The following is a 217,309-nucleotide window of genomic DNA, read 5'->3' as shown; positions in this document are numbered from 1 at the left end:
AAGGCGATAGCCCGTCAGGAGGCTGGAGCCGTCCCGATCCAGATGACCTCCATAAATGAGCACATTTGTAGGGAGGCTTCATCGCCGTGAGGCGGTCCTAGCCCTTGACCAGCCTCACAGACGGTTCCCCGGCCACCGGAGGACTGGCCGCAAAAACCGTCGGCGGGACGGGGGAGAGAGCACGGTGTTGCATGGGGAAACCCCTGTGGGTCTGCAGCCGGGGGAGCTTTGCCTCTTTTCACCCGCTCCCTGCCCTGCTGCTTCCCAGCCGGGCCCTCGTGAGAGCTTACGCCGGGCACGGTGGAGCAGAGGCTGTGCCGCTCCTGCCGCGGGAACATCTCATTCCTCTGCCGAGCGGCGCTGCACAGGTTTGCTAGTCCAACAGATGCACACAGTTCATCTGCCTTAATCTGCATCGTCACTGCGGAGAGCAGGAGGTGTGAGCTGGCTCTGGCGCTGATTCGTGTTCTCCTGTGTTGAGTGGCTGATTCCTCTCTTAAAATGCAGCAGAGATCCTTGACCAGACAAAATGGGCTCTCAGGGCAATACCTGCTTACTGAACCAACACGGCACTTCTCTTCCTCTCACTGCCTGCTGCCCTGTTCTCACTTGTACAATTATTACAAAAATCAGAAAGAATGTTGCCTTGAAATATGCTTTTCATAGTGGGATAGATTTTATTATACCAGCCATACAATACTCACCATTATCATTTTGATTACATGCTCCTCTCATTTGCACTATTGGAACATTATCTGTGGTACATTCATTATTACTTTATAAGAAACTGAAACTACATCCTTAAGATGAATTGTAAGGAAGAATTTCTATTTTCTCAGATAGATATTTGGCTGAGAACATTAAGTGGCAAACATTATTTGTAAAAGTTTATTTTATTTTATTTACGTAAACTCTAAAAGAAAGAAATAGCATAGATATTTCTAACAGACAGAAAAGCCTGCGGCTAGTCGCAACAAATGACTGCAATTTAGAATTCATGTACTATTAAGAAGTTCTGATTAAATTGTAAGTTCCTTTGAAGAAAGAAAGTGGAATAAATGAAAGTCCGGCGTTGGCCCAGTGAGCTTCAGTGGCCTCGTGGAAGGCCAGGGTTCAACTGCGACTCACCAATTCCCTCTCCCCTCCTTGACCCAAGTCTCAGAAAGATCAGATCCATCAGGAACATGATGTGGGAGGGCAGAAGGTCGGAAAGACATCTGTGCTTAATAGCCCCTCGACAGTGGATTTAGGAAGGTGATCTGATCACCCGGTGAGTGTAGATCGCAGCAGCACAGGTGCCCATGGCTGGGACCACGTTGCAGCAGGCACTGTGTATATGCGAAGAGGTGGCCTTTGCCCCAAAGAGTTGGCTCCCCACCTTTTCTTCACCGTGCAGAAGGCCTCATCCTCATGCCATACAGGGCAAAGGAAAAGTGCTAGCAACAGAGACCGCACGCAGCTGTCTGGGTATCTCCATCACTTTGTCCAACTGAAAGCGTCCCCCTTCTGCTCAGAGTACCTGGGCACAAATCCAGACCCTGTTCAAGGCCACAGTAAAACCTCCCGTGACTGCGACATAAGTAGGTTTTCACAGGTCGTCTGGTTGAAAGGTGGCCAGAGCACCTGATTCAGCTAATTTAAAAAGATGCTTTATGACTGCACTGGAAGAAATCACACTTTGGCGGGTAACTAAAGGAACATTTTCAGGTTGATTGCAAATCATAAATATTTGATGTACTATAATTACTGGTTCTTAAGTATCATTTTCTAAATTATTATTATTTCTATTAAATGCACAGAAACTTGGGATGGAACAGTGAGTTAATGCACTAACATTTCGTCACTGGAGACCTGGATCTGCGGCAGGTTGCAAGTGGAATTGGCTTTTGTTTCTTTCCACCTACCTGTATCACAAACCACTGCAAAAAGTGGAGCCATTGCTCAGGTGATGCCAGAATTAGCAGGACAGAAGTCATGGGCTATGTGACATAATTTGTACAGTTTCTGCCTGCATGATGCCCAACTCTGGCTGATTTTTCCAGTCTCCAGAGTACCAAACTCATCTAGGCACAAAGAGCTTTTAAAAATAGCATTGGTCATCAACTAATAGAAGCTAAAACCAGAAGTAACTCAGGCCCATAAGAATACGAGCTGGAAGCCCTGCTACAATTTTATGCTCCTCTTTATCCCTCCCAGCTGGGTCATCTTTGTGTCTTTGGGCAAATGATTTAACCTCTTTCCTTCATCAAAGGCATCAGGATACAATAATTCCTACCTCATGGGTCTGTGATAAGGTTTAGTTAATGTTTGTAAAGCACACAGAGGTCTCTGATAGGTGGCATCATAGGAAGCATGTTCATCTCCAAGCTGCTAAAAAGAGCAGGACACGGGTTCTTCAGCAGAGGAGGGACAACAGGCCTCCCAGCTGGGCAGCTGGAGGTGGCACTGGGGCATGGACCACCCGGGCATCTTGAGGTCCTTCTCTGCACAAGCAAAGCCAATCTTGATCTTCTGGGAGACCACTTGTAGCCACATCTCTCAATGCAAGGTTTTTTTCCCATGTACCTCATCCACACATACTACTTCACGCCAGAATTTCTTATTACAGACACTTTGCAACCTTGGGCTTTGAGTTGCTCGTGGTGAGCCAAGGGGTGCAGCTGCAGCAGCCTACGTGGAAGCTTCTGATTTCTAGGTGCTGAGTAGCATTTGAAAACCGCCAGTCAAAAAATGAGCATTACACTAGGCCGAGTCCTGTGTTCATCACTGAGGCGAGCAGATGCAGTCCCGTCTTCGGCCAGCGGTGTCCGGCTGAGTTTTGAATTCCCTGCCATTTTGTTGGTTTACGTCTGACCTCTAGTGCTATCTGCATGTACCTATTCTGTGGTTCAATTATTACTTACAAGTTGGCAAACAGAAGGAAAATATTCAAACTAATCTGGAATAAGTCAGATATACTTTTTTTCACCTCTGGGGAGATTTTCAACTATAACAATGTAGCTTTGAGCTTCTGACAGATGCTAATGAATTGTTGTTTACATGTTTGATTTACTGCCTAAACAAAGATAAGACATGCTCTTGAAAACACATTGAATGCACAATCCAAACACATCCATTAAATCTGTCACAATAAACATGACAGCTTTCTTCTACCCTAACAACTGGCATGCCTCATTTACATATTAATGAGAAAACTGGGATCAGTCTGCACAAATTGCTTCTATCTTGTGAAGAGGAAGAACTGACTGACAGTGCAGCTCTCAGCGGTGTAAATACAACAAGTAAATACCTCCACCGTCTTAATAGATTTTATTTTTATTTGCCTGTTTGGTTCCACTCTTATTGATTAGTTATCCCTCGTGCGCTGCAGTGACAGACTTTACCACACCAGGGACAGGCATTAACCGTGTCCCCAAAGCTTCCTGGGTGCCTGAGGTGCGTGCTGTGCTTTTGGGTACGGACTTCCCAAAGGAGCATGAGAGTTGAGTTCGTTGAGGCTGGATCCACCTAGATCGCTTCTCTGGTCTCCGTAACCACGGTGAAGCGTCCGAGTGCTGCCTGGCTACGCTGCATCATCCTTAAAAAAGCTCTGTCGGATGGGCCATTCTGCAGGTGGGAAATCAAGACACAGAAGGGAAACTATTGAAAAATCCAATGCTAAGTCAATTCTGTCCCATTTTCCAATGTGATTTGGGAGCTAAATTTTAGACTTATTTGGATTTTTCATTCTGTAAAAGGTGGTAACAGAGTATGCTTAACCTCTGGCCATTAGCATAACCATGCCGTCTAAATGTCATTGAAATCTGAGCTTTAGGCATAGGAGCAACCTATGAATGAGCTTTCCTGGGGCCCTGAAAACTCTGAGGTCACCTGAGCATGGAGTTATGCATGGTCTAACTTATTTTTCTTAGTATCCCTACCGTATACTGCAAACTGCAGAATATTGAAAGATCTCTTAACGTATCTCCGATCATCTAAGAGTTAGATATCCCTCTTAGCTAGATGCCTAGCCTCTGCCTGTGCCAGTGGAGAAAGGTCAACATCTGCAAAGGGCAGATCATGCCACATCAGACACCAGGCTTAAGATCGCAGCTCTCCACCAACTGTAGAAGAATCCTAAAAAGCTTAGTGTAACTTATGGACAGCTAAGGTAGACGAGATGAATTGCACATTAAATGTCACTGACTTTCAGTCAGGTTTACATGCTGAAGTGCCTAAATTACATTTAGAATGACAGTTTCCTAAATCAGCTAGCTACTTTTGGAAGATTGACTTTGAATATATATCCACACAGCACTACGTGGATGTAACACTCAAAGCTTTGTGCTGTGCAGAGGTACCCAAGAAGAGGCTTATGCCCAGTCTGGGGCTGCTGGGCCCAAGGATCCTCAGAAGTGGACCCCAAAGTATCTTAGATATGGTCACAAGGGACCATATCACTATATATGTCTTATCAAGGGGTCATACCACTGTTGCATACTGAAATGAACCTGAATTTCCCACAGCACCGGAGGCTATTACAGCATGGATGCGGGAAATTGCATGGCTTCTCTTGAGTCGTGCGACCCATAGCGTGCCCGATGCTGTGGGTCCTAGGTAACATGCCTGAGTGAAGCAGATGTGATCCTCAAATCTAGTAGAATCCTGACTAGATTAGAGAGAATGATATTGATTCAGAATCCAGATTTTCAATATAAAAAGCTTTCAGACATTCAAATGCAATACTTTTGACCATTATGTGTCCATTATAAAGACACTGGAGAGCTACTCACAAAATTTCGATCTGCCTCTAGTTGTACACTTAAGAGAGACTCTGGGCTTTGGAGCATTTGGATCTAGGGAAGCTTCCTGTTGTAACAGTTTACTCTAAAAGGATGTATGAATAACATTAAAACAATCCAAATGGTTCCCAAGAACTCAAGGGAAATTAATGCACTACTATGCCATTATTCTTGAAGTTTAAAATTTCTTTGTATCACCGAACCATTTCTTCCCTACAAAATTTTGCACACTGCTTTGTTCTACTGAGGCCTACAGAACCAAACATTTCAGAAAAGATAATTTGTCTCCTGAAATTTATAGTCCTATTTCTAGATTAAAAGTCGCTCACTGGATAAAGATTTTTCTTTCTCCTCCCCAAGACTCCTGTATCTGACTCATGTCTCCAGACATCAGTAGTTTGCCCCTGAAGTAGTCTTTCATCTGTTTATGGCTGAACAGTTTGTGTGCTACTGGGGCATGGTATAATAACTGAATTTGTTTCAAATAATTAACATCAAGTGAAACAGATTTTGCTGTAAATGTTACTACATTCAAGCATTACAGAATATTCAAATGAATGAATGCACCCAGAAAAAAAAAAACCCAAACAACTCCATCCCTCCAAAAAACCCCAAATCCCTAACTTTCTCTGATGACAAAAATCTTCATTCAAACGCAGAGATGATTTCCCTAGCTTTAGTCAAGATGAACTGTCCCTCACTCAGTAGCAGGCTCTAGGGAAGTCAATGGGGTGTCTAGTAGAATAAGTCATTGCTCAACCATGCTGAGCAGAATTAGTTGCATACAACATACAAGCAATGAACTGATTTAATTTCGCTGTCAATCAACAAGGAAAAAGGGCCAGCATACTGCAGATAGTAGCTTTTCTTCAATCTGAGAAGAGCTTTGGGGGAAATATTGTAAATGTCATAATACAATATGTTAAATATAGTAGTTAAAATACTGTTCTGCAGCCAAATTCTCTTCTTAGATGCATATATCACTCCCACGAGCATGAACAGGAATTTTGCAGAGTAGCCCCAAATGAAGAAAATCTTTTACAGAGAGGGAAGAAGAGCCAATCACTGTGTGTTATGCGTGTGCCCTCTCAGTTGGATATCAAGAAAGACTTGTAGATATAAAAATACTCAGGATGACTTCGATGACTAATGACAAATTTTGGAAGTGATTTCTGGGACGCTGGACCCAATCTTAGGTCAAAACTGGTATTTCTGTTCCCCTCTACTAATGAGCTATGGCCTAAGTAAGCACAGGAGTGAAGCCAAGAAGACCCCAGGCCTAATCCTGATTTTAACGCTCCGTGTTTGTGGTTGCATGCAGATGGCTTAAAGCTGCTTATCCCACACCATGTAAAACCTTATATATAATTGTACTGATAAGGGCAGCAGCTGTGGGGAGGCTGAACACAAGGACTGTGCTTCCCGTGTTCTGGGGTAGCTCTGTCTGGTCTAAGATTACAACAGCTGCAGAGCCGGAGAATTTGCTCTGACTAACACCGTTGCTAACCAGTGAGCCTTTACACTGTGACGTCCCTGTTTCCAGCACTTCTAGCTACAACTTGCTTCCAGTCAATCAAGACTTAACAGATGGATGAGACTAACAAACAGGGCAAAGCTGTGGGGGTAGTCAATAGATACAAATAGATAAATATTGTTTTGCTGGTAGTGATGTGGAAAAATTAGGTTTAAGAAAGACAAGGATAAGCAGGGAAGCCTAATTCTGATGGCCAAGTTGCCATCTGTGATACCAGGATCACCTGGCAGGAGAAGATGATTTGGAAAAAGCGCTGTGATACCAAATGTGTCATCATCTATATTTTCCATTCATTATGCCTGGTCTCTGTAAGAGGCTTGAGACATGCTAAGGACATATTATGCTATATACTTCATATTTTGTCATGTTCTTCCACTGACCAGCAGGAAGCTACATAAACTAGAAGCACTAGTTCTTTAAACTATAAACTTTAAAGAATACAGAGTAATCAGTCCATGTGGACATTAAAGAAGGTATGAGCCCATTAAAGGCGGTAAGAGTCATTCCAGCTAATTGTAGCATAACTAGACAGGAGTCACTCAAGCTGCACGTCATTACCGAGTAAGAGCCACCAAGAACTGAATAAAAAGAGAAAGGAGCTGGAAACTGTTTGGAACAAAAGACAAGAAAAATTTAAGCAAGGTTGTTTCAGGGGGCAGGAGAACAGAAGACACCAGTCCATGTTCCCCACTCACATGTCTTCTTCAAGCAGTCTTTGAGTCCAGCTGTATTTAATGCCATGCAAATCGTCACGTTCTGAAAACATCTGCTTTCCCGGGACAGATGAGTTCCATGTGACGTCTTTGAAGGAAGTTATCTGTGAGCAGGTGGTACAAGGGGCAAAATGGAGCTGCCAATGAATCAATCATTATATGGTTCTGCAGTTGCTAAAGCATTATCTTAAAGGCTGGGAAGGGGCCACAGGCACTAATGGGATGAAGGGCTGAGCTAGCAGACGGTTCTTCCTTTAAGTGTCTGCACCCCCTCTCCCCTCCCTGCATGGAAAATTTAATTATTTGGGTCTTCAAATTGAATGAGGCAGTAGAATGCATATGAGAGGGTATGAGGGACAAGATAAGTGTAGGGTTACGCTTTCCATAAAATGCCTTCCCAGCTTCCAGAAATCAATACTTTAGAGCCGTAACCTGGAGGATGCATCTGGACCGCTGTGTTTAATAGCCACCATCGGACCTTTTCTTCATCAAATTGTTAATCCCTTTAAAATCTGTTTCAATATTTTTAGCATTGCCACATCCAAGGAAAATGAGGTCCACAGTTTAAGTAGACTTTATGTGAAAAAAGTGGCTCCTGTGATTTGCTTTACCTACTGCTCAAAAGTTTCTTTCGGCATTCTCTTATTCTTGAGTAATGCATAATTGCTCCCATGACACTTCTCTGTGCCACTCAGGCTATTACAGATTTTTATCATATTCCCCCTTCAGTCATCTCTTTTTCTAAGCTGAGGGGGATATAGGAGAGCTGCACACAATATTCAAGAGGTGAGCGCGCATGAATTTATATAGTGGCATAATGATGTTGTCTGGTTCAGTGGTATTTTGCTGCAGCTGTGATGGTCTAAGGATATAGATGGAACAAAGTTCATAGGTAGACATAATGCCTTTTATTAGACCAACTTATATAGCTGGAAAAATTAGATGAGCTTTCAGGCACACACACCTATAATATTCTATTTGCCTTTTTGACTGCCTATGAGTTTTGACTGATGTTTCCTCACACTATCAGCAGTGGCTCTCAGATCTCTTTTCTAACTGGTAATAGCTGAAGAAGAGCTCATCAATGAGTATACAGAGTGAAGGCTGTTTTTTTTCCCCTTTGAGCTTATCAGAATTGAATTCGATCGGCTGTTTTACCACAAAGTCATGTGGTATCGTAAGACCCTCCGCAGCTCTCCTTGGATGGCTTTGCGTTTGCCTCTCTTGCATCATTTTGTATTGTCGTTTCATTATTTATCTGTTTTCCGGAGGAAATTTGTAAAAGGAGGTGAATCAAATACAAGGGTCAAATTAGAATATGAATTTCTTCTGAACTAATGTGCAGGTATTGATGGGTTCAATAGCTATTCAGAACGAACAATCGCTCCAACATGGGAGTTTTTACTGAGGCATTGGCAGCTCTTTAAATTGCAGTTCATGCGTACTTTTTTCATGCTGGGTCCTGATCATTACAGTTTCCACCTGAGCAGCTGTCAGTCTGGGCTAACGCAGCCCGCGGGATCCCGGTTGGGAAAGCCACGTTAAACTCTCGTGTTGCAGAGCAATCAAACACTTTTGTTTGTTTGTTTGCTTGTGATGATTTATGCTTTGATTAGACATTTGATATTACACTGGTTAGGGTAAGGTGCAAGCAATCTCTTGAAACAATGCCAGCACTAAGTCAATATTTCATTAAGACTCGTTTATGAGAGAGCAGCCCAGGTACTATAGTAAGGCCTCTGCACATGTGGTGTGTATCTGCTTGGGTATGGCACTTGGCTTCTTCAAATATATTTAGATACAGTTAAAACTGGTACAATTTCTAATGGAGGAACAGTTATAAGTATAAGAAGGTATCTTCTATTGCCAAAATGTGTTCTGCTTCCCTACAGGAATAATACATGTGAGTATAAACACATTAATACTAACATATCTGCCTCCACACCATGGCTTTAACTGTATCGGTTCAGCTATAGTGGCAGGACCCGGGTGTGTAGACAAGACTGTATAAAAGAGTGAGAAAGCTTTAAAAAGCGTGGGTAAAACCAAGACCAACGCTGTGCTGAGTCTGCCAGGACTTCTTTATGGCAGTTTTGGCAAGGGCAGGTATTTCCTCCACAGCTTTTCTCCCACATACAGTCTCAGCACCCTGCGTACTGCACAGGGCTAGTCTGGGCCGTTCCGTCTGCAGTCGGTCCAGGCAGTGGGCACAGGGTGGGGGAGCTGCCGTGGGCCTGGGGCTCAGCACCGAGGGGCCGCCTGCACCCCCCGCGCTGCGCGTGGGCTGCAGATCAGCCGGGCTCCCGCTGGCACGCGTGCTTCCAACAGCCGTGGCCATCCAAGGCAGGATGAAGGAAAAGAGAACAGCTCTTAAGACAATAAAAGTTGCCAAAAAATAAATACAATATAGTATAAAAAATAATATAATAATATAATATATATCTATATGGAGATATAGAGAGATAGAGAGATAGAGAGATGAACCTTAGCTGGTACCCAGTTACACAGACTTGAGCACCGTCTTAAGACTTGTGTCGGATGAAGTATTGTGGATGAATAAAGCTCAGGCCCTGACAAACAGTCTGCACGGACGCCGCTGAGGAAGATTAATGCCTTCTTGCTTCTTACCTGTGGCAACATGATGTTCTCTGACACACAGATCTAATTGTCAGAGCTGAAATGTAGGAAATGTCATCCTAACTTAAAGCGTTATCACATAATCGGTCCGCGATGATGTGGAGACAAACAGGAGGTTAACAGATAGGTCTTTATCTTCTGCCTACGGAAGTCAGGCTGCATATTTGCCTCAACGATAGCAATCGCTGTGGTGTGCTCTTTCCTGTGCTGGGCGGGAAATCATAAAGCAAGGTCAACACACTCAAAGGGATGCTGCCAAAATATGTATTTCCTTTCTACAAACCCTTTCGAAGAAGAGCCTTATGCTGGAGACCGTAATTAATAAAGGAAATATTTATACAGTGTCATAAAATTCACCAGGCATTTTATAAACATAGATGATACATGTTCCCTGTCCCAAAGCACTTATAGTCTAAAAAAGGCAAGAGACAGAGGGCAGTTTAGATGGGGGAGAGAGCAGGGATTACTCATGGTGAGAAGGAAGAAGACGGGCTGTGAGGAAGGCTTTGTGGGATGGGAAAGCTTCACAGTGGAAATGAAGGTTGTTCTGAGCTAACCATGAAAAAAGTGGAAATGAAGACTGAGTCAAAAGCTGTTTTGGAGCGGCAGGTCCAGCTGTGGGCACACCCGAGAGCAGATGTGCAGGCCTTCAGGCGCGAGGAAGTGGGACTTGGGCCTGGGGGAAGGATGGAGACCTGCGGAGGGGCTCGGCGGGGCCCGGAGGGGAGGTCGCAAGGGGCGGAGGTAAAGGAGGATGCTGTGAAATCAAAGCGCTCCAGGACGCGGACTGCCGTCGCGTCCCAACCTCCGCAGAGCGGGAAGGCGGGCAGCTGGAGGGCTGACGCTGTGCGAGGTGGGAAGGCTGCAGCGCCCGAGGAGGGCAGCGAACCGGGGGGAAGGACGGTGAGGCAGCAGCGGGGAGGGCAAGGCAGCCGAGGGTCCGTGCAGAACGTGCTGAACGGCCGCGCAGACCAGGAGGAGAAGCGGGGAAGCAGAGCTGCAGAAACAAGAGGAAGCGACACAAAGGAAAGGAAGGGAAGGCAGCAGGAGTTAAGAACTTTGCCATTGATTCTGGAGACAAAGGAGGAAAATAAATAAGACTGACAGAGAAGTGAGTGGGATTCAGGGGAAGTGCTTAAAGATAAGCAAGGCAAGAAGGTAGAAGGGAAAAGACAAAGGAGGGCAGGCAGCACTGGGAAGAATTAATTAAGGAGGTCGAGCAACTGAAGGTGCAAGGATTTTGTTTGTTTGTTTTTATAAAAGGAATAGACTGAGCAACAAAAGACAGAATCAAAAACCTTCATTAAAAAATGCAGACTAAGTGAGAGAAGGTGGAAGGGGGAGTTTTCTGCAGTTAGCAGCTACCCTGCTGCAGGTGGTGAGACCGTGAGAAGGTGGCAGAGTGGGCAGCCCGGGGACAGATGGAGCATGGTTGGAGGTACAGGTGAGGTGCAGGGGTTGGAGGTACAGGTGAGATGCAGGGGTTGGAGGTACAGGTGAGGTGCAGGGGTTGGAGGTACAGGTGAGATGCAGGGGTTGGAGGTACAGGTGAGATGCAGGGTTGGAGGTACAGGTGAGATGCAGGGGTTGGAGGTACAGGTGAGATGCAGGGCTGGAGGTACAGGTGAGGTGCAGGGGTTGGAGGTACAGGTGAGGTGCAGGGGTTGGAGGTACAGGTGAGGTGCAGGGGTGGGTGGTAGAGGTGAGATGCAGGGGTTGGAGGTACAGGTGAGATGCAGGGGTGGGTGGTAGAGGTGAGATGCAGGGGTTGGAGGTACAGGTGAGATGCAGGGGTGGGTGGTAGAGGTGAGATGCAGGGGTTGGAGGTACAGGTGAGATGCAGGGGTGGGTGGTAGAGGTGAGATGCAGGGGTTGGAGGTACAGGTGAGATGCAGGGGTTGGAGGTACAGGTGAGGTGCAGGGGTGGGTGGTAGAGGTGAGATGCAGGGGTTGGAGGTACAGGTGAGGTGCAGGGGTTAGAGGTACAGGTGAGATGCAGGGGTGGGCGGTAGAGGTGAGGTGCAGGGATTGGAGGTACAGGTGAGGTGCAGGGTTGGAGGTACAGGTGAGGTGCAGGGGTTGGAGGTACAGGTGAGATGCAGGGGTGGGTGGTAGAGGTGAGATGCAGGGGTTGGAGGTACAGGTGAGATGCAGGGGTTAGAGGTACAGGTGAGGTGCAGGGGTTGGAGGTACAGGTGAGGTGCAGGGGTTAGAGGTACAGGTGAGATGCAGGGGTTGGAGGTACAGGTGAGGTGCAGGGTTGGAGGTACAGGTGAGATGCAGGGGTTAGAGGTACAGGTGAGGTGCAGGGGTTAGAGGTACAGGTGAGATGCAGGGTTGGAGGTACAGGTGAGGTGCAGGGGTTGGAGGTACAGGTGAGATGCAGGGTTGGAGGTACAGGTGAGGTGCAGGGGTTGGAGGTACAGGTGAGATGCAGGGTTGGAGGTACAGGTGAGGTGCAGGGTTGGAGGTACAGGTGAGATGCAGGGGTTAGAGGTACAGGTGAGGTGCAGGGGTTAGAGGTACAGGTGAGATGCAGGGGTTGGAGGTACAGGTGAGGTGCAGGGGTGGGTGGTAGAGGTGAGATGCAGGGGTTGGAGGTACAGGTGAGATGCAGGGGTTGGAGGTACAGGTGAGATGCAGGGGTGGGTGGTAGAGGTGAGATGCAGGGGTGGGCGGTAGAGGTGAGGTGCAGGGGTTGGAGGTACAGGTGAGATGCAGGGTTGGAGGTACAGGTGAGATGCAGGGGTTGGAGGTACAGGTGAGGTGCAGGGTTGGAGGTACAGGTGAGATGCAGGGTTGGAGATACAGGTGAGATGCAGGGGTTAGAGGTACAGGTGAGATGCAGGGGTGGGTGGTAGAGGTGAGATGCAGGGGTGGGCGGTAGAGGTGAGGTGCAGGGGTTGGAGGTACAGGTGAGATGCAGGGTTGGAGGTACAGGTGAGATGCAGGGGTTGGAGGTACAGGTGAGGTGCAGGGTTGGAGGTACAGGTGAGATGCAGGGGTTGGAGGTACAGGTGAGGTGCAGGGGTTGGAGGTACAGGTGAGATGCAGGGGTTGGAGGTACAGGTGAGGTGCAGGGGTTGGAGGTACAGGTGAGATGCAGGGGTTGGAGGTACAGGTGAGGTGCAGGGGTTGGAGGTACAGGTGAGATGCAGGGGTTAGAGGTACAGGTGAGGTGCAGGGGTGGGTGGTAGAGGTGAGATGCAGGGGTGGGCGGTAGAGGTGAGGTGCAGGGGTTGGAGGTACAGGTGAGATGCAGGGTTGGAGATACAGGTGAGATGCAGGGTTGGAGGTACAGGTGAGATGCAGGGGTTAGAGGTACAGGTGAGGTGCAGGGGTTGGAGGTACAGGTGAGGTGCAGGGTTGGAGGTACAGGTGAGATGCAGGGGTTGGAGGTACAGGTGAGGTGCAGGGGTTGGAGGTACAGGTGAGATGCAGGGGTTAGAGGTACAGGTGAGGTACAGGGGTGGGTGGTAGAGGTGAGATGCAGGGGTTGGAGGTACAGGTGAGGTGCAGGGGTTGGAGGTACAGGTGAGATGCAGGGTTGGAGGTACAGGTGAGATGCAGGGGTTGGAGGTACAGGTGAGGTGCAGGGTTGGAGGTACAGGTGAGATGCAGGGGTTGGAGGTACAGGTGAGGTGCAGGGTTGGAGGTACAGGTGAGATGCAGGGGTTGGAGGTACAGGTGAGATGCAGGGGTTGGAGGTACAGGTGAGGTGCAGGGGTTGGAGGTACAGGTGAGATGCAGGGGTTGGAGGTACAGGTGAGGTGCAGGGGTTGGAGGTACAGGTGAGATGCAGGGGTTAGAGGTACAGGTGAGGTGCAGGGGTGGGTGGTAGAGGTGAGATGCAGGGGTGGGCGGTAGAGGTGAGGTGCAGGGGTTGGAGGTACAGGTGAGATGCAGGGTTGGAGATACAGGTGAGATGCAGGGTTGGAGGTACAGGTGAGATGCAGGGTTGGAGGTACAGGTGAGATGCAGGGGTTGGAGGTACAGGTGAGGTGCAGGGTTGGAGGTACAGGTGAGATGCAGGGGTTAGAGGTACAGGTGAGGTGCAGGGGTTGGAGGTACAGGTGAGGTGCAGGGTTGGAGGTACAGGTGAGATGCAGGGGTTGGAGGTACAGGTGAGGTGCAGGGGTTGGAGGTACAGGTGAGATGCAGGGGTTAGAGGTACAGGTGAGGTACAGGGGTGGGTGGTAGAGGTGAGATGCAGGGGTTGGAGGTGCAGGTGAGATGCAGGGGTTAGAGGTACAGGTGAGATGCAGGGTTGGAGGTACAGGTGAGATGCAGGGGTTGGAGGTACAGGTGAGATGCAGGGGTTAGAGGTACAGGTGAGGTACAGGGGTGGGTGGTAGAGGTGAGATGCAGGGGTGGGCGGTAGAGGTGAGGTGCAGGGGTTGGAGGTACAGGTGAGATGCAGGGTTGGAGATACAGGTGAGATGCAGGGTTGGAGGTACAGGTGAGATGCAGGGGTTGGAGGTACAGGTGAGGTGCAGGGGTTAGAGGTACAGGTGAGATGCAGGGGTTGGAGGTACAGGTGAGATGCAGGGTTGGAGGTACAGGTGAGATGCAGGGGTGGGCGGTAGAGGTGAGGTGCAGGGGTTGGTGGTACAGGAGAACCAGCTGAGGACCTCCATCTAGTTTATGACAGCAAAGATCAAACCCAGGGCCCCGTCAGTGCCCGCTGCCCTCACGGCCAGCTCCCAGCAGGATCACAGTCCCACGGTTTCCCGGCAGTGGGTAGGGCAAGGCGGCACCCAGGAGCGACCTGACCTGACCCTGTGCGGCGGGAGAGGAGGCTGGACATGCGGGGTCAGAGCTGGGACACGAACCACGACCAAGGTCCCGCTTGCGCTGCGACACATCCATTACACGCTTGGAGGAGAGGCACGGAATTTTTTCTCTGCCGGTGGAAAAAAAATAATTTAAATTACTTTCAAAAAGCAGAGCAACGAAACTGGAGCGTTGTAGCTATCCCCATCCCGGCACTGTTTGATTCAGCCCCACTTTGCTGCCGGCTGACAGTCACACCAGGCTGGGTTTGCAGTGAATACTGCATTTATGTTGTGCTGGGTAACATTGGCTCCCTATCCAAAAAATGTAGCATTCAGGCCATTCAAATATACAGTAGTTTCCAATATTCCCTCAGAAAGATAAAGTCCATGTATGTCTGAGTTTCGAAATGGTAAAATGCCACAGTATTTTTAGTCTTTGTTTGATCAAGGAAAAGTGAACGAGATAGACAAGTAAAAAATCACCCAGAAGCTGAAGTCACCGGTAATGTCTTTTATTGCACTATCATACGAATAGGAAGGATGTTCTTTTCATCTGACATGATGAAAAATGTATACCCTTTTCAAACTCACCAGTATTAATTCTGAAGTTAGCCCCCCAAAAACCCCAGATGCTACCTAGAACTTGACAACGCCTGATTAATTTAACAGGAAAAATGTCTTGATATTGAATACTAGCTACTGTTCATCAGAAGGCAAAGAGAATACAAATTTTGTTTTAAAACTGTCTATTACATACAATGGTAAAGAGTAATTTTCAGCCTTTTCTCATACTAGTATTTATTGTTCATTTTACATTAATGAGGTCGGAAATGTCGTCAGAGGTAGGGGTGGTCTGTTCCTGCTTAGGCATAGCTCAGAGGGCTATCCAAGCAAGTAGGCAGAAGAAGATGTGAAAAATACTTTCCCCTCCCAAATACCGGTGGTCATAGCTTATCATTTGCATCGCAGAGGTGCTTTGCGCCGTCAGCCGAAGCCGGGGCCACGTGATGCCGAGTCCAGCTAGGCCCAGCATAGGAGCAGGCGTTCTCGGCGGTGGCGTACGACCGGGAACGCGGCCACGCAGCCAAGCGACTTTCCCAGGGTCACACAGGAAGCCCAGGGCAGAGACGAAAACTGAAATCGGATCTCTTGGGTCCTGTCCAGTTCGGCCACCAGAAAAGGCTCTTGCCACATCCTGTGCAAGGAGAGCGCGCGCACGTGAGCAGCGTCCGCAAGGCAGGCCCCGGGCTCCCGCAGCGGAGGCTGCTCCCGCTCCCGCGGGTCTCGCTCTGCTCCTCGCAAAGCGGGCGGCACGCGGCTGCCGGTGCGGAACGGCCGGCAGTGGAGCCCCGAGGTGCTTTTCGTGCTAATTATGTCTTTCATTTAATTTTGCATGATGGCAGTGAACATGCATTCCTGGCACACAGCTCCTCACGGTTTTGAACCCGGCGACAGCCGAACCCGGCCCGTGCTTATGGCTTTGCCTTTTCGTGCCTTTTTAGTGTGTTTTTATGCTGTGGCATGGAGAAGCACCGCTCAGCCACACTACAGGAATAAAATGGCATGAAGCGTTTTCATATCAGATGTTTATGGTAAATCATAAAAACTTCTTTTGAGTTACTGGTTATGCAATCCACAGTAGATGTTAGTGAAACTTTGAGCAGAATCCGGACATTGGAAGAAGACTCCTCCCAAATATAGTTTAGGGACATATCGCTGCATCCACAAATATTCCCAAATAAATGGGAAAATACAGTTCCTGGCTGTGCCACTGGGTGGTATGTGATTGAGTCACGGTGAGAGAGATCCTGGGGAGACTCTTCGTACTGTCGGTGCACGTACGCTGGAGGAGTTTGTGTTCACTCTCCTACAGCAAAGACCTCCGCACTTCGTGTGTTCATAGTTCCTATTGGTAATTAGCTTGGTGGTAGACCACATATTCTTTCTTTTGAATGTGGTCACCATCGATCGGGTAGGCTGGCCCAGGGTCTGAATGCTTTTGCTGCACTGTGTAGGTCATTACATTCACAGTTTGAGGTTCAGGAGAATGATGGAACGAAAAACGAGGCAGCCAGCCCCAGACGCAAGGAAACAGGCAGAAGAATAACAAGTTCTTATTTTCATCTTAAAATTTTGTCAAAAATCGTAATTTTATTCGAAGTAGCTTTACATAACTTAATATAATTGTTCCTACAGTTTGAAAAATGTCAATTGAGCCTAAGCAAGTGGCCATTTCACTGCAGTCTGACACACTCAAGCACTGGAATGAGAAGGACCTGGAAATGAGTCTGACTATACAGGGAAAATTAATAGCATTTATTTTCTGTTTTCAAGGTCCAGATTATGAAAAGAACATAAAATAGTAAAAATATCATGAATAGCGAGAAGAAAGACTTTTGAAAATAGTTTACTTACAATACTCTAGGGTGTAAAGAAAAGAATTTTGCTCACACGCAGCGTGGAAGCGTTAAACTGATCATCCCTCTAGAGCAACGCTAGACCCTGAATCAGGAAAGAAACCCCCCGCGCACATCCTAAAGAGCACTCCTGATGATGGACACTTTCCTGAACTGGGGCCATAAGGTTTCACTTTCATCTGAATTTACAGCTCAGAATGGGTTGAATTGGTTCCTGTTGACCTTTCCTCTGCGGGCCCATCCCGCCTGCGTGACCCCGGCCCCCAGCAGCTCTCCCGTCGACGTCGCCCGTGTGAAACCGGGCTGGCGAGGGAAAGGGCGAAGCAACTGAAGGGGAGGTGGGGGCCAGCGGCAGGCTGCGGCCGGGACCTCCTCCAGGGCAGCAGCAGATCGGGTGGTTATTGTTTATGGCACTTTCCTGGTGGCAATCCTGTCTTTGGATTAGGAAGATGAAGCAAACGATGTTCCCATGTTTGCATTTGGTGTGTCCGCTGGGACATTTAAAATGCTTTTCTCCTCTGTACTCAGCACTGCTTAGAGGAAAAAGAGAAAAATATGTGCAAGCAGCTAAGAAATGCTCCTGTACTGAGCCTGGACTTACAGCTCTGGAAAGTTTTCTGCCTAGCACGTGAAGCACTAGCCATGTTTTCTATGAATCTATCATGTTTGCGCTCTTCAGCAAAAGCAGCAGACTTCCTCGGTGACCATGCCTCCTTTTTGATGCTCCCGGTGCAGCCGCTATTCGCGTCAGAGCAGCTCTGTATCCTGACTGCATCTGTCTCCGGAAAGGCGTGCACGGCATCGCCGCGGGTCGCAGCTGATGGGTACAGCAGTGCTTGCTGGCTGCGGGCGGGAGGCTGCAGCCGTCTCATCCCACCGCTTTTCCCCGTACGTTGCCCACGGGGCTGTGACTCCAGAGATGGCTCAGGGCTTCTCCGCAGAGCCACCAAACTGCCGTTTTCCCACCCAAGGATGCAGAGCTGCAGTCAGGCCTCTCCTGCACTGGGAGGGGACAAAGTTGAGAGCAGGGACTAGGGAAAGAGCTCTAGACACCCAGGCTTATTTTTTTCCTGTTCTGATATTTTCTAGGGTTTCATTAGGGTGGCCTAGATGTGTCTTCATCTAGCTGGCATGGAGCTGTGTCCTGCTGCGTGCTGGCTTCAGCACGCTGGAATTACTGCGTTCCTCTTTCAGCGGGGCGCAGGGGAGGGTTGCTAGGTAGGGCTTTGCTGTGCTCACCACCGTGCTACGTGTGCAGCAGAGCTGAAATGGCTCCAAACTCCCCTGCAGCCTGCGCGAGTGTGGTCTCTCGCTAGAGGCTGTGGTTTGCGCGTTGCTTTAAATGGAATTACCCCGTTTTGGATTTCTCCGCTGGTGCACGCGTTTCTGTACGTCTCTTTTCCTCTCTCACTCAGTTTTGCTGCTCCGCTTGCATTCTCGTTAGAGAAAGGTGGAGGTCTGCTCCCACGTGCTCCAGGTCAGCGGTACTTTATGAAGGCTTTCACCTCAGGCAGCGAGAGCGACCGGGTTGATGGGGAGGGAAGGGGACCGGCACTGTTTTGTACGGACTGAGAGGCTCGTGGTCTCTCTGTTGAAGCCTTTTTTGTTTGTTTGCAGGAGGACGCGGCTGTATTCTCCTGCAAGAACAATCTTTTTCCACGCTTTCCCCCTCGTCATCTCCCCCGGGAAGGGGCAAACAAGGAAGGAGGCCATTTGCTGCATGAGCCTTCCCTGTTCACAGCCAGTTTTACCAAGAGGGTCCTGGCCACTAGTTTGTCTGGTTTGCTAGTTTGCGTTATCTAACGGATCGTTACATAACAGTAATCCCCCCTGCTTTGCAGGATACTTGTAGTAAAAGACTTCTGGGATGGATTAAACTCCTTGGCACCTCCTCAGTGATTAATCAATCTCAGTAGGCATTTATTGCTTTGTTCACTGCAGCGCAGGAGAGATTATCCCTTAAATATACTTGACTCTTTTGGTACCATTCAATTATACCAAAAAGAGCCCCCAACACATACACAATTATTTTGAACTACTTCTCTAGCGAGGAGCAATTGATCTTTGAGAGTCTCTTCCTCTTCTTGTTATGCTGATTAATAGCCTTGGAGTTAGTCCCTGAGAGGAAAACATTTCCAAAAATAGATGACAGTTTCCATCTTAATGTTTTAATCCCTTGAGGGCCCTTTGCATCCATGACGAAGTCTGGAGGAATCTTCCTGCTTCTCCCCATCTTTTTTAACCTCCCAGCTTCCATAGCTGAGCCTCCCAGGTCCCCGCTGGGGATGCACGAAACGTGAATCTGGAGCCTCTTTACTGCCTTCCTCCGTGGAAGAGGCTCGTTTAAAGAGCGAGATGGCCTGGGCCTGCCAAAGGCGGGGAGCCGTTCCTCCCCGAGGGCTTCCCGGGGACGCTTCCTTCCAGCAGAAGGAATCTGTCAACGTGGCCTAGATCTGTAACGCTGCTGAATTGCTGCGCATATCTCTCTCCTTTTAGGAAAGAAATAACTCAAGTCGTTCATAGCACCTCTCGCTAATGCAACCCGTGGAGGTACTTCAAGGCATCCTCAAAGCATCTGTTCCAGTAAAACACAGGCGTTTTTGCCAGTTCCCTTTCACTGGTCCCCGCCAGCATAGCATCATGGTTCTCAAAATCTGTATTTCATTACTACCATCGGTTTTGGCTTTGGTTCACCCATGATGTTTTGCTTGCTGCTCCTGGGGAGCATACCATGCGATGCTATGAGCTGTGCCACGGGGTCTCTGGGCAAGGTCAAAGGACATCTCGCCTCCCCTTAGTGCCACCCTCGGTGTGTGGTGTGTCCTGTGGAAGGACATCTCCTCTGTCCTTGTGGTGGGGACTCACCACCCTGCAACCGCTCCGGAGGGGACAGCAAATGGCACAAATGCAGTCTGGACTAGCCCTGGCAGGCGAGGCGTGAGAAAGCAAAGTGCCTCCTAAGCAACTCTCCTCCAACGCCGGTGGGAGCGGCAGCGAGAAGTACACTTACCTACCGTGGCCGAAATTCCTGGGTAAATAACGATAGAAATCCCTGGGAGAGAGACGCTGGGTAGCAAGGAGGGGGGAGAACAACGTGATGAAAGCGAGTGTGGCCTGGCAAATTCAGCTTCCTGCTAGAGACAATCCTTCGTGATTTCCCGCTTTTAAACATGAGCCCTATATCTAATCGTACATTTATAGCTGCTCTCATGGCAAGCAGATGAGTCTGCTATGCATTTTAGCATTGCGTACTGTAGCTGCTCTTTCTGCAGGAAAATTTTTTTATAATATCCTATCCCAAATGAAAAGTAGCCAGAAGAAGGACATGATCATAGATCTCAAACCATCCCATTAGCCAGGAACAAATAATATCTACCATATCAGCAAAGCAGTGCTGTCAAAGCAACCCCTGGCAAAACTTGCAGAACTGCAACAAGACACTCTCTTGGCTTTGAGGGACACAAGGAGGGTTGGTGCCTCAAAGAAACCAGTCCAGCTCAGGCTTTACCTCCATTGCCACCTGCCCCCGGCAGACGCTGGGGAGCTGCTCCAAGGGCAGATGTGCCGCTTGCCTTCCCGGAGGTGAGGATGTGGCTCTCCGTGGGCGTAAGCGCTTCTGGCCTCCATCCTTCCTTGCACCAGCGCTGACGCCTGGGCTTCCGCACGGCGCACCGGCTCCCCGGGTGCCGGCGAGAAGGAGGTGCTGCCGCCGGCGGGCTGCGTGCTGGCAGCGGGGCCGCGGGGCAATTGCGCTGCTCACCCGGCACTTGCACCCACCGCAGGAGGGTCCCAAAAAGTGCCGGGCTGTTTGCATTATACGCCGGGGCTGAGCACGCGAAAGGCACTGCTGCACATGTTTTCCCTTTAAAGAAATAACACGGTATCAGTTTGCAACCAAAATAACGATCTTTTGTTACTTTTCAGGAAATGATTTTTAATATACTTTATTGAAGCAAGGGAAAAACAATTTAATTGAGAGCACTGCTATGAACCATATTTAACCTCCAATGTACTAAACGGAGTGTTTTCAGATAAGTTATGGTTTTTAATCTAACTTACACCATTATGTACATAAACACCATGTTTTTGCTATTCTAATAACTGCCAGCTTGGACTTATCAATTCTTTTTTTATCATCTTTTTTGTCTCCCAAGACAGACTGCTCCATTTGAACTTTAAGCAATATTTTACATTTTATTCTTCTTCATTTCTTTGCTATAATGTGCAGTGTGCTGCTGTATTCTTAAATCCGAGCATGATTTCCCTCAGCATATCTATAACTTGCTGGCTTTTCTAGGAGTTTCTAAATGATGGGATAAAATTCCTGTTTTTGAGAAACGCATGCAAAGAAGTGTTGGTATTTCATCTGTACTGGATGGCATCCAGTGGTCTGTTGTTCAACACTCTGATTAATATTTTACATACACTTTACTAGCGCTTGAAATGAAGTTTTTTGCCTGCAAAGATTAATTACTGAATGAACAATATTGAAGCCTTATTATTCTCACAATTCATTGGTGGAGATAATCTCGGTAAAACCTAGCATGCGCATGAAGTTAATTACACAACAGTAATGGAGATGGCTTCAGATTTACACTGATTTCCCTGCCCTTTGAGTAACTGTCCCTAGGTTGCAACAAACTGCTGTACAGTAACAGCTTCATGCACGAGAGGCAAAACGAATGTTTTTAAGAAGGAAGACGTGAATTTTGGTTTATCTCAACATGAACATCACATTGTTTTGATTCTTCCCCAGTACTTTATATATCCATCATGCCTTTCATGCAAAGACCTGAAAGTGATTTGCGACCATTGACAGCTCAAGGTTTGTGAACCGCCCTGCCGGGAGGCCACGTTTCACTGCCCGTCTCCAGCCGAGGTGGGTCGGGCACGGCTCGGTGAAGGCGGAGGCGACCGGGCAACGACGGGAGGGGCACCCGGAGATGTCCCCTGCGGCTGCCCCCGGCCGCTCAGCTCGGAAACGTCACCTTGGGTGCCACTCCGTCAGGTCACCGTTACAAGAAGTATATTAATAACTCGTGTTTATTACCATGTCTGGCAATCTTTGTTATTAAAGAATACATCAGAATCACATACTCTGGTCCCAGGAAACAATAATGCAGAGACACTGTAATACAGCAATTTTAACAAAACTTTTTTCTTACATATTTTCTCCACCTTTCCAGAGAAGTTTTTTCCTCTCATACTGACAGTGAAAAGTATATTCCACGTACTACTACGCTCCCTACGCATTTTCCCACAGCAGCAGCAGCAGTTACTAGTGTTGATCAATAAATGACAAAAAGCCATGGGGACAATGTTGGCAATATGGAATACAGGGATGCTGATGAAGCTGTTATTTCTCAACTGTTAGTCTCAATTCTTTTCCTAATTAATTCTCAATATCTTCTACCAAGTCTTTTAACAATTTTGCCTGAACAATATTATATTTAAAGTTATCCCCCACTTTACAGAGTGGGGGATAAACTGCTAATCAAAGCAAACACCTTTCGGAAAGGGCAGCAACAATTAAATAGCCCATGCAAAGTGGTATTCTTCTCGCCTGCATTTGTGTTCGTCTGCCCAGGCTGCACGCGGTTGGTAAATGAGGTTCACACATGTCATGTCTTTCTCACTTACGTATTTCATACTGTTCCCACAGAAATACGGCACTTAGCTAGCATAACTTCCAACCTCCTTCTTCTCCGTGGGGATGGTGGGCCAATGTTCATTCTCCAAGATCCCACCCCCTTGTGGAGTCCCCTCCTGTCAGTGGGAGGAAGACATCTTTTCTGCCTTAGGATGATTTCTTTTAGCATTTTCACCTGTCTTGGTTTTCTCCCAAACACACATTAAATAGTCTCTAAAAGGCCTCGGCCTTTTGGGGTTCTGGGCCTTTCAGTGTCCTTCAAGAATATTGTCACCCCTCTTGCTAGGTTGAAGTCAATGACCATCTTTCTGCAGTCTCAATGAGTTGGGCTGAGCCCAAGCTGTGGGGTTAATATGCACTAATAAAAATAGAAAGCAGGCTCCTGCGGCTGTCGTGGATTCGCTATGTGATCTAGTTATTTGTGCAGGTTGCTTAATCCATCTGTCTTCATTTATTGCTCTGGTAAATGGTATAAGAGGTACTTATTTTACATAGTTGCTATGAGTTTTAATTAAGACCCTATAGGGATAGAGGAGCAAAACAGCTGGTCTGTTCTTAGGTGGTTGCTGCCAGCCTTTTTTCTCTGAGCGGGCATTAGTGGTGGGTTTAGGCTACAAGTGAGAAGCTCTGCACAAAGAGGACCATCTTCCCCATCACCCACAAGACCTGACCCCACGTGGGAAATGGAAGCCCTCTCCGGTGCTAGAGCAATTAGACCTGCTTCAGTTCCTGTCCCTCTGGCTCTCGCGGAGATGCTATTTCTCGTCACTACCATCCGAGCACTCCGTGGCTTTGCTGCTGCAATCTGTCCGCTCCACAACCCACGGAGAGGTTTCCACTTTTGCTGCGGTCGCCTGCACATCCCTACAGCCAACCGGCGATTTCCTCCCTGAACCCTCGACAAGGGGGTGATCTCTAAGGCATCATTTGTCTTTTCGACAATGGAGAATAATGGAAGGTGTCCCCTAAAACAATTGCTATCATCACAGGAATTTACCCCTGGGAAATGATCAGTAAACCACAGTGAAGAAATACTCCCTCCAGGACTAAAACTGTCAGCTTCTCAAGTCCTCGATAGGCTGTGGCACCGACTCACCAAAGAAGGGAAGAGAGCTCGGTGTAGCGATCGTATTTCTGCTTTGAAAGTCAAACAGGCGCTGTCTCACGCAGGCTTTTTCCACCGTAAGTCAGCTTATGACAAGAGTTTCTACCAACACCAGTCGCGCGCTGTCAGACTCTCTGTCTCTTCTTTGAAGATAAAGGTTGCAGTAACATCTGGGTGGAGGCTTGGGCAAAGAAACACCAGGCTGGCGTGCGGAGCTTGGCTGCCCTGGAAGCGCTCCTTTCTGCCTCGCCTGACAACCAGGAGCACTAACCACCTCCACCCCTCCAAAAAACAGGGGAGCCCACCCAGAGCTCAGCACTTTCGGGATGGTTCAGTCCCTCTGAGCAGTAAAAGCACACGGTGGGGAGGCCCACCGGAAAATCGCACTGGAAGGCGTAAAGCCCCAGCGTCTCCTGTGCTCTGCAGAAGCTCCAGGAGGTCTCAGAAGAAGCGATGCCGCATGGAGATCCCTTTGGTGTTTATCCACCTTTGCCCATTTTCTGACTTGCTGAAAGGGACAGCTTGCTTTCTGCAGATGGGCACGTGCTATTCAGCTGAGATGGAAAATCACTTAATAGTGGGGATATGAGTTTGAAAAAGAGTTGGACGTAACAAGCATTATGCAACAGATCTCCAGAATGTTTGCTAAATCTTTGGTGACTTAAATGTCTGATGCGTCTCATTGACTGCGTGTGAATTGTTAAAACAGGCCAAATTCGCCTGTCGCTCGCAGTTTGGTAACTCCACTTGCATCTGTTATTGTGCCCTGCCGGCACACGGGCCGACGTGATGGCACTTAGGAAAGCAAGCATTATTACTGCCGTTTGCAGCTGGAAAAACGGAGACCCTCAGAGTCACACGAATGTCTTTGCAAGATCAGGCCCAGTGATGTGGGGCTTGGTCCCGCTTCACGCTGAGCACTCTTATCCCAAATCAGCAAAGTCCTTAAGCATGTGAGTAGCCCTAATGAAATCAACAGGATTACTCATGTACTTAAACTTAAATGCACACATAAATGCTTCCCTGGCCGGAAGCCAGGCGAGTTGGCATCTTGCAGGACTCGGGGATAAAGTGCAGTGCCACTGGCGTGCATCCCGCGGGAGGCTTCCCACGCCGGAGCCCCAACCGTGACCACGGGTCTCCTGGGAGGCCCCAAGTTGGGGGACTGGTGTCCCGGCCGGCGAAGCCACAGCACCCGCCTGCCTCCGCGCAGCGGGTGCCCTACGCGACCGGCTGGCGATGGCTCTCCCGGCTAAGCCGCACCGCTGCCAGCAGCCCCGGCGCGTGTCCGCCGGGCAGATGCACGCTACCCCCCAACTTCGCTGCGGTACGCTCTTTATGTATTGCTTGTCACTCCTGCTGTCAGATATGCTCACAGTGTAGGGTATTCACATTTTTCCTCGCCTGACCCTCAACATCTCAATTTTCTGTCTGCCTTTGAAATCTTGGCTAATTAGGAGGCTACATGTTCCCTGTGAGACTGGCCTTTTGTGCAGAGTTTGTAATTAGAGTGACTGTGTGCTGCTCTATTAATTGCAAGAATTGTGATTTTTAGATTAATGAGTTAATTGCTAATATCTGCATACAACATTCCCTCAAGATGTATTACATTACAGTAAATAAACCTTGCGTCTGGAATGGCAGGCATTAAAGGAAACTGCCACGATTAGTTTGAATACTTTAGATAGCTAAAATAATATTTACTCAAAACACAATGTGTGTAAAACTGGATTTTAAAACCTTTTCTTTTCCCCAAATCCCCATCGCTGGAGAACATTTACATGGCTGTGAATGGCTTTGATGTCTCAGGGAGAGGAGCTGCCCTGATGCTACTCTTCTCAGCCCTGCTCGTGTAGGGCCGCCCATACCGCCTCCACCTCCTCCCAGCTCCCCGACCCGCCTGAGCCTCCCCAGCTCCCCGTCTGCCCCCCGTCCAGCCCTTCCTTCCGATCTCTATATCTCGTTTACACCTTATCCTACGCACTTCATGTTTGTCTCCTCCTCTGATGGTCCACCGGCAGCCTAGGGTGGTTGCTGGCATTGCTATCCATCGCTATACGTTGCTACACCTTATTCCCCAACACGGCATTACACGACAGGCAGGGAAGAGCCGAAGCTGCAGAAGCTGCACCAGGATGAAGGGAATTGCCCATATTTAAAAACTCGCAGGCCACTCCTGCTCGACTGTTGTGGAAAAAACCCGCTGGAAGTGTAGCAGCCCGAGCTAGCCAAGGCTTTGGTAACAGCTGAGTGATTCTCATCACACAAATAGCTGTTTGCTGAAAAGTGTGGTTTGGGGCAGCAAATCTATCATGGTTTCAGGAAATAGTCTTATGTAGAAAAAAAGAATTAAAGAAGTAGAAAGTTTCACAGTTTTCCAGTTTGACATTTTCTGAATTAAATACTTCTTTTTGTTTGGGAAATAAAATTTTCTTTAGAAATTTATCTAAATTAAACAAGAAACCTACTGAAAATGAACAAAAATGCTCTGTGTTGCATAGCACAAAACTTTGGGGGTTGACTCGACGTAGTTGTTTTCTTTTTGCACTTTTTATTTATTTCCTTAAACAGAAACCAGGCTTTGCCTGAAACACTTTGCTGGTGTTTTAGTTCAGTCCACAGGCTGAGGTGGTCGAATGCCTCTTGGTTCCTAACGCATCGCAAATAAAGGGAGGACGAACTGATCTGGGTGATGAGCAGCCTCCTCGCTGGCGGCCCCGTGGTGCTGCCCGGGCTTTCCTGGGCCGCCGAGGCCGGGCTCCCGGGGACGGCTTTGCACGCTCCCTGGGTGTCTAATGAAGCAAAGAACGGCTGCTGGATGGGAATGGGCATTTTGGAGGACCAATGGCCCCAAAAGAACAGCACAGCTTTTTACTGGCAAAATAGGTGCCTACCAATTTCCCTGAGAGGGAGCAAACGCCAAAGCCAGCTCTGGCAGTGCTCTCCCTTCCCTGCATTTTTCTCATGCAGCAGTTCTGCTTCCATGCTGCCCGAGCACCAGGCTGATGTGCGGGACACTAATTCCAACAGATACAGCGGCACGGTAATGGGCTCGGGTCGCGTTTGGCCGTGGGATGCTCTGGAGCAAAGGTTCCCCACCGGGCTAATGCCGCGTGCGGTTTGGGCATCGCCCTCGAGCCTCACGCGCCAGCAGCGCCCAGTGCCACCTCCCACCCTCGTCTGCTGGACCGCGGCCTCCTCCCCGCCGGCCGCCCGACAGGCGCCGTACGCGCTCGGGGATGCGGGGCGGGAGGCCGGCAGCACGTGCTCTGGGGTCCCGGACAGCGGCAGCAGCCGGTTACTGCCGCAGGGAGGCCGAGCCAAGGGCCTCCGTAGGCAAGGATCCCGCCTGGCTCAGCCCTGACAGCTTTAGGCACCTGATTTTGGACACAACAGGTTATTATACGGATTAAAGTGTCCTGAGTGCTACCGAGGAAACCGTGGTGTTAATGATGTCCGTGAAAACGTTGTGTTCACACCTCCGAGGATGTTAGTCCAGATTTTGGGATGCTTTCCTGAGCAAAGCAGCGCTTGGCCCTGCTGCCGTTCGTGTGTACCATCACACGTGCGTTACAGGAAAGGTTTGCGCCATGGCTGGGCGAGATCCTCACCTGGGAGATCTGTCCACACCTCCGATTGCCACCGATTTCTGTACCTGCCAGGGCTGCTCGGGAGATGCACAGTACACCGAGTCCATGGGAAACTTGTTGACCAAGAAGGACGGAGCGGCTATGAAAGCCAACGGCACACAAGGAGCGATGGACGGCCAACAGACCTCCCCTTCCAGGTGCCTGTGCCGTGGCAGCCCCTCCGCTCTGCGCCTCGCCCCCCCGCCAGCCGCAGAGGCCCCCCCGGTCGCCCTCACGGGCGGGGGTTGCTCACCCGGGCTGGGGCATCGGGCACAACGTGTCTTCCTGGAGACGGGACTGCTCCGGAGGGCCACGGGGACGGGGGCCGTGCTGACGCTGCGGGCCTCCTCGGCAGCGTTTTCAAGGCAGAGCGTGCCCACCTGAGGGTTACACGGCGCAGCCCGAAACGTGTCCTCCGTCTGCCCTTCCCTGCTGCCTGATCGGGAAACGGGGACGTAAGGGAAGAGGTTTTCTGTGCTTTTTCTTTCTCCTTAAAGGCCTGGATTCCTGCAGCTTATTTACAGCACACAAAAAAGTAAAAGTGCTTCCGCAGAAACTAAGGGCCGGTCGTCACTGGCAAGTTCTGACGCTTTAATACCATTTCTGTTAAAGCAGCAAAACTTCTCGTGGGGACACGATTCAGTCGGTTTAAAAAAAAAAACGCGTACGCCAGCGCAGCTTGTTCCAATCTGGAAAGAAAAATAAGCAAGATGGCACGGGGCGTGTTTACACCGGTATAATTATATCTCAGTAGGACTTCTAGTGTGTAGCTGCTTCGGTTAAAAAAAACCGTATCTCTGGCTGTCAGGGTAAGAACAGGAGAGCTGTTCCTGGGCGAGGAGTCCCTCGCTTCAGCGCGCACAAGCTGGCAGCCGGCAGCTTTCGAAGAGATTGGAGAAGACGTGGCTGCAGCGCTTTGCTTTCCCCCGAGCAGCCGCTCCTCCAAAATCAAGACCGGGGAGGGTCAGCGGCGATGACCCGGCTGCCTGGGCGCAGGCAGAACCGCTCCTGAACGCCCAACGTGCCCCAAGGCGACGGGCGCCGTCGTGCCGCGCCGGCACCGTGTGGGCGCGGGGTAAGTCGCAGCCCCCTTCGCCTCGCTCCGTCCCGAGCCCCGTCTCTGCTCACCAGAGAGATTTAAGACACAATCGTGCTATCAGGGAACCGCAACTTGTGCCTTCCAGGCACTTGAACCCCCGGAGGACCTAAATCAGCGCTGCGTTGCTGCAGTTTTTTGCCGGCAACTTCCTAACCAGCACAGAACCCAAAGGCACGGGCTCTCGTCAACGGGATGCGGGCCTGGGCCGCGGGAAGCCCAGCTCTCCCCTGACCCGCCGAGCCACTGCCTCCACCAGCGTCCCTCCTTTCCCCCGGTGTTTCTCTTGACTTCAGATCGCAGTGCTTTGGGACAGAGGTAATTCTTCTATGGGCAGTAAGTACCAAAGGACGAGACCGGAGCTGCTGTCCGAGGCAGGTCTGGCCCACCGAACGGGTCAGAATCGATGCTTCAGGACTGAATACGAGAAACATGACAAATAACCCTTCTAGCTCCAATAACCAGCAGCGTAAGGTTTCCCTGAACCCAGACACTGTATCCAGATGGTCACGTTTGGCACTCACTAACGGACCCATAGTCTGTGCATTTATTTGAGCCCCATTTCACCCCCGCTGTAATTCGGCTGCACGGCATTTTGGTGGCAGCAAGTTGTGCAGATTAATTTTGCACTACGAAAAAAAGACTCTTGGTTTAAAACTTGAGGTCGAGTAATGACCTAATACAGTCCTGTGTTTGAAGAATCAGTGACTACTTGCTCCTTATTCCCTTTCCCGCGCCATTCGGGACTTTGTAGGCATCTCTCACGTCCCCAGACGTTCCCCCTGCAGAACCAGGGACCGTGGCTGTGGTGGTCCTCATTAAGACGTTAAGGCACATAGAGCACGGCCAGCTGAAACAGGCCGGTGTTTATAGACGGTGAACTTTGAGGAAGCGCACGAGATAAGCAGGAGGGAGAGGGAAGGGTGCTATATCTTTATCTAATAGCTATTTGTTTAGAAACACCTGGCACATACATCAAATTAGTACATCCAAATGCCCTTCAAACTTTAAACCAAGCAGATTGATTCAGGAACCTTTCATTAAACTTTCCTGGAAAGATTAAACATCAGGCATGTGTTGTATCAGCAGAACGATTCTGCTCACGCAGTGGTGACATTAAAATGTTTTATGGAAGGGGTATACAAATGTGCAGGCATTCTGCAAGGCTCTTCTCCAGTCTTGTAATTCCTTGCCTAAGAATATAAAACGAATAAAATGAAAAAAAAAACCCAAACAAACCTTTCTGCATAGTGATTACACACACATGCGGAAAAAAGCAGCATTGTCAAAAGAGAAAGTTATGGTATGTTTGCATCCCTTTGCTGGTGTTTGCAAAAGGAAATGGATTTGAGAATTTTCCGCCGCTGTTGAATTCAGTGGCCGCAGCAAGGCAGAAGTGATACGTACTGCCCGTCTCCAATCACCGAGCCAGCTCGAGAGTACTCAGCATATCACTCCTTTCCTTTCTCGGCGGGAATAAATCTGCCGGTGAGGGATAACACCAACATATTATGAAGAATATCAGACATCCCCTAAACTCGTGCAACTTTGCGAGAGTCAGTCAAAAATCTATATTTAATTTCATGGGAGGAAAGTGCAATAGCGAGAACACGGTTACTATCACGATCAATGTACTATTGAATTAAATTGTTGTGTTTATTGTATTAGAATAAAGCATGCGCTTTGCTGGTCTTGTTGCACTTGTTGCAGCAGTCGGTGGCACCGAAGGATTGACGTATTCTGCGTAAAGCGATGATGTATAAACTTCTTCACACCGCTCAGCGGCGTCTCTGCGATCCCATGCTCGTCCCCGCGGCCCGACTCCGTCCCAGGAGGAGAAGGAAAAGACCTTGTGTCTGTCAGGGCAATATTTAACGCCGCCGGAGGCTTTTTTCCCCGGCGGTCCTGTAAAGCACACGGCCACAACACTGGCAGTGCCAAGCTGGTGCAGTGACCCTGGATGCGGGCGAAGCGAAACCGCGGGCAGCGTACGCACACGCGGCGGCAGCCCGACCGGCGCTCAAGGCCGGCGTGAGCCAGCGCTGCCGTAAAACCCGTGCCGCGCTGGCCCTGCGGTGCTCCCACCCCGCGGGACCCCTCCCGGCACGGGCACGGGCCGCTGCGCGCTGAGCGCGGAGCCAGGCTGGGGAGCGGATCCAGCTGAAAACACCCTTTTTTTCCCCAGGGTCGGCGGTCAGCTGGATCGGTTCCTGATCCACTTCACCTTGCAGCTGCACGAAAGAGAGAAAAATACTGCAAAGCACCATTCCTGGCAACCTCCGGAGTCAAAGCTGCCTCGATGTTTTTTTTTCTCTATGCTGAGCAAGATTCAGCACGCTTTTAAACAGTGAAAAAATACAAGACGTACCCACGCACCCTGCTTTCTGTGTTCCCACAGCGAACCGGTGGCATGGAGGAGTCCTTTTCATTTATATGGAGTTAAATACCGTGATGCTATGAAACTCCAGGTCTATAGTGCAAACCCTCTACACTCGTAAAAAATACTGGTACATTAATTAAACATAACACTAAATCCTAAAACCATGCGGGGGGTGAGTTGCTGATGTAGCAGAAACTATACACTGCCTTTTAGGAGTAATTTTTTTTCTGCCGGTACAATCTTTGACGCTGGATGACATCCTCGTGGCATGTTATAGGAAAAGTGATCTGAACCACCCCGTTAATGAACTTCCTGAATCAAGCTGCACTTTGCGGGATTGATACCACATGCTGGGTTTTGACTTTACACTAGATTAAATCAGAAGTAATTGTACGCAGCGGTGCCTGTATACCAATGTCAGTCTGGCATGAGATCAAAACCATAGGAAAAATAATCCATCTTCTAAATGTTTATTTATAGGACAGTTTACCAAATTTGCTCTGGAACAAATTCATCCCTGGGTTACATCAATTGCAGCAATGAAATGAAGGATGAATTTGTCCCAACGCATTTTAAAGTTAGACTAGGGTGCTAATATTAAAAGTGGTGTATGTAGTTAAACAAACTCTTCCTTTCTCAAGGCTCCAAATTTACAAACACGAAATTCTGTAGGGAAGATTCCCAAATGTACTTGCACTCCTGCTTATCATACCTGTACTTATAGCCAGTTAAACCCAAACTGTAGGCATAAGTTTCTAGAGGTAGATCAAGCAAGCACCAAACATTATGGTATAAAATTATTGGTTGCTGATTTGTAAAAAAACATGAGCACATTCTCAAACATATCTGATTATTTTAATGAATATTCATTATAAACTAGCCCACATAGCTGTCCAAAACCAGCTACATGTTAAAAACAGGTAAAAAGTAAAGGGGGTGTTGAAACCACTGCTGAATACATAGCATGACTTGAGATGCAGCTTTCATTTTTGATGACCAAACACGATCTCTGGCTCAGAGGAGTCTCTGCAGGATTTGTGCCTGGCTGCTCACGCTCAGCACTGAGTAATAAAGCTGCAGGAGCGCTTGAAGCAGTGAGATAACTAGCCTGTTCCACAGACACTAGCCCTAAATCTGCAAGGAGGGATTCATGGCTTAAATTTATGCACTAGGAGTCATCCAGCTGAAGTCAATCTGACTGCTCCTGCTACATAAAAGCAAGGCAGCTGCATCCTTGTAGAACCAAGGCTTGTGTTTGCATCAGCAAAGCACCCTTTTTAAGAAAACCAGGTTAGAATTTTTAAATTTTTTTAAGTTACTTGTAAGGTCCTGAGGAGCAGAGTGTGGCAGGAGGTGCTGCGCTCGGACTGACGTGGCAGGGAAGTGCAGGGGGGAAGTGTGACCGTGCCGCTGGCTGATGGAGCGCGAGGGTGTTGTGCGTTCAGCTTCTCAGGGGTCAGCAAGCAACAGCTGGACGTTGTGACTTTCCTGAACGGGGTCCTAAGAGAAACCATGCTACTTGCAGGAGCATGTAATTGCTCACTGAAAATAATTATAATTCATCAAATACAGCTATTGCAGCCACGCTGGCTACAGATAGCCTATTATATTTTAGTAAGTAGTTAAGTTGCAATGCTGGACTAGAATAGTGAGTATCTAATGTTAATTAGCAGCAGTGAGTAGTGTGATTTCAGCAAGTGAAGTAAATCTGGGCTGGCATTAAAAAGAGGGAAGAGCAGGTCAGCTTTGCCCCCCCGACTCTCAGGTCCCTCTGCTGGAAGGACTCATAATTCCCAAGTGTATTTTAAAAACTCCCCTCAGCTCGGGGAGGAGGAGATGCTGGGCGTCCTCCCTTCGGCCAGCAGCCCAGCGGCCGGAGCAGCTGCCGGGGCGTCGGTGCCAGCGCGGCAAACCCAGGCTCAGAAACTGCGCCTTTAGCAGACTGCGGAGAAAACACCGAAACCACCCTGGGGACGCTGGGCAGAACGGAGGCCTGCCCGTGCCCTGGCCCGGCAGCAGCAAGCGTGTCCCGTGGCTTTTCCCAGCTCCGGCAGCACCGAGGGTGCAGCTCCAAGCGCGGGAAGAAGTGTCACGCCAGAAAGGAGGAGACCTGCGGAGTTTAGGCTCCTCCAAGGTTGGGCAGCGGCTGAACGCAAGTTTTTGGAACTGCAATTTGAACTCGATGACCTGCCTTTACGTCTCCCCACTGAATCTACCATGTTTCTTTTTTCCTAGTGTCTAATTACAAAGGTTATTTCATACTTTATTTATCATGTTCAGTTGCAACACAAATAATTTGCAGAAAAATCCACGTGCCTCACGATTCCCCCCTGCTACATTGGAAGAGATGTTTGCTTCGGAGCGGGCTCTTCTGCAACCGATAATCGAATTGCTCCGGTAATGAAATCACTGTTTGTGTTGTTGGCCTGAACATATGTCACTTACTTTGTTCATATCGTGAACTCAACATTGTCTGTTAGTAGAAATTACTATTTTTCAGTCCCGCACCACCATACGTTGCGTGTGTCGTATTTAACAAACAAATGCAGATTGGCTGTGGGATAAAGCAAGAAGAGCCAGCGGTTGCAGGTTAAAACATCCCTGCTAAAACACCACCTGCAAGTCCTCCGCTGGTGCAAATTGCTGCTAATTTTCTGCGGCCCGAGTTACACGTGCTGAGGATCTGCCCGCAATATTTTGACAGCTAGCAACGCCGCTAATGATGGAAATCGAAGAAATCCCGATAATACCGAGCCTGCGATTTGCCTTGTGCGCTTCGCCGCGGGCAGGCAGGAATTCCTCCGCGGACAATTGCTCTGGTTTGGGGGGGCTGCCCCAAAAAGCAGCGTTTGTCGCCGGGGTCCGGCCCGGGGTGCGGTGGCGCGGCGGGCTCGGGGGTCGCACAGCAGAGGCCGGTTCGCCCCCGCGCCGAGCGGATCGATGTCTGCCCAAGCCGGGGGGGGACCCGCGGAAGGCGAGCGCGGGGGGGCGGCACAAGGCGGCCGGGCTCCGCGGGCGCCGCCCCGGCAGAGGCGCAACAGGCGCGGAGCCGCCGCCGGGAGCCCCGCAGAGCGGCGCGGCCCCTCCGCAGCCCCCCCGGCCGCGCCTGTTCGTACTTTAGCTTGACCCACTAATCCCCCGAGAGCGCCTATTTGTAGCGGAGAGTAGCTGTAGGGGGCGAGGCCGGTCCATGTGGGTTTGTGTCATTGGTTTGCAAGGAGAGACCCCGCCTCTTGCCCAAAAAAAAAAAAAAAAAAAAAAAAGGGAAAAGAGAAGAAGAAGAAAAAAGGCGAGCGGGAGCCGCTGCCTGCCCGGGCTGCGGCGCGGGGGGCCGCCGCTCCGCCCAGCGCCGCCCGGGCACTTTCCGCGCTCGGGAGCAGGGAGGGGGCGGGCGCCGGCGGCGACCCTCCCCCGGGGCCGCGCTCGCCCTCCCTCCCTCCCCCCTCCCCGCTGCTGCGCGGCGCCGCGCGGGGCTGCGCTGCCCCCGGCGCTGGCGGCGCGGCGGCGGGCGGAGGCGGCGGCGCGGGGGGAGGATTAAGTTTGTGCGCGGTGCGCGCTGCGGGCGGGCGGTGCGCGGGCGAGCGCCGCGTCTTAAGGTGGATCTGCGGCAGCCGGAGCCCGGCGGCGGCGGCGGCGGCGGAGGAGGAGGAGGATGCGGGCCGGGATGCGGCGCTGAGGCGGCGCGGGGCGGTGCGCGGCTGCCGGCGGCGGCGGCGCCGGGCCGCGCCGGGCCGGGGAGCAGGTAAGGGGCGGCGGGGCGCCGCGCTGCGCGGCGGGGAGGGACGCGGGGAGCCGGGGACATCGTTGGCCGCGCTCGGGCGGCCGCGGCGGGGCCGGGCCGGGCGGGGAGGCGCGGAGCGGCGCGGAGCACCGCGCGGGGGGCGCCGGCGCGAGTTGCGGGGCCGCGGGCGCGGAGCGGCGGCGGGGGAGCCGGAGCCTTTTGTTGTGGCGGCCCCGCATTGTTTACTCAGCGCCGGGAGCCGCGGCGGCGGCTGCGCGGGGTTTCCGCGGGCGGCGCTGCCGGCGGCGGCGGCGCAAAGTTTCGGAGCGGGGCCGCGGAGCGCCCGCGGGTGGCTCTGCGTGGGGCCGCCCGCCGCGGGGGACGGCGTCCCGCGGCCGCCCGCGGAGAGGGGCAGCGCCGGGCTTCGGGGGTAATTCTTTAATTTATTTTTTTAATTTCTGTTATTTTGGGGCAGAGGCGCGCTGGAAATGCTCGCGCCGCTCAGTCACTTAGCAACTCCGCGGGACGCCCGGGGAGGCAGCGGCGGGGCGGCCGGGAGGCGCTGCGGGAGCGGCCGGGCGGGCGGCGCAGCCCCGGCCCTTCCCGGCTCGCCCTCCGCCCGCGCCTCGGAAATTTTAACGTGGTTTTTTTCCCCTTGTTTTTTTTTTTTTTTGTTTTGTTTTTTTTTGGTTTTTCCCCGTGCAAAGCCACCCGCCTCCCCGCGGAGCAGCCGCGCCGGCTCCGCGCTGCTTTCTCGGCGCGGGGGGCCGCGGCTCCGCGCGGAAGCTCGGCGGCCTGCGGAGGGGCGCGGGGCCGAGCGGCCTTTGTGCCGCGGCGCTGCCGCGGGGGGGCCCGGCCCGGCCCGGCGCCTCCCGGCTCGGCTCGGCCGCGGGCAGCGCGGAGCGGCGCTCGGGGCGGCGGGGTCGTTGCTCCCCTCGGGTGTGCGCGGGGCTCCGCGGGTGTGCGCGGCCGGACCGCGGGGCTCCGATCACTCGCAGCCGATCGGGTGTAACCGCGACCGGGGAAGGGGGACGGCGCGGCACTGCGATCCCGCGTTTCGGAAAGCCCTGGGGAAGCAGGAGAGCGCGGCCGGGGATGCTACAGCGAGCGGTTGGTTCTGCACAGGGGGAGGATTACCGAGCGCGTGAAATTGTACTTGCTGCAGCTATTCGGGGAAAAAAGCCGCATACTTTTTGGTTTGTTTAGGCACGGCGAATAAAATAATGATAGACGAGATGCGTGGTGGCAAAACGCTTTTGTTCCTATATTGTTCAGAGCGTGAGGGCGACGACCTGCTTTCGCGTGCTTTTAAGGTCTCCTTGGCGGGGGAAATCGAAGACGGCCTCGTTAGGGGCGCGGGTGTCCAGGGTGCTGCGAGGCGTTCGTGAGTGCGGAGGGGACCGTCGAGTCGCCGGCGTTTCAGCTACGCGTCGTCTAGTGAAAAGAAAATTATTTGCGGTGATGCGTTCTGTAATCTGCTATTACTGTAAAGCTGATTTGTTTCGTGGCTGGCCGAGGGAGTGGGTTTGTCGTCGGCACTCTAACCTCCCGCGGAGGTTTGTGTTCCTCCTCTTGCAAAACTTTCTGCTGCAGGGGCAGCCCGGAGTTACTGCAAAAGCACTTATATGTAAAGCATCGTATATTCTCGATATTTTCCTTGAAAACCCGGCGGTACAAGCGCGAGGCAGTGTTTTTAGGAAGGAGCGTTTATTTTCGGAGGCGTTTGCGAAGCACACCTGTTAGGCGTGAGCGGGGACAGGCTTGCGTCCAGGGCCGAACGAGCCCGCCTGGGCCGCGGGTTCAGGATCGCCTGCAGGTGCTGCCGTGCTCGGGTGCCTCGCAGTCCCGTACACGCAAGGGCGCTTGCTTTTGTTGTTAAAGATGTAAGTGCTTTTATAAAACAGCAGAAATGAAGGTAGGTCAGAGTGGTGCAGCGTTTACGCATTTCGAAGTGCAGATTACAGGAGCGTTTTTCTGTTTTTCCTTTTTCCCGGAGAGCTGAGGGCGAGGCACGCTGTGCATTCACCGTGCGCTGTGCGGGCTCGGCTGTGTGAGTCCTCCTTGCCAGCGCTTTGTCCCTACCGTGGCTCGCTTTTGGGGCAGAGGTGCACCCTTTTGCGCTCCTGCTCTTCCCAGATGGAAGAGGCTCAGGAGAGCTTCCCCGGCGGTGAGGACGGGGCACAGGCTGTCATCTGCAGCGCTGCCATTTCAGCGCAGACGGTTGTCGCTGGATTCCGGTATCGGCGAAAGCACCAGCCCGGGAGGGTGAGGTCCAGGCGCAGGTCGGGGATGCGTGCCTCAGACCCGCGGCCGGCAGAGTCCGCTTCTCCGCGAGGCTGGCTGCGGTTCAAGCCAGACTCCTTCAGCTCAGCTGACTCTTTGTGGGAATGTGAACACTATTATTAAAAAAAAAAAAAAAAAAAAAAAGTCTGGGTTCACCCAGCCTATTGAAGAGGTGGGTGACTTTTCGCTGCGGATGCAGTGTTGCTTTGGGATGCTGCGTGTTGGCCGTGCAAACTGAAAGCGGCTCTGTGATTGAGCAGAGGGAGTGGAGAAGCTCCTCTGAACGCAGCCCCACAACGGTCTGCGAGGGTGCTGCTCAGACCCGCTGCGTGATGTGTCGTTGGAAATGTGATCGGTGTCGTGTTTATGCTCCGTGTACAAGCCGGCAGGTATTCCTGCCGTTGCTTCATGTTACACTGGTGCTCAGCAGAAGGAGTGGAGAGCGGCGTTGCTAGTGGTGAGCTTTCCTAAACAGGGGTGGCTGCACCTGCGTAGAAACTGGTGGTTTTTGGGGTACGGGCAGCCCCCCGGCCCGCAGCATCGCACCTCCCTGCGTGAAGGAGGGTCGGGGCTCGGTAATTTGTATGCCTGTTCTTCTGCTCCAGTGGGAGTTGCAATGCTGTAAAAAGAAGGGTAAAGCCCTGGGATGTTTGTGTTTCCTCTGCGCAACCCTCTTGGCTCTTAAAATCAAAATTATTCTTGTGCTAAGGGCGTTCCCTCCCTGAAAGGAGGGATGGCGCCGGGTTCACGCCACGTGTACGGGCTGCCCCGCAGGGAGAGCACGGCTGCTGTGAGCAAGCAGTGTCCATGGACCGGGGGCAGTTTAATCCCCCTCTTCCACTCGCGGGGAATACTGAAACTTCAGAGGTGATTCCTTGGCAAGTCACGGCTGGTTTTGCTCCCGAGCAAAGGAGGTAGCGCAGGTGTTTTAGCTAGAAATGGGAAGTTTCTCCACTGCTGTGCGTGATGCTTAAAGATACCAGAAGGTGCTTTGTTGCTCCCACGCCGGCGTGGTTCTGGGCGAACTCTCACTCCTTCCCTGTTTTTCCTGTAGTTGATTTTTGTTCCTTATCTTTATTATATTTCCTCTGATAAAGGAGAAGTTTTAGGTGAAAGGATGAAAAACGGCGTGACCGTCCTTTGCCCCGGTGAGGGCCTGGAAACCGAAGTGTCTCCTTACTCGGTGCCTATTTTCTCGCTTTGCTTTGCCCCATCTTTGCATGGAGCTTGTGGTCTTTGGCGTTCCCGTGCAGTGCCACAAGGGCCCCAGATAAAACTTTCTGTGAAGTCAGCACAAGTTTTTGGTGGTAGAGGACAGAAGAACCTGTCGTTATTTAATGAACTCGGCGCTGATCGATCCTGCTGTGCGAGTGCAGCCGCCCCTACTTTCTGCACCCTGAGTCACAGGGATGTGTTCGGAAGCAGGAATTGTTTCCATGGGATTAAACACCTGGTTTTTAAGCTGCAAGTTTTGCTTGTCCTCTTCAAAGTCCCATTAATTCTCCTCCCAGGTAGGTGGTAAAGGCTCTTAATGGGCCCCGTTCTCTATCGGGTGGGCGCGTGTCGCACTTCCACTCTGGGCGCCCCTTCCCTTACGGACGTGGGTGGGTGAGCTCCTGCACGTCGGTGTCGGCAGATGAGCTATTGCCGGGTCCAGATTTTCTCCCGCCTTCCCTAGACGTGAGGCCCGACTTGGGCTGTCTGTGTTGAGACCGCAAGATGCGCTTTGCTGTATGCTGCTTGGCATGGTACGGATTTGGGGGTTTGTTTTGGCCAGGTAGGCTTGTTTCACTTGGTCCGGCAAAGGTCGGTCTTGCAAGTGTAAACGGGCTAGTGGAAAGCCTGGGGATGGCGAGTGGAAAGATTTTTGTAGACCTGCTGGCAAATTTGATATTGTTTTTTGCTCCGTTGTGATTTGCTAATGCCTGGCTTGTATTACCTGCAACTTCCATGGGATTATCAAGAAAAAAAAAAAAGCAGCTGGAATACTTGGAGGGGAAGGACACGCCATGTAACGGAGCTGGGCTGGCGGGGAGGTTTACGCCTGGATCCGCGTCTCCCTGAATGCTGATTCGGGCCCTTCGAGGTCTCCAGTTGGATCTACCACAGGGATGGGAAGAGCATGGCTGGGTGCGCAGCCCACGTTGCCCTCCGGAGAGCAACCCCCGGCACGGTGGGTGCTGGTTGGGTGGAGGTGGCACCTTGATGCTGCACGCAGACACCCCTGCTCCTCCTCTTGGGGTGAAGGAGGGGGCGAGAGCGTGAGAACCGGCCAAGTGAGGCTTGTCCCCCTCGGCGGTGGCCCCAAGCTGCACGTGGAGGATGCAGCACCGCTTTGGTGCATGAGATCCCCGTCACCGCGGTGGCCGCTCCTGGGCTGGGTTGCGTGAGCGGGTGGCAGTGGGTTGCTGAGCATCTCGGGGTAGCTGGCAGGTTCGGAAAGGTGAGGTGGGTTTATAAAACGTCGAGGCATTCCCCTCGCAGAAGCACCATGGCCGGGCGGGGGGACTCGCCGCCACCGTGCAGCGACGTCACCAGCTCCTGGGGCTTTTGCTATAGCTATCTATCTATCTATATATACACACACTTATATATAAATATATATAAAAAAGCAAGCGTTTTGCTTGCTTTTCCTTGTCCTTTGCCCACCCTTCGTGCTGGAAGCGTGTGCGCGGGCAGCCCATCGCGCCGGGCCCCCAGGCGTGTCACCCCCGAGCTTTCCGCAGCGCTGCCGGCAGCGACCTCCGCAAATTGATTTGCCATGTGGCTGCTGCGTGCGTTAGCTTGTGCAATGTTGTCAAACAATCAGTTAGTATTTATTTGCGACAATGCCTAGCAATTATTACTTAAATAGACCCCTGAAGCACAGCGTGGAGAGAGACTGTGTGGATTGGAGACATAATATTTACAAGGAGCCAAGTCTTTAATGAGACTGGGAATAATGCAGATGGATTCTCTGTTGCTAAATATAACAAATATGTAATGGATGCTGTCTATTATTATTATCTTTTTTTTTTTTTTTTTGAGGACCAGTTCACTTCTGAAAAAGAGGGTGGTTTCTCTGCTGAGGAGGTTGGCGCAAAATTATGGGACCCTCCGAAGACAGCCTGCTTGGCTTCTGGTTGCGATGGGAATCTCGCAAAGGTGTCTCGCATCATCCTTGGGGGGAAAAGAAGCAAAAATGGCAATTAATGCCCTGGATGGCTGGCGTACAGGCATTGAGGGCTGCGCTGGCAGGCGAGACGAGCCCGGCAGGTTCCCACCCTTTTGTTTCATCCTGCTTTTATCGATGCTGCCCTTGGTGTTTGTGGAAGTTGCTGCGACGTGGTTCCTCCGTTCTCCATGAGCAATTCACTTTTGGTCTAATTTGTGCTTGGAGCAAGACTGTAAGTGAGGGGATTCCCTTGCTTTTCCGCATATTTTCTCCCGCTGCGTCCAAAGTGCGTGTGTTTGTGTGTGCGTGTGTGCATATTGGGCCGATATATTTTTGAAGGTGTCACATCTCCTTGGCCTTCTCATTCCTCTGAAAGCCGATGCAGTCAGGGTGCTTTTGGCATGGAGAACTTGCAGTTTATGTTTCAAGATAAAGTTTTTAATTAAAAATTGCCCTTCGCCAGCCTCCTTTGCACAACCACATCTCTGTAAATAGCGAGCGATTCGCTCTGGCTCCGGCCGCTGTGCCCGGTTGCGGCGGGGGTCTTTGGGCAGTGGCGGTACATGTATTTTTGTGCACCGCATGTGCTATAGCACTCGGTGCAAACAAGGCAGGTGTTAACTGTGGGCTTTCCTCTTACTCTCCTTCCTAGCTTTTATCAGTCTGCCCTTTAGGTTTACGATGGTATGCGTGTTGGGGGGAATTTCCTTTATTTGTGTTAGCTGCAGGGAAAACCCATAAATTTCTCCTTAAAAACTGCATACAGGAGATGCTAATGGTATCACGAGAGGTGGTCTGGCACAATGCTTTAATAAGAGATGATAATGTTATAAAGTATTTACTCTTTCCCTTATTTTTATGCTGAAATCCAAGTTCTGAGTGAGAGGGTGTATTGGAAGAAATCAGCAATTTGATCAAAATAATTATGTTAGATATTAGAAATTGCACTTAAGAGGCTTAAGCTTCTATGCGATTAGTTTTGATAAAATCAATTTCAGTTTAATATATAGAAAACACTTCTAATCATCTTTCATGATCTTGCAGCCCCAGTCTGTAAGTTTTATGCAGTAGTCGGTGCCTGAGCGAGTGCCTCCTTTCATGCAAAAAAGATACGCTGCAACGTTCAAGGCCAAAATTAAGGTACGCAGAAGTTTAATATTAGAGTGCCTATGCCAACTTCAGCTTTTCCCCTTTCTAATGTCTTTTACAGCAGCTTCTCATTGTTCCCTCTCATAGCCTATATGAAAGACCTATTCTGTGCTTTTCAGCTGCTAGAAAGAAACGAGATTCTTTTGTGTATTATAAATTATTTCTGGGTAAAGAGCCATGGTGCCCATTTCTCTGCTAGGACTGTAGCTGCGGTCGGGAAGGTCTGTGGCACGTCGTAAGCTCAGTGATGTAATGTGGTGGCGGTGTCCGTCTTTCTCCGGGAAGCGGAGGTGTATTATCCCGACGTGTTTTTCCCATCTGCATTGTTCAAAGAGCAAAACCATCTATCTGTGTCTATCTAAATAACAAAAGTTTGAATGCTGGAAAGAGGAAACATAGGCAGATTTGGGGAGAAGGTTCTGTGGGGGATAAAACGCAATTTTAGTTTTGTCTGGCCAGCAGTACGACGAACCTCTTGAGAATTTGTGCTTCCTTGGAGGTGACCCAACCGCACTAAGTCCTAGTTCCAGCCTTGCTTAGAGTATTAAATCACACTCGCATCTAGTCCTTGGCAGCGAGGTTGCGAGCTAGTGATTTTGTTGAGGTTGTTTCTGGAGAATCTTAGTAAAATGATGTATCAGAAGCAAGAGCCAAGCCGAGTGGGTCTCCGCAGTGGGGAACACGCTGCCTTCGCCTGGGTGGGCATTGAAATTAAGTAGCTGAGATTACATGTCTGGAGAAGTGAGCAAAGTCGGAAGGTTTCCTTTAATTTTGATGAAATCTACTGTGCTGAAGCCCAGCAGCGCATGAATTGTGGAGATCCCGTCCAAGTGATGGTGTACGGGAAAATTCACAGCCGGTGCAGAGGAGGAGCTGACCCAGAGCTTGACCCTGAAGTGGTGAGGGTGCCTCCAAATCCACCGCAGGCTGGGAAGGACTGAAAGGGCATCTCGGGAGCGCCGGAGCCTTTGGTGCTCCGTTGTGAACGGCTTTGTAGCTTCCTCGTGAGGAAGGCGCTGGCAAGTTGTCCTGGGCAGCAGTAGCAGGAGATGCCACAGTGGTGGCCAAGCTCGTGGGCCCTCCCTCGGCTGGTCTGTCGTGATGCCCCAGCGTTCGCAGCCCCTGGGTTAGGGAGGCCAGAGGGTACATCCATGCCTAGTTTGTTTAATAACTCCTTGGCCTCAGCATTTTTGTAATCCCTCTTTGAACCTGCTGATTTTCTCCACAAACTCCTGTGGCAACAAATGCTGAAAGCTGGCTCTCCACTAAGTAAGAGTGCCATGCTTTATATGTTGTGCTACTTGCCTATAAATAGTTCAGTGGTTCGTCATGCTGCATTTTATGCATGGAATATCGCTTTTGACTTGTTGTACTATAATCTGAAACTGTCCTCAAGGCTCTTCTTTTATGCACTTCCCCTTCAGGCATCTCCAGTCCAGCCTGTGTTTTGGATGCTGTTTGGATGCTGTTGGAAAATGTTGGTGCCCTGGCGCACGCCCCGTATGGTGTAGTCAACGCTTGCAAATCTGAGTGTCTGCAAAGGGAAGTTGGTAGTAATGAACAGAAATTAAAGCTTGAGAAAAGAAGCAAAGGAATGCAGAGAGGAACTGTGGACAGTAGTGATAAGAACAGCAAACAGTTTCTCTGATACATTAGTAACCTACTATTATTTCTAGATGAGATTAGTAGAAGAGGCGAAAATATTAAATATTTTTGTTTTTTTGGAAAAGAATGACGATATGTTCAGATCCTGATTGACACCGATGAATGTTACATAGCAAATACATTAGTCAGACCTTTAGCTCATCAGCTCTGTATCCCTTGTTCAGAGTTTTAAAGGAGCTGGTCAGTGAGCTCCGTGAGCCGTTAGCGCTCGCTTCCGACCGAGTCCCAAAATACTGGCGGATTCCCAGAAGGCTGTGGCAATGCTTATGCTGTATTAGTGTATAGTAGAAGTAAAAAGGGCAGGCTGAGTAATACAGATCTGCCAGCTTAATGTAAGTCCTGGGTAAACGATTCGATTAGTTGCTATGAAACTTGTTTAATGAAGAAGTGAAGAATGGTGGTGCACTTAATCTCTCTCAGCATGCATTTATGGACAACAGATCCCTAACAGGTTTAAAAACTAACTTTTTTTTTTCATTTAAAGAGCTTTTATATGTGCTTGGTAAAGGTAATCGTGTGAATTTTATTCACCTAAAATTGTGCAAGAAATTCAGTTTGATACTGCACAACTGTTTTGGTGAGGAATGTGCAAAGAGCAACTGGATCAAGCCCAGCAGATTGGCAGCTCTCAAAATACAGTTGTAAAATGAGGAAACTTCAAGACACGTATTTCTAGCAGAGTCCCCGAGGCATTCGTTTTTGTCCTCATACTACTTGACGTGTTTGTCAGTAGCCTGCGATAACGCACCGGATCGCTGTTGCTAGCGCTCGCGATGTCACCAAGATTGGGCGAGCGGTAGGTAACGAGAAGGAGTGACCGCTGATAAAAGCAATTTGTACTGCTCGGATGCAGGCAGGTAATATTTGTCATATGGCCGACCGTAAATTTCTCTTATCGAAGAGCAAATAACGCAGGCCGTTGCTGCCGGAGGCTGGCTGGAGAAATCCCGTCCCCGGAGAACCAGGGAGTCACGAACGCGCGCTTCCAAAACGATACGATGGCCAAAGGTCTCGGGTGATCCTTGCTTGCGTTGGCAGGTGGGTCTCGCCTTGGCAGAGGAGGTGAGGACGTGGCTGAGTTTGGCTGCGTTTCGGCAGGGCGGGTTCAGGGCTGGCGAGGGCAGTCCTGGGAGAAGGGCGCGTTTCAAAGAGGGTCTCCGAAGAGCCGCCGGAGCGGGGACTGAACCGAGAAAGCGGCTCTCTAATGGAGGAGCCAAGGCGCTCAATCTGTTTAACTTATCCAGGAGAGTGTTAGAAGGTAAATTGATTAAGGCAATTAGTGTTGTCATGGGGAAAATAAATTGAATAATAAGGAGCTCTTGGGTCTAGAAGACAGAGCTTTAACAAGATCCAATAGCTGGAAGATGAAGCTAGAGAAAGGCTAGAATTAAGGTTCACAGCTTTGGCACTGATGGGAATTAATGTTGGAACAGCCTCCTGGAGGTGGTGGTGGTTTCTCCATCTTCGGAAATTGCTCAAATCAAGAATGTTTGTTTACGGCAGTGAGTGATGCTGAAGCAGGGATTAATTTAGTACATTACCATGCTGTGTGTTGGTCTGCAAAATCACAGTAGTCTCTTCTGACCTCAAAATCTACAAAAGCCCATCATGCAGTGAAAGTGTCCTGACATCTGTAGATCCCAAGCACCAGCATTTCAGATTTCCTTTGAGACAGTGGCTTGCAGAGAGGAGACCTGTATCTGAAAGTGGAGTTTGCAGAATGTGACTTTTAGATTATTGTGCTTAAGGAAGATGGTAGGATTTAAATTTGCCATCATTCCCCTTTGGTCAATGAAACCTTTTCTTTAAAAAAAAAAAAAAAAAAAAAAAAGGCGTGTGAGCGAGCAGTTGCTTCCCGTGTCAACACGGGGACTTAGCACTGGGTAAGAAATCAGTAAGGGCCGTGTTCTATGTTACATCCAATACATGTGTCAGATGTGTATTAATGTAAGTGCTGGAAGAAACCGAAGGAAGAATATCTTTTTTTTTTTTTTTTTTTTTTTTTTTTTTTTTTTTTGGATAATCATGAGCTTTAACAATTGTGCAGAGTTTATTGAAACTCTAAATCACCTCTTAGTTGTCCTTGTACTTCAGAAAAACTTCAGCCTTGATGGGAAACTTCTGAGAAGAATACAGACAGGAATGCGAACAACTGAAAAAACAGGTCGAACACAGATTTTAAATTTCATTATATATTGCTTGTGTTGCTGTTGGTACAAAAACACTGCATTTCTGTACAATTTTATTTTAAAGAACCACCACAAGCAAAGGGCAAGCAGAACTATGGGCAAAATGTAGTAAACAGCAATTTGAAGCAAGGTTATTTCTACCTAGGCAGGTTGCCGATGCCGGTGTGAGAATTTGGGTTTTGCAGGGTTTGGTCTGCCCTCCTTGGCGCCCAGGGACTCCGTGCAGGACATCGAGATCGCTGCGTGGCACTGCTCAGAGAGCGCGCCAGGGATGCTTCCCCCGTGTTTTGTCTGCGCTTTGTGCTATTAAGCATTATTTGGTAGGAATGAAGCTGGGGCTCTCAAGAGAGAAACTTAGTTTAAAGCAAAAACACAGAGCTGGATGTTTTCACACTTACTCTGCTAGAGCTTTTTAGGCTAGCTTTCAGATCTGGCTGTCCACCTCGTCCGTCGCTTATGTTACAGCACAGTGAACAGCTGCTTATAGGTATGTCTAAATTCTAGCCCATTTTGTGCTTCTGTGTTCAGAATTGGTAACAACAGAAATGTCGTTTCAAATCCCCTGTATGGCCTCTGCTAGATGCACGTGGCCCAGCTTTTTAGGTCTGGTGAATGCGTTAAAAGATTTGGTACAAAGAAAGCGGTCGCTACGTGAAATGGTTGGATAGCCTGTGGTTTGGTGGTTTGTTTGGTCACTCAGGTCTTTGTATGCTGGATAACCTCTTGGAGTGAAACTGGAGCAAAATACAAAGGTGTTGGTGGAATTAAAAGCACAATGGTGAAACAAGTTCACATGGTAACAAAGCTTGGGCTAATGCTCTGAATTAAGGACGTTTAGATGTTTGGCTGTATATGGTTGAGCTTATACAAACATCACATTAATCTCATTACTCAAGCAAATGAAATAAACCGTTAAGGCACTTAAAACATGTCAATATTAGTTAGTGAGCTGGACTAGTGAGACCCATTTCCAGACTGTACATCTACTTGTGTGCGTAACCCGACTTGCACGTGTAAGTGCTGGCAGAACTGGGGCTCGCCCCGGTGAGGATGGTTTGGAGCTGGCGGGGCTGAGCCCACCTGCAGCAGGAATTTGTTATTAACTTCGATGTGTTAGACTAGGCTAAGAATTTTCTCCTTTCTTTTGTTCTTGGTCTTTGGTTAGGAGGAGAAATGACTGAATGACATGTCATGTTTATAACATCAGGAGTACTTAGCTATTTTCATACAGATCTCTTAATAGAGATTAAACACAAAATAAAGCAGAATGCATCAACAGTGATATTCCCATAAGCAATATTGTAACTTGTATGCAGTGTAATTATATTTTGTACACTTGCCAATTAAGCAGTTATGCTTTGGAGAAAAATTACTTTCGAGAGATTGAAAAGTATTGCAGAGCAGTAAATCAAACAAAATATACATGCATTAGAGTGCCTGGTGTATGCAGTTGAAATTTTAAAATTTCCTGCTGTATTCAGGCGATGCGGTGTTGGCAGTACGCCTACCGGTACCGCGTCCTACAGCTTCTTTAGGACTGGAAATTGGCAGGTAGGAGAAAAAGGGATAAAAAATATATTTGTGGCATAGCCGTATGTTGCGTGAAATGGAGGTGCTCGGGCAGTCTCCTCTTCCCCCATGCTCCTGCTAAGCTTCTGCCGAATACTCATGGCCAGCGAGCTCGCCAGCGGTGGGAGAAGGCATGGGCGAGCGTTCGAGAGGGCAGAGCCAGCCCCGCGCCGTCGTGTTGGCGCCCGGGAGCGCGGCTGTAGTAGGGGACCTTTCGTCCCTTCTCCCACCCCGTTCCTCCTGCCTCTTTCCAGCCCAGCTAGAGCCGCACACGGGCCCGCCGTGGGAGTCACGCCTGCTCTCTCGGTGTGCCTTGCCTTGCCTTTCCCCGTCTTGTTGAGCAGGGAGTTGAGAAAGGGCACTCGGAGATGTGCCTGTCACACTCGGGCTGGTTTTCGGGTGTTTTCAGGCAGTTTGTGTGCTTGCCCACTGGCAGCAGCATGTAAGTGGCTGGTGGCTGGAGCCTACGGTGCTTTTGAGACCGTGCCGAGGCTGCTTTGGGAGTCTAAAGAAACCGATCCCCCCAACAATTTATTCTTTTTTTTCCTCCTTACACTGATGGTGACCCTTGGTCACCAGCCACGTGTGGAATGTGATATTTCACCAGCAGATTGGTGCTTACCTATAATTGAAGGTTTCGTCCCTAACGTCTTCGAATTCGGACCTTGGGCTAAACTCCGCGTGCGGCGAGGCAGACCTTGTACCTGCAACTTTGAATGCAGGCGCCTGCAGCTCCTTCCCTCCCTAGGACCACCAACAGCTTCTCTGTCTTGGGTAACTTTGGCCGTTAGACCTGCCTTGAGGACTTCTGTGGAACAGTCGTTAATCTCTCTGACTTTCCTCTGACTACAAATGTTTAAAGGCATATTCCACAGGATTGCGTGCATTCCCCCCTCAGACGGGCATTGGTTTATCTTGGCCCAGCCTAAATTACGGCAATCTCAGGTTTTTTCAGTCAAATAAAAGCTGGGCTCCTGGCACGTCCAAGACGGTGGGAGCAGCGACCTCGGGAGCTGGGGCGTGGAGGCGCGAGCACCGCGGTGGGGCGAGACGGGCCGGCATGGCGGGTGAAGAGGAGCCCGTGTGGTCAGCACAGGCCGTGGGCCAGTCTGTGATCTTGCCGTGAGGTGGGAGAGTTTGTGGTTGTATCAGGTGCCACAAGTTGGCTTTGGGGACTGCGGAAGGGTCAAAAATAGTTTAGACGAGTAATTAGTGTGGTTGGTTCCTATTTGGTGACTGTCTTTGGATGCGGGATTAAATACTTTATTTGACGTTTCAAATATTTCAAATACTTTATTTGAAAATAGATTCCTCTTATTTCTACGTCCTAAGCCAGTTAAGGCCTTCAGCAGGAGTTTTCTGCCTGGTAGCTCTTGGCCAACGTGAGCTGCTGCTGATGCCCACGACAGGGTGGCAGTGGCCGGTGGGGGCTGGCACCCGATCCGTCACGGCGTGCAGGATTAATGCCTGACACGGTGCTCGTGTGTCGCAACTGAAGCCACGAAGCGCGTAGCTGGAATAACCGGTGCTGAAGGGCAGTCAGAAACGCGGACTTCTCAGGCATGGCCCAGCTGGGCGAGCGTGGAAGCACAGGGAGGTCTCTGAAATCCCCTGAAAGTTACCAAACTAGTATTATTTACTACACCAGAGAAGTACCAGTTAGATACCAGGTGAATTCTCTTTCCTAACATAAACCCAGTTAACAGTCTTAGGAAGTTTAAGATACTGGTAGAAATTATGCAAGTTTTTTATTATACTACAAGTTTCTTATTTGAGGATTTGAAAACCTTTTGCAGAGCATAAGCAGGTTAGGAGAAACCCGTTCTGTTTTAGGGGTTTATGGAGTCTGTAACTCGCCCCTTCCTGTGAGGTACGTCTTCCTGACAACCCGCTAATTAAACAATAAAGGCTCCCAAATTGTTCTGATGGGAGTTGTTCTTGGATTCTCTAATATAAAACTCTCCAATAAGTGGGATTTTGAAAGAATCCCACTACCGGGCTCCTGGCTTGGAGGGGTGGTGGTGTCCGTGAGGGCCAGGGCCGGGAGAGGGGTCACCCCGTACTGCCTGGGCATGACCCGGCCTCCCCCAAGCCTGCGCTGGGTTTACACACTGTAGTGTAGAAAATGAAGTCAGTTTTTTTCTTTGATTATGGTCTAAATTTTTGATCTTTTTAAATGTTAATGTCTAACTGTCATGGCATGGTTTATTATTTTCGTGTTACAAATGTGCACATTGTCCAAGAGTTTAAGCGGGTGTTTGCGTGTGAGAGGTGGCCGTCGGGGCACCGGGGCGGGCCGGACCGCGTGTCGGAGGCCTGGCCGGCCGGGTTCGCTGCTCGGCTCCTCTGTCGAGGCTGTGCCAGCGCCCGCGTTTCGGAGCGGGGCCTCGGGCAGGGTGTGAGCAGGGCCGCTGTCACCCCAGCCGCGTCCCTGCGCCGGGCCGTCGCCGCAGGACGTTGCCTGGGGACGACGCTGCTCCCGCTCGCTTCTCACGCGCTTCCTTCTCTGCCGCACAGTAATAAGGCGGTATGTAAATTGATTATTGCAGGTTTTTTTCTCTCATGTCCTATGCGTTTGGCTATTCAGGAGGCTGGCAGTCGAGTCGAGTTTATTTCTGTCGGTTTATTTTTAGGCGGCTGCTTTTAGCCGGTCCGTAGACGCTGCTACGGTGCCGCTGCCGCCCTGCAGCCTGCCGGCGCTGAGCCGCGAAGCACAACGGGCCAACAGCAGCACTCGGCCTCGGCTCTCCGCGGCGTTTGCCGCCTTCATCCCAGGCCGGAGCTGGAGTCGGTCGCTCATGTTCCTTGGTGTTAACGCTGAGCTCTTGCCTTTTGTTCAGGAGGCTGAGGACAGGCCGCAAGAAACAAGTTTCATAGAGGGGAGAAATGTGTGGCGGCTCTCTCTGTCCTGTATGGATCTATTTGCAAAGTGCTTCTTGCCTTTTTCTACTGAGTTTGTTATAGATTAGTGCTAACTTTATTTGCAGTTGGACTGCTTATAGCCAGTTTGGAGGAACCGCTACATATTGCAGCCATCTCTTTTGGATCAGGTGCCTCATCGCTCTGAAAACCGTGTCAAGAATTGCACTAATACGAAGAGGGTCTAAATTGGATTTGGTGTGGTTTGGGGTTTTTTTGTTTTGTGTTTTTGTTTTTTTCCCCCAACCAGCTTAGTGTTCGTATGACTTCTGTTCAAGATGCAGGGCGCTGGGCCATCAGGCCGGTGTTGAAGAGTTTCTGTGTTGCCTTGAATTTACCAATGCTTCCTAACTTTTCCTCCTCTCCCTCCCCACCTGCTTAAGCCTCTGTGGTGGTTCTGATTTGAGAAGGAAGAAGTGAAGCTGTGCTCTAAGGAGGTGGTTATCGCGATGGAATAATTGCATTCGGGTACTTGATTTTATTTGTCACCTGGAAGATCAGGCTAAAAGCAGAGATGAAAATGAATGTGTCGTAGACCGTGGAAAGTTATTTATGGGTTTTTATTTATATGTTTAAAGAATTCCCCACGTGAGTTAAGTAGCAGAGCGATTTATGGCCTTTCACCCAGGTTAGCTAAATAAATAAACAGAACAAACACACGGGAAGAATAAAAAGAAACGGTACTGGAGTTTGCTGGTGTTGAGTTTCAGCGGTGGAATGCAGGAAACTGCGGCGTTCCAAACCTCAGGCAAACAGATAAAAGTGGTGCTTGCTTTGCACTGGAAAAAGAACACGGTCCCAGTACTTCTCACATTAATTGTGTTATGTTATGGCAGGAGAAATGCTTACATAATCAGACACACTATTTTTTTGCGTGCGGTGTGTTTACATAATGCCCGATTTTTTAAATAACTGACTTCATGTATTATTCTTTCCTTGGCTTTCTCTCCTGCTCTCTCCGCTTTCACAAATCAAGCAAATACCGTGATCGGGGAAGGCAAAATAGTGTCTCTGCTGGGAACCCGGTGCTGGGAGTTGCCAGTACTATTTAGTGTGATGGCACTGTAGAAGATTTAGGTGGGCAAGAAGGTGGGTCTGCTGGGCGCAGATAAGAACAGACATTTGGGAAGTTAAAAGCCTGCTTGTAAAGGAGATTTTGGGGAGGGCTGACTCCTGCAAGGGGATGTCTGCGGCGCTCGTTGGAAAACTTGTACACAGAAAGTCTGCAGAAACTTAGCTGAGAAGCAGATCTGAGGAGAGCGAGCGTGTCCGCAGCTCTTGTCGTCGGCCCCGTGAGACTGGCGTGGTCGTCGGCTGCTCCGGTGCCGCTGCCGCAGCTGGCCGCGGGCGCCCGAGGAGAAGGCGTAGTGGCGGGAGCGTGCCGCGGGTTCCCGGGGAAGCGCCCCGCGCGGGCTGGCCTTCCCCTCCCTTCCGCCGCCGTCTCCCCGGAGGAGCTCCGGCCACGGCCGCGGAGCAGAGCGGCCCCCCGACGTCCTTCTGCGCGCGGGCTGCTGCCTCAGCGATGTTGAGTTCCCGCACAGCTGCCTCTCAGGAGCAGGCCTCCGGCGTGAAGCGCCCGCTTCCACTTCGCTCTTACATCTTGTAATTCTGTGCTTGGCGTGTTTATACAGTGTCCTTGGTCAGCACGGTGCGTTTGAGTGGAACTAAAGGCAAATCTCCGGCTCTGGGACTTCACGGTGCTGGTGATGAGCGCGCTGAGTCTGTCAGAGGGGATCAGAGGCGATCCTCGGGTGCGGAGTAGCAGCCACGGCCCCGCTCGGCCGTTTTGCACTGCCGTTGCCCCGCTGGAGTCAGCGGGGTGATGCTGATTTACAGCTGGTGATTTGGCCCAAAGTTTTATTTCATTGTAGCTCCTGTTTTTGCCATCTAGTATCTACCAAAATGCTTGCTTTGTTGCTTGCTGGGAAATCTTTAAGTGCTCAGGGAAGCTAAGTCTTTTTCTTTCCGTTTATTTACTTTATTTTGGCTCAGATGTATTGACAGATTTGAATTTGAGACGATTTGTTTGAGAGAAATGCTTTAAAAATGGTGTGACTACAAAAAAGCACTGTTTGCAGCTGCAAGGCTCTTGATTTGGGTGTCACCTCATCTGCGTTTGAACATCCCAGGCTATTAAAATGATCTTGAAATGAAGTTAGCAGCGTGGCTGCAATTGCAGAGAAGTGAACAGATTTATTCTCAACTGTGGTACCTAGATTCTTTCAAAGAGTCATTATAAAGAAAACAGTTGTTTGGATTTCAGCTAACAGTTGTGTGACCACACAAGTGGGACCAGACTCCCTGATCGGACTAACTTGCCAAAATGTCAAATTATGGAAGTAGCTGAAAGGAGCTCTGTGAACCTTTTCCTGGTACTCGCTTCAGTTCTTACGCCTTGTAGTTCTGGATTTTCTGTTCATGGAGGAAAGAGACCCCCTCCTCCTGTGGCGGGTTTCAGCAAGACTGGCTGACATTAAAAGCAAAGTCCCTTGATCATCCGTGGGTTGCAAATTGTTTTCTTCTGCTAAGTGAAACAGAAGCAGTCGAGTGCCTGGCTCCACGGGATGAACCAAACCGCTGAGCGAAGGCAGCACCCTCTCCTGCGCGGCACGAGCCGCTGGCGGAGGCGGGCAGCGGTGCTCACCCCGGCTTCGCGGGAGCCCGGAGCTCAGCAGCACGTCCCCGGCCTTTCTCACGCCGCCGTTGGTGGGTGCTGACGGTGGCTGGAAAAGCAATACCAGCAGGAAAGCTGCCCGGCGTGTTGCCTAGGCCGGAATGATGTTTCAAAGGTTTGCACAAGTGTAATTTTCTGGGGGTTTTTGGTTTTTGAGTGTGGGTATTTTTTTTTTCCTAGATTTTCTCAACCACAGGTGGGGCCAGCCTGCAAATGCCGTATATAAAGTAAGACTTTTGATTTAGTTCATTCACTGTCGCTTTGGAAAGGCAGCGTTGGCTGTTTCATGTAATACAGCATAATTCTGCGGAAACCTGAGTCTCGTCTTCCGTGTTGAGTGTGGGGGTGAGAGCGGGGTGCTGGGCGACAGGCAGGGTCTTCTCCAGGGACCCTGCTGATGGCAGTCATGCAGAAGATACAACTTGGGGAGCGATACAGGGAGCTCGGATAGGTGGAACAGTGACTGACTTCGCTTTTTACGGGCTTCGCGAGGATGCAATGTGCTTGACTACAGCTGTATTCAACTCTCAGTGTTTTGGTTTTTTTAAACTACATTTATGACACTGATCATCAGTGTTGTATCAGCAGAATGTATTGGAAGAGCTCGACGCACAGTAGATTCATAAAATGAAGAGTAGCTGCTCATGGAGAGCTTACTGTTGATATTTATAGTTCTTTCAGACTGCGATTATTCTGTCCCCGCTGCGGTGCACCTGGAGTTGTTTGAAGTAAGACCGTTTGCAGAGGTCCGTGCTGTGGCACTGCGGGGACTTCGCGGGAGATGGGCTGCAGCGGGCGGTTGTTGCGGTGTGGCTGTTGCAGACACGGCCGCTTTCCCGGACGAGCCACGCGTCGGCATTAAAGCGTTGGCCCGGGTGGGCTCTGGAAGCTTAGAGGAATCGCTGAGCCCCTTTGGGGTGGGTGGCTGAGGGGAGAGGAGGGGCTGGGGCGGGGGCAGGTTGAGTGATGACCCTCGGGAGGTGTCCGTGGTGGGTGGGCAGGCGTGAGGCGGAGAGCCAGCCTGGGGACAGCACCAGCTCTCAAGTGGAGGCACGGCAAGTCAGGCACTGAAGAAGCCCATAAATAAGTGGAACTAGCTCTGATTTTATTTTTTTAAGATGAGCTGAGCAGTTCCGTAGCTTCCGTTGAAGCCGGAGGGAGGCCTTTTCCTCCCGTAGGGGTGTCCCTACAGCCTGCCGGGATGCAGAGTTCCTCTCCGTTGTCCGTCCTTAACTGCATTAGATTCCTTTACGGCACGGTGATGGCAGCTCAAGGAGTGCCGTGCATGAATCTTGCAGAAAACGCTGATTTGTAGTACTGGCTATTTTAGGGCAAGCTTGTTTTGGACTCCTCCGGCGGTGTGATCAGCGCAGGCTGCTGCCAGCCGGCTGTTTTGTGTCCCTGTTGCCTGGCACTGACATGTTTTCTGCAGTAATCTTCTGATTTTAAATACGGAGCGTAAGCCGTAAGTAAGCCAGTGTTGGTGGTGATCGTGATTTATACTGCGATGGCTGTGCTATAATTTGCTGGGTTATGCAGCAGAAAGTTGAGAGCGTCAGGATAAAGTCTTTCGGTAAAGTGCAACAAATTCTCGCCGTCCAGGAGCACCGTCGTGCGTGTTCTGCTGAGCGATCGCCGAGGACAAAGGAGAGCTGGTACCGGGATTGTGGCTTAATCTCCTGCACTTCATTACGCTTTCCCTGCAATGGTAGCAAGAAACGGGAGGTATATTTTATTTTGCAATTTGAGTGTGCTTGCTCGGGATGGCCTTGCTCTTAATGTTGCTTCACGGTGGAGAATTTACAGTGGGGATTGCCATTAAGGCTGACGAGAGTTATGCCCATGCAGTTCACTGGCCTGGTGACGAGGAGAGAAAATAATAATTAAATTCTTTGTCTTCTGGAAAAATAAAGGGACCCTAAAATGTCCAGCATGTCAGTGGGGAGTGCCTGGGAACAGGAGCTGCCGTAGTTTCCGCACTTGAGCGTTCACCGGTAGATAGTGTTTTTCCTCTTCTCTGTTCCTTCAAAACAAACAAACAAAAAAACCAAGATTGAGGAAATGTATTCTGATTGGGAAGAATAATAAATATTTGGAGGGTAGATATTGTGATTATAAAACAAAAACATACAGGTTGCTAATGTAAAGTTGTCTGAAATGAGTTGCAGTAGGTTTTCTTTATGCTTGTGATTAATACACTCTTCCATTTAAAGCCATTAGGTATAGTGCTATACTTGATTTAAAGTAAGTGCAGTTAATATTTTTCATTATAAATTTCAGGCCTGCTGGTAAGAAATCATTAAAAAGCACAATTCTTCATGTAAAGCAACCACAGTTTTGTATTAGCCTCCCCACAAAACAAGAGGCAGGCTCTTTTCACGCAGCTGGATTTTGCTAGCTAGTTATACGCGTGGCACCCGGTGAAGAGTGGCTGTGTGTTAGGGAATTACAGCAAGTACGGCATTAATATGAGATGTTGTGACACATCTTTTGTAAGGGACTCCATCGAGAGGGAGTAAGGAAAGGGCTATACTTAATCAGTATAAATGTCAGTAGCATATTTTAATAAATTCTTGATTTTGCTTGGACTGTTTGCAATTGCATATTTAAAAGGAATCCGCCATCCCCTTTCGAAGGTATGTGACATTTAAAAGATCTGTAAAGAAGATTGGTTTGACAGCTTCAAATTACATTTGAAAGAGTTTTTTCCTTTCAAAACAGAAAATGAATACTTCCTATTCTAAATGTCACTGCAAAGACATAAACATGTTTAATCAAATTATATATTTAATTTATGTAAAATGTAATTTTTTATTCATGCAAGAGACTCACTTGTTACATTTTTACCATCTCCCGAGCTTAGCAAAGTTGGTGAACTGCTGTGTCTCTTGGATAGGCTGTGGCTCAACCATTTTTCAGATTTTTTTAAGAATTAGTTGTTGGCTTCCCGTTGGCTCGCCCGGCTTCCCGGCGTGTGTGCCCGGCCTCTGGCTGCCCGGCTTTCGCTAGCGGAGTTCGGCAGCTTCCAGGAGGCCTCGCTGGAGCGAGCGGCGTGACCCTGCTGCCGCCGCGGCTCGTTGTGCCCTGCACGAGGGGACCCGTGGTGCGGCGGGGCCAGCCCTGACCTCCGGGAGCACCTCGGGGCCGGGGCGGTGGAGGTATCCTGGACATCAGCTTTCAGGGCATACGCATCGAGGCAGATGTCCGAAACAGCCCAGCAGGTGCCCAGAAGATAAGGAGCTGTCGCTCCTGGCAAAGCCGCTGGCGCTTCTGTGGTGCCACGTTCGAGCTCGGTGGAGTAGCTCCAGGGCTGTCGGCGGCTCTGCCAGGAGAGCCGCGCCGGTCAGAGCAGCAGCCCAGCGCCGGGCTGGCTTCAAGGGTGGGCTGCTTTTCAAAGAAGGTTTGGCAGGGGCCTGCCTTTAAGCAGGGGTGTGCGATGAGGTGCTGTCACTTGGCTCAAGGTAGATGGATGTCTAGAGAGTAAGGGGAAGAATCAACTCAAAAAACCAAAACCAGGGGATTGAGCTGTTTTGCCTTGTTTCTGTTTTGATGTCTGAACTCCATGAATTTGTGCTGACCAAATACCGATGCTAACCTCATCCCAGAAAATGTCAAAACTGTTAGGTTGTATCTGCCTAGATACACACATACAGGAGGGCCTGGAGTGATGGAGAGCTGGACCAAAACTCAGAAATGTTGACAGTCCTCAGATAAATCCATCCCGTAGCAGGAAGAAGTGTCCCAAGTCCTTCACGCGAGATAGTTCAGGTTCTGACCATCTTCTAGAACTTCTCGTTTCTTTTCCTGTTTCCTCCCTTCTCTCTCCTGCGTATATTTGTATGTATTCATGTTGGAGATGGCCAAGCCCAAAGCGACTTAAACACGGTTCTTGTACCCTTGTCGTTGTGAAGTAGTGCAGGAGACTTTTACATGTGGGTAAGGTGAATCCCTTAAAGAGGAAGACCTGCTTAGGTGTACCTGGAGATCTGGGAGAGTTTGGGTGTCTCAGCTTTACGATTTTTGCTAAAGGAGAAGAGGGGTTTAGTGAATGACCTGATGGCTATAATAAAGCTGTAACGTATGTGACTGACCATCTGAGGTGGGTACTGAAAAGGCCAGAGAATACTTCCTTCCTGGTTTGCAACTTCCATAGAGGGGAAACGTGTCTGACTTAAGAAACCCCGGAGCACGGAGCTGAGTGTAGGGCTCGGATGTGTTGACGTGCAGTGGGTGGGTACGCGGGATACAGGCATCCCCGCCTCGGGCTTCAGAGCACCCGTCTGCAGCCGGAGACACCGAGTTCCCCGTGCTGGGGTCAAAAGCGTGGTCAAGAGGTTTTGCTCTCTGTCTCCATCTTTACGGCAGAGTGGAGCTGTAACTCAGGCTGGTCAGAACATTCTGGGTTAGGGGTATATGTTATATTTATATTAAAAAAAAAAAGCTTGGAAATATTCTTGTTTTATTGATCCAGCAGTATGTGTACATCAAACGTAACAGATTTATAGAGACATTCTGAAAGACAAGGTAGCGAACGGTACAAATTTTCAGTGTATTCCTCCTTTACGTTTTCGGGGAAATGCATAGTTTGTTTTTTTATTATCCATTTCCACATGAAATATGTTGCAGCATTAAGTTGTATATTTCCACTGAAATATACTGCTGAAATAAAGCTCCAGATAAAAGGTAACTATTTGACGTTCTGTGTACTTGTTGTCATGCTGTTAAAATAACACATTGACTACTAACTCGATATGAGACAAAGATGAAGAGGAAGCTGCGTCAGCAGGATTTTCGGAGGAGCCCTGTGATAGCGGCGTTCAGACGTCTGCCTTCGTTTTCCACACCCTGTATGCTGAACTGCAAAAGCAGAGGTTGCCCTGAAATATTAACGTCCCAAGAACTTAATTTTCTGAGTAAAATGACCTACTGTAGTTCTTCCCAAAGAAAATAGGCTTGCAGTACCTTTCAGCAAAGCAAAACATTTGAAATTTGTTGTCGCCCTGCGTGGGCTCTGCTGGAGAGAGTTTAAAGCGGAAATTAGAAGTAAGTGGAGCAAACTGAAGTAGACTGCAGTTGCACGGTGTACGGTGGTCAAAACTGTAGTATCGTAGGGTGTAGGATAATCTCAACTGAGTCAGCCAAAGTTATTTTAGAAGTTTCGTTATATAATCTACCCGTTAGTCCTTCCTGTAATCTTTCTTTTAAGCTCTGACTGATCCACTGTCTACTCTCAGGGGTCTTTTTTGCCTGCCCTACAATTGCTGTAGTCGGTACAAAACAACTAAGTGTGTTCAGGAATACCTGTTTTTGCTAATGCGGAGTATTTTACACCTCCGGCTACGCGCTTTAACAGCATGGCTGAAGCCTAATAGGAGCAATAAGTCCAGCTGCTGCCACGGGAGAGTTTTGCAAGCAGCCTGCAGGAGTGCAATAGCTGAAGGCAAAGGAGTCTGAAACAAGAGTAAAAGCAGCACCGTTTTTATCAGCGGCGTTTGACACGTTTCAGCGCTCGACAGTCCCTCCAGGCGCAACGTCTGAGCGCGTCGTGCATCTCCTAACATGGTGATAAATCGCTCTCCGGAGCCGGGATTCCAGGCTGCAGACACCTTTCCTGCGCGAGCCGCGCCGAGCTCGCGCAGTTCGAGTAACGAAACATTCGCATCCTTTGAAACCAGCACAGCAAGGGAAGTGGTTGGAGGCCCAGTTGTGTGGGACGTCTAAAATTACACCAAATAAAGCAATAGAAAATACACTGTAGCGTGCTGTCACATAGGAGAGAGGGAAGGGACCCAACACCTCTCTCTTTTCTCACCCCTGCCCCGAGCCAGGCTTTCGTGTCGCATTGCCTGGGCTGTAAAGGCTTGTAAGATTTGGGAAAGGAGGAGGTCTCACTTTCCAGAGCCCCTTTTTGTCCTTTATGTGTAATACTAGCTGAGGCTGCGCTTGTGGTTTCTCGGGTTAATACCTGAAAATTTCTGAGGCTCTAACGACGCAGTAAAAACGCTCGGCTTTTAGCTGTAGGTGGTGGTCTCGTCTGGACCGAGCTGGTGGAGCTGCAGAAGCTGTTGCTCGGGCAGGGGCTGCCGTCCCTGCGTCGACGTACGGAGCTGGGGAGCGCTGCGCTTCCACGCAAAGCTTGCTGTGCTGCTTTGAGCAGCTCCTGGAGGTCCCTTGAGCAGCGTCCTGCAGCACCCGGGTCAGGAGGCGCCCACCAAAGCCTTGCTGCTAGCTTTGCCGTGGGAGTTGCGGGTCTATAAATCGCCACGGCTATTTCCAGGAAGAGCGTGTGTCTGTGCTGCTAGTATTTAGCAGCTCTTACTCAAATGGCAACTGGGTAGGTAGTGGTGCTGTCTGCCTTACCGCTGTCTTTCTGTTCAGCAGACTTTTATTTTTGGAGGTAGGGACGTGACCGTAGTTGTGCCAGCATAATTGTCTTGGCAACTTCTAATGCTCTTCCCTTGCAGCGCTCTGTGCAGTAAATCATCCCGCTGTGCCTCTCCTCGTCCGTGTATGTCCTCTGGGCGTTGTTGCCTGTGACTGTTGATTTCTGTTGATTTTAGCAGGCAGTGGGTCGAGCCCAGCGCTCCCCGCTCGCAGCGGCGTGGCATTGCTGCCCGGGCTCTGCTGGCGCGTCTCCCGCTCGCAGGCGCGGAGGCTGCGGCTGCGGCTGCTGGAGCAGAAGAGCTGCTGGGTGCATGCAGACCGAGCCGCGCGCCCAGGCGTCGGGGCGCTGCGTTGTTGTGGGAGCCGAGTCTCGCTGTTCTTCAAGCGCTTTGAAAGTCTCGGATGGGTGATTGTATTTGAACTCCGGCTTGCAAGGCGGAGCGTTGTCCCGCAGCAGGGAGCGGTGGCCCTGCTCTGCTGGGAAGTCACTGGGAGCCTGAACCCGACCTCCTCAGAAAACCCCACTTGGAAAGCCCCGAGGATTGCTGCAGATACGAGTTGTTATCAAAAGATGCTAGAGATAAAAGTTGTAGCATATGGTAGTCTAGCAGCAAGATGGAGGAGCTTCATGGTAAATTTTTAGTCAAATAAAAAAAAGTTGGTTTTTCCATTGTAACTGACAACTTTGTGTTTTGCACAATGTGTTACTTCTTCAGGTTTTTATACACATATTTTCCTCTCTATTTATGGCTTTACATGTGTGCAACTTGAAACCGGCTGGTTTGAAATGTTCTAATCTCAGATTTTCCATAAACATTCCTGCTGCACTGAGACCCTTGTGCATCGAGTTTATGAAAACAATCCCCTCTAGGCAAAGATTTTTCTAATTCCCTGAATATGAAGGGAGAAGTTTATAATGAAGTGTTGATAGGACCTTTAGTGTAATGCTGTGAGTGTGGCTATCTACAGACATGGTAAGAATTAGTTCTCAAGCGTTTTGCTGAATAAATGCTAATTTTGCATTCGTACTTATTGTTTCTGTAACATACTTTTACACGAAATTTGCTTTTGAATATGCAAATAGTTATGTCGTAACAACATATACTTTCCAGTTTTAAAATACCTCTTTCGATATGAAGACTTTTTACAAAACAACTGATTCTGCTCAAATGCCTTCTGTTAACCAGGTTTAATGTGTTATAGAAGAGGCCTCGTGGAGTGATATTTCAGATGCACACACAATACTACTAAGCTATTAGGCGTTTTCCCCCATGTGTTAGTACTTAAAGGGTAACGTGACAGACTGCTGCTGTTAAAGGCCGTGCAGAGGAGGGCATGACGTTATTGCTGGGTCTTGCCAGAATTGTGACGCTGGTGGAATATGCGGTGTATGAACGAGGGTGGCTTTCCACGCGCCTGCGTGGGGTGCAGAGCCGGGCTTGGACACGCGCGGGACCCGGCGCCCAGCCGGTCCCTTGCAGGTGCCTGTACCGCATCATCCCTTCCAGCTGCCCTTGCGCCCATATCCAGCTTCGTTGGCAAGGTGTCTCATCCTGTGGCATTGAGTGGGGTTTAACTAAGATCACCATGAGCAAAAATGGACTGCACTGTATGGTCACGGATACTGGTATTAAAACCAATCTTGGGATGTTTTCTGTGGCACCTTGACCAGCCATGGTTGACCCTCCTCGTTGTCGTGACTTGAATGCTGGGAGCAAGGCCCGAGATAACGAACGGTGGGCAAGTATTGGTTGGCAGGAAGGGGCTGATGGGTTCCGCTCCTATGGCGTAATTAACCTGCGCTGGACAGAGGCCCTGATGGCAAAGGTCTGGTTTTGTCCCAAGTCTCCTGCACCAAGACCCATGCACTCAAGAAGGAAGGATGCCAGCCACGGCACCTGGTGTTGTAACCCCACAAATGACAGCAAGACAAAGAATTTCTTTGGGAACTGTCAGTGCACCCTTTGGAGTAGCACTGTTTTCCGGACTGCTGGTTAGGTAGATGCGTGGGAGGCTGGTTTTGTGCAAATATGCGCACCATGCGTGTTGCACAGTTTGAAGTGTTGTGTTGATTAAGAATGACCAAGTAGCAAAGGCACAACGGCAAATAAAAAACATAGACAGATTGGCCTGGTAAGTTAGCTGTGGATTTACGCAGAAATCCTCGATGGCTTTCAGATGTTTTGCTGCGCTTGAGCTTCCTCTTTCTTCTTGTAATTTCCCCCTCACCCCAGCAGTATGTTAACAGGAGATTTACTGGCCTTTGGAAGTGCGTACCTTGCTTGGGGGTTTGCAAGGGCGCTTTTGCTGCCATCCGTGGCCCATAAAAGCAAGCGTGCGTAACATCCTCGGGGACTCTCGGCTCCCCGCAGAAAGCTGCGGTGCTGGGCGGGTGGTGGGCTCTGGTGCGTGGACAGCAGGTAGGGAGAGGAGGAGAAATTGAGCTGCCTCCCACTCGCTCTGCCGGCCGTGGGGCGCAGGGTGCCTCTGCCCGAGTCTCTTCCCTCCTAGATGCACATGAATCCTTGGTTAACTTAACATTCATTACCTGATCTTCTTGTGCTCTTTTAAGCCAGTTCAGAGATTGTGAATGTTCATCAGAAGCTTGTAAAATCAGATCTTCACGACTGATGATGTTCTCAGTGTTTTTAATTGCAGATTTTGGAGGTGCTTTACAAGGTAGAGCTGTTCCGGGTGAAGCTTTACGAAGTGCAACTGTTCCTGTTTTACCAGAGGGATGTGTGGGATTAGGCACCTCGCGTGGAGTCGTACGACAGGGTTGTTGGCATTGGTAGGGGCAGAAACCAGATGTCCCCAACTAGTGCCTCGTCCCTGATGTAACACAAAATACTTGATATTTCTAATGTGAAAAGGTTTTTAGGAGAAAAAGTTTTGTGTTCCAGGATGAAACACAGAAAAGATAGAGAAGGAATCCCACCAAAGTTGCCTTTGAGTATGAAACCTGTTTTCCACCACTTGCAGTTGTTATGTGGAGATAAGCATAAGGGGTTTATGGAGAGCATAGCAGGGACTGAAAGTACTAGTGGTCTTGTAACATTTATGGGCTCATGTTTATAGGCCATACATGTGTATCTTGTGGATTGCCTGCTCTTTAAAAATGAGTGATGGATCTGCATGGGAATTTGGATGCAGAGCACGCAGGTCTGAGCTGGCGCTTTGGGTCGCCTCTAACTCGTGTGGCGAGAGCCTGTGCACGGGCCCTGGGGAGAGTCGAAACAGGGCTGTGCAGAGTGCTGAGACAAGGCGCAGGGCTTGAAGCCGCTGAGCTGGAGGTTGGATGCTCTGTGTCAAGAGTGTGGTGGCCTTCGCTGAGCGGGAGCCCTCTCTGCACGGCATTTAAGGGACTTCAGCTTTCTTGAGAGTCCACCGGCCGGAAATCCTGATTCCGCCTAAATACAACCTTTACGCTATTTCTACCCGTCTAGAATTAACTTCACAACACTTTGTCTGCACGTTGCTCTAGCAGGACCGTTGCTTGTTCAGTGCTGTCTTGCATCTCTTAAGTGTGCTTTCAATAGCACTTAAATATTAATTGAAAACAACTTAGGCGTATATCTTGTCCCAGGCCCCGTTTCCACACTCCCTGCCTGCTCAAAATTACTGCTCCAGTCTCTTGGGGCTTCTGCTCACACAGGGATGCTGGGGGCAGATGATTTTAGAGTACCTTTCCGGTAAAATGACTCCATAGTAATGCACAAAGATTGAACCGGGTCCTCTGGATCAGGCAGTGTGAGTTGTTGCTGCCAGTGCTAAAAACCTGCCCTTTTGGTTGCTTCCAGTATTATTTTTTAGCTTGCATTTTTAGGGTTACCTGTTCCTGGAGGAAAGGTGGTCTGATGCTTTTGGCTCTGAAAAGCCTGGCCCTTGGCAAAGAGTACCTAGAAATTACTTACCTGGCATCGCTTGTTTGGAAAACAACTGCTTTGTCTAAGATTAATTTAAAGATGGTTTTTAAAATGTATTTGTCTTATGAGATATGGCTTTTTATTTTATCCTGTTTTCTAAGTGTCATTTAACAAGCTCACTCAGGATTTCTGAGAGGCAGAGCTTTCTTGGGTTGCTTCTGACTGCATGCTGGCCATGCCCGAGGGAGGTGCAAGGCAGGAGTCGCCCCGGTTTTGGCCCGGAATGATCCTCCCTTCCACGCTGATGCTGCTCTTTATTTACTTACTTGCCATCCCAGATAACTGTCAGGCTTGTGGTGCAGCCCGTGACCTGATACTTGGATGCAAACTGCTAGCTTCAAGCGTCGGAAGGATCCGTGGTGGAGGACCCCTGGAAGGAAGGGTTTGTGGCAGAAGCCCGGCTAGATCTGTAACCGTGGCGTTATGGACACTGGTGGCTCGTAGGCTGTTATGTGCCACCGTAATGTTGTGTGAAATATTGTACCTTTGGATTACGTTTTAAGAAAAAAAGTGTTGTAACAAACTGACACTTTTCCCTGTGCCGTTTGGCTATTCCTGTCTGCGTGTGCGAGGGCTGTGGTTAGGACTGCCAAGGAAAGCAGCTTAGGAGAAACAACAGTAGTGTAGATCGTTGATTGGAAAAGGGAGATAAGTGCAGGCTGGCATTTAGGAGGACAACAAGTAGCTTTTTAAGGTGACGTGAGACCAACCCGCCGCAGGAAGCCTGTGGTCCGGGCTGCAGCTTTGCTTTCCCGCGGTGCTCTCCACCGGTGTGAGCCACCGAGCCGGGGGCAGATGCCTTGCGCCGCGGGATCGGGTGCACTCCCGGCATCTTCACGCTCCCGATTCCCCGCCGTGCACGGACAACCCTTGGGACTCAGGCAGGAGCCCCGGTGTTCGTGTTACATGCTGCTCTGCTTTCAGGGTCTAAATTTTACATGGTGTTTCCGTGTGTCACATAAATTCGGGAGACTTCCACCGAGAAGTGGGACAGAAGCACTGCCCACCAGCCATTACACCCATTGCTTATTCGAAGTAGTTCAAATAATGCAGATTACACTGCACTTTTCCTCTTTATACTGCACACCGTGTAATATATGTGAGTGCTGTTAAATGCATCACCTCATTTCATATTGCATTTGCAGAGAAAGTGCAGTTTTATTGAACATTAGGATTGAATTCTTAACTGACTAATCAATTTTAGTAGTAAGTTAAAATGCCTGGTATTAATGGACAACTGCAACCATTAATCAGGGTTACAGTAGATTAACAGTTGTCAGCATTTATGCTAATAGTACTTACATACCGTGGGCTTATGAATTGCGTTCTGCACTTCCATATTTTCCTAAACATGTGCAACACTTCTGCTTTGCACTCACTGTTTTCTCCATCCTTGCGCGCATCTTTGGAAGTACAAAGCTAACTGACATTTTCACACTGATGACACAATGTCGCTATGTGGCTTTTTTGCACCCTTGGTTTCATGTCAAAAGAGATGGAAAGGGTTCATTTGTTCTACCATTTAACTGTTTAATTTGATCTGGTATGTGACTAAACCAAGACAAATAGAGTGTTTTTAATGAAACTATTTAACAATCTCTGGCAGCTCCAGAAATTGGAAAGCATTAGAAAAATACAATTAAAGGAGTTTGGGTGGATGTAAATAAGAAACACACTTCAGAATTGACTGACCAAATTCATTTTGCTTTCAGTGTTTTATCACAGTCAGTAGTTTTAAGCTAGTAAAGCAAAATTTGTGTTCAAAAAACAACCAAAACAAAAACCAGCCTTAAGCTGCAAGACTTTCATGCTTTTTGTGAATGTTTTCCCTCAACAGTTTTATTAGAATATCTTTTAGTTTAAAACTGGGATTTCCTAAAATCTTCTTAGCACGCAGTCTTCAATTAGCTGATTACTATAGATTATACGCATTCTTTGGATACCTCATCAAGCTGTCTAATAGCTGGATCATATTGATTGTCCTTCAGTTAATCATGCCCCATATTTTCATTTATCAAAACCAAAATACATGTAATTAACTCTGAAGTGATATAGCTCACCGTAAAGTGATTTTGCTCCTGCTATAGAGATAACTCAGTAGATTATACTAATAGGAAATGCAGGTTGAAATTAAATTAATGGTATCATGCCCATCCCAGAATAATAATTAAAAAACTAAAAAGTGAGCCACCATGGAGAGGGATCTTTCATAAAGGCAGATACACAGGTGCTGGGGTGCGTTTTGGTCCTCGCATCTTGGGGCCGTACCCTTCCTGAGGGTTTGGATGGTTGGCATCAAGCCTAACAGCAACGTTTGCTGGATTTTTTTTCTTTAACAGTTCGGTTTTGGGGAGCGTTTGCCAGAGGCTTCCCATCCAGCCTTTCTTCCCTTTTCTTTCCAAGAGGGAAAAACCGTGGGCCGGGGCTGGTTTCTCCTCCCGCTGATGGAGCGCGGTGCTCCTGAAGGTGCAGGGAGGGGAGCCGGGGACTTCTTCCCGTCAGTGGGCTGGTTTATAAACAAGCTGTACTGGATGATGTTGTTTTACGGTAAAAACGACTTTATTAATTTGAGTGTAATCTTGCCTTCCTCCAGTGCTCGTACTGAAATTGGCTCAATTTGCTTAATTTCATGACAGACTGAATTGCAATAAATAATATATAATATCCTTAAAACAGCCTGCTTCAATTGGCATGATATTTATGAATAGCGCGTTTCCGAGCTGCTCGTCGTGGTTGAGGCTTTAACGAATAAGATTGCAGCTTAACATGACTGTGTGTAAAGTAGGGGAGAGCAGAGTATTTGTGTATATAATTGTTCATGCTTCCAACTAAAATTGATATATTCTTTCTTTATTTATTTATTTTAATGCATGGACACTAATTATTGAGCTCAAGTTATTTCAGAATCACTCCTTTTTTTTCTTTAACCCGTGTGGCTAGGAATACATTTGTTTCTGGAGCAAAGAAGCTTCCTAGGTTGTCCTAGGAGTTGTCACTGAAATCCTTTGGTATTCCTCAGGACCTTATACTGAAGAAAGCCTAAATCCTCTCTTACTTTTTGTGATGGCCAGAATGAAGAGAAGTGTGTTTGAAAATGTCGCACGCAATTTCCAATATGACGGATTTAAATAACGTCTGTGTTGATACAAATGAGAAATTATTATTTTCTTGGAGTTGGTTTGCTTAATCCTGCAGGAGCAGGAGTTGCTGCTTTGTCAGTGATGCCGGTTCACTGCGACTTCAAATTTCCTGCCTTGGGCACTTTGTTATCAGACATTAATATCTGCAGCAGCAACCAATTATCTTGTAATTTTAACAAAGGCAACAGAAAAGAGAAAGTGCGTGTTGGTTAGGCGCTCGTAAATACATAGATCACAAGTAAAGAGCCTTTACTTTTATTATGCAAAATAATGACTATGTGGCTGTTAATGGAATTTACTTTATACCATGACAATTTATACTTGCGCGGGCCCGTGGAAGAGCTTTCCCACCAGGCTGTTTTGACAGCTCTCTGTAATGATATAGGGGAGCGATGCGTCGAACGAAGTCTCGGAGAGAAATATCTGGTTTGCGTTTCAGAGCTTGTCATTCACCATGCTGTGCGGTGGGAGAGAGCACGGGAGAGACGCCGGCTGCCGCCGCCTCGACTGGGCGCGCGTCCGGGTGCCGCTGCCCGCGCGGGGCTCGTGCCGGAGGGGGTCTCGCGGGGCGGCCCGGTGCCGCGCTCCCCTCGCCGCCGTTCCCCCTTTCCCCTCCCGGGCGAGCCGCCGCGCCGCGCCGCGGAAGCAGCCCAGGCGCTGACATTTATGCATATTTCATCGTGCGATTTCTGCAGGCATACGGAGCAAACAAATCAATTTCTCAGCGGCACGCTGTTTAAAAGAAACAGCAACAACCTGTGGGATAAGTTGCAGAAGCTGTTAAAATTAATTATAAATGGCAGAAGATACAACATTTGAGGGAAAAAGTGCTAATGTGCAAAGAATAATAAACATTCAGTAGATGAAAAGGAGCTCTCTGTCGTCTGATTATTTAAACTTCATGTATTTATAAATATCCTAACGTGTTAAAACAATGTATTGCTTGCTACCAACAGCACATTTCCATTTGAGTTTGGAACCGTAACAGCCTCATCTGCCAGCTCAAATATTAGCTTCCCCCTTGCTAGTCTGCGTTTGATTTTGCACATTCGTGTGTGTGTAAATATGAATGGACTGTAATACTGCCCCAGAAAAAGCCCTGGGGTCCCTCGGTGGTGGATGTCGACGGGGTTTTACCGGTCAAGATGAAGTAGAAGTGGGCTTATGGGTGCATGGAATAGGCTCGGTGATCTTCTGCTGTATTTAAATTATTTGTAGTCTTTTGTTTTCCCTTTAACTCAGCATGTGAGCATCTTACTTTTTTATGACTTAATCAGCATGCAAACTGTAACATTCGTAGCGAATAGGCTGGATTTCAGATTAAAAAGCTTCCCACCTATCTGCACCCCCAAGTGCTTCCCCCTCGCCGTGTGGCTGTGCCCCGTGCCCTGCCTAAACCCTCTCCGGCCAGGAGGGAGGACAGCGGCTTGAGCTGCCCTTGCAGGCGTCAGCCAGGGCTTTTAGGTGGTCTAGGGCACAACTGTGGAAATGGGCTGCGTATCGTTCTGTTAGGCAAAAACTTGCATGATGACAACTGAGTGAGTTATGCTTCTGTGAGGGAGAAGGAAACGGGAGGATGAGATTCAGACTGCTTGATAGACACCGTCTTTTGCCGTAGAATCACCTCTGCACCCTGAATTCCTTCGTTACCGCTGATGGTCTTCTAAGGTTTTCATTTTGTCTGTCTTCTCCCAGAATTTCTGGCCAGACTTTAGGCATCATCCTTTGAAGATGATCAGAAAGCACATCTTGATGCCTTCAGAAGCTCCCGTCGGCTCCCAGGTGTGGGAGGCTCTTTAGTTGCTCTGTTTCTTGGACCAGCAAAGGCATGTTACGGCTGTTGGCTCCAGTGGTGTAGCGTGGCTGGCATTTGGTGAATGTTTTACTGGTGTCTACTGAAAGATCAAGAAAATGGGAGGAAGATGACATCTGTTGAAGTGAGAATTGGGCAGAATAAGCCAAAGCTCTAGAAACTACTGCTGATACAGAAGTGTTCATTGGGGTGCAGTTAACTTGTTTTTCACTTAGGCCTTTTTTGACTAGCAGAAACCCCAGAGTAGATACGGTTGTGCTGAGATACATTATTGGTGTTGGGAAGCTAGTGCAGATTTACCCAACCAAAGCATTTTTTCAGTGCTAGAGGCTTCAGTGAGAGTAGGATCAGGCCTGCCAATATAGCTGTAACGTTACAGATATATTAACCAGCTTGTTCAAGATTTCACAGGACCATGGCACCATGATTCCTGTGCAACTGGCAGTCAGGTTGCTTAAACCAGATCACCCCAGGGGCCATGGAGTCTCCGTCACCGGAAGGAATTTTTCAGGAAGAAGTTCAGTTTGTCAGACAGCAAAATGTGCTTTAATTTGAAATAAGCTGTTATTTTGGTCCAGCTTTTCCTGGATAAGATCTCTGGAAAATGCTCAGCGCTCTCCGATGCGTGCTCCTGCTCAGGAGCTCTTGTGGTTGTGAACTTGGAGGCTTTCAAACCGAGCCTGCTCTTTGCTGAGCAGAAAGGCTTGCTGGGCGGCCAGCCGGAGGGCTGCACCCAAAATGAAGGCCGAAGAGGAGCTCTGTGCCAGGAGAGGTGCTCCGTGAGGTGGCCGGCATAAGGATGCCCCTGACGGAGTGGCATACTGAGCATCTCATGAGTCGCGTAATGCTCCTGCGCTCCACTCCGGCTGGAGTCGTGTGCGTTACAGCCTTCGTTAAGCTGGAGAGGTTTTGTAAGATTTTAATAGCCTCTCGTTTTGCATATTTTGCAATCAGCAGTTCTCTTTTTTTCCTTCCTGAAGGTGCTGACCTGATAATGCAGTGTCAAAACGGGTTTGTGCGCATCACTGTGCGGCCTGTCCGATGTAATGTGACGCCTCTCCTATAACATATGTCACTCCGCACTCGCGTGGTCTTGCTCTTCGGCCAGTCGCTGGAGGCCGCCTCCACCGGCACACGGCGAAGAGCAGCGTTGTATGAGTATCTTACCACAGGCAGGGCCGGTGCTGTCACCGAGACCCTCTGCAGGTGCCACCTCCAGAGCACGGCCCTTGCCATGCAGACGCCCCACCGACCTGCTCGTTGACATTGGCCAAAGCCAACCCGGGGTTGGCCAACCCTCCTGAGCCTCTTCACAGCTCGCGTTGTCTCGCTGTGACCTGGTCAGCGGCCGCGGGGCTTTATCCCGACTCATAAAAGAAGTGAGGGCTAGGGAGAGCTGCCGAGCAGGGCCGGCTCCTCTGAAAGGCTGTTAGATTCAGGTCACTGAGTTTGGACTGCTGCCTTTTCCGACAAAGTCTCAAAATGCAGATTTGTAGCAAGCTCTGGTAATGAATTCAGACGGCTTGAATTTCGCACTGAATAATGGCTGGAATTATTAGAGATAGTGACTTATGAGAGCTGATTGAATATAATCTTTTTCTCAAGATTAAATTGATAAAATGATGTAATATCACATTATTTTTATTAGCATGCTTTGATACAGAAATCTCTGCGGAGCTAAAGATTTTGTTATAATAAAACAAAAGTACTAGAATGACAAAAATATTCAATAAATTTTTAAAATATAGTAGCACATTTTAAATGCAATTTTGTGCATGTGGTGAGTGAATGCAATACCTCTTTACCCTCAGGCTGCCCACTTTCATACATTAAAAATATTCTATTTAAATGCAGATTTTGATTTGCTATCTGGCATGGTGTTCAAGGAGAATAGACAGGAAAAAAGGAAGAATATGTTCATCTCTTAATTTAGTTATATGTTTGTTTTGACATGTAAAGGTACAAGCAGGAGTTGTTAGGTGGAAGGGCATGCATGTATGCATGTTTAAAAGCACAAGATCAATTTTCTAAAAGAAAACTTTAAAAGAAAAATAATCTTACACTTGAGTCTGTTAAGATCTTGTGAATGTAAATGTGCACGTATGCATACGCAGATGTGTATGCGTGTGCATCTGCACATGTGTGGTACCCCTCCGCGCGTGCCGGGCTGCAGGTTTCCAGCTCTGCGGCTGTGTCAGCATGGCCGTTTGGGGGACCCTGCTGCAAATCAGACCAGCTTTAGGTTAAAAACAACTCCCTGCTTGGACCGAAACATCGTTTCCCGCCGAGGTGGCCCAGTAGCCTCGCCCAGCCGTGGTGGCACCGGCAGCGGTGTCAGGAGGCTGCAGCACCCTGCGCCGAGCGGGCCGGGACAGGGTGGGCGCAGGGCCCTCCTGGGCTTTGGAGGCATTTTGGGGTCAGCGCCCGTCTGCACGGCGTTGCGGTGAGCTGGCCTTTCCCTCGGTGCCACGTGAGTGGGTTTGCTGTGGATTTCTCGAATGGCAAACAAAATGGTTTGTTCTGTAAATGCTCGAGAAGGACTGGAGATGGACTTCAAAGGGCACAAGTTACCCCAGCAAAATGCTCCGGACGCCGAGGATGCGCTTTTGCCGTTTGATGTTCCAAAAACCAGAAAGTTGCAGTTAGTTACGGTACTCTTTCTTTGTTTGTATGTAGTACTAGTTAAAGATAGAACTCAAGAATATTTGAATTTCGGTGCCCTGGAGCAAGTAGGTTGAGTGGTATAAGAGATTATTAAATTTAATTCATTTATTTTAAATTTAAATTGATTTGAAACCACTGGGAGCTGTTAAACTGTGCAATATTTGGCCTTCGTACCTCCAGCACATTATTTATCTTACTGTCCACCTCTCAGTCCCTTCTTCCATTCTTTTATCAGGTTGGTTTGTTCGTTTTGTCTTGAAAAACCCTGAATTTCAGGGCTCTGTGCCTGTCACAGCGTGGGTGTAACGCGCAGTGCACTGGGGTCCTGCCCTCTCTCCCAAGAAGCACTTTGGAGTTTTGACTTCATCAGTGACGTGCTATGGACAAGTCGCAGACCGTGATCTAGAGCTGGAACTTCTCTCTCTCTCTGTCCACCCTCATTTCTTTCCCGTGTTTGTAACGTGTAGCTAGTGATGCTGTTTTATGCATTAAGGGGATAGTTTGGTTGGCATAGGTAAGAATGATTATTTTTGTGGTCCTGCAGGGCAACCAGACTGTTCGATAGGACTGACTTAAAAACTCTGGGCTCTTGACTCTGCTCGTTTCTCCAGGCCATCTGGAGCACTTGGACGCTGCTTCTCCCCTAATCAGAATCTGATGCAACATTAACTTTTTTGGGGGGTATGTGATTCACCATGAACAATTTACAGTTTTCTAAAATTCTACAGAAATATAAACTCAGGCCTGTATTAAATCATGCCAAGTATGTATTTTAAAGACTATGTCTAATGATCTCTGAGAGCATCGCATTTACCAATTTTTCTCTGGGGCACAGAGATATTAAAATCATACTCTGCACAATATGCGGTAGCAAAATTGAAGTCACAATGGAAAGCAATATTATAATTTTTTTCCTTTAATTTTGGTCTCAAAGAATGTGTCCTTTTGAAGCGCAGGTTATTTGTCTAATATGTTGGAGAGCAGTTTGCAGAAGTAGATAAGAGTTATCCCCATAAAATGAGCTGCAAAGAGAAAGAAAGCCACGAAAACTCTTGGGACTCGAAACCCATCTCCGCTTCCCAGCACAAATGCAAACTCTCAGTTTCCGAATCTTTGCGAGCACTGAGAAGACTAGTGGGATTTGTCGCGAGGTGGTTCTGGGCGTCCGAGTACTACTCTTGCATTTTGATGCACCGAGGAGAAGGCGCTAGCTTGCACGATCTGCTGCTTGAACTAACCAAGTGGCATGGGGAGATGTTTTAAATGTGTCTTTCCGCTTTGGAAGAAATTAATCCCGACTCCTTCCGCCGCTGTTTGTCCCCGTGATCCCGTGGGTCCTGCACGGCTCAAGCTGAGCAATCGTGGGACACCTTCGGGAGCCAAATTTGGGGAGGGTTAGGGGGAACTGGTGGAGTTGGTTTACATATTGCCTTAACTACTCTCACAATAGTGAAAAGCTCTCATCAAGTATGTATCAGATTATTTTATTATGCCAACATTAATATTGGAAGCACACACGTAATCTGGAGTCAGCAGGTTCATACACTACTATCTCATTAAATTTTCAGGCAAAAGCTGCAAAAATTAATTGGAGGCGTGTAATAGTTTAGAATGTGAGCTGGCTTATGGTAATATAAATTACATGAGGAGAAGACAGTTTTATATACTGAGAGAGGGAAAACTGGTTTACTTTAATGAGAAGAGATAGAAATGTGGAGCTATTTTTTCATTACAGATGCACTCTAAACTGTTTGGACTTACTTGATGAATAGAGTTAATTCTCTGCTACAGTTCCAATAATTCATGTTGCACAGTTTAATGACTTCTAGATAAAAACAGGATTGAAATGTTAATTTCTGTGAAGAAACTGGAGCACTCTCATACATCAAGCTTTTTTTCTATTAAACTACTAGTTAATTCCACTAAACAAGTCTCTTAGAGGTATTTCATGCTACACGGATTTCTGTATTTCTCACCTGCTTTATTTTATTTTGCTGGTTGTGAATGTGGGCTACTGCAGAGTGCCACTGGGATGTAGAAAACTTCTGTCGTACTTGGCCTGCCGTTATAATATTAATAAATATATATATGTGCGTGATATTCTGCAGCTTCTTCATGCGGAGCTTGCTCCCAAGTGCTCCGTTGGCGAAAGCCGGCCTGATCTCGCCTTTTCCGTGGGGTCGCGGGGCTCGGGCACGCGGCGTCTCGCTGGCCTCTGTACTGCTTGGGTTTAGGGGTCTGATTTTAGGCTGGCCAGGCTTGAAATCTGTCGCCGCTGCCGTGTCGTTGCGGAGGGGGACGGAGAGGCGGCGCCGCGCCGGGGAGCCCCGGCCGGACGCTCATCGGGGGCGGCAGGTGCCGGAGCCGCTGACAGCTCTGCCCCGCGGCCAGGAGCCCTCTGCCCGCCGACACCGGGTCCGGGCTGACAGCCGGCGAGAGGCACCGCTGCCGTCACCAGCCTTTGCGTTGGTTTGGGAGAGCCGTCTGCGTTATCTCTTTCTCTCTATGTATTCTTTACAGTGCCTTGGGTTGTTTATCGTGAGGCGCGTTCGTAAATGGACGCCGTACGGCGCTGCGCGGCTGCGGCCCTTGACGCTGATTAGACAGCGGTGCGCGTGCGAGGTGTGCGGCGCAATGATTTTACCCTGTTTTGCTTTCCGGTGTGGAAAATCTGCTTAAAGGAGCGTTTGCAAAAGTCATTGTGCCGTGCACAAAGGGGTTATTAAAATGCGCTCCAGAAATAGGATTAGAAGAGACACTTTGGCTTTGAGGCCTTCTCCAGCCTGAAGAAGGCCTCATGGCCAAAATGTCTCCTCTAATCTCATTTTCTGTTTTCTGGTGGGGATTTTATTAACTCTCGCCTTCCCCCGCCACCTCCGTCTGCCGGGCGGGTGCGCAGCCCTGTCCATCCGTCCGTCGGTCCCCCGGGCAAGAAGATCTGTCTCTTGGCGTAGCGGCAAGACCGTGTGGTCATAGTCCAATGGAAAACCGAAAGAGCTCCTCTCGCCTGACTTGTGGTTATTTGTGATATTTTCCCCATCTATCAAGGTTTTTTTATTTCGCTCCTGGTGAAGGCTTGTTGTACGTTTGCTTTCTTTTTACAAAGAACACCTGGAAATCCTAATTATCTGTAATGCAGATAATGCATTATATCTCTATCTGAAGGCAAAGGTGGTTCACCAGTGGGCACGTGTAATGTCACTAGGTAGGATGGTCATAGAGGGTTTTTTTTTTTTTTAAGATGGAATTGCAAATACCCCATGGTATTCTGACAACTTACCATTTTAAACCTTTCCCATAACTTAAAATTGAAGTTTCCTGTATAATATTGAACTGGTGTCTGATTGCTTTACTGTGTTCTAATGTTTCGGTTTGCTAACCAAATTTTTAATTCAATATGTAAAAATTTGTGTTCCAGTTTAGGAAAAAAATCCCCAAATCTTTCTGTAATTCTTAATTACAGTTAATTACTCTATTTCTTAATTGCAGTCTTAATTTCCAACTGTTTAGCTTCAGTGAAATAAACCAAAAAGAAACGGTGCGCAGGAAGCCTATCCAGGAGCATCACGCTGTTTTCATAGTTTTGTTTTTCTGAAGGAATCCTGAATGCGTTGGATTTCATGTCTGTGACTGTGGAGCCCAGCACACTCTGGCCGTAATTACAGTGGGGAAACTTGGAAAATGTTCTACTTGAAAGAGAGCGGGATGGGTTTGCATCCAGTTTGCAGGTTAGGGATGGAGGAGAGACACCCAGAACCTGCAAGCGCTGGAGCGTGCACAGATGGTAAACCTGTGACATCTTCAGTAGGTTACTCACCCGTTTGAGTAATAACCTTTCGCATTTGAAAACCTCGCTTGTTTTGACCAGATTTGAAACATGGAAACCTTCCAGCTGTTTGCAGTTGGGACCTCGGATTTGTTCTCAGCGAGTCACCTGAGCGTTTAGACGCCTGGGCACTAATGGGACCTCCAGCTGTGGCATGTGGGCTTCCTCTTAAGACACATGCTTCAGAAGTGTCATCTGCCCAATCTGGTACTGCCGCAGGTCACACCACGGCCCTGTTCCCGCGGTGTAGCGACTCACGCCCATGCCATGATTCAGTCTCAGAAAGGTTTCTTTTCCCAAACAAAAGTAAACGTTCAAAAAACAGAAGGATGTTTGCTTGGAAATACAGTGCTAAATGCAAGCACGTTGCTGTTTGCGAAGGGCTGCTTCTTCCTTTAAAGGGTACAAATGCTCAGCTTCGAGTCTTGTAACAAAAGGTTAATTTTTCTTCCTTGACGTCTTGCTGACTAAGTCAGACCCTGGACATGAGGTCGTTCGCTATTTCATACGTTTCCAAAGGCTGCTCTCTGTATCCGTGATATCAGTTTTGTGTCTCTTGGCAACAGATTGGTTCTGGCACCCTAAGGACAGGGTGAGCTGGCATTCTTGAACTGCCAAGAGACACAAAGCAGATACGAGGGGTTTTTGATGTTTTTCTGAGAACACATTGAAATACGTTTTGTGTAATATAATGTGTTTTGAGAAATGATTTTTTTTTTTTTTTTAAAGCAGTGCTTCCCCTTTCCCATTCCTCGATGCATTTGTGCCGGGTTAGCTCCCGCCGCCCTCCGTGGATGGGTTTGTCCTGCCTGCAGAGCTGTTTACCCTTGGAGAAGGAACGGCGGCTCTGGCATGGACTTGGTTCCTTCCCCTTTTCTCTGTGCACAAGGGGAAACCAGCTACAACCACAAGATGAAAACGTATTTTTTTTCTTCAGGGAAACTGTCCACATTAGCAAGAGGCATCAGTTCAGCATTTTGTCAGTGTTTTCATCAAAAAAGAGAACATTATTAAAAGAGATGATTCTTTATATTGTAAGGCTGCCTATGATGCGTCTATTAGATGATCTTGGCAAAGTTTTAAGTGCCTTATGTGCATAGCCAGGGCAAGTGCTGAAACCATTTAGAATAATTTATAATGTACAGCACAGCCAAAAATCTGTTGTTGTTCAATCAGTGAGTTAACCGAGTGTCATCCTACCTAGCTTTGAAACCAGCCTGCTTTGTTATCACAAAGGACGTGCGCAAGGGTGAGCAGTGATGATGCCTGGGGAGGCTGCAAACTTCTCGGCAAGGCGTGCGGGGACCTGCGGCCGGGGCACGGGCAGCCTTTGCTGTCCCAAGGTTTCGGTGTCTTCAAGCTAGGGAAATTAAGAGGAGCTCCTTGGTGCAGACCACGTCTGAAAAGTCCCGTACTGATCTTCAGCTCAACCCTGTTGTGTTAGAGTAAGAAGAAGCAGCGCTTTTCTTTGTGTTGCTTCCACTGATGCTAAAAAGAATTGTGCACTCAGTATTTTTGTTAGTGCAACTTTTGCTTGCTGTCATGCAGATACTCTGTTAATTTTTTTCTTCGCTGCATCGCCTCTTGCTCGCCTCCCCTTATCTTCCTTTCCAAAACCCGTTCTGTTTCCAGAATTTTGCAAATGTTGGCAATATCTCCTCTTCCCCCACAGTGCTGACTTCACAGGTTGCATATCTTCAGCGAAGTAAAATACAGTTATTTTACACCATCCTTGTTGGTTACATTCACAAACCGTGAGGCTTGATTGTCAAAGCTTCCAGCTTTACGTCCTAAATAGAGCATGTGGGAAGCACTAAACAGGCAACTTAGGCGTTTTGCATGTAGTGGGGCCTCGATACACTTACCGGCATGTACTCTTGTATTTTACTCCTCTCCATTAAATTATATGCTCAAGACTATTTTTAAATGTGTACATATCCAATGTCAATTTCAAGGAGCCAGATTTTTAAAAATACATATACTTAAATGGTGATGGAACCCATAAAAAATCTATTTAAAATCAATTGTATGTGAGAAGAAGTCAACAAACAAAAGGGCAGAGACAAGCATAGCAGCTTTAATTTAGTACTGGATTTCCTTTGACAGGAGCCATTTAGATAGAGGGCAAAAAATTATCTCACTGAAAAAGGCAGTGATTGATCACATGTTGGTAAGTGAATCAAGTCTGTAAAAAACAGAGGCGATTAAGGGACAAAGAGGAATTATCATATTACAATGTTGCTGCCTGTCAAACCTCGGTTGTGTTGCGCATTCATGTGTCACATTGTGACATTCGATCGGTGCTTAACTCCGTGGGACAAAAGGATGGTAGTTAAAAATCTTTAAATGCTGCTAAGAGTGGTGCTGGAAGTGCAAATCCGTGTTTTGACTACTGACAAAGATCTTTATGCCCGCAAGAATAGATAGGCAGGGCCCGGCTGACAACTTATTAAGCAGATCTCACGCCCGTGTGTCGCAGTGCCCTTGCTCGCCTTGCGGTCGCTTTGCTGGTGGAAACAAGATGGGGCTGGAGCTAACTGGGAGGAGTGGCCGCGCTGGGTGTCCCGCCGCAGGCCCTGCTGTGCCCAGTGCGGTGGGGCTCACGCGTGCGGAGGTTGGGGCCCACGAGAAATGTCCTTTGCTGCTCTCCTGAGCGTCAGAAGCCTGCGGGCACCCAAAGCAAAAGCTGAGCGGGAAGGCAAAAGCCACCTCCTCCAGCGGTCCCCGACGCAGACCCGCAGCCCCAGCGGTGACAAACCCGTAGGAGGAAGTTGGCCGGTCTGCTGGACATTGGTGGGTTAAAAGTGGCCGCTAATGAGGATGGCGACGCGGAAGAGAAGATCCGTGATTTCTATGTCAGCATTTTCCACGGGCTAAACTGAGTTAGTGTCTAGACCAGATCAGCTTCTTTCAGGTGCTAAAGATGAAGCAGTGTCAAAGATCAATGTGTGCAGAGAAGACAGGCGGGGATACGCAGATGAGGAGTGACAGGCACCTAGACCAGAGCTGTAGAGGAACATAATGCTGGAAAGGCTGCAGCGAGCTGAGGGGCACGGGGGCCGCGCAGGCCTCCTTCCCGACGGATGTGTGTCCAGCTGGGGGGTGCTGGTGGCCGGCTTCAGGTGCATGGGGCAGAGTCGGAAGCTTTTGGAGACCATGCCCTGGCAGGCGCGCATAGTCTGCCTTCAGAAATGTCCTGCAGAAAACCAGCCTAAAAATACACCATATTGTTAAAATAATCAAGTGTAGCTGAAAAGGGTGACAGGTCTTTGGGTTTTGCATGTTGTGGTTCAATGATGTGTCTGTGCGGCGTTTGGAGGCTAATGCGGGGCTGCTCCAAGAAGGGTGTTGGGCGTCTCGCTGGTGTTACCCTGTCTGGTTTCCCGTGCACATGGCCTCTGTTCCTCCAAACACAGCAGACAGACAGCAGCGGGCAGGTGCCTCGCTTAGAAATCCCCACATCTGCCAGTGCAAGTGCACTCTCTGAGAAGCCCTGTTCCTCTGCTGCTTTTCAAGGTCAGGCTCGCATCCTGGCCTTCTCTTGGTTTCCCTGCCTCCAGTGCACGCGGCGAACCAGCATCTTGTCTGTCTCTGTTTGCAACAACAGAACGCGTGGCTCCACGCGGCTTAACTGGTGGTGGTGGTTTTATTTTTGCTATTTTTTTTAATAAAAGCGGGGGAGAAGAGCAGTGTGCCTCCTCTGAGTACCAGCTCAATTAACTGTTCCTAAAAAAAAGACAGTTAAAGATATCTAAGATATCTATATGATTAGGATGTGATAGGAGAAGACCAGCAGAATGACATATTTGTATTTTTTGAAATGCTTAGTACATTGGCCAAGTGATATATTTAGGAGAACCTGCACACGCAGCTTGCGATTGTTGAAGAGCCTCTGTTTAAGTATTGAGGGGTGAAGAAAGCTTGCTCCAGTTTAGAAAGAGAAAGCAAATAAAAGATCAGTTTTTATCATGGAAAAAGTTAATGATGGACTGCTCTATGTACCTGCATCATGACTGCAAGACTTAGTATTTTCATTAATAATCTGGACAGTGAGCTGGTGCTGTGGTGGCCGTTGACGATGGCATAGCATTACAGATGGGAGGCAGCCCTATGAAGAACATGGTGGGATTGAAGTTAAGCAAATGAGGACCACAGGGGCAGATGAAAGTCATCGTTGACAAATGCAAGGTTATGCACCTGGGAAGGAGTGATTCGAGCTCCTCGTACACATTGCTGGGTTTTAAATGAACTGTAACCACTAGGGAAAAAGACCTGAGGGTCATTCTGGACAGCTCAATGAAGACATCTGCTCAATGTGCAGCAGCAGTCACAAAAGATCAGACAAGATGTTGGGCATAGGAAGAACGGGTGAGAAAATACTGAAAATATATAATGCTCTTACACGAAAGTCCGTAGTGTCCTGATCTGGATGTTGTGCTGAAGTCTGGCCCCTCATCTCCATAGGGAGAAGAAAACCCCAGAGCTTTGAGAGGCAGGCAGGCAGTTGAAACGGTCGAAGTTAAATAGAGTAACTTCTGTGTAAGGAGAAATTGAAAAGATTGGGACTGTTTAGAAAGATCATGTGAATAAGAGGATTCATCGGAGAGGTTTTATAAACTAATGCTTGACATATTTAACCTTCCTCAAAATACTAGAGTAAAGGAAAATCCAATAAAACCAAAAGCATGCATTTAACACTCTACAAGGTCACGTTTTTAACACGGTGCTTGCTGAGAAGTCTTAGCCATTATGCAGTAATCTGCGGCTGTCACGGGGAGCTGCTCGGAGGCAGTTAATGCTGGCCCTTCCTGCAGGTGCAGCTGACCTACTCTGCTGATCTTGCTTAATGGCATCGGGAAGTGTCCTTTGCTTATCTTACTATTGACAAGCAAATTTTAGCCCACTTGATACTTTATGACGGCATGTACTCAAGCGTCTTCTTCAGCCATTTTAGAAATACGATCCGTCACAGCATGTTCCTCCTCTGCTACCAAATTCTTGCTGAGAATCAAAAATATTTTTAAGTCACATTTGATTAATCTGACTTCTTCTGGCTCACTGGACTTTGCTCAGCAATGTTTTCACCAGCTTAATTGCTTCTGTTTGGCATTTAGAAATGCTTCTTTGAGTCCAATCTTCATGGAAGGGGTAGAGCATTCATCGCATACCCGGTTGAGAGGAGCAGCCTTAATTCGCTAGTTTTGGTGTGACCGTGGAAGTCAGTATTGGATGGTTAGGCTGTAGCTTTTTTGGAGAGGAGTATGTTGCACACGCCTTCTTCCTCCTCACCCTTTTTCCTTTGTGCCCGTCTGCCTGAGGTAGGTAGAGTTCCTGAATCCGGAGAGGTGATTAATGCATAGATACTGAAAAGCGTAGCCAGCTTTTTAAATTTTAGTTACTTTGAAATATGGGCTGGCTGCCATGAAAGATAGAGGGTACTGCAGAAGTTTATCTGAATGCAAAATATTGGAGAGACAGTCAGATTTTACAGTCATTTAATTTGTCCAGTGTTTTTCAGAAAAGGATATTAAATGGGTAAATTTAAAACAGTGTTAACCTTGGGAAAAATATTTATTTGACAGGGTCACTGTAAGTTTGCAAGTACAATATTGGAACAGCATAATATTGTTGAAAGTGAAGCTGGAGAGGAACGCCTGCTCAATTTAAAGCTCTGGTGTGACTGTTGCAGAAGGCAGCTCTGCTGATCTGCACGGCGTGTGTAGTCCAAAGTGGCTTTCTCTGGAGAAACACCTCAGGTCGCTGCATTTTGCCTGTATGTCTTAGAAATTGGTCTCTATTTTCTTTTTCAAATAGGTTGCAAAGATTTAACAAAAAGCATCACGATGTGTGCCCTTAGCAGAGCCGCTGGATTGTTTCCCAGCGTAACTCCCTTTGCATCAGCAGAGCTAGCTAGAGAGATGTGGTCATTGGAGAGAGGGCAGATGTTGATATACGGGCTATATAATTACCTCTGAGCCTTAATCAGTAAAATATTAATTAACTTAATCCATACCAAACCTGTAGAAGATTCTCCGGCAGACTGGATGGCATCGTTTGGGACGCTGGGGATGGAGCAAGGTCTTCCCCGGGATCGGATGCAGCCCAGCTTTGCCTGGGAATTATTCCACTTAAGTGCATGTTTGTAGCCTGGGCAGATGTGCTCAGGTCTTTCCTGCTGTCTTGTTTGGTGAATGTATATTTGGCCAAAGGGTTCAAAGAAAGAGCCGCGTCCTGTTTGGTGCTAATTGCGTATTAGTTAGCCTTCGGAGCCAGCTCTGTGCTGCTGGTCCTGTGCCCGGGCGGTGCGGTGGTGGAGGACCTGTGTGCCGGGCTCGGCGCGGGCTGCTGCTCTTGGCGGGCGCTGCACCTCCGTCTCCGGCCTCGTTGAGCTCGCATCCTCGGTGCGCTCCAAAACTAACACATGGATTTAGAAGCGGTCAAAAAACCAGAGTCCTCCAAAGGATCCGGAGCCGCTGCAGCCGAAGGCACCGCTGTGCCAGGAAATAGCTTGGATGGTGCCGTTTCCTGCCGGCGGCCGGCTCTGCCAGCAGCTAATCCCTCGCTAGGGCGCTGGAGCAAAACCGCGTCCCTAGCACAGCTACTAGTCGAGCACGGGCTAATGAACGTTAACCCCGCGGAGCTGCAGAATTCGCTCTGTATTTTTCCTAGCTTATGGGCTAAACAGACCGCTTGGCCAAGGATCGTGCAGCAAAACGCAGAGCGCCCGAAGCGTGACGCTTGGCTGGCGGGTTTGCTCGTGGGTGAGCAAAACCCTGGCGCTTCTTCAGCTGCCGGTTGGCTTTGGTTTCTGCTGCTTTGGAAGCAGCAGCTGTCCTTGGGAAGGGGCTGGTGCGCTCACGCACAGAGAGTGGCCCCGGAGCCCCCACCTCTCTTGGGGCGGTCGGTCTGATGCTGCCCACCCAGGAGCGCACCGTGCCGCCGGCCTAGCGAGGCGGGTTGGCGCCTTGCTGGGCTCCTCGCGTCGGTCCTCGCTCAGTGCAAGACAAACAAAAATTCCCATTTGGACTGAATCGGCCCCAAATTAAATGTCTTATTTTGTTTTTCCTCCTGGAATTTTGGGCACATTTTTCCCACATAAAATTCTGTGCTCGGCAGAGGTTGCGTATTCATGTTGTAAAAAAGCTTCCAGCCAAAGAGTAGATAAACTCGGGCAGTGATCTTGGCTTGCCTTTCCAGCACTGAGGCTCGCTCCGTTCTCGGAGGAAGGTTTCCAAAAGGAGACACCCCCCCGGGGAGCAGCGATTCAGAGGGGGATGCTGCCGCTCGGCCGCACCGGCCGCTCTCCTCCGGCACGGCGGCACGCTCCACCTCTTCCCAGCGCACAGGGTGCCGCAACTTGCTCTTCTCCCGTGACACGTGAAGGTGCTGCAAGGTTTTTTTTCAAGAGCGAGAGGTATCCGTCATGCAACAGCGGTTGCGTTTGGATTCCTCAGGGCTCGCTGTGTTTTTCGGGAATTGGCAAAAGGAAATGTTACGTCTGTATTTCTGGGGTGCTTTACGATGAAAGTAGGCTACGTAAATGTACTTTTTGTTGTAGTTACTTTGAAGAAGGCCCTTAATATGGCTGCCTTTAGTTTTAGGGAGCAGATCATGTGGAAATGAAAGCTACAGGAATTTGAAATGAAGACTGCAGGAATCTAGCCAGTGCCTTCCTCCCCAGCGTTTGAACCCTTGGGCCAGTTTTAACCAGACCTGGGGTAAAGAGGCCTCAGAGACGACGAGCTTTGGAAGTGGGCAGCCGCAGGGGAGAGCGACCGTGGGCATGTTTGCACGGCGGGGAAGGCGTGAGATGTGTCCCAGACCCCCAGCCTGCCTGCTCCTGCACGGTCCTCGGCAGGGTGAGGAAACCCTGCCAGCGTTCATCTGTGAAACGCTTTTCATTTAAATCCTCTGAGTTTCCTGACTCCTTTGCCCCTTCGTTCTGGAGTCACTGTCTCTCCTATGGAAGCTCTGGCGTATTGATAACTCCTGGGGAAATTCCCCGAGGCTGCTGAGCAGGAAGCTGCCTTGATGGCAGAGACGCTTCCAAATTTTAAACAAAACAGCCTGTAAACTGTGCCATCAACTAGCAAGCATGGGATCCCCGCTGCGCGGCGTGTGGGCTCCGGTAGTATTTTTATTTCCAGGGTGCTACCCTCACGGTAGCGTGCAGAGCTGCAGCTGGGCCGCCGAGGAGCATCCTGCTTTGCGAAGATGAACGGAGAATATGTTCCTTCGGCTTGCCATGCCTAATTAGCCTCCAGTTCTGGTATTAGGAGATGTTAATGAGCTGCAGCATATAGACTAACTGCAGGCAGAAACCCTTTTAATGGCTACCCCAGCGGTAAAAGGAGTAGTGCTGCTACCGGGGGAGATGATTCACGGCTCCGGAGCAGCGGCAGAGCGCGGCGAGTCGGGAGGGACCTCCGTGGGCCCAGGCGGCCCTCGGGGAGCTTCACTGACTTTCGGGCAGTCGCAGCGGGAGCCCTGCAGCCCCTTTGGTCTGAATCACGCACCGGAGAGGAGGCTGGGTAAACGTGGTGGCTGTAAGATGGGGTGATTTTCTGTAAAACTGTCAAATTAGCACAGAGACGGTCCCGTTTTTGTTTTTAATTTTGGGTACGTGGCTCTGTTGACGAACAGTGTATACAGTATTCCAAGCTAAATGCACACTAGCTTAAATACGCTCATATTTGCATGTCATACTCCATTTCCCTTTCACTTTTTCCTTCCCCTCCCTGCCTCGTAGTGAAGCTAAAGTAAAAGGTTTAAAAACAGATATAGGAGATTTAATTCATTTGCAATTCTGCATCAAAATTCACAGAGGTCAGAGAAGTTCATTCTTTCTGCTTCGTTTTGGCTTGTTTGGCACCTTTCTTTACAGGTAGGTGAGAAAGTTGCACTTCTATTCCCTCTCCTTGTCATGCACCTCCACCATGCACTATTTTATCGTACCGGCTATTGTATTCGTTATTTCTAAGTGCCCTGCTTGTGAGCAAACTAAGCTGCGGCAATGCAAGGTTTTTTTTCTTCCTCCTGGAAAAAGTTTCTATTATCTTTGTTTTGTTTTTCTCCGCATTTGAAACTGTATAAAGCAGGCATGGAAAAAAATAAACCTGGTTGCCAAGCTCTTAAGTGAATTGATCGTACAGAGGAGCAGAGCTGGAGAGCGGCCAACACAGAGCCCCTGATCGGGCAAGAAGGGAAGGGATAATGCAACAACAGCGAGGGCGGGAGCCCAAAGAAAAACTTTGAGAGGAAAAAATAATTAAGGTGTGGAGGTAAATGAGAAATGTTTGATAAAAGGATGTCAGTTAGCTACCAGCGTGGTGCAAGCGATGAAAAGAAGATGAGCATGTCAGGCAGGGAATTGCCAAGGAGGGATGTTATTAATGCCTTCATAGAGCACACAGGGGAGACCTTACCTCGAATACTGTCTGTGCTGCTAATGACCACTGTAAAGACAGACAAATCCCCATTGGAGCCAGGAGCGGAGAAGATTCATGGGGATGATCTGGGAGTGGAGACCCTGGCCGTGAAGGAGGAGGCTGGAGAGGCGTGCTCGCAGAGCCGCACACCGTGCAGGCGCAGGAGAGCCGTGGTCGCCCTCCACAAGTACATCAGTGCAGACAGATGTCGGAGAAGGAGGAGAGCTACTTCTGCTAAAGAACAGTCTTGGCGGATGAGAAGAAACTAGCCATTAATACATTTAGTCTGGAAATTCAAAGAAAGCTTTTATTTAACTGAGGAGTGAAGTTTCTTGAACTTCACCGCTCGAAGGAATCGATCTATGAGGTCCCTTCCAGTCGCGTAGCCCTGTCGTCTTGTCTGGCGTTTGGCTTCACCATATGTGACTGTAGTTTTTTTGTTTTCTTTGGGATTTTTTTTTGGCGATAAACTCGGTGTCTTTTGGCTGGAATTTTGGATTATCCTGTTGGACTTGACTGAGCACATCTGTGTGTGCTGCAACATCTAGCCTGTAGCCAGGGATAAATTGCCTGTATCATCGTTTGCCAGCAAGGGTGGCAGCTTCTGACAGCTCGCCACAATCAGGTGCTTCAGCAAATGGCCACTCCAGATCCAGGCTTCAGATCCAAGGTGCTGCCAAAGCCTGGGAGAGATGTGCATTTTCCTAGGACAGAGGGAGAGAAAAGAAGAAGTAGAAAGTAAACGGGGAAAAGTCCTCCCACTGTTAAGTTGCCTTAAAAAAGAAAAAAACCAAAGCTTAACTAAAATATTTATCTAAGAAACCTAATGGGGAAATGTTAAAATTTTTGCTTATGAACGTTGCAAAGAGTTGTAAGCAAAGGAAAAAAGTATGGGAGAAAATACCACAGTGTTTGCACTCGTTTAATGATATCTGGCATTTTTAAAGTGCTTGGGGATGAAGGACTCACTGTATTGAGCTGATTACAAAGTGTTCATAGAGCCCAAGCGTAACAGTTGCAGGCAGTGTTCATTTTCTGACATCCCATATTCTTCAGCTCCGAAAGCGTGATATCAGCTATTCCCCATCCTATTTATTGCATCCAGCATTTTAAGTAATGGGCCAAATAATGACTGCAGATGCTATAATCAACATTTTTGTTAATGATTTAGAGCTCTATTTGCAAAATAATGAGTTCAGCAGAACCCCGCGGTACCATGCAGAAAGAACGCTCTCCTGACTTTTTATAGCCACGAGTTAAACGAAACGCCAGAGTCCAGAGGGCACAAGCTGGTCCAAGGACAAGCCATGGGGCCTCAGCCCTGTGATGCCTGGTCTCGTGGGCATGAGAAGGACTTAAGTGCAGGCAAGGTGATGCGCTTGGATGCTCTGGAGAACTTGCTTGGTTCCCAGTGACCAGGCTGCGTGGGTTGTAGCTTCCTCCTGTGAGCTGGGCTGTGCCCTTCGATCACGTACCGTGCATGGAGATGGTGCCTGATGAAACCAAACGCTCGGCCTGTCCTCACGGAGGGGCAGGTGAATCTCGAGAGCTTCTAAAAACCGCTTGAAAGAATCTCCCCTTATCCCCGGAGCGCTGGATGTGCTCGGTAGCTGCGCGGGTGGTGAGGACAGCGGTTAGGTGCGAGGTGGAAGTCCTCTGCTCCCGCTTCGGCCCGGGCTGGCCTAAGGCAAGTCCCTTGGCCTCCCTCCCTGCTTTCCCCCTTGTCTGTTTGGATTTTCAGCTCCTAAGCAGCGAGATCTTGATTCGCGCTTGGCATGACATAGCTCTGCTCTCAGCGGCAGATGCCAGGTGCTGCCGGCGCACAAAGGAGTGCTGGAAGTAGCCCTAGACGTGCGAGTCAGCCGTAGGTGGGCTCGCGGCTGAGTTTTCTCCTTTGCCTTCCTGCCACTGGCTCTTCTTGCTCCGTCCATTACATTTTCAGTTTTAGTAGCAGCTTCTCATTTCTCTTCCTACTTCCTTCCCTCCGCTTCACTCCCTTCTTTTTTCTTTCCTCTCTTCCGTCCTTGGCCGTTTTCCTCCTTGCTGCTGTTTGATGTGGCCCCTTAGTGGGGCAGAGAGGTTCCCCACCACCCTTAGATGAAGTTGGCTTTTCTGATCACGACAAATCTCTTTCCATTTTGCTTCTGAGGAGAAATTCCCTGGTACCCACAGTACCATTAGCGCAGTCTTGGCAGCCTGCATTTCATTTATGGAAATTTGGAGTGTTTCTTTTTTCCTTCTCTAAACACAAAGCTGTGTGCCAGTACCATTGCAGAAGTGCTAACTGCATTCAGTACCTCTTTGGAAAATGCTGAATTGCTGCAGTTCTTTATTGTGAATTGCTAATTTTATTTCCTTTAACGCTATGTACAGTTTCTATAGTTCTAGAGGTCACTGGAGCTTTGTAAGTGCAGCCAAAAGTGTTTTAAATAGTCATTGTGCAGTATAGTGATACCATCAATCTCCTGTGCCGTTATTATATCCAGAGACTTGGATTTGATATCCATTTTCATATTTAAAGCTAAATTACTGGCAAGCCGCCATATCCTGTAAGGCGCAGAGAGTGGTAGCCTGTTCGTAAAGGTCTGTATGAGAGGAATGGTATTACCTATTGGTTTGGGATATTTTTCAGCAAATCAAGAGCTGCTGGCAGCCAAATGGTTTCTGAAGAGAGTCTTTTATCCTCAACTGTTCTTATTTTATACTTTCATTTCAAGCCTGCCTGTAGTCTAGCTTTAATAATGATCAGATCTTTTTAATTGGAGTCTCATAAGCTTCAATTACCAGCTTGCCCAGAAATACTTTGCTTTTTGGCTTAAAAAAAAAAAAAAAAGAAAGGAAAAAACCAGAAATAATAGTGGAATGTAAGTCTGCGGCATATTGAATTAATTTCCTGTTCCACTTCTGCATCAGCTAGCCAGACAAATACCCAATTTGTTAAAGGCTCTGCCACTTCCTTCAGCCACTTGCTCACAATGCGCTTTTTACATTTGATTTCCTGGTTTTTCCGTGCGGCTGCAGCGGTGCTGTGTGCGGGGCCGCCGAGCTCGCCCCTCGCTGTTCTCCGGGCATCCCGGCTGAGCATCCCGCCGGCGCTCGCCGCACGCTGCGGCTTCACGCTGGTGCTTAGGGGACCAATTGTGAAGGAGGAAAGCTCCTTGTCGGACCCTCCGGCCGGGACGGCTTCCCAGGGAAATTGAGGCAGCGGGGGGAAAACCCGCTCTGTGTTTCTAGGTAAAATGACCAAACTGCCAAGTCGGTCTTTGCAATTACAAAATCCTACAGAAAACATGTGAAAAAAGAAAAAAAGTCCCGTTAAAAAAGTCCTATAGGATAACCTGTAAAAAAAATACATAATTGGAGACTTCCCAAGTAGAAGCTGAAGAGGGCTTCCAGGGTGCTCTGATGGATAAGGGAGGAAGTACATCAATCCAATCGCAGCCCTGTGTAGAGCACAGTAAATATTTTATTACGACAGACTGTCATTTAGTTAATAAACACTGTAGGCCGGATCCTGCTCCCTGACGGCGTGTGCACATTTGCAGCTCCGCTGGATACTGTGCGGGTTTGGGCTCTGTGTTTGCGGCAGGGTTTGGTTCGGATGCCGTGAAGCGCGTGCGTAAGATCTGCACCGTAACAAAAGTCTTTAGGTTGGTACCGTAGCAGCGTGCGTTGGTACAGCAATTGCCGGGAATCTAACGGCATTTCGGATATGACCGTGAAAATATTTTGGCCTAAGGCTGGAACTTGATCAAAAAGATGAATTAGACTATTTTGTTGCTGATGGTACGGGATTATGTGTATTTCGAAGTACGGTCAGCCTCAGTTGTCCCAATGAAAGGGCAGATAGTGAACAGCGATTTGTGGACTGAGCTGTGACATACTCAGCTGGTTAAAGAATCATTGTTCTCTTAAAAGAATCACTATGAATCATAGTTGTTTACAGGTTTCAGGAGTTTTTGCAGATGTTTGATGCGCAGCATGCACACGCTTCTGTGGAAAACAAAAGTCGAACTCGAAAATCGGAACAAAAGGTCAGTAACGAGTGATGCTCTGCAGCTGGTATCGTGGGAACCGGCCCTGCCTTCCTCTGCAGCCCTCGGATACCCGATTTAGGAAAGTGTTTGGCAACTTTTTACCGTTTGATTTTCAGATTTGCGTTTAATGCTATGCAGGGAAGCTGGGAAGCCAAAAGGAAGCGGGGGGGAGCATGTGTGAAAAATGTCAGAGTGGCTCTCATCAGTCACTGGTAATTATTTTTCAGATTTCAGACGAGCTACCACGTTCACTTTCGCTTTCTGCTTTTCCTGCTGTCATATAGTAACGATTTTAAATTTGTCATGCCGAAGGGAGATGCCAATAACAAATTAAAAAATAAGAAAATGATTTTGATAGGAATCAAAAAGAAAATGTTAACAAAATCTCGTTCCCTCCTTTTAAACTATGTTTTCACTTAACCTTGTAATGGGTGTTTAGTCAATCCTGATTTGCAGAAATGCAGAAGTATGGCAAGAAGCAGGCTCTTCGCTAGACATACGGTTAAGTGCTTCGTGGGCTGGCAGAGCAGGGCTGCAATGCCTCACTTTGCAGTTTGAATTTGAGTGACTCTTCGTGTCCCTTCGTGTGCTGTTCCCCCGGGGACGTTTTCGGGGGTATGTTTAATACAGAACCGGTAAGAGACCTGTGAATTATGGGATGATATTTCCCTGTCGGATACTGCAAGAATGAAGCTGATTTTACAAGAATTCCCTTTGATGGAAGCAGGGCCCCTAATCCAAACTTGAGTGCATTTTAAAAGGAATACACTTGCATACAATAAAATCCAGGGAGAACAATTTGAATAGGAAATCCAGGAAGCAGCTGCCCTTGCAGACAGCTGAGGTTTTCGGGTTTGCTTTGGGGGGGAATAGGGGTAGAGTCAAGTCACAGAATTTTAAATCCAGACCACTTCCGAGGATTTTGTTTAATATTATGTAGGTTGGGATAATTTTTAAAATCACGGCTGAGAGAGCCCTCCTGAGACCAGGTGGTTTTACCTAGCATTAATAATGAGGTGGTTGCTCTTTTATTATTATTACTACTATTATGATTACTATTATTACTATCATCATCAGCTAACAGTAATGATAAGAGACACTTACTTGTCTGGGTCATGTATGAGTGTGTTTGTTCTTTCTTCAAGTTCTTTCCCATAGCTGAAATTCAGCACAATTAATGTCAACAAAATCATTTTGAAAGAAGATTAAATTAAAAATCTGATCCCTCCCTGAGCTGCCTATTGGCACGTGAGAGTGTCCTTACGGCGTTAAGATTTGTGTCGGCAGCAGGAAGGCTCCCATGAGGTTGTCCAGCCTATTGCTGGATGATTTTTCTGTAAATATTTGCCGTAAGTACCTGGCCATTGCAAAATCCCCCGGCGTAGCAACCATCTTAGGTTGGTGACCAGCAGGGAGTTGGGGGAAAAAAAGCTCTGAGAGGCATTTTGTCTGCACGAGCATGTTTGTAAGAGTGTTCTTATCCCGAATCACCTCGTTAGTGACCTAGGACTGTCCTGAAAGGCAGCCAGGATTGCTTGCGTGGGGAAGGCGAAGCGCTGACCGTGGGCTGGATGGTCTGAAGAGCCAAGCCGGCCCCGGGGGCCGCGCGGGACTGTCTCCGGTTCGGTGGCGTTGAGCAGAAATGCAGTTGGGGGACGGCACTGGGGGCCTTGGCACCGTGGGGACATCTCCGGGCAGTGGCGCGTGCTGTGTCCCCATCGTGGCTTTGCAGGTCTTCAGGGCAGGATCTCACCTCGTCCTTGTACGTCCTGCGCCGGCAGCTCGACGCGGCTTCGGACGCGGCTTACCAGTGCCCGTGCACAGCCTCCCGCCGCTCGGGCTGTGACCGATCCGTTTGGCTGTAGCAGAGGAGGAGTCCCAGGACTGGAAAAGCGTTGAGGTGCCCGCACTGCGCTTCCAGAGGGTCTGGGGTGGTAATTTTATAAAGGTATAGCAGGGCGAGTGGGGAGCCTTGCCGCTTCACGTATTTATTTGAGCAAATAGTTTAATGGAAAGCGGCCTGTGAAAATAAGCCAGGCTGTGACTTTGGGGAAAAAAGATAAGCTTCCGAGTCTTGCGTTGTTACTGCTTTTGTTGTTTTTATTTAAAATAGGCATCACTCTGTATAAATTTGTTGCTGTAGCCTGGCTTAAAAAGAAAGGAGGATGGGACGATCAGCGGTGATTTATTTCTTTAATGCATTTTAAATAAGTCGACCCCAAGAACGAAGCAGCGATGCATAATTGGGTTACGCGGCTGCGGGAGTTGGGCTCTGCCTGCTGCAGGCTGCTTGCGTGGCGGCGGTGAGCTGTGCCGCGCTCCCTCCTCGCGCAGCCCCGTCTCCCATAGCTGCTTCCCTCCCGGTCGGGTGCAGCCCAGCCAGCGCGGAGCGGTCTGTCCCTCCTCGCGGTGCCAGGCGAAGCGGATTATCGCCATGTTGTTTTCCACTTAGGGCACCGCGTGCAGAGGTTTGTGAGCGCCCCGTGAGAGCGTGCGCCCGGGTCGTCCTGCCTCCTCGTGCCGGCACGGAGCCGGGGGCATCGGGAGCTCGTGGAGGAGGCACCGGCCGGCGCCCGGGGCCCGCGGGAGGCTGCTGCCCATGCCGAGCATCTCCTGGGATGAGCGCTCCCGCGGCTCGGCTCCGCTCCCACGGCTCGGCTCCGCTCCCGCAGCCGCGGGACAGGCCACGGAGCGCCTTTCCAGTCTGCCATCCCCTAAATTAAAGCAAGCTTAAATCGATCTGAATATTGCATTTCCCTACAAGGACCTCCTGCTAATTTCAGTGGGTTTTGCAATTACATTTTCCTGTTTTTGTTTAGTTTTCTCGTCTTTATCACTTCCCTGCTGCTGACTAAAGGAGCCACGCACTGGGGGAAACGGTGACTAACTCGCTGGCTGTACAGGGGAGGCAGCGAAGCTGTTTCTGCCCGTGCTGGTGATAAACGCACAGAGTAAACAGAATGGAAAAGTGGAGACAAACAGCTTTTTTCCTACAATCTCTTTTTTTTGTAACAGTAATGTTAGTCATTTCTCCCAGTAAGTATAGGTTAAAACAACTTCCATCCTAAGAAGATTTCTTGTAAAAGAAGTACCATCAATTTAAAATTATGTTGCCCTCTGAAATTGCTTTTGCCTTCTGTTGTTGTAAGCTGTAAGAAAGATCAAAAAATATTCTCCCTCTTTTTCCCAGTGTCTCCTTTCGGGTGACAGCAAGTCGTATACAGCCGATTTCTCCGTTTGTGGCCTGCGCTCGTGCGGCAGGCCGGTTCCTGGTTGGTGGCAGGTCCTTCCCGTCCCGGCTGGGAGCAAAGCTTTGGACGCGCGTGGAGGGGCGAGGGGCTGCGGCCAGCGTAGGGCCCGGACGGCCCTTAACTTCCACGGAAGTGAGCAGATTCCAGACGACGGCGTCCCTTTAATTAAGCAATATAGTGCAGCTGATTTAAAGCCTGCTGAAATCAGTGGAAAGATGCCACTGCCTGCAAAGGGCACTGGAGCGGGTCCAGGACCCCTCTGCGGTGCAGAAGTGCTGCCGGAGCCATTTAAGAGATGGGGGAGGCGGCGTGAAAAGCCTGGCGGGCGACCGGCGCGCGTTCGGGGTCGGCAGCGGGAAGAAAGATGGTTTGGAGGTCGGTGCTGGAGGACCCGCGTCCTAATGAACCGCCGCGTTTTCCTTTTGTGAGACGTTGCGGTGGGGTTTCTTCCGTGTTTTCCCTTTCGAGTGTCCCAGCGTGGCTTGGAGAGGACAGGGACGTCTGTTCTGTGTGTAAACACAGTGTTGCCATGTTTATTTAATGCCTTTGTTTACTTTGAAAGTTAGTCCCCTACTAATGAATTTATAAAACCTACATTATCCATAAAGCTGTCGCTGGTACAAAATTTAGTAATAACTCAGGTAATGTATTTAAACCACCAGTGAGTTTGCTCTATCCTTGAGTTGATAAATTGTGTAGCTTCGTTCGGTAGGAATCAGCAATTTTATGTGGCAATTAATTTTAACTGCAATAGGGAGCCAAAGGACTCCGTTTTTACCCTTGGTTTTCTGCACGTCTGTGGGAGCATCCTGATGTTGAGCATTCAGCCAGCGGAACCGCGAAGCTGTGTGTGCGTGGCGTGAAACGCAGCTTCTCGGGCTTTGCAGCTTTAGCTCCCGTTGCAATCTGCTCCCTAGACCATGCTGCGGGTTCCTGATCTTCTGCAATAACCGTCAGAGTAACAGCGGATGGCAAGAAACCTCCGTGCTCGGGATGGGTCTTGTTAGACCTCCTTCCTCCGGCACAGACACGCCGGCGGGCCTGTTCCCAGCATCATTCGTGTTACGACTTTGACGGTTCCCGGACGAGGGTGGTGGCCCTGAGTGAGGTCACGGCAGTTATGAACGAGGTCATGAGCTGGAGAGAAATGTAATTTTGTCCGATAGTCACTCTGCTGTTTGGGGTTGCACGGGATTACTGGTCTGTAAAATGAGGTTGCAGCCAGAAACGAAGTTTGGGAGCTGCTGCTTTAGAGCTGGCTTGAAATTAATTATTTGTATCCCTCGGAGGGTTGCATTGCTTTTTAAACAAGACAGCCGGGTTAGAAAAGCGGTCTGATTTTGTTGTGAAACGCGTCGTGTGATGGCCAGCTTCTGAACCCCGCATGTCCCGTGGTGCCGTACCGACTGGGCGCGTCCAGCTGCCGTGCTTGGCATTGGCCGTGGTGTCGCCCCGATATCTCAGCAGGTTATTTCAGAAATCCCCGTGATTCCGAGTGCTGCGGGGCCGCGGCGACGTTTGCGTGAGCCGCGTCTGCAGGTGCCGGTGGTGCTCAGCCGCGTGGCACGGTGGCACCCGCCGCTGCTTGGGCAGCAGAAGCAAAGGCAGCCCACGTACACCCGGACGGGGGAAAGGCTGACCAGGACGGCGTTGGAGGTGATAAATGCAGTCCTGCAGGTAGCAGAACTGCTGCTTCAAGGGGAAATATTTCCTTGACGTTTCTAAAATGCATATCAAATAATACTCTTTAACACTAAAAAACTGTGTTCCTCAAATCCCGATTCAGAAAGCCAACAATTCTCGGTTCACAAAGAGAAAAATCCACAGCAAACTCTGCGTTTCCGTGCACCGAGCCTACGGGCTGCCTGGAAAACAGAACGGCGTTCGGCAGCGGTGCCAGCTGCCTGCGTGTGCTTTGCAGGGGAATTTTCCTCAGGGGCCTTCGCCGCCGCAAGCTCCCTCCCCGCAGCACGGCCCGCTGCCGCCGCTTCCCGCCGGCAAGCCCTCCGCTCCGCTCGCCGCCCTCTTGCCGTTCTGCTTCGGTGCTGCACGAAGGTTTATTCTCGAGGTGGGTGTTTATGTGCCGGCTGTGCCCGTAAAAATGAGTCGTTTCTATATTGCGTTGAGTCGCCAAGTGCTGGCTGTGTCCATTTATTCATTTTGCTACTTGTTGCTGCGTTTTTAAAAAAAGTCCCACCGCGATATTTAAAGGTGTTCTGCTTAGGCTCGGATTGCCGCCGAACTTCCAAGTCTCCGCGCTGCGGGAATGTTCTCCGTCAGGCAGCAAGGTGATGCCTCCGCATTGCCGCAGCGGTGTCTGCTGGGGAAAGCGGGCCGCTGTCCTGCGCGGAGGAGCCCCCGCTCCGGGGGAGATGCCGGCCGGTCCCGGCAGAGCCTCGCGCGCCTTTGGGAGCCGGCATCGGCCAGGGCACGGCGCTGCTGCCGGCGTGGTGGGACCGCCATAAAGCCCGGAGCGGCGGCAGCGGCGCTCCCTCGGCGTCCTCCCGGCAGCGGCTGGGCAGCCTCCAGTTTCTTCTGCTCCTTGGGTTGCAAACGCGGCGTTTTGTGGAGAAATTGCTCCTCGCCTCCTTACTATTGTTTTACTTGTTACTTTATTATTGCCTGTGCCAGGCTCCGAGGAGGAAAACGGGAAAGGAAAGCGGGTTTTCGGTGTGCTTCCTGCGCGAGGCAGAGGTGCTCCGTGCTAGCTGCTGATAAGGAGGTCTCTAAAGCCTCAGGTTTTCAAACCTGGCCTGCGATTAAGCACCGGGGAAAACAGATGCCTTTGCTGCCGCGGAGGCCGCGGTTCCTGACAATCTTGACCCGCGGGAGCAGCCGGTGGCGGTGCTGCCTGGCCCCGGGGAAGCCCTGCCTCCAGCGGGGGTTTGCCGAAGGAGTTGCACCAGACACCATGGACGGGCTTCTTCAGCTGTTTTTCTCCATTCGCCCAGCCAGGAGTCCTGGAGCAATGCAAGAAATTGTTGTTTGTCCCGTCCTAAATCGGAGAGGTGGAGATAGCAGGACAGGCTCCAAATGGCTGCAGAGATGGGGATTTCCCTGTGCTGCCCGCCTGCGGTATCTGTGTGCGTGTGTGTGATGCTGCTTCCCAAGCTGCGACTGAAACCGCTCCGCCGCCAGCTCTCTCCGGTCTCCAGAGCGTGGTGTGGTGAGGGAGGACTCACGAGCACCTCGTGCTGTGTCAGCTGCGCCTTCGCCGTCTCCGAAAGGGAGAAGGCGGCGTTGAGGACTCGGCCGCCACTGAGGGCCTCGGCCGGTGCTGGCAGCCACGAGGAGGGCACGGAGCTGCGCGTGGATGGGGGGGTCTCGGAGCCGCCAGCGGGATGGTTTGCATGTTTGCAGTGCAGTTTTGCATGTTGAAGTGTAATTCGGTGACGCTGACAGGCGACGGTGGCTCTGCAGCAAGCGAGGAGGCATCGTTTTATCCCCTTTCCGTTCCTCTCTTCCCCTTTGCTGCTCCCCGGAGAACCAGTTCAGCTCTCCGTCCGTACCGGCTGCGTGGAGCACAACCCCGGTCGCTCCGCGCTCCCCAGAGCCAGCAGCTCGGTTCCGCCCTGCTCATGTCTCCAGTGAAATGCCGTGCGCTTGGTCTCCCACCAAGAGCTCCATCATCCCGGCGGTGTTACTTTGTCGGGACGTGCAGATGGACACGCTTGCTGTTCAGGATATCACGGGTAGCTTGCGCTCTGCTCCAAAGGGCTGATGATCTGGGGTCCCCGCAGTGCTACCTGCTGCAGTGGAACCAAGGTCTCCTGTCCCTTTCTCAATGACTTGTCCTCATGCCCCAAATGATTGCAGGGGGCCACTGTCGTGCTGGTAGCTCCCGGGGGACTGAGGCGGTTGTGCCGTGTTACGGGTGGTGCACAGCCCCTGACCAGAGCTGTGGACTGCCCGCACTTGTTGTCTTAGGATCCGGCTCAAGTGTTCAGAGGGCGCGGAGGTCCGCAGCCTCGTGCTGGATGTTTGTGCGCTGAACGCCACGGAAGTGGCATGTTTGGGAAGTCTGGGCACAACGAAGGAGGCTACCCACGGAAAGATCTTTTTTTCCCTCCAAATGGAAAAGATTCGTGATGTGGGTGGCCCAAAACTGCCTAGACTTGGGTGCATTGGGTGCTCCTACTGGAACTGCAGCATGCTGCGATCCCTGCGGACAAAACTGGTGCCGAGGGTAGCGTGAGCTCTGCACAAGTCAACCAGCCGACTTCTCCGCATCCTTCAAAACCTTCTGCTGCACAATGGGAAGCTGTTTGCTTTAAATCTGTCCACAGCCCTGTGATAATACCTTGCCAGAGGCAAATCCTTCAGGCTGTCGACATAACCGTTTGCGGTGATGGCTGGCTGCTCCGGAGACAGGTTATTTCATCCCAACTCTGTCAAAGCGACAACATGTGATGTCACTCTTCGTTGCCATACGGGCTGGGCTGATTTCTTCGCTAACTGTGAAGGCACGTCCCACCAGATCCCAGTCAGTCGCTTCGGTCTGTTATTACAGTGTGCTCATACCCCAGATCTCTGCTGCCTTACGAAACCTGCTTGCGTTTTTCCAGACGCCGCACATTCGAGTGTTAACTCCGTGAACTGAAGTGCGCTGGGTTCCAGTCTGTTTGGCCGAGGCAGTTTGTATTCATGCCCACTGGCTGGAGAAGATGCTGTTTGCTCCTGAGTTCGTGCTGATGCACTTCCCTGTACTTTGAAATGTTTCTGGTTCCTTATTCCTCCCGCTTTCTCTCCCCCTCCCCTTAATTCCCTAGTTTCAGAGTCTTCACTTAACAGCTTTGCATTTTTAGGGAACTGAAGAAATTGCCCATCTCCCTAGTTCCTTGGGTGGCACTGTGAGAAGTCAGCGGGTGCTTTTGTGTTCAGAAGTCGCAGAGCTCCTGCATGCTTGCAGTGGGCGCACGCTCACACCAGCGTTTTGAAAAGCCGCGGCCCGTGAGACCGTGCCTCCCTGCTAGCACTTAAGATGGTGTCTATGAGTGTTGGCAGACACGGCCCTGACTCCACTACGGGCTGCCCCAAAGCGGGGATTGTGTTTGCATGCTCCCTAGCAACTTCGTGTGTTGGTTCAATTACAAAGGACTCTAAAAACACACTCCATCTGGCTTTCCAGCCCCAGATGCGACCACCCCAAAGAGTGATCTAATTCTGCTGTATTTAGACTTGAAAACTTCTCACCAGTTGGTGGTGCAGGAAATCAAATAAGAGTCCTTAGGAGCAATGAGATCCACATGCCGGCCTAATTGCACGTGGAGCTAGACCGCTGCTCTTACTCTGGCATATTTGCAGGGTCGCTGTCAAAGGCATATTGTTCGGCTGGGAGAAAACCCACAAATCTTAATTTGGGTAATAATTTCGTGGGATGCAATAACGAGCCGTTCAGGGTGCGGGCCCCGCGGCGCCTGGTGTGCTGTGCTGCGTGGCGCGGAGCGACGCTTTGTGTGCTGCGGACCCTGGTTTGCGGGGGGGACCTGTCTTGATCTGCGTTTCGATATGAGCGTTTTAGTCCACATCAGACCATCTGAGAACGTTGCTCTGCAATGTAATTTTTTTTAATTAACAAAAAAAGCCGTTGCCCTCTGCCCCTGCAGACAGGGCCACGGAGGCGGGCTGGGCATGGGGTCGGGTGGGCTGCGGGGTACGGCCATGGTGGGCAGCCGCGGCGGGGCAGAGGCCCGGCCGGGCGCTGTGTGGTGGGAAGAGGCCTCGCCGGGAAGGCGCAGGGTGACGTTTCATCCCTCCTGCGCGCTGCAGAAGGGCTTCATGCTGAACTTTTGTCCAAATAAGAATCCGGATCCGAGCCGTATTATTTTAAGCTCGTCGTTAGACGGGACCTGGAAGGCCTGAAGGGCGAGGGTGGCTGTGTGCCGGAGCAGGCCCGACCCCTCGAGCCCGGCGTTTTGGCGACGGACTAAGTAGGCACTATTTTAAGCCGCTATGTACCTAGCGCTTCCTGTTTTTCAGCAGAAACTTCTTGTTTTTTTGCTTTTATGTTGATGGATTTATTTTAACGGCCGGTTCCTGAGGCGGCGCGGGGGCCTTTTTCCCAGCAAGGCCGCGCGCGGGCCGGTCGGACGCGAGGAGGGCGGATGAGGAGAAGGCGCAGGGCAGCGCCGCTCGGGGGTCTTGCCGCCGGCGTGGGCGCCCCGGCCGTGCAGTGCCGCCGGGCTCGCCGTGGGGGCCGGGGCCGAGAAGCCCCATGGCCGGCGGTGGTCTCGGGGGTGGGCAGCCCGTCCGGGGGCGACGGCAGGTCCTCGTGGCCGCGGGAGCCGGGTGAAGCCGGAGCCGCGCGTGGCTCTCCTTGGAGGCGCGGTGGCCGGCCCAGTGAGCCCGGGGTAAATAGCATTCATTTCCTGCTGACCTTTTAACACGAACAGATGTTTTCTCTTACAAGTACCGTAGGCCACTTCAGTCACTGACCTCATCGAGAGCTGCTGCCATTTTCATGCGCTTTAAAGGCGCTTTTTAACCCGTTTTGCTGCGACCTGCCCGCGTGAGCGCCTCTCCCGCTCCTGCCTTCCTTGCAGTTTTTTAACTCTCTTTTCTCTGGATGAACCGACCGCTTCCTCCTGGTTTTTGCCTCCACGGAGGATGGCAGATGTTTCCTCTGACCGCCTCCGTCACACAGCCTGTGGGAAACGGGTTTCCCGCTATGGGATTTTCCCTAGCGTGTCTCCCCCGGGTTGGGCTTGCAGCCCTGTGGCCATCGCTCTGCAGCCCTGCTTGCAGCGGCTGAGCAGTGCAGAAGGCACTTTGGAGCCGGTTGCAAGCTCAGGGAGAAAAAATGTTGCTTTTAGAAGGGACTGCAGCGCCGGGGCTGAGCCTTCCAGCGCCGGGGGTTTCCCTCCGGGCGCCGCGTGCGGCAGGAGCAAGCAGGGCACCTGCGGGCACCCTCCTCCTTCCTGCCCAAAGCAGTGATGCCCCAGGGTGGTCCTAGCTCCGGCCCCGGGCTGCTCGGCTTTGAAATCCCCCGGAGGGCTCCTTGCCACCCGGTCTGCTATACCGCATCTCCAGTTCTGCTGCTGCAGGTGGTTCTGGGCAGGGATTAACCTGGGGGGGAACCCGTGCGGGATTTAATGCAGGTAGGAGCCCATGCAGGAGTTAATCCGGGTGGGAACCTGTGCAGGAATTAAAGCAGCTCTGGAGAAAGGTAGTGGAAGTGAGCAATGGGGATGCAGACTTGCTTGCCTGGGATGGGTTCGTTTGGGACGTTTGCGAGTTGGCGAAGAGCCTTCTCCCAAAGCGTGCTGCGCGGTAGTGTCTCCTGCGGTGACATCAAGCAGGGGGAGGTGGCTGCACCTCTGGGATTACCAGGTGCAAGCTGGATAGCTGGGGACCCGTTCGTTTGCTTTGCTGAGCAGTGCACGGCTTGTGGGGCTGGGTTAGCTGTGTGCAGCTCTGCGAGCAAATCCCTCGGTCTTCTTTCAGGCCTGGGGGGTTGGAGACGTGATTAAATGCCAATATGCTTTTCAGTTATTGAGTTACTCCACCTGGAAAGGGATGTATGTTGCTTTAAAGTTAATGCAATTAGCTTTGTAGAATCTTTTTTAATACCATGCTGAGTGGGGGTTGATGGAGATTCCCAGGTCATCAGTTGTTTTTCGGCCTTTCCCTAAACAGGCTTCTCTTTTTGCATCTGTTCTTTATTTTAGCACTCTCCATGCACGTTTAGTGGAATAGTGCGAAAGTTTTTCTTTCAGACCTGCACGCCATGGCCCAGGACTGTTCTCTGCTCTTCCGCACTTTGGGGTTGACGTGTTAGAGAGACGTCATGCCGGCGGCGGTCGCGTTGGTGGGGACGGAGAGAGGGAGTCGACATCCTTGGCTCTACCTGAACGCCAGGAGAGCTGACAAAGCGCACACGTAACGCAACCCTCATGAGAAGAATTGCTTAACAAATAGCCACGTAATCGAGTCCGCCTTTCCTGCCGGGGTGTAGGTTGCCCTGCCGTGGCAAACTGCCTTGCCCAGGTTCAGTCGTGCATAGGAGGTTTTATCTTGCGATTCTGCGGGGCCGGCTGCTCGTTGTGGAGAACGTCACTGACCTACCAAGCGAATCACTAGGCAAAATCGATTTTACTCGGTATGTTCATGTACCGCTGTAAGGCAGCATTTGCCTAATGGAGTCTGCTCGCCTTCCCCCTTAGCTCGGGGGACGTGCCCCAAGACGCGTCGGGGCGCACACGCGTTTGCGAGGCAGGCGCGCATTTCGGACCGCGTTCGTCACTGATGCAGCGACGCGGGCAGCGTTTCGGCTTGCTGAGCGCGGCCGGCAGCGATGCCCCCGGTGTTCGTGCGGCCGTGCGCTTTGTGCCTCCTCTTACGCGCACGTCAAACGCTCCCTGTGAGCAGCGGGAGCAGAGACCCGCGCGCTCCTTGCCGCTTCTTTGGGTGATATATGGTGGTTTCCCCCCTTTTTGTCAAAGCGTCCTCCGTTGCAGAGATAATGCAATTGCTATGCAGTGCCGTGCAAATACGCTGCTGTATTTGTATCCCTTTTCTATTTAATTATACTGTATAAATGTCCTCAGTAAATTTGATAAGTTGGGTGAAGGGTATTGATTTTTCTCGTCTGCGTTGTGCAGGGCTCCTCGGGCGAGTGGCAGCCGGTCTCCAGGCCTGTTTCCCGAGGAGGTTGGGAAGGTTCAGCGTTTAAGTAGTTTCGGGATAACGAAGGAATTTCTTTTCCTACTCCGCCGGTCGAGCTGCTGACTGCAGGGTTTAAGGCCATACTGAAAACATGAGTGGTGGGGTTTTTTAGGCCTTAGACTCGTGTCATTTGTGAATGCAGGTGGGAAGAGAGGCCGAGATACAGACTAGACCTATTGCCTTTGGAGAACAAGGGCTTTGGGAAGAAACGGGAGCAGGGCTGCTGGGGAGAGGGGGATGCTGGTGGGACCGTGGGGAGCAGCGGGGCAGCCCCACGGGGGGCTGCGGCGGGGCCGAACGGGGTAAAAAAGGGAATTTGGAGGGTTAAAGCAGGGAGCGGGAGGCTATTTTTAACTCCCATTTTGAATGTTAGGTGTCACCGATGTTAAAAAACAGCTCCTGGTAAATAGTGAGGAAGATGCGTGCCGGCAGTGGGAAGCCAGCTGCAGCTTTTCGAGCCAGGCACCGCTGTTCGTGGGGAGGCTGGGGACACTTGGTTAGTGCTGATGGCTTAATTTGCCTTTTCTCAGCCTGGGGTCTCCCTACATGAGGGACTTTCTTTAAAGCGTGCTTAGCTTTCAGCCTGGGAAGGTTATTTTTGTTCTTCCAGAGGAAGAGAAGGGAGAAATGCGGATATTTGTGCGCCTCCCCGTTGCGCTCGCTTTCTCCTCATCCTCTTGGAACATGAAATGTTTTCCTTTCCCTTTTCTGCTGAAAATTGGGCCCTGATTTTTCTGGCTAACTTCCATCTATTTCTCATACGGGCTTTTAGCCTTGATCTGTAATGGAGGCCCGTGGCTGGTCCTGCTAAAAGTTTGGTCCTGGTGGGACTTGGGTTATAAATCTGTATTTTCGGTAGCAAGTGGCTTTGGGGAAGCGTCACGGTTCATTGCATCGATAATCTGCGTGTTGCGGAGGCCCGAGGAGGCCTCGGCATGCAACGGGCTGCGGTGGCTCCAGATGAGCCCGGGTAGATTTAGGTCAGTAACGTGAGCGGTGTTAAACCCGCAGACGGCCCTGGCGGAGCGAGCTGCAAAGGCTTGCAGGAAAGGTCTGCAGATCGCGCAGAGGGTCCTCCGGCTTCCTGCGGAAGGTCGCTGCCAGGGGAATTAGTCCGTCTTATTTATCGCGGCTGTCTGGGCCTCCCTCCCTCCCCTCTCCTTGGGCTCGCGTGGAGGTGGAGCCGCGGGAGCGGGACCGCAGGAGCGCGGCAGCTGGGCCCCCTCCCCACGCGCTCTTCCCGGCGGCTCCCTCCTTCCTTCATTTATTATTTCCTGTAGATTAGGCCTTTTGTATGGAGATGGCGGGGAGAGGAATGCATTGAGCGCAGGAAGGAGAGGCTCCCTGGCATTGTAGGTGCACGCCTGAATGGCAGCTTAGCCTTGAACTCTTGAACTCTCCTTTTTTTGTAGAGTAAAACTACTCCGTACCTGAAAACAAACAGGGCTGACTCTGCTGGCAATAGGTTGTGCGGTGGGAACAGCGCAGCAGGTCCCGAGCCCCAAAAAACGTGGATTTCCACATCCCCATTTTGAGGTTTTTCCATCTGAGACTTCACCAGCAGTTGGCCCGCAAAAGATGAATTAGCTAAGCTGCTCAGGGTATTACACGTGTTTCCCCCTTCGGAGACTTGTTAGAGCAGATTTGCTTCAATGATAGTAGTAAGTGTTACAAACAAAACATAGTTTTCCCCTTTGAATATTCCTTTACGCAGAGCATCATCTACATAAAAAAAAAAAAAAAAGTATGTTAAGCAACATGAATAGCTTCAGGCTATTTTATTTCATGTTGCTAAATAAGTCAATGCAGATGAGGACTTTTTATGTAACAGTGCCTTGTAAATAGGAGCACCCAGATAAGAGCAAATTATAACTCTGAAGATTTCCTAGAGGTAGGAGTGTGTGCAGAGCCTCTCGGCTGCTGAGGGACAGATCCTCTGTTCCCGTCCAGGCAGAGCCCCTAGGACACTCTCTGGCAGATTTGCCTGAAAAAGACCTTGAGATACCTGTAATGTAAAAACCCCAATTTGTAATAGTTCCAAAATTCCAAAACCAATAAATTGACCATTTTACTGGCTTATTGGCTAATTTTAGCAAACTCCTTCCTTTGCCTTAACATTTCCTTTAGAATTTAATTTAGAACAAGAAACCTATGTCAGACTTGAAGTAATTCTTTGCACTGTCAGAGAGGTGCCCAGTGCCAGTCTCTGGTCTTGTCTGCAGCTTGTAGGCCAAACCAGCATGTCGTTACCAAGACCGAAACCAAACCTAGGCCTGCTTCGTGGAATCCAGTTGGAGGCTTTTGTCTGCAAAGATCCCGTAGCTTATGGAGGGTCGCACCAATTCTGAATCTGAAAATTGGCAAACTTCAGGAACTTGGGTCTAGGTCCAGATTTTGTGTCGGATATACGTTAGGATGCATGTATTTTCAGAAATGTGGAGCATGCTATTAAAATTGCTATTTTGCATAGGTGCTTGTAAGGATACACTCACCTAATTGCCTCTATTATTATTTCTCTTACTTAAGAGTGATACAGTGCTGGGGACTTAGAGCAGACACAAAGATAGGTGGTCTCTGCTTTAGTATCTGCCTTTTGGCATGTAAACTAGACAGGTAGGACACAATGGGCACCCAAGGGAAAGTGTAAAATAGTTTTTTTCAGTAGTTTTGCTATTACTGTAGTTGTTGTGAACTTCCTGTTAGGGAAGAACTCAGGAGTAATTTTTTAGGAGAGGTTGGTTTGGGGGAAGAGGGATCTTGTTGATGGAAGCCAAGACTTTGTGCATCTCTCCCAGGCGACTCAGTGCTGCAGCTCTGGACAGCATATGAGGGAAGACACGGTATGGGAAGGATATACATGTGCATCGTACAAATATGTACTACGTGCGGATGTGTAATCAAATTCGGCAGCTCGGGGCTCATGCAGTAGGTGTTTGCCAAGCTCCCAGGCTTCCCCTGGACTATGCAGCCCAGGCGCTGCTGCCCCGATGGGGAGGACGGTGACCCTCGCGCGCCGTGGGATGAGCGCGGCCGCCGCCGCCAGCCCTGCGCTTTCGGCCGGAGCTCGGCGAGCAAAGCGGGCGCGGAGGATCGGCAGCGGGGAGCTGCGGCGGTGGGAGAGGCTTCGGGGGGTGCCCACGTGGGTGGGTGGCGGGAGGGGGCCTGTGGAGGCTGGGAGGATGTGGCTCTTGGCCACGTGAAGGTTTTGGTATGCAGCCCAGCCTCAGGAAGTTTGGCCACCCTGATTATAAACATACGTATATTTGGAGATGTATAGCAAGATAGCTGTCTCTCTCTCAATTTGATTTGTGTCTAGAGGGAGAGAGGAAAAGCAGCACGCTGGGGAAGTGGGTGGCTTTGTGCGGTTTCCTAGCCAGCCGAAGTTTGAAACGGTTTAAAGTCCACATTTAGGAGCATAATAATAACGGGAAGGAGACATCTGAAGGTAAGTGGCCGTGTCCTACCTCTCGACAATTAGGAAGTCCAGCGTGCCTTTGTTCAGCGCAGGAGACAGATAAGCTGTCCCCTCTGGCTCCGGGGACAGATAATGGTGCCATGACACAACTTACAATTTTTCTCAGTTAATCGTTTTTAAAAGTTCAAATATAATCTGCTGTTTGTGAGATTAAGAAGGCTGGCATTTGTTGCATCTGAGTTGGGGAGGGGGAAGACGTGAACTGAAGAGACCCAAACCTTGGAAGCAACAATGGCTGTGCACCTACGTGTTTATTTAACCGGGACTTTTTATCATAGCTGTTTCGTCTTATTTTCCTCTTGTCCTTGCTCTTGCTTGCTCATCTCCATACAGCATATGGAAAGGTTGAAAAGTGACAATTACTAAATGAGAGGAGACAGAAACTGTTCTTCAGCAGCTCCAGATGGGGGTTTAGCGATACTGCTCGCAAGCTGTGTGCAAGCCGTTCACTCTGTAGTATAAAATGCCCTCTAATGGCCAGATCCGTACAGAACTCGTCGTGCAAAGCAGCGCTGGCAGCCAGCGTGCTGGGGTGTCTCGTTTGGCTGGGCTGATTTTGGTACCTGCGTAGCTCCTGGAGCAGGGGAGAGCTTTGGGCTGTACGGCTGCACTCGTCTTTGTACGTAGTGAAAAGAAACGCTGGTGATTTAAGGAACCCTGCTAAAGCGTGGAGTCCGATTTTATTTTGCAGCACAGCAGGGATATTTGGAGACTGGAGGATTGTTTATGTATCGATTCCTCTTGTTTTATTTGAAAAGTTAAAGGCAGTCGGTGTCCCGGCTGGCTTCGTGCACCCTGATATCGGAGTGTGCGTTATCAGTGTCAGATACTTAGAAAAACAAGATAAGAGAGGCTGAAGGAGACCTCTGATTAATTAGCAGATGGATTAGGCACTCTCTAAACTAAGTGGATAATTTGGGTTCAGCTCCTGGTTATTGTTTTGCCCACCCCGGGCTCCGGCAGGCTGTCGGGGCTGGAGAAGCAGGGCATCGATGTGCTGAGGCCAGCCACAGAGATGGAAGTTACTTTTATTTTCTTTAAAACAATTTTCTCGCTCTCTGTTTGGGTTGCTGCTTTGTATTTTGGCTTTAGGAATCAAAGGAGTGCCAATTCTCATGTTTCCTAGTTTTACTGAAAACTCGCTGAAGACCTGAAGGGGTATGTTACTAACTGACAAGCAAGCACGCCTCAGTCTTTTGCAGAGACTTCTTTTCTCGAAGCCAAGAACTAGCTACTGATGTTAAAAAAAATAAAAAAAAATCTAGGTATCTCATTCCTCTTTCTTTCGTATTGTGGCAGTTTTAATATTGTCCTTTCCTTAGGTCTTCGTAATGTCCGTCTGACCTCAAAGAACCTAATCTGGAATGCAATTCCTAACTGAAAGCAACTTTTTTAAAGAAACTTTAAAAAAAAAAAAAAAAAAAAAAAAAAAGTCCAGATCCAAGCAAAACCTCTCTCATACTTTATGCATCATTAAGATGGAGGGGGAAAAAAGGGCTACAAGCCAATATGTTTTTTCCTTTGAAGGGCAGATGCAATTGTGATTCTCCTTCTACTGAGCTAACAAGCAGCTCTGGAGCGGGATCGGTGAGGGATGCCCTCCCTGGCTGCTAGGGGCCGAGAGGAATGCAGCATCAGGCCCTTCGCGGCGTCTTTGAAGCCTGATTATTTTAGCACAGTCTGTATCTTGTTGCATAATGTTTTAAGATGTGGTCTGCATCGTTATGTAGCGTGTTTAATTTAGCAACAGATGTGCAGGCTCATATGCCGTTATGGTACATTTTGTTCACTCATATAATAGCAAGTTACTCAGAATTGTTCCCAGTTCTTCAGCGCGAGACTCCTACAGCGTGTTATTCTCCTTTTCTGCATGGCGAAGAGCAGAAGAGCTCTTTATTTTCCGTCGGCAGGTGTTACCGTAGGAGTGTCTGCTCTTTGTGACGCACGTTTAACCTGCTGCTTTCTCCACCACACTGCGGGACCAAATAGAGCACTTTCCCCCCAAGTTTGTCTTTGATTCGTAAGGAAACAGCTTCCCCAGCCGTCCCCGGCACAGCCGCCGTCCGTCGTTTGGCAGGAGAGGCGAAGTGGGTTGAAGTCAAGGCGTTGCAGCAGGCGCAGTGCCAGCCTGGCATCCCGGGTGGTCAGCGCCCCCGGGACCGTGGTCCCGGCCATTTCAGGAAGGCCACCAAATAGTCCCTGGAGGAGATGACTTGGGTCATTAGGATTCTGGGCAGAAAACAGGCCGGGCACCTCGGCAACACCAGCTCGTTACCACCCACGGAGCCAGCTAGTCATTCCCACGGAGCAGCCGTAATGCAAAACATCACTGAACGCTCCGCGGCAGCAAAATCATACTAATAACTAATAAAAGCATTCAACCTAATTAACGCTGATTTTGTAGCAAGAGTCCTGCCCTTGCAGTTTTGAGGATGCTGAGGGTTCACGGCAGGGATGTAGTGTGCTAGGAGGCTTGAACAGAGGTTCAGCTTGCAGCCGGGGTACTTTTAGCAATTCAGATATTCTGAATGTAGGAGCGAGCTGTGGGTCTAGGCAACAACATTTAATATGATTATCTTGGGCAGGATCTGCACTGAGAGGCGGTCACTGGAGGTGGGGCAGTGCTCTCATGCCATCATGTGCGCACCCTGCTCTTACGTCAACTTTTAAGCATCAACACTACAAGTGGCGATAAGTCATGACTGTTCGCAGGTCCCTGGACATCCGTTGTCCATGCTGAGCAGCTTGTTGGAGCTTGCCTAGCCTTGCTGTGTTGCCTTCAGGTGGGAAACGGTGTGTGCGGGAAGGGGCGCCTTGACCGGACGTGGAGTCAACATGAGCATGGGATGTGCACCTAGCCCCAGAAACCAGGAAAAAGCCTGCTGTGCTGCAGGACGAACCCAGCGCTGCTGTCTGGGGTCATGGCTGGAAGCCCGTTTCTGTCCGTGGAAAGATCTTCATTTACTTTGGTTTGCTTTTAAGCAGCTTCCAGCCACACCGTAGATCAAGGGAAAGGTCCTGACGGGTCTGACTCACTGGGTGGGAGACTGAGGAAGTTGGGTATCCCGTACCCTCGCAAGCTGATTATTTACTTAGATCAACACGGATACTATTACCTACTGCCGAGGATGAAAAAGAAGAGGGTTTATAGAGGGAGGAAGTGAAAGCAGTTGCATGTGATAATTTGGTGAAACAAAGGAGCTGATACTTCAGATGACATTGACACTCTTTTCTTTTTTCCTATTATCCTATTTCCCGTGGAATGACTGAGAGCATTTAATGCACTGGGAAAAGTCCTAACCTTGACCACACAGAAGTTGTCTGATTCCTCTTCTCAAGTGTGAGGGTTTGCATCCTTCAGGCATTTCTAAAAAATTAACCTATTTTTTTTTATCTTGCCTAGTGAAAATCTGTGTTTGCTCTCATTACCCATATACGTTTAATCTATTTTTGCTTCCTGCTGAGCTATTGTGCCTAATGGTATCTTGACACAGCGAGCTCCACGTGTTGTTTTGTTGTTGTTTTTTTAACGGAAAACATCCAAAAAAGGGTGTCGTTTTTAGAAAGGATTTCTGGGTTGTCCTTGTGGCGTATCCCTCTGTGCTGGCATTGCGGGAGGGGGAGGCTCGGTGCCACTGCCCGTCTGCTGTGGCCCCAGGGCATCTCCTGCTCCTCCGCGGGAGGCAGCTTAGGCCCCTGCGCTAGCTCAACCTCCAGAGCAGGGGATGCTGCTCGAGAGCTTCGGCAGGAAGATCCTGCTGCTTGCATGCTAAGTGCTGGTGTTCTTTGACCTGAGCTCCTAGGATGGGGTCTGCAAATGATCTCGTTAGAGACAGCGTTGCAAAAAGTGGTATTCTTGTGTTGTTTTCACTGGCAAGGTACTTCAAACACGTGCTGCCAGTCTGTCCCTTGCTTGTGCCTCCCTCCTCCCCCCTGCATCGTGCCGCGTCTTCAGAGAAAGGAGGTGACAGGGGCTGAGCCGGGCATCCCACTTAAGGATAGACCAGCGGCGCAGAGCAAAAGGATGACACAGTGTTCTCCAAGTACTCCTGCCGTGTCGCAGCGTTTTCTTTATCTGCTCCTCTCCCCTGTCATTATCTCTGTGTGTTTCCTTCTTTCTTTTCTCTGCATTTCCTTTCTTGCAGCGCGATCCACTTCGCAGCCCCGGCAGCTCCCTTCCCCTGCCCTCCCCATGGCAGCTGCTGACAGCCAAAATGATCAGCCTCGGAGATGCTTAGCTAATATTAAATAGTTAACGCCCGGTGATATTAAAGCAGGGCCTAAGCAGTTCACAGCTCTGAGAGCCGTTCTTTCATTAAAATCTTAGTACAAGTACGGTAGAGCTTTTAGAAAACCATACCTTAATATAAAGCAGCTCAGGAGACATAGCCCGGGGATCGTCAGATGCTGACTTCCCAATTACGGACCGTTTGGTAATCCACTTCCATACGGTCTTGGGCTGCTTCTAGCCAAGAGCACTAATGTCCTGCGGTCATCAAGAATAGGAAACCTTCTCCAGGAGCCTCTCCTTTTACAACAGTGTGGGAAACTTGCTACAGTGCTGTCAAAACATTTGGGCTGGGCTTTACATCCCCCTTGCTTAAGTAGGGAGTTGCGTTTGGGAAACGTGGTTGAGATGTGCGGAAGGACTGGAGGTTTCCTTTGCTCCTGTGAGATGAGAGATTCCTGCAGGTTGTGGAATTGCGCGTTTTCAGGATTAGGGAACGTCTGTTTTGTTGATGCCCTCTTTGCTGGTGCGGTTTCCCGCATCTTATCCCGCCTGCGGTCCTCCCGGCCCCTTGCCCTCTGCCAGCCCCGTGCCCGCACGGTTTCGGGTGCGTGGGCAGCTGCCTGCCGAGGACTGCCCCAGACCCAGCCGGGCAAAAGGGCACTCTCGGCCGGGCCAGGTACCCAGTGGGCTCCCAGCACGCGAGGGTCGTCCCCACCAGCGCACGTGGTCGAGCAGCTGGAAAGCTCTTGGAGAGGTTTGGCCCCACCAGCTGCGTGACTCGCGGTGCCCGCGTGGGCACGGCAAGAGAGGTGTTACGCCTGTTCGTGTTGCTGTGTTAGGTACCCAGGCTGGGAGAAGATGATGGAACAGTGCTAGTTTAGAGCGAGCTTGCAAGGTGACACATTATTAGTGAGAGACCTTTGAAATCATAAAAAAAAGTCCAGATATGGTAGAAGGGCTTCATTAGAGTTCCCTATCACCACCTTGTTTCCTCTGGTTTTCTCTCACCACCTTACTTACTGTGGTTTTCCCTCACCACCTTACTTATGATGGTTTTGTCTCACCGCCTCACTTACTGTGGTTTTCTTTCTGACATCTGTGATACAGCAGTTGAGCAGGAGACAAGATTTCTGTTTGCACTCTGCCATGCACCCATTGCCGGGGGCAAGCGCAGCACCATCTCCGTGCGGGCTCCGGCCGCGGTCACCTCCATGCGGCTGCAGGAGCGGCGGCGAGGTGGGGTCCTACCCGCAGGGGCTCGTCGTGCAAAAGTGACTCGGATGGCAGTGAATAACTTTGTTTTTTGAGCTGTGACAGTTCTTATAAACAAGATAGAGGAGAAGGTCAAGCTGCTGCATATGCAGGTTATGGGGAGTCGTTTACTCATCCGACAGCATGTGGTTTCAGGGCTTTCAGCCTCACACAAATTTATAAGATCACCTTTCTAATATTTTTGTCTAACAGTGCAATTCATTCTGGAAAAATACCTTTTCTTTCTTTTTCTTTTCTTACCCCCCCATCTAAAGCAGGGGAAATAAGCCCCGATACAGCTTTCTCTCCTCTCATTTTCCAGCCCATAGATTGCGGTATTTAACATGCAGTATTTAGAAGCTATTTAAATGTGTTGCATCAGGATTAGGGATTTTTTTGCTAAAATGTTGTGTTTAAGTATGTTCCTTCCTTAAATAAATAAAGAAGTAACTGCTGGGTGATCGTCATGTCCGAGGGTTTGCAAGGAAATTTCCATTTTGAAAGACGCTGTTGGAGGCGAGAGCGGACATGCAATTACTGTATGGAAATCGCTTCACTTGTGTCGTCATCTTGTCGAAGATGAAGTTCGGTTTGTGTGTTTGTCTCTCTCTCTCAAATTTCCTCATGCAGTGAGGTCTTCTTGTCTTCCAGTTGCTGGCGTGATTTTTGTTCTGCCTCGCCTGATTGCCTGCATTTTATTTTGGGGAACATTTAGCCCCGCGATTGTTTTGAGATTGGGCTGGGTGTAGAAATCGCTGGGGGAGGATTGAGGCTGGGTGCGCAACTAATCGTGTCCTCCACGCCCCACATGGAAGAAGTGATTTCTTAATTACAGCTTCCCGTAAAGGCGGGGAGCGACCGGCTGCTGGCGGTACCCTGCACATCTGCCGCTCTCCGAGCCGGCCGCTCCTGCCAAACCCTGCGCTGGAGCTCCTGCCACGTTTCTAACAAGTCTTCTGAGCTGCGCTTTCCGTGCTGCTCGAGCTCGTCCTAGGCACCTGTCAAGCCAAGACGGAGCAGTTAAAATCGTTAAGGAGGAGTTCGTTCATGGGCCCTATATTAAGCAGTGCCGGATTCTGATAGCATGCGCAGTAATTTCTGTGATTGTTATTAGCCTCTGTTGTAGAAAGTTTTCCTCCAGGGAGTAATATAGTGAATTGAGATGGCAGGAGAGAAGAACTTTAATGGAAGCACTTGTCCATCAGGAAATGCACTCTGTCAAAATTAAATACGCTTTGCATATTGATTTTGTTTGGGGGGGCAAAAAGGGAGGTAGAGTTGCAGTCGCAACATCATGAACCATTTGAGTATTTTCAGGACAGAATATTACCTTTTTTTTTCTCCTGGAATGGCTTTTCGTTCACATTGTGTTGCATGTTCTGTAAAATTTAAAAATTGTAATAGAAAGAAAATGTTTCAGTTGAATTCAGAAAGACCTTTTTTTTAGTGTTTGTGGAGAATTTCAAAGCCAGGGGTTTCTGTGTCTAGTGAGGCAGAAGCCCGAACTTTCAGCTGTCCCACACGATGTCTCTCCCGGTTCCTCCTCCTCGCAGCAGCCAGCCTTATCCACTGCTGCTTCCAGCCTTGGGCATCCCGGTCCCAGGAAACTGTGTTTTCCCTGCTTCATAACCCAATAATTCTCCCCAAAAGTGGGGTGGGGTTTGATAGAACTGAAAATACATGTTTATACTTTTAACTGTTGGTAATGGAAATGCTATCTCACTTTAGCTCATTTTTGTTGTAAAAAATATTTTGACTGTAGCAAGCTTCTGCCTCTGGAATGGAAGTTTTCTGCTTCTTCTAAAATGTTGCATTAATTATTAACATGAGTGGGAATCATGCTCTTTAGCATCCCTACATTTAAAAAAAAAATCAATTAATTATTGCTATAAATCTCAGAGATTATGCTGCAGTTGTGCTGCTGGGAAATTGGCCATTAACTACCAGGAAATCGCCTACCTTCCTTTAGTCAGAATTCAGTTGTACCAACACAACCCTTTTCCTTTCATAAATTAACTATCAATGTGATGCATAATTGATAACCATTTATAATAATAACAATAATCTCCATGAAATTGTCATCTTGGTATGCGGTGGCTTTGTTAGAGCCTTCACCCCTCGCATCCTCATCCCAGCCTATTGCATTTGTTAAGTGAGCGAGGCCGGTGCTCTCTGGGAGGTTACTGCTTCACCGGCATGTTTTGTAGAGCTGCAAGCATAGCTGTTGGAGAGGCATAAAATACCAGGTAGGAAAGTCCGATGGGAGTGTGTGAATATGAAGGACTCGAAGGGTGTTGAAAAGATGAGTTTATTGCTGTCTCTGCCCTACAGAAGGGGAAGCAGAAGAAGAGGTTGTAGATGTTGCCCAAGGTTAACTTTGGGACATCAGCCTGGATTTTTCTGGTTCCTGGTCTCTGGGTCTCATGTCTCCTATATTATGTGAAGCTCGCGTTTTTTGAGGTTGTTGCTAAACTTTTGGCTGCAAATAACACAGAGCCCACGCTCATGGCCGGCCCCAGGCCGCGCTGCAGAGTGGCGGGTCGGGGCCCTGCAGACCTGTCGGCAGGCTGGGTCGTGCGCTGCCCACCGTGGCATCCCACTCGGCGGTGGGGTTGCACGAGCATCGTCTAGCTAGCATCTGTCCTCTTCCACTTCCCTCCTGCATGGTCTCCCAGAAAGCGATGGCATTTTGTTTTGGTTTTTAGAAATCACAGCTTCCCGCTAACTCCGCTCTTTTGGCGTGGTTGAGTGGTTGGCTTAGGGTGGCGAATAGCTGGTTCATGCCCCCGGCCGGTCCCTCATTTGAGGTGGCTGTGGGTGAAGGAGAGCGTTTGCAGTGTAAAATTCCTCCCTGCAAATGTCTCCGTTCTCAGACCCACCAGCTGGGGCTAGGACACGAAGCCCATCAAGAAAACAGTGTCTTACCTCCTGTGGGCATGTGTAGCTCTCGTCAGGGTCATCTGTCTTCACCTTAAAACAAAAAAAAAAGGATAGCTTGATGTTGAATCATTGGTAGCATAACATAACTTGGTAAAAATTTAATGCTTGTTGTGTAGAATTGCTTGAATTCAGGTATCAGCATGAGGTCTCTTCTTTCATGTCATGATTCATTAATGCTGTTGTGGAACGTGCATTGAGCAGCAGGCTCGTATCTGAATTTTATAGTGAAGTTGTTGGGTAAAAGTGCCGGAACGACGCTTCCAGTGTGTGCAGCCTGTGTTCAGTCTGAACACTCAGGGATTAAACAAATCTTTCGCTCTCTTTGGAAACAAAAGCAACAAACCTAAGAGAATCTAGTTAGGTTCTTCCTCTGTGTCTCCAAAATGCTTAGGAGGCGGCAGCTGTTGTCCCTTTGCAGAGCATTTCTTATAAATTAGCCACGCATACTGGCCTGCGGACCGCTGTATTTAACGTGGTGATACGCTGGCATTTAAAGGTGTGCACGTGAGAAGCGTCAGCCCTCGCAACGCGGGTTTAACGTTAGCCCTTCAAGCCTGAAGGTGAGGATAGGTTACAGTGACAGCTGGAGTGTGGAGCAAAGCCTCGTTTCGGGCGTGCAAATTCAGGCTCCGCTGAAGACTTCTACCGAGCGAGGTTTAAATAAGACATGAAAGCTGTCGCGTGTGCGTGAAAGCACTGGAAGAGCAAAAGCTACTTTCCCTTCCTTATATACTCTCTAATAATCTATCAATATGCGCAAGCCTACAGGATAGCGTAGTGGATTTTATCTGCTCGGAGTAGGGTTTTGAGGCAGAAGCAAAGCTCGGAAGGGCCCACGGAGCGCTTCAGCGTGCGGCTGTACAGCGCTGGCTTTGCTGATCCCGAGGAAGATAAGGGAGCCGTGACTCGTCCTGCGGCGCGAGGTCGGGGACGGGGGGCTGGACGTGCGAAGCCGGCAGCTTTCGTTTCAGAAACGTCTCTTCTCGTCGCTGGAAGTCCTAATTACAGGCTTCTTCCTTCTCTCCCCAGGATCGACAGGGGCGTTATGCACTCCGACTCCTGTGATTTTGCCTGAGCTCCTGGGGGACTGCTTTGCTTTTTGAATCAGGAAGTTACAAAATACCACCAAGAATGGCACTTGTGGATAAACACAAAGTCAAGCGACAGCGACTGGACCGAATTTGTGAAGGTAGGAGGGGGAATGTTCTTCTATTTCTGGAAAAATTGATAGACTGTTAAGATAGACTGCTTAATTTTTCCTTGGTTTTTTACCACACCTAGTATAACAAGATCCAGATCCATGACTAGGTCCCCTGTCTTCTGTGTTGGGACAAATATAATCGTATTGATGTTGAAACATTGGCAAATGGTATATTGGTTTCTTTTTTAAAGGTCACCTATAGAACGAGGTTTTTGTTTAATTACCAAGTCTTGTCATTTCATACTAATTATTACTGAAATAATCTAGTCGGTCCCAATTTAAAACATCGCCTGTATTTATACTGCCTTGAGAAGAGTCCTGCTCTGTTGAATGTGCCATTTTCTGGAGGTCTCTGTTGAAGAGGCCAAGTTCAAGATGGCAGCGAGCGGTTCCCACCATCCCTCTTTGAGGGTTTCCGCTTCCAGAATCTCCGGCTCCGCGGGGAGGAGCGACGGACACGAGCACCTGGACAACCGCAGTTGTCCAGCGCCCTGCTGTGGCATGTCCGTAACTGAATCAGCAGAGTGCAAGGCATTTGGGGTAGAGCTGAGTGTCCTGAACTTCAGATGCGACTCCCCGTGCTCCTCCCCAAGTTGGGCTTTGACCGGCTTTGCAGAGAAGGACAGGGATTTGACTGCATCAGAATCGTTCCTTCACTTGGCGTGGAAGTAGACCGTCTCCCATAGCATTGGCTATCATCGTAGGTTACATAGATGGAAAATTAAAGAGCAGCTGTTGAAGCATTTCCAAAGGTTTGGAGAAAATGGTTAGAAAAGCGGCCTTTCTTTCATTGGTAAGTTTGTGGTGATCAGGCAGATTTGCTGTAAATCGTTCTTTATTAATAGCACGTTCTGGTATATGGCGCAGGCAGCTTTTACCTTCTACTTTGTTTCGCAGCAGCAGGAGAGTCTATAGTAAACCTTTTTTTGTTGCAGCCTCACATGGTGTAAGTTACCCATGAGAAAAAGCAAGTGATGCCAAGGGGCCTCTGACTTCTCCATGTGCACTCTAGGACTGCTCGTATGCAAACAAATGGTCATCTCTTAAACGTTTTACGGGCAGTAGCAAAGAAGAGCGTCATTTTAAGAAGAATATCTTAAGTCATGAGTCTTAAAGAGTTCCTGCTTTTCTCTCCCCTCGTGAAGACGATTGCTGGCCTGCAGGGTAACTGCTTGCCGTGTTACTTGAACACTGGCAAAGTGAAATAGAGCCTGCTCTTGGATAAAAGCACAGAGCTCACATCAAAGTTGTGCTTTGCAACTTACAGCAAAATGTTTGGGGCCCTGTGGAGTTTTCAGTGAGTGCAAAATGCCGAGCAGCAGAGCGGAGGGGGTTTTGCACTGGTTTTTATGCGTTACGTATTGCTCACTCTGGCACGCCGACGTAGAACGGCTTTACCATTGCTTTCAACTTGTCATGAGTTATTTAGCTTCCGATTGATTAGGCAATCCTCGTGCTCTTCCTCCACACGCTCGGCTCCGGTGAGATACGCCACTGCTATTGATGTTCCTCGGCAAGCAGGAGCGGGTGTTAGAGGCTAAATGCCGAGCTCGAGGAAGAGCAGACAGGGCCGGAAAAATCAGCTCTTCATTTAATCACGTAATACCGAAAAATGCCGAAGCAATTCTGCCTCGCTGTTTAATTAACCCAGTCCAAACGGGGTTAATGTGCTGCTGGCCTGCTCTCCCTGGGGCAGAGCGGAGGGTGTGCTGCCCTATTAATTTTGGAGGGGGAGGCAAAGCAGAGAAGGGTGAGAAGTTGGGAAGCAACACGCAGAATGCGTCGCAGTGTGGAGTTACACATTTCTCCTTTTGAATGTCATAAACACTCAGGTGTAGTACTCTATCTCATCTCCAAAATTTACTTTGAACCTGACTTAAAAGAGTTGTGTCAGCTGAGCTGGGATTTTCAAAAGCTGCCTTCCCGGTTTGATGTTTGCTATCAGATGTAGTTGCTGAGCGTACAAGAAATTCCAAAGGATCATACGACAAACCTGCTAACAGAGCTTTAGATGTGATTGAACTTTAGATTATTTTCCTCTGATATATGAGCTTTTTTTCTTCTTTCTTGGCCAGAAGATAGTCTTTTCTAATCTGTAAATGTGCAGTAGACATAACTTTTTAAAGTACATTTTGTCATTTGCCACCTGTTCTATGATTTGATTTAAATGACGGGACTCGCAGTTATGAGACGCTGTTGTGTTGTATTTATAGGCAGCAGATTAGAACTGACTGTAAGTAACGTTGTAAAAATTAGCTTGAAACATGCAAAGAGCCCAGGACTTTCCAAAATATTAGGCTGGTAGGACTGCAGAATGCTGTACTGGCATCTCTGATGACTGTGTTTTATTATAGGCTCCTAATCTTGGGTTATAGCATAGTAAAGCACTGAGGAGTGGCTATTCCAGCTGTTGTGAAAACACAGCTTGAAAAAATGAGCATTTCTGCTGGCTTTGTCTGGAAAAGTATATGGAATAATTGGTGAATGATGGTGAGAAATCAGGGAGCTGTTTCAACAAACTGGTGGCAGAAGTCTTTTCTAGCAGAACGGTAGTCACTGAAAAGAGCTTCTACTGGTTCATCAAGCCAAATGTAACGTGATACAGAGAAGTTTCTGTTTAAAGAGCTCCTGTTCTGTGGAAGCACTTATGCAGCTTTTCTCTGTAAACAAATATAGCTATATTTACTTGCTGAAAAGCTAAGGCTTTCGTAGTACGTATGTGGACTTCTGCGCTTTTTGTGAAGATGGGGTTTCTGTACCATCCCCTTTACTATATATGATGACACAAACTCTACAAGAGTTTGTTAGCAGCGAACCTCATTCATGCCGTGACCTGACCCACCTCTGGAAAGAAGCATCTTGGGACTTCCAGCTGTGTGTTGCAATCGCTGTCCGCATCGCCAAATGATAATACTGAATGTTTGAGGTCTTCACTGTGCTGTACAAGCAGCCATGGAAGGAGTCTAAAAACTTCTGCCAGAAAGAGTTTTTTCAGTTTAAGTATTTGTGTCTGTGGAAATGTAAATATTCACATGTTGAGTGAAGTTAATGATCTGGAGAGCTTACAAACTACCCCAGCATCGAAGGAGTGTACTAAAAAGCTGCAGTGTCTGTAATACTGTGTTAGATGTGCAGTAGCAGTGAAAACGTTAGTACCTGAGGACATCTGCCCCAAAACAAAATGCAAGCCATGCCAAGAGGTAGTATCTTTGAAGATGCCTGTTCATAGCCTGGAGATGCGGGTTTAAGACCCTTGTTCTAGGAAGAGAGCCGGTTTAGTCTCACTGCATTTCTTAGCTTGACCAGTTCCTCTGTTTTTTAATATATAGTTACAGCATCTTTATAGGACAACATTACTTCTCCCTCTACGCAAGCTGTTTTGAACGTGTGAGCGCTTAGGATCAGGTAATAGATTTTGCTCTGAGTGAGACCAAGACGCAGAGTTGAGGGGATAAAGATATATTAGGGCAACAGCCTGCAATAAGGACATGTAGAGCAGTTAAGAATGAATGAGGTGTCTGATGCCCACCAGAGCAAAGCGAAGTCGAGGGCACTCGGTGCGATCTTGGCTTGTCCGCTTCTTTCTTTTCGGGTTGTCCCAAAGATCTGGGGATTGCATGGGTGGAAGGATCTGCAGGGGTCTATCTAGGGAGCGACTGGGGCTTTTGCAAACAATTCGTGTGGAGCAGATTACATAATTTCAGTTTGTGTAATCATGTCTAATTGCATAGCAGGTCAAAATATGCTTTTGAGGTGGAGCTGCTCATGCTGTGTTTCGAGTTGTCTGGCACTCCTTATTTGAGGTCCTGCTCTCATTTGCTTTTAATTTTGCCATGCTTTACATTCGTCTGAGCTAAAATTTTCAATTTCATGATGAGTTTTTACCTCAGGGTGAAATTAAAAAAAAAAAAGTTCCAGCAGAAATTGTTCAGCCGCGTCTATAAGCAGGCGATGGAGAGGAGTGCTTTTTTGCTGTGTTTCAAACAAAGCAGAACACAGATCTCACAGCTGTTTATTTTGGAAGCTGTGGTGCCCTCCTGGTTTGGCAAATGGGTCTAAATTTTGCAACAAAACTGTTATGGTGTCAGGAGCGTGCCTTTTATTGTTGCCAAATTTTGGCCAATTTAGAAGCTTTTGAAAGAAATTCAGTTAGCGCTTGTCCCCATCAGCTGCTCCTCTGACAGCTATGCGCCTCGTAATGTTCCTCCGGGCATGGAAGGGGTGGCCGTGGGGCCTTTTCCCTGCATGGCAGAGCTGCTGCCAGGGCACACATGTGGGAAGGAGAAGAACCGGGATTAAGACAGGAAGGAGTAAATTGGAGTAAAGAGGACGGACGGAGATGAGGCGCTTGGAGAGAACTGGCACTGAAAGCTTGGGCAGCGCAAGAAATAAGGTTGCCCTTCTGCCCTTCTTCCCGACTGCCTAAGGGAATTCTATTTGTTATGGTGGTCCTGAGCCACATGATCCTATAGTATTTCATACCTGTACCTCATAGGTATGTGCACTTTTCCTTCTCGTCTTCTAACCTTGGAGCTTCCTCCACGTGTTCATTTATTTACAGATGGGTCAGGAGGTCCCTCCAGGCTTTCTGTACTTTGTGGTGGGCAGCAGAAGTCTAGAAAACCCCTCGCTGAGGAGAAACCATGACAGACCCTGCTAAGGCCATAGAATATAGGCAAGGTGTATTGCAGTGTTGCAGGTACGCTGTTTTCCTGCATCTATTTTGCTGAAGCAGAGGGTTGGCAGGTCCAGGCTGCCTCGTGGCAGTGTCTTGCCTCTGTGCAAACCTGGCGTTCCCTGTGCCACTGGATTCCTCTCCGATGATCCCAGCTGCTGCCTCCGCTCCATACGGTCGGAGCTGTGCTATCCTGCTGCCGTCGGCACCCGCGCCATGAAATTTTTATGCCCGGCTTTATAGGTTAAAGTTTGCACTGACATTTATGAGTCAGCTAAGCTTTCAGCACGACGCCCAGAGAGTGGCAGCCCGGAGATGAACAAGAAGCAAAGAGAAAAAATAATTGCGAGGCCAAGGGAGCCCAGACTTTTCCTGATACAGATTTTGCTTCAGGATTTGTCATTATCCAGTGCGAAATCATGTCCTCGTGCGACAGTTTGTGCCACCGCAGCTGTCTGGACTTTGCAAAATAGCAGAGCTGTTTGCAGCGCCAAGCAAGCCGTTTGATTTCTTTCATATTCTTTGTTTTCTTTCAGGTCCTTTTGTATGTCTAATGGCCAGTAAATGCCAGTCACATAGTACCTCTCAGTGCTTAACGCATGAGTTTCTCAGCTTTTTGAGTTACTGGCTTATGTTCTCAGTGCTACCCTAGAGTCCTCTTCGGATGAGGCAATTGCCTGTTTTTGAAAGCTAACATCAATACCTTCCGATGAGACGTTGGGCAGTTAGGAAGGTGGTTTTCACTGCATTCCCATGTTTCCCCCTTGATTTTATACAAGCAACTTCAATTCTGGCATTTTCTCGTTTTCCAGGCCTAGCGTTTTGTTGACATGGTGTTGCGTAGGAAGTAATCAGGTGCAAGACGTCATGATACATGTAACGACGTAAAATGGATTCTTGCAGTGGTCAGCATCTCTGTTCCAGGGTCTTGCCTATCTGAGGATCTCCAAAGTGACCGGGCAGCTTTGGAAAGCTGCTGCCTCCAATTCTTGTTCCTTTGTATAGTTTAATACTGGCCAAAATGAGTATGTTTAATATTTGGGTGGAGGAATTTTCTTCCATTCTTGCAGATTTGAATGCCAAGTAGCATCTGATAATACTTATTTTTACTGCTTAGAAATAGAATCCTATTATCTCAGGAAATTCTTATCACCACTAGTCATTTGATGAGAAACAATGAGTTAAAGATGATATCAAGTGTGGAAGAAACTGCTTATCCTGGGTAAAAATGACATATTTAGAATAAATATAGACCTTTCTTTTTTAGTGGACTTGAGTTTGCTTTGTTCCACGAATATAAAACACAGTACAAGGATTTCCCCCCACAGTAAAGGTTTTTATAATTTTTTTTTTTTTGAGTTTCCACCTCAAAGGATATAAGCCATCAAGCTTTTAAGGAAGGCTTGCTTACCACATTTTGCCTAGAGAAAAGGAAAAGTTAGCTTGTCAGATCCTCTGCCGTTATACCCTGTGCTGATTTACACTAATTGAACATCTAACTGTCTGCTTCTAACGTTCAGCTGCTCCACGGAGTCCGTAGGAAGTTCAGTGGCCTGTACAGAGGATGTAAAATTGCTTCAGATTTGCACAAAAGCTGGGTTACACCATGTTTTACCAATCTGGCCAACGAAAAGTGTGCTATCCAGCAGTGCTCTGAATTACCTGTTTGCTGACAGAGACAGAGCAGGTATTGTTATTATTTATTATTAATAGGTTTTGTTCAAATTTTAAAATGGACAGAATCCTCTGGATGAACAGAATCCCAGCAGCCTCAGTGGCTTCGCAGACATTACTCAAGCCTGCTGACATTATTCGATGATTTTCAAGCCTTTTGCCGAGCTGAGGCAAGAATTCTATGTATTTGTAAGTGGACTTATTCTGGTTTGCAGCTGAGGTGCTGTGCATCTCGTATCTGTGGGTATATTGTTGTCCTTACAGTGCGGAGGCATAGGCTGTTCAGGCAGTTTTTCAGTTCTGTGTAGGCTTCTTACATACATTGACCGGTGTGCAATAGATCTCCTGTGACATGCCATAGGGGGGTTACGTATGACGAGATTTAGGACTTGAGCCAGATCCGAAGCCAGCCTGACAAAATCCCCCAGGCATCCGGTAAAATGTAAGACGCATTCAGATAAGGTTACAGAAAAAATGTCTGTGAATTTGGTATGCAAGTGCTTTGTGTTAGGTAGGTGATTCAGGCTATTACAAGGAGTACAGCACCACTTTCCCTGAGACCTCGTTGCTCCATACATGTAGCTAGGAAAAAAAAACCCTCTATTGTGTTCTCTGAGCATTTAAACCCACATTTACAGCAACTTAATATGTGTCTAACTGCGAATTCCGCTTCGTTTTTTTCCATTTTCCCGCGCCTTGAAACAAGGTTCCATTTAACAAGCATTATAACTTCGTGTCATTAATTAAGGAACAATTATAGCTGATGATTTCAATACCATCAACGTAGTTCTCATCCTGAGTACATTTCCCATTTAAATTAACCGGCTACGGATTAATACGTTGTCATGGGATCTGTGTTTTTTCTCCTTACTCCGAGTTGCACGCCTCATTTGAGGATCGCTCAGAGGAGTAGCGGTACCCGCAGACGGTGCAGCCGGGCGCGTGGCGGAGCTGCCGCGGGCACGCCGAGCTTCGGGACCTCGTGGGGCCAGCTGCCGAATTTGCGTGCGTCTCCGGGGGGGACGGTCCCTTGCGTTCGCCACCCATCATCGCCACTCTTCCTCCCTCGAGGTGCCAAGCAGTGGCCGGCAAATCATTCAGGTGCCCTCTGGGCTGGACGGACGGGAAAACTGGGATCCAAACTTGGCGCGATTGCGGTCGGCTGAGCAGCTCTCCGTGAAGTGCGAGAGAGCCTCGCCGCGGGGTGGAAGCTGGCTGCTTTCCCCCTCCCAAATATGTGATTGAAAGGGCTCAATCCTCAGCGACAGGGGAGAGTGGCGTGTATTTTCCTTCCTTACCAAAATGCCAGCGAGAGCCCAGACTCAGCTCCCGAATTAGAATACTTCTGGAGCGAAGACGTTTGGATCTGCACCAGGTTTTCAGATTTGAGTCTGACTCTACCGAATATTTACCAGTAAATATTTTGACAGGAGTGGGACATCTGGCTATACTAAAATAAAGCTGTGGAGAGACACATTACACAACTTTCTTTCATATTTTTCAGTATCTGTGAACAGATGTAATGGATCCAAGTGCCAAAACAGGAAGGTTTTCATTATGTGCTTTGTATCTGAGGGCTTTCTTCAAAGAGCAAGTTTTCGCGAGTTGGATGCATATTTTTATTGCGTGAAACTTAATGGGGATTGATCATTTCTTTCTTGACACTTTTATATAGACCATTACACTATTAATCTGTTTTGTCTTTCCCTAGGCTGTCGTCTTAGTTTAAAAAAAAAGAACAAAATGGCAAAAAGAAATGTTCTCTGCTGCCATCTAGCACCCCAAAACTTATTAATAAACACTTCTACTTCACACAATTTTCTATAGTTAGACCGGCATCTAGTTTCGTGAGAGAAGAGTGTTACAGGGCCGGTTAATGATAACAGTTACTGGATCCGTAAATGAAACTAAGCAAGCCGAGGGTGGAGGAGGAGCGTGCCGATGGATGGGAGGTCAGAAGCAGAGCCCAGACGTGTGGGTGTAAGTCAAAGTTTCCCTCCATCTTCCTTTGCCCTGGGCACGTGTTCGTCCCATTACGTCGTAGTCCCATGCGAGTGTTGAAGGCAGCGTTTTGGGCTGGGAAGAGCATCGTTTGCGGGGAAGACGGCTCTCTTGCAAGAAGCCCACTTTGCGCAGAGGAGCCCAACCGGCTCCTGGCCCCACGTCCCAGCCTGTGTGGCTGGGCCTGGGGACGCGGGATGGGGACAGGGCAGATGTGCACGGGGCCGGCCACCTCCAGCCTCGGCGGTTCTTGGGGTTGTCTCAGGTTGGGCATGAAGCTCGCCCCTTGGTCGTGGCAGCAGAAGACAACCCTGGCCGTGGTGGCCCACAGCAGCCAGCGTGGCCCCTCGCAGGGTGCTGTTGGTCGCTGTCGCCAAGCGCCGGGCGAGCCGTGACCGGAGAGCTGCTGTGGCATGACGCTTAAAGAGCCGCTGTTGTCGGCAGGATTGGTTTCTCTGGCGAGCTCGAGGAACCAGCAGGTCCATCGTTGCCGTGCGCGGGGCCAAGTCCCGCTCTCCTCGCAGTGTGCTCCTGGCCAAGCCCAGGGCTTCGGCGCCACGCAGCCACCCCGGCCCTAGCCCCACGCTCGCCTTGGGCGGGTGGGCAGTGACGTTTCGAGGGGCTCCTCGTAGACCTCCCGTGAGACGTCCGGGGCCGTCCCGTGGCTCCCGGTGCCCGCGGGGGAGGTCGCGTGCCAGTCTGCGCCCAGGTATCTGTGTTAACGTCAGACTAAATGATCTAATAGTTCCTCCAGCCTTCAGATACATTAATCTACAAAGCAAACCAATGAATCACTGTCTTTTGTAGCTCCAATAACGTTTCCTCCCGTGGTTTTTTTCTCTATGCTGAGTCTGACAGCGAAGCGCACGGCTCCCGCTCTCGCGCGGCAGCAGGGCAGCGAGCCCCGAGCCCCAGCCCGTCTCCCCTCAGCACCGCGTTACAACCTCAGAATTAATTATTTTTTATGCAAAGCCCAGACACGCATGGGAGAGTCCAGAATTATAATACATTTTCATTTAACTGTGGATTTCTCTGCTGCTTTCTGGGACAGATACAATTCCCATGCTTTTCATTACACGTGCTACTTAAATCTTGATCCTGAATTCTTATTAAAAGTGATGAGTTTTGACCTCAAGGTCTAATACCCAGTTTTGGAGACAAGGTGCTTGATGTGATTTCTAGAGGATTATTTTTAAGAGCATTCATAGATTAGATCTCTGCAAATAGTTGCGGGATGCGTCCACTGAACCTTGTGTCCTGGCTTTTCAGCTGCTGTTCGGTATTCAGATTGATTTTTGTTGTGTAGTCCTTGAAAGCGTGCGCTTTCCTGGCAGAGGAATACCTCTGATATTTTTATTAGTCCTTTGCCAGTGCAAGAACTTCACAGAGCTGCTTCTGCTAACTTTTACAGGAGCCTCCCAACACTTAAGGCAAAATTGCTCCTGATCGAAGTTTCGAGAGCCCGTAGTGCTCCTTGCAGAGTGCCAAGTGTGTTGTACAGCTGCAATTTTTGTTTTTAAACGCAAGCGTATTTCAGATGCTTGCTAGCTTGCCACGTTTCTGTTGCTTGGCAGTCGATTTTCACCCACCAGGGCAATGCATCCCGGCTTCGAGGGCGAGGTGGCAGGAGGGGGCGAGTTACGGCGTCCGAGTTGCAGCGGTGCCCTGGCACGAGCACAGGGGGTTGAGTTACAATGGACATAAGCTTTTGTTTTTCACTTCAAAGCGCTCAAAATCTGGAGTTAGGCGGGGCAAGGACTGTCCGATGACGGGCTGATCGTGGGCAGGTTTGCAGTAAGGCGCCGCGCGGCCGCCCGGGAGCATCCTGCGGGAGTGCTGAGGCCTCCCGGTGTTCGGCTCGGAAGCTGGTCGGTGCATGTGGCACGCCTGCGAGCGCTGAGCGCTTTCAGATGCGCTTCCCTCCCTTTGATTACGGAAAATGATTCCCGCACAATCCTGCTAACTTTCTCTTTGTGCTCCTGAAATTTCGGGGGGCTGTTAGAAAGTCCATCTGCGCAGCACGCTCTTTGCCGCCGCGAACGAGCCAGATTTTAACAAATGCAGTGGTTTCCAAGCACTTGGACCATTTTCTTTCTGCGTTTCTTCCCCCAATTTCTTTCTTTTTTTCCAAATCCATGTGCGCGCAGCGTTCACAGGGCCTGTTTGGTTTTTCTCCGTAGCACCCAGCTCAGCGCCAACTTGTTCCTGCCGGCCCGGCTTCCCGCGAGCCCGCGGCAGGACGGACGCGAGCTGGGCAGAGGCTTCGCGGGCCGCGGGAGTCATCCGGCACGGGAGCGCACGGACCCGCCGCGCGCAGCTGGCATCAGCGTTTATCCTCCCGCTGACTTTCTGCTGCTTTTTACCCCGTCGCCTGAGAACGTGTTGCCAGCACTGAATAACCTTAACGACATCTAAATAGGATGGATATATATTATATTATATATTAAATATATTGTTATAGCCCTCTTCGTTAAAGGGGAATCTGTGGCTAAGAATTTAAGCAATTTATTTGCTGACAGTAGCAGAGCTAAATACAAAAGCTGGGTGTCCGGCTACCTGGTCTCTTCATTCCCACTAGATGCGTTTGTTCGCCAGAGGATTTTTCGCTAGCGTGGTTGGATTCTTTTGCCTTGGAAAGGAAAATCGCCTTTCTAGTATTGATCTCAAAGGGAGACGGAAAGATTCATCTAACCGGTTTTGCCAGAAATGACATTTGGCAGATTCACTACGTTGTTTCCGTTCCGCTTTCCCTGGAAGAAAAACGATTTGAAAGAAAGCACCAACGTTTTGCTGTGTTAAAAGAAAAATATTTCATGTTTTCACTAGAAACAAGATTTAAATTGGTACTCGAAAAGTATTTAAGAATAATAAAATACAAAACTAAAAAACACTGTAGCATTTAGTTACACAAAATATTTTTTCCAAAGCTTGCTTCCAAAATTTGAGATGAAATGGCTTACATGAACCCACTTCCCCATGGGTCTGTACTACAGACTCACCAAAAAAGGTTTTTTACACAGTTCTGTTGCAGATTTAGCATCTTGATTTCTCATCACAGCTTTTATATGTAAAACACTCTTTCTCCTCGTTGTAAGAAAACTGAAATTTCTAGCACTGTGTAGGAAAAGAAACTTATTTCATATCCACCATGACTGATTTCCAGCACGAGATTTTTGACTGTGGTTTTGTGGTGGGTCCATCTGCCGTCTTCTCCATCATTACATTTTCTTCGGAGCAGACTTCTGTATTGGTGTATCATAGCAAAATCTAGCACGTCTTGTATCCACACTAAATCTCAGCGCAGTGTTTGAAGTCAGAACTGTGCATTTTCCACGTGATCTGAAGTACCAGAGTATTTAATCTCTTGATCAGCCCTTTTTGGGTTTTGGTTTTGTGTGTTTTTTTCCAAAATACCTCTAGAGTGAAAAGATAGAGGCAAAATACGTGTTCCGCCTGTCCAACCGGCCGCAGTCTCCCCGCCGTGTCCGGAGCGCCGGGGCTGGTGCGTTCCTCCTCTCCCGAGCGCGGATGGGATTCGAACGGACGGCCGTGCCGCCCCGCTCTGCGAGCGTTCACCTCTGCTGACTTTTAAGCGCAGGAATAGTTAATTTGTTCCATTGAGGTCAGGGTGGATGGGATAAACCATCCATATGCATGAGTGTTCCTGGTGTCAGGTCTAACGTTGAAGTTTCCTGGCTGCCGCGAAGCAGGAGGAGAAGAGCGAGTTGTTCTGCCCAGGGCTGCACGGTCCCGCGTGTGACGGAGAGGGTGGTGCAAAGGCACGTGGTTGTTTGGGGGGGCCCAGGCATGAAGGTGGTCCTGGGGTCAAGCTGGAAAGAGCTCGGAGATCCATCTCTTGGTCCTGCTGTAGCCCGTATGCAAACTGGAGCCAGGGAGTTACGAGGCCACCACTTGCGAGGCTGGTGGTTTGGGTGAGGTCTCGTGTGTGTCCATCATGAGGCCCGCCAGCATATTAAAGCTTTTTTTTAAGAGGTAGTAAATGTTCAAAGCTTCCTTCCGACTTCCCTTGCAGTTGTTCAAGATCAGCTTTTATGAAATTTAATTTCTCTATGACGTGTTTTTTTCCGTTGTCAACCAGTGATTACCATGGTGGCTAAGTTCATTAATGATTTCTTCAAAAACAATGATGGAAGATGCCCTTGATCTGGGGAGCAGTATTTTATTATTTTTCCGTATACATTTTTGGTAGCTCTCTTCTGCTGCGTCGGGACAAACAAATGGCAGAGATCTTACAGAATCCAGTTGGGAGTACATTTTATTCTTTAGCAAAATGTTGTTGTAATAAAATGTTTTTGTTTGTTAAAATGTTCTCTACTTTATTTATAAGCCACAAATGTGTCTTCCCATTTTGAGTCTCACAAAAGAAGAAATTTTCCGATGTGCCTGAAGTTTGTTAGTTAATTCAATGTGATGCCAATCAGATATTCTCTGAGAATTGCATAAATAATCTTTCGGGGCCCATGTTTCGCATGTCTGTGTAATATCCAACATAATTTTAAAGACTGTGGTTCTTGGAGATGGAATTTAAGGGGAGAATGTTTGAAGAGGATTTATAATATTTACTGCAACAAAGAAATTTAAGGATTACTAAAAGATCCTGTCAGTATCTGGGTCAGAAATATAGCCCAGAGGTATTAATATGATAGGCAAGTATAAGCATTAGACTGTATTAGTGATTTAGCTATCATAATAGCACAATACTCTCTCATGCGATGGCTAGTGCACTAACATTTATTGTGGATTAGCCATGAAAAATGCACAAGCTGTCTTGCAAACTGAGACGAGAAGGTGACTGTTGCTCCCTCTGCAGATTCAGTCCTGGGATGTTCATGTTGGAGAGGAGAAAATTTCTTACTGCAGCAGAGAAAGAAAAAGTCTTTTCCTTCTATTTTTTTTTTAATTAAAAAAGAAGAATGTTGCTTCACCCCTAATGATTAGTAAAATGAGTAATGTTTGACCTGTTCTTATGTAAAAAGGAGTGTTTGAGCAGCAGCAGCATGTGACAATTTAGATACGTGTTTTTGGGAGCCATTTTAATACCTATTCTGAAAATGGCAACTATATATGGAAATTTTTATTATGTTTCCAAATAACAATTTTCTGTGGTGCGATTCCATCCAAATCTTTTTGCCTACTACAAGTGTAAAAAAAGCTTAATCCATATGCATATTGAAAAACTGCTAGATACAAACTGAGTTTTGTCTGATGTCTCCGAGTGTTTTTCCATCTCATAAACATGTTTTTTTTTTTTTTCCCTAGAGGAAAAGGGGACATAATAGGCAAAAGTCTCCCACTCCTTTTTGCTTTGTAATACCAGGGCTTAGATCCTTTGATCCTCCCCTCCTTTTCCCTGACCTCTGTTAGGGTCTTAAAATTATACATTCCAGATTACACCTCCACAATTTTCTGTCCTGGGATGATGAAAGGATTTGCGTATTATGGTAATAATGTAAAGACTCCTTTTGGAGCCTCGTTAGTACAGCTAATTTGAAACTACAACCAAAAATGTAATTTCCAAGGCAAATTACGATATTCATAAAGTGTTAAACAGATAGCTAACTAATTTCTAATCGCTTTTGTATTCTCGAGTATCTTTCCTTGGCCTTTTTTTAGGCCTGCCTGCTTGTTCCCATTTAATTTGTCCTTAGCTGTGTGCAGTGGATTAGCATTTCATCAGGGTGGATTATGATTGAGCTGACACCGAAGCTTGCTTGTGTGAGCGGGTGCGGGTGTGTGTGCGGGTGCACACGGTTCGTTATCTCCCTGCTGATTCCTGGCGCGTTCAGTGCCGACCGGGACAGCGAATTTACGAGAAAGGAAACAACTGAGAGAGATGAAAAATGGGTAAAAATAACATGCAAAACTAATGCCTGGGGGAGAATTGGTATTGAGGTTGCTGGCAGGGTCGGTGCAGGAGATTTCATCGGGCTAAAATGATGTCACATGGAACAAAGGCTTTAGAGGTTTTATTTAGCGCCTAATCCTCACACACTGCGAGGCCAGTTGTCCATGTGAGCAAACTGTCCCAAGCAGGAAAGGATAAAGCATCTGGATTAAGCGCGGCAGCCCTCCTCCGTGGCTGAACCGTGCAGAAAAGCTCTCTCCTGCTGCCGCGCTGGAGCGAGACCGAGTTACAGCAGGGGTTGTGTGCTTCGTCTCCTAAAGTTTCGAGGAATTAATAATTCAGGTAGTACTTTGAAAGATAAAACCGCCAATTGGCTGTTTCTGAACTCCCGGACGGGCTCAGATAGAGCGCGATCTGTTTTGGATGCATGTGAGAGACGATTTGCAAAGCAGGGCACCTCCTCCTCTTTATTTAAACGGCAGAAAGTTGCTTCGCTCCGATGCCTATTCCAAGCAGGCACACCAACATCGGCCGCTCGCAGAGCTGGGATGCTGCGGGGTGGTATGAAGGCAACTGGGAGAGCGAAAATGCGTTTGAATACCCAAGACCTTCCGGAAGGAGAAGTTCTCTGACCTACGGTGGCGAAGGCGGTTGGTATGAGCAGCCGAACCACCGGCCGAATGATATCATCCTGCAAGGAGGTGCTGAGCTGAAGCAAGAGGCGTACACGTACCAGGATCCCGTTTTTAGCCAGGGTCCCGTGAGGAAGGGTTCGGTTCCCGACTTCAGCTACTACGAGAGGCAGGCGGCCATGTCCGGGCGAAGCTCCTTGCCGCCTCAGGAGTACTACAGTGACCCAGCCTTAGCTGCCAGATCGCCTAAGGATCCCCGCTACTACAGAGACCACGCGATCAACCGGTCGCTGCCGGGCTATGGGGTGCCCGGTAGCAGGCTGTCGTGGGATCAGGTGCAAGGGCGGCCGCCCGCCCCTCACGAAGCCGCTCGGATGTACCGGGATCCGAAAATGGTTGCGGAGGGGCAGAGGATGCGCAGCAGGGACCTGTCCCCGGCGAGGTACGGCGTCGAGCCCCCCGCCCCCCGCTACGCCGCGGAGGCTCCGGCCTTCCCCGGGAGGCCGGCGTACAACGATGCGGCAGAAAGGCCCATCGAGGCCGTGGCTGGTAGGCAGACGACTCCGACGTGCCTGGTGGTCGACCCAGCCTCCGCCCTCGCTGCCGACGGGAGCGTGGGTCCGCCGGCCGCGAGCCGCGGTTACGGGCCGGGCCGGGAAGGCGTCGGCGCCAAGGGTCCCTACGACGGCTATGAGCCTGCCGCGGCTCCTTCCCACGCTCATGTGCCCCCCGCTTTCCCCGCACAGGACAGCAAAAAGACTGTCGATCCGGAGTTCGTGGCGCTCCTGCGCGCGGAGGGAGTGTCCGAAAGCACGTTCAGCGCTCTGCTGCAGCAAGGGTTCGACTCTCCCAACTTGCTGGCCATGATGGAGGAGAACGATATCAAGTCTGTCGCTCCGAATCTCGGGCAAGCCCGGGTGCTTTCTCGCGTCGCCCATAACTTCAAAACCGAAATGCAGCTGCAGAGGCACGACAGGAAGGGCGGCGCTCTCCGTCCCAGGACCCGGTCGAACAGCTTTAGTCACCGGAGCGAGCTGCCGACCGAGTACGGCATGCACCTCGTCTCGGGTCCCCTCGTGGATGGGGCGGCCGTGCAGCAGCCCCTGCAGCCCGTCTCTCCGAGGGTAGGAGAGATGAATCGCCGGCCGTCGAGTGCCCCAACGCAGCATCTCCTGGAAACTGCCGCCTACTCTGCGCCTGGGGTGGCCTCGCAGGGGCCGCCGTGTCTCCCTAACGCGGGGTACAGCGCTCCTCTCCCTTGCAACGTGCACCCTCGCCCGGGCTCCAGCTACTCCGCCGCTGCCGGCGTGCCCATGACCGCGGTGCCGGCGAACCCGCACGCGAGCCCCAGGACGGCGTACCCCACCACGTACACGGTGCCCATGGAGCTGATGAAGAGGGAGCGGACGGCGACGGCGTCTCCGGCGCACAGCCCGCACGGCAGCCCGCAGCCGCTGCGCAAGCAGGCAGCGGAGCCCGCCCCGGCGCCCGCCGGCTTCCCCGCGCCCCACTCCCCCTACCCCAAGCTCGGCCGGCGCACCGGGCCGCCCGTCATCGTCTCCACCATGGCGTCGCCTGAACCAAGTAATTCGCTAAGCGTGTTAGTCCGGAGGGGAGCTCAGCACGGCTGGGTCGTTGCTTAGGAGCAGTCAGCTATGCCTGGGGTCGTGCCAAAATATCCGGCACTTCCCTATTTAGAGAAGGAGGCAAACAGGGTTTCTCCGTAGGACCGTGCTGGCCGTTCGGAGCTAAAGATGCCGGTTTTCAGTGCGCGGTTAACTTCTGAATATTTTATTTGTTTAGCTAACTTCAGTTAAAGTGATTGGTAGATCAGATAATTGTTCTGCAATTCATCTCACCGTTGCCGTTGTTCGCGCAGAGCGGAAGATTAGATACTGCGCTCGCTGAGCAATTAGGGCTGCCGCGTTTGCTGCAGACTGACTTTTTGCCGTTGTTATCAGGCGCAGATATGTTCCTCGGAGGAAATGCTTAGCATTGTTTTGACTAAATTTATCAGATAGCTAATGGTGTTATTCTAAAATCGACTTACCTTGGGGCATTACCTAAGACTTTTCTTCTTTTTATTAATTTGCTGTTTTATCAGGCACATAAAATAAAACCCTTGATTTCCTTTTAGAATTGCCTGTAAGTGAAGCGATAGAACTGTTAAAGTAATAGCTCTGTGCTTAAAACTAAAAGCCTGTCATTAACCGCGAGAACAGTAAAAATGAATGGTGGCTCCTCTTCTTCCCTCCCCTCCCCGGGAGGGTTCAGGTCCTCAGCTCCCGCTGCGGGGTCGCAGCAGGCTTTGCTCGTTGCTTGAGGAAATACAGAGTCATGACACTGTTCAGAGCCCGGAAGAAACTAACCCCCCAAAATTCACGTCTAAGCAGCGAGGGAGAAATTTGGAAAATCCGTTAATCTGTGGCTTGACTCGTTTGAAAAAAGTGCAAAAAGCCCTGTTAAATGTTTCTCCTGGCAGTGACTCTGCGCGCAGGGAATTTTCCCTCGGTGCCGCTTAGCTGCACTGCCATGCGAGCGGGTCTCGGACAGTGTACTGTGCGAGCGTACGCACACAGCGCTTTAATAAAAGTATACCATTTATAGGCATAGAAACAGTGCCAAACCGGTGATGACATTCCACAGGAATCTAAATAAAGAAAGATTTTGCGAGTGGAAATGATAAAGTTGTCAGAATGCAGACGTTTGGCGCACCCCTTTGCCTCGCTTCCCGTAAGTCCCTAGCTGGAGAGCAGAGGCCTCTTCTTTTAAGGTTATGGATCCTTTATGCAGTTTCTGTAACATATCAGTTCATGAAAATTACTTAAATATTAGGCAATGTATTGTGTTGACATGGATCAGATGCAAAGTAGTACATCCAGGCGCTATTTTTAAATAAACAACTTCCCAAAGCCTGAAAAAAAACCCCAACCTGGCACAATGCGGGGAACACAAATATGTTAATTTATTTGCAGCGCATCTGGCTGAGATGAGCGGTAGCACCGACGTGAAAGTCCTGCTGCGAGCCCCGGCTGGGGCCTGTGCGCATGCAGCCATCTCCCCCCGGCACGAGGCTCGCAGCCCGCCTCGCGTTCGGCTCATGTCGAACCGGGGCATCGTGTCCCCCAAAATCGCTGCGTGGTTGCCGCACTGTGCGGGCAGCCTGCGCGTGCCGCCCGAGGAAGCCCGCAGCGGCCCTGCGCTCCCGAGCTCCTGCTCGCCGCTCCAGCGTTTTTCTTCCCCCTGCAACCGACTCATTTGCATGAGGATGACATTTGTTGCTCCAGTAATTTCATCTGATAATGGCCAGCTTGCAAAGCGGATCTGAAAACATATTCCTTAATTATGTGTTGCTAGGCAACGGGAGGGTTTGGTCATAATCACAGAAAGATTATCTTCTCATTGAAGTCGCTGAAAGGTTTAGCTGAAGTAGGACCTGCAAAATTGTCTTCGTTTTTATTTATCTTCCCTTTTTAGTTTCCAAATAGCACGAGAGGTTCTATTCCTTTAAAAATATATTTTTAAAGCAGAAGTCAAGGTAAGATACGCTGCAAATGAAAGCATATGGATTAAAAGTTGATGGCTTGGGCTTGACAGTTTCTGGGTGTTTTAGCTGGGTTGAGGAATTATTCGTTAAGGACCACCGTTTCTAAGGAGTCTTCACGCACAAGGTGATAGAAGAATATTACAAATATGTTAACGCGTTTTTAATAAAAGCGCTCAGTTTGTGACAGAAACTTGGCTAAATCCAGCAGACTCGTACTTGCCAGCAGAGAGGTAAAGGGTGAGTTTGGAGGAGCCGAGGGCCTTCTCCTCACCGCAGCTTTGGCTGTGGATGCCTGATTCACAGCTTCGGTGTCAGATTTGCCTCCCCATGGCTGCAAACTTCTTCCTGTAGTTTCTCTCTCCGCTCCGTGGAGGGTTATGACATGTATATCATAGTCCAGCAGCGTTGCCGAGTTTGTTGTGAGAACAGGGGGCTAAAACGGACCATTTTGGTCGCGTTGAAAGGCGCGCGAGGGCAGTGAGGGACTGGCAGCTTTGTGGTGGGGTGCTGGGGCTCCGGGCAGGCTCTGCCCACCTCGTGCGCGTGTGGAGCTTGGATGTGGGGCGCCGGGGAGGCCGGCCTCCCCCTGCCCTCGCTTTCCAGCGGGGCAGGGCCCCAGGGGGGCTGAAGGCCACGCCAGATGCTTGAGGGCCCTGGAGGGCCATGGGTCGATAAGGACGAGTCAGCAATGAGATTTACTGCTGCACCTTCTTTAGGTTTGCTAGGACGAATGTTAAGAAGTTAAACGTGTGATGCTTCCCGGGGGTCGTAAAGAGAAGGTGGCAAATGGGCACCCTGCGCCGCCACAGCGGGGTGAGGGGGGCGGACGGAGGAGAGGACAGCGGTGTCTCCTGCTGCCTGGCCGGGAGCAGGCCAGACGTGGCCCTGGCAAAGCTGCTGCGGGAAAAGTGGGGTGCGAGTGCCCAAACCACGTCAGCTGGTGGTCAGGCCTCTGCCCAGGCTCGCGTTGGCGTCCGTGGTGGTGCGGCGGAAACCGACAGAGCAGGTCGGTAAAGTACGGTGACCACGCGATGATCACCACTCAGGTCACTCGAGCTCTGCTTCCACAGTGTATTTTCAAATTGATATGTTTGCTGTTTTTTCTCTGTTAGATTGCCCAATTTCTGTTTTTTCATCCAACTTTTCAGTCTTAGAGCAGCTGGCTGATAAAAAATGGCATACTTTGGTAGCTAGGCTGAATTTCTCGCGCAAGCTGAGTCTGTCCGGGTTTCTGGTGCTGGAGCTGGGAGCTGGAAGGAGGAGCGGGGCTCCGCTGCAGCCGCGCGCTTCGGGTGGTGGCTGGAGCTCTTGTCCACGCGCGTGGAGAGGGACGCGTGGTCGCAAAGAGCCGGCAGGGCCAGGCGGCGGGAGCTGCCGTGAGGAGGAGGAGCTGGACCCCTCCGCTGCCGGAGTGTGTTTGAGAAGAGAGGAGCTGAAGTTTCTGTAAACTCATGAAGAAGTGTCTTTGGATGCAGGCTAGTTAGACGTTAAAATCCTGGCGTTTTCCTGCGCGGGGGAAGCCAAGCCGAGAGTCGCTGCATTCCCTGGACAAGTAATTCTCTCTAATGTGGGGGAGACTTGTCTTTTCTTTATCGGCTTAAGGCCCAGCTAGAAATGCTTTTCGCTGTGATTAGCTCAGCTCTGCTTATGCTGTTTAACACTTCATTGTGCTTCTTTTGACTGGTATTTTCCAGTCTGTGATGGATAAAACCTGTGCGAACGGCACACAGGCTGCAGCTGTATCGCTTGGGATACCCCGGGAGGAGAGGGCAGGGGCAGAGCTGAGGGTCCTGACCGTTGTTCGAGGGCCCTCAAAGACTTGGTTGGAACGAGCAGACTCGTTTAGGAGCGTCTGCTGTCCCGATGGTCGCAGCATCATTTGCGTGAGGTTATCTGCAGTATGATGGGGATACTGGGTGGAAATGCCCCCTCCCAGGGAGCTTGGGAAAGCCTCTGAAAGGCGAGGAAAGGCCCCGCTCGGCATTACCCGCACGGGCAAACCCTCGCCGACCTCGGCTGGGCAGGCGAGCCCGCAGATGTGTGTCGTCGGCGGATCTTAAAGTCCCCAGAGCTGCTCTCGTTAGCAGGGTAAATAACTGAAGAACAATGTGTGCAAGAGATGTGCTGAAAATTACCTTGATAAAATATTGACCGTTTTGGCCATTATGTGCACGCGATTCACTGATGACAGAGAATACTCTTTTAAGAGACTTTTTTAAAGGTTGAAACACCCTTTTATAATGGTTTTATCAAAAGCGATATAAAGCGTCAAACTCATTCCAGTTGCAATTCATTGACTTTAGCACCATGGCAATAAAAATGAATTTGGCCTGTCTGAGGAGAACATGTTGTCAGATGCACAAGTGTTGTCATCTTCAATTTACACTTCCCTTTCACCCTGTGTCTGTAGTTCTCTATCATTGTTAGGACTTTCATATATCCAGATCATTCTCTGACTATATATGCTGACTTTTTTTTAGCTTTCTCATAAGTAGTTTCCATAGCTACAAACATAAAGTGTTCACAGAGGGGAAAAATTTTAGAGGTTTCTGATCATTATTGTATTAAACATTTTTTATATTTCTTCCCCTTGTCTTTCTCGTAGCATTCAGCTACAGACCAGTTTAATGACAATGCTGCACTACTGAATTGTATGTTATTTTTAAAAGACCAGTAGGTGCTGAGATGAATCCTTAAAAAGCAGAACACCAAAATCATTAAGCCCTGGTTTAAAATAAATGCTGCAGACGTAGGACATATATTAGTAAGGTTTATATATAGCAACTGGCAGACTAGCTTTTGACTTTTGCACCTAAATAAAACCTGACATTAACAGCATTCCACTGGCTTTTGCTAAAGAAAGCTAATTTATAATCTCTTCTGTCTGCTGTTGCTCGTGCTTGTTGAAGAAGTGTTACTTGCTGGGGTTTTTTCATGTACATTATTTTTCCCAAGCAGTGTTAGTTCTAGGGCAGCATCACTGCTTTGCCCAGGTCTCGGGTAACTCAGAAGGCCTCAGGCTCACGGTGTTTACCGGGCATAAATGTCCTTTTCTGTCTGCAAGGGCCAGGGATGGGTGCAGGTCCCGTGCTGCCCTGTCCCTGTCTCAGTCACGGGGAGGGCGTCGAAGCACGGGGGTAGAAAGCGGGGCGATGCTCGTGGCGCTGCTGCTTGGATCGGTACTTGTGCAGAGCCTTCGCCGTTGGCCGGAAGGGGTTTGCTTCGGTTATCAGGCTCTTTCCTGGGTTGTCATTGCAGCTTGGCAAGTATGTAAGCAGAGGGGACTTTGCTTATCAGCAAACGCAATGATAAGTAATAATTTAAGATACTCTTTCAACAAAAAAGGCAGAAAAAGAAGATCAAAATGGAGGTCCCTTGGAAGTGCCCGGCCTCTGCGCTGCAGCTGTGGAGGTGGTGCCTCCACGTGTGCCATCCCGTGATGAGCAGCCGAGGAGCCGCGCCAGGAGGTGGATAAAAAAGGCTCCCCGGTGCACCCTTGACTTCTCTGCCGGTCCTCTTAACCCTAGCACGTTTCCTGACGCTTGTTCAAACGCTGCCGGTCCCTGGGCGGCATCGAGCTGCCGCCCGCACCCTCAGCTACTGTGCGGGTAGGTTATCAGCCTGGTCTTGTGGGGGTCCAGGGTCTGCCTGGAGGCTCTGGCTGTCACTCACAGAGTGGCATCCTCCAAAAAAAAAAAAAAAAGAAATGTCACACACAGTGACATTTATTATGTCCTGCTCCTTTCTCGGAGCGCTTTATAATAAAGCTTCAAATTAATATTCCAAACATACAGTGGTTCATGCAAGTGCATATATTTGCCTTTCTCTGTGAAAGGCATCTCGATTAATATTGCTGTGGAAGAGAGAAGAGCGTGCTCGGTGGGCAGCAGAGAGCTCACCGGTATCTGCGGTGTCCTGTTGGGACGCTGCAGTCGTGCAGAAAGCCGACATCGAGCTTTCGCTGTCCCACCTGGTCAGCAGTTGCCATCCACACTGATCACAAGCTTTCCCCATCTTTGAACTCTTGCTCATGTTGAATGCATCTGGGTTGAGTGCATCTGAATAAGAGCAGAAGTTTTTAATCTACAAGCTGACACGTTTGCTTTAAAGATCTTGAGTTTCCATTTTATTTTTGTTTGCAGTGGATGTGGCCCTGTTTCATCAGCAGTCGGGGCAAAAAGCCAGAGCTCAGGAGTATCGTAGTGCCAGTGATTCTGCTTTAAAGCAGTGCTAAGCAACCTGTCATGCTCTACACTGCGAGTTTTCCTCTTACGGTTCGTATTTATTCAGCACGGGAAGTTGTTCCCTGTACTTACTGTTGGTCCCAAAAGCACGTGCTGCCGAGCAGCAGCTTGGCATCTCCCGGGGTTTGGATGGCCAGAGGGAGAGCCCCTGCTCTCATCGCGATAGCAAGACACAGGGCCGATAGGCTGGCAGCCCCACGTCCTCCATTGTCAGCCCCTTTTTATCCCCTTTTTCTGTTTCAGAAGCTTGCTAAAGAACGGTCAAATAGATTAGTATTTCTCGTTTTTGGAGAATTGCTTTATGCCATGGACAAGGAGTTTCCAAAATACGAAAGGGAGCGAAGAGAGTGACGTTTTGCTTCCATCTAAATAGACGGTAGTTTCCCATTGATTTTAATAGACACACGATTTTACCCTCTCACTCCTGCAAAAGCAATCAGCTCCATAAAACTTACTCTTATTGCATTTCTTAAAATTAGACCTACAAAACCAATGGTTTCTTTAAGCAAGAGAAGCTGTAAATTTCATGCATTAAATGCCTGTGCATTATTAAAAATAATAGGTTATATTTGTCAAATGGATAACGAGTAGGTTTCTTTCTCTGTTTTTCAGTATTTTAATGAGTGCAGGAAATGTTTGCTATTTATTTGCTTTCAGATTTTACCAAGGACCTCTGGAGATAATTGTCAAATTTCCAAGTGTCTATCAATATTTCATGAAACGCTGTTTCCCCCTGTACATGTAGGAGTCAGGTTATTAGCACCAGAGCAATTATTAACATTGTCGAGCAATGCATAGAAAGGAATTCCACTTAGCAAATAAAAGTTTGCGACTGAAAATTTCTGAAACAAGATTACGATAAAAAGAGGGCTCACGTGCAAAATGAGTATTGGAAATATTGCTAGCGTTCAAATACTGCATGTTAAATCGGGAGCCAGATGGGCTGCTCACCTCTTGGAAGACATGGACCCGCTATCTCACGGTGTTGCTGCGGTGGGGCAGCTTGAAAGCAATTTAAAGCAAGCATCCCTCCGCCTCCCGGAGCAGTCCCGTCACCCGCCCTGGGCCTGTTCGCAGGGACGCCGCTGCCCACGCGGCCAGTCCTTCGCCCTGTTTGGCCCCGTGCCCGGTGCTCTTACCACAGATTGGGGTATATTTTACAGAGATACTATATCCATCCAGGTCGGGCTTTGGAAAAAAAAAATTCCACCTTTGTTAAGACCAGCAAATTAAATGTTGTTGAATTATTAAAGCTCAAATTACTTGTGGAAGTAATACTGTTCTGTGCTGATGTTGACTATTTGCTTTTCAGCTAGTTTTGCATTTAAAATAGACTGGTGAGCTTGACTTTGGCTTGCACCACTGGCTATTTGTTAGGAACTATTGTTCTGTTTTGGATGCTGGCCATTTAAAAGAGTGTTTTATTTATACATATGATAAAATGTTTCTGTTTTCTTTGCCTTTGGTATTTAAATTTTGCATGGAATCATAATATTCCTGTTCTCATTGTGATTTGGCTACTTAGCACAGTTTTATTTTACTCGGCCTAAAACTCCGCTGTGTCAGATTGGCCCTGCTCCGATGGATAAAACAACAAGCCAGTTCTGCTAGCTCCTTGCAATGCTCAGAAGAAAAAAAATAACGCAGAAGATGGAAATGATTCGGAGGTAGGAGCCCACTGTGTTCTGCTGTACGGAGGACGGTGCACAGAAACCGTGGGAAGGGCAGAGCTGGCTGCTTTGCGGACGGGGCTGAAGACCATCCCCTGGCGTGGCAGAAGGCATCAGAACTGGGGTAGCCGTTTGTCCATGTTTTGGGATGATTGTAGGATTAATGATGCTATGGGCTACGTTAAACCAAAGCAGGGCACTCGTGAAAGCTGTTTGTGGTATGAATCTTGGTAGCTGCGGAGGAGAAGGAGAGGTGACTGTGAAGCAATAGTGACATGATAGCAGTGTGTGCAGATAGCCAATTTGCGTGGCTCAGTATTGTGAAATTCCGGACTGTGAGCTGAGGTATTTGTGAGAGCCGAGGTAGTGCTCAGGGTTGCAAACACATGCATCGCTAAAGAAAGTGCATCTGGCAAGGGATTTGCAGCCGTGAGAGGTGTGTGAGATGAATCCAGAACAAACCCTTTAGACTGTCCTGTTATTGTGAGGTGGTGCAGGGAAAAGAAGGAATTTGGGAAGCCAGAAGTAAATACGATGTTTGTAACTTATGTTGACTGAGTGCTGAAACCAAGTTTTCTCTCTTGGTGGCTGTTTCATTTTAGTAGATGCGCTTTCTCCTGGAAGAGGCAAAGGGAGGTACCCTGGCTGTCCTCTGCTTCCATCAGGTGGTCATCAACATAGAGGTGGGACTGCTCGGGCAGACGTTGGAGAGAACGAGTGACCGCTGGGTTATTTCTTTACTAGTTGTGGTGTGAGAGAGAAGGGGTGGAGATATTCGAGGGGGACGGGAATCTCCCTTGGGGAAAGCAAATCCAACAGTTTAGCACAGTCCTGTGGCCAGGGGAATGGAAGGAAGGTGTCTCCTTCGCTTGGTGCACACGGGACGGGGCACGTGTGTGTTTTTGTGCGTCGTCAGCCGAGGCAGGGGAGAGAGGTAGGATCAGCAGAGAGGGAGACTGGTCTTTCGCAGTCGTGAGGAAGGCGAGCAAATTGGCAGAGACATATGGAAAGCAGATCTCACAGAAGGACGGGGAGAAGCAACATTGGCTTCTGCAAGCCTCTGTGCTCGGGAGGTTGCTGCGCAGTGCCGATTCATGTTATGCAACCAGTTCATAGCATGGGAAGTTGCAGGGAGCTTAAACAAGTGCCAAAGGAGATGATCTACCATCCTCCCAGGGGAACAGCAAACGGCTTTGCTACAGGAAGGAAGAGATGTAGCGTGCCAGCAAGGGAAGAGCACTGCTTTAACTCCTTCCTGAGAGCATCTCGTGCTCCGAGCTCTGCGAGGAGCCTGGAGCAGCGTCTGGGCTCCAGAAGACAAGCAGTTTGCAATGCAATTGCTGCATCGCTTGCAATGGTTTTATGGGTCTGTCTTGGGTTACCTGCCCCACATGCCAGACGTCCCTACGTCTTCTCCACAATGCCTCCTTGTAACGGGGAGGGTCTGGCCATTCGCTCCGTACCGGGACAGTTTTGTGGGGAATCCGCAATTTCCTATTGCTCCTAGCCTGGGAAGTGAGTAGGCATGCTGTGTTAATACACCTCTTTTCTGTTTGTTCATTTGTTTAATCAGTTCATGAAGGCGCCTAGCCAAAGCACCTCGGCACCGAGTAAAGCGTACGCGCAGGGAAGTGCCGTGCCACCCAGACGCACCCCCCAGGCCCGCGCTGCCCTCGCCGTCCGAGTGCTCAGCTTGCCCGGCGTGCAGACGCCCCTGGAGCCCTGGGAAAGGAAGGAAGGAGAAGACACCAGAGTTACCCGCACTAAGCCACCCAAAATACTGTAGCAGGGCACCCAGTGCCCTACAGGGAGCCAGTTTCTAGGAAGGCGTCCACACTTGAGGACAGCGCTCTGGTAACACTCACAAAGTGTGTGTGTTTTGCATTTTTTGTAAGCTCCTTTGCTCGGATTCCTGTAGTTACACGCTTTTTGTGGCTGTTTCTTAGCTTCTAGCCTGCGTGGTTTCAGGAGAACGCGAAGCTCTGACTCAAGCCTGCGGCGCTGGAGCAGGCGTAATGCGTGCACACAAAATCGAGAGGCCATCCTCGGAGGTTTTCCCTCCGCAGTCCGGCACGGAAAGCTCGGCTTTCCCCGTCTCCCCTCGCCCATCAGCAGGCTGCGGATCTCAGCAGCGGCCCTCGACCTCCCGCGCGGCGGACACCTGCGTTTCCCTTTGGATCCTGGAGGCTGGCATGAAGCCGGGAAGTGGCCCGCGCTCAGCGGTGGAGGGTAGCAGCACATCACGGCGACGAGCCTGCGCGGCCCCACGAGCCACAGCTTCACGTTCAGTTACAGTAAGAGCGTCCTAACTCTCTCCCTGGAACACGTCCACGGCCCATTTTCCTTCTTGGCCAGACTTTTCTGCTCGGGAGAAGGATGAATGCGTTGGTGTTCTCCTACAGCCAAGGAGGGGTTTCTCCGTCTGCCTTCGCGGGTTGTGATTTGTGGCAGGCTGTTTGGAGACCCGGCACAGCTGTCCTTTGCCCGGAGGCGGCGTTTGGGCTCCGGTCGCTGGGTCCCCACAGGGGATGCTGGGTCGTCTTAGTGCAACAGGTATCGACTGCTCTCTGATCGCACGTCGGGTGCTGCTCCTGGAGACCCGTAGTCCGGCACAGGGGACCTTTACAGTTTCTCTGCCCATCGTCACCTTCATTCTTCTCCCGTTACCTGCCTCTCTGCTGGGACATGCCCTGGGCTCGCCCAAGAGGTGCACGCGCTCGGGTCCGTCTCGTGTTAGAGACTTTATCACACTTTCAAGATGGGCTCTCAACGATTGTGGGGAAATCAGTAAAGCCTTGCAGTTCAACGACTTGGTGTGATGTTTAGAAAGAAAAAACCCTTCCTGGTTATTGCCCTCCCAGTCCCTGCAGTGCTGCCGAGTGTCCCCGTGTTTCCCCCGTTGTGGCTGCACACCTGGGCCCACGGGGCGCCAGGCAGCCGGTCGGACAGGCGAGCAGGGAAATCGGGCAAGCGCGCAAGCAGCGGAAAAAGACACAGTTTTTCAGGCTTTGTTGCAAGCGGTAGCGTGGTGTTGGTACAGCGTCGCTGTACACTGCCCTTGCCAGCAACCAGGGAAAGCCACCTCCGCTGTCACACCGATAGAGCTTCGTGGACGCGCTGGAGCTTGGCTGACCAATGCCCTAAGACTGCGCTTAACTCGACGTATGCAAATAGTCCTGTTGATCACGTTGTGTGGTTGGAGTCCGTGACATAAAGAGCTTAGCTGCAGCGGGGATTTCTAAGGATAGAGCAGTGGCTCTTGCAAACGAGGCAGCAGGTCTTTGCGTGTCATGCCGAGGTCAAAAACTGGCAGCGCTTGGCTTTGCATGGGGTCTTAAATCACCTGTGCGTTCTTGTGAGCCTTGTCAAAATGTAGCAGTTAAGGCTAAGTCATATATGCAAGCTCGTGCCCTTCTGCTTCGGCAACAGGACCGCGCTCGGTTCTCAGCCTGTGATTACAAGTGGTTTTGGAGAACCAGCGGGACTGTAGAGCCTGTTTCTGCTCCCTCCGGAGCTTCATGTGCTGCATTTTTTACTTGCTCTTTGCCTTGACTGGTCGTAACATCGTTTTCCTCCTCCTTCTGGGTGCAGCCAGCTTTCTAATGACGTTGACCACGTGCAGCCCTTGTGGCTGTTCGTCTGAGCCCTCCGTCCATACCACAGGTTCCAGTTCCCCCAGGATCTTATTGAAGTCTCCCCTTGCTCCAGCTGAAGGCAAGCTAGGAGCCTTTGCTTAGGGCAGGTTTTCCCTTTAATTCTGTTAAGGAGCAGGCACACCGCACCCATCACGGCAGCGTGCAGCGCCCTCGCCCTCTGCAAGAGCTTCAAATCCACCTCTGGCTATGCCAAACGTTACCGAGGTTATTATTCTGTTGGATTCTTCTATGAGAAAAATAGTTATGAGAAATAAACATCACTTTGTGCTGGGCTTTAGTGCTTTACTGCTTACTGGGCTTTGAGCCTGGAAGGATTTAAAAGTCATCATGCTTTAAGGGAAAGTTGTAGCGAAAAAAAGGAGGTGTAGGTTGTTCCAGCCAGCTGTTGTGATTTGGGAAAACGCTTGTCCTGACCAATGAAAAGGAGACCGAGATTGAGACAGAGAGGCAGCCAGCGCTGAGCCGGCTACGCCCAGTGAGATTAAGCCAAAATTAGAAAGTCGATTTGCAGGGGTTTATCATTTCCTTTGTATTAAAACATTAATACATGCAAATCTTTTTTATCTTCATTGTTATCGTCTCTTACATTTCTTGTTAATGGTATTGTCCTCAGTTTATGCTGCACTGATTGCCGTCTAAAGTAGCGTGGAGACACGTCCTCGTGCTTTGCTGTGCCTTGCAAATGTACCTGGGTTCGCAGGGAAAAAATACGTGTGCTTCTTAATGTCCGTGTTCCTGCTCGCTTGCGAGGCTGCAGCTCGGTGAGAGTCGTGCAGACGGTGCCGTGCTAATGCGTCGCGGTCCAGGGCTGTTGGGATTTCACAGTGAGGCACATAGACGTTTTTCTCGTTTTGTTTCTGAAGTACACAAAATTCGGAACATATGCATCACGTCAGGAGTGATCGCTCCTGCCAGTCGGCATGAAGGAAACCCTCAGGCCAGGCCTGGTCGTGCACCCAGCGGTAGCTCTTCGTGTCTGCTCCTCTGGCCCGTGCTGTTATCAGCATCGGGGCTTTCTGCTTGCAAATTCGTTTTAGGGTAAAAATACACTGCAGAGACCGAGCCGTTCGCACCTAGTCACTTTGGCAGTTTTCATCTCATTTGTGAACAGCAAACTGCTCCGCTGGGCTCCGCTCGGGCCGAATCGGAGTAAATGAGCGGGCAGGGAAATTCGGGCAGCGAAGGCAGGAACCTGCCCTCATGGGCAGCAGGCTCCATGCGCCCGGCGCGCGGCACGGTCGGCCCAGGGAGGTACCACCCACTCCTGCCTGACGGCGGCTGTCTCGCTCCGGGAGGGACGGCCGCGACGAAGGTCGGAGCAGCCGCGGAGCCGCCCCGGTTCACACCGCTTGCATAGCATTGCCGCGCGGCTCGGCGGCACAGCGCTCGGCTGCGGTTGGGCTCTCCGTCCCCATAGATCCATTTTCTACCCTCGCACACCCCCTGGATAGGTCCCATATGGACGGGAGTTCTCTGCTAGCCCAAATAAAGACACTGAGCAATCTGCCATCATCAGTTAGAGCATCTCGTTATCCCAGGCGTAAAGCAGTGTGATTTGAGGTAGAGGATACAAAATACATTTGCAAGGCATCAGAGTCTGATGCGAAGAAATTCTTTCTTTCAACATTGTCGTTGCCAATAGCTTCGCTTGTGCTCAGACCAAAACTATTTTGGGTGGAACATTTGCTCCCTACTTCTCTCGAAAGCCTGGTCTCAGGAATGAAGAATGGATTCTTTTCAGTGGCCACAGCTGGTTTGAATGATTTCCACACTGAACCCATCGACTCCAGGCGCTTTTAATGCGAATCAGAAGGAAGTAGCAAGCGACTTTTTGTTTACGTGCCTGTCAGGGGCAGAAGGGGCGAGGCAGTCTGGCGTTGGCTGAGCGCGTGAATCCAGCGGGATATGCCGCTGGGGGCTCGGCACCTCGTGCCGGCAGCAGGTGTGGCTCACCGGTGCAATCCAAAGCAAGGTGACAGAGGAGGAGGGCGAAACGTCCCACCAGGCTGCTGCGGACCACAACAGCCTGACTGCGTTCAATGCACATCTGTTGTTGCACTCATTCGATGAGCGCTTGAAGAGGAGAGGAGGTCTTCAAGAGCTGTGACCCTTGTGTTATATGTAATGTAAAATAAGACTGTCTTGACCCGTCAGTGGCACTTGGCTGACCTTTGAACAAGGCATTGAGAGGGATCTCCTTCAAAGCACTCTCTCAAGGTGTGTTGCTTCCCAGGAATAACAGAATAGATGGAGAAACCTCAGGAAATCACTTCCAAACCTGCTGACTTAGATGTGTTTACTCTTCTTGTAGGTGATCATTGTTTAATTAACAAGTTGCTGCAGAAGAAGCACCTTCACTTCTCCTTCTGATAGAGGAGGGTATCAGGGACACAAATGGGAGAAGAAGTTGCCTGCTTGCCGAGTGAGAGCAACAGGTCAAGGAAGGTGACCTGCTTGTTGGGTTCCTAAGCAGAGAGAGCTCAGGAAAACTTGCTGAAAGTAATGTCACTACGCGAAAAAATTCTTCAGGGTAATCATGAAGCCAACTCTGTCGTCTTAGGTATTCTTAAGAAAATCAGCTGGCCATGATTGTATTTAAGATTTTTTTACAATATTGAGTTTGTCCTTGTATTATAGAAGATATTAATTGGAGGAATAGGTTACACTGAGTACTATCCAGTTTACGTCTTGGGTATTTGTGGAATGAAGCACGGAAACGCAGCCATGCTTGTCCGTGTGTGGAACTGTAAAATTCTAGTTTCACTGGGTTTCTTGATGAGTATTGTGTCTTTCTTCGCTTCTTTGCCGTGCAGGATGTACCTCTTGATTGCTGCCAGAGGGCTGGTTTTGTGTCAGTAAGAGTTAATCTACAAAGCGCTTTGGGATCCCATAGAACAGAAGCACCACAAAAGATCTTGGTTAGTGTAGAAGCTTTCCTGTTCAGCATCCCAGGTAGGGATATATGCTTTGTAATCTGCGTGATGTAATTAAGTGTATAAATACAGAGATAGAGTTATGGTGCATCAGCATCCGTCTCTGCCAACGGCTTGCTACTGCAGTAAGGTTTGTCAGCTTTTTGGAAACTCCACTGCAGGGCTCTCCTGAAAGAACGAAAAAACAGAAAGAAAGAAAGAAATGGCATCTGGGTAGTTCGTTATGCCATATCTCATTCTTCTGGAGGGCTTGTGTCACAATTTAAAAATTGCTAAAATCTAGTTTTTGTGTGTTAATTGAGAATAACCATAGGGTATATAACTAGAGCTCTTAGGTTGATAGGTGATAAATTTTATGGAAGCAATAAAATATAGAAAACCATTAGGGGAAAATGGCTTACTACAGTGATATAGTTCAGTGTGATTTATAGTTTTATAACTGTAGGCAAATTTGAAATATTTTCACCGTCTTCAGTATACATGATTAGATAAATCTATAGCCTGTGCTTACCTACATCAGAATTGACTTTCTTTTCTGTGATAGTGAGGAGATGTAAAAATGAAGACATTTTCTGCCCATTATATTTTAACATCCTTTAAAGTGCAGTCAGTTTCTGTACGGCTTTGGATTTTATTCTTCGCTTAATGCACTGAGGATGTATGTAAGGAATGCCTCCCGGCAGCCGCGGGAGTTACGGTGTAACTATCCTTTGCATACACAAGAGAATAAGACAGCTTAAATGCGGAGATTATTGACCAAACTTCGGTCCATGAAAAACAGAGAGAAAATAAGGATCCTTGCATTAGTGATTTATTCCAGCATCTTGCTCTCCCCTTTTTAATTTCTGTTGCGTTGCGAGAGGTTCCCTGCCTGTGAGAAGAGGGGTGCATCAGAGTGGAGACCCGGCGGGCACGGAGCAGAGCGGTAGCTGCCCGAGCTGATGGAAGCAAGAAAGGTGCTACCTCCACCCTGCGTGTGCTTGAGTCGCTGCCCGTGGTCGCTCCAGCACCTCGTGTGGTGGAGTGGCAGAGTGGTTGCATCAGATTTCGGCATTAGGATATTGGAGCAGAGGGCTGGGAATCTGACACAGATCCAGCTGGACCAGCAGAGCAGTCGCTATCGTGTTGAGGCACGTGGTGGTCTTATCCTGAGCAAAAAGGACTGTGTGAATAACAGTTTTTGAGTTACTGTGGTGTTAACAGTCATACAGGTATAATGTCCATGCTTCGGTGAAATCCTTTGGGCTCCAGGCTGCAGTCAGATGCGTGAGGAGCTTCTGGGCCTGCCTGGATGCTGGGTCACACGTGGACTTGCTGGGAGGTTGGGGGTGGTGGTGCCTCTGGCAAGGTGAGAGTCCTCCTGGCTCTCCAGGAGCTCCCTTCTCTCCCCCGCTTCTCAACCTCAGGTGGACAGGGCCTATTAATTACGGAGTATGTTTTATCCCTGCCAGCTGTGGTATCCTCTCCACCCCTCGCAGAGCTAATCCGGTGCAGTGCGGCAGTACAGTTTGATTTAAAACCCAGACTGAGTTTCCCTGTGAGATGACACATGGAGATGACATTTTCAGGGCTCCCGTTGAATGGAGAGAGCGAGCCGTCGAAGCGCAGCCTGCGCCGCGGTCCATCGCAGGGGCAGCCCCTTTGCTCGGGGGACATTGCACAGCAGTACGGATGCTTTTGCAAGCCCGCAGGGACGAAGGAAGGAGGCAAAGGTAGCCGCAGAGGGGAGAACCCAGGAGCGAATTGTGATAGCATACAAATAGCTACTAGTGCTCGGAATCAAAAAATAAGAATTGGCCAGTATGTTGTATAGATTAATGAAGATGAAATGTGCTGTATAAATACATCAGAAGCATGATCATGGAGTTATCCCTTGGGCTACGCTGGCTCGCAAGGAGAAAAGGTTGATTTGTATTTGTAGATGATTTTGTTTGCTCTGCCAATGTTCATTTTCGTCTTATTATTGAGGCCAGGAAGTGTATGGTTTTTTTGCTCAAAGATGTAGCAGATTAGCGAAGATGTTTCTAGATTATCATCGTTTAAATAGCTCTCTTTCAAGAGAAATTTTTCTTCCATCATTACCTGTGGGTTTTCTGTGATACTGTTTCAAACACTGATAATAAATTAAGGAGACTGTGAGCTCCATTATTCAAGGAACTGTGTAATATTTGGCTGTTGAACGTGGTTTCCATAAATCCGAAGGTGCTTGTATGCTGCTGACCTGAGGGATTGCCCTGCAGCTAGCGCAGGAGAGGGGGAGAGGGAGCTGGCCCAAGCGGAGGAGGTGGTCTTTGAGAGGAGTGGGCGTCTAATCTGGCGGTGGCGGAGCGGGCTGGGTCCATCTGGAGAGCTTTGGAGAATTGCCTGCAGAAAAGAAAACCTCTCCGGGGTGGTCTTGCCTTGTGCTGGCAAGTGCCGTTTCACACCCCAAAACATCCGGGGGTCTGAGGGTGGATAATTACGTGTGGTGTCGAAGTTAGGGATGGCACCGAGCAGGCATTTTTTGATCATTTCCATCGCCTGGGGAAGAGGAACTGTGTGCCTGCACCAGCGCCCGGCAGCACGCCCGGCACCGGTGGCATTCGCAGCAGGGCTGGAGACACGCAGGACGCGCGAAGGCGGGTGCGTGTCACGGTGCTGGAAGAGCGTGGAGGCGAGGTGGAGCTGCAGGGCACGGCCACCACCAGAGGTGGGACACGGCTTCCCTTTGAGACCTTCCTGTGGCCCACCTCTGATTCCGGCCAAAGAAGTCACGTCTGTCAAGTCATTCGAGACCTCTCCAGAGAAGTTTGGGGTTTTTCAGGCCATGTTCAAATTTACAGGCTTTTGAGTTGGCGATTTATCAGGGCAACGTAGGTGGTGGTTGTGAATCGAGGAGAACCGGAGCGAAGGATCGGGCTGTAGTCCATAGCCCTACCCAGAGATACTTGAACACAAGCCTAAGACCTACAAGTTGTGTTCTGCAGCAAGTTACTAATGTGTAGCTAGCAGCCAGAAAACCCTGATAAAGGGGGGAAAAGAGAATTTGAAAGTTAATCATTAAACTTTTTCTGTTATCTTTACTGAGCCTGGAGAACTGAAGCTAGGCAAGGTTTGTAGGGAGAGATATCTTTTACTGGACCAACTTGTACAGTCAGAAAAACATGCATGCTTTTGGGACCACATGCTTTCCTTCAGATCTCCACAATTGCACATTACACTGAAACCAAAATTCATTTAATTTTCAAAAAGTTTAATGGATTTTTGAAAGAACTGGATATAAAAGCAATTCACAAGAAATATCTAAATTGCTTTGATTTGATTTGAACATTTTAGGAAAGATTTAATACCCCTGAATTCCAAAAGTTTTTTTTTTTTCTGGTAAAAACCTGTTGTCTATATATGTGAACTCAAAATTTCTACTTGCAGAATCTAAAGTGTGGTTTTTTTGTGTGCCAGAGAAGTCTTTGGAAGTAGGTGAGCATGCTTTTATTTCTTTCTGAGCTACTTAAGACAACCTTTTGCAACTTCAAAATGCTCTCAACATACAGTAATTATCAGTGAGCAGATCCTGGGGCTCTATAAAGGTGCAAATTCAGAAGATTAAAAAAGGACAGGTTTCGAATAGGTGAGCAGTTCTATCCCCTGACCACTCTTTCTTCCCCTAAGTCTAAAAAAATTGATTGAATGAATTGGGATCCTAATATTCTAAGGTTTGAGAATTTGATATTAATCAGTGTGCTTTCTGTGTCACAAGAGATAAGATGCTATTATTAATAAAATTTTCCAGTAGGAGATTTTGCATGTTCATCCTGACCTCAAGAAATTTTCAGCTTACAATCCAGTTTTGTGTTGAGATTTTTCTCTTTTTTTTTTTCTTTTGGGGTGCTTTTTTTGATAGACTTCTATGTCCTCCAGTGCACCCATTTAGATTTCCCTCCGTCCAGCTTAGTCTCAGCTGTATTAATGCATGGCTCGAGGGCACAAAGAGCTAGAAAGGGCTCTATTGTGTGGTGGGTCTAAAATGTTTTCTCAAAGAAGGTGAATAAAGAGATCGAGGTTTCTTTTTTTTTTTTTTCCTCCATCTGAGTGAGGTGGCACGCAGGTGACTCTGAAAGAAGAGGTTAGGGCAGGATTTGCTGACAGGTCTCTTGTAGCACCATCCTCTCTGAAATTTTGGGTAGAAGAGCTCTTCCAGGAATCTCGCTACAGGCACAGTACAAGACGGAAGCAAATCCTCTCGGTGATCCTTGTTTATTCTACTGCTGGATCTTGGGAGACAGCTTTACAATAATATTGTAAATAATAACATATTCATATTAATCAAGGAACATGGGTCGAAGCAGGAATGAGCATCTTCACAACACTTTTTCTAAAGAAGTACCTAAGGAGTTGTGTGGGTTTTTAATGCAGTAATGACCAGTCGACCCTGCCTGAGGTGGAACCAGTCGTTTCTACAGTGTCGTAAAGGAGAACGGAGACGTTGGGGTTGGGTGGCCTCCAAAGGTATCCTCGGGGAGGAAGGTGGGGGCTGGCTGGCTTTTCCCCGTCTCTGCTGTTGCCTTCAAGGACATGTCCACATGCTGCGAGTAGAGCTGCTAATTTGCACCTCCAAGAGATGAAGCTCTGGCTGCCAGATGAGCTGCTGCTTTTATCCTCCGTGTCGCTGTGGCAGCTGGGCGAAGACACAAGGCAAACAGCCTCACTCCACCAACTGTTCTTCGGGAGAAGAAAATCAATCCCCAGGTACCTCTTTCCTGCACTATGTGAATCTTCATCCGCCATGGCAGTTGGCCTTCCAGGCTGGCAGATAACTGATAGTTCCCCCCAAGGTGAGATCAGCCCCACCCAAGGAAGCATTGCTATTAGGGATAACGCACGCTGATGTATATGCTTAACTGAAGTACGCACTTGGGTGCTGGCCTCAACCGGGGTGGATCTCCTTGTGGCCTTAGTAGCTTTCCTGGGTTGTGGTGAAAGGGCAGAGAGCTGCAGGAGCCCCAAAAGGGGCAGTGACACTTGAGGAAGCCCCTGATGTCCCGCCTGGGCTGGGGCCAGGCTCCACGCACCCCGCAGCGCTGGGGAGGTCTGGGCCCAGGGCTGCTGCCGGAGCCCCTTGGAGCATGTGCAAAACGTGCTCCTGATTCGCTTGGGCTCGGAGTCGATGAGCCTTGGAGCAAGAGGAGGGGAGGGAGAAGGAGGAGAAGGAGGAGGAGAAGAGTGCAAAAAGAGGCTTTGAAAGGAAGGGAGGACTCGGTGCCTGTCATCCCGCCTGTTCCCGAGAGTGAGCCCATGGCAGAGGTGGCAGGTGAATGCTGTTCCTCTGCTAGGACATCACCGAGCAAACCGCCCAGATGGGCCTGTGCACTTGCAGTGTTCTCACATCCATGCAGGAGGAGAGGAGACACAGTTCAGATGTCGTGTGCTAACCCCGCTCCGCCCGTGGGCCCCAGGTGGGTCTTAGGAGTTGCTGCTGCGTCCAAAGTTTGTTTGCTGTGTTTTTATGCTTCTGAGCTATTTGAAATGTCAGCAGGAACTCACCGTGTGCCCTTTTCTTCAATGTAACTGTGATAAAATCCTACAATATACTTGTAGAGCATTGGTTGTAAAAGTAAATCAACTTTAAGAGCAACTAGGTTGTAGTTAAGTGCTTTTGAATGTTTGTATTTAGAGTTTTTTCTCATTTAGTTCCAATTCAGTGCTGCAAGGAAGTGAGCGTGTTTATCTTGGGGAAATCAGTGGGATTTGCAGGCATTCAGCACCTCTCAGGACCTCTCCAAGCCGTTCCCTCGTTACTGCATTTGCATTTTGCCCTCCCTTTTGCTCTGAGCAGAATTGTTCTTCTCAGATTCATGATTGCAGCTTCAAAGAGCGATGGGAGAATTGCGAGGGCTCTGGGTGTAGGGACGGAGCACAAAACAGGAGAAGGAAAGAAATGGGAAAAAAGCAATTAGAGGTAGAGAAAGAAAATAGGGAGGCAAAGACAGGGGCCCTGTATGTTCTGTGAATGGGGAGCACGGAAATATGGCTGTGGTTTGACTTCTGCTGCGTGCTGGAGTTGGGTTCATTTGCTCTTAGTTCTACAGCAGAGGAGCCGACCTAAGCACGGAGAGATGTCCGAGGAGGGTGATGATGTGAGAAGGGATAGTGCACTTTATGGAAATGTTTCGTGTTCAGAGGTCAAGCAGTGGTCGTTTCTGGTGCCCAGAAGGGATGGCCTTCCAGCAGGGTCCCTGAGCAGACGGTTCGGGTTTGGCGTGTGCGCTTGGGGAGCGCCCAGGAGCTATTTTAATAGGCACAGAAGGGACCAGGCCGCGGCGTGCTCTGGGGGCTTTGGAGGGAGCTCCCCGTCTTTGCTCTTTCCCCGGTAGCAGGTGTCCCCCGGCGCGTCTCGGTGTCACCCCCAAGCCTCGCTGCCATTACTTGGCTCCACAGTGTTTTATCCAGGAAAAGCGTGGAAGCGTTAGTGAGATCCAGCTTCGAAGCAGAGAGCCCCGAGGCCACCTTCGGCAGCGGGCACAGCCCCTGACGGCGGGGAGACCCGGCAGCGCTGGCGGTTACGGCAGCCCTGGAACAACGGCAGCAAAACAGACCCGCACATGGAAAATCCTCTGCGTATTTTGCGTTGAAGATTTATGGCACTTTCTGTCCCGCGTAGTTAGAAGGACTGCCCGTCAGCGGTTCCCGCCGCCACGACTCCCACAATCTGTCCTGACGTGGCGTTTTCTTTGTTTTCCGCTCCGAATCGCTCATTATCACCGTGCAAACACAAGTTTAGGAGGTACATACGGCGCACGGACAACTAGTCAGATTGAATCCCGTGCACTTTCCAAAAGCTGCATCCAAAAGCTCTGTTTGATTGATTGCATTTTTTTTCATCTGTGGGAAATTTCCAGTCTAAACCATATGGCTGTCAGTTTTCCGCATACGAGATAAAACGTAGTTTGCATCCTGCAGAGTCGGTACGTTGTCAGGTAGGGTAAATGAACACCCCGGGTTGTTTTTCTCCCTCTCTGTGATGATATAATTTGAACCACTGCCTTTTCCCAAAACGGACAGGCTGAGCTATTTTCCATGCAATAATGCAGGCTGAGGATGGACTCTTTATTTCAAAAAGCAGGCAGCAAAATCTTGCTGCAGCTGACGGGCAGATGGGCTTCCCCGGCGGTTGGGAGCGCTGGGCGGTGGAGTCCTGCTTGGTGTCTCCCTCCAGCCCGGTCCCTTCCCGCGGCGTTGCTGCTTCAGCACAGCCAGATCTCCGCAGGCTTCAGCTGGCGGGTGGAGAATCACCAGGGGCTGCTCCTCCCGACCGGGTCCCGTCCCGCGGGGCGTCCTGCAGCGTCGCTGCCCACCGGCCCCGCGACGAGGCTCCTGCTCATCTCCAGCCTGCATTTCTGCATCGGGTCTTCCAAAACCTCTCCGAGTCCCTCAGGGGGGATGTGAAGTTAGGGCTGCCTCATGTCCAGATGGCTGATATCGGTGGCTCTCTCTCCGTGGGCTTTGCATGGCTGCGTTTGGCTCTTCTGACACGTTACCCTGTATTTCCCCCTGCACAGGGACTGCACCAGGACACTGCCATGTGCATCCCGTTAGGGTGGGAGCACTTAAACCATGGACTTGCATGGACAAAGAAACTGCGTTTCATTGGGACCGTTTCTGGTTTGGGGAGAAACACTGTGTAAAAACATTAGCCTGATTCACCTCGGTTTTATTTATTGTTTTTTTTAAAAAAAAACACAGTTAGAGCTGTCCATTTCCTGGAGCGGTTTCTTTGTTTTTTACTGATGTAGTTTGTTTCCTTTGGCCGGAAGGGAAAAGGCACACGGTGAAAACGGGCGAGGATAGGAAGGGACGCAGAGGAGAGCGGGCGCACGCTGTGGTCCCTCGCGCGATGCCATCAGGTTGTGCTGTGGGTCTCCGAGGTGAACGTCACGCGTGTACAGCGTAAAGGACACCTGTACTGCAGCCAGAGTGGCAGCAGTTTCTGGATAACACTGCAAAAGCCATCCGCTAAGCGCTACAAGTGTATTTGTTTTCTGCGCTGGACTTGGTAATGGGGCACATTTGGGGGGAATGTGTTGGGGTTTGAAGCGCCTTGGTTTGACGAAGAGTTGCAAAGCTCGACCGCTGCTGCAGCGGACGGCCTGAGAGCCTGTGTTTGTATGGCAGCAACAGCAGAAAGCCCGTTTTCTCTTCGCTTCTCTTCCCATCCCTCTCTTAAAAGAAAGAGAAAGAAGCTGAGCTCCTGCGAGTGAGCATTTTTAATTCCCGATGCTCCTTGTAGCTTTCCTGGTAGCACCCCTGAGCTCCCCACGCGGCCTCCCCAGCGTCCACCCGCTGAGGACAGGTAGTGTCCCGTTGACTCCCCGGGGAGCTGGGTCGGGAGCACCACGGTGTCCATCCTCCCGTGCAGGTCCACCCGCCTCGCGGCCTGGGAGCGAGCAGGGAAAACGCAGAGTACTGGGGGCGGAAAGTAGGTAGTGGAGGGCAGGTGTGTAATGTTTCAGTTTTTGTATTACACCAGCTTATTATGCTGGAAACTGAATCTGGGGTGCTCTTTCGTGAGATTTTGTTCAGTGCGGGGATCACTGAATGGCCGAGAAGCGCTCCGGCGCTTGCAGAGCTTGCCGCTCGCTCCCGGCCCCCGAGTGTTCCCACGGTGTCGGCAGCAGGTTGCACCTCTCTCCCGCTTGGATTCGGGCACACAAAGGGAGTCCGGGGTGTATCTGTTTCCGGCACGTCCATCTGCAGCAATTCGAGCTGCCGGAGTAATGAAATACCGCAACTTGCCATGTTTTTACCGCGCGTTTGTTCACGGTTGCTGTCTGTTTCTGCGGCTTTGACGGGGACTGCAATCACTGTATTCATACGAGCTAATAGGGACGCGGTTTTACATGGGGATTTCCTATGAATTTTTAAAAATACATCCTCAGAGGAAGTTCTGAGAGTTATCTGAAAAAGGGGCTGGCAAAAAGCCAGCTTTTATGCACCGACCGGAGAAAACGTTCTGCAGGGCTCAGGCCGGAGGAGTTTGCCGGGGACATTTGCCGCGCCGGGCGCCCGTCTCCCCTTCCCCGGGGCCCGGCCCCGTGGCGGTCGCGGGACGAGGGCTCGCTGCCCCCGGTACCGGATGGCAAGGGGCATTTTCCTTGCAATCAGCCGCGGCAGGACGTGCGGTGGTCGCCGCAGCAGTGCCGGCCGGGCCGTGCAGCACGTGACCTCCGGTTGCGCTACGGCGATTCGCTGGTTCGCGCTTCCAGGTCTGGTCGGAAACGGGGATTTCGCAGCCTTTTCCCAGTAGGATCCTGGAAATCTCAAAAATGCTTTACTTTAAGAACCATGCCATGATTATTTATAAACAAAGGTATTTGATGTCACTTTTTTAACCGGCTCTGCATTCAGATAGCTTCTGTCTTTATAGTATTAAATGCCTCCAGAGTGTTTAAAATCAGAAATAACAGTATATATCTGTTTTCCCTGACTGTGAGATAAAGACTGTGTCTCATTTCATTTTTGCATATGCATTTGTTATGAGAGGCATTTATTAGTAGGAAAAGTTAAGTGAACTTTGTCTGAATCACAGAGCATTTAATACTGCAGCTCACAGGCATGTGGTTGTTTAATGTACCAGTCATCTTCATGAGAAAGACTAATAATACCCAACGTGCCATCTTTCTTTCCTCGGGTGCTCCAAGATATTTAATATTACCTTTCTGGGCACTGAGCATGAAGTCCAGCAAAGCCCCTCCATTACCTCGCTTAAGCGCGAGCTAAGCTCTAAGCGTACGAGCAGGCTCTTTGAAGTCAGCAGGACTGCCTGGGTGCCTGCATTTAATCGGGGTCTTAAGCGCTTGTTGGGCAGTCTTTAGCCAGAGGACATTACAGGTCCCACTGAAATCCATGGAAAGACTCCCGCTGCCTTCGGAGGGGTTACGCCAGGCTCCTTGCGGTTCCCCCGGAGTAACCAGCGCTGGCTTCGCAGTGACGCTCGCGGTTGAACTGCCCGTCTGCATCGGAGACTATCGCGTCTGGTGTTTTGTCGTCGTGGCTTGAGGGTAGCAGGCTTTCTGGCCTCAGTCCTGGCCGAAGGAGGCCTCTTCTTTGCCAGTCACTCCTTTTTGAATGTGCTTGGGAGAAAGGTCGTCATTTCCTTTCCAAGTGGGCCTCGCTCTGCCGTCCCGGCCCAGCACACGTCCCCGGTGGAGCCTGAGTGTTTGACCGCAGGTTGCTCTGTCAGGTTATCTCCCTGGAGTCTGCTTTTCTAAGGAGAAACCTCTGTGGTTGAGGAGGTGTCTGTCTGACAGTCCTCAAAGGCCTTGTGGGTGCTGAGGAGTGTGCCTTCCCCCCGGGTTTGTGGGGCGTTTCCTGGGTTACTTTGGTTCCTCTGAGCTTCGGAGTTGAGCCCCATGCCCCTTTGAAGTGGTCTCTGTGCTGGTTTGTGGAGGTCCTACCCCACCTCCAGCCAGTGCTTCCCACCCCATCCTGCGGCTGCGGCTGCGCTTGTTCTTGGTGCTCTCCTCGGAGTTCACGGCTCCTCTCTCCTTGGCACCCAGCAGGTCCCCAGGACCTCGTGTCTGGTCACCAGCTGCACGTGCCCTGACCACCTGCCCGTTTCTGCCGGGCGCTTCCCTCGCCCCGCTTCTGGTGGCCCTGAGCCCCGAGTCTTCGCCGTGCGCGGAGCCCCGCGCTGCGCAGGGCAGCCGTCGCAGCCAGCGGCACTGCTTCCAGTACCGAGGATGGTGGCTGGGCACGGGGCAAGATAACTTGTCCAACCTGGAGCCGCTCCGGGTTGGAGCCAGGGCACGGCATGGAGCCTGGGGCGGGCGTCCCGGGAGGACGCGCCGAGCGGATCCTGCCAGCCGGCCGCTCCCGTTCCGCGCGCGGAGCACCGGCTGCTCCACACGTCCAGGAGGAGTTTGGCCCTTGGTTTCTGGGTGCCGAATCAGACCGCCGCCGTCCTGCTTCCACCCGCCGCTTTGTTTTTCCCCTCGCCGCCGCCGCTGCTGCCGCAGGTATCGGTCTGCAGCTGGAGCCTTGTTCAGTACGCCCCGTGCGGAGGGGCATGTTTCGTTTTCGAGTTAAAAAAAAACCCAAACAAACATAAAACACAGCATGGCACAGATTAAATCCATTTGAGACAACTGGAAAAAAAAAAAGAGAGACGTATGTGGAAGTCAATAGGAGGAGGGGAGTGGAGGGGGAAAGAGAAACTGTGACATATACAAACCCTTTAGTGTGCATAGCATAAGATTTTTTGGCTGGCACTCACATGATTTTATTCAAGGGCTGGGAAAGAACTATGATTAGTTAAAAGCTTCGGCAAAGTCTGGAGGGAGCGCTCGCCGGAGTTGGGAGCCGCGCAGAGGTGGCTGCAGCTCCGCTCGCGGTCTCAGCCTATTCTTCGCGGCGCAGGACAAAAGCCTTTTCTTTGCCCTCCGCGTTCAGAGAGACGTTTGGGTGGCGCTGGTGCAGCCGTGGGCCGCGGGACCGCTCGTGCGAGGACACCCCTGGGAGAGGAGCGCGGCGGAGGGGTAACGCCGTGCCGCGCGCGGCCCCCCCTCCTCCTCCCGCCCTCCTCCCGACCATGTGGGGGTTTTAATAAGAAGAAGAATGTGGAGGCAACATTTTCCAGGCAAGGGGAAATTTCCTGTTTCTTTTCTGTTTGTTTAATAAAGTGTGTAGCTGCCTGTAAAACTGTAGCTACTTCGCTGTGAATGAGTAACTCGGTCAGGATCGCTTCGCGATGCACTTTTATATACTGCAAGTGAACATGTTTAAAGCCTGCTGGTTTTTTTTTTTTAGTGCTGCGTGGCGCAGGCAACTGAGATTAATAAGAATTAGGCAAATGGCTCCTGCTTTTGTCTCTGCGAGATCGCACCAGCGGCCCGGCGGGCGCACAAAGGCTGCCATTGAGCGGGAGCTGCCCGAGGCTCCTGGCAGGGGTGCCACTGGGATCGCAGACAAGTGGGTGGCAGCGGGGAGGGGCGGCGCGGAGGACAAGCCGGCTTTGTGCAGCCAGGGCGAGACAAAAGCACTCTATGCGCCGGGCTGCGTGCAACAAGCGGCGCTGCCCGCGAGCCGGGCGGAGCTGGACTTCTCCGTCTTGCTGCAGAACCTCGCCTTTTCTCCCTTTTTTTCCCCCCATAAACCCTTCCTGCTCTCCTCTTCCTTAAAAAGCTCTCCACTGCAGCGCTGGCGAGCGGCCACGGCTCGCTGAAAACCCTTGCAGAGAGGCACCGAACAATACCCGCGTCGAGTTTGCGGGGCTGGCAGGCTGCGCGGGCGAGCCGGGCCCGGGCGCTCCGGGTTTGCGCGGGTGCTGGTCGGCAGCGCTGCTCCGGGGAGCCCCGCGCCCGCTGCCGCCTTTGCGCACGCCAGCTCCATCCGCGCCTTCCCGGCCCGCGATTCGGGGCGAGCAGCCCCTTCGCGCCGCGCAGCTCGGTTCCCCTCCGTGGCCGAAGTCTGCTCCTTCGCCTCACTCACGGCAGTTATTTTCCGCATGCTCCCAGCCGCGCCGGAGCGGAGCGAAGGGTTAAGGGTTTTATCAGAATTTGGGCGGGAGCGTCTGGTTTTTAATTGCTTTCTGATCGATGGCATACCTCCTCCTTCACGAGGCGGTCGCACGCAGAACGAATGCACCGTGCAAGCTTGAGTAAAACGCGAATCCTACCGAGTTTAGCTTGGTTTTGTCAGCGCAAATGTTTTTGTTTGCATCTGTTTATGCAGCACCTACAAAACAGGAGCGTAAAGCAGCGGTTAGAGCGATGGAGCAGCATCTGGAGAGTCAGACAGGGGAAATAGGCTGCACCCTCTGCTTTACGTTGCAGAGCTGTCGGTGGTTTTTATTAAAACGTAATTAGCAGGCATTGTACTTCCTCTCCTCTTGATTTGCTTCAAAACTTTCCGTGGCAAGTTGAAGCGAATTCCCTTGCTGGAGCAGGGGAAAGGAGCGGCGTGCTGGATGCGCAGCGCGGCATGCGGGCAGCGCTCGCCCCGGGCAGCCGCGTTCGTGTGCAGACCACTTCTACGCGTCTGGGCAGCCTGGTCACCGCGCGCGGTCACCGCCCCAATCCAGAGCAAGGACACAGATGCCGTTTCAAAAAAAAAAACTCAAAAAGCTGCGTTTCGTGTGGCTTTCAAGGGCACTTATGTAATGGCAACGTAATAAAGCTGTTGTTTGAGGTTCGGATTAAATGTCAAGGCTTCCGGTGAGCAGGGGTGGCCGTGTCCAAAAACGCTTGCGCGTGGCGCTGGGAGTCTTTCATCAGATCTGGTCGCTCTTTATTTCTCAAGCCAGGTTCAGTAAAGCAGTAGCAGAGACCCGTTAAACCCTCTGAGTTAAATCAGCCCGTTTCCGTGGGTTTATTTTTTCCCCACGTAAGACAGATGCGGCAGCCCCCCAGCTCGCGCGCGGCGGGCGGCAGCGTGGCTCCCCCGGGCGATGCTCCGGGCGCCGAGGCACGGCTTTGGCCCGTGTGCCAGCCCGTCACCTGCGTATCGGCTGCTGCAGACCTCCCGTGTGCCCCCACCACAATTTACCTATCGTTCAGGTAAACAGCCCGTAGCGAGGCGGGTGCAGGGGTGGGAGAAGCCTGGGCGCTGCTCCCAGGTGCTGCCCCGCGGGGTCCGGGCGGCTTTGCAGAGCACCGCGGGGCCGGCAGCTGTGGGACAAAGCCGGTGCCGGAGGGGCTTCCCGCGGTCCTGCCGGCGAGCCGGGGAGGAGAGCCGGTGTCGTTCCAAACGCGCCGGCACGGCGATCGCCCGCCAAAACCCGTTGTTAAAGCAGCTGGAGCTGCCGCTGGCAGGGGGGACGTGCTGTTTTCCCGCGATGTAAAAGTCGCCCTGCTTCTGCCTGCAGGTATTCGCCCGCAGATCATGAATGGCCCTATGCACCCCCGACCGCTGGTGGCTCTGCTGGACGGACGGGACTGTACGGTCGAGATGCCAATCTTGAAAGATTTGGCCACCGTTGCATTCTGTGACGCACAATCAACTCAGGAGATTCACGAGAAGGTGACGTAAGCTGTGACTTTGCAGGGGTGGGTTGGGCTTTGGGGAGAGAGTGATGGTCTAGCGAAGCTGTTTGAAAAGCCAGATGTTATTTGAGAAAGAAATTCACCTCATTGCTTAGCATCAATTTTCTTACATCAGTATTATTAACATCTCTTATTTCCGTTTTTTAAAGTCAGCTCGCTGAGCGCTGCAGTAGCACGCAGCCCTCTGCACCTTTCCGTTCTGCAGCGTGGTTGCTCTGGTTTGGCTGACGCCTCGTCACGCCGTGGCTGATGGGGCCCACCAGGCAAACACCACGTCTCAGCAGCTGGTCTCTCCCCAGCACTGAACGAGTCGGGCTGGAGCACTCCGCGAGCAGATCCCTACGCTCCTGAGGGGCGTTTCTGCTTGGAAGCTTGACTAGTTGTCAATACTTGCTCCAAAATTATTCTTGGTGCCCACTTAGATAACTCAAATGAGGTTTGAAGTGATGAGAGAGCACTTCCAGGATTGATAAATGAGCCAATCCTGCAGAATTTGGATAAGGTTTGGGATTCCAGGGCACGGACGTAGCTTTTGGTGAGCACTGATTAGGGTTTGAACCTCCGTTGAGGGGAGGTGCAGCCTTGCATGGCAGTACCACCTCCCGCGTCCTGGTAGCTTCTGACATCTTCTTGTTCTGTTTCAGGTATTAAACGAAGCCGTTGGGGCGATGATGTACCACACCATCACTCTGACTCGAGAAGATCTAGAAAAGTTCAAGGCCTTACGGGTCATTGTTCGAATAGGCAGTGGCTACGACAACATTGACATCAAAGCTGCAGGGGAGCTTGGTAGGTCTCGCTTCTGTCCCCTCTCGTTCACGGCCGCATCCGTCTGGTTCTTCCAAAGCAGCCCACTCCACTACTTGTTTTTAGAAGAGCTCTAGCAAAATGGAATTACAGGCAAGATTCCCCCGAAGGGTTTTGATTCAGCCCCTAAAATTACAGGTGCAGTTTCCATTTTTTGCATTTAGAAAATGTAATGACAAGAAAATTTGACCACGAAATGCACAACATGCTGCAGTTTTGGAAGGCATGCCTTAGTCGTATTGTACTAAAACTGCACCTGCAAACAGCTGTGAATGTCTCTGCTGTTCCCCTTGCCTTGTCCCCTTCTGCTTCCTTTCCTGCCTCTTGCTCCCCTGGTGAAAGAGAGGGACGGAGAGTTGCCCCCCTTCTACGACCTGGTATTTGTGGCCACCTCGTCAAGGATGGCCTCGGTAGCTTCCAAAGGACGCTGGCTGTGGGGACATGCTAGAAGGGCTGCCAAAACGGGCAGGGCCGCGTGTCCAGATGGCAGCACCTACAGCCATGGGTGTCTTCTGCACGGAGGGCGCGCAGTGTGCGGGGGCTCGGTGACAGGTGCCTGGCCACCACGCTCGGGCGGGTCCATCCCCGTCTGGGTGGCACGGAGCCCTGGGGGCTCTGCACACCCAGAGCCACGGGGGCTTAGCTCAGCCGTAGCCGTGGTTTTAGCAGCTGAGTTACAGCTATTTCTGATCCGCTGATCCAAAGGTTTGGTCCATCAAGAAGTGCTACGGCTTGTGGCGTTTAGGATCTCTTGTATTGAGGGTTATCTCTGGGGAAGTTAAGAACAGCCATTTCACGTGAGCCATTTTACAAGGATAATTGAGATAAGAGATTTTCAAATAGTCATTCCTGAAAAAGCAATTCTTAGTATAGTGGATTATTCCTTTGATAGGAGAGCAGTGTCTTCCAAATGTAATGTTTCCTTCCATATTTTTAACTCTTATTGTTATTATCCATTATAACAATGTTCTAAGGCTTTCAACATCACAAAAAGAAAAATACAACAGATAAAGTAATGGGATGGTGCAGTATAATCCTTTTTATACTTAGGAAATTGGGTGGCCAAATGATGTGGTTTAAAGTAGAAAATGTAATGACTACCCACAAATGTAGCGTGAAGTTTAATTGGTATTGCTTTCCATAAGGTAGTTTTTAAGCTGCGCAGTCAATAAATGACCGATGTCTAAATATAGTGCCTGGTCACACAGCAGCAGCTGCCTGACCCTTGTCGGCCGATTTCAGACATTGAGGGTCGTTCAGCCGGTGTTGGGCCCGAGCCCGTGTTCGGCTCGCTCATGGAGGAGCTGCCGTAGTTGTTGCCGGGAGTTTTCGTCCTTTGGGAGAGCGGAGCACCGTATGTTTGTATCCCCTCCCGGCCCAGCTTTGGTGCCGGCGCGCCGCGGCCCCGCAGGACGGCGTACCCGGAGCAAGTAGTAACGTGAGGAGCCACGGGGCACCAGCAGCCCCCGTTTTGTAACGCGGTTAGGAAAAGCGAGTGCGGGCGATGGGCAAAGGGACGGAGTCAGGCGGACGGGCGACAGGGCCATCGCTGGAGTGGCCCTGGTGGAGGAGGTTCAAGTGCAAAAGTGCAAAATCGCAGCGCCTCATCTCCCAGTCCTGCTACTGTGCCCGAAAGCAGGGGTGAAAGGGAGTATGTGGGGCGGGGGGGGGGGGGTTGTGGGTTTTTTGCGTTGCTTTCTTCTCCTCTGTAGGGTCAGACAGTTTCTCCAGTTTTGCGTAGGTTTGTCAAACAAACAGGCAGATGAAGAATTGGTGCCACGTTAGCAACATCCACAGGTTTTCCATAAATTTTTTTCCCCCAGTGGACTAGCCATCGGTTTCTCTCCAGGCGGGATGAGCGAGGCATCCCACAGCACTCAGGAGGCCTGGCCTCGTAGGGCAGGAGGCTGCGACGGCATCCAGCAGATGAGCTTGTCCATCACTGAGCCATGGTTTTGCTTTGCTGTGCTTCCTCCTCCAGGAATTGCTGTCTGCAACATCCCGTCGGCAGCCGTGGAGGAGACGGCGGATTCCACCATCTGCCACGTCCTCAACCTCTACAGACGAAACACCTGGCTCTACCAGGCGCTGCGGGAAGGCACCCGGGTGCAGAGCGTGGAGCAGATACGGGAGGTGGCCTCGGGAGCAGCCCGCATCAGGGGAGAAACCCTTGGCCTCATTGGGTTTGGTAGGTTGGCAGAGCCGCAGCCGGCAGGAGAACCGCAGCGTGGTTTGGGGGTTCACCTTGGAGGCCTGTGCCCTAGGAATAAGCCCTCTTGAAACAGGGAGCACTGGAAGTGGTGGGCTGAAGTGGGTAGACGTGTGGTGGGGAGAGCCATTTATCCCCCCTTTTCGGTGGAGGAGCTGTATGGGGTGAGGCAGGGGACGGCAGGAGGCCCCGAGGAGCCCAACGGCTCGAAGGGAGGGGAGAAGCGCTGGGGGAACAACCGGTGGGTGCCCTGCTGGTCGGTGCGTGCGGGTGACACGGACCGGGACACGCGCTGGAGCGTTCACAGCAAGCATCTGGCGGGGGAAAGAGTCGTTTCAATCGTTCAAATTCATGGCTCTCTCCCCATTCTGTGCAGGTCGCACCGCGCAGGCGGTGGCGGTCCGGGCCAAGGCGTTTGGCTTCAACGTGATATTTTACGACCCGTACCTGCAGGACGGGATAGAGCGGTCGCTGGGGGTGCAGCGGGTCTACACGCTGCAGGACCTGCTCTACCAGAGCGACTGCGTCTCCTTGCACTGCAACCTCAACGAGCATAACCACCACCTGATCAACGACTTCACGATTAAGCAGGTAACGTGCCCGGGCGGTGGCGGGCGCGGGGGCGCGGGGCGCCGTGCCCGGCCCTCACGGTGCCGTCTCTCTCGCCGGCGGGCGCCAGATGAGGCAGGGCGCCTTCCTGGTGAACACGGCGCGCGGCGGGCTGGTGGACGAGAAGGCCTTAACCCAAGCGCTGAAGGAGGGGCGGATACGAGGGGCGGCGCTGGACGTGCACGAGTCGGAGCCGTTCAGGTAGAGCCCCGTCCCGCGTTGGCCTCGGCCTCCCTCCTGTAGCAACGCCCGCGCGGCCGCCCCCTCTTTCTGCAGTTTTTCTCCCCTCTTAAACGCCGATTAATTCCCCCCCCCCCCCTTTCTAGTTTTGCTCAAGGCCCGTTGAAAGACGCTCCTAACTTAATTTGTACTCCGCACACGGCTTGGTACAGCGAGCAGGCGTCGCTCGAGATGCGAGAGGCTGCTGCTACGGAGATCCGGCGTGCCATCACAGGTGGGGCCCGGCCGCCTTCGGGAGGCTGCAGTTTTCTGTCGCTTGGGCACGTTTATAATCCCGTTTTTACAGGGGCTGCGGGGTTAGGGCTGCCCCAGGGGCAGGGGCCATTCCTCTTTGCACCTCCTCCGTCTGGTTGTCCGGAAGAGGCAGCAAGGCTGGGTTCTCCTGGCCTCGGCTTCGTTACTCTGCCCACACACAGAGCGGGAAAGATGACCTCCCTCTTGGCGAGACCCTGCCTTTCCCAGCACTAAGCATTTGTGGATTATTTTTTAAACCAGTGGGGCCCACGAGCAACGTGGCTGAGGCAGTGGCTGTGCGGGGCAGGAGGGGACGGGGGGGGCCGTAGCTGCTGCCCCTTTTAGCGGCGCTAACCCGAGAGCGCAGCAGTTTCGCGCTCGGAGGGCTTGCACCACAATTGCAGTGCCATAGTCTAGGAAAAAGGTTGTTCTCTTGTCCCCAAAGTTGCCCCCCGCACGAGCCGCGTGCCCCAGTTCGTGACCGCTGGCCCTGCTCTGACGCCAGCAGCGTTCCTGGGTGCAGGACGCCTCGTCCGGGAGCGACCTGCTCCCCAACCCTTCACCATGGCATGGCCAAGACATTCTTCTGCAACAAGGGTGCACGGGACCTTTTTTTTCTCCCCCTTCCCACCGCTGGAGAAGTTGTGGCTTATCGCAGAGCGCTACGGCCGTGGCGTGCCTGACGCTGCCTTGCCTTTGCCGTCGCCGCAGGTCGCATCCCGGAGAGCCTGAGGAACTGCGTGAACAAGGAGTTCTTTGTCACGACGGCGCCGTGGTCAGTGCTAGATCAGCAAGCGATTCATCCGGAGCTCAATGGTGCCACATACAGGTGAGCTGGCGCAAGGGCCGCGGCCTCAGAGCTGCTGCAGGTAACGCCCGCTTCCCGACGGCGCCGGTGTCGACGTGCGCTCACGCCTGCCCCCGGCCCGAGCAGCCCCAGCTCCCGACCCGCCGAGCGGCTGCAGGGCCGAGGCGCCCATCTGCGTGTTGGCCTGGCAGCGCGGGCCGCCAGCCCGGCCCTGGTCGTGGATTCACGAGCCACTCTGAAGCGCCAAACATAGGCCCGTATTACCGTGGCCTGATTTCCGCTAAATCCAGGAGATTAGAGTTACTTACTGCTCCGCTTTGGGCAGCTCGAGCCAATGGGCCCGGCGGGCGCACGGCCTCAGCTGGAGCACGGCAGCCTTCAGTGCGGCGCTGCAGCCAAAAATACCCTCAGGGACGCAAAAACCCCGCGGGGCACGCGAGGTCGCGCTGCTTGGATGCCCCCTTGGATGCACGGGATTAAAAAAGGTGTCAAAACCTCAGGGAAAAGCCCTCGGTCCTGCTCCAAGCGTGCCGTTGCGGCGGGCGCCAGCCGTGCTTAGCCTCGGCGAGGTGCCTCGTCCCCCGGCCCGGCTCTGCTCTCTGGGCGCGTGGGTGGCCCGGCATGAGACCACAGTGTAAGTGCAGTTTGCCCTGCTCTTCAAGAGGCAGACGGACTCGATCCAGCCCCATTTTCAGCTGCGTCCTCCGGCTACATGAGGGAAGAGGCGGCTCAGCTTCAGCAAGGGGAACGCTTAAAACCCAGGGTAGAGCTTTAACGGTATTAGCAGGCGCGCGTGAGTTAAAACCCCTTTCTAGTACCTGGCTTTTCAGAAAGCATCGCGGAGGATTCCTTACCAAATGCCTCATGATATTCATCTCAGCAAAGGAGAAAAATGTCTTCTCCTGGCTGGAAGGTGTGAAACGTAAAACCAGGGCGGTAGCAGAGCGGGCAGCAGACCCCCGGCATCCCGCCGGAGACCTGCGGGCAGCCGCTGCACAGCACCACAGTTGCCCAGGAAGGCTAGTAGCGGCTACAGGGTTGGGCAGCAGGGGCCAATCTCAAGCTTTGAGGGAAGAGTTGCAAAATTGAAAAGACCTGGTGATAAAAAGGGGGAACTAAACCAGAGAGAAGGTAACAAAAATCAGCGTCATGAAGGCTGGGTGGTTGGGGGGGGGGGAGGGGGGGCACCATGGCAGCCACCACCTTTGCTTGCAAAGCAAATGCTGCACTAGGTTTGCAGAAAACAGCACAGAAACGGGTTCAGAAAGGGACTGGCTGGGCTCCTGGCCGCTATGGCCACTAGTGACTATTAAACACAGCCGCTCGGGTGCTGTCTCTGGTGGCCTGCACCACCCAGCTCTCAGCTGAACCACCTGCAGGAAAAAGGAAAACACACCCACCACAACAAAAAAAAATAAACCCCACGGCGCAAGAGGAATACTTGCTCTATTTTAACCTCTATCTTTTACACTGGCATCTAGAGTCAGATGGTGGCTGCTTTGGTAGGAGCACCTTTGGTTCATGCTAAGGGAAATTAATCTGTGCCTACAAACTTACAGGATACTAAAAAGCTGCCTTAGCTTGTAGGCATCAAACACAGCACTTTTAGAAAAGCAGTCCCAAAGCAAGAGTGAGTCCTGTTCAAATAGCTTCAAACAGGGTAGAGCTGACAGGCAACTTCGCTTTCAGGCATCAAGGTTTCATTTTCAGTTAATTCAGGTCTTGCAGGTAATAGTGGCCCGGCCCCAGGGGATTTGTGCTTGGTGGTACCTACTGCAGGATCAGGGCCAGGAGCCTTTAGGGCCTATAAACAGCTGGCAAAACAGCAGCGTGACATTTTCCTGCAAAGAAAAATCTGTGTATCTGGCCATTGCGCATTTATTGTACCTGCTGCTTGCCTTCAGCAACTGACCTGAAATGTTATCTGCCTTTGAAAATTACTGCTCACCTCCTTATGCAGTCGAGGCACAAGAAGTTGTTACTGTTGCTTATGGTATCATAGCTCGGTGCTTTCGGGATTTATTAAGAGAACAGTCTCAACCTTAGGCAAACAGTGCAGTAAAGGCTTAGAGCAGGCTGAGTTCATATAAAATAAATGGCGCCTGCATAGTTGTCTTCAGCTCTTCTCTATCACTGAAGGTTTGGGGTTTTTGTTCTTGTTTTGGGGTGGATTTTTTTTGTTTGTTTTTTTTGTACATGTATGAAAAAGTAATCTATATAACTAAAACCACCTTCCTTTCCCTTCTAAAGCATAAAACACATTGGTTCATCAAGTACTGCAGGCAAAGGATTTCTTCTTTAGCCAAAGCTTGCTTTTTTTTTTTTTTTTTTTTTTCTTTTTTTTTAAACTACATATAGTTTTTTATATATATATATACACACATATATATTTGCAAAGTACAGTACATGCAGTGCCTCTGCTTGCAAATCTCTGCTTTGGGTATTGGCATTAAGCGTATCACGGTGCTTATTTCAAGTTATTCTTAATGTAACAAATGCATTTTTAAGACTACAGTGTCAACATTTATTGCCATGACTCTTCATACTGCTACACAACTGGAGAGATTAGGAAGCTGCCGGTGGGGGTCCTGCACATTGAACAGAAAAGAGTGATGTTGACCCACAGCAGCATTAGTTTAACTTTATCCTGTGTTACTTAAAAGAATAAGTAACCCAAGGGTAGTAGAGAAGCAGGATATTTCCCATTTTCTCCAGTCTCTGAAATGGCTGTCGGGGCAATGCTCTGCTCTGCTGAGCATTGGTGCTCTCTTTCCCCCCGCAGGTATCCGCCTGGCATGGTCAGCGTTGCCCCGGGAGGAATACCAGCAGCGATGGAGGGCATCATTCCCGGAGGCATCCCTGTTACTCACAATCTTCCAACAGTGGCACATCCTTCCCAAGCTCCATCGCCTAACCAGCCCACAAAACATGGGGACAACAGGGAACATCCCAACGAGCAATAGCAGATAATTTAAAAAACAAAAAACAGAAAAAACAACAAAAAAAATTCATTCAATAAACTTGGGACCAAGAGACATTGGAAAAGAACTTATACATGAACTTAAAAAAAAATTTGATACAAAATTTGTAATGTTGATTTTGGACAGATGCATCATTGATGTTCCAGTGTTAACGACAAAGTGATAGCAGTCAAGACTGGGGAGAAGCCCTAAAGAAGTCATCTGCTTGCTGAAGCGCTGAAAACTAGGATGTGATACATTAATGATCAACTTCTGTTATTGTGTGTTAAGTTTCCTTCATCTGTGCATCAATCACATGAATAAAAAATAGATTTTTTTCCCTCAATTCCTTGGGAAGAACAGGGCTTCTGCACCTGTTTTCAAATAATTGCATTAAGCAATCCTTACAGAGTTAACTTAGAAATTTAAGAGGAAACCATTATGTGGCTTCAGCCCTTTCCTTACTCTTGTATCTGGTTACCTCTTCTAACAAGAGGCATCAATACTGGCTTAGAAATGGAAGAAGAAAACTTTTTTTTTTTTTTTGCACTCTCATAGGGCCAGTGACATGTAGCAGCAGCTCTCCTGATCGGTTAAGGTAGAGCCGTTGCAGCCAGGAACCTCAGAGCAGGGAGACGGCTCCTGGCATCAGCCATCACCCTCCCCAACTAGGAGACAAACTGCCAGTCTCTCCTCTGCCCAATACACCGAATAAAAGTAGCTGTGCATGCACTTATGCCCTCCTATGATGCAAGGAAAAAAAAAAGAAAGAAAAAAAAAAGAGTATTACATTTCACACTATTTGTACTCAGATATATTTTCTCAGTTTTAAATCTGCAGCTATTTTATCAAGTGGAAAAAGTCTTGAGCTGGAAAGGGTTCAAGAATAATGTTGCATTTCCTTATGTCTCAGGAAACACTTTTTATGGTAACTTGTCAGACTGTCTATGAACAAAACCCACTTTTTTAGACATTGATAAAGTCTTCTTTTCTTCACGTGATATTTTATACAAGAACACTTCAAAATGTGTTATTAGATGTGACTGATTTTAACAAATCCTATTAGATTTGTATCAACTAGTTACATGTTATATTCATAGTCTTTTGTGAATCATCGCCTTTTTGTTTTTAAAAAGATGGCCTATTTTGAGCCTTTGTATGGGTACATTCCTGTTTCTGTGACAAAAAAAAAAAAAAACTTAAGCTGTCCCAAACAGAAAAAACACAATGGCTATCAGAAGTATGTTTTGTTTTAGTGTGTTACCGTTATTGTATTTGTTTATTGTAAAGGTGGACATTTAGCGTTCAGTGCAGTTTTCAATAAAAAGTGATAAAATTTCTATAATTTCTGAAAGGTAAGAGCTCTCAATGCAGTTTTCATCATGCTCTAGGTTGAAGGCGTTGAGCACGCGTACCAAGTTATGTAGCTGCAACTCTGCTCGCACCCTGCCCTCCTCAGGAGCCGGAAACCCTTTCGCAGGTGCGCGAGTTGGCCTGGACAGCTTTGACACTTGAGCAGCAGATGGGACCACCGACTGTCAAGGTCAACAGAGCAAAGACACCTTAACAGAACAGGGACCTGCATCAGCTGAGGATGGGTCCTTGGCTTCCGCCGAGACGCTCTGAGGAGTGCTGCCGAAACGCAGTTCGAGCTCGCTGCTTATGGGTCAGCTCTAAAATTGCGCTGCTGAGGCGACACTTGCCGACTCTAGTTTCCTACCCTGGACTTTCTGGTGGTGCTATCCATAAGCAAAAAGTATCATTATAAATATATTTACAATTTGCAAACATTTAAGATCAGGTGGAACATTATTTGCAACCTAAACGGAAGAGACGGTACGGTTCCCATTAAGCTATGAAGGCAACTATTCCTCAGGAATCAGATGTTTTTGGAAATACTCAAGCTAGAGGCATTAACAGACTGCTAGAGAACAAAGCTGTAAACATGCTGAAGAGGTGCTAGCAACTTCAAGCCTCACTAGCCTCTTGTCTGAGGCCGCTCTTTTGTTTCCACCCTGTCTTTCAAATTGCATTAAAGAGTGCCAGCATCCACCTCATTAGATGGGGCAAAGAATGTGGTCTGGAAAGGGACTTTAAAAAAAAAAGAAAAGCTGAAACCAAAAAGTGTCTAGGTTACAAAACTCTGTATTTTTTGTTTGCTTTAAATTAAACTGAAAACTAGTTACCAGCTTCAAACATGTTAAAAAAAAAAAAAAGGTCACATTTCATAGATGAGTGACCATTCTTTGTCAATGATCAACATAGCACATCAGTGATTATCCATAAACACCAGGAGAAACCAGGAGAATAAAACAGGTTACTTACAGAGAGCATATCTGGGAAACATTGAAATGACGGTAAAAACCAAGAGAAAACATGTAATTCATGTTAAGGTATAGAATTATTTTAAAAATAAACTAGCTCTGGTACTTTCATTTGTTTTTTTAAATAAGCAGGCGCATTGCAGATGGACGCAAACACTTTGCTGTGGAATAGCATGTCTTTGTGCCAGGGGCTCCCGGCGCATCCATTGCCAGCAGTGGACTCCGCACCAGGACAGGAAGAGGCCTGGCCCAAACCTCGCAGAGAACGGCAAATGCTGTATTTCGCATCCAGGACCCAAAACCCACCCTCCAGAAAACCAAAAACCCCAGAGGCAAATGTAGGCAGATAGCTTTCTACTAAAGTGCCACAAGTTCGACAAGAAAAAAAAGAAAAAAAAGGGGCGATCCAAAGATTACAGACTAAAGTAAGCATTTTAGTAACAGACTGCAGTTTTAAAAATTACCCTCCGCTTTCAGATTTCAAGTGTCTGTAGTGCAAACACCAGCAAAATATGCAAAGAGATGATTACATGGACGCAGAAAGGGAAGAGTATCATCACAGTTAAGATGCACTGAAGCAACGTGAAGCAGTACGCTGCACCTTTCAGATGGAAAAGTTACGGGGCAAGGAAACAGTGGATAAATAAAATAGTTGCTGCTCAAGATTTGTGCCTGTTGCTTGCTGACGGAGCCGTACTGCTGTTTTCACACTCGTGAAAGGCAGACAGGGAGTCTTGCCATTGATCAAGGATGTCAGAGTAGTTTAAAACAAGCAGCTTGAAGGCGACAACACACTAAATAAAACCAAAAAAAGGGCGGGTGCTGGGGGTGCAGGAAAGTTACTGAACCAAAGGAGGTAGAGGGGAGAAGAAATTAAATAAGGGTCTCTCTAAACGCAAGCAAAGCTACTTTGTTAATGGAGTAAACACATTCTAATAGTATCTGCCATAAGCCATGCAGCAGAACTCTGGAAGAATCCAGAATTATTAAGTTTTTAATATATCAAAAGAAGCACAGATTTTTTCACTGAGGAATTCATAAATAAACTAGAAAAATGACCCAGATGTAAAGGAGGTAGCAACAAAAAGCCAAGTTCTGTGCTAGGAAAGCATGTGCTACTGTGAGCAAAAATATAGGGAAAATAGTATCAACAAATTTTATATATACTTGGCTAGTAGAGCAGAACTTGCCAACAAGCTGCAAGGTAGCATTTGCAAATTAATACCAGTATTTGTAAACTTTCAAGTATGTAATTCAAGGAGAGTACCCATTAACATACACTGACTACTGTGCTAGCACAAAGCAAGGGTTTGCATCTCTTTAATCTACAGGTACATGAGGTTTGGATTACTTTGATTTGAAGAGAGACACTTCACCAGCTCCAAAATGACCGGCGAAGCTCATTAACCTGAACATACCATTTTACAGCACATCAGAACAAAACAATAACGAGTGAGAAAGCCCAAAAGCTCTGGAGTACCAGGACTGTCCTCTCATACCAGAACTGGCTAAGTATCAGCGAGCACGGTGCATGCTTTGTAAATACAGCTGTCACGGACTGTACGGTAAACTTCCACTTGCTATGTAAAGTGTGTGCTGGGGACGGGGCGATCAGGCCACAGCGCAGGCTGCCCGGGAGTCACCAGGAGGGAGAAGCACAGGTGTGCTCTTAGAAGAATTTGGCTCAAGGTAGATTTTCACATTTGTTTCTCCCCATTTTACAAGGAAGCTTAACTTCCTTAAACGGAACATGACTGCAAAAAGAGAGGGGTGGGGGGCTAGGGGTAAAGTTTTGCACAAGGTTTGACGTGTCCCTTGAAGTAGCCTACTGGAGGTAGGAACCTATCTTTTTGTCTATTTAAACAGGTGTCCGCACAGGGAAGTTAGCCCTGCGCAAGCTGGGATACGAATTTACAGCAGTCTGGTCACTGCACGTGCGGTTCCCGTGGTGGGATGCTCAGCCCTGAGCTAAAAGGGCCTTCTAAAAGCGTACTGAGTCACGCCATGCCAGAAAAATGGTACCCGCCCAAGCAGACGGTGCAGACCAGCTCACATAACGCAAATTCTCACCCCAGCTTACTCTGCATTCAGGTCCCCTGACGGAGACTCTCTTAAGTCATCAATTAGACAAGGTATACGAGGATTTCACTGCAAGGTAAGAAGAAATTGGAAGAATAAGGACAAAAAAATAGATATATCAGTTTAGAAAGCAAACTTGGAACAGGACTATATGCTTGTAAGGAACCTCTTCAGTATCTACGATTTGCCTATTTAATTCAGGTAAATCATACATATATTGCAGATAAACATGCATTCCTTTACCTGAAAATTTGCACATGCACCAATCAGAGGAGATCGAATGGCCAAAAATGTGAAAACATTTCATAATAAACCTCAGTGGAATCTGTGATGGGAAAATTGCTAAGTTAATACAGTACTTCATTATTTCTATACTTTTGGTGTTGTCACCAAGTTTATGTAGGAGTTGTGCACGTTTCAACACCATCTAAGCAGCATTTGGAAGAAAAAAAGCAGCAAGTTCCTCAGGGTTTCCATAGCTTTGAACTACGTAAAAATATGTGCTATGGGGCTTCTTTCCAAATTCTCATTAAAACAATTTAATCTACTGCAGAATTCCCTGTTCAACCACCACACCATCAAAAGTGCTTTTCAAGACAACCTGAATTGCACTGTATATGTAAAAACTGGCATTAACCTTTAGTGTTTAAGTGAGACTTTAGATAAACTTTATCCATTACAGGTTACATGGCTAAAGTTACCAAATATATATAAAATTTCTACTGGAGAATATACTCTGAACTTACAATCTTAGGAACTTACATAAGTTTAAGTATGGCCACATCAATCAACATGCAAGAAATTCCCAGGTTTACATACTGAGAAATATATAACACAGTGCTTGTAAAAACAACTTTAGCATAGATTCTTCTTTTTAATTAGAACTGCCATGTGTTTTCTCACTAGATTTAATGACCAAGGAGCAACCCTTTAAAAAGGTGTTTTTTTCATTTGCAGCAATGTTTAGCTCGATGAAAGAATAAATGATAAAATGACAGAGTTTGTATCACAGCAAGATTGAGTTTGGGCAATATGAAATTCTGAATCATGTTTGATTTCTCAAATTTCACACAAGGTTTTTTTTTAAGTATAGGCTCACTGGACTAAAACCCTTTTATTTTAGGTCACTTCTCGGAATAAATATTCTTAAGTATATTGAAGGAATCTATTAACTATTAGAAGAAAAAAAACACATAAAATACTTTTTCAGGAAAGAGATCATTTCACTCAATGAAAAATTTAGCTACTCTTCCAGTTTGTTCCGTAGATATTAGATTTTATTATAATGGGCACAGCAGTAACTAAAATATTAGTAAAATAATGAATGGTTTTTTACGTATGACTTGCTGTGGATATTTTGTGCAAACAAAAAAACCTCACCATCTGACTCGGGCACTAGTGAGATTTCACATAAAAGGGCTTTTCACGGAAACGTGTCAGAGTATCTAAAAGATGATGTAGAATACCAAGTTCTACTGTAAAAGAATCTCAAAGGGAACAGATATCCATCTAACATGTGCTTTCGTAAGTGCCCTTAGTTGAAAAATTTCTTTGCAATAATTAAGATGCTGGTATACTTTTCCTATTACACAACCTCTTACACAACCACATGCGGTACATTTATAGACAGATTTACAATCAGAAAGAAAAATGGTTTTTTTCTGTCTTGATAATAAAATTAGCTGTTTTTTGTTTCTTTTTGTTTTTGTACAAACTGTAGTCCAGCCCATTTAGCTCTCTTCACACAGCAGATGAGCTTCTAGATTCTCCCCATGCCGGTTAGAAAAATCCTTTACAGCATGTTTCTTCTAGAATTAGGTCGTTCCACAACGAACTGCTATAGCACAATGCTAACTCCGGGTCAGACACTATGCGCTGGTAGTTTTCGCTCCAATTTCATCATCATTCATCATCATCATCCTCATCTTCCTCACCATCGGAAAGGGATGTACAAGGGCGGATCTGTCGGTAGCGATCAAGCCACTTCTCTACCATTTGGGTGACCAGAGGATGATTGCGTCTACGAGAGCTTTTCTGCATAGCAACGAGAACTCCTCCTTCTGTCACGCAGCAGTCCAGCCATTCCCGAAGCAGCTTTTCTTGCTGCTCTTCATTACCTATCTTTGGAGGAAGAAAAAAAAAAAAAAAAAAGAAAAAAAATCAGAATGAGGACTGAAACATCACCAGCAAGTTTAAAGCGGCCACCTGTGACATTCTGAAATACCTAGGTAACATGGCTCTCCCCAAAGCGGACAGCACGAGCATACTGCTTCAGAGCAGCTGACAGTCTACGAAAAAATCATTAAAAGCCACACTGATGCATACTGTGTTTTCAACTAAAAATTGGAAAGCTTCCGAATTATTCTGCAGTTATTCTTCCCCTCTAAATTTTTCAAGATATTTCCAATACAGCCTTCCTATATTTCAATTATTTGTAAGCAACTGATTATTTGTAGCAGGCACTGCATAAGGAGGATGGGTCTTGCAAGAGCCTTCTGGCTTTATAACCAGTTTTTAGGAGTCTAGCAGTACTTAACACAAAACACTTCCACTTCTGAGACATTATTAGTGTTGTGGCTTGCTGAAAAATATCCCTCTTTGAACTTGAAGCCTGTACTTTTCCTCCATCAGCTACAGGATGGCTGCTTTACACAAAGGCTTTGAGTTTTCAGAATCAAAAGGCCGTTAAGATTTTCCACTCCTTCTCTCCCTTCGCCCACATATAAACCTTACTGAAGTGGTTCCCTGTCATCATCAGAGCTATTAAAGACGAAATAAGCAAAGTTTCATTGGGGGTAGGGGGGAGCAGAGCATGCTGCAACTCCTGGCCAATATTTATGCTGCATCCTTAAAAGAAAGGCTGATTTCAGCCTGGCATTAAAGTCAGAATCCTTATTTCTAGGTCCTTTTCAAAGTACACCTTTATTCACATGCATAGTGCATTTACATTCAACTTACAAGGTTATAAATAAGCATCGAATACGTGGGAAAGTATTTTTCAGATATCAGGTCAGGTGATGGGGAAGGGAACAGCACATTCCTTTATAATTCTCAGAAATGCAAAGACAAACAGAGATACAGAGATTGCTAGGGCCACCGCTTAGAAGCAGCTGTGCAAACTATCAGCTAAGTACATTTTTCTTACCTCTTGAGCAGAAAGGAAGTGAATGTGCAATAATTTCCTCTCACTATCAACCAACGGTAAAAAAGTAACAGTAACATCATCATCAGTGTTCAAGTTAGCACCAGCACCTCGATTGCCATAGCCATCGTTCTCCATGGCAACCAGAGCAGAGAAATGGCCCCTTGTGTAGCCCAGAGCAATAGGACTTTTCCAACAAAAACTCTGTTCCCATAACAAAGGCAAATATACACCTACAAGAAATTGAAGCAAAGGATAAGAGTCAGAATGCTGATCTTCAATAATGAAGCATTTTGATATAAAATATCACTTTGCTGCTGTTGGTTAAACACAGTCACACGAGGACATTACAAGCATTTCATACATACTTGGTTTGATCTCCAGGAATATGGGTCACACTTTTCAGTGCAGCTAATTATCACTAGGTTAGACTATGAGATTAGTAGAGTATATCTGCAACTGTACAAGTTTAGACAAAAACGGGATTGCAATTCCAACCACTACCACATTATCATTCCTCTAGAATCTATAATCTATGGTACAACGATTAATAAAAATAAGGCTTGAAAAAAAGTCTTTCATATTTGGCAAATTTTCTAATAACCACCACCACCAGCCCCAAAATATACCACCCCAAATACAGATTCTGCATCACAGAAATAAAAAAGCTACAGCTACGTCTATTTTTTTTTTTTTACCAGAACCAAAAATTCTGCCATCTGCTTGCAAAAAAATCTATTATTAAAAGAAACTTACTGCACCAAATATCATTCGATACCTAAGTACGTGTCCCACACCAGGCAGAGACAATTGGTCTTCTCATAAACTTTGCATTTATATACGAAATAAAGTTGCAACACTTATGCATATCGAGTTTACGCTATTCTGCTCAGATATAACAAACCAGCGACGTCACAGGTTCTCAGAGATTGCCGTTTTTCTCCCTGCCATTTTTAGAAATGAAGACAGTAACTTGCTGGAGGTGCAGCAAGTCTCAAAATAAAACCAGAACTCTTTTCTTCTAGGAACATAATTCTTGGTGTGCTGCAAGACAGCTCAAGCAAAAGCATGCCTTACCTTGTGACAGTTTAAAAATAGCAATGCATAAACTTAAGTGCACATGTAGCATAGCAACCTTTCATAGTACAGTTGCTGCCAGTAAGTTAGGAACAGACGCTGCAGCAAAACACAAAGCACTTCATTTCTCCTCCAACATTCATGGACACTGAAGGGCAACGTTAAAACGGAAATCTGAGGCAGGGGTTGTTTGTGGGGAGGTTGTTTAAATTTAAAACCCATTTTGCTTTGCTGCCACAAAATTTAGAGAGCACCACTGGTAGATACTTGTCCCCTTTTCCCATGTTCTTGAAAGGGCTGCCTAATCAAGAAATGCCTAAATATTTTCCAATTCTTTTAGATTAAGATTCACACAAGTTTTTACAATATCTAGATTTCAGGACAAAACCACGTATCTTCTTAGTTTCCCCTTCCTCCCATCCTCCATTACAATCAAGTCTCCTTATAATTCCATATTAAGCACAAAATGAACTGGGTTTGACAAAGAGAAAGAGAGAATGAGGGATAAGTGTTTTGAAAAGTTTCAAGCCTTTACATTTGGGCAAAGAAAGTTTTATCTAGACATTTGGTCAAAATTCAAAGTTATAATGAAAAATAACATGTTAGCAGTAACATGCCTTAGCATGTTAGCATGTCTTAGCAGTATTCAAATACTAATACGAAAAGCAGAAAAAGCAAGGACATTCAGCAATTGCTTCTGCCTCTGCCCGTACCAAAAGCAGGAACTCTCAGAGAGAAGTAGTATGGAAGCAGGTCCTCTGCAATAAGATACCACTCATTAAAGGACCACTCATCTCCACCTACCAACCCCCTAGGTGATGCATGCTTCCATCTCCTCTTCTGCTCCAGGAGTTTGGAAGGCATTTTTGGATCAAATCCAGGATTTTGTAAGGCTTTACCGGTCAATGGCAGTTCTGAAAGGACTCACTGACCCACCAACATGTACAGAGAGCACCACTGCCAGCACCCTCAGGGGGTCACCCCTTTCCTCCAGGAAAAAAAAAAGGAAGAAAAAAAAAAGCCAAAAACATCACCCTTTCCTAAAAAAAAAAAAGAAAGAAAGAAAAAAGAAAAAAGAAAAAAGAAATCAGAGCTATAACGAAAGCTCCCCACCTTCCACTCACAAATAGCACCAACTCTTCTGAAGAGGCCTGCGTCAGCCAGCTAACGCCCTTCTGTCCCAGTCTGGTGTGTTTTAGCACCAATCGCTATTCAATGTAGTCAGGGCTACAGAAATCACTGGAGAAGCAAAGGGTCTGATCTCCACAAACATCAAACATTTCCTCTAACAACATACAACTCCCATGCAACCCATAGGTACGTGACCTGTTCAAAAACAGCTCCTCAGGAGTGGAACTAACCTGCTTGCCTCCACATAACCTATACATTAAAATTCAGCAACTTTTTGGCAGTGTTTATACCAACTTTTTCCATGTTTGGTCTGTTTATTTTAGTAAAAATATTGCTAAACTAATAATTTCCCCAAGACAGAAAGCTGTATTACACTTGCCCTTCTCCCTCGAGCTTCTGCGATGAGCTCCATGAGAAGAACATTTCATGCATTATCAGGAATACCCGCAAGTGCTTTGAAGACGTGTAAAACGAGTCGGTTATCAATTGCAAAGGTAGTTTCAAAAAAGTAGACACACATGTAAGCCACAGAAAAAAAAGACTATAGGCTTACACCTATCCTGGAAGCCATCCACACTGGATTTGAGAAACTAAACCCGATCTGATGATATTTGAGTACGTCGTCTTTTTTCCTGTTTAATTTTAAAAGCTGTATATTCATGCCACTAAATATATGCAGCTAGACTGGGAGAATACTTAAGGCTGAGTAAAATGGAACTCGCACTGTCAAATCTTTAATATTTAAAGAGGCATTAACAGTCAATTGCCTTCTAGGAAACAAAGCGGCTATCAGCTATGGGATTCACAGCACTCCTGGCAGAGCTGCCAGCTTGCAACGACGACTACCTCAAGCAAAATAATTTGTACCAGGGAGAAGGTTATGGCTTGGGTGGTGGGCAGGGGGTCCTGCAGCACGCTGCAGGGTGCTACAAACTTAATCACAGAGTTAAGCTATTTAAAAGCTCTTTTTTGGCGAGTGTGATCTTAAACATAGCCTAGTTGTTATAAAAGAAGTAAACCACAAAACACTAAGCACTTCAAGGCTCCCCAGAAGCAAGCAGGTGCTAATCACAGCTCACTCTCGAACACAGAACAGCAAACGATCTGGAGGAGACTTGTCCCGGCAGCCCACGCTAGCAAGTCCGAGGGCCATATAGCCCCTGGGCCTCAGCCACCCCGCAAGCATTTACTCAGCGCAGCACTCCACAACACGGGGGTTAGGCAGCGGAGAGAAGTAACTTCAGGTAATTTGACACAGGACTCTCAAGCTCACCTGCTCACTTACACAAAAGCATGCAACATTACGCTTGTGCCAAGCAAATCGCAAGTCACGAACGTTCATCTGACAAAATTCCTGGACATTGCACGTCTAGGAAGAGGTTGCCCCAGATACCTTGTTACCTTCTGGCTCACAGAGCAAGACAACAATTTTGGAATATTTAGATCAAATCATACTTATCTGCCTCAACGCCCCGCCTGTGAAATGAAAATATTTTGCAGACCACTCAGCCTTCAGGTTAAATACAACACAAACTTGGAGTATCGGATTTGTACATTACTAATAACTGTTCTTTCCCAATCTACATTTTTATCATCTTAAATGAAATATAACAGGTGAAATAACATTTAACTGCACAAAGCAGGTATCAACAACAACAAATAATCCTCATTCATCATATAAAGACTTTCAACTGCCCAGAACTTACAAGCCAAACAGCTTCTTAGATTTTTCTGAAGACTAAATACTTATGTTCTATATTTGACATTAATTCTACAGCCTGGAGTTCTTCAAGATATTATGCGTCTGCCAGCTTCCAAAGCTACATTACTTTCTTTTAAATCACAGAAAGAGACTTCTAGACCTGTTTCAAGAAATTGTCTACTAAGCTATAATAAATAGTGATGTATAGATGGAAACAACTGTAGGCTAATAGATAAGCAGACATGCTTGAGGCCAGGAAGATGACCATGGGCAAAATGCACATGCCCTAGCACCTTGTAACACAGCTGCAGTTTCCCAACTCAACAATTCCTTCCACGTTCATTGGTTGCTGTTGAGCATACACAGATGCTCCCAATCCCCTTTTTTTTTATTTTTATAGACAGGGAAATATTAAAGTATTAGCATCCAACACACAGGCAAGTTGCCCAAATGCATATATTAGGCTTGCAAAATAGAATACGTATCTCTAGAAATCTACAAATAACAGTCTAAGCAAAACTGGACTGGAGTCAACTAAACAAAACAACATCTTCGTATTTATCTTAACGATGGCTGAGCTGTATACCCAGAAGACTAAGAGGAGACACAGTCAGCAAGAACCTGATCAAGGTATGCAAAATTACAGTACTAGCTGAGAAATAGGTCAGTATTTACATAATGTTAGTTGTAAATTGTGAATTGCAAACATATCAGATAAGTTAAAATTATCACAGAATAACAGATCATGGAATTTAGTTTTACAGAAAATAAGATTTATGTTATCAGTTGACCAATATTTTGTAATCACACATAATAAAGCTTCCTAATCTTATGCCTCAAACAATAAGCTACTAGTAGAGCATTTACGAACAGAATTCCTTCCTTTTGAACTTCTATGGCATACAGTCAAGTAAGTTGCCAACATTAATCTAATCAAGTACAAAAAAAGTAATAAAAATTTTCTCTATTCCAACTTTACCATTCTCCACCCTCCTTTACTCTACCTTTCTTTGTACACCCTTGCCTTGGGCTCTAAGGGAGACTGCTTTTCACTGCTCTTAAGGGCTGCTTCACAAATCACCTCCTACAGCGCTGCAGAATGGCAAGGCACAGCCCTTCGTCCTAAAAAAGGGGGATAGCAGTAGCAGATAGTGCTGTCACTCTGTTGAGGAACTACACCAATGTAAACCCTGCTTCACCGTTTGCCTGTCTCTCCCGCAGCTTGTGAAGCACACTGGACAGCTTCCTTCAGGAAGTGCTAAATACGATTTAGTTTACAAAATGAACGGTTTTGGTAGTTACTACTGTGACAAACGGAATTTCAAATTCTATCTTTTATTAAGCCTCCTGTGTCTTAGAGCAGTACAAATCACAACTTTTGTTAGGTTTTCACTAAAAGAACATTTTATACAAGTCACTGATTAAAAGCATGTTGAGTGGAGGGCAAAAGTTCTCTTAGTATGGCTACACGTAGCATGCCTGCTATACATACCTTGTACTTTAATTATCAAACTTCCTCCTTCTAAGAAAAGAAAAACTGGAAGTTTTGAGGGGGTTGTTTTGTTCTTTATAACAGTAAAAAAAAGATTTATGTCCACAGTAATTCCATCCCCTTCAGGCTAGTAGCTTACACATCACTCTCCTTTCAACTTCTTTTAAATGTATGATCTATAGCTAAAACTTTTCCTAAACTAAACTTTAGTTTAAGTTTAAAAACTAAAGGCTTACCTTGAAAACGGGTATATCCTAACGTTTCTCCCCGGAAACTCTTATAATATTTTACTCCATAAACTATAATTGGTCTTCTAAGAATATGTGCAAGTACAAAAATGTGTGTCTGCTCCAAACTTGCTCCAGGCTGTACCAAACACAAACAAGACAACACTTGAAACAGAACTTTATCATTCTTTACTTTTAAATTTGAAAAATATTCTCCATGTTGAGGGAGAAAGCCCTTTTAAGAGTAATCTAGCTTTGGTAGGGAAAATGAAAGACTGGAAGACCATTACATATTAGTTAGAGATAAGCACAAACATTTCAGCTTGCACAAGAACTTTATCTGTCTACAGTAATTCTTTGTCCTATCTCCCAGATTCAATCTACCATATTTCATTCATTTCATATTCAATATTTATTTCATTACAAGTGAAGCTCTGCATCATGTTTAGCCTAAAAATAACTCATGCATCTGAGAAAAGTTAAGGTAAATACCTTTTAATGATAGGGAAACAGCACATCTAAAAATAGTTATGATAAAATAAGGTACATGCATGATTTTGGCATTAAGGGAGGAGTTTAAAAATACTGCTATATTTGGAAGCTTATAGGAACATAACTTGTATTTTGGAAGGGAGTAGCAAAGTGTCAGCTTGCTAAAGTTTTAATAGTTTCAGGTTACAAATTTGCAGGTATGTTCTAGGTGAGTGTTGCAGGAGGTAAGAGGCAAGGCGTTAAGCAGACCATTGTGTATCGGTTTGTTCTACAGACTTGGCTCTGACATCAGCAGAACCAGACTCTTTTTAGGACCCTTGTACTGCTTAACAGTAAACTCAGAAATTACAGATTTTTAAATAAAGTTTTAAAATACAGAAGGAAGAGGCTACCCAATACTATTTTAAGATTGCTGGATTAACGGGAATGTTTTCTGCTATAAGAAAAAAATTCTTATTCGTGAACAACATTCCAAGTTTTGGAAATTTCTATTCAAGGGGTTAAAATAACCCTTCTAACAGCAAGCTTACAAGAGAAGTTCTCACCTGGCTCGCAAGAGAGAGTATGAATGCCCAGTCTTCCTGCCACTGTTCCTCGCGCAATGAGAAATGTAAACCAAAGCTTTGGGAATACCACGATTCCCACTCTTTCCAGCGTGTATAGAACCTAAAATATTAACAGCGAGAAAGAGTAGCAAAAACATTAAAATATTTACTCAATCATGTCTGATAGCAGTATTCAGCTCTTTGAAACCCTGTATCCCAGCTTCCGTACTGAAGTGAGAACAAAGCATATGCCAAGAAAATTGATTTATCTATTTTTCTTTAATCTTCAGGAGACGCCATTTGCTAATTCTCATCCAAGATATCACTTGGTATCCTCATGTCCACAGCAAAAATACTGTAATTGATAAGAGGTCCTAAGAGGCTCCTGGCTAGTTTGCTACACTTTATAATAGCTTCTTGAAGCCTTACTGAGGCTTACTTAAGTGCTGAGCTATAGGATACTGAACTAAGATCTTCTATTTTATGTAAAAAAAACTACTGATTCTTCTCACATAGACAATAGAGGTGTTTTCTTCTTTAACCATACTGTGAACGAATTAACTCCAGCGTGCTCGCACATCAGCTTCAAATAGAATGTGGTTAACAGGCAGAATCTGGTTTTGATACAGTTTTTGGAGGAAAGAGTATGGTAATTTCACATTATATGGAAAAGCTATAAAGCAGGATAGATAAGAATCAAATACAGAAAATGCGATTAATCAAATTTACACTCAAGGTTTTAAAATCACTGGGTTTATATTTTTCTGTTTAAATTAAGTTTTTTGTATGCTAGCGTGTAGTCCGTATTTCATCTTTTTTAACCAATTACAAATTAAAATGATCAACATATTCAAAAGCAGATGCTCACTTTTAAAATTTTAAAGTCAGTCTAGTCACTGCACTGTAGAAAGCCCTTAATTCAGTACTAAGAACAAGGATTTACTAAAAAGTGTTAAGCCAAGTTTTAGACAACAGACTTTACTGCAAATGCAAACATTCAGCTTATAAAAAGTCACTGAAATGAACTAGTTCAACTAAAATCTGAGAAGGGTAGCACTGAGTGAGTGTGTGGGGGGGAAACCTTTCCTAATTTTTCAGTAAAGATGTAATCATCCAAAAATCTTGGAGGATATGACAGCTATTACCTATCAGGTTGCTTTTGCCAGCTACAGCTAAAACCATTGACTTGCTTAAGAACTATTACTAAGACATATTTTAATAGGCATATGTGCTTACTCACAGCAAACCATCTACAGGGAATCTTCCAGCTCTATCTACATCCTAGTTTCTCTCCAAACCCACGAATTGCTTCCACCTTTACCCCTGTTTTCCCCCAGGAGTCCCTAGCTGAACACCTAGTGCTACATGAACTGCCAGTTCTCCTGAAAGAAGTTTAACCAGATGCAGTTAAAAAAGGTCTAATGCGAACATGATTTGCTTAAGAACTCTTTCTTTGCATTAATCAGCCCTAGAGCCAGTTATCTGCAACTGTTCCTGGGAGGCTATTTTGATAGCTTCAGGCAGAGAAGTCAAGGCCTCAAGACTCCGAGCTCATCTGAAACAAACTTCTCAGTGCGACACACGCAAGAGGACTGAACAGACGTGTAAGACAATTCTGAAAGCCGCCTTATGGCGTGCCCATTCTCCACCGAAGGCTAACAGGGCAGTAAAGAGAGGGACAAATCTGGACACGCTGCGCAGGAGGGAAGACATTTAAAAGTTGAGTGGAAAAAGACTCCATAGGCCAAAACCCCTGGAAACTTCACTACCAAGTTTTTTCGAGAACCAGACACTAGATTGTCTCTACTACAGAGATACTTCTCTGTTCAGCACCTAAACAAACATGACAGAGTGTGGCCAGATGACTTATTTGAATGTTCATGTTATGCCTATAAAAATCTCCATTTTTAAGCATCATTTTTAAGGCTTTGAAGAAGAATTCCATTACATAAAAGTTTAAATGTACTGTAGTTGAGACCAGCGATTGCATATTCCTTCAGCAACTACTGTCATTAAAGCCAGCGATGACAACCTGATTTCCAGTCAACTGTATTTCCAGTCAACTGTATGTCCTAGCCCAAAAAGTTTAAAAGCAACAGCTTCTTCCCACCCAGAATCCGTCCGGGGCAATAGAAGATTGGTTGTAACAGAATTTTTAAAATTCTAAAAGAGTTCTCAGAGCCTCAGTGTGGAGTCACGCTGTAGGGCGATGCATTATCTCCAGTACCACACGAGTTGATTCCTTGAGAGTTTCCATCACAGACAGACTCTGGTGGCAGAGCAGTTCCTGTTAAGGCTATAGCTCTGCATAGCTTTGTACTAGAACCCCCACTAATTTCTCCAGCATCAACCTGGCAAATCAGATTTTCCAGACTGAAGGTAGGCAACAACATTCAAACAACTGTAAATGAGCATCTGCATCAGATTAAAAGAAAAAAAAAATCTGCTTCCAACAGGGATAAAGATTAAAAATTCTGAGGAAAATGCAGATTCTGTCTAGAGCAGGAACCAAAAAAGTTTACAGGACTTAACGTATTCTGAGTGTTACGTTAGATACAGGTCAACGAAAGTTAACATTGGTTAATCCAGTTTGTCGCATGTTTTTATATGCCATGCATGCTTTTGTTACTATAAAGAACAAAATTTGATCTATCATAAATTTATGTTCTGGCCTCAAGGGAATTGCTGGAGATGCCAGGGACATTCCTGCATGGTCCAAACGCACATTCCCTTATAAGCAACTCTGAAGTCGTGACAGATCCATTCAGAGAGAGGATCTCGGGAGAATGATGACAGAAGCACCACTTCATGGAATCCAGCTCTGGATACTAATTCTGGGAATTTTCCCCAAACAGCAAGCAGTCGGGGACAGTAATCACAACAGCTATTTATAGGTACCTCTAAAGTTAACTTTCCTTCACCTCCTGTACAGCAAATGGAGCAAGGCAGCAGGCTACTCCTCTACTAGGCCTGCTGATAGAGTTTCTCTTGTCCTTGGCTACAGGAACGTAGGAAATCTAATCTCCCATGTCTTAAGTTAACCTTTATCAATATCTTGCCTTAGTTCCATTACATACTTGAGACCTGGTGGAGACCACTGGGAGTCCAGCTGCAAAACTTTTTCCACTAACAGATGCAAAGAAAAACACAGGACTGAAGAAGGTTGCCAGCGTACAACAAAAATTAATTCACAGAGAGAAATTAATTCCATGGCCCAGTGACAGCCCTAGTTAAACATCAACACTTTCTGCTTTGCTGCCATTATTCCAGCAGACAAAACAGGAATAGAGAGCGCTATACTGAACAAAGCTGTAACTGAGCAGATAGAATGAAAATACCAAAAAGTATATATAGGAATTGAAGGCCATCTTCTAACAGTCTTCTGAAGATCTTCCACCAACAGCAGCAAGACATGGCATGTGCCTGATTTACGTTGCAAGTATACAGAAAATCCAGTTTTATTAAAGGTGGTATTACTGCACTCCTTACAAGAGCACAGTATAAAATACTATGTTTTAAATGCTATTTGCTGAATATAACATACTGCAACCGATTTCACAGGGTGTCCAGGTTTCCAGTGCTTGCATTAAAATAAACCAGAAATAGATTACATGAATCACACTGTGACTCAACATCTTTGATCCACACTATCCAGAATAAATCTGTGGGGGGTTTTTTACACTATACTACAATCAACGCTACACAGAAAGCTATCCTTAAAGCCAACACAAAAAGTACCTTACCAATGTGAGCAGTCATGTAAACTGTCGTGAAGAGCTTTCCGCAGCACTGAATCCTTGTCGTAAATGCCCCAAGTGGCTTGTAGTACTGAATCAAGCAGGCAGTCCCCTGCAGTCCGATTCCAAAGTGCATATAATCTGCTGTCCAAGCGCGTACCCAGTTCCAGTGACCAGTTAATAATGGGAGATTCCTCTTCTAGCTCTGTAACATGACAATAACCTCTTCTAAAATCTACTAGCATTTGAAGTTGTCTCAGTGAGAGAATCCGAATAAGATCTTAATAGCATAATCTCCATTCTGTTTATGCAAATGGGTAAATTGTTAAGTTTTCCCTCTGACTACAAGAACGGGTGAACTTGAAAGGCAGAAAGCACCTCCTTGGGCTAAATATTGTCGGGGTGGGCGAGAGGACCACACATCATACACTAGCCTTAAAGAAAACATCGTATCATTTCTTTGAGGATTATTTCTGAAGTGGGAAAATTGTTCAGTTTTCTTTAAAGAGCTCAGACTTGCTTAAAACTGTAAAGCTCTTAAAAATCCATAAATCCAAAGATACATTACGAACATAATTTCTGCAGTCTCCATTCTCACTCTCTACCTTGTAGAGTTAATGTAAATGTTATTGTCTTTCTAATTTTGAGGTGGAAATTAATTTGAAAGCAAGTTTATTTAAAACAAAACTTCAAGCAAATTAAAAAAAACACAACATAAAATCTATAACAAAGACCAAGGAAAGATTATAGTCATTCTCAAGAGTGTTTACCTTTCTGAACATCTCTATCAAGTACTTCATCAAATAACTTTTCTTGGACTGTGGGCGGTAAGTCTTCAATATCTGGAAAAGTGGAAAGCAAATACAAGAATCACTTAATTTTACCATAAAAAAAAAAAAGACACATTACAAGTTGGTGCTCAGGAGAACTAATGCAACAGCTTTCTCCCTACAATCCCTAATGCTTCCACTGAAAAGCTGCTGCTATTTTCAGATCTGTCATTTGTGACCCTAAGCTTCATAGAACACGCTGAAGTACAGCTACATCTCAAGCTGACTATCATACCTTTTATGAAGAGAGGATCAGAGCACGCTTAGGAAAAATGGACTTCTCTGAAGGAGAAAGGGAAGCAAAGACCTAATTTGGAGGGGTGGGGGGAGAGGGAGGATTTCACCACTGCTATATTTAAGACAGCTTCATTTCAAAGTAGTGGTTTTCCATCCTTCTGAAAGACTTCCTACCCTGCTGTGTCCCAGTGGACAAGTAGAGTTTACCAACAGCCTTATCCTTGTCCAAAACAACCCACTGTCTTAGTTACTGCTTGCAAACTTTGGAGAAATAGTTCAGAGAATCCTACTGTTCTGTGGGCCAGTTTGCAAGTTAGAAGACAGAAAATGAGAAAACTATTAAGTTATGATTGAGGAAAACATCAGTACTAACTATTCCAAAAGCTTTACAAATAGAAGCTGCAACTATAGATTTACCTTTAAAAGCATAAAAAATTGTGTAATGTGCAAAACTCTTGAGAACCCTGTATTTCATAATGCAATAAATACGGTTGCATGTTGTGAACCTCAAACATACCTACGCTAAGACAAATAGGGCAAAATACAGATCACTATGATACTTGCGCACATACACATTTAAGTAACTGGATTTTGAATGGATAAAGTAAGAATCTGAAAAGAAGATAGGCCTGCAACCACTTAGCTACTGTCAATGCCCACCGATTCAGTGTTCAACTTGGTATCTTTCTCAGCCCGAAAAAGCCTACCATAGAGCACTCTTTCAGCTCTTTGAGGTGCCACAGACACAACACTGGGCTGCCCCAGACAAACGTCAGAAGCGTGAGCCATGTTAAGGCTGGCTTCAGGGCAGCCGTGTTCAGACAGGCTGACACGGAAGCCGAAACTCCTGAGAGTGCAGCTGGTCTTTTCCGTTTGTGTCTACCACTGGGTGGTGGGGACGTCCTCAGCTGGATGGAGAGTGCAGCACTACCCAGAAGGGCTTCCAAACACAACCTGTGTGGGAGGGCAATCCTTGAACAGTGGTGCATACACACCGTTTGTTAAACCTGGACGGGGCTTTAGGTGATAGTCCAGAGACATGCAGATCTCATACTCCAGTGTGATATCTGCCATCCCTACTCAGATGTCTGATATCCTAGGGCTTCCAAAAATGGTACCGGACACCCACATTTAGGCACCTGAATTGCTCCTGAAGCGTCTCCTCGTTCGGTGTAAGCAGTTCTCTTTCCTTAAATTAAAACCGACTCAAGAGTAGCCAGCAATCAATTTAAAAGTTTTGTACTGCACACGTCTGTGCACTGGCTCTCTGGGAGGATCGTATTCAGTCAGGGCTCAATTTCTACTCGATCTTTCAAGCTACATTGTATAGGTAATATCTGACTATGAATGTGTGATCTACCATTCTTGGAAACGCTGACTTGGGACCAACCGCTGTTGATGAGAAGAAATGCTAGGTTGACTAGGTATGATAGAAGTAGAAATATATTAACAGTCTCAATGTACAGAAGTTTCAATTTCTATTTCTGGGCAGTCACAGAAGCCAAGTTCGGGTTCTCCTCCAGCTTTTGAGCATTGTTATTCCTTAATTAATAGTTACTACACATCAGATAACCTGCTTACTGATTTAAGAGGTGTCTTGAAAATAGTGAACAACCTCAATTCTGGTGACAGCAATTCACTTCTCACATGTGTTATGAAGCCACTGTATTGCCCCTTCTTCCCTCCCCTCCCCAAACAGAGACGCAAGCGTTATAGTCCCTAGACACTTGGTACACCCACACTGTCTGCTAACACACATGACCCTCAGAATAAGACTGAATAGCATCTCAAACAGATAATTGTAGATAAGTGGTAAATACTATATATATATATATGTATTTTTTTTAAGAGGAGAAGATGAGGTAACATTCAAGCAATGGGTTCCAAATACAATTCTCACGATGCTACCACTTCATAAAAAAAAAAACCCAACTTGCTAATTAGTGCAGTTTCCAGCTACACATTAAGTAACCTGGCTGCACACTGTCTTATCTCTGGTGGCATTTCTATTAAAGGGAACAGCTACTGAAGATTAAAAAAAATCCTCTAAAAACTTTTATTAATGGACAAACATTATACAGACATTTTCTTAGTCACAGAGTAATTCAAAAGTATTCAAGAAGTGCTACTGCTGTAACCAAGTGAAAAATGTAAAGTGTACTGGAAGAACAGCTCTGGGCCTCAAAGGAAAAGAATGAAAACTAGCATAGCTGTACAAAAATCTTAGAGTATAGAAGCATCCAGGCTCCAATCTTAACTTTAATACAGCCTTTCCTTAGAGCACAACATTTCTTCTTCAATTTCTTCATGTGTAAAGACGACAACACACGTTCACTTCACAAGAATGATGCATAGGTGGAAGTGTGCAAAAACTGAGTATTAATAAGCAAACACCAAACCCTAACCCTACACACACACCACTATCATCAGAAAGTCAAAGAGCACATCTAAAACTAGCAGGTCTCAACTAAGGTGACAAAGAAATCTTTCAACAGTAAGCCACATTTTACAATTACCTGCAGGTAACGTAAACGTTACAAGGTCAGTTAGAAAATAGCAAGCAAAGTCTCCCTTTCGTTGATGAAGAGATGCAGCGATTTCACGACGAATTTGTTCTGTAACCTCCGGACACACCATGGCAGGAATGCACTTCGCTGCATGTTGTGATACCTGTAACATAGCAGACTTACTGCACTCAGTATTATTTCTAGTTAAATATAAAGAATCAGGAGCAAGAGCAAAAAGGAAAAGTGGAGGCGGGGGGGTGAAGCCTCACACACATACAAGGGTTCACAGTATTCTGGTATAATCAGAACATGGCAGGATACTGGATAACAATAGAGAAATATCTCAAGAGTTACGAGTGAGCCTGGACTACATTTAATATATAGAACTTTATTACCACAGCACAACAGACAGTTTCTTATACAGAAACTTCCCAAAAACTATTAAGTTAAGATACTTAAATTCCTTACGCTTAAGAGTGGCACAAAAAGCACCAATACTAACCATATATAAAAATGGTTCTAAGAATTCATTAGTATTAATAAAGATGAAATTAATTAAGCCTTAGGATTGATATTAAATTTAAAAAATCAATAAATATTAATATGTATTTAAATAAATATAAGACCTTCTCCAGACTTCAGCTACATTTATCTTGCTTCAGTTACTCCACTGTTTCATTACTCAACCCTATGCATCCCACCATCCTTAGGTGCTTCTCCTTCTCAGGAATGCTACTTTCCTCAAAGCCTTCACAACTGCATTAAGTGTCAAAGGAGGGGAGGAGGTAGAATAAAAGCGTGCCTCAGATCAGGTGAGGAACTATAAGTTTGAGATGAAGAAAATCGTGAAAAAAAACTAACAAAATTAGTTACGGGCTTAATAAGAGGGAAAGATGAAACAGGACAAAGACCATCAGTAGTAAGACTCATCAGGCAAAAATACACCAGGAAACGGAACATGCAAAAGCAAAATGACTGCACAGAGGAACCAACCGGTCTGTGCAACACTAAAGGCGAGGGGAGAGGGAACAGTTTATTTGCAAAGCAAGAAATTTGCTCTTCCCCATAAGAGAAGCTCCAAAGACTCTCACGGAAGAAAGAAAATGGCAGTTCACTGCCAGGTAGACTTACTCATTTACAAGACTCAAAAATTTAAGCTGTCACTGACCTCAGTGTTTTGCTTCCGGGGCATTTCCTCTCCCCCACCCGAAGCACAGGAAGCCTCACAATAGCTTACTACCACTGCCAGTAGGGTCAGGCGCACGCCACGATTGCTCCGTTTAATGAGAAACCTGAACGTCCTCCAGACCACCACATGCATACATCTTAAAAATACTGTTTCTTAAGGAGAAACATCAACAGAACAAAGGCACAAAGCAGCAATTCACTTATCCTTCTAACAATATTGGTCTCTGTCTAAGAGCAAATAAAATTACACGTCACTGGCTGCAAACAGTGGCACAGTTACGTAAGATTCCTATTCAGTCTATGCAAGGGCCAGAGCAACTCACCTCTGTAAGCAAAATTGCTAGCATGTCTTGCCTCTGAAAGCGTATAGCCAGATGTACAAGCGTGTACCCAACATCAAAAGCAGAAGGGCGATTTAGCAGGCGTACTTCATCTGCAGTAAGCTGGCGCGCAATATCTCCTCCTGATGACTTGTAAGCCTCGACAGCAGCTAAATCACCTTCTACAACTCCTGAAGAAACAAAACACAGCATCATTTTAGCTAGCGAATGAACTGTTCTGGACCTTACTTAATACAGTTTGCCTCTATCTATTCTGACACAAACCTAATGTACAAAGGTCAACTGCATACCAAGCAACTTGCAAATAATTTTTTTTTTAAACGGAAGACTATGAAATACTTGCACTTACCTCACCTCCTAGATCACCTCCAATCCCCAAAATAGTTGGAAGATACAGAAGATTAAAAGCCAGCTATCACGTGGTGCTGGAGGCCCTTGATGAAATACCCAGCATAACGTACTCACTATCATTTTGTCTAATCAACAGTCACGAAGGCAAATCATTCATTCATACTACAGAGATTAGGCCTGATTATTACATCTTCCCTTGTAACTTGTTTTAAAAACAAACTCCTTCCAATTTTGATCACAGTTAGGAAATAAACTCATTCAAGATTTTTCAGAACAAAAAGATTATTTTTTTTTGAAGTATGGTTTAAAAGCCAGCATTGAAGGGAATAGAGGGCACGAGGTTTTTCCTCAGTTCACCATCTCTGCTATAAATCAAACATTTATCCAGACATCATCTAGGGTACTCTATTAAAACTAAATTAAAGAAAAGTCACACATACACACCACATCAACTTTGTGTTGCTTTACTTTTAAAGTGAGGAAGGGGAAAAAGAAATAAAAAAACCAATGTCTTCTAAAGTCTTCTGAAGTCTAATTATCAGAACACACCATCAACAAAAGGCTGAATCTGTTATCTTCAACCATATCCCTTCCCAAGCAAGGTTTCCTAAATTTAGAAATGCCATTTACTATAAAGATCTTATTTTAGATACATTCTTCATATGAGAACAGTGTAATGAATAATGAGCTGAAGAAACAGAAAAATGACCGTAAGCAAGCCATCTCTTATAGAGAAGCAAACAGAATAAATCTGATTCACAACTGAGAAGAAACCCTATTTGCAGCAGCCCCAGAACAGAAAAAGAGTAAGAATGCAGGATCAAAGCTGAGCAGGTAATGGTTTTCCCGTCATTCCAAAGCTTTGAAATTCAGTGATTTTCCTCAATCACATAAAGATGAAAAACCCTCTCCCACCATTTTTGCAGATAAGCCTCATTCCAACTCAGAACAGCCAACAGCTGAACAAGTTTTTACGTGGGACTCTAGAGGCTGTGATACTGAAAATGGAGGCTCAAGCCCATCCTTCAATTAATAATTTTACAAAAGGTGCAAAAAGATACATCAGAAGAGAAAGGGCAAAGTCTCCGGGCACTCACTCCAGTTCAACTTGTTTTGGTCTGGTGTTTTGAGTCTCAGTCCGGAACTGCCTAGTACCAGACCAGCGCCCTAACCACTGGGTTGCTGGTTATTCCAGCATATTGGGAAACATTCTTAGCTTGGCCAGAAAGTCTATTATTTTCCAATATAGAGCTTATAAAGCTTTCAGGGAAAAAAAACGGAGGGGAAAAAGATTATCGACGCAAGACATTTTTCTACAATGCTATCACCCCACTCAGTAAGCCTCTACGGAGTTAGGTTACTCATTTCAAGGGTGGTCAAAAGCAGACAAGTTCCTGAATATAAACTGAAAAGCAAGTTTCAGTCATATGACATCTATCAGTCTGACAAGCACCCAGAAGTTGCAACAGGCCAGGACAGAATGAAAGCAACACAGGAAGATCCTTCTTCTGGTTCTTCAAAAGCATTTCTCTAGCTTGACTGTGCAGGAAAACATTCCTGTTCCACTCCGGCATTAACACCTCACTCTGTTTAAGTACCTGCCTATGCATCCACCCAAGACAAATTAAAGAACTAACTAGTCAAAAGTTATGTCTGTCCATTTTAATTCTTATTTCAGAGGAGTTAAAACTTCACTGATGAAAAGTATTTTAAACAAGTAAAGAGCTGTTACTGATGGAGAAAACCTAGCTCAGCAAAGGGAAATGAAGACAACTGAGAAGTCTTTGGTGAGGGATTCACGTTCACTAAAATACACATCAAAGGAACACGATACAGGATCCCTGACCAACCTAGCTATGCTCCTGTTATGACATTTCACTGCAGAACTAAAACACACCATCAAAGCAAAAGGTACAGCATATACTGACAAAACTTATCCTTCACAAGATTGCCAAGTGTAACATTTTATTTGCACGCAACCACATTTTTATGCCACTGGTAAGGCACTACCCAGGCTGGTTACAATACATCATTCCAACCAAATGCAGCACTGACGCTTGTTTACAGATATACAGAGATATCAAGTCAGACACTATCCAATGACTTGTTTTCTTAAAATGAAAAAGAAAAACCTTGAGAGAACTGATTCTCTGATACTTTATGATCAAATTTGTATTATTTTTATGAATAAATACCTTTATAAAGGTATAGATTTTGACCACATCTATTGACAAGGAAAAAAGATTCCTGTTGTCATACTTGCCCATTCCACTGAACCATGCAATGACAAAAATACCAAAGACCACTCTAAAATTGGTAGGCAGTGATCCTGGCAATTCAAATATCCCAGGCTTATTTCAAAAAATCAAAGAATTAAACACTGCAAATATGACCTTTCAGCGACGGTTGATCAGTCCCAAATCATCATAAAAATCTGAGTCAGCCTGCCCTTCAAATACGCGTGACCCAGGACAGCCTTAAGTCAGTGCTCAGCCAGTTCGTATTTGTCACTGCTCCTCTATGCCGCCGCCCTCAGCTGCTAAGGCAGCTTACTACCACCCTGCTCTTAATAAAACCTCAGCAACGACTGATTTAAGACTGACACCGAGAGGCAATCACATGAGGTTCGGCAATGCCTCCAAACACCAACTACTATAAGCTGCAATAGGGATCAAAATCATTGACATCTGCTGTATACAGCACTGCCAGCTCCAGCAGTTTATTCGCGAGTCTTACAATGCTTGACATTCCTAAAAGCCCCCCGTCCTAGAATTACTAAAATCATTACATAAGCTTTCATTTAAAAAGTACACTTCTAAGCCTCACTGATGAAGTTTAAGCTAAAAAAAAGTAAATTTTAAAAATACGTATGTCAAAAATAGGCAAACTGTATATGCTTTCTAGGCCTTACTAAAAATGGAGCGTGCAAGTTAGGCATGGGGTTGGCAGCACTTTACCTAGCAGAAGTAAAGAGCAGTGATGGTTTGCTAACTGGCACATCGAGCTAGCACAGTTACAGTGCACGCACGGGGCTGGGGAAAACGTGTACATGTGCACACGCTGTATCTGGTGACTCTCTATTCCCTAAGTCAAACAGCCAGGTGACTATTTATGGGGGGCCAAGAGGGAGAAGAGCAGCAGCAAGCTTTTAGCACTGGTCCAGACAAATCCACGTCTAGACATACAGCGAGATGTCCTTAACCATTTTTACCTTTATGCTTTAACCATTTAAGCAAGTCTTAATATACAAACATAGCGCACAAGACCAAACCATACAGAGCTTGTTTTGCCTACGTTTTTGCACAGAGACAAATACAAGTCTATTTTCTTATGAGATGCTTACTCTTGCAAGCCTGCTGTACAATCTAATGTCTGGCACTAATTTGCACTAAAATATTGTGAGCAAAGTACCCAGAGCATCACTACTGCAGAGCTTATATTCAATAATTATTGCAAACGTCCTTGGTCCCTCTCACCCAGGGAAAGAAAAAAAAAAAAGTACAAACTTCTCTAATACCTGCTCTGCCAACTCTCTAGTCCATATTAGCAGATTCAAAAAAACAGGGAAAATTCCTGACTACTCCTCAGGTGCCAGACTGCTTACAGTGCCAGTTGGTATAATCCAAGGCTACAACGAAGGCCGAACAAAAACATAGTAGCTTCTGCAACAGGCAGATGGCCAAATCAGAAAAGATGGATCTTGACCCAAAACTCTAGGGTCAGTTAACCTGACTACACACAACTTCCATAAAAGCTGCCTGAAAATCTTAAATTCAGTATCACAGCTCCAAAATAAGCTCTTAATGTGCTTTTATTGACAAGAGGAGGCACATTCCTACAATGGCATTAATTTCTGTCAGATGATGATAGTCTCCAATTCATTAATTCTAGCTAAAAAAAGCTTAACAAAACACTATTTACAAGAAACACTGCAGAAATATTTACTGACGTTATAATTCACTACATCTCATAAAACACAAGTGCTTGATTACTTAAACAAGCAGCCTTTGAAACACGTTCTGATAAAGCGTGTGCCAGTTAGATTTTTCCCACTGACACCCACTGCATTCTTGCTGCTGCTAAAATGTCAGAAGGAAGAGTGGCATTTGCCTTAAGACTGTTCACACAACCCTCATGCGCGCTTAAGTAGCTAGGTCTCAGCATACCTGAGATTATTCGCAAGAGCTACATATATGGAAACAGACCCTTAAAATTCAATGTATACTTCTGACCTGCAGCAAGAATAAGTCTTGTTTAAAGTGGATTCCAGAAACGTTAGCTTGGTATTGCAACTCAAGAAATTGCTCTTTTTTTTAAACCCCTAAAAGAAGCAATTTTGCTTTGCTTAATGCACAAGTACAGGACTATAAACTGACATCTTTAGTGACATGACAATGCAAAATGAGGCATGTAAGTCAAAGGAAAATAAAAGCAAAAGTTAGTATTCTATGTTTACAGGTTCAGCTGTGCTCCCATTTGAATTCAGGCAATTCTGATTGAAATATTCTTTCACAGCACTGAGAGCCAAGGTTTCTTCTTCTCCTACTGAAGTCCCAACTCCTACAGATAGCACAGATCTGGAATACGCAATCTCAGTTTACATAAGAAGATACATGATAAAGAGATTAAGAAGGTATATTAAACAAAGACTGAAATAAAAAAATATATATGTTACCCAATAACAATTATTTATATCATTTTGATCCTGCATTTTCCTGACACAACTGTCAAACCCATCTTCTTCATTAGACATCCAAAGTTACATTTGCTAATAATATGCCTATAATTAGCCTAGTTGCTAAAACCAAAACACTTCAGCTGAGATGTTGTTTAATTTATTCTTTAATACATGCAGATATTCATAAGATTCAGCGCAGTAAAACAAACTAAGAAAACATCTGAGGGTTTAACAAGCATAGCTAGAGAGTAAATCCTGTCTGCCTTAATTGCACAGTGCCACCAGCTTCTAAGCAGCTAGGTGTAAAAGCAAGTGCCACAGCACATACTACAGCAGTGGTCTCTGGTGTCTGCCTGGGAGTGCTGGAGCGCACCGGCTAGCACAGCTCACAAATAAAACAGCAAGTTCTTCTGAACGGACTGCGAGTCAGCGCTGCCCCGCTGGGTCAGGACAGACGCCCCCAGCATATACAGTTCCTGACAGCAGCAAGGTTTAAATATACAGGCAGAGAGACCAAAAGAAGCAGATAAGGACAGTATTCACCCTCACTTCAACCACATCTGCTGTCAATTTAAAGGTTCCTCAGCAGTACCTCAGGTGACCATCAGGGAGGCACGAGCGAGCTCTTACACAGCGGCACAACGCAGGGGGTCAGGCAGGCGGCACTAACAGGTCTGCAGTAGGCTCCCGACCCTCGACAACTGCAGAAACGCTCCGCTATAAAAGACAGGTATGCAGTCCTGTGTATACTGCAGGGTAGGCGTTCACATTCAGACAGCCGCTCTACCCCCTCCATGCTTGTTGCTGATACCCACCCATCCAAGGCAGTGGTTTCATAGCTCCTACACACGGACCACAACTCCCGACGTAACAGCTTCGCTTATACTATGACCCGCACTTGAAAGAGGAAACAGAACAGATAATCGGAGACCTGTGGTCCTCAGTAAAGGTACTCCAGTTTCTCCCCTGGCCCTGAGCTCACCTGCAATCTTCTCAAAAGCAAACCCTAAACAGTCTCCTCTGCGTCCTCACTGCGTATAACCCAACTACACAACAGCAGCCTAAGGTATTTGCAGATACTAGCTATGCTTGGGTTAGTGCAGCCGCACGCTAATCCATGCCCAGAAAGATGATCTGTGGATGAAGGGTGCACTGCTAGACGGCAAGCAGCTGAGCGCAATTAAGCTGAAATGAAACAAAGGAAAAGAGAATGAATTTTCATAATATACCTGCTCAAATAAATACAACTTTTTGCTAAACTGCTGCAAGAGCGGGAACAAGCACCTTTGTTTAGATAATAACTAAGGAACAAACCACAAGTCCAAGTTTTTTTTTGTTTTTTTTGTTTTTTTGTATTTGAGGAGGTTGCAATGCTATAGTAAACAACGATGTGCTCTCACATTTGAGTGGACTAGGAGAGGAAATACTTTATCTTATGTATCTTAAGGAGGGAGCACAAAGGAGACATAGGGGACAATTATAATTGTTTCCTGAACTGTTTACTACTTTGTGTAAACGAACACAAATTTTCTCAGAAAAATATATATATATTTAAAATAGACGTAGAGGCAGACTCCTCAGTAACATCAGAAACACTGAATCCTACGTCTCTCTCCTCTGCTACTGCTACAATTGAGTGGTTTACACCACATACATTTACCAGAGATCGTAACATTGATATAGCAGCTGTGTATTTGGCATATACCTACCAGCAAGCGAGAGAAGGATCAACTGACCTCTTAAAACCGTAATTTGACATTTACTAATAATCTCACTATTTCTCTAGCTTAGAGAGCTCTGAGGAGCTGTCTCAGCAGAGCTCAGACCTCACTTGCCTCCAACTATTTATCTGGGGAATATAAGGTGATCATAAAACGTTTTATTATCAGTAACTACCACATTTTATCATTTTATGCACCAAAACATTCAGTGCAAGAAGCATTTCTCCTCTTTGTGGAAGAATTCCTTCACAAGCAAATATGAAGACTCCCATCAATTAATACAAAATTAAAGAGAAGGACTGTCTGAAAAAAAAACTTTATGAGCCTCTCTCAGCTTACTTCAGGACCTCCCTTCATAGTACTAGTACATAGTACCCAATTTGCAGCAGATCACTCAAGAGAAAGTCTTCTGCATATTAAATTTTTAAACTCCTTAAGCTCAGCAACTTGCATTAGCTTAAAAAATAACTTCCAAGACAACAAGTACTTTAAACTTGAAGCCATCTAGCATACGAGAGTCTGACTATGACACATTCTTTTTTTCCATGCAAACATCTCTTCTACCTACATATGGTCCATACTGCCTTGTAATATATTAGACACATGATAAGCAGCACAGATCTGTAGGAAAAAACATAGAAAGAGGTCCCCGCCCCTCTCTTCTCAGACATAGCCACCCCTTTAGTCATGTTAATGACAAACCAGTTGTTTGCAGTGTTGTACCCTAAAGGGAGGCAAGGAAAATGAAAAAGCAGGAATGTTTTTAAAGTTAATAACCAGAAGTGCTTCCAAGACAAAATTAAGTAACTAGTTCTAACTCGATGGTTATTCAACTATTTTTAGCATAAAAGAGCATTCAAGTGACGCAAGTAAAAATGTACTTCAGGCATTTAGATTTTCTACCAAGGAGAAAGGTATGCAGTTTTGCCTGTTCCAAAAGATATGCAACAACAGAGTTTTTCTTTTATATATATATGTGCATATACGTACATACATATATTATACATATGTACATATATACACACCTATATATACACGTGCACGTACACACGAATGTGAAATAGTAATGCCAGAATACATACGTTAGATACAGAACAAAGTTCAGCAAGATGTTTCTTACCCAGGCGAGAGCTGTAGGCTTACATCATCGTTACCTGGCAGAGCAGCTAATTACACCACGTCCTGCTTCCCTGTACTACCAACGACCGGAATGGGGGGGGGGGGGGGGGGTGTGGTGTGCAGACCATACAGCCGTACAGCTCACTCCAGGACCTCTCCTCCGCAATGTTTCCAGCAAGGTGCTGCTCGCCACCTTTAGCCAAGGCCACCGTGGCGGGTGATCACCTGCCAGGGACTAACTCGCACTAGCTGGCCTCGATTAGCTCAGCACAGAATGATGCAGCCTGACCTTTCTCCTCTCCAGCACTCGCTCCCGCTCCCTTACTACAGCGGCAGGGATCCAGAGCAAGCTTTAGCTGGGACACAGACGTGGTTAGGGAACTGGTCTGGGCTAACTGAAGTAGGAGGGAGGGTGGAGGGCAGGGGGCAAACAGCTAGGACAGCATCTCTGGGAGGTTGGGGTGGCAGTGCCAGCTGAAAGCGCTTTGCTGCGGCACGCCAGTCCCCCCAGGCTGCCTTTACTGCCAAGGAAGAGCCACGCGCCCGGCGAGGCACAGCGCGGGAGGGGGCCCCTCTGCCCACCGGCTGGGAAGCATTCTGGGACGCTACTCAGCAAACTCAATACCTAAATCAAGACGGAACAACTAGCCTTTCCCACAGCGTCTGTGAATGCCTGGGTAATACATTTGGCACTGTTTCAAAAAACTGAAGCGGGACAAGGACAGAGAAAAAAGCCTGTAACAGAGATAAAAGTAATTGACAAAGAAAAACTAAGCAGACACATATGTAGGCAAACTAGGAGGGAGCTAACAGTCCTTTTAAGGATGTACTGCAAAACCAGATTTATTACAGATTACTCTAAATATTTGGGATTTGTTTAAGAAACCCTCCTAGCTGTTTCTTTCGCGCTGCGAAGAAGAACGCGCACGCAGCTGATCGTGGAGCCACCACGCGCAGCGAGGAAGCCTGCCCCGCGATGCAGTCACCCCACTGACCTGAACAGAGAGAAGAGCTTTCTCTCCCGCAGCACCTAATACGCAGGGGCAGAGGAGAAAGGAAAAGCAGAAGAAATGCAATTTACTTTTAATCTGTGGGCTACGGTTCCAGCTCAGAGTTAAACACACAACTCCGCAGTGCCCTACAGCAAAGGCTCTCTGCTAGCACCGCTCGAAATCCTAGTCCTGGAAGCCCCAGGACCGGGGAAGCTGCAGCAAGCCCCAAGCGTCAGCCCCAGACAAACTCCAAATGCTAGAAAGGCGTTACAGCCACAAACATCGTCACATACCTACAGCCCTCCTCCTCTGTCGGTACAGCTTATGTCCTGAGCCAGTGTTAGGCAGGTGCTTCACCAGGCCCCAGAGCAGTACCGCTAACCCCCACAGCCACCAAACCTCTCCCTGGGTCTCTTTGGCATAGATACCATGAGTCACATAAAAGACAATGGATGTTAATTTTAAATATATATTAGGTTAACTCCCCACCACCAACAAAAAAGAAAAGTGAGGGTCACCTTAGATTTCACATTAACCTTGTATTAGACCAGCACAATAGAAAGCAGATGTCCTTGCAGAAACAGTTGGCAATTTCTCATAGTAACTCAAACTGGCATTTGTAGTAAGTCATGTTACTCATTAACCATGTTTACTGGACGTTTTGCATTGATTCTGATAAATTCTAACTAAAATTCATTGAATCACAGCTCTAAAATCTCATCCTTTTGAGAGTAGACCATTTACAGCATATAACCACTGCTGCAAAACCCAAGTCAATAACCAAAAATGGAGAATCTAAGTACATTTACTTGCAGAGGTTGGAAGGGGTAACGTCCTTAGGATTCTTTGGCAAGAATACCCTGCATCAAGGAAACTGCTCATGCCAAAATATAATAGTTCCATTCACCACATTTTGCACAACCTACAGTTGCACAGAATACAAGCCTTGATGGCACATTTAATAAATGAGTTGCATAGAGCATTAATGAACGTTTCCAAGAAGAGTCAAAAGCCACACATGCACATGATTTTCTACATCCAGACAAACAAGATACATGTCTGTCTTCACATTTTGCCTAAGAACAAGCATGGAATAAAAGTAGTCTGATAATTTAATGTGAAGCTTCATAAAAACAGTTAAAAATCTAGTAAAAAAGAATTCTATAAGAGAACTGAGATGAGAAGAGGGAGTTCAGCTAAACAACTGGTCTAAAGCATCCTGATCAAACGCTCACCTTGGTACTTTCCAAAAGACATCATCTTCTAAGACATTTTCTTTTCTCTTAAGAAGGCACAGCTGGCCTGTCAAGAATAACTCCTACTCTTGCTCCTCTTAATCTGTGTAATTTCAGTGAAAGCTATACTTTGTACATGCAAAAAGCTTGCACTAATGCATCTCTCCCATGGAAGACAGACAGCAAATGGACCCTCCAAAACTGGTCTGGCTTAAGCTTAGAGGTACACAGTCTGAAGTTACCAAATCTTAAACTATCGCTTGTCAGCTGAACTATGCTAACACTACAAACCCACTCTATCAATTTTCAGACTTACCTGGTAATTCACAAGAACCTGCTTTATTTTGTAATTGTGTGTGACCAAAAACTTACAAGTGATCAGGCTGACTAACGATTTACAAGGGCTCCAGCTGGCTAACAAATACAAAGCTACTAAGTCACAGTAACTGGGTTGCTTTCATTGCGAGACCACATGCTTCAGGCAAAACGGTTCAATCAAAAGTTCAGCTGTTTAAAGCATGGCATACTAAGACAACAGAAAAACTAGCAGAAGTTTGGCTTATTGCTTTTAAATTTTGTGGTTAAACTGGTATACCTTTCCAATCTAGACAGGCCCTGCATAACGCTGAGACTTGACCACAAAAGAAGCTGTGAAGTTTTAATCAGTCTTCCCGAGAAAGTTTTTCCCATCAGAAAGAATATTGGGGGGGGCGGGACCACTGATGTGCAAAATAAAATTCTGAAGCAAAGCATTAACTAATAGCCTTGGTGTTTTTGTTTTTAGTCAAAAAGTTAAAGTGTAGCAAGTTTTTAAGTTACAGAAAGAAATCCATGAAATCTATGAAAATTCAGCACATGCAACTCAATTTTCATTCTGGCTTTCTCATTAAATATCTTAACAGGATACCTTCAAAGTATTTTCATTTTAAATTAACCACGCTGTCTCACAACTTTTATGAACATAGTCTTCTGAAGGTCACATGCAGTTTTATAATCTCAAGCAACATTGAACACTTGCAAAACCAATGTTCCAAAATATAAACTGCAACCATTCCCACATAGATTAAACATGAAACGTGACACACTTCAAAGTGCTATGGAACAGTCCAACATTTTTTTCACTCTTCAAGAAGCAGAGGAAAAAAACCTCAAGTATTTTATACAATTGTTATTAGAATGCAAGATAGACATCTGAGAGGCACAGGAATGACCTCCAAAGATTGATCTTGAGTATTCAGTAACTTACAGAATAACATATACTATTTCAATTGCTTCATTTCAGAAAGAAAAAGCACTATATATCTGCTAGGAGGGAAAGAGCTGAAGGCACCAGGAAACATCAAGGAATCTAGCTGTTTTCAAGAGAAAAATTTCTTTGTCTGAAGCTATATACCCAACGCAAAAATAAAATGGAATACTTATTAGCTCAGAAAACCCAAATCCTGGATAGCCAACAGCATTTACACCTGATCAAATATATTAAACAAAACAGCTCCACAAATGAGGTTTTCAGTAATAACCATGTCAAACAAAGTGACTTCACAAAACATCAAGGAATAGCATGAGACATACCAGGAATGTTAGAGTTTCAAATGAAGTTGTCCTACGCTAAAAATAGTTGTATGTTTCAAGTGTTTAACCTGCTTGAATGCTAGGGCACAAGATATCTTCTTCTGGGAAGTTACACCACAAAAGTTAACTCACAAGGTCAATAACTGGAGAAAACCCTGCTCTCACACGTCTCTGTTCTTTAACAGCATTGGGACAGTTACCAGAATTTCCTTAGGAAAGCACTAAAACACAAAACAAAATTGGTATTTGAACTTTTTGAATTAGTTGACTACAAAAATACTTTCAGAAAGCCTGTAAACATTTACAACACAGTATCTGTATTAATACATTATTACTTTCAAGGTCAGTATTACACACGCAGTTTCTTGGAGCTACATATTTTTGTGTTATTTTTAACATCTGACAGAGCATCTTGTACTGTTATAAGCTCTACACTGTTTACAAATACTCCCAAGCTGCAGCTGCTGATTCTACTAGCATATCTTACCATAGTAAAGAGAAGAGTAACCTTAATATCCAGTAACAGCATTTTTTACACTTCTATATGCAGTAAATTGTTTTGCAGATTGGTTTTGTAGTTTTCCAACTTTTGGGCTACACAGCACAACAGAATCTGTTTACAAGGAAATCCATTCCTATAAAAGGTCAAAAGAACCCAAGCACATTTGCTGCTGAAGAGAAGGCACAGGTCCAATCCTGTTCAGTTAATAGATGAACTCTGCACTCTCACTGAGCCGGTGCTATTTCAGAAACTTCCACATTTGGTTCACTTTTTAAAAATTAAAATGTGGGGAAAAAAAAATCTGTTTCAAACACAAATTTCAAGTTTCTGTTTACATTCCTCATCCTCCCATAATATCTAACCATAGGCACTAACAGTATAGCAGCAACAAACAACTTACCAACACAAGCATTTAAAAACAGCCAGTCAGTCTTTTTCATTCTATTTTTTATTTGCTTTAGTTTTTTGAAGTCAACTTCAAGTTCTTCCTTGCTGCCAACAGCTCCAGCCAATTCAATTCTTTGGAAGTCCATTTTTACATCAGATTCACGTTTGGTTGTAGGTGGAGATCTTCTTTGGCTATTACCACTACTACAGCTTCCTCTCCATCGAGCTCTGTCTTGCTCATTTATGATCGAAGAAGCCTCTTCTGTGTCTGCCAGTTCTATTGCTTCTATGTTGTTAGGTCTGGGATGATCGCATACGACACATTTTCTGGCCTTTGCCCAGTTTTCATATGTACAAACAGAACAAGTCCAATGCTGAGCCCTTGTGTTCAGTTTATTTCTGTCATTGTATTCCTCACATGGATCAACAGAAAAAGGAATCGGTCTTGAACCTGATCCTGAAGACTGAGGAGATTCTGTGGGACTCCTGGTCCTGCGCTGAGACAAGCACTGAGTACATCTGATCGCTCTTGGCCAGTTCAAGTATGTGCACATGTGGCATGACCATTTATTTGCACTTTCCATACTGTAAGATGATTTAACCCTTGGTCTTGCACTAGAATCTGGACATATCAAAGGACTACTCCCTCCTTCAGTGCTCGTAGGATCCCAGTCTCTACCAATATCACTTGAACCACTTTTAAATGGATCTTCTGTGATAATTGTTCCACTAGGTCTCTGAGCACGGCACATAGTACATTTGATTGCAGATGGCCAATTTTCATATGTACAATACTCACAAGCCCATTTAATTCCACGTTCTGTCATCGTGCACTTCTTGAAATGAACTGCGTCAGGCAGAAAGCTAAGTAATCAAAATACATCGTTAGTACACAATGACTGCAAAGAATCTCCATTTCTTAAAAAAAAAATCTCGTAAATTAGATGTAACTCAACTGATACATATTACAAAGAATATGAATATACTATTAGGACACTATTAGGACACGGTGGGGGTATGAACAGGACACAAGACTTAAGCTAAATGACTTACGATCAAGCTGCTTTCCATACACTGCACTTTTAAATGCAGAATTCAGGATTTCCCAAGGTAGAAATGAAAGGAAACTAGGCCCTACATTTCAGGTAATCCTTAAGTTTGAACAGAGGCTTCAAAATAAAATTCAGAAGACAGACATACATTAAGCGCCGAGAATACCGGAAGAGAGACCAATGAGGCTGCAGAAACAAGTCACAAGTATTAAGCTACTGAAACAAAACTCTACATGAATACAACAGTACAGGAAAAGGAACACAAGCCCTAACATCTCTTTTGCAAGATCTCTTTGCCACTCCAGGGAAGGAGCAAATCAAGTAGGTATTTATACAAGAAGTAAGCAGTTCTTTTAGAGAAGGTAAAAGCGATCACATAACTTGCATACGTTTGAAAATTTTACACGTGTGCTTAACCAAGATTATGCCTCAACTGGACATCAATCATAAAATTAGTATGTGGTTAAAGTAACACCAAACAACAAGCACAAGCTAAGTCTGTTGATAAGTAGTGCTTTTATTCCACAATCTAGATTTGAGCCCAGTTCCAACTCACTTTTTCTCTAATGAAGAAGAGATTCCGTCTTCATGCTGGCTCAGACCTTTTCCTCAGATTGCCAGGTACGAAGGATGAGACTAAGCAGATAACTATTCCTGTAAACAAAAGGAAAACAGATTCATTATACGTTTCCTACTGGACCTGAGTAACCAGAAAGTTAATTATTAAATGCCACACCTATTCTGATCCCAATTTATTTGTTTAAAGTCAGTCATGACCTCTTGAGACTAACATATACACTGTTAAAAATGAAATCAATATTTAAAAGGGACCAACCACTATACAAGTGATAAGTCACTCTGCTAAAGTAGAAGAATTAGATCCAAACAATTCTGAATTCATACCACAAAATCTATAAACAGTTTTATCTGAATGTAAAACTTAGGATGGGGAAGGACAAAAGGCTATATGATTTCACGGTTTGCATGGAGAGGATAATAGCAGGAAGGGATGAGACAGGTAAATAAAGGATATACAGGAAAATGTACATAGTCTATTTCCTCCCTTACTGCAAATTGCTGCTCACCATATAAGACTCTTATACGTGCTATTTTCAAACATACAAAACTGTCTAAAATACATACTTTTCATGTCAGCTGACTGACAGTTCTTGCATTCACTATAATGTAACTCTTTTGGTTAACAATAACACCCAGAGACTAGTGAACAAGAACTCAACAGAAGAGTTACATAACAGGATTAAATTCAAACTCTAGAAACATCAGACTAAAAGTTAGTTGATACCTGTTCTCCAAGTAGGAAATCATTTATGAGTTTGTACATTCTTCACTGAAATACCTTCACATACACCTTGATCTACCAAGGCACAGTTACACATCCATTTTAATTTGCCAAAATCCAGGCTGTCATGGAAAGGCACAGTGGTCCTCTCTTCCCAAGCCCTTATTCATGCCTACTGTCTCCCATTTGTGGACTCCAGCATGCTGTACAGTTTTTCCAACAGCTCAACTCTGATCTATTTACCAGATCAGGTGGCTGCATGAATGAGGGGCTATCACATGGCCAGGACAGAGGAGAGGGCAGGACTATCCTTTTCAGTAGCAGTCCCTATTTATGCTGCGTGAAAGCTGACGAGTTATTGGGAACACAAACAGCATTCTCATGGCTCAGGTTCTGACTGCTTGTTTGAACAGTCTGGAGAGCACTTCACTCCCACCTCCAGGTTATAAAGCTGTGTCAGACGGAAGAATGTGCTGAGACGGCAATTAGACTTCCTATAGCTTCCTCTCCACCCTCTGCTCATAAAAGTCCATGTCCAATGGGTTAAAAAAAGCTAGCACTCCCATATCTGTAATAAAATACGAAAAAAAAATACATATACAGGAATGAAATTAACTAAATTCTCCTTAATGCCATTTCTTTAAAGGCGACTTTTCAGAAACTTGGGAAATAAACAGCTTCGCTACTCCAAAAAGTAAGTGAAGCTTTACCAAATCTGTTAGTATACTTTTATACTATATATATATATATATATATATATAAAAAATATATATAATACATATCCTTGATGCTTGATTTGTCTATTCCATTTAGTCAAAGGTTTCTTTCCAGTTCCCCAAATAACTTTTACATGACTTCAACTTTTCTTAAATGAGCTTGCTCTTTGCAGTAACAGTAAAGCTCTGAGATATTTGTTTTCTAGTTATGAACTTAAGACAATTAAAATGCTTCTAAGGAAAGAGAATGAAGACACACACATGATCAGCGAATCTGTCAACTGCCACCAACAGAACTGTGAAGAACAGTTTCACCTATACTACACACGGAGAGAGGAAAATAAAATAAAGAAAAAACAGGAAGTTGCTGTTCCAGTAGTTCTGTATCCAATACAAGTTTGAGAACAATTTCTACCTGATCAGAAGGTGGTATGTTTTGAGCAGATTATTCTTTCAATCTCAACTATCCGATCAGCACACAATACGTGAAGCAGCCCGAGACGGCTCTTTAACTGTAAGAAGTCTCATCTGCCCCACTTTGGGAATAGCTGTAATGCTTTAAGGCATTTAAGGCATCACAAACAAATCCCAGCTCACATTTGGGATTTGTGGCAGGGGGAAAAAGAACAAAGCATCATGTGTTTTACTGACACGAAGTCTGGGAAGAGACTGCCACTCAAGGTGAAAAGTGGGCGGTTGCAAAAATGATCTAAACAAGCACTGAGATATTAGCTAAGAAATTAAATAGCACTGTACATACCGTGTTACAGAAAAGTTTTTATACATATCATGAGACTAGTTTTCAGCTGCAATTACTCTCTGCACCCCTTAAAAAGCTAGATGTTTTCAGACATCATTCTTAGAGGGGCTGAGCATCTGCAGCTTGAAAAGCCTCCATTTGAGATACAAGCTCACCACCTCCAAACATGAGGCCTTCAGTTATTATGAAGTAAAGGACATACAAAGGCTTACGTAGAACAACGCAGTTTCTAAGTGTGAATTAAAGTCATTTTTTTATACCAAAAAATTACTTCAGAGTCATGTATAACTTGTTCTTCCAGGACTGGAAACAAATGCTGGTAATCTTCCTGAATCAAAAAAGTTACCCAAAAGCTTTCAAAATATTTCAAAGTTTCTTTTGCAGTTTAAAAGCCTTTAGCTTTTCCAGATGTAGTTTATCAGTAACACTGGAGTAAAACTGGTCCACCAGAGGTTTGCCTGAGAACTGCAAGCACTAGCTGTGTATTTCCATAAGAACAGTTTAATTGGGTGATAAGTAATTAATGCATTACTCTGAATACGCAATTCAATGAGTCTGTTCAACAAAATGTGCAATCCTAATGATAAAGACAAAATAGAGGCTTCCTCCCCTTCGTTAGCTCTGCTGATGCCCTCTACAGCACAGCTAGAAGAGGGTACTTTTATTACCTTTCTTTCAGAATTATTTCTTTAACAGTAGGTTAAATCAGCTGTTATTTTAGACTCCTCACAGCAGAGAAGTTGAATCCTATAGCGTCTCCTCTCACAGACAAATAGCACGAAGCGACTCTGAGGTCAGCAAAGAAGACATATGTTTGAATGTCCAAAGCATGAAATTAAAACCTACAAGGCTTCAAATAAATTCTAACTGATCAGTGTATACAGTGTGTTAAATACCTTCCAGGCAGACTAGCAGAGTAACTCAGCACACTAAAGAGAAGCATATATTACATTCTTATGCATCACAAAGAAAGTTGCCGCAATATTCCAGCATTAACAAATGACATTTTATTAAATAAAACAAACCAACAGAAGGTAATCTATAAGAAATAATCAGAATTTTTTGTTTTACTTTGTTTCAGCTTGCATGACTGTTGTTTTTAGCTGCATGGGAACATCCTAAATGGCACACAGAAATAGGGAAGAAACAATGAAGTCTTCAAATAACATTTTTGCAACAGGATGGAACTATATTCCCCTCCATGCAAGTCAATTATTCACTGCCACCAGAAGTTAATTTTTCCCTTGGCTCAAACAACAAATGCTGTGGAATTTCCTTCTCTTTTTAATGGTCAAGCCCTTCCCAATTAACAGGGCACCAGCTGATCTAGACCAGTCTGCACTAAGGATTTTTCCTGGGCTGGTTATGTCAGAAGCACATTCGCTGGCAGAAACTTTGCAAAATCATACTGATCAAATCAGCTTTCCCATCTGAATCTGTTTTGCTTATGTGCAACGATTTTCAAACAAAGCTAACTTTGCTTTTGTACTTACACCCAAATTAGGAAACTTCAGTGGTCTAATACACCTGTAAAGGTGGATACACCTGTAAAAGTTTAGGTATCACCTTAACCTTCAGCAAGACTTCCCAGGGAAAAAGAGAGCTCTCCCCCTTGATGTGGCTGCCTCTAAGAGTTTGCTCCAAAAAGCAAAGAACAGCTGTTTATTTTTACTTTAAAACACTGCAAAGCAACTCTTCAGAGAAAGAACTGAAGAAAATAAGCAGTGATAGTGTTTCCGTTTTATTAGAAGTATCTATTAACTCAACAGTTTGAGGGTAAAAGTAAAATCTTTTGCACTTCTGACCACGCAAAGGAGTGGAAAGAAACACGACTGCAAGTCAAAGCAAGAGATCAAACAACAGCACTTCCACAGACAGCAATCGCAAATATACCGCAATTCATAATATGTTAGATGCACGACTACTAAACAAAAAATCTCAGTCCAATGCTGTAGTTTTTCATTAAGAGCTGGATACGTTGCTGCAAAGTTTATAAATACACGTTAATATGTAGATGGACATAGAGCTTTTTAAGAAAAACTGCCTATGACTAACATTGCATAATTCGACAAATTTTCTGAAGTGTTCCCGCTTGTGTATCTCTGCCTCAAGTTCTCTTTTGGTTGTAAAAAACAATTAGTATATTTCTTAGAAAATTAAAGCTCATTTACATACAAATAAGCTTTTTACATCTGTCAAAAAAAAAGCTGTGAGCAGCAAAAAATTTCAGATTTTAGAAGTTAAAAATCACACATTCAGGTTATCTTCTCGCATGATTATGTCTGAATTCAGACAGTTTTAGCTGGTTTTTCGCTCCGTGAAATTACAGAGTTGTCTTTTAGAAAAGATGCACAAAGTGTAGGTGAGTCAATTTTTTTTTCTTTACAGTGAGAAATAAAGCAATAATTCCGATTTCACTGTTTCCACACGATTTATAAGTACTGCCACTATCCAGCTTTGTTTCTGACTCTATCCTTGATACCTTTTAAATAAAAGATTTTGCTAATTTGCTTACATAGCCAGTAGGAAGGTCTAAAGAATAACAGTCGTACACAAGCTTATAGGTTTAAAAAAAAAAAAAAAGCCAATTTGCTTCTTTTTCAAACTTGAAAATTCACCAAAAAACTCCTTAAATATTCCTTAGATAAAAAATATTGTTATTTAGTTGGTCTCATAAATTCACTTCTGTTATCTGGGTTCAAGAATCCCTGTGACATACCACACTTACCACACTGTTAATACAATTTTTAAAATTACACTTTGAAAGAAGCTATTTAAAAGGTATTGCCAAGTATCAAGGAATTGATTTTCACATAAAATTGCCTTGGCTAATTTCCTAAGGTGCAATTTTATTGACGTTTTCCCTTAACTTACTATTTACTCTTATACTCTGATTTTCCCACCATTCCAGCTCCATCTGTCTTGGAAGATTAGCAAAATAGCTTTGTCAAGAGCTAATTCAGCATGAATCTCAACAGGTCGGTATATTAAAAGCATAAAACCTGAACCGAAGCTTCCCTGCTTTAAATGGAACAAACAGTAGGTCCCGTTGTCGTCTCTGCTGCCCTTGTCAGCGAGATAACCAAATCAGATCAGCGCTGAATCGGGAAGCTTACCAATCAAGGCAATAACTAAATATTAGAATAAAGAACGGAAGGATTACCGCAAAGCCACAAATGTAGAAGCATTTTCTATATTAGTCTGAATGTACTGGAGAAAGGAATTTAACAAGGCAGCATAGTCTGTTTTGACTGTTAGGACAGTTCTTTAAAAGTGAAAGAATATTAACCCAAACAGACTGGCAAAAAGGAGAACATGTGCTATCATCTTCGGAAAAGATCAGTTAAACCTTCCTCTGCAGCCTGCTCAATAAGATTTTTTTTCTTGAAGACATAATATTTTGCTTACAAAATTTTTATTGCTTCAAGAAGACTAGCTGGCTATTTGCAGTATAGAGAGGAGGAGCTGCTTTCAGACTGCCCCTACCCTTACAGAAAGCAGAAACCCCTTTATTATGTAACAGGCAGATAATGCCAGAAGCGCGTTAGGAGATAGAGGCTTTTGGCAAACTACTTTATCCCTTCCATCCTCATCCCAGTAAGAGCACAGCTCTCCAGACACACAAGTATCTTTGTCCTTCCAAGCGGCAGAACCGTAAGTTTGCTCTCAAGAGGGTAACAGGAAGAATGCTGCTGCCTTAAGAGAGGCATCACCAAGTAAAAATTGGCCCAAATCTCAATTCTGTGGGAAAAGACCAAAAACACTGCTATGTAAATCTACACGATAATATCAATGGGTGCATAAGAAATAAAAAAAAGAAACGTTTTAGTTATAACAGAGTAACTAGTAACAATCTAGTATAATAAAAATTTAATTTACATTTTTATTCAGTTTTGATAGTCTAGGTTATCAACAAATATTCTACAGACTGCAGATTTTAAATGACCTGCTTCATCACATACAACTTTTCATCTATTCCTGTAAGTGGACACTTAGCTAAAATTCAACAGATTTTATCTTTTCCCAAAATTGGCCACAAGAAATGCCGATCTCTTCAACCAAAAAAATCCAAGGAAGTAAGTAGTAACTTTTAGAAGATGCTCAGGTTTAGAACTCTGTTCACTGGGTGAATTCTGACCATAAGCTTCATTTAGCTACAGTTAATCAAAAATTGCTTTCATTTTGAAGTGAGATACTAATCCATAAATCAAAGCATCTTAAATCAAATCTACTTTACTAGAGATTTACTACATTCAGAAAAATATGCTGATTTGGCTTTCAGTTTTCTTTTCAATACTCTATTCACATTTCTAGTGCAATTGCTACCTTTTCAAAGCATCCATAAAGACCAACTTTATATAAGCAAGAGCATCTATATGCAGTTTTGGTGTAAGGGGATGCCTAATTCTGCAGATACTCTGTGCAGTAAGTCAAACATTTCAGAAGGTACAGATTTTGAAAAAGGTATCCTAAACACAAGAACTGCAAATGGACTTTAGCTTAGGATGTAGACTTAACTATGAACGGACTTTTCTGCATTCTAGAAAGCTCAATGTTATGCACTTCCAGTTGTAAAAATGTTTACGTTCTAACTTGCTGGGAGTAGGGACACATATTTTCCATACCACCCATAAGCAAGCTGAAGTTATCTTAAAAATATCGTGATTTTGTGAATCTTTACGAAAACTGAAAATGATTCTGGAATTAACAAATATTTGACAGTACTGAATATCCCTTTTCTTCTGCTGTTGCCTGTTTTATTTTGATGTTTGATACTTAAAGTATTTTTGTTTAAGCCCACTCTTAACCATTACAGTCGATCCCAGTGTGAAGCTTGAATACAAGTTCCAATTTTATTTGTTACTGATCTTAACTGGGTCAAACTACATCTCACCATTAAATTTGTGATTAAAAGTTAGGAAAACCTTAATTGCTGAGAACAAACTATAAAAGACAGTGGCTTCCAATAAAGTGCCCTTTCTCATTTCAAAGGACCTGGGGGGGGGGGGGGGGGATGTTAAACTCATTTAAAAGTGAACAACTGCTTAGATGAGATGTTACCACACATTAGGAAGGACTAAATACAGCTGCTTGCTTAGAAACCAATACCATTTGGGAAAATGAGAGTAAGCAGATCAACAGTTACATAATACATAGCATCTCCCACACAATACTAATCAAAAAACAAGCAAACTGACTCAAAATAATAAGCCATGACAGAAAACTCACAGAACTACAAACATTATCCAGCAATGACATTTAATTAAGTTAATTATCATGAACAGTCAGCAATGGATGAATACTGACTCAAAAATAATAGGTATGGTATAGTAACAAACACACATAATAAAACATAACAGAATTGTTATACAATACTCCATTTTTTAAAAAGACCTTTGATTTGGACAGAGTTCTCAAGTTGAACAACAGGGTTTTTATTAAAAAAACAAAAAACAAAAAAACAAAGAAGTCAGGCCAAATACAAAAACATATTTTACATGTGTTTAGACTACATGCCTAAAACATAAGACTCAGTTTTGTTTAGATCTCAGCCACCCTTACACAAGATGAGGAAAACCAGATGTCATGCTCTGAATAAAAACAAACGGTGGAGTCAGACATCAGAACCTAAAAATACTTAAACCAGTCCAACTACCGAGGAATATTACATTAAACTTGTACATTTGAGAGCCAGTTCTAGTAATTATCCTCCGGACCTCCTCAATAGCAGCTAGCCGTAAATTAGAACATGGCTAGATCCAGACATATCACCATTTGGGGGAGAAAAAAAAACCACTTGCCTCCAAATAAAACAAGGAAACGTGTACACTTTCAGCATCAACTATTGTGTAGTTGAAATCCTCCTAACTAATAGCAAGCTACTTTCAGATACAGTTAAGGACAGTCTTTGGTATATGCGTTTGCAATTGGACTGTCATTTACACTTCAAGTTCTAGTGCAAAGCCCCATACAGTTACGCTCACTGTTTTATCCAGCTCTTTAAGACACCAGCTAGACAGGAGAGGAAAGGATTGAAAAGAGGGAGGGAGGGAGGGAGAGAGAGAGAAAGAGAGAGAGAGAGAAAGAAAAGCATAAATTCTAACATCACAGCACACATAATGACTGCTACCACATAGTACCCAAAATAAATGCAGTATCAAATATCACAGAGAAAACAAAAACTAAGTAATAAAGGTTTTATTAAAATACATTCAGAAAATTCTACTTTCTGGAAGAGTGATGGGTTGTTTCTTTTTTAGTCGCACACTTTTTTTGAAACTTATCGTTTGTAATCCATATTTTGTTCACAAGGCAAATCCAACAACTTACGTTAAACTGTGCGAGAAATTTGGTACTGTTAAAAAGGATTTAGAATGACAGTCCTAAAACAGTGAGCTGTCGGAGGTGGGGGGAGGAGAACAGGAATAAGTTTCTGCTAAAGACAACAGTGAACAACCTTCTTTAAATAAACCATTTAAAAGCTATGAAGTGACGATTATTTTTATCCCTGCCAAACTAAACAGTAATGCAGAGGTCAAAAAAAATGTAAATAGTCCAGTAGGCCATCCCAACCTTTCAACAAGATAAAAACTGCTTCTCGACAAGCACGGTAAGGGGAAGCCTTTATTGTAGGAATCTAAACCCCCAGGCCTGTGACAGAAGGTATATAAACTTGTCACGCATTTTTAAGAACCCTAGCACAAAATAAATCTTGAATAATCACAGGTGGTGTGAAATAAAGAGAGACCTAGCACAAAAATAAGCATCTATTCAACAGTTCTTGAACCTGCAGAAGACTTAAGACCCAGATCTCTAGACGAAAGCTCTGTTTCAGAGAGGTATTCAGCTAGCAGCCCTCTAAGAAACATGATAGCCATCTCTACCAAATCCTTGCTTAGATCCTAGGAAGAAGAATAGAGATGACAGAAATACTTTCAAGCCCATCAGCCTGAAAAAAGTACAAGTCATCAGTAATGCACTTGCTCATAGTCTTTACAACCAAGAAAGATAGGATTCTCTCCTATGCTTATCTTCACAAACACAAGTTCCCTATTTTTTGTAAGAATTATCCATATTTATGAAATCTATCATGGCTGTTGTTTCTTTTTGGATAATGTAGTGACTACGCACTCTCTAAAGACTGCATAGTTTTCAAATGAATGCTCCTAAAAAAGTGCATACAACTTCAAAGCCACTAAAAGATGGCTTGATCATTACAGTACTAATCTACTGCAAACAAAACAGACCACTCGAGTTTATTTTGCTTTCCAGAGTCATGTAAGCCATGATTCAGACAAATTTCTTGTTTCAGTTCAGGAAAGCTAACTCTCGTCTGTCTAAAAGAGGGTAGAGCACCCACATATCTTACAGGGGTTTGTTACTGTCTGTAAACACCCCAGCAGCTCAGACTTTTTCCATATTTTATTAAGAACAGCTACTCAAGAATAGATGCTAAATCAAATCAAAGTCAAAGAACCAGAAGGAGGATGTTTAAACCTTAGCAGCTGTTGACAAAAGCAATGGTAAACATACTCCTAATAAAATGTCACTGCGTACTGACTTCTGGCATAAAAAAAGATTGCAGTTTTTTCCCTCACAAGTAACAGTTTCAGGAAGAAGTCTTATTTACACTTATCAAAACAGACAAGGGTCCATTCTTCCACTGCCACCCACACCCCCCAGACAGCAGGTTGCACACCTGGTATTCATTTTGTACCTAGCTCTTATTACTTCAAGTATTTTCAGTTCAATTCTGAACTCAGCCTTAAAGAGATGTAAATGTTGTGCCTTCTCCAGCATTTGTCTTAAAAGTACTCACTTTTGTTAAAATAAAATGCAAACGTGGATACAAGAAAAAATAGTAGCCATTCCCAGCAACAAGTGTTTTCACCTTACTAAAAAACACCACACAAAAACTGTATCCTTGTTTTAAGGACAAGCAGGACAGATTATATCAGGATAAATTTATATAGCCAAATGGAAAAATGCCAACTTAATTACATCTGCTGTACAGTAGAGGATACAGAAGGCTGCAAACTTGGCTGCTTCTGTGGGCATGATGCTAAGCACAAACATCTTTCTCCCTCTAGTCTTCCCAGTGTTTCACCTCCCCATTTTCCTTGTAAAAACTTATAATTTCTTCTACTTTTTTGATCCACAGTCTTTGTACCACCCCTCCTTCATAAAAACCGTTCGTTCTTCAAATCTCACTCCACTCATTCCCTGTTCTTCCCTCTCTAGACCACTTCTCTCTTTGGTCTTCACCAAAGTAAGATTTTGCATAAATGGCACAGCAGCATAGGAAAAAAGTTTTATTGAAAAATGTCAGGTCCATACAACTTCAGTTTGACTATGTAGCTTCTGAAAGTCTGTTAATGCCACCAAAAAAGGAAATATGGAATCGTTCATATTATAGACTAAGGTGCTTTCAGAGTTATGTTGAAGTACTACAATTCTTTAAAATGTATTTAACTGTTAGATACCAAAGAGATAACAGTCCTATTATTAATCCTGTATTTCAAGAAAGTTCCAAAAGAATTAACTTTGTAATGCCTAACGCCCAGTCACATTTTCAAGAATTCCAGTGGTTGCCAATCCCCAATTTGTTAAAAAAAAAAAAATAATTCTTTGTCAAATCTAACAAAGGCCAAACATAAGTGGCAAAACTGACAACTCCACTTGAACTTCAAGTCATTGACTTAAAAAAGTACAACTCCTCCCATTTATACTTAATGTTCTTTATATATATAAATATATATATATCAGTTAAAAAAAAAAAGAGTACAAACATTTTAAACTATATTTTTCACTTCTACTGAAACTGTAAAAGCCGATGTTTTTCAGCACACTATCATCCTCAGAACCCCACTCAAAGCTTGCTAAAGTGAATGGAAAGAGTACTATTGATTTTAACAAACTGACTCAAGCCTTCAATGACCTAAAGTTATAGGTTGAAGTTAATGCAGAAAGTTTAGTTTACATTGCTTTAGAATTTGCAGTAACCCTGAATTCAACATTAAAAATACATATATACACTCTTATAATTACCTCACTCTATTCAGAAAAAGGAAAGCACTTAGAAGTTTCTTTAAAATTTATATAAATGTTTTGTTTGTTTCAGAATAACGCCAGAAATACAAAGGATGGTCAAGATGTTACAAGTTACAGCTTTCAAAATCTCACCAAGTTTTTCATTAAATCATTGCAGGAAGGAAAAAAATATTTTTCTACATCAATTCACTTTCAGTTACTTACTTACATATAAGAACTTGTGCTTCAACACTTGATGATGCAAAGGCAAACAAAAATAATCTCATACTTGTTAACTGCATCATTCTAATTCTCTGCAATTTAAAGTAACGTCAGCTATATAACAAGTGAAAAAATTGTAAATGCTAGTGAAGCACCTGAAGTATGATTACATTTGAGAACTTCACTAAAAGATAAAAGTTTTGTTTTTAAGTATAACAAATCCCATCTAACTGACATTACAAAGTTATAATCACTGCTCTTTTATTTGATATTACCAGCTATGACATTTGACAAGTAAAACAGTAAGCTCATCAGCTGTGTTTAAACAAACATCGGGGGGGGGGGGGGGGGGGAAAAAGTATTCTCATTTCAATTGTGCCTGGTTTCTTTCTTCATCTGCAGTAACACTGAGAAAAATTTAAACCAAGAACTCTATTATGGCTAAGTCAGCCATTTTCAGCTACCAAACTAAAGTTTAGTTCCATTTTAGTAACAGGAGACTGTGAACTGTAATTAACTCAGTTAAAGTGGAGATTACTTGTTGACATACATGTCGAATTGCTCAGAATAACACATTCTTTAAAATTGGAGGGACAAAGGGACATGAGATTATTAATGGAACTTGGTAACAAAAAAAAAAATCTGTACTAGCAGCTTAAATGCTTTGCTATCATTAATATAGTGTTACAAGATGAAGAATGTATTGATCTAAAGTTCTGCATGATCTCGACTCAGTGCAAAACTGATATGGCAAAGAGAAGTCGGAAAGAGAAAGCTAACGCCTAATTTAATACCACATTAAGTAGCTAGGAAATTTCACGTTACAGTGCCTGAGTGCGTGTTTGATTATTTGATTGCATTAAAATAACTTCTCATATAATCAATACTTCAATGTATTTTCTACTTAAACTTCTAATGTATTTGCAGACCTCACTATCTTGCAATGAGATCCAAAGAGGGATGGGATTCCTCCCCCCCACCAAAGGAATTTACATCCTGAATAATGCAAGATTAGAATGGCCATACACAAGTCTAAGACTGAAAGTGTTTTAACTAGTCTGCAATTTAAGCTATGCTTCTGTGATGAATACCATTGATGCTTTTACGCCATTTAGTGTTCCAATTAAATTAATACTTTTAACTATTATACTTCTGAGAAAATGCTAATGGAGACAATACAATACAATACCAGATCACAGTCTGAACAGTCATCCCCATCTCCCTGTCCTTATTTAAAAGGTAGGAAAAAAGTTAAGGTAATAAACAACTTTTTTTTTTTTTTAATTCTTCAAGAGAATTACACCACATAATTGAAGTTTCACAAATCCTGCAAAATGCAACTCATCCAAAAGAGGATTTCCTTTTACTGCTGTGACAAACCTAAATCAAAGTGATCTTTTACATATGAAATGCTAGACTCTGCATACTAGAGGACACCAATTCAACCTGGCCTTAGGAAGGAGGCAAAATAAAAGAGTTGCAGAACACTTCCTGCGGCTCACCTGTATCCCTCCCTTCGGGTAATAAACTGAAAAGAAAAAACAGGTTTCACAAACCTCTTCTACAGTCACTGAAGACAAAAATATTAGATGTGCAGAAGGAAGAGCAAAATTAAGTGTGATAAATCCCTCCTGAACCACTGTTACAAGGTTCTGCCCCCATACTAAGAGAACAGGCTTTATAGTAGCATGCATCAGAGAAATCAACAGGACGTGAAAGTATTACACACACTGCATCTCACCTTTTAATTTTTGCATCAACAAACAGATCAACGTGTTAAATGCATATGCCAGTTTCATTGTTTATAATGCGCTGGATAACGAGAGTAGAGACTGTTCAAGTACAGCGTATGTAGCCTGTCAGAAAAAAATTGTTTACTATACCAGTTCCTAAGAATTCCAGAAAAAGTTTTCTTTACTGTTATCACTAAAAGTCCCGTGCTGGCAAAAAAGCCTTAGCAGCTGTGCTGCATCTGCCAAGCAGGAGACCCAGATTAATTTTTCCCATCATTCTCCCAGCCCCTACCCCTGAGAGGGCAGCAATTACCCTGGAGGACTACACTGGAGAGGGAGCGCGTGAAATCTGGGCTGAGGGGGGAAAGAGGGCCTTTCGCCACGCCAGAGGGACTACTCCGGCTATCCACGGACACATGCACGACCTCTGCGGAGAAGTTTTACCTCGTCCTGACAGGAAGTTGCTGCAGTGTGGCAGTGTGAAAGCAGAGTCATAAAGGCACTGCAAGAATAGATTACCAAGGTTTACCTTATTCTTTTAGCGATTTGTTTTCTCTTTTTTTAATTCAGTTCATAAAAACAAGCTCGAATCGCAAATCGTTCCTATACTGTGCTTTATTCCTGACCAAGTATCAATATGTGATATCGCATGGCAAACAATATCATGGAAATTGTTGTCCAAAATACACAAATACAGTCCAGTAGTTCAGAGCATCTAATCTGCCACGGTATAGAGATCAAGGCAGACACATACCCCCCCCCCAAAAAAAAGAAAAGAAAAAAAAAGAAAACAACCAAAAAAAACCCACAGGGGGAAGAAGTGGGAGGCAACAGAGGTATGATCTCACTCCAGCAATCAAGGTACTGCAGCACGGCATTCGGAGAAGCAGTCACAAGAGAAAAATCACGGTCACAAGAGTTTCCTGCCTTTGTATTTGCACTCTTGCCGCTTTAACACAGCTTTTCGGACGCCCGCCGCGGGGCCGGGGGCGGCACTGCGCCCGCCGGGGCGCACAAACAGCGGGTCCCCAGCAAATGGTCTCCGCCGGCGCAACCCCCCTCGCCGCCCCCCGGGGACGGCGGAGCGGCAGCCCCGGCCGCGGGGCCGCCCCGCCGGGGGAGAGGGGCTTTACCTGGCCGCGCCGCCGCCGCCGCCGCCGGGAGCCGTCCCTCAGGCACACGCTCGGCGCTGGAAGCCGCCCGCGCCCCGCGCCACCCCCGGCCCGCTGGCTGCGGCGTCCTCTCCCCGCTCAGGACATGGTCTCTCCCACAGCGGCGGGCTGGCGCGGCCGCGGGCGCGCCCACTCGGCGAGGCCGGGGGGAACCGCTCGCCCCGCTCCCCGGGCTCCTCTAATGGCGGCGGCTGGAGCGGCCCAAAGCAAAATAAACCCCCATACGGCAAGGAGCCTCACGTCAGCCCAGCCTGCCACCCTGCCCCGCGCTCATTGGCGGAGCGGCCGCCGTCCCCGCCGCCAATGAGCGCGCGCCTCTTTGGGAAGAACGGGTGATGTCATCCTCGCCGCGGGGGCGCCTCATTGTGAGGGCGATGGGGCTCGCCCCGCCCCCCGCCGGGCGTCGCGGGAAGCCCCGCCCCGCGCGCGGAGCCCGCCCCCTCCCTCCTCCTCCTCCTCCTCCTCCCCCCACCGCGAATCCCCCTCAGCCCCCCTCGGCCCCAGCTGCCCCTCAGCCCTCGCACACACCAGTTCGGTTCGCCCAAAGGGCCCGGCGATGCTGTCGTCCATCACCGGCTGTAGCTTTAGCTACAGCTTTAGCTGTTTTCCCCCCAGAATTTCCCGCCTTTGCAGAGACGCGTGCACAGTATGAACGACGCCGGTCC

General features: G+C 47.4%; 2 protein-coding genes across 8 annotated transcripts; one reads left to right on the top strand and one right to left on the bottom strand.

Annotated features, from left to right (window-relative positions):
* The first annotated feature begins 33,982 nt into the window (after positions 1-33,982).
* Positions 33,983-166,396, top strand: CTBP2 (C-terminal binding protein 2). 3 transcript variants are annotated; one of them, XM_064514364.1, is made up of 10 exons: positions 33,983-34,459; positions 112,100-112,259; positions 157,007-157,161; positions 157,829-157,973; positions 159,973-160,179; positions 160,577-160,791; positions 160,880-161,010; positions 161,136-161,263; positions 161,995-162,112; positions 164,874-166,396. In XM_064514364.1, exons 2-10 carry the CDS (start codon positions 112,202-112,204, stop codon positions 165,052-165,054), a joined length of 1,338 nt encoding a protein of 445 aa, XP_064370434.1. In that variant the 5' UTR covers positions 33,983-34,459; positions 112,100-112,201; the 3' UTR covers positions 165,055-166,396. The 3 variants fall into 3 exon arrangements, with proteins under 3 accessions (XP_064370434.1, XP_064370435.1, XP_064370436.1); XM_064514365.1 differs by lacking the exon at positions 33,983-34,459 and adding an exon at positions 102,469-102,618; XM_064514366.1 differs by lacking the exons at positions 33,983-34,459; positions 112,100-112,259 and adding an exon at positions 154,459-154,780.
* Positions 166,397-168,668: 2,272 nt separating this feature from the next.
* ZRANB1 (zinc finger RANBP2-type containing 1) lies at positions 168,669-216,911 on the bottom strand. 5 transcript variants are annotated; one of them, XM_064514362.1, is made up of 12 exons: positions 216,606-216,911; positions 215,481-215,595; positions 202,268-202,365; positions 200,673-201,523; positions 188,085-188,272; positions 186,583-186,736; positions 183,770-183,841; positions 183,006-183,204; positions 179,263-179,383; positions 178,235-178,364; positions 172,600-172,829; positions 168,669-171,575 (listed from the first exon to the last, which is right to left on the bottom strand). In XM_064514362.1, the coding sequence occupies exons 4-12, from the start codon at positions 201,484-201,486 to the stop codon at positions 171,357-171,359; spliced, it is 2,127 nt and encodes a 708-aa protein (XP_064370432.1). In that variant the 5' UTR covers positions 201,487-201,523; positions 202,268-202,365; positions 215,481-215,595; positions 216,606-216,911; the 3' UTR covers positions 168,669-171,356. The 5 variants fall into 5 exon arrangements, with proteins under 5 accessions (XP_064370432.1, XP_025971693.1, XP_025971697.1 ...); XM_026115908.2 differs by lacking the exon at positions 215,481-215,595; XM_026115912.2 differs by lacking the exons at positions 215,481-215,595; positions 216,606-216,911 and adding an exon at positions 216,282-216,446.
* Between the last annotated feature and the right edge of the window lie 398 nt (positions 216,912-217,309).

The sequence above is a fragment of the Dromaius novaehollandiae genome, chromosome 6 (assembly GCF_036370855.1).
Source record: "Dromaius novaehollandiae isolate bDroNov1 chromosome 6, bDroNov1.hap1, whole genome shotgun sequence".
Classification (NCBI taxonomy): Eukaryota; Metazoa; Chordata; class Aves; order Casuariiformes; family Dromaiidae; genus Dromaius; species Dromaius novaehollandiae.
Note: the sequence above shows the minus strand (reverse complement) of the source record. Positions and strands in the feature narration are given on the sequence as shown.

Excerpts from the sequence above, each read along its gene's own strand:
- ZRANB1 (XM_064514362.1), bottom strand. The coding sequence starts at position 201,486 with ATGACAGAACGTGGAATTAAATGGGCTTGTGAGTATTGTACATATGAA. Across the intron at positions 183,205-183,769 it reads TGATAGAGATGTTCAGAAAG|AGCTAGAAGAGGAATCTCCC; the intron begins GTAAACACTCTT and ends GTCATGTTACAG. Across the intron at positions 171,576-172,599 it reads ACTTCCTTTCTGCTCAAGAG|ATAGGTAATGAAGAGCAGCA; the intron begins GTAAGAAAAATG and ends CTTCCTCCAAAG.
- CTBP2 (XM_064514364.1), top strand. The coding sequence starts at position 112,202 with ATGGCACTTGTGGATAAACACAAAGTCAAGCGACAGCGACTGGACCGA. Across the intron at positions 161,011-161,135 it reads CACGAGTCGGAGCCGTTCAG|TTTTGCTCAAGGCCCGTTGA; the intron begins GTAGAGCCCCGT and ends CCCCCTTTCTAG. Across the intron at positions 161,264-161,994 it reads GATCCGGCGTGCCATCACAG|GTCGCATCCCGGAGAGCCTG; the intron begins GTGGGGCCCGGC and ends CCGTCGCCGCAG.